Source organism: Stigmatopora argus, chromosome 4 (assembly GCF_051989625.1).
Source record: "Stigmatopora argus isolate UIUO_Sarg chromosome 4, RoL_Sarg_1.0, whole genome shotgun sequence".
Lineage (NCBI taxonomy): Eukaryota > Metazoa > Chordata > Actinopteri > Syngnathiformes > Syngnathidae > Stigmatopora > Stigmatopora argus.
Window position 1 is genome coordinate 10,059,521 of NC_135390.1, and position 254,682 is coordinate 10,314,202.

The 254,682-nt window shown below is 40.1% G+C and overlaps 16 protein-coding genes and 4 long non-coding RNA genes across 46 annotated transcripts in view; 9 read left to right on the plus strand and 11 right to left on the minus strand.

Moving 5' to 3' along the window:
* Positions 1-460: 460 nt before the first annotated feature.
* On the plus strand, positions 461-25,377 carry nr4a3 (nuclear receptor subfamily 4, group A, member 3). Of its 2 annotated transcripts, XM_077599126.1 has the most exons (9): positions 461-800; positions 2,405-2,533; positions 3,067-3,148; positions 5,905-6,746; positions 13,451-13,580; positions 15,028-15,191; positions 15,708-15,907; positions 20,282-20,460; positions 23,860-25,377. In XM_077599126.1, exons 3-9 carry the CDS (start codon positions 3,085-3,087, stop codon positions 24,120-24,122), a joined length of 1,842 nt encoding a protein of 613 aa, XP_077455252.1. In that variant the 5' UTR covers positions 461-800; positions 2,405-2,533; positions 3,067-3,084; the 3' UTR covers positions 24,123-25,377. The 2 variants fall into 2 exon arrangements, with proteins under 2 accessions (XP_077455252.1, XP_077455254.1); XM_077599128.1 differs by lacking the exon at positions 3,067-3,148.
* A 4,750-nt stretch (positions 25,378-30,127) lies between these two features.
* On the plus strand, positions 30,128-40,795 carry stx17 (syntaxin 17). Of its 3 annotated transcripts, XM_077598601.1 has the most exons (8): positions 30,136-30,249; positions 31,095-31,174; positions 31,822-31,990; positions 32,065-32,130; positions 34,460-34,792; positions 34,908-34,958; positions 36,427-36,513; positions 40,273-40,795. In XM_077598601.1, exons 3-8 carry the CDS (start codon positions 31,868-31,870, stop codon positions 40,510-40,512), a joined length of 900 nt encoding a protein of 299 aa, XP_077454727.1. In that variant the 5' UTR covers positions 30,136-30,249; positions 31,095-31,174; positions 31,822-31,867; the 3' UTR covers positions 40,513-40,795. The 3 variants fall into 3 exon arrangements, with proteins under 3 accessions (XP_077454725.1, XP_077454727.1, XP_077454726.1); XM_077598599.1 differs by lacking the exon at positions 31,095-31,174 and having other exon boundaries at positions 30,128-30,249; XM_077598600.1 differs by lacking the exon at positions 30,136-30,249 and having other exon boundaries at positions 31,065-31,174.
* A 2,313-nt stretch (positions 40,796-43,108) lies between these two features.
* erp44 (endoplasmic reticulum protein 44) lies at positions 43,109-52,262 on the minus strand. Its single transcript, XM_077598598.1, has 11 exons — positions 52,079-52,262; positions 50,479-50,551; positions 50,372-50,411; positions 49,748-49,863; positions 48,003-48,187; positions 46,954-47,069; positions 46,707-46,881; positions 46,524-46,635; positions 45,619-45,760; positions 44,131-44,233; positions 43,109-43,593 (listed from the first exon to the last, which is right to left on the minus strand). The coding sequence occupies exons 1-11, from the start codon at positions 52,136-52,138 to the stop codon at positions 43,489-43,491; spliced, it is 1,227 nt and encodes a 408-aa protein (XP_077454724.1). The 5' UTR covers positions 52,139-52,262; the 3' UTR covers positions 43,109-43,488.
* A 99-nt stretch (positions 52,263-52,361) lies between these two features.
* On the plus strand, positions 52,362-82,047 carry invs (inversin). Of its 2 annotated transcripts, XM_077599555.1 has the most exons (19): positions 52,362-52,455; positions 54,217-54,319; positions 63,411-63,510; positions 63,935-64,101; positions 67,427-67,600; positions 68,875-69,042; positions 69,807-69,987; positions 71,166-71,275; positions 71,364-71,535; positions 73,292-73,447; positions 73,571-73,692; positions 74,575-74,682; positions 74,998-75,104; positions 75,195-75,404; positions 76,837-77,045; positions 77,796-78,210; positions 78,374-78,522; positions 80,169-80,252; positions 81,522-82,047. In XM_077599555.1, the coding sequence occupies exons 2-19, from the start codon at positions 54,317-54,319 to the stop codon at positions 81,635-81,637; spliced, it is 2,751 nt and encodes a 916-aa protein (XP_077455681.1). In that variant the 5' UTR covers positions 52,362-52,455; positions 54,217-54,316; the 3' UTR covers positions 81,638-82,047. The 2 variants fall into 2 exon arrangements, with proteins under 2 accessions (XP_077455681.1, XP_077455682.1); XM_077599556.1 differs by lacking the exons at positions 80,169-80,252; positions 81,522-82,047 and adding an exon at positions 79,582-80,153.
* Positions 82,048-82,733: 686 nt separating this feature from the next.
* tex10 (testis expressed 10) lies at positions 82,734-97,362 on the minus strand. The gene is made up of 16 exons (XM_077598246.1): positions 96,901-97,362; positions 96,361-96,565; positions 95,437-95,624; positions 95,047-95,367; positions 94,109-94,321; positions 93,768-94,020; positions 93,003-93,115; positions 92,600-92,847; positions 91,516-91,651; positions 91,239-91,408; positions 89,182-89,359; positions 87,426-87,648; positions 85,033-85,113; positions 84,068-84,255; positions 83,782-83,989; positions 82,734-83,040 (listed from the first exon to the last, which is right to left on the minus strand). The coding sequence occupies exons 2-16, from the start codon at positions 96,541-96,543 to the stop codon at positions 82,924-82,926; spliced, it is 2,820 nt and encodes a 939-aa protein (XP_077454372.1). The 5' UTR covers positions 96,544-96,565; positions 96,901-97,362; the 3' UTR covers positions 82,734-82,923.
* Positions 97,122-106,598, plus strand: LOC144072880 (uncharacterized). 3 transcript variants are annotated; one of them, XM_077598248.1, is made up of 12 exons: positions 97,122-97,557; positions 97,759-97,860; positions 101,320-101,353; positions 103,725-103,802; positions 103,876-104,015; positions 104,415-104,540; positions 104,624-104,669; positions 104,764-104,829; positions 104,903-105,357; positions 105,427-105,534; positions 105,869-105,947; positions 106,213-106,598. In XM_077598248.1, the coding sequence occupies exons 2-12, from the start codon at positions 97,774-97,776 to the stop codon at positions 106,248-106,250; spliced, it is 1,257 nt and encodes a 418-aa protein (XP_077454374.1). In that variant the 5' UTR covers positions 97,122-97,557; positions 97,759-97,773; the 3' UTR covers positions 106,251-106,598. The 3 variants fall into 3 exon arrangements, with proteins under 3 accessions (XP_077454374.1, XP_077454373.1, XP_077454375.1); XM_077598247.1 differs by having other exon boundaries at positions 97,124-97,557; positions 105,866-105,947; XM_077598249.1 differs by lacking the exon at positions 101,320-101,353 and having other exon boundaries at positions 97,125-97,557; positions 105,866-105,947.
* A 2,685-nt stretch (positions 106,599-109,283) lies between these two features.
* LOC144073241 (meckelin-like) lies at positions 109,284-113,412 on the plus strand. Of its 4 annotated transcripts, none has more exons than XM_077598926.1 (13): positions 109,284-109,574; positions 109,651-109,749; positions 110,239-110,316; positions 110,435-110,534; positions 110,613-110,752; positions 110,829-110,969; positions 111,755-111,832; positions 111,904-112,020; positions 112,105-112,221; positions 112,654-112,761; positions 112,845-112,947; positions 113,025-113,167; positions 113,235-113,412. In XM_077598926.1, the coding sequence occupies exons 2-13, from the start codon at positions 109,657-109,659 to the stop codon at positions 113,313-113,315; spliced, it is 1,299 nt and encodes a 432-aa protein (XP_077455052.1). In that variant the 5' UTR covers positions 109,284-109,574; positions 109,651-109,656; the 3' UTR covers positions 113,316-113,412. The 4 variants fall into 4 exon arrangements, with proteins under 4 accessions (XP_077455052.1, XP_077455054.1, XP_077455053.1 ...); XM_077598927.1 differs by lacking the exon at positions 109,284-109,574 and adding an exon at positions 110,045-110,131; XM_077598929.1 differs by lacking the exon at positions 109,284-109,574 and adding an exon at positions 110,045-110,131 and having other exon boundaries at positions 110,435-110,529.
* Positions 113,413-113,772: 360 nt separating this feature from the next.
* LOC144073044 (meckelin-like) lies at positions 113,773-123,048 on the plus strand. Its single transcript, XM_077598557.1, has 28 exons — positions 113,773-114,019; positions 114,510-114,598; positions 114,692-114,782; positions 114,857-114,956; positions 116,195-116,258; positions 116,424-116,495; positions 116,595-116,657; positions 116,731-116,885; positions 116,948-117,056; positions 117,118-117,204; positions 117,532-117,597; positions 117,679-117,832; positions 117,892-118,012; positions 118,083-118,188; positions 118,953-119,009; positions 119,094-119,192; positions 119,314-119,412; positions 119,487-119,573; positions 119,821-119,920; positions 120,009-120,148; positions 120,222-120,362; positions 120,443-120,523; positions 121,854-121,970; positions 122,053-122,169; positions 122,240-122,347; positions 122,409-122,511; positions 122,594-122,736; positions 122,829-123,048. Exons 1-28 carry the CDS (start codon positions 113,791-113,793, stop codon positions 122,907-122,909), a joined length of 2,979 nt encoding a protein of 992 aa, XP_077454683.1. The 5' UTR covers positions 113,773-113,790; the 3' UTR covers positions 122,910-123,048.
* A 522-nt stretch (positions 123,049-123,570) lies between these two features.
* pdp1 (pyruvate dehydrogenase phosphatase catalytic subunit 1) lies at positions 123,571-134,338 on the plus strand. 3 transcript variants are annotated; one of them, XM_077597712.1, is made up of 10 exons: positions 123,571-123,702; positions 125,597-125,855; positions 125,921-126,088; positions 127,272-127,483; positions 127,613-127,694; positions 127,786-127,880; positions 129,083-129,251; positions 129,317-129,535; positions 130,663-131,041; positions 131,212-134,338. In XM_077597712.1, exons 2-9 carry the CDS (start codon positions 125,610-125,612, stop codon positions 131,035-131,037), a joined length of 1,566 nt encoding a protein of 521 aa, XP_077453838.1. In that variant the 5' UTR covers positions 123,571-123,702; positions 125,597-125,609; the 3' UTR covers positions 131,038-131,041; positions 131,212-134,338. The 3 variants fall into 3 exon arrangements, with proteins under 3 accessions (XP_077453838.1, XP_077453836.1, XP_077453837.1); XM_077597710.1 differs by having other exon boundaries at positions 130,663-134,338; XM_077597711.1 differs by lacking the exon at positions 123,571-123,702 and adding an exon at positions 123,851-124,252 and having other exon boundaries at positions 130,663-134,338.
* Positions 133,253-147,731, minus strand: cdh17 (cadherin 17, LI cadherin (liver-intestine)). Of its 2 annotated transcripts, XM_077597709.1 has the most exons (19): positions 147,661-147,731; positions 146,600-146,656; positions 143,121-143,216; positions 142,695-142,832; positions 142,471-142,606; positions 142,235-142,393; positions 141,037-141,189; positions 140,615-140,820; positions 140,414-140,545; positions 139,205-139,355; positions 138,933-139,139; positions 138,796-138,872; positions 137,768-137,956; positions 136,096-136,340; positions 135,376-135,506; positions 135,083-135,307; positions 134,901-135,011; positions 133,740-133,856; positions 133,253-133,661 (listed from the first exon to the last, which is right to left on the minus strand). In XM_077597709.1, exons 2-19 carry the CDS (start codon positions 146,648-146,650, stop codon positions 133,579-133,581), a joined length of 2,607 nt encoding a protein of 868 aa, XP_077453835.1. In that variant the 5' UTR covers positions 146,651-146,656; positions 147,661-147,731; the 3' UTR covers positions 133,253-133,578. The 2 variants fall into 2 exon arrangements, with proteins under 2 accessions (XP_077453835.1, XP_077453834.1); XM_077597708.1 differs by having other exon boundaries at positions 138,796-139,139.
* On the plus strand, positions 136,841-169,845 carry LOC144072593 (uncharacterized). 8 transcript variants are annotated; one of them, XR_013299843.1, is made up of 14 exons: positions 136,841-137,105; positions 147,673-147,834; positions 156,636-156,696; positions 160,582-160,679; positions 163,493-163,571; positions 164,613-164,713; positions 165,403-165,456; positions 165,536-165,642; positions 165,965-166,039; positions 167,901-168,060; positions 168,255-168,340; positions 169,393-169,493; positions 169,571-169,637; positions 169,701-169,845. It is a non-coding gene; the product is annotated as an uncharacterized LOC144072593 (long non-coding RNA). The 8 variants fall into 8 exon arrangements; XR_013299842.1 differs by lacking the exons at positions 156,636-156,696; positions 163,493-163,571 and adding an exon at positions 143,109-143,221 and having other exon boundaries at positions 136,842-137,105; XR_013299841.1 differs by lacking the exon at positions 156,636-156,696 and having other exon boundaries at positions 136,842-137,105.
* Positions 149,871-157,847, minus strand: gem (GTP binding protein overexpressed in skeletal muscle). The gene is made up of 4 exons (XM_077597713.1): positions 157,303-157,847; positions 152,050-152,126; positions 151,730-151,934; positions 149,871-151,652 (listed from the first exon to the last, which is right to left on the minus strand). The coding sequence occupies exons 1-4, from the start codon at positions 157,643-157,645 to the stop codon at positions 151,372-151,374; spliced, it is 906 nt and encodes a 301-aa protein (XP_077453839.1). The 5' UTR covers positions 157,646-157,847; the 3' UTR covers positions 149,871-151,371.
* A 37-nt stretch (positions 169,846-169,882) lies between the features above and the next one.
* On the minus strand, positions 169,883-172,367 carry LOC144072594 (uncharacterized). The gene is made up of 4 exons (XR_013299847.1): positions 172,209-172,367; positions 170,741-170,828; positions 170,515-170,643; positions 169,883-169,990 (listed from the first exon to the last, which is right to left on the minus strand). It is a non-coding gene; the product is annotated as an uncharacterized LOC144072594 (long non-coding RNA).
* A 1,217-nt stretch (positions 172,368-173,584) lies between these two features.
* Positions 173,585-185,121, minus strand: rad54b (RAD54 homolog B). Of its 2 annotated transcripts, XM_077597705.1 has the most exons (16): positions 185,000-185,121; positions 184,344-184,505; positions 183,922-184,108; positions 178,765-178,956; positions 178,289-178,576; positions 177,590-177,752; positions 177,278-177,503; positions 177,063-177,149; positions 176,864-176,984; positions 176,655-176,794; positions 175,591-175,881; positions 175,334-175,497; positions 175,009-175,270; positions 174,870-174,936; positions 174,061-174,258; positions 173,585-173,989 (listed from the first exon to the last, which is right to left on the minus strand). In XM_077597705.1, the coding sequence occupies exons 2-16, from the start codon at positions 184,488-184,490 to the stop codon at positions 173,772-173,774; spliced, it is 2,751 nt and encodes a 916-aa protein (XP_077453831.1). In that variant the 5' UTR covers positions 184,491-184,505; positions 185,000-185,121; the 3' UTR covers positions 173,585-173,771. The 2 variants fall into 2 exon arrangements, with proteins under 2 accessions (XP_077453831.1, XP_077453832.1); XM_077597706.1 differs by lacking the exons at positions 183,922-184,108; positions 184,344-184,505; positions 185,000-185,121 and adding an exon at positions 181,927-182,048.
* A 1,735-nt stretch (positions 185,122-186,856) lies between these two features.
* virma (vir like m6A methyltransferase associated) lies at positions 186,857-205,214 on the minus strand. Its single transcript, XM_077597992.1, has 27 exons — positions 205,084-205,214; positions 204,609-204,721; positions 203,327-203,413; positions 202,256-202,304; positions 201,819-201,981; positions 201,606-201,734; positions 200,352-200,555; positions 199,262-199,986; positions 198,952-199,089; positions 198,595-198,821; positions 197,351-197,878; positions 197,127-197,281; positions 196,980-197,062; positions 196,163-196,256; positions 194,621-195,009; positions 194,316-194,471; positions 193,541-193,776; positions 192,499-192,748; positions 191,826-192,043; positions 191,600-191,732; positions 190,586-190,729; positions 190,354-190,508; positions 190,134-190,230; positions 189,349-189,515; positions 188,926-189,275; positions 187,551-187,697; positions 186,857-187,468 (listed from the first exon to the last, which is right to left on the minus strand). Exons 1-27 carry the CDS (start codon positions 205,144-205,146, stop codon positions 187,254-187,256), a joined length of 5,415 nt encoding a protein of 1,804 aa, XP_077454118.1. The 5' UTR covers positions 205,147-205,214; the 3' UTR covers positions 186,857-187,253.
* Positions 205,215-205,903: 689 nt separating this feature from the next.
* esrp1 (epithelial splicing regulatory protein 1) lies at positions 205,904-221,198 on the plus strand. 3 transcript variants are annotated; one of them, XM_077597994.1, is made up of 15 exons: positions 205,907-206,286; positions 207,689-207,856; positions 207,950-208,066; positions 208,854-208,962; positions 209,270-209,413; positions 210,190-210,244; positions 210,327-210,437; positions 210,521-210,653; positions 210,757-210,799; positions 211,880-212,199; positions 213,623-213,847; positions 215,017-215,257; positions 216,686-216,866; positions 218,306-218,438; positions 219,583-221,198. In XM_077597994.1, the coding sequence occupies exons 1-15, from the start codon at positions 206,155-206,157 to the stop codon at positions 219,715-219,717; spliced, it is 2,247 nt and encodes a 748-aa protein (XP_077454120.1). In that variant the 5' UTR covers positions 205,907-206,154; the 3' UTR covers positions 219,718-221,198. The 3 variants fall into 3 exon arrangements, 2 of the variants coding, with proteins under 2 accessions (XP_077454120.1, XP_077454119.1); XM_077597993.1 differs by having other exon boundaries at positions 205,908-206,286; positions 215,017-215,269; XR_013299915.1 differs by lacking the exons at positions 218,306-218,438; positions 219,583-221,198 and having other exon boundaries at positions 205,904-206,286; positions 215,017-215,590; positions 216,686-216,830.
* Positions 206,923-213,879, minus strand: LOC144072736 (uncharacterized). 3 transcript variants are annotated; one of them, XR_013299918.1, is made up of 5 exons: positions 213,784-213,879; positions 210,496-210,605; positions 209,282-209,430; positions 207,897-208,219; positions 206,923-207,835 (listed from the first exon to the last, which is right to left on the minus strand). It is a non-coding gene; the product is annotated as an uncharacterized LOC144072736 (long non-coding RNA). The 3 variants fall into 3 exon arrangements; XR_013299917.1 differs by having other exon boundaries at positions 207,897-208,277; XR_013299916.1 differs by lacking the exons at positions 206,923-207,835; positions 207,897-208,219 and having other exon boundaries at positions 209,013-209,430.
* On the minus strand, positions 219,118-223,509 carry LOC144072738 (uncharacterized). Its single transcript, XR_013299919.1, has 3 exons — positions 223,294-223,509; positions 221,774-221,829; positions 219,118-221,017 (listed from the first exon to the last, which is right to left on the minus strand). It is a non-coding gene; the product is annotated as an uncharacterized LOC144072738 (long non-coding RNA).
* Positions 223,510-224,188: 679 nt separating this feature from the next.
* Positions 224,189-247,942, minus strand: epb41l4b (erythrocyte membrane protein band 4.1 like 4B). Of its 2 annotated transcripts, XM_077598917.1 has the most exons (23): positions 247,191-247,942; positions 242,136-242,240; positions 242,023-242,065; positions 240,324-240,402; positions 239,728-239,772; positions 238,356-238,408; positions 236,438-236,558; positions 236,045-236,132; positions 235,873-235,961; positions 235,390-235,459; positions 235,111-235,280; positions 233,293-233,402; positions 232,554-232,590; positions 231,526-231,547; positions 231,299-231,405; positions 230,007-230,146; positions 228,852-228,973; positions 228,617-228,736; positions 228,478-228,533; positions 227,744-227,896; positions 226,869-226,989; positions 226,652-226,785; positions 224,189-225,234 (listed from the first exon to the last, which is right to left on the minus strand). In XM_077598917.1, exons 1-23 carry the CDS (start codon positions 247,443-247,445, stop codon positions 225,171-225,173), a joined length of 2,304 nt encoding a protein of 767 aa, XP_077455043.1. In that variant the 5' UTR covers positions 247,446-247,942; the 3' UTR covers positions 224,189-225,170. The 2 variants fall into 2 exon arrangements, with proteins under 2 accessions (XP_077455043.1, XP_077455044.1); XM_077598918.1 differs by lacking the exon at positions 226,652-226,785.
* Positions 247,943-250,994: 3,052 nt separating this feature from the next.
* ptpn3 (protein tyrosine phosphatase non-receptor type 3) overlaps positions 250,995-254,682 on the minus strand; it is a 19,896-nt gene continuing 16,208 nt past the window's right edge. For both annotated transcript variants that reach the window (XM_077598528.1, XM_077598527.1), the window contains exons 24-26: positions 253,718-253,863; positions 253,501-253,636; positions 250,995-251,524 (exon numbers count right to left, since the gene is read on the minus strand). In XM_077598528.1, the coding sequence (XP_077454654.1) occupies positions 251,450-251,524; positions 253,501-253,636; positions 253,718-253,863 (357 nt within the window). In that variant the 3' untranslated portion in view covers positions 250,995-251,449. The remainder of the gene's footprint in view (positions 251,525-253,500; positions 253,637-253,717; positions 253,864-254,682) is intronic.

Genomic DNA, 254,682 nt, shown 5'->3' on the forward strand with positions numbered 1-254,682 from the left:
ATTATTAGTATTATTATTACTATTATTATTATATTTTTTTATTATCATTATTATTATTATCATTATTGTTGCTATTACTATTTTTGTTATTATGATGATGATGACGACGACGATGATGCTTAATATTATTATTATTATTATTAATATAATTATTATTATTATTAATAATAATAATATTATTATTTAATTTTCTCGAATTTACATGAGTGTACCATATAGGACTAATGGTGGACAGTGGGCACGTCTGTCCAAGCTCGCCCTACCGCCCACTAACAAGGGAGTCCCTAGTATGCAACCAACAAACCAACCTAGCTTGTGTGAGTAGAGAGAGAGAGAGCGAGGGGGAGTGAGTGAGAGAGTGAGAGAGGGGGGGAGAGAGTGGTCCGTGGAGTGACGTCACCTATCCCATGGCGTCACATTGACGTAGCACATACCAAGCGCTCTAGTGGAGGCTGAGCCCACATAAATGCACTATTAGACTTTCTTCCCTCAGACGGCGCGCATAAACAAAGTGCACACTTTGAAAGTGGCGCTCACAAGCGAACGGACGCAGAAACTCTTTCTTCTACTCGGGTTTTTTGTTTTTTATTTTTATTTTCCTCCCTCCAAAACACATAGACTACTTTTGGCACAACGATTTAAAAAAAGGAAACGATCAACTTTTAGACGCGTTTTTAACTCACGCTGTCCATCATTTTTGTTAATATTTTCGACTTTTTGCTGATTGTTTTTGGATGGGGAAAGGATATTTGATCCGACCTTGTCATCACAAGTAAAGACGGAACCGCCACAGCAAAGCAGTAAGTAAATGATGAGAGAAGAGATTGTTAGAAATGATGTCACACAATCACCAGCGTTTAAGCGTTGAGTGTGAGGAAAAATTAAAATATAGGATATATTTTCTCATGTAGATATGATAAATCAAGATCGCTTATGTGACAAGCTCCATTCTGGGCTTTTTTCACTGCAGATCCTCTTTGGTTGTCATGGGAATGAGATGCCTCACAGTGGAAGACTTTGAGAAAAATACTTTACAATACTAAAAGAAATCATGCTGAATTTGCTTTTTAAATTTTTTGGCGTTTTAAAAAAAGGCTTTTGTAATCCGCTTTTTAAGTCTACATACACGTCGCAACAGACCTGGAAACAAATAGAAACTATAATGAATTGTTTTGATTTTAAATTCTTAATTTGAAAAGTTCACTCAAAGTATTGTATAAAAACCTGGCAATACCTACTTATAATGTATATATGTGTTTTCTCGGGATACTTTAATGGCGTTCCAGGGGTACACCGATGCTCCCAGTGCGTGTTTTGCGGCTTTTGAGCGACTCTCTTGGTTACCGGTGCGAGTCCAAGAACCTTAATACCTCTTCACACATCGCGTCAAACTCAAGTGACTCTTTATCTTTGATCTAATCCCACAGAAATTATATAATCTTTTCGCATTATAGTGGAAAAATGCATGACTCTAACTGTAAAGTCGTTTATTTTCACCCACAACTTTCGAGCGTGTTTTTATTCAGGGTAAGAACATTGCTTTTATTACTTCTGGATGTCAATGTTCCTAAGATGAACCACGTGTCTAATAAAAGTTGAATAGATCATTTTATGGTGCTTGGTAAATCCTATAAATACGATATTTGAGTGAAATCAACCTTTAAGAGATGTATTAATTTAAAAAAAAAGTTATTTAGATTCAAGGGCTGCCAAGTGAAAGTTCCACAAAAAAGATTATTACATCTCTTTCATTATGTCTAAAAATTCAAAATACCAAAATCGGGGTTTTAATTGTATCATGGGCATAACTAGTACAATATTTATTGGTGATATAGTTCAAATATGAGGACATCAAGGCTAAATTTGAACGATCCGGAGACCTGGAGAGGGGCGTGTGTGACTGAAGGGGGGCGCTCTAAACCTTGGTAATCTCCCGGTGGCAGTGGCAGAAAGGCGGCCAGAGGCGCACGGTGCACCCGGGTTTCTTTTCTGGTCCTTCTCGGTCTTCTTCCACTTCTTCTGCATGCATCCGTGGGTGGGTGGTTTCGTCTGGTCATGCAGCTTAGAAGACCCCTCAGCCGACCAAGTCGGGGGTGATCAGAAAGAAGCTGCTTCATAAACAAAGTGCTCCTGTCTTGGTTGGTGAAGGTCTCTCTCCGTGGTCACCTTTAGACGTTAGAATTGAAGTTTGCGCGCATTGTAGTAAATTAGTAGTCTTAATTTGGGTGTCATGCATAAGTGGCATGATTAGTGTTTTCTTAATGCATGGAAGTAGAATTGTAAATATGTGGGTTTTTATTAATAAGATTTTTTTTTAAGTTCCATTGTCTTTTTTCATAAGAAGAATAAAAATAAAGTTTCACTGTGGTTGTGCTTTAAGATATTTTCTTCATCTATCCTCCAGACACAGGTTCGGAAAAGGGCCCCCAGACGAGCGCTCAGTCCCGGCTTCGGGAGCAGATACCCGGCCGGAGCCAAGCCACTTCACACGCCCGGATACCCAGCAACATTCAGCGCGAAGCTCTCACACCAGGTATACCCCCTCAAAAATCCTCCTTTCTGTATCTCTTACTTTCCCTCTATCTCTCCTTCCTCTTTCGTGCTTTTTTTCTTTTGTTTATTTCGCCCAAAAATAACAAGATGGCTGGGGTGACAATATATACGCATATTTACTACATTTGATATGTTTCTTGTCTTTTTGGCAGGCTTGTATAAATGTAAGCTGTGTGTGTGTGTGTGTGTGTTTGCGGAAAGTGCAGTGATCTGACATTTGAATTATTTGGCAAATATATATGCCGTACATACCATCATTCACGTGAAAGCAAATTATATACAGTAAGTGTGTTATATAATTTATGACCATAGCTTTTTCTTCACCCATTTTCTTTGCTTCATAATTCCATTTGGAACAATGAACTCTCAGTTATCTTCCTGACGATCACTGACAGCGTGTCTGCTTTTGTGTTTGGTGCAATTCAACTGCAAACAACACCCATCAAAAATATCACATGTTTTTTTTTGTAAAAATGTGTTGATGTGTACATCCTCCATGTTTTCATTTATTAGATCTATGGCATTCTGACAATGAGCAGGCGCACTCAGTTATTGGAACAGCTGCAGTTTGTCCAGTTGAAATGCGCACCTCGAGGTTAGAGACTGTCGCCCTTCACCTCGCTACTGCGCAACTTATGTATGTTTGTTTCTGCTTGGGTTGTCTGTCCTCTTGCTTGCACACACACACTTTTCTAAGGTGTGCTTTTGCGCTACAAAACCTATCCTTACAGTGAGGCTCCGTATTGAAGGCCAAACCAGACTGAAGTCGTTTTACTGGTTCACTCCTCGTGAGATGCTGGTGAATGTTTTTGGCAGGACTTAGTGTACACAGCTTTATGTTGACATTTTTAACATCACGCACAGCAGCAGGAATGCGTTAGCTGTCTTTGCATACACACTGACAGGCGCACACGCGTGTAGTTAAGTCACAACTGAGTGATTGGCGCTCCTTGCCCGAGGCTATCGATGCAGTTTAAATTCAGAGAGCATGCTTTTGTTTGTTGATACCGCCTTAATTCTTTCATCTCATCTTGAGCTCATAAAGCGATGTGACACAACAGGTGCGACACAGACACACACCCTCTCACACAATCCACCCGAGGCTCGACCTGCTGATGCGAAAGCCACAGTTCACCACCATTGGACTCCTTCTATTTTGTCTCTTGTATTATGAACAAAAAAAACTTGCATAGTAGTCTACCTGAATGGTGTTTGTGAATTTTCAGGTATAAAGGTACGGCCATAAAAGTTGAACACATGCCAGGGAGGAAGCTAAAGTGATAAAAATACAATGTTGCCATCATTTAACATTCAGTCACTGTATAGGCATGTTTTATGTAAATAGTTCTTCACCTAAAACTGTTGATTGTAGTCTGCTTTAATTTAGTTTTGTCTTTTCAGTATTGTTGAATTGGCTGTATTATATTTAGCAACTAGAAAGAGAATTGAATACAGTTTGCTAATTTAATGTTCAGTTCCATAACTCCGAAATTTTATGCCACTCCCATGACAGGTGATTCTTGAAAATGTTTGCAGAATTTGAAAAATGTACGGCCCGGGAAGATCTGAAGGTTATTGTGTGTCTATATTGGCTAGACCTGATGTAACATCGGGAGTATTATTTAATGCAAAAAAAAAATGACTTCACCTATCTGCTAAAATTAACAAACGTTCTAAAGGAGGGGTGTGTGAGTGTGTGCGGTTCATATTTGTGTTTTCCAAGACTTGGCAGGAAGGCTGCCCTTGAGAAATAATGTCATTGTTTTAAAAAAAGACTCCAAGTGTTGTTGTTCATTGGGCGTATACACTTTTCATATTCAAACTTAATACATTTTGTGCCTTTTAATATACCCATGACCTTTAAATGGCCTTTAAAAACCCCTGATCCAAATATCTGGAAGTGCTTGGAAGTATCTGTGAGTGCTGTACCCACACGCGGGCTGATATGTCCCGTATTTGACTGGACAAACATGACATGGGCTATTACAGCTCACAGTGCGCATGAGGGTGTCGGTGGTAGAGTGGTTGTGTTGACAGTTTCACGCTTGTATACACACACAGCGACACACGCACGCACACACGTGGAGGGCTATGACGTGAAGGGTTTTGATAGGGATATACACCAAACACACAAAACATCTGTGGCCGTCTCCAGATCAAATTAGAAGGAAGTCATAGCGACTGGCATCTGCTGCATTTAGGTGTGCGTGCATGTCTGTGTCTCTGCAAGCATTTAGCATCACTATGGGGTTCAATCATTATTTCCCTTTTTTTCTCCTTTGGCATCTGACTGACCTTCAGTATGTACTGACGTCACCAGAATTACTGAGCCTTTTGCAGAGGTTTCTCTAAACTGATTAACTTTTGACAAGGAACTCATATCTATCCTATGGAGATGTGATCACATTTCTTATGTGTGGTGCAGTTATTTGGTCACCCATCAGTCTAAAAAAGAAGGTTTTTTAGCACTCAAATTCATTTATTAAGTTTCAACACCACTTATCCTGGTCAGGGTCGCAGGGTGCCGGAGCCTATCCTATCTGACTTTGGCCAAAAGGCGGGCCATGACCTTAACTGGTCGCCAATCAGTTGTAGGATACACACAGAGACAGACAACTGTTTACACTCACAACCACACCGATCCTACGCTGCCGGATTCCAAGTCAGGTGAATGAACCAATGAACCATAATTTGGCAACACAATTTGAAACACATATTAGTCATACTTTTTAGATTATTCTCTCCCTTTCTCTTTCTTATGTTATTTGACTCTTTCTTTGGTGTGCGGTAAATCCATGCAGCCTGCCCTCGAATTCATTCTCACACAGTTATAAATTAAAAGCAAAACTTACTCTCTCCAGCCTTTTTATTTATATTACTCCACGTTCAAATTTACCATAGAACTCACACATTTGATCAAGAGAATTACACATTGCATATTCAGACATCAAATACCCACGATGTCATGCACTTTAAAGGGCTCCAACTTGAAATTCCAACTTGCCTTTCTACTGTACTCGAAAAGCAATTCAAAACAATTAGAAGCATAACTTTCAAATCCAAACTGTGAATCATTTCCGACAACTCTGCGTTCTAAATGAGCTGTGGCTTTTATTTTATTAATCCCATTGTATGCATGTACGTCTCACGCCTCTTGGCGCCACTTTGCTGTGCTGCGTCAATTCTTGTTTAAGTGGTCATCTTCACTTCAAACAAGTAATTAGCTAGCGTGTCATCACATCTTCCTCCCAGACTAATACCAAGCCCAATTTTTTTACGACTGCCTTGTTCTTATAGCGTGGTTCAGGTTATAAGTGATGTCTTTCAACTTTTCTTTAATGTCCTCATCAGACATGCCCTGCGTCCAGGCTCAGTACGGGCCCACCCCCCCAGGCTCGGCCTACTCCGGTCAGTCCTTCGGCTACCAGGGCGACAGCTACGGGTCTGATCTCATGACCTCCGATTACACCAAGCTAGACCTGGGCGGAGGCGAGATCTCGGCCGCGGCCGCCACCACCTCGCTGCCCAGCTTCAACGTGTTCGTAGAGGGGGGCTACGAGCCCAAGTCGTCTTGCCTCTACCAGATGCCCTCGCACAGGCCGGCCATTAAGAAAGAGGAGGACAGCTACCCGACTGCTCCTCAACTGGAGGCCTTGTCTTCTTCTGTCATGTACTTTAAACAGTCTCCCCCCTCCACCCCGACCACGCCGTCCTTGCCCCCACAGCCCGGCACCTCTTTCCTCTGGGAGGACCACTCCCTGGTCCCTCCGTCGCACTGCCACTCCATGGGTTCCAACCTGGATGCAGGTTCCCTCAAATCGCCCCGCTTTCCGCACTTCTACCAGCACTCGCCACCCCACAGCGGCGGCAGCGTGGGGGGCTACGAGAGTCTAGGAGGAGGCCTGGTCCGCACGTCATCCTCCTCTTCCTCATCGTCCTCCTCGGTCTCTCACGCTCACGGTCCGCCACTGGAGCAGCAACCTATGTACCAGCTGCACCGCGGGGCCGGCGGCACCAGCCTGGCGTTCCGCTCCCTGGCTCTCGGCCCTTGCGGTCCCTTGCTCGGGGAGAGCTTGCCCTCGCCCCCACCGCGTGGCCCCCAAGGAGAGGGTAGCTGCGCCGTATGTGGGGACAACGCAGCCTGCCAGCACTACGGGGTTCGGACGTGCGAGGGCTGTAAAGGCTTCTTCAAGGTAAGAAAAAAAAGTACACAAAATTAGCACAGACTTCAGAAGCAATGGCGTGAACTCCAAAGATGCTTTGAGATATGAGTTCAGGTCAAAACTAGATATCTAATAATGATTTGGATTGGATTGGATTGGATAACTTTATTCTTCCCGTATTCGGGAAATTTCATTGTCACAGTAGCAAGACGGTGCGAATGCAGATACAGGGATGGCATTTTAGACATAAATAGATAAGTAATAAGCAAGTTAATAAATAAATACATACATAAATAAATATATAAGTAAATATATAAATAAATAAGCGTGTTGCTGATATATATATATATATATATATATATATATATATATATATATATATATATACATACATACATATGTACATAATATCCACGACCCGTGTGAGGATAAGTGGTTTGGAAACTGAATGAATGAATGATATTACATAATATATAATATATAACATACATAATATTGCATTAAAAAACATTGATGGCCACTAAATTGAAATTAATCCTGATAGAATTTGTAATATACAAATACCATATCAATGTCCAAAGGTGCAACATCGTATTGTAGCATCCATTTAAATACATGGAAATGTAATTCATTCATTCAACCCACCAAAAAAGCTCTCTTTAATGGGGTTAAGAGGTAATGCCACCATGGAGCATATGTTTTGAATTTTTTGCTCCCAAATCAAAAGCAAAAAAAAACGGCCAAGGATTGGCTCATATCTAAAAAAAATCCCAGATTTGGTCACTCATATCTCAAAGCACCATTGTCATTGGGCCTCGACCTCAAAGGTCAGAGCACACACTCATTAGTTTACTCCTGTTTTAAATAACAATACTAAATCAATGCTTGTTATCTTGTCAAAGTGTAATGCAAGCGTGACCAAACCGGTCCTCAGGGGCCTCAGAAGGTCCTGGTTTTTGTTTCAACCAATCCAGGACTGTTAACCGATCAGGTTTCTGCTAAAAACCAGCTGCACCTGACTGCAATCACCTGATTTGTTAGGTGCCAGACTGGTGAAAAGGTGCACCATTTGCGCCCCAATGTGGAATGCTTTGGGGACCCCTGGTATAAATGTTTTCATCGTGTCCAAATTCAATACATTGTAAATGTAAGTTAGCCTACAAGCACGATGAAGTTAATACATTTGAAAGGCTGCTAAATCTTCTTGAAGGTAAAAATGTGTGTCAAGGTGAACATTCCACGTGAAAATATGATGATATCCGGACAAACAAACTACAACCTGTAGTTCATTGAAAGCGATTTTCTTGCTTTTGATTTGAGTCGCTCCAGCCTTGAGCCCAACTCTAAATTGTCGAAGGAATCATTATGAAAGCACAGAACACCCACAGGGGTCGTAACTCCCGGCAACCAAGTGGCCAAAGAGTGTGCTTGGCTTGTGTCAGTACAAGGTTTTGTGTGTGTCTGTGTGTGTGTTTTGTGTGTGTGTGTGTGTGTGTGTGTGTGTGTGTGTGTGTGTGTGTGTGTGAAAGATTAATGTGAGAACGCACGCTCTCTCTAAGACAACCAAGAAAAAAATCCCCCCCTTCCTCTGCCTTGATCTACAGGCACTCTAAGTAGAATACACTCTTGTCTTTCTTTGCACTAAAAAGCACATTTAAAATCCTTTATTTTTTTCCCCCAAAATTGACAGTACGCCTTTAAATACGGGCTCCCTTATGTATGAATTCTTGTTGTGCTTAATGACCTCGAATATTAAACTGATCCAGTCAAGTGATCAAGACATATATTTATCATTCATCAAACCCAAAAATAAAAGAATAAACAAAAAGTTCCAAGAAAGAACTATCGCGCCATATAATCAGGTGTGCTTTTGGTATGAAAATAAACCCGTTCATTATTGGTGCACCATCCAGTTTGATATATAGTCTGAAAAACACAGTAAGTGTATTTTAGAAAGACCCTCTCCTTTATTCAATAACATTCCCATCTTTGTTTATTTTGAATCAGCGAGCGCAAATTAGATGCAGTGCTTCTGATGTGAGTCACTTTGTAGATAGAGTATAACACATAACCCACAGACCATATGACCACAAACACATGCGCATATACTGACAGATACTTTCAATGCGCTAGTTGTACACCATGAAAAGGCAGTTTTTAGTCACACTTATTTTTAACTCCTCTAGGGCAATTAACTTTGTACTTACCTACTAATTATATTTCATTATTTTGCTATATCATTCTAAAATATGCTTTAATGAAAAAAATAACAGAATGTTATACACCTAATTTAAAAATTAAAATTCATTTCCGACTATTTGAGCCATTGACAACAACAGCTGTCCATTTTATTGAGAATGGGAGGACTGGCTGTAAATTCTCATTTTTCAATACCGTAAATGGCTTTAGATGTCCAATCCATTTTGACTGGGATAATATGCCTTGCCTCAAATTCTTAGTGTTTTTACACCTGCAAACTACCGGCACAATAATTAACATATAAACACTACAATATTGTAATTAATAAGTTAATAAAAAGAGGTGAACTCTCTTAATTCTGTACACTCTGAAAGCATACCTAGTGAATATACTGTTATTTGGCTATTGTACTTGGGATAAAAAAAAAATAGAAGGTTGAACAGCTCTATGTGCAAATGAATTGCGATTTATTCAAAATACATGTAATCTAATACACACACATAACATAATGATTATTTTCTATTGCTATTTTTCACATGTTGTTTGTTGACAGCATGAGGAAAATGGCAAGAAAGAGGGTGCCAACGCATGTCTAATTGAATTATGCCCCTGGTTGGTGTAAATGATTATCATTCTTTTCAATTAATTTCAGCATTTTTATTTTATTTACTAATTAATGAAGGCAGTGTCTGGTTGTGGCAGGGCCAGGGGCTGTCTGTCTGTAGCCGTATTGCCTATCAAGCCTCATTTCCTCCCATGCACACTTATTGCAGAAGCCACCCAACACGTTTGTGCATTTCTGCACTTGTTTTTGCACGCGTACTCTATTAGAGTAATGGTTTTATTGTCCCCTAAAAATAGATTACCATTCCATTATAGCAGAAGCATTATTAGCATGTTAAATTTCTCGTGGTTCATTAGCACGATTGAAAACACATTTTTACTGGGAATTAATTTGAACTCACATACCAATTAGTTTTTTTTTGTTTTTTTTACTATATCTGAATAATGTGGTCAACCTGTTGCTTATCTCGACTTTTGAAACAAACCTGATTTTTAAAATGTGTAGATTAGATTAGATTAAATAACTTTATTCATCCCGTATTTGGGAAATTTCATTGTGACAGTAGCAAGAGGGTGAGAATACAGACACAGGAAAAGACATTTTAGACATAAATAAATAGGTAATAAATAAGTTAATAAATAATTAAATCCATACATATATAAGTAAATAAATAAATAAATAAATAAGCGTGTTGCTGGAAAAAAAGAATATATATATATATATATATATATATATATATATATATATATATATATGTGTGTATATATATATATATATATATATATATATGTGTGTATATATATATATATATATATATATACATATATATACATACATATACATACATATATATATATATATATACATATACATACATATATATATACATACATATACATACATATATATATATATATAAATATACATATATACACATAGATGTACATGTATGCATACGGTTGGTCTTAACATTCAGCCATTTCTTTTGTTAAAAGGAAGCAAAGTCCCTTTTTTCAACCGCACACAGTTTTATCGACTAAAATCAAGTCAACATCAGTGCTGCCAAGAAGAAATCCCCCCTCACTTATGTGCTTTCCATACTGGAAACAATCAGATCAGTTCATAAAAGCATACACATTTAATGCTGTGAATCTATCGTGCAGCAACTTGCACTTGACGTACACAAAGTATGGAGAACAGAGCTCTGATTGCCCCTGATTAAGAAGCGGGATGGCAGGCGGGGAGGAAAGTCCCTGAAGGCTTTTAATTTAAACCACAGTTATTAGCACATGTTACATGTCAAGAATCTGCCTCTGTGTGCATCCGTGCTACTCCTAAAGCACCCACAGCATGTGTACTCCTCATTCATTAATATAGTCCTTTTAACTCATCCAGTTCATCATTTACATGCCTTTTATCTCATTTTTTTCTGTCGTTGGTTCAGGAAAAATACTCTCGACATGGATGAGGCCCAACAATGTCAAGTGATTTTCATGTAGACTAGTGTCGTTCGTGGCCTTGACATCTTTAATAGAGTGTCGTACAAGAAAAACGTAGACACGATACACCCTTATGATGTAATAACATTCATACAGCACTCATCGAACTCTTTAAGTGCCATTGAGGGGGTTTGAAATCCAATCTATGCTGGCTGGGATAGTTGGCAGCAATTGTGCATTTTGGGTCATATAGGCAACACATGTAAATCATATTTTAATATTGTAGCCTACATGACCCAAAATATCTGTCAAACACACACACAACAATCACACATGTATATACACACTAACGCATGGGTGTCAAAGTGGCGGCCCGGGGGCCAAATCTGGCCCGCAGCATCATTTTGTGCGGCCCGAGAAAGTAAATCATGAGTGCTGACTTTCTGTTTTAGGATCAAATTCAAATGAAGATAATAGATATGTATTATATTTGGTGATTTTCCCCTTTTTACATCAATAATTGCAATTTTTTTAATCATTTTTTTCTTTTGGTGTTTTTAGTTCACAAAGCATTTTGTAAAGTCTAAAAATAAATATATAAAAATATTTTTGTTTTCCACTTAAATATTGAACATAATAAAAAATAGATTTTCAAATGGAAAACAAATGATTAAAAGACATTTTCCCTTACTAAGAAAAAAGCTCGAATAAACAATGTTTTACATCTATTAAAAAAACGGAATATTTAGGGCTTTTGATCCATTTCTTTTAATCCGATTTTCTTTTTTTAAATCATTCATATAGGGAATAGGCGACTCGAACTAGAGGTCATTGGCACTCCCACTTGGATTACATTAACAACATGTATCACCATGTGTTATCCGGACGGATGCAATGCAAAAAAAGACAAAGACACACTTAGGTGGTCATTGTAAACGCATCCGAGCGTTACAGAGCAGTGGGTAGGATATGAGACATTGGCATGGCGATGATGGGGCACCATGGAAACAACTCCCATATGACATTAACACCCCATTACACGTTAGTCCGCCAGTTGCGCCGCTGCATATGGAATAATTAGAGCACTCCAACTCAGCCTGTGGGTACGGACATAGTTGACTCAAGGGGGGTTTCTAATTGGAATATTTGTGTTAATATGCTAAAGAAAAGTAACTCTGCTCCACTGTTGGTTTTACAGTTGGATTCTTTTAAAATTGGGAAAGGCAAAGCCAGATTTTTAGTCCTCAGTGTTCAAATGTCCATAACAAAACACTCTTTGATTAACGCGAACATAGATGTACAGTATATCCCTTTATAATCACTCATTAAATTCATTTTGACCAGGAGAGCCTGGCAGTGATCATTCGCATTTTTCAGTCAAACTGGATTGGATGTCTCGCACCATTTGAAACCAATCCTCCCAGTTTAGATAATCTGGACATCTATCTTTGTCAACGGCAGGCAATAACATAATCAGATGAATTTTAAAAAGCTGGAAAAAGAACTTTAAAAGGGTTATTGGGGGACATATTAGTATTATTGATGTATTCAATTTATTTTTTATGCGCATTTTTATTTCTAATTTGATTTATTTTATTTAAAAAAATGTCTCAAAATCATGATAAATAATAAATAAGTAAACGCGAATAGAAAAAAATAATATTGATTTCCATGGAAAGGGGCGTATGTTCAAATCTTTCATTTGAGCTGTTGTTGCTTTTATCTGGTATTTAAAAAAAACTATTTGTTTCAATTCTCCGAATTCTGTGCCTTGTTTTCTGTTCACTTGGCCTGTGATGGATGGTTAGGTGGACAGAATGATTGACGGGCAGATGGATGCAAAGAATGTGTTATTATTTAAAAAATACATATATACATATATATAATTTCTACATTTATCTCATTTAACTAGTTTAAATTTTCATTGGCGCACTTACATAGGAATTCTTGCGTACATACACCTGTAAAAAGCATCATTTTTGTAGTACAAAAGACATTGACTATCATTTTGTTGTCCATGCGAGGAGCGCGTACCTTCGCCACATGTCCCGTTTCTGATTTGATTTTAATAAGGTCAGTAATAATCGCACGAAGCAGCCGAGGAGAAAAGGGCTCCCTCGGGGCCCATTGAGAGAGGCGTGACCCCGCGAGGTCCCCGGGGTGCCACAAGCTGACCCGCGAGCTTCACAAACAATCTGATCATACAGCTTTCTCCTTTCCCGCCCATTTGTCTCGCGGGAGACTCCTCAGCATGCCACGTGCACGGCGACCATTGTCAAGCCTCGCGCTAATAAAATTGTCCCCCCCCACCGGCGACGCTTGTTGGGAAATTAATTTTATCTAATTATACTGATGTCAGCGTCGCCTTTCAGCGCGTAATTAAAAACTGACCTGCGAGCTTCCGTTTTCATTCTCTGCCGGGGAAGGAGGAGGGAGTTGGAATTGAATTTAACATATCAAATATTTGGTGCTTGATTGTGTTTGGAGGCTGATTATCAGAATGTCCGTCTGGTCTTTTTTTTCTTCTCTAGCGCACCGTGCAGAAGAACGCCAAGTATGTGTGCCTGGCCAGTAAAAACTGTCCTGTGGACAAGAGGAGACGTAACCGTTGCCAGTACTGCCGCTTCCAGAAATGTCTGAGTGTGGGCATGGTCAAGGAAGGTAGGAAGACTCTTAACAAAGCATTTTTAACTCATTGGCAGGCACTGATGACGATAAGCAAAAGCAGATCTGCTGTAAAAATAAACAGATTTTTTTACTCAGCACATACTTGTAATAATTTACTATAGTTTGAGAGTAGAAAAAGTTACTTTTTCTACTCATAAAAGTATAATAATATCCTGAGAAAGTTTACTCTCGAAGGCAGATTGGTGCTGAAGTGCTTCCAGTTAAATTAAACAAAAAACATAAAAAGAAGCTGAGGGAAGTGTTGAGTTCATCCATCATTTTTATTGAAGTATCTGACTCCTGAGATATGTTAGACTGTACAAAAACCAAATATATAACCAGTGTGTTCTGTATTTGTCTCCCGCGGCAGCGCAAATTTACGGCGGCTTCATTATTGACTATCAATCCTTTGTAGCCATGTTGACCACACACACGTAATGACGCATATAAGAGACACGCTAAAACTAAAATTAGTACTTTGGAGCAATCTTGTAGAGACAGCAATGACTTGTGAAGAAAAAAAATGAGCAAATCTGATATTTTTAAAAGAATAATACTATTATAACTGCAGTTTTTCCTCAGTTGAAACTTGGGCCAATTCATTTTTAGAGTTCAGCTTAATAGAAAAAAGTAAACAAATAAGAGGTTCTTAAAATTTTGTTCCCTGGTTCCCAATAGTTTAAATTTGATTGGTCATAATAGAGTAATACAATTTAAAATAATGTATAATTCTCTTTTTTTATATTCATGACACAAAAACTTGACATTTGCCCAGGGGACTGTAGACTTTTTAAATCCCCTACAGGATAATGAAGTGCTTTTAACAACACTGAGCGAGCAAAATTAAAGACACATACTGACCAACTTCTTTGTGGCAGCCAATTAGCTAGGCAAGAAATTACCGTAATCACCTCGGTGCCAAAAGGAGAAATATAATTGAGTGTTGAATATTTACATAGCAATGGGAGCCGACCACTCACTTTAATTTCCCTTCAGAATGTTATTAGCCTTAACCACTGTCACTCAAATAGCATTTTCCAATTTATATTTTGAATAAAATGATCAATAAAACATGCCTAATTTTCAACCTGATGTAAACAACTTTCCACATATACATCGATATCATTTGACTGTTCGCCACAGTGTCTCTTTGATCCCATTTGACCCTTTAACCACTTTTATAAACCGCTACCAACTCCTCAAATGAGTCGCTCCATCTTTATCACACATCAAACGGGCACCTGTCACTCCAGTCTCAAGTCACACTGCCACCTACTGGATGGTCACCTCCTATGTGGAACAAGCACCCCCCTTTGCACCCGCCGGAAAATGGCGATAACACACTCATCAGCTCGAGGACAGACTTTCTTTATGCATGTTGTATAAACAGGGAGCAGTCGCATGGTTTCTCACCCTGACGTTGACCCTTTCTGCTCCACAGTGGTGCGCACCGACAGCTTGAAGGGGCGCCGTGGCCGTTTACCCTCCAAACCAAAGAGCCCCTTGCAGACAGAGGCGGCCCCACCCTCACCACCTCTCAGCCTGATCTGTGCTCTGCTCAGGGCTTATTCCCACTGCACCCCCCATGACCTTGACTACAGCCAGGTAGGCCTATACCACATGTGTTAAAGTGGCGGCCCGGGGGCCAAATCTGGCCCACCGCATCATTTTGTGTGGCCCGGGAAAGTAAATCATGAGTGCTGACTTTCTGTTTTAGGATCAAATTCAAATGAAGATAATAGATATGTATTATATTTGGTGATTTTCCCCCTTTTAAATCAATAATTGTAATTTTTTAATCCATTTTTTCTGTGTTTTTAATTCAAAAATCATTTTGTAAAATCTAAAAATATATTTAAAAAAAGCTAAAATAAATATTGTTTTGGATCTATAAAAAACTGAATACTCAGGGCTTTTAATCCAGTTCTTTTAATCCATTTATTTAAAAAAAATCTAAATATTATATCTAAAATGGTCCGGCCCACATGAAATCGAGTTGACGTTAACGCGGCCCACGAACCAACCCGAGTCTGATACCCCTGGCCTATAGAGATGCAAACATTTGTCCAGGGAAAGACACATTTCCAAATCTTCTCTTTTCTTTCTTCTACCGTCCCGCAGTTCAGTACTGCCGATCCTCCCTCCTCCTCCTCGGACGTAGAGCACATCCACCTCTTCTACAGGCTTCTCACCATTTCCATGGAGACCACGCGGCGCTGGGCCGACCGGCTTCCGGGTTTCTCTGAGCTCCAGCGGGACGATCAGAACCTGCTCGTAGATTCTGCATTCCTGGAGCTGTTTGTCTTGCGATTGGCCCACAGGTGAGGAACGGATAACCAGAACAGGGGCGGATCTTTGGGTGGTTTCCCGGGTTGCAAATGTAAAGGCGACTTTATTACTTTCACATGGAAGTTTATACATGCATACATGCATTGTGTGTACCTTTAAATTACAGTAAAGTTTAGCCCATGCCTAAAGGGTAATAGCTTGAACTCCTACCTGCTTGGCTATGTATTATAAAGTAGGCAAGTATAATTACTCAATCAGAAAAATATGCAGTTAGTTCCCGTGTGAAAAAAATATATTTTACAGCATATTAATATTTCACATTGAGGAGTTTTTTTTTCAATTTCTCAATCAAGACAAAAATGATCGATGGTGCAAAATTGTGAAAATCAGTAGTTATAATATTTCATATAGAATCTTTCTTAAGCACACCTCTGAAAATTTGAGTATAAAAATATACATATCTGCTAAAATCCTAATAGTGACTTGACTATACAGTATACTATGACTGGGTCATCATTACTTTTTCTACCCCATTGAGCAAGAACGGTAACCATCTAAAAACCTTTCTCCACATTATTGTAATATCTTAGTTATCCACAGTTTCCCTGATTCCCAATGCCAAGAAAAAGCATGATCTTTTACTATTATTGCTCAGTACAGTACAGCTTCTATCTATGTTTGCTACTGTGCAGAGCGGTCAGCCATATGAAGAGAATTATGAATAGAATTGGTGTCTACGACAGCAGTTACGCCCACAGAGTTCCGCTCATCTGATGTGTGACGCACAAGTTGTGTTTTTGTGTGTGCATGGACGTGTGTGCGTTTCTTGAATTGACAGGCTCTGAAAATCCTCTGAAATGTGGAACTATTTCAAATGTGGGTTGGATGAGGAAATATTTGAGGGAGGAAATTCATGCTCAATTCAGCGGACTCTCATTAAAACGCGCCCTTAAATTTATGTACGACTGCTCGGTGCTGTTAGGACACTCCCGGGGTCTTCTTGAGTCTCAGCATCGCCCGGGGTTACCGCTCTGATCTGGCAAGGCATGCGGCTGGTTAAATTTATCGCAGGGAGGGGGCTCGGCCTACAAGCTCATCCTTTTGTTCGGCTGTCGTCTAGGGCCAAAAAACCAACACAGTCAGACACACTTACTCACCCGTGAACACGCACACATTGATGATGTACAGCGTTGTTCTCTTGCACCCTGCGAGGTCCAGGTGCAGGGTGGGTAGAAGATGGGTGGTGGCATCACAGTTCCAGCAGGGAAGGCTCAGGCTGGGACCGTGAATCACCGCAAACTCGGGAATCATGGCGGCCTCATTCACACACCTACTACAAGGGCTCTGAATGCGCAACGCACGTCACTGTGAGAGCGCCTAGCCACCGTTGATGCCACGTTGACCCCGTATTGAACTCGTATGTCTTCGTGTTCGCCAGAGTGCGTGTCGGTGTGTGCGCAGAGTGTGTATATTCAATGAAATTTACCCCGCGGTCGCCCTGTAAGCACCCCTGTCACCAAACTGTTTCTGGGGTTATGGGTGGGTTGCCGTGGCGATGCCGTCGTCAGGGGTGAGCCAAATCCGTGGCAGAAATCCAGTCGTATATTACGCGGATGTGGACTTTGGGTACTTTAGCACACGAGCGTCCTTGGATACTGTACATGCGTCACTTCACAGCGTTGGAGTAATCTGATTTAATATGCTACAAATTGGTGATTTTACAGCTTTCTTTTTTTTAAATAGTGTAATCTTTCATCCAACTTAGCCAATGTTTGACAGAACACATTCCAGATTTTTTCTTCAGAATGTTTTATTTCAACCAAGCCAGTTGGAGCTGTAATTTGATCGTTGGGGTTACAGTTAGTGTTTACATTATGGGGATTATTGGTTTACAAAAGTAGTAGACAATACCTAATGTGAACTTCAGATCCTAAATTAACTGCCTAGGTAAATATCTAAATGTATTTATAATTGTTTCTGTAATTTTTAAACCAACGTATAATTTTTTTAACCTTTTATTTCACAGAATTAAAAGGAAAAATGTCCGATTTCTCCACTCAAAATGATAAGTAATGTTGCCAAAGTAACAGTAAGTAGAAATCTGGCATCATACAAAAAAGTCTGCAAATAATGAAGGTTAATTTGAATATACATTTTGTTTTTAGATGCCTTACTAAAGTATAGATTAGTATTCATCACAAACCGCTATAACTGATTAGGAGGGGGTCTTTCCTATTAGTTTGCATATCGTCGACATAGCATACCTAACAAATTGACATACCAATGTCTCTCTACAATTGTCTTCCCCATTTTGACTCTTCCTAGTCGTTCAGTCTATATTCCACATCAATTAATTTTATAGTATTTCAATTCGGCAGCATCTTTTCAGGATTCACATGCAATTTCTACAGAAATTATATGATGCAGTCCCTTTTTAAATACATACCATTATAATCAGAGGAGTTGGCCACTTCTTTAGTTGACATTTTTCTGCAGCAAAGTATGAGTTATATAGTATGTGATGTTCTGTAAATCAGAACACTAATACTTATTAATAGTAATTTTGATGAGGGTATTAATTTTGTTGTGGTGTAACTGAAGGGGTGACTAACAAACTTGATAAAAATTGAATAACTATGTACTGTGCACAACGGTATGAATGTAAATGGATGTGCAGGGCATGATGGGAAACCCCCTGATAGTTGATGCCCAAAGCGTATGACAAATGCGTAATAAAAAGTTTTAAGTCTTAAGATGTCATCGGATTGGTAATGGACACAAAACAAACATTTTCTTTCAAGGGTAAATTCAATTTGCGCTCACACTGTGTGCAAAAATAATTTAGGTACAGCTGCCTTTTAAAAATATACTGTATATAAAATATATGTATATTCATTCCTATTATTTTGCAATGTTCTAGTTTAGTGCTGAGTGTCTTTTGACACATTTTACCTGTGTCTTTGATGTTTTTCCCTTTGTTTGGGGATCTAAAAAATATTTATGAAAGCTCTTAATAAGAAGGAAGCATGCTGTTTAGTCAAGCTCTCATAAAGAGCCCATTATTGCTCTCACATGCTCCGTTGTGTGTCGTGAGTAACTGAAGGAAGCCTTTTCATTTCCTCATTAAGACATATTTCCATTGCACATAGTGGTCAAACAATGCGCTTTAAAGTCATCCGATTAGAACTCCTTATCCCAACTATTCTTTTCCACATTTTCAAGACAGTCTCAATCAGGAGCTTTTTGATGTTTGTCCAAATTATGTGTGAGAGTATCTTGTGCCAACTTTTGCCATTGTTCCTTTCTCTAGTGGTCCAATTTAAGTTAATTTAAAGGGGCATCAGGGGAGACGTTAATGGAAAGAACATGTTGAACAGTTGGTAGCAGGAGAAGGAATCTGCACCAAAATTGGATTTTGCTTTCTTTCACAAACATAGAATAGTTAGGTATTTGCTCAAGACAGTTTTTTTATGAAAACCCCAATGTGGGGGACAGGTGACACTAAAAACCTATCGATGGATAAGTAAGCCTTTAAATGGAGCAACTTACTTTTGGGGTAATTTTATAAAGAAAATGACAATTGACTTCCACATACATCACATTTTGAGTCATTTAGGTCAAATATGTTGCCATGAAAGTGTGGACTACATGACCCTTCGCATACTGTATGTGAATGCCAGGTCTCCATTATATACATATTTTTTAAATTAATCATTTTTTCTATATTTTTATGAATAAACAGAACAATAAATTAAGAGAATGTTAGTAAAACGAGAACAAATACAATTAAAATGACTCTGGTTATGGCCTCCAATAACATTTTAGTATTTTTTTAACTCATTGCCTGCCATCGACAACATTGACTGGCTGTTAATCCTTTTGATTCAATCCAATCCATTTTGATATCTTGACACAATCAAAATGACATTTTGACGAAATCCAAATGACATTTTGACAACACCGGTATGGATTGGGCATCTAGCGTTGACAATGGCACAGAAAGATTTAAATTCATATTTTCTAATGTTATTTCTTGAGAGCCATTCTCAGAATTGAAAAGTAAAAATACATGAAAGTGATTTTTTTGGGTCATTTCACCACTTTTAAAGTACAAAAAGTCTGAATTCTTTTGACAACATTGTCATGCTGTTGCTAATAAATCAGTATCAATGATATCAGGCTTGCAGAAGAGTAATAAAAAACTAAATTATGATTAAAGTGGTGGTAGAGGTAGCGTCAACGCCACAGTGACGCTCCTATTAGTGCGTTCGGGACTCAGTGATTTCTATATTTGACCTTTCCATATGCACTCATGGAAAGAGCCACATGTGGCTCCCGAGCCGTAGGTTCCCTACTCCTGCTATCTAAGGCTGAACCATACTTTGTTTTCTTCTCTCATTTTCCAGGTCAATGCTGTCAGAGGACAAACTTGTGTTCTGTAACGGTTTGGTGCTGCACAGGTTCCAGTGCCTTCGTGGCTTTGGAGAATGGCTGGACTCCATTCGGGACTTCTCTAGCCACCTGCAGACTTTAAACCTGGATGCCTCTGCCTTTGCATGCCTGGCTGCACTTGTGCTGCTCACAGGTAAATAAAAAAAGACACAAAATGCCTTGAATGACCATGCCAAACATTCAAAAATAAATTCATAAAGCAAAACATATAGCCGGATTGTTAACTCTCGGGCATCATTTTCGACTCGCACTTCTCTTTGTAGCTTACGTGTCGGGCTGATTGTATGTGACAGCGATCAGGTGGACACATCCTCAGAAAGACACACAAAAAACACCAACACGGTGTGACACATTTCCACCGTTAACAAGAACCCGATACCCCTGAGCACCTGCCGCACCTGCCTGACACCTGCCGCTCTAATCAATGTGCATGTGTCAAACATGGAGCAGACAGATTGCACGTGCAAAGACAGACTAAAGACAAGTGGGAAATGTGTTGTCTAAAGGCTTAAATATTTTTGACCCACGAAAATCAATGATTACCCACAATTACCGAAAAAGTCCTTTTCCCCACTGAATAGGTCCTAAAATAATTAGAAAATATCATATTTCCATTTTACACTGTATCGGAAGATGTTCAATCAGATTTTTTTTTTACAGCAATTTTGACGAACAGTAAATAGTAGCGCACATAGTCATTATAAACCTTTGAAAATTGATAAATTAATGAATTAACAACCAATGTTTTAATTGGCCATGCCTGTTGAAATTCAAATGTAAATGTAAAATATTTAATATCATTTATATACATATTCATAGATAATATGCCAGTAATCATATCTAGTTCTCAATTAAATGAAAAGGGACATCAATGTTAAATTATTCATTTTTATGTATTCATATCCTGTTTACTAGTGGTGAAAATCTCTGATTTCATGACCATATGATGTCAATACTTTTGGATTCAATTTGATTCAACAGATTTTGACCAATTTAATACAATGTTATGTACATATTTAACACAATCAGTTCCATTTTCCATAGAGCAAAAAAAAACAAAGCAGTTAAGATTTTTTATTTTTTATTTTATTACTGAAACATTTCAGACATTTCAATGACATCTTTTTTTTAACAAACGGACCACCAAAATACTACTACCTCCTGCCACTCCCTCTTTTTGTTAGCAGCTATTGGCTGAGGTCTAATTCCATACTTATTAAATCATAGCTAAAACAACCAATCTAATTGTGGCCTATTACTTTGCATCAGTAATGGAGGTCAACTCTAATGAGCTTTAAAAGTCAGTTCAGCTCATCATAAAGGCTTAATCCAGAATTAAATACCCACAAACCTTTGCTTTTCACCCATTTGTAACCTTTAATCCCCGATGAAAGTACAATTCTGAAGCCAATTTACCCCTACGAACTTCAACTGATTTGATGACCAATACTTATTATGTATTACAGTCAAAATGTCCGATTTTTTCCAGACAATCGGCGAAAAAAAACAAGTTTCAAACAAACTTAACGTACCCCTTTCCCTTACTACAGTCCACACTCGTCACCAGTCAATCCCACTGCAAATATACTGTGCATAATATGGGCCCCCACCAACGTACTCGACGCTGACTTTATTTACGTCCCACCCCCTCGGCACTCAGCCATCACCTTTACTTCCTCTGTCTAAAGCCCCCAAGTAACACAAGCGCCTCTCTCCGGGGGAGCACTTAACTCTGCGCCTCATCGACCAGCCCACCACGGCGCGCCGCTCCACGCCGGTGTCTCAGCGCTACCTCGCCAAAGCACACCGCCAGAGCAACCGGGCCATCGACCAATTCAGAGTGGCCTGTGCAGAAAGGCTGCTATTGATTAACCCCCAACCCCCAAAGAAACCCACACACACTTCCGCCACGGGAGCCGGCGCAAAAGTGTGTGTGTGTGTAGGTCTAAAAACGACACGATGAAAGGGGTGCTGGAGTGACCGGACAAACAAAAGAGCCACATAAACAAACAAGAAATACGCTTCACATAATGGATATCTCAAAGTGGTCTGAGGCACGGCCCCCCGCAGCGCATGTGTTTGTGTGCCCGTGTGCGTGCGTGGACACTCTGTGCTCGGCAGAATGAGTTAGTGTCACATTAAGCTCGGTTTGGGTGCCACTGCAGTTGCTATGGGCGCAAGTTTGCGTATGCGCGTGTTTCTAATCTAATTTGCCTGCTCACAGGGCCGAATAATCAGCTAATTGTTGAACACTTTTGTCTTTGTCAATGTCTTGAATTGCGGGGAGCATTTGTGTGCCAGCAAGTGTTTATGTATATCTATCCTTTTGGTATGTGTGTGTGCTCAGTGTGTGTGTATGTGTTTGTGTGGTGGGGGGCTTATTAGGTTAGGCTATGTATTGATCTGTAGTGAGTGAGACAGGTTAAAGCCAGTTAAGAACTTGAGCCATCCAGGCTAATGAGGTGCAATTCAATATAAAAGAAGATGTACGAATTGCGCTTTCAGCGGAATGAGCTGATTGGCCTAGCAAGGGGATGGAACATGGCCAGTACATTTACAGAATCCTTTGCTTTAGGGACTATTTTGAATGAAGAAATTTCGGATATGTTAGTTGGTAGCTTCTATTGCAATTAAGGATTGACTTGAAATGTGGGTCGTTTTTTTACAGATGCATCAGATACATTTGTAATCATGGACATTTTCTGTTGCTGTGGGAAGGGAAAGTGCAAATACATCCCGAATCTTTTGATTGGAAGTTGTTTGCATTCAAGTCAGAGGGTTGGACAGTTCCCACGTGTTTCCCCCACTGTTGTTGCACGTGAATTTGGGACGGAAATCAATATTCTCACGAAGATATTATACGATGTGGATTCGAAACGATACTATATTTCTCAACAGAACAAAGTCAGCCACAATCCGATTCAAATTCATCCATTGATGGTGCTGGCCGTCCAGTCCATTTTGCCTGGAAAAACCTTGAAAAACCATTCAAGCTATCATTTTAAAGGATAAAGAGTCAAATATTATATTTAAAAAATATGTCTTGAGAATTTTCTTGTAAAATGACAGTAATACACTGTTCTATTTTATTTTGAGGGCCATAACCAGAGTCTAATTTAATGACTCAATATATCAATGGTGGAGCGAGTGGTTAGCACGTCGGCCTCACAGCTCTGGGGTCCTGGGTTCAAATCCAGGTTTGCATGTTTTCCCGAGGCCTGCGTGGCTTTCCTACGGGTACTCCGGTTTCCTCCCACATTCCAAAGACATGCATGGTAGGCTGATTGGACACTCTAAATTGCCTCTAGGTATGGATGTGAGCGTGCATGGTTGTCCATCTCCTTGTGCCCTGTGATTGGCTGGCCACCGATTCAGGGTGTCCCCCGCCTCTGGACCGATGAAGATAAAGTGGTTCAGAAAATGAGATGAGATGAAATGAATATATCAATCTAAATCGGTTCAATCTTACACCCCTAGCGCATGCTAACTCAATTCTACTTGTTCATATTTTCTTCTAATGTCTCCTTTACAGAGCAAGTTCCAGGCCTAAAAGACTCCAAGCGAGTGGAGGAGTTGCAGAACAAAGTCGTTTGTTGCCTCAGAGACCACCTAGGCTGCGGACCCTCTTCGTCAGCTATCAAGGCAGCGCCCGCCCTGAGTTGTATTCTGGGTTTAAGGGCAGAGCTGCGCTCCCAGAGGACTCAGGGTCTTCAGCGGATCTTCTACCTGAAGTTGGAGGACCTGGTACCTCCCCCGCCTTTGATTGACAGGTTCCTGGACACTTTGCCTTACTGACGGCAACGGGTGGAAACGAAAGCTAAACAAAACGTGTCCGGTTCGAGGACAATGACGAACTTACTTTGTGGTGACGCCAACGGGACAACCAGACGAGGAGTCCCCTCCGATGGACCGTCCACTTAAAAGACACTTTTTACCTGTGTAAAAACAAAGAAAGAAGACGAATAATGACCTTTGCCACTTCTGATTTTCACATGGAAGCTGAACGAAAAAGACTTTTCTCTCTCAAAAGAAAGGAAAACAGAAAGAAAGTTTGTATTTGTACAACGCAAGTGCAGGTGACGTACTCTGTCCCAACGAAGCTAGCCAGAGCTCAGTGACACAATGACACGACACGATATTTCAGTAACAGTTAGTGAGTTCTTGATCGATTCCAAGTGCAATTTTTTGGGGGGGATTCTCTCTCGTGGCGTGAAGAAGTATCGCTTAAGGAACAGTTTAATTCCAAACTCTAAATTATTCGAATGCAAAAGATGTGTTTAATGTTGTCAATAGAGCGAAGAAAGTAGGCAAGAAATCCGGCTTTAGAGGAGAAACTGTGCACTAATGATTGATGACTGCTCATTCAGACTTGAATTGCTCATTTTTTGGTTTATTTTACTACGCTTGGATGGAAATTATATTGAGCAGCAATGGACTTCTAAAGCACTTGCGGCCCGCAGAGGGCAAGAAGCATCGACACACACCCGGCCTGTTCTCCCACTCGGAGGAGAGAAGGGTGCTCGACAAATAGTTCCACGGGAGAAACATTCCGCAGTCCTTTTCTATTTCTCTCGTGGCGGTGTGAGCGCGTGCAAGACAATGGTTGGATAGCGTCTTAATGTGTGTGCGTATGTGTGTGTGTCAGAGAAGCCAGCATCTTATGCATGGAGTGTTTTTAAGATGTTAAAAACCAGCTGGCCTCGTGTGTGTTTGTGGGTGTGTGTGTTATTGTGTGTGTTTGTGTGTCTCGCCCCACACCCTCACACTCACGGACGGCAGCAGTGATATTACAAGGAAAAAGTGCAAATTCTATAGATATATAAATATATAAATATACAAAAACTAATATTTTGAAGTGTTTTTAGCTTTTTTCAAATATTGTGGTACGACTTGTGCATTGTTTTCAAAGAAGAGAAACGAAAAAGAGAAAAAAGTTCCTTTTTTCCCGATGTCCTTTGCTTTGATTTTTTCCTGTTCATTTTTTTTTCTTTCTCCTTGGTTCACTGGATTTTCTGTTCAGCACTTTGAAATCATAAACTAATTCTGATTATTCTGCGTCCTGTCTTTATTATTATTTTTTTTTCCATCCGTTCCATCTTTATAACCCAGTGACCTTCATTCCCAATCACATTGCACATTGCAGAAAATTACAATTGGTAGACACATTCAAAAGAGACAAAAAGGGCTAGAATAAAGAAGGTTTTTATGTTTAATGATTGAGCACATAATTCATGATTTGCACAACTGCATTTTTATGACAGTCAGGTTTTGCTAACTAGCCACACGTACACTCTAAATCAGGGGTGTCAGACTCGGGTTGGTTCGCCGGCTGCGTTAATGTCAACTTGATTTCATGTGGGCCGGATCATTTTAAATATAATATTTAGATTTTTTTTTATAAATAGATTACAAGAACTGGATTAAAAGACCTGAATATTCAGTTTTTATAGATCTAAAACAATGTTTATTTTAGCTTTTTTTAAATATATTTTTAGATTTTACAAAATGATTTTTGAACTAAAAACACAGAAAAAATGGATTAAAAAATTACAATTATTGAGTTAAAAGGGGGGAAATCAGGAAATTTAATATACATCTATACTCTTCATTGTAATTTGATCCTAAAACAGAAAGTCGGAACTCATGATTTACTTTCCCGGGCCACAAGAAATGATGTGGTGGGCCAGATTTGGCCCCTGGGCCGCCACTTTGACACATGTGCTCTAAATGGAGTTCATTACTTTTTCCAAACACAATATAAATATAATGTGAAGAGAAGAGGGGTTGGCGACGTATTTGGTACCTATGTTTAATAATAGAATGTTCTAATACTTACTTATATCTATATTCTTCACACTATATGTTGCAAATAAAAATAAGTCACACTCAAAGAATGCAAAATAAAAGGGAAAAAAACATGTATACATTACAGTCGCCAAAGAATCCACAATAAAAGTGAAAAAAAATATGTGTCCGTCACACTGGAGTTTAAGTTGCAAACCAAGAACAAACATTATACGTTAAAATAATAGTTTTTTAAAAACATTTTTATAAAATAGGCATCTGTTAATATAACATAATAAAGGTATTTATTTTTATGTAACTACTCTAAAAAAACAACAACATAACAAGCTCCTAGCAGTCAGAGTAAAAAAATAAAAGCCATATACAAGTTGCAGGCCCAGCCAAACTTATGGTCCGGAAAATACGATGAATACCCAAATAAAATCCACATTATCTTGGGGCGAACATGGTAAACTCAACCATTCAACATCAGATCCTCAAACTCTAACAACAACAACTCTAAGCATCCTTTTGCTCGTTTATGTTCTTCTCACTAAAACCATTCCAAGGCCAAGCCTCTCCACAGTTTAAAGGGGTTGCCTTCCGCCCGTGGGGGGCTCTCAGTAGAAGAGATTGGAAGAGGATTAAGGTGAGTGAAAGAAGGAAGGAAAGGCAGGAGAAGGAGAGACGGAGGCGTTAGCATGAGGTCCGGATCAGCCTCCGGCCTCGTTAAGCAGCATTGATCGCCACGGTGACATTTCCCAGTACATGTCGTCCATACTGTCGCTGCCGTCACTCTGCGCAACAGTGTAACACAGCTCGCTGATTGATGGCAACTGTGATTGGGAAATTGCGAAAAATCTGCACGTGCGTGATGGACAAAGGTATCATGGGTAATCCCCATTTAGTTGCATGCGTGACCAAGTGGAACTGTGCAGTTCTGGCATGCGCCTCAGTGTTGTGATGTTCTTTGTTGCATACCAAATTTGGCCCTTTTGTGTTGATTTTGTGTGTTAAAAGCACTTCAGAAGATGAATGAACGGAAGCTAACATTCACCAAATTTGAAGTCAAAGTCCAAAGTCGTTCCGGAACATTTCCTTGAGGCGTACACAGACACCGATGCTCACACTGACCATTATTGCCAGCTAGTGTGTATAATAAAAATAATAAAAAGAATGTGGATGCAACACACTAATAGTAACAATAGACCAATACCAAATCTAGGTACCCGGACATTTCGTCGACAGACAGTTTGTCGCCGGACACTTCGCCGCCAGACATTTCGTCGACAGACAATTTTCGTTTTATTTATTGCCTTTTATTTTAATGTCAAAGTTCCTTTAAAAAATCTGAAGTAAAAACTCTCTCTCTCATGATTATAATTTTGAGAGAGAGACATTAATTGGTTGATAATAATTATTTAGCAACAAAACAATCGTTCGCGAGGTTGAGGTTAGGTTAACCCTTAACCACTAACCTTAACCATTATCCCCTAACCCTAATCCTAATCACTAAACTTAACCACTATCCCCTAACCCTAATTCTAACCACTAACCTTACGACGAAACGCCGGCGACGAAATGTCCGGTCGACGAACTGTCCGGCGACGAAGTGTCCGGCGACGAAGTGTCCGTCGACGAAACGTCCGGTCACGCAAATCTACCATTGTTGGGAAAAATTATTGACATTAAGAACGGCAAGGCGTTGAAAGATGGATTCAAACACATCAATACTCACCTTGACATAACGTCACATACAGCAGAAAATCAACCTTGAAATATTGGTGCAATTTTTGACTTTAAGTTTGACAACCATATGACAGACCTTAAAAAACAGCTTTTTTTTAAATTGGTGCCCTGTGTAACTGAACCAAAAAGTCTTTTTGTGAAATCTCATGTGTTAACATGTTGTATTTGAGGTAGCTAGAGTTAATTGCAAGTTGATGAAGACTTAATGAAAACGCCTTTATTTGTCAAAACCCAGATTAAAAGATCAATTTGAATGTCACTGATGCTGAATCATGGAACACAAACGTAGAGATCACTGCGCAAGTATTCTTTGGTCCCTGAAAAACAAGAGAAATAAATAGCTGGTAGCTAAGCATACTCACAATCACACACGTACAGAGTGATGTGTCAGTCTCCAGGTTAATCGATTACAGCTGACAGATAGCAAATACCCCCAGAGTCTTAATTAGGGCCCCCTTTGTGTGTGTGTATGTGCACACACATTCTAATTTCCAGCTGCGTCTTCATAATTTATCCTTTTCTAATCAGAATTGGAACCTGGCCAAGTAGGGAATCAATAGAATCAAGAAATGAATACCAGAAAGGTCTTGAATTCAAATCTGGAATTTCTTTAGGACCCCAAGGGTGAAGGATTTGATAACATCTGACATTACATCGAATATAAACCTGAACTGATAAAATTTCACTCAGATTAAAGCGTTAAATTGAAATATTCCATGGTGAATTGAATTGGTTGCCAAATAAATCACATTGTATCTTGAACCAAGAAATTCAATCAAACATTCCATATACTGTCTTTGAGTGAGAATTAATTCTCATCTCATTTTCTGAACCGCTTTATCCTCACTAGGGTCGCCGGGGATGCTGGAGCCTATCCCGACTGACTTCGGGCCAGAGGCGGGGGAAACCCTGAATTAGCCAATCGCAGGGCACAAGGGGACAAACAACCTTACACGCCCACACTCATATCTAGGGGCAATTTAAAGTAGTTCAGAAAATGAGATGAGATGAGTTGAGATGCTGTTTTTTCAACAATAAATAATGACTGTATGTACCCTTAAGACACCTGCTTTAGGAAGCGGAAGATAACAAGTGATCAGAGCCACCTGCTGACTTCCTTTCCCGCTGACTAACTTCCTGGATTAGACCGAAATGGATAACACCTGAGTCCCTGTGTCTGACGCACACACACACACAATGAAGCACACACACTCTCTCTGTCGAAAAACGGGAGGTGGGATAAAGATTTGTAATTCGACCGTCAGCATTTTGTTCCCCTTCGATCTACATCTCTGGGAGTCCCCTGGAAGTGGCTAAAGTGTTACACAAGACCCCCAATGCGCAAAAACGAACTAAGTTGGCTTTTTTTTGGGATCCTTCTCTTTTTTTTTAAATCTGAAAACAGGGGAATTCCCCGTGCATCAAAGTAGCCCTTCACCGGATAAGTTAAGAACAAATGTGGGTTGGTCTGAGGGTCAAATTTAAAAGGTGCTAAAGGAAGGGAAGTGGGAACCCATGGTAAACCCACTCACAGCGTTTCATCTCTGAGAAGGGGAAATCCCAACCCCACTCATCTCGCGTCATACTGTAATGTTTTGGTTGTCAAAGTGAGCAAGTTATGATAATGTTATTGCGTGGAAATAAACAAGAGCACATTATTATTATTGATTTTTTGGGTATATTTAATTGTGCCAAAATATTTCTCACTAGCAAGAGATATTGTCACAATATGAAATGTGACAATTCAACACATATGCAATGTAAATATATATGTTAAAAGCCTTTGGGTGATCAATATTATTAGAAACAATGTTTTTCCCCATTAAGCATAGAAGCAGACTTTTTTAAAATTAAAATATGAAAAAAGTTGTCTTGCAAAAGTTGTTTTTCAGCATAGTAGTTGCATCAAATTAGTTCAGGTGTTGCACAGAAACAATTTCAATTTCACATGATTATGGGCTATAAAAACTACGGTACACTACTTTTGGTTTACTTTTCTTCTTCACTGTTCAATTTTGTTAAGAAAGATTTTCTTAACAAGGTTGTATACATTAAATAGTTGTTTCATTTAGTCTTAAGAGCATTTGTTGGGGGTGCCCGGAGCTATTTGTTATTTTTAAATTCTTTTAAATGATCAAATATTACAGTTTGGAAAGTGTGTATAGATCGTTTGTAAGCAAATGTCCTAAAAATATATATAATTTAAAATAATAATAATAAAACACCCGGAATTATTTCTATCGCTCGCTGCTGTTTGAGATCGGACCCAATTTTTCGATGCACTCGTGGGGACTTGTTTACATCGAAAACGGCTCAAATGACTCCCATAGCTGCTATTGCATGATTTTCCATTTATCATAACTACTGCGTTTTAGACGTTTTATCCTGGGTAAGTGTTGTGCTACGATGGTTATGTGTGACCGTTTTTTATTTTTATGCGACTTCTTAGTGTCAAAGCTAGCATCACAATCAAAGGAGGAATAAAAACATCAGAATCGGATCACTCCATATTGATTTTGGAATAGTTTGTCAATAATTGTATATATGTCTTCTTATTTCTCAATTGATGTGTTTAACAAGCCTTTTACGATTGCTGAAATGTTCAAATAGTTATTACTATAAATTTAAGACTACTTGTACTGTTGAATTATTGGTAAACATTTCTTTATAAATGTATTTTCCCCCTGTGTTCCTTATGATTCTTATAAAATTAAAATGACCTTTTGCATATGGGAACTACATAATCATAATTAATTTTTTTACGATTAGTTCCCTTGAATCGTAAACTATTATGAATTAAAGGATTGTCTTTAGATACTCGTGCTATGTACGGTTGACAACCTAAACCGGATCAAATTTCACAGAAGACTTCAAACATATCGAATTAATTACTTCGTATGAATTTGCTTGTGTTGACACGATCTTCTCCCTGTTTGGTAACCTAATCCAGCCAAACTGCCTTTCATACATCATATTATTAGGTGCATAAGTCAAAAATGTTATTTTAATATAATATATTACCACTATATGTTTCTCATTTACTGCTTACGTTACTTTGTGTACTAGTCTAAAACTATGTTTATCAGATCGGCATCCAATGGAATTGACTGCCGACTAGTCTAGGGTGAAGTTCACCTTTCGCCCGAAACAAATGAATTATTTTCACAGCAGATTCCTGAAATGTCTTATCTTGTGTGTCTCTATATTGTTTGTGGCTCTTAATTTGCCAAGAAGGCTACCGCACAGAAATCGGAAAACTCCCATCAGCTGTCAGGCTCTTTAACAAAACAAATGGCTGAGTGTTAAGACCTACCGTATGTATGCATGCATGTACATCTATGTGTATGTATGTATATATGTGCTTATATATATATATGTGTGTATGTATGTATATGCATATATGTACATGTGTATGTATATATATATATATATATATATATATATATATATATATATATATATATATATATATATATATATATATATATATATATGTATATGTATGTGTGTGTGTGTGTATGTTTATGTGTGTGTATGTGTGTGTGTGTATGTGTGTGTATTGTATGTGTGTGTATGTGTATGTATGTGTGTGTATGTGTGTGTGTGTGTATGTGTGTGTATGTGTGTGTATGTGTGTGTATGTGTGTGTATGTGTGTGTATGTGTGTGTATGTGTGTGTGTGTGTGTATGTGTGTGTATGTGTGTATATATGTATGTATATGTATGTATATATATGTATATATATATATATATATATTTCAGCAACATGCTTATTTATTTATTCATATTTATTCATGTATTTATTTATTAACTTACTTATTACCTATCTATTTATGTCTAAAATGCCCTTCCTTTTTCTGCATCCTTACCCTCTTGCTACTGTGACAATGAAATTTCCCGAATACGGGATGAATAAAGTTATCCAATCCAATCCAATGTTTGAGATGTATTGTATGTCTAGAGCCCAAATCCTGCACGTGTGGACTGGAATCACATCGTCCAGTCCAATGGCGGAGGGGGGTGCTAAGTTGACGTTGCGACGGCTGGAGGCTCCAGTTCACAAGTTCATTAAAGTGGCTCTCCCCACTGACTTGGAGCGGCTGCAGAAACACCACAACAACATACTTAAGGTGACGCCTCTCACACCGCGGCTTTGTATCCACTTCAAGATGGATGACAACGTTGTTTTTTTATCTTTATGTAGTACCAGCAAAGCAAACAATGGGACCCCCTTCATCAGGAGCACATAAATGCCAGCCGGACAGTCCAGGTACATACTGACATAGTTTTAATTTAAAAAGATCTCAAGGAATTAAAACATGCACTTTTTTTCATTTAAGCTTGGCCAAAAAATGTTTTTATTGTTTTTTTTTTAATAGTCATTTTTTAAAAAAATGCCGGACCTATCCTGACAATTATTGTACGACCCGATGTCCATTTCAACCCTTCAAATGGCCAGTTCATCAGTCAGCAAATTTTAAAGGGCTGGAATAGTTGATAGTAAATTTTGAAATGTAAAAAAAGACAACAAAAACAAAAAAAAACATTAAGGTAACCCGTACTGTACCCCACCTTAATGAAACCACACATTTTATATCAGACTAGAAGTCAAACTGGAGATAAATTACACCAGTTAATAAATGCATTTTAAAAAAGCATTGCAAAATAAGTCAAACTTTTGGGACCATAAATGTGATAACAAAAGAATAGAGACCAACAGGTTAAATAGGTTAACGGTACATAATGGTTTTTCAGCTACACAAAACAAAAACAACAAGCTTAATAGGAGGCTAATCGGTCAACCTGATTAGCTCTCAGAACATTTTTTAATAACCTTACTATGTGTGTGTATGTATGTGTGCGTATAAAACGATAGTAAATGATATATCATCATAAATTCTGATCAAAAGTGAGACTCTAGCACAGCTGATAGAAGTCTGAAGTTAAATTCAGGCAAATTCCACACATTATGTTAAATTACCAACTTGTACAGCCTTTAGGGGATACAATTGCACTCTGTGACCAAGGAAACTGCAAAAATGTCCAATGTTCCAACCTTGAATTAATGTTTTTGTGAGTGTGTGTCGGCTCATGATGGGTATGAAATTCCCACTAGGATGCTGTTGCCTGGAAGCCACTAGGCACCCACCAATCTTCTCAAAGCTATTTCTGAGCCCCCAGGGAGGTACACAGAGTGCTTTTTTGTGTCTTCATGGTGTTAAACTTGACTCGTGTTACTGCACTCTGAGTTATGTGTACTAGACTGAAGAACAGGAAAGTATATTTACTGAAACCTCCAAAATCTTGCAGCCCCTAAAAATTGCACCAAAGTCAGGCGAGTGAACCTCTTCACCATCAGGCGGCTCAGGATTTTTCCCTGAAGCACCCTAGAGGCTCAAGGACTGAGGTGTAATCCTTCTATCACCCTTGGAGCGTAAAGGGGCTTCTGGTTGCCCCACCGCCAAACTCTATCCCTCTCAACATTTCCATCATTGTAGCAAATCATTGTCTTTGTCAACGCAGTTAACTTTAGGCCCATTGCCAAAGTGCATCACTACAAGGACTGAACAAAATTGACTGACATTGTTAACTTTTTGGGGGTTTGCTATATATTGCTATATTAAATTTTTTGCTTTTTCTACCAAATGCCGTTAATAGTTCTGTTTGGGAAAACAGGTTGACTCACAATAACCACATTGTCTTTACATAATAGCATTTAATCCAGGCTAATGCGGTTCGTCTGTGAATGATGACGTGATTGTATATAAATGGGATCCAGAAGGCTTTTATGAAGCAAAACAAAGGTTTGCGGGTTCAAAAAAAAGAAACAAATGCACACGCAATATTGCGATGGCGATGTTCAAACAATATATTGTGCAGGCCTCGTCACTGAGTGCCAACTGTGTGTTTTATTTCAGGAATACAAATCTTTGAATTCAGTTTACACAGGTAAAATCGACATATGCTTTAATTTTTGTGGACTGCGCTGCCCAGACAGAACCCACATAAAAAGCAGGGGGAATATGTACTGTATTTTCCAGACTACAAATTGCATTTTTTTTTTTCATAGTTTGGCTCGGCCTACGACTTATGAACTGTGATCTTTCTTTATTTCGCGGCTTCACTACATGGCAATTTTTTTTCTAAAAAAATACAATTAAAAAAAAAATCCTGGATAATGTAGACATGACATGGCCACAAGAACACAAAATATACTTAATACAACTAAGAACAAAGCCTTGCTGCCTGTATACTGGATGAGCAGCCAGAAAGCCTACTTTGCGGTTTTTCGTTTATCGGAGCCATGTCTGGTCAACAATAACCACGATATTCAAGGCCCAACTGTATGTTTTTTTTCTCTGACTACGACAGCCTGGTTTGTTCTTATTTCAAGTGATAGTTATCTGAAAAATTGTCAACCTATCAGAAGCTTATTTAGTCTTTTTTCTCCATTGTAGTTGTTGGTTTTTGGTTTCTAATGAAATAAAAATCTCTCCTGAAAGTGCGATATATATATATATTTTTTTCCTCTTTATTGTGCGACTTATAGTCAGAAAAATATTGTAACCTCAAAGTCAACCATATTGTCTTTGCTGCAGCAACTACGAGCCAACGTCAGAGAGATGGAGAAACTGTGCAGCCGCGTGCGGGCGGAAGACGCCGAAGCTCTGGAGAAGCTGGTCGAACCGGTCAAGGACAGGGCGTCCGTCGCCGTGCGAGATTTCCTGCAGTTGCACTCCAACCCGACCACTCAGCCCACACCATTCCCGCCTTCGCCTGACTCAGATCGGCCGTCCGGTTGTGAGCCTGGCACTCACCACGGTGGTGATGTTGTGGACGAGGACTCCAATTGTGGGTGGCAAATTCAGTCCCAGCTGCCAGAGATCCCTGCAGAAGAAAGCGCTGCAGAATCCTGGGACGACCTTGAAGAGGTAATGCCACCTAGGCATGCATACGTTTATTGCAACATTTAAATTCAATGGAGATGAATGGAAATGGGAAGTTTTATCAAATAAATGTAACGTAACACCTGCACTTACTTTTCAGGATCTGCAAGAACTAAGCGGTTTGGTGACAAGCTTCTCTGTGCTCGTCCACGTAAGTCTGAACAACAATTGGCTTTCACTCCTGTTGGTGTGCAACACCCCCCGGGCCCCCATCCCAATGTGTTTATGTTGCTGATGGGACTCCTTTGAGAGAGCAGATCAGTTTAAGGACGACCGTGGAGTACCCCAGGGGGGCTCTCGGCAGAGGCGCGGGGGAAAACTTGAGCAGCAGACAAGAAGCAATGGAGGACTCTGTTGGGGGAATAGATGTCCATGGGAGGGGAGGTGGGCATCATGGGGATCCATTGGAGCAGGTGGAGAACAGACGGTTCAGATTATCACCTCATCCTATGGGATGGGGCCACGAGGGATTAACAGTGGCAGAGAGAGAGAGAGAGAGTGAAGATGTAGTGATGGTTCAAATAAGCGAGAGGAAAGAGCATAGACATGTTGTTCCGGCATCTCGAGGGGGGGACGATGCCGCCAGGGGAGTCCTATTCTAGTATAGAGCCACAATGGAAATACTGTGCATGTGGTCTTTTTGCCATTTTCTAGTCTTTTTTTTTTTAAAATTCTGTTCTAAATCACACAACGGGGTGTTGCTTTATCACAGTTCCTGGTTTATAATTCAGTTTCATCAAAGACTACATCTTTTAACTATCTGTACATGAAAATAGGAACACCTCACCCTTGCCCCCAAACTCCTAAAAACTATTTATATGATGATGGACATGGCAGCAAACTCAAACTGGTTCTAAATTATTTTATCATCCGATTGCTTTTTCCCCACTGTTCATTATTGTCTAAGTCTTCATGAGTCTCATGAACTGCATTGCAAATAATTGAGTTCAAACTCAAGTTCACCTCACCTTATAATTGTTTTTTTTTCTTTTTTGCCTCACCTGAGCTGACACTCCAGAAGCATTTCATGCTAACAACTCCTTATTCCGACTATTCATATTGTATTTTCATTATTATCATCAGTATTATCATAATAGTGTACTGTCAAGTCAATGATGATGACAAAGCCTATGTCCGATTATTATTATTATCATTATTATATATTTGTCCAATAATTTATGGAGGAAAATGTCAAAGAAAACGGAACAGGCAAGCAATTTACGGGCTCGATTGAAATATTTGAACGGGATGGTGACTGCGTTTACCAATATAAAAGAAAGCTTTTGTGTGTTATTGTGAATGTGAAGTGTTATGAATGGAAAGTGACGGTGAGGTGGAGGCGATGGAAAGTGCCCCCCCCTCCCTTGTTATTTGGTCACTGTGTCCATGTGGCCCTCATAGGGAGAGAGACAGCTGCCACTCTGAATATTTCATGAGCTACACAGCACACACAACCCGACAAGCGTAATCTTCTTAAAATGCACCCAACCTACACGCACTCACCCTTACGTATGTATCATAATACGTAGTTAAAAGCAATAGTGGACAGCTAGATGTGTGTGCAAATGTGTTTGCGACAGAATAAGCGTGAGTAAGTGATTGTAACCCCTGTGTTGTAGTCCCAGCAGGAGATGATTGACAGCATTGAGGGCAACGTCAACACCGCCGCTGCCAATGTGGAGGAGGGGTCCAGAAGCCTGGGGAAGGTGTGTATGCTCTGTTTTAACGTGTCAACGCGCGCGCCGGGTTCGGGAGGCCAGCAGATCGATGGCACTTTGCCTCGCAGCCATTCCGACAGCGTTTGTCCCTATTGATCCGCTCGAATGCGGAGGAAAGCCACAATTAAGGAAATTGAGAGAGGAGACGAATGAAAGAGGTGGTCTGTGCGTGGACAACAAGCACTCGGTGTTTTGGTCGCCATTTCAGCATGCGCACACTCGGAGCGCTGAGTGTACCTCGGTGGCCTTCGCACGTATGACACACTCGAAATGTCGAGCGTTTGGCCCGACAGCATCGGCGTGAATCACGTGTTGGAGCCACTTAACACTCAACGACGCACACCCACACAGTCACAGTTGACACAATTGACAAACTTCATTGGGGTGTTTTTTCGATATCAGGGTCGCATTGAACGCTGAGGCTAATTTTGCCCACCACAACCTGAAAATACATAGTAAAATGTGCCCTTAACTCATGTGCGGCCATTGATGGCACCAGATATCCAATATATCGTTCATTCCCTGCCAGAAATCAAAATCAAATCAACCGGAATGCACCACTAGTAGTGATAAACTCGTTTAAATTCACAGAAGGATTCAAAGCACCAAATGACTGGATGTTATCAGCCAATAAGTTAGAAGTTGAGTTTTTAAAAGGCAAAAAAAAATCTCAAACTTCAGGTTCAAAAGTTATCACCAGGGTTTGTTTTGTTTGCAAAAACAGAAAATTCCACCAAAAAATTGACAAAAAACTCCATACACATTTTAGATGTCCCCATTTTTCCCAACGCACATCTAACACCCACAAATACATTTGCAATCACTCCAATTTATTTCCAAGCAAATCTCCATTTGTGTTTATTATATTAAAAAAAATACCCCAACATCAAAAGAAAGTGACCAGGAATTGACCCCAAATCAACTGAAAGTATCCATAAATGAGCCCAAACCAAATCCTATTATTACAGAATTGCCCTAAAATCAACAGGAAGACAAAATAACTGACCAGGAAATAGCTCAAACTCATCAGAAAGCTTTAAAATTAATAGGAAGTGAACCAAAGTATATCTAGAAAAATGCCCCTCTGTCATTAAAAAGTACAGAAACATCGCTTTCAACCTTGCAACTCAATGTGATTTCAGTGTATTAGGTAAACTCTAAAAATTTACTTTAAAAGTCCAATTTACACTTTTAAAACTTATGTATGTTTGTGAGTCTTTAAAATGGATTCAAAACAATATTGAATCATTTACCATATTTTCTGGACTTTGAGTCACACTTGGTTTCACTGACTGATATATAAATGTTTTTTTTTTCACTCTGACCACTGTAAGCCTAGTTTTCTGAAGTTATCAAAAAAATTGTTAACCAATGCTTATTTAGTCTATTGTTCTCCATGGAACTATTTTTATTTTAAAGTATGTTTTATCTTGGTTTCCGATTTAAATAAAAAAAATGTCTCTCCCTTAAACTTATATTAAGGTGCAAATTATAGTCTATAAAGTTCAGGGCTTGCATTTTTTTTTTTTTACAATTTCACTGCAAATGGCTTCAAATATCAGTCATTGGCCTCCCATAACTACTAAGAATTGGTATCAGTCCTAGAAAACCCAAATTGCTCCATCACTAGAATAAATGGTGACAATAGGACTTTAAAGTTGCTATAAAATACTACCGCAAGTGACTTTAAAATCATGCACAACCATATTTTAGATGCAAATCTATCCAAAAAACAGAACAGAAACGGCTTAATAATAGAATTAGATCATAATTAGTCTCCCTTTTCTCAGCTACCTTGGCCCCGCCTACTAAAAATCACACCCAGAATGAGCTACTCTTTTGTTTATGTGTGACCCTTCTGTCATTCTGTCAACATCTCCTACCTAGCACAGCACTATCATCAATTCTGGTTATGATGTCACAACCAGAATCGCAGAAAAAAAAAAACTACACAATGCTTCCGGTCCCTAACGCATTGTTTTAAGTGGAATACATTTGAAATGGTAAAGGACAACCTGATATAAATTCCAATTATTATAATTTTTATGTTAAATGACATCCGTGTAGTCATTTCTTTTGCTTTTTGACACGGTCACTATTCATCGTACCTAATATTATTTGCGACACCCAACTGTAAGGGTAACGAGTCCTATTTGAACCACACAAGGTGGAGTTTGCACATTAGGCGAAAAGGGTGACGATAACTCAGATGAGAGCCACGTCAGATGTTTTTACATGTTGAAAGTGAAATGCCTCGCTATCTGTCATCAGGTCAGACGACACTGCACGCACATTATGTATTCATATATACATATCCTCGACAACCGCAATCTTTTTAACTCAACTCAGGAAGTAAAAAAAACAAATTGAATTGCTTGCCACAGGGGTGAAATTGAGGGAGGTTAGCGTTTGAACTAGATGGATTTAATACTGAGGTGTTAATCAAGAGAGCTTGTGTGCGCGTGTGCTCATTAATTGCCATCAGCACCTTCCACTCTGAAGATAGCAGCTGCAAAACCAGCCAAAGAAGATAATGAAACCGGTTTGAAGGAACACTTCCAATGTAACTTTCACATTCAGACACGCACACAAACTCGTCTGCATGGATTGACAATCCCTCAGCAGGCTCACTGATACCCAATTATATGATATAGGGGTCATTCCAGAATTGAAGGACATTTTGGCTTCAAAATTCTTTAGAAATAAGCTTTGTGTTTTTTGATTTTGTGATATATATTTATTAATAGTAGGTCATCACTATCAGGGGCTTGATTAGTTTGGTACAGTGTTACAACGTGATTTATTTGTTATTAACAATATTTGGTATCATCGTAGTTAAGGGGTCGCAGATAACGGTGGCAAGTTAGCTTTTTCTGAGGTGTACAGGCTAATTTCGGGTGGCCCAGTGGAGCGAGTGGTTACGGCCTTACAGCTCTGGGGTCCTGGGTTCGAATCCAGGTCACTTCCACCTGTGTGGAGTTTGCATGTTCTCCTCGGGCTTGTATGGGTTTCTTCCGGGTACTCCGGTTTCCTCCCACATTCCAAAAACATGCATGATAGGCTGATTGGACACTCTAAATTGCCCCTAGGTATAAGTGTGAGCGTGAATGGTTGCCCGTCTCCTTGTGCCCTGCGATTGGCTGGCCACCGATTCAGGCCCGGAGACAGCTGGAATTGGCTCCAGCACCCCCCGCGAGCCTAATGGTGATAAAGCGGTTCAGAAAAAGAGATGAGACAAGCTATTTTCAGATAAGCAGTTTAGCTCAGTTGTCTACGCTGTCAATGAGATAACTCATTTGTTTACCACTTGGATTAATTGATCTTCTTTGTGTACAGTAATTCCTCGAATATCGCAGATAATGTAGACCTGACTTGGCCGCAATAATCCAAAAACTGCAAAGTCGGATCATCCCCATTATTACTACTTGTTTTTGCACCAATACACAAACACAAGTACAATTATCAAGTCTGTTTATTAAATATTACAGTTATAGGCATATGAAAAGAGTAATGTATTAATATAATACTTAAATTCGGTTGACTTCAAACTGTTCATTTAACATAAATCCAGTTTACCTGGAATTTAGAATTGTTGGCGTCAGCTTGACTTGGTAAGTTTTCCATCAAAACTTTGGAATTAAAGGGATAAATTGACCTGCGCTAGGGTACGAATGTATATGTAAATATGAATGAATGGTATTACAATTCAACCATTTTTTTAAAATCTTGATGTGGCTGTGCACGCAGGCGGCGGGCTACAAGTGGACATTGTTGCCTTTGGCCGGCGCGCTCCTGGGCGGCGCCATAGCGGGTCCACTGGGCCTTATCATCGGACTCAAAACCGCGGGCGCGGCGGCCCTGGGCGGTAGCGCTTTGGGATTCGCGGGAGGCAAGTTGGCGAAAAAACACAACAAACGCCTGCTGGGGCTGCAGATGAAGCAGCTGACTGCGCCGCCGAGTAAGGACCTGGCAGACAAGGACAAGTGAGCGAGCGGTAGAGTTTGCGGCCCACCACCGCACCCGTGGAGTTACGACTGTTAGCTACTTAACTATGACCGATCTGGGTCCCTTAAGACGTATTTTAACATTTTTTTCCGTGGATCTGCATCACATTGAACGTTGTGTGCTGAGCCTCGTGCTAAATATGAGAGTCACCGCAGTCGCTTTTATAGACTGAAGTGTTCTCCCCTGCCAAGTTTTGTCGTCACAAAAGAGCTTGTACAAGTTGTATCAAAGAAATGCCTTTACAAATAAAATTAACTCAAACTTAGCAGAACTTGTGATATTACACTATAAAATTATATAACTCATTTTTTTTCAAGCGGGCCATTAGTTTCAGTGACTGGTGATTTAAAAAAAATCAAAGCTGATATGGACATCATATTTTGAGTCATGTAGACTCAAATGTGTTTTTTTTATATTTGTTTTATTTTCATCAAACTTGCAGGATATGTTGCAAGAGGTGATTAGTAAGTGTTGGGGTAATGAGGTCAAAGGTCACAGTTAAATAAAATACATTTTGCCATAACATGGATGAACTTTTTTGACAGAAATTTTGAGAGAAGTATAGATATGAGAGAAAGTGGGGTGATATTTTGCAGCATGATAGAGGTCATAAATGTATCTGGCAGTTGGAAGGCATATTTGGGTTGAATATTGATGCTTAGACGGAGATCTGCCACTCACGTATTGTCCATTTTTATCCAGAAAATGTATATATTATGAATAAATAAAATTAAAATATAAAATAATATAACAAAAATACATCACCCTTAATTTAACAGCATTCTAAAGTGACTGCCGGTAACGTCCAATTCATTTTAAATGCGATGACTGGCTGCTCATCATTCCCTGCCAGCCCCTCCCAATCAAAATGGATTAGACATCTAGTGACGTCAACGGCAACAAATAAAATGCTGCTCTGTCAGATCAAATTAGTTCCAAAATGTACTATTGTCACGGTTGCCGTTGCATTCTGCGAAATTGCTTTTAAAGTTATATAAGCGATTACTTCTTAACACAATCACACACAAATGCAGGTCATTTGAGGACGAATGAACTCCATCCTTTGCATTTTACAATTTCTGGGCAGCCAAATTAAATGTTAATCTCAATTTAGCGAGCAGACTAAAAACAGCAAAGACACAAGATATTGTAAAAGGACTTTTAATCGTCATCCCTTTCCCAAATTGTTCCCCTATCGAGATGACTTGTTAGGAAATGGCATCCATTTTTTTTCCATATGGGCAGATATGTCACAATGTCTCTTGGCCTCCATTGGACAGTACAAATTTGTGAAACCAGTCCACTCTAGGATCTATTCAAGGGATCAACAATTTGTACAGAAAACTAAGAACTACGAGCGGGCTCCTCTTCCCCCCCCCACACACAAAACAGTCATGAGCATGTGGAAATGCGTGTACACATAATTCGGTCGAAAATAATTCTGCGAACCACAGAAGGCGCAACTTTTCATGATGCGTTACAATGGAGGTATTTTTTTTGCTTCCGTGGCAAAGCACAAAACAGTAGTTATAATTTGAGTCCTATCTTTGGCAAATTTGCAATATTTTGTTCAGTGATTTTGTGCCCCGTTTAGTTCTGATGAAAATGTAATGATCAGGTTCATTAGGAGTATTTTTGAGTTTCTGTTCATGACGCATCTAGTTTTTGAAGGATTTATTGTATATTTAGAAGAGTAGTCCTTAGTATTTGTGTGATTCTGGGGGCCGTGTGCAAAATCTCGGAATGGGATCTCTAACAATCGTAGTTAAAAAAAAATCTCTCGCAGGCGTCTTTATGAATTTGAATGTTTTAGCCAAATACACATATCAGGAGTAGTTTCTTTTTGGGAAATATTTCCTTATCCAGAGCAGTTTTGTCTGTATTAACAAATAAAATGTTAGGTTGAATATCAGGATGATGCCAACATGGAATTTAACCTATTCAGATAAACTTTTGACTTTTCAATGTCCTAAACACGCATTTCTAAGTGACTCCGGTTTGGCTTTACGGACATTTTCGGTTCCTGTTTAAAGCACTGTTGATCAATTCTTGGTCTTATGATGGAAAAATGTGAAATGCATGAAGACAAGTGTTTCCATTCCAATTCTAATCAAGCAAGGATATACATTGGTCCAATTGAGGAGCAAATGCCTGCTGTGTAAAATAGCTCTTCCTTTTTATAGAAATGCAACTGGGGCAAAAAGTCCTTAAACATTGCATGATAACAGCTTTTGAGATCGTCAAGTTTATGTGTAGAGGTTTTGCACCTTTTAGATTCATCCTGAAATCCCACCTAAAAGCCCAACATTCATTTTATCAGTATTTATCGGTGCAACAATTTTGGTCTCTGCAACAGTTCTTCTGACACGGGCTGGATCAAACAATCCGACCTTGGACAAAACAAGTAGTAATCCCCAAGAAATGTTGCAGGAAGAGAGAAAGAAGAAGGCGGGGGCTACTTCATTGTAGTGTGGTCTTTTTGTTTGTTTGTTTTTTTAACACGAGGAGAATTTCGGAGCAGTCGCTGTGGAAATGAGCCACAGAAAAGTCCGTGGAGTGACAGATGAATGGAATAAACTAACGAAAATAACGGTGAATTTAATTTAGATCAACAATGCCATGGAACACAAATATATGTACAAGCGGCAAAAAAAAAGTAAAAACATCGACCGATGCTTCGACCCCAGCGCCCACGCACTTCTTGATTCTTTACCCGTCCCAAAATCCGAAATAAAACATAACAAATCAGGAAAATATAGATTATTCCAACGCGCTTGTGTCATGGGCTTTGCGCTCTCGCTCTTTTCGCTCCAGTTCTTCTTCATCTCTCCTTCGGTAAGGATGATCGGTGTTGCCGTTTTTGTCCCGCTGGCCTGTATCCTGACCCAAAGCCCCCCTCCCCCCGAGGTGTGGCGTCGAGTCAAAAAGGATGACTTCTGCAAGGAAAGGCGGCTGAGGTCACAGCTCGTCACGGCGGAGGATGGTGTAGCGGGTCTCGCTGGGCGCCAGCTTCTGGAAGGAGCTCTCTGGGGGGCGGCTGGCAACGTCGTCCCCTACGTCCTCCTAAAAACAAAAAACAGTTAAATAGAGAGCAAATGGCTAGATTTGGTCAGAAATAAGCACTGGATACCGAACCAAGTGTTGTTTTTTCATAGTATTTAAGTCATTGGATGACATTGATGGTGATAGATGTCCAAAATAAAACAAATGAATTATATTTTTTAGGCAAACCAACCCATTAAAAATGCTTGATGGCATTTTATCAGCATGTATGAAAAAAAATGGGGTCAGAATTTGTGCCACAAATGATCATTTTCAGCAGGAACCAATAACAAATCAACTCATTTATAATTCTACCTAATGTCTATTTTAAATATTCACATTTATTGCAATGCTTTTGCTGTGACAAGCTCTTCCAGTAGCTTGACAAACAAGGACAATAAAAAAATGCAGATTCTATCAATGCAAACGATCACATTTAGGACGACAGCTATCAATACTTTTCAACTACTTTTACTATAACACAATTATCCGTTCGATTAAATGGATAAAAGATAGTCTGGGCTTAAAGGCGTCATGCTAGTGTGCGTTTGCAAAGACCTGTCCAGGTGTGCTGTCTGTGGGATCCGGACCGTGGTGGAACTCTCTGTGTAGTTTTCCGGAGTGAAGGTCCAACACAAACTGCTTCAGCTTCCCGGGAATACTAGAAAAATGGTGGACACAGAGCACGGCTTTGAACCCAAGCGACATTCCGCCACGCAAGATTACACGGATCTGGCCCGACCGGTAGCAAAGAGACAATAAGGAGCCACGTGAATGACATGAGTTCGCATTAATCCGTGAACGGCCTTATTAATGACAGGTCATGAGCGACTGCTTCAATGCACGGGTGGCGCCTGGTACCCGGACCCCCCTCCCCCTACTCCGGTGGCATTTGTGTGTGTCTAGCATTAGCGCATACATACAACATACGCTGCGCTAATGCAATTTCAAGCTGTGTGCCGCACGCGGCGCTGATGTGATGCAATTAAGCCGAGCGAGACCGGCCGGTCCTCGGGGCTCGTGTCAATGTGATCGGTCTCTGATTGGGGAAGGGTGGGGGCAGAATTATAAATAAGAGCACATTTGATTAGAATGGATTAGTTTAGCACTTATTGCCCGCGCCAAATCATGTCACATTAGCTCCGGTGCCCGAGCCCATTCGGAGGAGACGGACTTTCTGACATCTTTTGGCCGGTGCGCAATGGCAGATTACACTCCATGTGTGTAATAAAAGCTGCTTCATTTAGGGCAAATGAGAACAATGGTGGCCCCTGACATCATTAAGCATGGAGAGGAAACACTAGTCAAATTTGAGGTCAGCTTTCATTCGATTTGCTTCATCAGTTTGATGAGACATGATGTAATTATTGCAATCATGCTGGTGCCACACATTCAAGTGGATGCCAATTAGAAAATACTAAGCATTTTTCTTTCAACAATGTTTTTTGTTGGAAATACACACAAAACAAAAAGATTCTGGACAGTGGCACAATCTAGAAGAAGAGTTAAATGTTAAAAATGTGGACCGTTTTTATGTTCAAGCATTATCTGAAATTAATGTTTTCTGTCACATATAGTGCAGCCAATGTAATTGGGGTTGTCTAGTCAAAGTATTGCTAATTTAGTTGCAGACGCTATGCTAATCGCTAATGCTACTTTAATTACTCGCATATAAGCCGCACCCTTTAAATTGCCTTAAAATTCTTGAATTTTACAATTTCTTGCGTATAAGCCGCCCCCTGATTCACAATTCACACCTCCATAATCATGGTTTTAATAGGGATTATAAATGTGTTACTTTGAGGGGAAAATCAGAAACATCATCGCACGTGGTATTTCTGAGATATTGTATGAATCAAAAGCCCATTATTAGGGTCAATATCATTCAGGAAGTAAATATGCATGTCTCTGTAAATGCAAAATATCAAATTATTCAATTTGAAAAAAGAAAAAAATTATATCTCGATGAGAACCTGATGCTTTTTAATAACAAAAATGACAACTTCACAATGATATAAATTTGAAAGCAAAGAGGGCGGTACTTACTCGAGATCTTTATAATCCGGGTACACATACATGTGCCTAAACGAGTCTATGGCGATCACGGGACAGTCGGCAGGAGTTTTCTGGATATGCAGGAGAGGATGGCGGAACTTGTCGCAGTCCGCGTGCAGGAAGTTGATAGAACCTGTGCAATACAGAACACTGTTTCAAACTATTGTTTGATTCTTTACACAGCTTTGTTACAAACATTTGCTTTAAAAGAAGATGAATAAGAAATTAACACCATCTAGGGAAAACGATTACTGGGAGGGACTGACAATGTGGTACTGTGTAATATAATACTTCAAACTTCAGCACTATGGTCCATCAGCAGTACTTTGCAGGAAAGAGCAAAGTATGCTTAACAAAGTGGGAAAAAGGAGAATCATAGTATTTAGAGTGAGCAACATTGCAAAAAGTTCATAGCACGATTTTAAAAAAAATATATAAATTCGTATTCTCTATTTTATTACAAGTTTTTAAAACTAATTTACCAAATATTGGCAATTTTCCTCATATCAACCTCTCAAATTTAAGTAAAACTTGAATAAGATTGCTGAACAAGTCTGAATTTAGTAGTGCCATTTTTTTTAATCAAAATGTGCAATGCATGTAAACATAAAAAGACAATGAACTTGGACATGTATTTAACATAAAAACCGACCCCATCAAATAGGTTGTTTTCAAATTGGTGCAATCAAATTTGTTAAAATGCTTTGGACGCCGTGTGCCATAATTGGTAGCCAGCAAGTTAACATATTTGACCTAAAATTAACTAGTCCAGCACACGAGATCAAATTGCTATGAATGTGGCCTACAACCCTAACTGCAGAAAATTGGACATTGTGGTGCACAATTGAGGCATCAAAATGACATCACAAATACCCTCAAATCTAACATAAACCCACCTTTCTCACTAATGAGCTGACGAGCCACTTCTTGCTGGAACTTCTCTAAGCTCTCATTGTCTTCTTTAAGATGAAACAGGATGAGGAAAGGGATGCCCTCTTCAGTGAGCTCCTAGAAAACACACGCATTGTGTTAAAAGTGACGCCGTCCATCAAATGGTCTGGCTGAAGACGATGACAAACCTCTCCGTTTTCAAAGGTGATCTCCCTGACCAGAGGCACACACTTGTCCTGAGCCCAAGCGTAGGTCAGGTCAAAGTTGGTGAGGGAGCCGAGGTAGACCATGTCGGGGACGCTCTCCCCCACCGGCTTGAAGAGGACATTGTCGCCAAGGAAGCGCTCGGACTCGGAGACCTGACTGTAAGGTGGGAACATCTGAGGGACGTGCACATGTTGCGGGCCTCGTTCAAGACACGGTGGGGGGACTCACCCGAAAACAGCCAAGAAGACACAGTCATCTCGGAGGATGTTGGAGACTTTTTCAAAAGTGTGATAGTTGTCAGAGTCTTTCTTCTCAAAATAACCAATAATCGTCCTCTTGCTCCTCTGTGGAAACAGAAAAAATAATATTCCAATGACCTTTTTTAACCTAAGGCATTGCATTTATCCACTAATTTTAGTTAGTAATTTGCAGAAGGCACACATTTATAGTTTTAAAAACTGTTCCTTTTCAAATATATAGGAAGAACTTCGACGTGTAGTAATACCATTTTACACAATCTTTGGATACATTACTATATTCCCCAAAAATCTCAAGACAGTTATAATGCTTGAACCTTGGCTTTAAAAAAAATAATAAACCTCTGCCATTTTTCTGGACTTTTTGGCCTTACTACACTACTCTGCACGAACATATTGTAACTGCCTCTCACTTATATTACGATTCACCGGTGCAAAAAGTCTCCCTCGCCCCCCTCTATGTCCCTCTCTCTCTCTACCCTCCGTCTAATTTTAGTAATATCAAACCACTAGTTGTGTTACTTTGTTAATAGATGGCGATTAGAAGAAATAAAACATTTTTTTCCTATCCAATATCCTGTTTTTGGTGTTTTTTCAGAGGGTTGGAACGAATTAATTTGTTTTTAGTTCATTTCAATGGGAAACGTTCGTTCGAGTTACGAGAATATCGACATACGAGCTTAGTCCCGGAACGAATTAAGCTCGTATCTCGAGGTACCACTGTATATATATACCTAAACTATATATATATATATATATATATATATATATATATATATATATATATATATATATATATATATATATATATATATATATATATATATATATATATATATATATATAAAATATTTATATAGACTATATACTTTAACTGTAAGCTTAGTTTGATTAAAATATAGTTTTAGCAGATAACTTATTCATTTGGAGTTTTCTATCAAAACGTGAAAATAGACACAAAGTTCCTATACTTGAATTGTGGTACAATCCAAGCCAAGTATACTGTGAGCCCGTACTCACATCCACAGCCTTTATCTCCTCCGCAGACTGAATCTCTTTCACAGGGTCGACCTGCTGCTGCCGGATGAATTCGGCGATGGCCGCCACAGACCTCTGACCCCTGTACTCCCGCTTCATCATCATGCCATTGCGAAAAAGCTTTAGCGTGGGGTACTTGCTGATGCGGTAGCGCTGGGCTATGTCGGCTACACGGGGGGCAGAAAGCAAAGTTAAAGAGAAGAAATTGATTGATGAAGAGGGCTAAAGCGTGCGCACGGCAAGCGGACGCCAAAGAGCGTTGGCATTGAAAAGGCTCAAAACACAACCTTCAGACAACCCTGCTCTCTGATCTGCCACATGAAAGCCGCCCCCCACCAAGGGTAAATATTCACTCTGCAGACCCCCCCCGCCCCGCCTGTGCGTATGCGTGTATGGCAGGTGTCAATCTCTCTGCGGGGCATCTTTAAGCCTCCGAGCTTCACAGGAAGAAGCAGTTTTGTCATTAGTCTTCAAACAGTTTGCAGGTTATCAATAATTCTCTATAATTTGCTTTATCTCAAAAGGCTGTGGCAGTTTGTATCCACACTGCGCTTTGGTGTACGGGCCATTTTTGTGTATGTAGTACCCATCAAATATGGTGTGTGTCTGTGTGTGTGTGTGTGTGTGTGAGCCCTTTCCATTTTGGACACCTAACATGAAAAGTGCAGATCTGCTTAAAGCGTTTAATCAACAACTTGCACACAGCTGAAAAATATGATTGGAGGATATCACTGACTAATAGTGTTATTGTTTTTTTTACCTATTGGCGTCATTAGAATACAAGAATTTCAATGTAAAAAAAAATCTGCCAACAGAAAGTGATCAGTTTGCTGAAGTCTAAGTGAGTCAAAGGCTAATAGATCATTTGTATAGGATTTTAAGGAAGATGTCATTTTAATACAGACACGTACTTGCAAATATACAGTATAATTCAGACTATATATAAGATTCGCCTACCAAATTTGACACGGAAATGATATTTTTCTAGAAACAAACTGCATTAGACAATGAGCCGTCTTTATAGTGGGCCAAAAAAGTAGCGGCTTAACGTAAAAAAACTACAGTATTAAATAAAGCGGCAGGAAACATGGGGGGAAAAAAACTTGTGCGGACAAAGATCATAATCTTTTTGTGAAATAACTAGACACATGATGGAATAGACAGCTGTTTTTCCTCAAGTTTCCAATGACCCAGAATTTTGTATGTTATAATCCAAACAGTTGGGTTGATCTTTTTGCCACAGATTTCAGCCAAGTGGAGGAACCAGACAATCAAAAATGTTTTCACATTGATGTGATTTCAGCTGCTGAGCCAGAACCCTCAACAAAAGGCCAAAAAAATAGAAATACACAAATAGTCATATCGCGAGATTAACGTTTTTACATTGTTTAATTTGAAGTAAGTGAAGCAGAAGTTTTGGTAACATGAGGTCTATTCCAACACAAAACTGCAATTGGATAAATCTGAGGAGATGGAAACTATAATATGTGGGACTGGGGGGGTTAAATTACGAGATTTAAGTCATACTTTCAAGAAGAAAAAAGCCACAATATTAAGAAATTAAAGCTGTTGTATTTATTATTTATACATTACGTGAACCAGAGTTTTTTTTGTTTCACGGGCTTTGGTTTTTGGCAGCCGTTGTGGGGCGAGCGCCCTACAGTTTTACTTTGTAATGTGAACACAGCTTGACAAGGAGCAAGGGAAGAGGAGCTTTATATACTCACAGTGCTGGTCGCAGTCGACCCGTGCAAACACAACTTGCTTGAGATCAGGGAACTCCTCCCGCGCAATGTTAGAAGCCTCCTCAAAGATGGGATGGAGCATCTGACTAAATCGGCACCTGAACAATAAAGCAAATGGACGAAAAAAAGAACACTTGCATTGAATAATTCACCGTACATCTAAAATGAATATGCTGAAGAAAAAAAGTAACTGTTTTTTTAGGTAACTACTCTTGTGAATCCATTAAAATGACTGACAGTTAGCAACACTTCTGCTGAAAAACCACTTTATCTAATATTTGTATAAGTAGAACTATTTAATTACACAATGATAATTTAACCAAAAATGAATAAAAAGCAAAAGAATGTTTGTGTCCGTTTTGGAATTAAGACTTCACTCTAGGTGTTGGTAGTGAATGCATCAAAGTATTTTATTGAGGGACAACATGCGGTTATAAAGGCAAGAGCTTCAGTTATGCTCCTAATGTGACGATCTTACAAATCTTTTGTAAAAGAGCCTTGTGTGCAATTAGAGAGTTGCAATTGAACATGCAGTCAAACAACAAATGGAATGCAAAAAATGTTGTCTTCACAGAGACATAGCGAGTAAACAAATATATTACTTACCAGTCGGCATAAAAGTTTACTAACGACACGCCAGCATTATCTGAAAACAAATACATCATGAATTATTGCTGTTATTTCGTTTTGTATTCTACAGAATGATGTCTTACTCAGGATGTCGTCGATGTTGGCTGAGTCCAGACTGGTGATTTCTGTTTGTCCCGGAGTAGAAAGGCCCATGACCTATAGGGGAGGAAAAAAAATCACTTATTGAAAGAACAAAAGGCAACAATGACGACAGCAATTTAAGAGTCAAAATGTTTCCGATCAGAGCAGTCGCCCGCAAGTTTATTCAAGAGGAAGTGTATTTGTTTAACTTTAACTTGAGCCCGCCCCAAAACAAATAACTGCGAACAAACCATCCTTTAAGTATATTCATCTGCATGTCAATTTGGGCTACCATTATCTCCTACTGTAAAAACATTCAAGTGTTCAATGTGTAATGTCTACTTGTGGATCAGCAAGAAAAGTTTGGTGCTAAAGAAGACACCGGAATTGTCATATAAGTGTAGTGGGACAATGGAGAACTGGCAAATGAGTTCCCCAGCACAAACAACATTTTCAAAGAAGTAAGAGTCTGGTTTACAAGCGCTTATCAATTCGTGGACAATCTTTGCATATCTGCAGGAGATTATTTGTGCTTTTTGGATGGTGCTGCAAATGCATGGCAGTGGACTGAACAGGTGTCCCCATACTTTTGTGATGAAGGCAGTCACTGGGAAGAATAAAAGAACGACAACACCACCGGACAATTTGAAAATGATGCTGGCGATGGGAAAATGAATGTGAATGACAATGTTTCAGGTTTAGACATTACATGACTAAACAAGTGTTGATGTGTTTGTTTCCTGTGTTGTCACCAAATGAGTTCAATAGTTGTCTTCGTAAGTAAAAAAAAATCTAAATATGTGACATCTATATATAATTTCCCATACTGATCTCTTGGTGACACACTATATCGTGGCACACTGCTTTGGGAAATTAATATTGATATAATGGGAAGATATATAAATAGTAGTATAATGCTATGTCTCAATGACATTAGACATTCCCCCTGGGATGACGATTATGTAATTTTCAGTGTTACCAAAATAAAACAAATATGTTTGTTTTATTCGCACACCACATTTGATAGTAAACGTACACAACATTGTGCTTTTCTAACCGTACTAACTTGACTTCTGGGGTCAGTGAGGTAGCATTGGTACTCACTTCCGGGTTGTAAACCAATCAGATTGAGCCACAACAGAGGAACTCACCAACCGGCGAGCATCACCCAAAGACATGAAGAAATTGCCCGAGAACTTCACAACGTTAAAACATCCCGATCGTCAAAAAAAACAAACAAACAAAAGTTAACGAGTCAAACATTAGCAAATACACGTTGTGAAACATAATACTGCGACAAATGTAAATACAATTTGGGTCATCAATAGAAATAAGGTGTTCTAACCATTTGATCGTCCAACGGCAGCATTAAAGTTACTTCCCGCAGGTTTTACTTAAATGTTTAGTAATAATGTACGCTATAAAGATGAGATCAGAAGTGTTTATGCTCCAAAGAGAAAGCCGCAACTAATGACAGGGGAGCCCGGTTGGTTAGCTTGCAGCTGGACTGACTGGCTCTCAGCCCAGCCTAGGTTAGCATGCATGTTAGCGCTCATCAGCCGAGTGTCGCTTGCAGGAGTATAAGAAATAAAAACTGTTTACCAGCAGTGTGACGCAGATGATGCGCTCACGGAGAATGGGTAATATTGCAGATAGTTTCATCGTAAATGAGAACGTTTAAATGTGGAGGCGATGGTGTTCAATCGTCCTCTTCTGCCTCGACGCCGCTCTACTTGCTGCAGCAGGAAAACAGCGGCGAGCAGATCCCGTAGTGACCACGGAAACGATGACGACACTTCCGGTTAGGTGGTATGCACTTATGGGAAATGAAGTTTAAACATCCAGCCAAACCGGGGTGTATGCCATTAAAAAAAACTACAAACATGGCAATAATTGCAACGTAACGGGAATTGTAGTGTTTTTGTAATCACGACATCCAAAGGGACGACTTAGAAGAAAACTTCACAGAGTTGGGCAAGGTAAACAACAACATTAAACTTCAATAGCAGTAAAAAACTGTAATTATTTAAATGTTATCCTGTTACCGTGAAGCACATCTGTCCGTGTTAGTCATTTGTTTCATCCTTGAGACAGTCGGGATAACTTTCATTGAAGGAGGGCGAGTTGCATCATTTTTGGTCAATTTTGCGAAATTGTTTTGTATATTACTCGCCTAGAGGCAAGCAATGTTGTTTTGTGATGTTCAACATTTACAACTTGCCGTTTGCTTCCAAGTCGTCGCCTGCTGCTGTTCAAAGTTAGCATTTCAATAAACTTGCTATATTGTGATCTAATTTGATTATCGGTTTATGCAATCAGTCAGTACTTAAAACACAAATAATAAATACAGTGGCAGGTATATTAAGTGTCCCATGAATAATTGACAAATCCATCAACAAATGAATTACCATCATTTTTTATGGTCATTAAATCTTTCAGAGATGTTGTTGACCTCTAAATGATCTAAATCCTCTGTTTTGCCTAATATTCTTTCAACCCTTAAAAAAGGTAAACAGTAAATATTGTTTATTATTTTTAATTCAATTTATATATATATATATATATATATATATATATAGTATATCCCTATACATATTCATTGCATTTATTCATTTTCATCTTTCAATAATTTACAATTTTGATGAATGAAAAAGATACAAAAACCACCTAACATTCTCTTGTTTTGTTCCTATTCATTCATTTTCCATACTGCTTATTCTGAGTATTTGATTGAATAAAAAACATTTTTATTTTTTATATGTATTTTAAATTATTTTAAGTGAAAAGGAAAAACTGCATATATCTCTAAAAAAATGAAATATGAATATTATTATGGCTGAAAAAAAATACATGCACTCGATTTATTTTCACGGTCAACACACAACGATAAGATGGGCCAGATCTGGCCCCCAGGTCACCAGTTTAACACCACTGCTGTAGACAGCAATTTTTAGTACATACACTAATTTAACTAATGAATGCTGCCTTTGAACTCTGCTATTTCTGCTTTTTGTAAGGTATTGCACAATCTGTGGTGAGGCTGAATGCTCTGTTGTACATCCCATCTCTCAAAACAAAATTACAATTTTTCAAACCTCACAGCCCAATGTTTAATCTTTGCCTCACATACATTTTTTTCTTCTTCAATTTTCTATCACCTTCAGAGGACTTAAAACCTACACTTTAAAATTGTTTAAATGATTTCCTGTTCAAAATCATGGTAGCGCTATCCCCGAAGACAGTTTCAAGTTGTCTCATCTCATTTTCTGAACCGCTTTATCCTCACTAGGATCGTGGGGGGTGCTGGAGCCTATCCCAGCTTCGGACCAGAGGCAGGGGACACCCTGAATCGGTGGCCAGCCAATCGCAGGGCATAAGGAGACAGATAACCATTCACGCTCACACTCCTACCTCAGGCAATTTAGAGTGTCCAATCAGCATACCATGCATGTCTTTGGAATGTGGGAGGAAACTGAAGTGCCCGGAGAAAACCCACGCAGGCCTTAGGAGAACATGCAAACACCACACAGGTGAACCGACCTGATTTGAACCCAGATCCCCCACTGTGAGGCCAATGCACTAACCACTCATCCACCGGGCCGCCAGTTTCAAGTTACTATATAATTTATATTCTGCATTATAAGAGTCATACACAGTGAACACGGTTATCCTGGCAGTTTATTGTATGAGCAGGTGCGCTTGTCCCAGTAGGTGATTTATCCTCTTTCTCCATCTCCCAGCAGGAAGAAGGATCAGGACATGTAGGGGATATGGACTACTACCCAACTAGGATAAACTGAAGTGGAGAACATCTGTTGAAGAACTCCTTTTAATGCAACAATGGTAAGATTATGGCTCAAAAAGCGAAACGGTGTACTCGCCTTTGGGCCTTCAAAAATCAGCTGTTACTTTTAGGATTTCACCCTTTGCTTCCAGATTGCGTTCCCCTCCCAAGAGTCTTGGTCATGTGAGACGATAACAAACCCTAATTATGTGACCCGTTACATTGTAATTGTTAAGGAGATTAATGAGAATGTTGAATTAAATCCCTGCATTAATATTTGATGGGCTCAAGCTGTCCATAGGGGGTTCACAGTGTGTGAGATACTCACAGATGGAAAAATTGGAAGACTTATCGCACCCTCTCTGACGTTTACTTAAATAAAAGGGCAAAGAGGGACATTTTAATTTCAATTGTCTCCTTTCAACTGTTTAAGTGGCATGACATTTTTAACATTTCTTTTAGAAAAAAATATATAGGATGGCTCAAACTCCACATTTTATTGTTTCGGCAAGATGAAGCCATTTCAAAAGTGGTATTAAAATGCATTCAAAGAATTGATCATTATTACAGCGATAAAGCTAATTTGACTACAATCCACAGGGCTAAATGTATTGTCAGATATTTGAATCTGGGGTACTACTTTATTCCTTTATAATCATTTGAGTGTTCTTTTAATCTTTTAGTAACTTCTATGCCGCCATTCTCATATTCAAGGGTAATAATAGTTAAAATATCATTGGTAATACTGAGAGTCAAATACATGTACTCAATATGCTGAACATGTTTTAACACTTTGTAGGACAAGTGACTATTTTTGGCCATTCAAAAAATTCGAAATAATTATATTTAAAAAAATAATAATTAAGCCAATAAAGAGACACTATGCCAACATAACATTTTGGATCATGTAGGCCACAACATTAACTTTTAATATACAATTGTGACCTACATGGCTCTAAATTTAATGTGACATTCAATGTATATGACAGCTTTCAATTATTATTGTAGCAATATTATGCATATATTCTTGTTTTACAGTCATTACAAAAAAGTGGTGCTTTTTAATGCTGTTTATTTATATTTTCAAATAATAGATGATGTCATAAATGAATAAAAACAGAGATACACTGATTCTAGACCCCAATACCACTATGAAATCAAAACAAAAATCATAGTATTAATTCTTAGCCAACCATTGATAATGAAAGACGTCCAGTCCATTTAAACAGTGAGGACTGGCTGTGAATGCTCATCTTTCCGCGCCCAATCAGAGGTTAAAGCACCCTCCTAATTCTTCACTGCGCTCTTTTCCCATTTCACATTGATTTTTTTGTTTGTTTTTCCAGCTGATTATGTCCCTCTTCTGTGATTCGCCGGTGGGCACGTTGCTCTCTGCACTTTAATTGGACATTTAATTAGATCACAGTTTTAGTCCAATTAGACTCCGAGGTGTGGGGGAGAGGGAATGGAAGGGCGAAGAGGAAAAAGTCCCCTAGCTGATCCCGGGCTCCCGTCCTCTTTCTCATTCTTCATCTGTCTTTTTCTGTCTGCTACGCCGTGCCTCTCCCGTCCCTCCTGAGGGCTGCTCATTAGTGTTTTAATGGGAGGACACAAAACACACAGCTCCCCCTACTCTGCCAGTGACTCAAACAGCATCTGAGGCGCACAGAAGAGGCCACGGGGACCTTTGTGGCGCACTTTTGTACACATGGTGTGCTTTTCTTTTGGTTGAATAATGTTTGCTGGGAAGCTCAAACCACCATGTTCTAAGCAAAGTAGTTCATAGTCCGAGGCTCTGATTAACCCTGCTTAACAGGCTGCCACTCACAGCAATATTGACCAGCAAACGCAACACAAACATCAACAACATGCCGGGCAGAACTCTTATTGACTCGGTGGAAAGCTGCGGTATGATATCACTCCGCCTCATGAGGCCCGAGATCAACTTGATTACCGATACCACTAATGCGTGTGTCACTCAAATGCAAGGATAGTTTACATTAGTCTTGGATGCTGCTACTGTTATCACGTCCTCTCCTGACCAAAGATTTAAAGTCAGTTAGTTGACTAGTAAGAAGTTTGTTAGTTACTGTGCTCATAACTAAAAAAAAACAATCCAAATTCAAATGTATCACAATGGCAATAACCTCTTCTTGCAATCCCCAAATGTCATCTCATCTCATTTTCTGAACCGCTTTATCCTCACTAGTGTCACGCGGGGTGCTGGAGCCTATCCCAGCTGACTTCGGGCCAGAGGCGGGGGACACCCTGAATCGGTGGCCAGCCAATCGCAGGGCACAAGGTGATGGACAACCATTCACGCTCACTCTCATACCTGAGTTAGATTAGACGAGATTAGATTAGGTAACTTTATTCATCCCGTATTCGGGAAATTTCACTGTCACAGTAGCAAGAGCGTGAGAATACAGACAGGAAAAGACATAAATAAATAGGTAATAAATAAGTTAATAAATAAATAAGCGTATTGTTGAAATATATACTATATATATGTATGTGTATATATGTGTGTATGTATATATTATATATATGTGTATATTATATATATATATATATATATATATATATATATATATATATATATATATATATATATATATATATATATATATATATATATATATATACATACATACATACACATAAATATACATATACATATAGAGTTAGAGTGTACAACCAGACTACCTTGCATGTTTTTGGGATGTGGGAGGAAATCGGAGTACCCGGACAACATGCAAACTCCACTCAGTGAGGACCAACCTGGGCTCGAACCCTTGACCCCAGAACTGTGAGGCAGATGCGCTAACCACTCGTCCGCTGTGTTACGCACAATCAAATTGAAATCAATCAAGGAGTTGAAACATATCAAATGAAGTTTTTTTTAACTAGTGGTTCTCTTAATTATCACATTGAACTCTCGCAGATAAGTCAGTCTTTACATCCTTGAGTCTGGCCAACTTTGATCTTGAGGGTTACATTGTTAAACCTAAAATGACTCCACTCATCAGTTGCTAACATCTTGCATCATGCTGACACGGGAAGTCATCTGCAAGCTCACAATCAGATGTCCCACAGAGATACTATACAAGTGTTCCCCTTTCTTTAACAGTTCTGACTTGGTGCTAGGCTATGTTTTACAGTGCTTCAGCCTAGTAAGTTTTTTTTCTTTGCTCGTTACAGTGATCAAAAACAAACAAAAAAAAAACAAGAGCATCCCTCAGCGGGCAAAAACACATGTAAACACACACACAAATGTATGCGGATAAACTCTGAGGACACAAGCCATTCTATGTGTGTACCTTGAAGCGTCTCTTGAGGTCTTCTACTTCCCTAGTGTGCCTTCACACTCACGCACACCCACACTAAAACACCCCTTAGTCCCACTCCTCATTTCTGCGCCACCTTTTCAATGATTCCCACTCTCGATCTGCATGTATTTGAACGACAACGAATCGGTAGGGGTGCTATGGCCAAAAGCAACGATACCTGACCCCCCGCCTATGGCTGTTTGACTGACAGCCCTGGTCCCGCCTAATTGCATTACCCTCCCAGGTGATTGGCTCCCACCCTGGGGGCTCATTTGTCAGGATGCATGGTGGTAATGATGTAAATTAGCCGACATATACAGTATGTCACTCAGCCTCTTACCACCCTGCTGATTGGCCCCGCTGTGCTCGCGGGCCCGGCTCCCGGCCGAGCCAGCCTGCTCATTGGTCCGTGGGGATCGATGATGTCCCCCAGAAATAGGGCTTTGCGGATAAGGCGTCCCAGTGGGCTTATATTATCCCTCCACCCACTTCTTTACCTGTCAGTCAAAACGCTGGGACCGATCCCTGCCGTTTATATCTGCTAACAGTCACGCGAACACATTTACACACCCGGCCCTAGAGAGACATGTAGGTGGTATAGGCACATTTACAAGCCTCACGTTGACGCAGACCCTAAGCTGTCAGAAAATAGGCTTCTATAAAAGTCTGTCTGCGTGTGTTGTCTATTATAGAGAGAAAGGCCACAGGCTTCGTTTTCCCACTGATTACCCAGCATGCTCTAGTTGGTCCTCTATCAAAACCAGACTCCTTTACACAACATTGAGAAAAAGATGTATACTGAAACAAAAACAAAATAAAAAACCCCCACACACACTCCATTTGAGTCTCCGTTGTTTACGGCACTCCTGTCGAGTTTTTAAAAGGCTCGAACAAAGTGTAAATTCTTTGCTAAACTTGCCGAATTTATACAAGAGAGACTATGAATAAAGAATAAATAATGTCAGCATCAGCATGAATCGATGCTTATACAGATAAACAATCCCCGGGCCCGACCCTCGGCCTGTGATCAATGCTTTACTCTGAGTTATTGTCTTCATATTAATAAGCAAAGTGCTCCCCGAGGAAGGCGTGTGAATGGTCAAATGAGAGGGCTGCAAACCTCTCAACGGGACCCGGCCGTTGTTTTTACCAGCTTCTTTGTTCTATTCCAGACGCGCTACCTCAAAAGCCTTTTTAGACAAATTTGGATTCACTGTAGGTGTTTCCAAAACACCCGGGTCCTCATGAAACTCTAATTGCCTCCTCTCACTGACCTGAATGTCCCTCACATCAATTCACTCTATCGACGCGCATGTCCCCCACGTCCGCGGCGGCTAAAATTCAGGGTTTTTTTTGTATTCCCTTCTTGCATTTAAGATTATTCATAAATCAATTCATGTGTTTATAGTAACAGCAAGGGATGTTCGTATTGACTCGGAGAGAAGGAAAGGATGAAAATAAGTCAAAAATGTCAAAGGAAAGTTTTAATAAGCTCTTCTCATAGAGTGAAATAATTACTTTGTGAAGACAAGTTTGAGAATAATTCTTATTTCAAGTGTGGTTTTTTTTCCAATTCTAGACCTACTAACAAATCTCTATGAAAAATGGGGATTCAGCATTAAATTTTGCTATACTTTTTATACTACTCTTGGTTTTAGTAAGTTAAATACAATATAACTTTTGGCGTTGTCCAGATGGCACAATAAATGCCCGATAGGACATAAAAAAGGGAGTCTGGAATTTTTATCTGTTCATCAGTTGAGGCCATTTTCTTTATCTATTCTTGGATTTTTTTAATGTTTCACCCTGGATTATGGCATTGATGCTTCCTTCTTTCCGTTTATTGTTCAATTTCTATGGAACTCTCCATGTATTACGACCAGGTTTCTGTCATAATACAGTGGTGATTGTGCGAGTTACATATTTGATGTTGACTCTAAGAATTGGATTTGAATAGCTTTCTAGAGTTGTCATACACATTCCCTTTGTGTTTTGGATTAAGATCCTTTGGGTTCTGTTCATCTTCTTCTGTTCCAAACATTACAGTATCCATTGCGTGAGGTATAAAGTTGTAAACTTTCTCATAGTCAATCCTGGAGGACAACTACTTTATATGTTCTGGTATTGCTACCAATTCCCTCTCTCACTCGCGTACTGAGCCAGAGAATGCATCCTTTTTTGGGGTCCTTCAGGATTAAGACTGTCCTACCCTGGGTTCCCCATCCCTCCCCTACTAGTTATTCTGTGTAGCTAAGCATTCATAGAGTGCAATTAGCTTCTTCATCCAGTCTGGACCATATCGGGGCCAAGTGTCAGGATGTCTGCATCGATAACCAAATGATCCCTTTTACAAGCTGCTGACAATTTATTCCATGCAAATCATGCTCTAGTAAAGGCTTAAAGGTGTTTGTTCATGCTTCTTCAGACTGGCAGTCTGATGCTGGACTTTGATGTACTGCAGAACAAGGAGAGAATACATTTTTGCTGGTCAACGTTTTAGAACGGGGGCGGCAGTAGTCCTTTGCATGGCTACATTACCACAGTTAATATTATCCCTGGTCACAAACATTTCACAAATCCCAAAATGGGAAGATAATAAACCAGTTTTGATTGCTTCTACTGTACACGGGAAACATCCTGAAGATACATAGGGACTGCAACGGCACCGTGGGTGGTGTTGACCCACTATTTTTTTTCACAACTGGAGAGTGTGGAGGTGAAGAGGAGTAGACAAAAGTGGATTTCAACCATGTCATGATAGTGACACTGCGTTAGGGAGTGTTCAAAAAGTAAAATATGACATTTTCATTTGCTCGAGATGAAAAACTGCTTGTATATTCGACAATTTACCATCGGTCTTTAGCCCTGACACAGCAATTAATGCATTTTTCTTCCATTTCATTCACTTTCAGCACCGCTTTTTCTTGTCAGAGTTGCTTGGGGTGTTGGAGCCTTTTCCAACTGACTACCGGCAAAAGGTGGACTACATCCTAGATTGGTCGCCAGTCATTCAGGGCACACATAGAGACAGACAACCATTCTCACTCAAAATCACACCACCACTGAGTGGGAATAGTTCCCACGTTGTTAGCATTGTGCGGCCTAATGCTATTTTAACTGTTAATTTTATAAAATTTAATATATTATAATATATACAGTTTAAAAAAAATATGATCTTTAAAACCTCCAGACTACTGAGGGACTGTGCGGTAACCTCAGTCTCAGTCTGCAGAAGGTCCCCACCTTGTGGACTTCCTGTGTGTGGCTCCAGTTTTTTACCTAGGTCTACAATGTCTTGTGTGTCTTGTGTCTGTCTTGCTACTGCAACCAAGAAATTTCCCGAATACGGGATAAAATAAAGTTCTAATCTAATCTAATTAAAATTCCCCAGACCTTAATTTTTTGAAGACACACTGTTTCAGATGGGTTTTTAGGTATTTGCGCACGTTAGACATTAGAATTTGCATCGCTGACGAATCGCTGTCAATTAGTGATGGGTTTCGGTGTTTGTGCTGGATTTCAGTCAAACACTCCTAAATAAAATCTCAGGGCAAATAACTCCCCGGGGCACTGTAACACGTGCCAAACACACAAGATGATTTACTTCACATTGAAGGTAGGAAGTTTCTAATGGGCTGCTCGGCCCAAGCGTGAGAAACCAAAAGGAATGACTCGTAATTGCCGGGCCGCACGCACCGTCTACAGGAGCTCTCTTTTCAAGATGACAATATGGATTGAGCGTCAGATAAGAAAAAGAAAATACAGATCACTATCTAAATGAAATAATCAAATCTAGTTGACTACATAAAGAGTTGTTCGAAACTTGAATTCTGCAAATTTTATTTCGTCAAAACATGTTTTATTTCAGAGCAAAACTCATGAAAGAACTTTGATGATGAAAATGTCTCAAACAAACCTGTGGCCTGACTTGAATTAGTGCCGCTGGCTTCTACGTATGTGTTTAGGGCAATGATTGATTTCTGTGTTGTAGCCCTGAGGGCTTTGTCCCACATCTCCCAACACACACACACACATACACACAGAGCAGAGCATGTTGCAGTATTAATGAGTCATTAATAAGACATGAGGAGAGACCCCCCTCCTACACGCTCACACAGGGATGACTCTCCCCACCCATACAACACGCACAGCCCTTACTCCCCAGCTGCTTCCTGTCTTCAGATTATCCTGCTTTCACTGGGCTCTTGTTAAGTGGGGCCAGGAAGAGATTTAACCCCCTCAGCGGGGAAACACACACACACACACACACACATTTGCACATTCATTCTGTCACAATACATCAGATTGCCAAGACGTTATCACAATGTCTTCATTTTAGGCAGCCAATGGACTTTCAGGTGTTCATCCTGAATAAAAGATCTTTTTTTACTACCCATTTTTTTGTGAAAGAGTAAAGTTAACATTCATTCGCTGAGATCTCATCCTCGTAAGGGTTGCGGGGATGCCGGAGCGTATCCCAGCTGACTTTGCGTGCACTCTCTTCACATTTCTGAAGTGTTTTAAGGAAGTTTTGATATGTACTGAGATTTTAGAGTAAAAGTATGATAAGAACATGATTCTGGTATATTGTCTGAATATTAGTTCCTAGACCATAGGGCAAAATGTGGCTGTTTTTGTTTTGTGTTCACACATTGGTGGTATGTTTAAAATGAGAAAGAGAAAAATATTTCTGCCTTTATTCAAGCAAAATGATATACCAATAGTAGAATCCATCTTGACCCTGTAAGATCTTACATGAGTGCACTTAATGATAAAGGTTGTTGAGGGACGTAGAAAACTCTCAAAATTGAAAGATGGACAAGTAAAGATCATAGAATGACCTCATGTAATAATTAAACGTAAATATTTCAGTTGTGGTCCTGTTTTTCCCCCCAACCGATCCCACAAAGACAGTTTCGAGAGCCCCTATCCAGTCTGTTTTCCATGTCTCCCTCCACCAACTCACCTGAATCAAATAATCGGGATTGCTATGAAGCTTCTGGACGGCTTGCTGATGAGTTGATCATTTGATTCAGGTGTGGTAGAGGAGGGAGATATGGAAAACAGACTGGATAGGGACCGGACTTGGCCACCCCTGGTTTAACTAATGAGGTTTCTGCTAAAAAAAAAACAGAATCCAAGTCGGAAGAAGTGATGTGACAACCAATTGCAATCAGCAAAAGAACAAGTGAGCGTGTCAATCAAAGAGTCCGCCTACAGTTTAGCCACCCAAGCCTGTATGGAGACAGAAATCGTAATTATCGTAATAATGGAATGTGATAACTTAAGGAATATGTTTTTTTTCAATTTGAGAATAATCTATAACCTGTAATAATATTTCAACATTTTGAAAGGAAAATGTGCCCAAGAAGCACCTGGTAAGAGAAGACATCAGTGAACGGAGAACAGGCTGGTTTAATTTTAGTCAAATTTTAGTTCTTGCAGTGGAATGAGTGCCCAGGAACAATTATGGAAAACAGTTAAGAGTATTTTAGTGCTGCTAATTTGTGAACTGGCTGGTTGGCAATCAAGATTGTTAAAGAGTACTTTAGGTTGTTGTTTTTCTAAACAACTGTTATAGATTGCTTATTTAGGGCTGTGGTTGTGGTAGCCCTTTGTCTGGGAGATGATGCAAAAATGTCAAATAATAAAACCTGTCGCAAGTTAGAAGAACAATCTTCGAACTTTCTCATGCGACAGCTCAAATATAGCGTGCTGAGGGAATTTTACTACATTTTGTTTAGCTGATAAGCAACATATTGTACATGTTCAGGAAATAAACGCAGGCCAAGTCGTGACCTTATATGTGTTTGTGTTGCAGGCCTCAGCGCCGTCTGGCCCGGGCGTTGCCTCTCTGGGCTCGCAGGTTCACGCTGCTGCCGTCAATGGCGACAGGAACGCCCTGCTCAAACTCATCACAGGTAAACGCCCAAACAACTCGAGGTGCATAAAATAACTGCAAGGGAAAATAATGGTCCAGCGCTCCAACTTTTAGTGTGATCGGGAAAAACATTTTTCTCAAACAGAGAAGTTGTTTGCTACAAATTAAGTGCTTTTTACATTAGTATGTACAACTGAAATGCTTCATTGATTTCTGCAAAGAAATTATGTGCAGAAAGTTCAAAGGGCAGGTAAACCCAAGCAGGAAACCGGTACATAATAAAACTGGACAAAAGAGTAGAGGCTGACTCACATAAAGTGCTCAGTGATGCTTTACTGTTTTAAAATGTGAAAATGTAAATTTATACTAAAGTGAGTCATGGTTAACTAAGTAACATTTTAGATAATAGCCTTTCCAGGCTCTCAGGTAGCAACAATGATTCATTTGTGTATTTGTGCGTATAGCCGACCCAGTCCTACGGGACCGCGAAGACCAGTTTGGCCGCACCCCTCTGATGTACTGCGTGCTGGCAGATCGACTGGATTGCGCTGAGATTCTGCTGAAGGCCGGAGCCTCGGTCAACAAGACGGACCACAGCCAGCGCACGGCTCTACACCTCGCCGCACAGAAGGTGTGTAAACACACCACATTCACCGACACACACATCGTTGTCAAAGTCAACAGGTGAAGAAAATTTCACTTATTTGCCAAGGGGAACGAGGTTAGTCAAAGGCTGCTTGTGTTTGCTCGTGAGGCAAATTGGCATGTTATACTGAAATTGTTTATCCCAAGTGAGCATCTAAAATGAGCAAACTCAGATTTGGCCGAAAAAGGGAGGCTTCTGCCCCCTAGTGACTGTATATGTAGCCTCAGGGCCACCGGGAGGCATGTGAATAATAACCTTAAGAACATTTCATTTCGAACATGTACTGTAATTGTTTTTAACAGGGGCGAGGAACTACTTTAGGTAAATTAAGGCCAGATGGACGCGAAAAGCTTCACTAAAAGGCAGTAGAGGACTTTCAGTGAATAAATTGATGATGAAACATGAAAGAATAGCTTCCAATTCAATTCAGTAAGAAAAAATGGGAGATAATTATTAGTAACATATTCTAAATAATTGAAAAAACGCGGGTGACCGACGGATTGAGTGGTTAGCACATTGGCCTCGCAGCTCTGGGGTCCTGGGTTCAAATCCAGGTTGGTCCACCTGTGTGGAGTTTGCATATTCTCCGAGGGCCTGCGTGGGTTTCCTCCGGGTACTCCGGTTTCCTACCACATTCCACAAACATGAATGGTGGGCTGATTGGACACTCTAAATTGCCCCTCGGTATGGGTGTGAGTGTGTATGGTTGTCCGTCTCCTTGTGCCATGCAATTCAGGGTGTCCCCCGCCTCTGGCCCTGAGTCAGCTGGGATTGACTACAGCACCCCCCGTGGCCCTAATGAGGATAAAGCGGTGCAGAAAATGAGATAAGAAGATGTGTGTGTGTGTATGTATGTATGCGTGTGTGTGTGTGTATATGCATATGCATGTACTATATATGTATTTGTGTGTATGTGTGTGTGTGTGTGTATGTATGTGTGTGTATGTATGTATGTGTATATGTATGTAAATGTATGCATGTATGTATATATATTATATATGTATTAATGTATAAGAATCTTAAAAAGTAGTTCAAGAAAATGAAACTCAATATTAATTCAAACTTGTGAAATGTGTAAATTTGATAATTAAAAATACATAGTCGCTATTTTATATAATACTTGCAAAGTTGTATTCAGAATGATTCAAACACTGCAGTATAGTGTTGTAGTATGACACTAATTTATCAATCTCCATAATCAAATTATATAAGACCTGTAAAATCAACAATTGCATTTCTTTATAAAAGGTTGAAGTCCTTATTTGAACTGATTGTTAATAAGATAATTAAATAATGCCAGACTTTATACAACACTGTATAAATCAATTTGACTGCAGTATAGTGTTGTAGTATGACACTAATTTATCAATCTCATAATCAAATTATATTAAGACCTGTAAAATCAACAATTGCATTTCTTTATAATAGGTTGCAGTCCTTATTTGAACTGATTGTTAATAAGATAATTAAATAATGCCAGACTTTATACACCACGGTTGAATCAATTTGAAGACCACTGTATATAACCTCAAATAAATCTTGGATTATTACTTTTCTATCATGTGCTCAGTGTCAGAATATTTCCTGAAGTGGTCCCACAAAAGAAAATTTTAGACCTCTTGATATTCACATGATTAACCAATATTTCTACAAGGTTCTAAAAGGCTAATCGTCTAATCAACATTTAATCGATTATCAAATGAACAGCTAATTTGATTGTGGATTAAGTCATTTTAGAGGCAGTCCTGACCCTAAATGATTAGTCCAGATCTGTTTGTGAGACATTTGGCAGCGATAGATCTCCAATTCGGTCAAATTGGATTGGACGTCTATCACTGTCAATGTCCATCACAGTTCAAATAGATGAGTTTATACCAATATTCCATTATTTTTCATTTTCATGATGTTTTTATTTAATTTTTTAGTCACATTTTTCATAAAGACAAAAAGAGAAAACCCTAAAGAAAACAGTTTTAGTTTAAGGTTGAAGTATTATATCATTTGGGACACCAGTCAAAACCTTTAACGCACCTCACCTTTCAACGCAATTTTATCCAAAGGTTTGCATGAAATGAAGTTGTCCAATATTTCAACAATTGAGGCTGGTGGTGCCAAAGTCCATTCCATACAGTAATATCTTTACCTTGTAACATTTTCCATGATTTGTCATTAGGATATTGTTGAAGGATGAGAGAGTAGCGGTGGTAGTAGACTATTGGTATGTGCGTGCGCGTGTGGGGCGGATGATAGTGACGGGGAGCCCTGTCTCTTTGACACGGGATCAATAATTGGCCGAGACAGGCAGAGAGGCCAGGGATTACGGATCTAATTGGACTGAGAATAGGGAAGACAGGAGCGCATACACACGCGCTCGGTCGAGATGCATGCTCACACTCGAGATAGATCCGTCAGGCCGTGGCTTTCAGATGGCACCATGGTAAATATACAAAACACACTCATGCATTCATACAGTCGGGGCTATGTGGACACACAAACCAGAGTCCTACGAGAGATGTTGGACTGTACGTCGCAAATGTGGCCTTGGCCATGTCCCGCCCAGACTGAGAATGATGATGATGGGGGTTGGGCACAGAACAGGTGTTAAATTTCTAACAGCTCATCACACACACCAAAATGAGAAAGAACGAAGATGGATGACCCTTGGATTGAATGAGACAACAGTAGAAGCTTACAAGCTTATGTATTTCCCTGCGTGAGTGCGGTTTTGTGTGTGTGTGTGTGTGTCTGTGTATGTGTTGTTGGTTCAACACTTGTTTCAATGACAGCACATTTAATTTCATATTGAGAAGATGGTTTAACTTTATATAGGGCAAGTGACTATTTTTGGTCATTTAAAAAATAGCTAACGCCATAAAAACCCGGCGTCCACACACTAGTGTGTATATGTATGTATATATATATATATATATATATATATATATATATATAAATGTGTGTATATATATATGTATATATATAAATATATACATATATACAAATATATAAATATATATATATATATATATATATATATATATATATATATATATATATATATACAGGGTGTCCCCAAAAAATGTATGCACATTAAAAATTATTGTAAATGTGGTGTTGAATTAGAATTTTATTATTTCAAAAGTGTGAGAATATTTACAAGTATCATTTTTTGTCTTTTCGTGCATTTTGACTACTTTATTTTAAATAAAATTCTAATTAAACACCACGTTTACAATTATTTTTAGTGTGCATACATTTCTTTGGTGTATATAATGTTTATTTTCTTTCTTTATTTTATTTTTTTACCTTACAGGGAAATGTTCGATTTCTTAAGCTGCTGTTGTCACGACACGCCAACTGGCTGCAGAAAGATTTGGAAGAGATGACTCCACTACATCTTGCCACACGACATCCTTCTTCCAAAGCCCTCGCATTACTGCTCAAACACATTGGACCTGGAGAGGTTGACACCCAAGACAAGAACAAGGTACATTGGACCCTACAAGGTCAAACATTGTCCGTTCCAGGATCTTGGTCAACTTCCAATATATTAATAGTTTATTCTTATTGATTTTATTTAAATAAACAGTGAGAACAGGTGTCAAATTTAATTCCCTGGAGCCAAATTCTGATACCACTTCTTTTTGTGTGGCCCAGTAAGTAAAATCATGTGGATCGATTTCATGTTTTTTTTATGCACCAAAATTAAATTTAGATAAAAAATTTATTTGCATAACATAAGTAATACAGATAACAATAACTACGTATAGGGTCGTTATACCAGGTTAAGAAAATGTAAGGTGTTAAGTTAGAAATTAGGTATGTAATGTAACGAATGTAAAGGCATTAATTGATCCTATCCCAGCTACCTATGGTCACCAAGCGGGGGACACCCTGAATTGGTGGCCTGCCAATCGCAGGGCAGTTGTTAAAATTAATCAATAAATAACAATTACATCAAAAGAGTGCCTGAGACTAAGTTTTTTTTTAAACCTGGTTTGTTAAGATTGGGTATTTAAGAACTGCGGCTGTCAGCCTGTAAGCATCAAACATAAATGTTGAGAATCTATTTTTCTCATATAGTTGTTTGGTTGACATTGTTGTAGCCATGTTGCAAAAATATTTTTTTGTATACACTGATCATATTTTTCATCTTTGCCCTTTTAAGGTGTCAAAAATGGCCAAAAAAGCACTCAGAATCTCATGGTTATAAACCTTGTAATCTCGATCTTACATGCAACAATGTGGTTTAACCTTTTACGACTCAAATGACATTTTGTTTAATTTTTGTACTTAAAACACCCAAGGAGAGATTTTTTTTTACAGTTTGATCTCAAGGAAAACTGTCTGCCACTTAGCAAATGGAATTGTTTCGGGAATGTGCGGTCATACGCAGTCATGTCACAGTTTTAAGTCCAAATATCTGCGGCCACAAGAACAGAGTCTCCTTGTGTGTGAATGGTGAGGTGTGACATCAGTATAGTGTGTTTTGTAACGATCCAACACGCATCACTACGTCAGATGACAGCCACTACTTTTCAGGGAGGCTTTTTCTGCGTTGTTGTCGCAGATACGCCGTCAATGTGAGCTTTGTGCTGACACTTGCCCTCAGATTTCCTGTTTGGAGTACTTTGTGTATTTTTCATATGCATAATGGAAAAGATCAACTCCGCAAGACCACAACGGGTCTCACTGTTCTAGATCAAAGTCATCGTTGCTATCTCTTCCTTTTTATCTCTCCTTACTCGTCTCCCTTCACAGCAAACCTCCTTGCACTGGTCAGCGTTCTATAACAGACCGGAGCACGTTCGCCTCCTCATCAAGCACGACTCAAATATCGGCATCCCTGACAGCGAGGGCAAGATCCCCCTGCACTGGGCCGCGCATAGCCAAGAGGCCAGCGCCACGCAGACTGTCCGCTGCATACTGGTACACGTCTCAAAGAAATACTGTTATATTTGTCACAAGAAATGGGAATGGTTATATGTCACGATTCTTTGTTTCCCAAGAGGCTGTCAATATGTTTTTGCCAAGAATCGTTGTTTTAAAAAGGTATCAGTGTTTAAAAGAAAAGGAATGACTGCCTTGTAAGGGTTAAAAAACTGCATGAAAGGGTCAAATATGACATATATACATAATACAATGACAGTAATAGAATGGTTATTTTAAAAAATGACAATAATGTAAATGTGTCTGTATTTTATTGAAGAAAAGGTGAAGGCTACACATTTACAAACACAATTCACTGTAGGCCAAATGTGTTTAGTCCATTATCACATCTATGAATGAATAAGTCCGTATTATGAAGCTCTTTGAGCAACATTAGAGGTGTGAGAAAGCAATATATATTGTCGGAACAGCTGCTTTTTCTTTCATTTTACGCAGTTGCTTTGAGTGGGAATAAAAAAAAAAAAGATTTATTGGCCCCCCAATCGAACACACAGCAAACATTTGCCTTGCTAAATCATCCCAAAACTGACAGAGTTATCAAAGTACGTGAAAAACATGATGGTTTCTTGCAACACCCTCCCATGATCAACGCAATATGAACAATGACGTCATAAAAAATCCCTTCTAGCTTCAATAGCAATAAAGATGTCATTTGTACTGTGGAAAGTGATTGTTTTGAAATGATCTTTTCACATTGTTTATTCAGAAAAATTCCCAGTCAAATCCACTTGTCTTTTGCGCAGGAAGCCGCTCCCACCGAGTCCCTGCTAAACTGGCAGGACTACGAAGGACGAACGCCATTGCACTTCGCCGTTGCCGATGGTAACGAGGCAGTGGTGGAGGTGCTGACATCCTACAAGGGCTGCCACGTGACCGCCTACGACAACCTCTTCAGAACACCGTTGCACTGGGCCGCCTTGCTGGGTAAAGTACCGTGTTCGTCTGCTGCCTCTACTTACCTGTTTTTAATATTGTGGCTTTCCAGTTTAACATGCACATTATACAGATTAATCAGTGAAATTGGATTGGATAACTTTATTCATCCCGTATTCGAGAAATTTCATTGTGACGGTAGCAAGAAAAGGCATAGTTATAAGTTAGACAGTACAGCCTTTGACTGTACTGTCTAACTTATAACTATGCCTTTTCTTGCCACACACGTCATCACTTATGAACTACACTATTAGCTTTTTAGCTTTGTAGGTCATGCGAGCTCACGGCATTCTCAGTGGTAAAAGTGTGAAATACAAAATTAAAGCAGTGGCTTCCACATAAAACAGACCACCGTATACAAGGGATACCGTAAACACTAGATAAAAGCTTTTTGTAATGTTTAATAGTTATTATACATTCCTTGCTTTTAGTTATTTTCCAAACTGCTCATCATCATTATGGTGGTTGGAAGCTTCGTTTATTCCAGCTCATCTGGAAAAACTCAGACTTCAAAGGTTACGTAAACAACAATTCTGGGTTAATTAAATAACTGAATGACTTTTGGCTTATCTCTTCAGGGTCGCCATACTTTTTGGTTATTTTTTACGCATTTTTCCAATTACATCTTAATTACTCTGCAAAAACCGCAGATATATCATGCAAAACAATCAATAATCTTCTGAACCGCTTATTCTCACAAGGGTTGCGAGGGGTGCTGGAGCCTATCTCAGTTGACTTTGGGCATCAGGTGGGGGACACCCTGAATTGGTAGACAGCCAATCACAGAGCACAAGGAGACAGACAACCATTCATGCTCACACTCATACCTAGTGGCAATTTAGAGTGTTCAACCAACCTGCCCTGCATGTTTTTGGGATGTGGGAGGAAACTGGAGTACCCGGGAAAAACCCACATAAGCCCAGGGAAAACACGCAAACGCCACACTGAGGACCGACCTGGGATCAAACCTCGACCCAAGAACTGTGAGGACGATGCGCTAACGGCTAACCCCTCGACCGCCGGGGCGCCTCATGCTAAAGAGTATTTGATTCATTTTATGAGCAATTATGCACTTTGAAGTTGTTTGCTTTTGGAATTAAACTTTTGTAAAGGAGATGGGAAATCTGCCTCAGTTGACATTCACTTGATATGATTTTTTTTATTCTCAGGCCACGCTAGTATCGTCCACCTGCTGCTGGAGAGGAATACATCAGGCAGCATTCCGTCAGACAGCCAGGGAGCGACACCGCTTCATTACGGAGCTCAGAGCAACAATGCTGTGAGTCGTAGAATTTGATTTTCCACATGTACAAATAGTTGCAAATTCCATCAGTCTGAATTGTTTTTACTTACATGTCTGTGAATAGGAGACAGTGGGCGTGTTTCTTTCCCACCCATCGGTAAAGGATGAACCCGACCTGGAGGGCAGGACAGCATTCATGTGGGCAGCCGGGAAGGGCGGCGATGATGTCATCCGCACCATGTTGGCCCTCACGCCGCATATCGACATCAACATGGCCGACAAGTACGGCGGCACTGGTGAGCACCACAGAAATGAAATGGGCCTACCTGGAGGCTACGTGCGTGGGGGGGCTTAAATGAGTTGTAAAATACTTTACGCGGCTCTTATCGTCTCGGCGATACTTGAGCCTACGGCTCCTCAGAAGCGAGGCACGGCGATGTCAAAGGGGATTTCCCTTAGGGAAATAGATAGCGTCAGGAAAATTAGCGCGCGCTCGCCAAATGGGCTCGCTCCCGCCACTGCCCGCTGCACATTCACACATGAACACACACGTCACTGCAACGGGGATGGCAATAATAGCACGTATGTTTAATCACCATGTCAAGCTTGGTTGTTGTTGTTTATGTAACCATTTGCAAGTGAGATGGCATGAAGAACAGCATGATTGACTGGTAACCACATAACTCCTTGTCAGCTTTTGATTTTGCAATCGCCACATCAATTCTACTTCGTTTTATCTTTGTAAAGACAGAATATTTTCGACAATAACTCTAATTACCATTATATTGTGCAATTGGTCATTATGTTGTGACTGGTAGGTGTGATGGTGTTGGATTTGACATTCTTTTCATTTTCAGCTTTCTTTCTAAACAAGAATTTATTATCAATGGAAGATATTCTAATTCTTCCTGGCAACAAAAGAATGAATGAAAACATTCTTTTAATTAATTCTGATATCTAACAAATAAGGAACACTGATATGAATACATTATGACGTTACTGTCGAACTCATTGCTCTCAAGAATTTATTTGGCGGTATTCAACATGAAATTAAATTGAGTCCAGAACTGAGCATCAGCATCTTGTATGATATCTCATCACTGTCTGAAATATAGTGATGAGAGACAGAGAGTCTGCACTCTCTAATTTTGCAGAGGTGGTTTGTACCCCGAGCCCCCACCCCCTGCCAGCACACTACACTGGACACTATTGTCTTGTACAGCCTTAAATGATTTTTTAAAGAGTTGTTTTACTCTGTTTTTTAGCAATGTCCAAACTTTTTTCCTAGAAATAGCTCAATTTATGACATTGGATTATTTTTATATAGGTTTTTATGATTAATATAAAAAAACGAAATTCTTCCGTTTCCTACATTGATGTCAACATGTCACCTTTTAAATCCCTGAGCTAATGAAGATGCTCTGTTTAAGTGACTATCTCCCTCTAGTGTTAAAGCTGTGAAGTTTAACATAATGTAAGTTGACTTTAAGATTCTTATGTGAGTGTTGTGTGGATGACATTTTCATTATTTGCAGCAGGTATAAAAAAAAAACCCTCTAAAAATAATAATAAAAATCACCTGAAACCTTTATACTGTGGTGCCCACTCAAACTGAGATAACCAATCACAACGCGTGTTTTTGGCTGAAAGTAAACCTAACAGGCTAGCGAGCAACTGGCGAATATGAATGAAAACTGTGGCTTTTTCTCATACTTTTTTTCAGGTGAGACTTTAATACCTAGTAACCTATTGGGTGAAAATCTACTCACCAAAAATAGTTAAGAGCTCCAAAAATTGAAATTAACCTTACAAAAAGTTATTATTGCCTTTTACCTCCAAGTGATGTGACACAGCAAAGATTTTTTTAATGGCACAATCTGATTCTTTCGATACCTATCTTTCTCACAGCTGCATTCTGGTAGTCTAATTATAGCCAATGTGACAACAAACCCCATCCTCCTCTACTGTACTTGAGTAGTTCTCATGTATTATAGCGAGGTGTGTGTGGCGCCCAATTAGCAAGACATCCTAAAGTTGTCATTGACCCAACAGCTCTGCATGCAGCCGCCCTGTCGGGCCACGTAAACACCGTCCAGTTGCTATTAGAGAGAGGAGCCATGGTGGACTCCCTGGATGTGATGAAACACACGCCGCTCTTTCGTGCCTGTGAGATGGGACACAGAGATGTCATTCTCACGCTCATCAAAGGTAGGTGTCCAAAGTAGCACGTCTTTTCATTTTTACGTAATCCAAGGCTATTTATTGCCATGTTCCCCGCAGTGGAATGTTGTATACATGGCGGTTTACGGCTTAATATTGTGTTGACCAAAGGCTCCGCACGTGTGGACCTGGTGGATGTGGACGGTCACACGGCTCTGCATTGGGCAGCTCTGGGAGGGAATGCTGAGGTCTGCCAGATCTTAATGGACAATGGGATCAGCCCCAATGTAAAGGTGAGCTCTGACTACATATGGTATTGTTGGAGTTGTCAAACTATGTGGCTTACTGTGGCCTTTGTTTACTGAGCTGAATCATACTGAGGGCTGTGTCCACTTATATTGGTCTCTTGTCAGATAATTGCAAAATATGACAACCAAAATATAGTATTCAGAATTTTAGTTTCACTTAGTGCAGGGGTGGCAAACACGTGGCTCTCGAGCCGCATGCGGCTCCCACCAAAATAAATAGCTTCTTATCATATTTTGCATATACTGTGGCTCTTTGCCTCGTTTAATGTTTGTCTTATTTTTATTCTCTCTTAAAACACACTCATTCACCAGGGCCCATTAAAAACAAAGAATAAATTATATTTAAAATATAATTTGACAGATTGCATTTTTTTATGCTGGTGTGGCTCTATGACTCTCACTGTCTAAAATTTTTGGTCTTTGTGTCTAACTTGTTTGCCACCCCTGATATAGTGTCTCTGGTAAATCCAACATGACAAAAAAAGTTTTTAAGCAACATTTTAAACTTCTACGCACATAAAAAAAGTACTTTTACTTGTTTTTTTTCCAAACAAACTCGCAGAGAAGTCTTAATATTGGACATTGTGGTTGACTCGCGTTTACCATATGGCTTTCTCAAATTCATCAGGGCCTATTAAAAACAAATAAATTATATTTTTCAAATAATTTGGCAGATAGGATTTTTTTTATGCTGCTTCTGACGTAAAGTGTGGCTCTTTGAATTTCACAGTTTAAAAATCGTGGCTCTTTGTGTCTAACTTGTTCCCCACCAATGATTTAGTGAATTTTATAATGGCATAATCTGATAAATAAGAATGACTCCGTTACATCTTCTAAAGAGTTTTGTAATCTGTATGTGTCAAACAGGACCATGCAGGGCGGACTCCACTGCAGTGTGCTGCTTATGGTGGCTACATCACCTGCATGGCAGTACTCATGGAGAAACACGCTGATCCAAACATCCAGGACAAGGAGGTAGGAATCTCCAATACTGCATGCTTTCTTCAATCCTGTGTCTAAACTGATTCGCTAGCCTTCACTACCAGGCCTCCTTCTTCAAATGGAGCAGACGTCAATCATAAGACTAACGTGCTAACCACTCCTACACCGTGTCACATTGTTTTTCCATAATTATGAATATTTTTGTTTGGGAGTATGAGAAACAGCAACAAGTTCCTTGTATCAGAACTACGTGTTTTCCTGGTATACAATCTGCCTGCAGTAAGTAGTTGTCACCCCTCCATTTTTTTTCCATTTCAATTCACCTCCATTATAACTTTGTTCACGCAGGGGCGGACCGCTCTCCACTGGTCTTGCAACAATGGCTATCTGGACGCCGTGAAGTTGCTGCTGGGCTACAGCGCCTTTCCTAACCACATGGAGCACACAGAAGAGAGGCGAGGCTTTGATGATGATAATGACGATGAGACAAAGCGGTCACAAAGATAAGAAGACCATCAAAGTGACAACAGCGTTTTCACACGCAGGTACACCCCACTGGACTACGCGCTGCTGGGAGGCCACAGCGAAGTGACCCAGTTTATGCTGGAGCACGGCGCTCTGTCCATCGCCGCCATCCAGGACATCGCCGCCGCCTCCATCCAGGCCATCTACAAGGGCTACACAGTCCGCAAGGCCTTCAGGGAGAGGAAGCAGCTCCTCATGAGGCACGAGCAGCTACGCAAGGACGCCGCCAAGTGAGAGACAAACAAACGACACTCCGTTACACATCAGTCTTTGTCTTTTCTTGTGATTGTTAGGTCATCACAAGGACGCGTTTGACGATGCGTTCTGTGATGTCTCCCTTTCTTTGTATCTGTCTTTTCTGTTTTCCATGTACACGCATACGTCTTCCGTCAGACGTGCCCCTTTTGCTCCTTGGCATTTACTAACTGTCACATTTGTTCTCCACAACAGTGTTTTCCCAATCTTTGTCGAGTTGAGGCACACCTTTTCTTTTGGCGAAAAGTGTTTTCAGTGTTATTTTAAACGTTTATAAGCTTCTCATTGACAGCTTTAGACATCCAATCCATTTTGACAGAGAGGGTGGCAGTGCCACCATCCTGCCCAGTCAAAATGGATTGGACATCTAGCTCCATCACTGTCATATACATATATATGATAATAGTTTAATATTTAAATAAAATTCTGATAGCTATAATTGAGACAGGCGTCCACATACATATGTGAACATCACATTTTCTGGAAAACCATAGAGGCAATATCAAATGTAATATTGTGTTTGTATGTATGTGGACATCCCTAAACATCTCATCAGACATTATAAGCATACTTGAAGAGCTTGCATGCCCTCTATGGGCTAACTCGGAATCTACAGGCAACAATAAGTTCACAATTAATTAATTAATCAGTCCTTAGAAGAAGAAAAAATAAGAATTGAGGCTCTGATGTGCATACATACATAGAGAATACATACACTTGGCAAATTTCATCTGGAGCACCAGCCACGTGGCTGGTCTCAAAAGCCGCTTCCCTTACAAAGAGTTAATAAATAGTATTACTATTATGATTATGTGATAGTTAAAACTGTGAAAATCATGTTAGAATTTGGTGAGATGTTAGAGTTGCAGCCATGACGCACAAAAATAATGATTGATATTAATGAAAAATATTCAACTTTGTGTTTTTTCGAATTTTACAATTTTAGAAAAACTCATTATTTGCCAGAACTGAACAAAAATTTATGAACAAATAAATTGTGAACGTTCAGTTTCGGTATGACCCAATGATTAGATTAGATTAACCTTTATTCATCCCGTATTCGGGAAATTCAGTTTGTAGCAGTAGCAAGCACAGACACAGCAAGAGACAATGTAGACGTAGTTAAAACTGGAACTACACACAGGAAGCCCACACAAGGTTGGGACCTTCTGCAGACTGAAAAATCAACATTGATGACCACACAACAAGTCCTTCCAAATTAAGAGCCATTATGTAGAAGATCTGGAGGTTTATGTTTCCTAGACGTTTGACGTGTTTTTTTAATGACAGGTTGTTTAACAGACTGTTTAAGCACAGATAAGTTACCAACGCAATTTCAAAAGTTTACCGCAAATGCACATCATTTGGTCCAACTTGAATCCCAAACCTTTTCTCGGTTGTGTTCAGGAAACGAGAGGAAGAACTGCGGCGTCGAGAAGCAGTGCAACAAATATCTACTGCCAAGGTGGAGGAACAAAAATCGTCTTTGAAGACAGCTGAACATGAGAAGCTCTGCTTGGTAAACTTGGTGGCAGATTTGTCCGTGAAGGATTCTGTGGTTGCGGCAAAGAAAACCTCTAAACACGAACGGCGAAACAAAGAAGAGACTCATAAAGGTAGGAGAAAAAAATGTCGCCAACCTTATTGAAATTTAAAGCCAAGTGCTACCAATTTGATGCAATTTTTCAAAATAACACATTTGAAGGAATTTTGTCCCTGGTAGACGTCCAATTTATTTGATAATGCACACTCCACATCATTAGCACTGCTTGCACACTCACCCTATCATGTCCTAATCTTTCCTATCCTCCCTCTTTCTGCCTTTTGGACTATAGCTGCATCACCTTCACACCATGTCCCCTCAATAAGACAATCCGTGATTATCTTGTAACGTTACTTATAGCTTGGTAGCCTATAGTGCATGTATTTAATCGTGTTCCCCTATTTCCTACAATCATTCTTTTTGTCTGTCCCATTAAACTCTCTTCTTAATAATTGGTTCCTCACTGCACATGATTAGCACTGCTTGGACATCTTACTTATAGATAAATAGTGTACTCATTTAATCATGTTCCTGCAATACTATTCCCTATGAATGTTGTCAATGGATGTCTGTCTGTCTGTCAGTTGGTCTGTCTCTGTTCCCTTTGCAGACCAATTTTAAGGCTTAAATGCTCTTTTATCCAGTTGCATTTTTATTAATAAAGAGCACAATATGAAGAAACCCAATGTAAGCAGGAGCTAACTGCCCTTTGGCAGATTAAACCTGTTCCAGCCTTAAATTGCTTTCAGATCTTACATATTGTGTCTCTCGCTGTAGTAAATGACCAGTAAATGACAAAAATAATAAGAATGATTTCTCAAAGGCCATAGGAGTAGGTCCACGCGAAGCAAAGCTGCTGAGCCGGCTCATTCTCCGAACCCCAACGGCCACGCGTCACGTGACACGACAACCGACAGACCGAAGGAGCCGCCATCTCCCGGCGTTTGCGCATCACCCAGACCTTCCTCCACACGCAAAATCAGGGAGCAAAGACCTCCCCCGTGCCCAAGCGCCCCTTCCACGGACGTCTCTGCCAACAGCCCACTGACAAAGAGCCATTCCCCAAAGCGAGGACACCACAGGGTCAAAGATCACGCTCGAGTTGGAGGCTCGTCCTTGAATGCAAAAAGCCCCTCGAGAAAACTTCACGCTGCCGGTGACGCATCGCGGGCGCACGGCGGAGAGCAGCAAAGGAGGCGGCACGAGGCTGCGGGGGTCATCCAGCGGGCGTGGCGGAGGTGAGTGCCACGTTTGAAGTCTTCGCAGCCAGAGGACATTGCTGTCACATATTTACGGTTCTTTTTTTGGTCCTACGTTGCCTGTTTCTATTTAGTTTAGACCGTGAATGTGGCGCCCATTCAAAAGGCTTTGTTGTTTAAACTTGCGCACATGTGTCTACAGGCGTCTCGCACGCAAGCAAATTGAAGGCAAGGCCGTAGTGGAGTTAAGGGATTTCAACCACAGGCACAGCAGGAAGAAGCGGACAGAGGTGCGAGCTCCTCCTACAAAACCTGCGGCCAGTAAGATGTCGGTGCTACAAAACATTTACGGTAAGTGCTGGCTGCATTAAAATGTTTTGGCTTTATTTACTTAAATCACAATGCCCATTGATGTGGTTGCGCATTGCAGTGGTGTGTACAAGTGAACATTTTCAAAGCAGCCTCCCCATATTGGCAGCCATTTTACAGCATTTTTAAGACGATTACTTACTCCTATATCAAGTAAAATACTAACCACATATTGTCTGAATACTGATATACTGAAAATGACCTAAGTACTGTAAAATCTTGTGAAGGTATATAAATACTCTCCAAAACATCCTGCAAACTCCTTTTCATAATTTTGTATTTCAATTTGTATTCATTTTAAACTTACGTAGTTCTATTTGATTGATTTAAAAATATATATATATATATATAAATATACATTCATAAAACCATTTATTTAAAAACACAATAATCATTAATGGGGCAGAGTATAGTTAGCATGTTCGCCTTACAGTTTTGACATCTAGAGTTCAATCTCCAGTGCGTTCCGGCCTTCATGGGTGGAATTTGCATGTCCTCCCCAGGCTTGCGTGGGTTTTCTCCGGGTAGTCCAGTTTCATTGTGCATGCTAGGCTGGTTTAACACTCTAAATTGTCCCCAAGTGTGGACGGGAATTATTTGTCCATCTCCTCCTGCCCTACGATTGGCTGGTCACCAATTCAGGGTGTCCCCTGCCCAATGGCAGCTGGGATAAATGACCAAAACTATACCCTTGCCTTATAAAGGTTAAAGGTTTATAGCGTAAAAATAAATAAAATAACCAAATTTTAAATACCTGTTCACTCTATTGACCCCTGCCCCTGAGAGGGTTATTTAATAATAATAATATACCAAATATGCGAATACTATCCTCCACTATAATTCATAGAAATTGTTCCTCAACAGACGTCTTTATCTCTGTTAATGAAGTAGAATCAAGAAGCAGCCTAGTCGTCACATGACCGTAGAACACGACAATGACCCGCGTTAACGTCTCGGGTAGTGTTTGTGTTCACACACGGAGCCTTAACGTGGGCTTCGTCCCGCCTTCAGACAGCCTTGACCTTCATCACGCATCAGCAGGTGATGATTGGAGAGCAAGCAGGAACCTCACCGCTCTAGTAGCACGCTGGCGGACGACGAGACGGAAAGACGGACAGATCCCGAACCCGTTACGTGGCTTCTCGCATCCTCCCCCCATCCACCGGCGCTCTGACAGTCGTGGCATCGTGAAAAGTTCACAGCTGTCAGGAGGAATGTCAACAGCGTAGAGCGATCCGCTGAACACACACACACACACACACACACACACACGTACGTACACATCCGCGTAGAATCAGACAGACATTTGACATACAAGTCTAGACTGGTTGGTACTGGCTATCATAATCGTGGTACACCTTCATCTAATTGCCCCCCAAAATGGGTTCTTCAATTGTCATTTATTCAATTTAAAATTATTTTTACATGACAGTTAGATGTCATATTGGGGCTGCCAAATATTTTCGAAATATAATCGGCCCCTTTTGAGTTTGAGACACCTGTCCTGCATGAATGTGATCAAAACATAAATAATAATTTGTACATGAAAGAGTTAAGCACAAAAGTATTGTTTTATTGCTTGTGGTATAGTAAATTGAATTATGATTTTTTTTTTGTTTCCTTTGCAGGGAACTCGGTGGCTGTCCGCGGACATTCTTCTTTTCGAGGGTCTCAACTACTCTTGAACATCCCTTTACGCACCCAAAGCCAACGTAAGTCCATTTGCAAACAGTTTTCGATGTACAATAGTAAACCTGCATGACGAACTGGGAGTCACGCATTGTGAACCAAAAAAAAAAGCGCAAAAAACCCTCTTAATCCCATTTCACTGTTGGCCAGAAAGCATGAGTTGCTACTAACGAATGTTAATTTGCCCCTCCTACGGTGTATTTGTCGTGTAACTGAAGAAAAAAAATCATCAAAAATAGTCACTAAAATACAGGATTGAAGGTCTTAAATGGCAACTTTTGAATAGCTGTTGACTGTAGTGACCACTCGCTGAAAGGGTTAAAAACTGTATTTTTTTTTTCTCCTTTATTTATTTTCTTGCAAATTTAGTTCACACCTTTAAAGCATAAATGTTCTGCATTGTGGTTCTCCTCTTTGCAAAAGGGATCCTTTGACAAACTGAACAAATTATTCTCAGCATACAAATTCAAATTACATTATAGCATGAAATAATCATCTTGTAATAAATCAGATTTACTGTATTATTGGATTAATCGTGTAGAACAAGGGTGTCAGACTCGGGTTGGTTCGCGGGCCGCATTAACGTCAACTCGATTTTATGTGGGCCGGACCATATTAGATATAATATTTAGATTTTTTTAATAAATGGATTAAAAGAACTGGAAAAAAACAGAAACAAATGATTAAAAAATTACAATTATTGATTTAAAAGGGGGAAAATCAGGAAATCTAATATAAATCTATACTCTTCATTTTAATTTGATCCTAAAACAGAAAGTCGGCACTTATGATTTACTTTCTCGGGCCGCACAAAATGATGCGGCGGGCCAGATTTGGCCCCCGGGCCGCCACTTTGACACCTGTGGTGTAGAATAATGGTACTTTTGTGAGTGTTGTACACAATTGGTAATTTTTCCCTCATTAAATTCCCTATACTGTCCTCCTTTTTTGTTTTTGGGGGGGGAAATGTCCCCTCAAGCTCAGTGTGCAGTACCTGATTTTTTTCTTCACAAGACTAATGTCAATTTTCATATTTTTGATTGAACTCACTTTTTCCATAGTTTGGCTGAGCCTGCTACTAACAGCATGTTTTTTCCCCTTATGTATTTTTTTAAGGCTTAACTTAACTACTCACAAACTTAACGTATGCTTGTTCTTGGTTTCCAATCTAATAAAACGCTACTCATACTCCAGCGTGACATATTTCCTTCTTCATTGTGCATTCTTTCGACTCATACTCGGGTGCGACTTATAGTCGGAAAAATCCGGTATTTTTTTTGTGATTTATCCAGTGAGCGGTTTGGACTGCGTGCACCTGACCGATGCCGTGAATCAAGCCAGGCAGTTCTCGTACCACCTGAGGCCGCAGAGCGCCGAGCAGGGCCGGGCCCGCCGGGGAAAACGTTGACGCGCGCCCGACTATATTTTGTTTTCTCAGCTGGCCGTGCTCGCCTTAACTTTGCGGAATTATTGCGCACGTTCATTGTTCGCTTCTAAAATGAAACCATGTGACATCAGAGCCATGACCTCACAGGGCGGGTTAAGTCTATCGAAGGGGCGCGTGTAAAAGATAACCTTTCTTCCATTGTGAGACAAACTCGCGCACACAAACCGCCTCCTTCTTTCTTGGCTCTCGCTCACACGCTAACCTTTCCTGGTGTGGTGGGGAATGAGACCATCTATCAACAGCCGCTCATGAACTCAATCCACCTGCAGACGTGCGTATGTCAAAATATGTCCATGCCAGTACTAATGTAATTTAAAAAAAATGTCTGTTTACTTGTACTGGTAAAAATGTCTATTTGCACCGACACATGCTGCATTAACGCATTCCAGTCCATGTTGTGGCAGTTGGGTAGAAAAATATAATGGAATGTCTATTTCTGTCAATGGCAGCCAAAGTTAAATTGAGGAACATTGTTAGACCCGAGTGCTGTGGTTTCAAACTATATATTCATTGGGGATCTGCTGGAAAATGAGTGTTGCTAATTTTTTCTTAAATCCTCTTCAGACGCTAAATTAACAAAATAAAATAGGTCACCTATAATGTAGTATTTATACGTTTTGTTATGTAGAACTACTACTTTTTTTCAATGACTTTTGAAACTTTTTTTACTTTCCCATAGCAAAGTCAACACGGATACTACACAAGTTCTGGGGTCCTGGGTTCAAATCCAGGTCACTCCAACTCTGTGGAGTTTGCTCGTTCTCCCTGGGCCTGTGTGGGTTTTCTCTGGGTACTCCGGTTTCCTCCCACATTCCAAAAACATGCATGGTAGGCTGGTTGAACACTCTAAATTGCCCCTAGGTATGAGAGCGAGCATGAATGGTTGCCCCTCGTCAGCTGGGATAGGCTCCAGCACCCCCCGCAAACCTTGAGGATAAAGCAGTTCAGAAAATAAATGAATGAGCACAACTATTATTGGACACAAAATTCTGTGAAAACGATTTATTTTTCAATCTTGTTTTTTTTATTTTCTTGAAAAAAAAAGTTACCTGGCAGTAAACAGCAAAAATGTGTTCCAGACAGAAAGCAGGTTAAAGCACAATTAGGATTTTGTCACCACATCTGCTTTACACAAACAAGAACCCACTGTTTATTAACCGTTTTGAGGACAATTTTAAGGTTGATTGTTTTTTTTGGGGGGTGGGGGGGCGTCCTAATTGACACATGATGGTTACACGCGTATGCAATCAGTACACGTCTCGGAGATTTCCTCGTTGAGACGACGAACCGTGTGCCACGGTGACGCCGTAACAGTAGAGCAGGTCGATCAGCCACTGCTGCCTGGTCGGGCCACGGGAGTTCCTCTGCAAATATATACAGAAAAGTTGCACCGTTGTGTGTCGAGGCAATACCGTAGTTTGTTTCGTATTCTAAGTTTGAACTATTAATGAAGGCTTATTTTAAGGGTGTCAATTACTAAATTTGGGGAGTGACCTCACTTTATAGTTCTGGAGGATTTGGATTGGTCATTTCTGACATTTGATTGTGGCCATGTATGATGTTTTACCGCATAAGTGTCAAACTCAAGGCTCAGGGGCCAAATCGGGGCCGCCACTTTATTTTGTGTGCTCCATAGACCTTAATTAAAGCTTAAGGACTACAGAGATTGTTCTGTCTTTTTTTACTTTGATTGAAAATGAAAATCCAATGAAAAACAGACAATGTATTTGTTTTGTTACTTTTCAATCACTATAAATTAATACAATAATTTAAAAAGAAAACAAATTATACGTTATGGTATTCATTACAAGCCATTGCCAATTTAAACTAATGCTTATCTTTCAGTGCCATTGACGGTGATAGATGTCCAATCCATTTTGACCGAATGAAAGAACCCAAATGTAACGGATTGGACTTCTATTGTCGTCAACAGTAGCCAGTGAATTAAAATGAGTACCCTGTCAGGGTACAAAATAATAAGAGAGCGGTCAATTAATTTGATCATCGCTATGTGTTTGATTCGCTATTATTAACTGGAGCAGAGAAGGAAACCATTACTCTGATTTACCCCTCCACAAAGATGGATGTGACACCCTCAGTTTTACCGTGAGATGTTGGATGAGCTCCTGCAGCAGACTGGCGTTGGCCACGAGCTGGTGTTGCAATGGCGTGTGTTGCATCAGCATGGACAAAATCTGTCCCAGTTGGGGCAGCTCCTCCTGGCTCAAATCGCTCACGCGCAGCTGCAGGACCATCCTCAGCAGGCGAGGCACGGTGCTCAGCGAGACCACGCACGCGCCCCAAATGGCCTCTCTGCGAGCGGGGCGGATGACGACAATGTGTTAAGAGCGGCGCCGCTTTGACGAGCGAGGCGTCGGCGGGACGCGGGACCTTTTGTGCTGTTCTTGCGCCATCGCCGATTCCTGACGCTGAGTGACGAGCAGGGTCAGGAGGCTGAGGCAGCAGCGCGACAGCAAGCGGAAGACGGCCTCCACGGGCAGGATCGACATGTCTATTAGCCTGGGAAAGGCAACGAGGAGGGCCGTTGCCAGGCTGTCGGGCACCACTCGCAGCTTGGTCTGAAACGCAATTGGACAGTGAGTTTCCAGCAAGTTCCAAATGAGGAATAATTTAACGTTTCCCGGAATGTGTATCTAAAGCACGTGTCAAAGTGGCGGCCCGGGGGCCAAATCTGGCCCGCCGGATCATTTTGTGTGGCCCGGGAAAGTAAATCATGAGTGCCGATTTTCTGTTTTAGGATCAAATTAAAATGAAGACTATAGATGTATATTACATTTCCTGATTTTCCCCCTTTTAAATCAATAATTGTAATTTTTTTAATCATTTTTTTCTGTTATTAGTTAAAAAGCCATTTTGTAAAATCTAAAAATATATGAAAAAAGCTAAAATAAACATTGTTTTAGATCTATAAAAAACTGAATATTCAGAGCTTTAAATCCAGTTCTTTTAATCCATTTATTTAAAAAAATCTAAATATTATATCTAAAATGGTCCAAGTGAAATCAAGTTGACGTTAAAGCGGCCCGCGAACCAACCCGAGTCTGACACCCCTGATCTAAAGGAATGGTGAATTCTTGGTAGCCCACGTGGATTAAAGTGAAAACTAAAACTGTTTTGTAGAACAAAAATATTGCTAAATGGACATATAAAATGACCTTTTCGTTTCAACTTAAATAAATTTAAAAAAAACGATGCAATACAACATTGCACCAATAAACACAAAAAGACTGGTGTGAATCAATTCCCACCAGTAAATGAAAAATCATATTAAATTCTTTAAGTTGCAGATCATTTTAGAGGCTGAAAAAAACAATCAATAGAAACTTATTCCTCACCATGTATTCCAAGATGCCATTTTGCAAGATGTCAAAGCACTGAGTATTTGAACCCAGGGTTTCCAGACGCTGGCACACTTCCTGAAAAATGGAGAACATCAATATTGACATAAAGGCGTCCAGTGTCCAGAGTAAAAATAAAAACATGTTTGGTAACGCTGTAATTATACCCATTTACCAAGGATATGGTACCGATACTGCACCAGTGCGACCTTTGCTTAGGCCCCACATCAGCCATGCTAAAAATCGACATAAAGGCAAACCTAAACAAAGCTGACTGTAAATTATGATGGAATCCAATCACTGCTTTTTTATAGTGTTTTCCTTTCAATTAAATGAAATATTAAAGAAACAAAATCCAAACTGCGTTTTTTAACAGACTTGCTATTTTTAAGTCACCCAGTACATAAAGTTACATGGCGGTGTGTTTTTTTTTTAGAAAGCATTAAATGTGTGTGAATGTGTCTATTTTAAAATGGTTTAGATTAAGTTCATAAAATGCATCTGTAATCATACCGTAATTATGCATCTCATTAGCCTGTGGAAAATAATTAAATAATTAAAAACATAATAATAATAATAATCAACCAATAGGCCACAGTCTCCCAACCTAGTGCGATGTATTGAGGAAACCGCCAACCCTAAATTCATTGGAACTTTGTGTGAAACTTGTCCTGTACACATGTAACATGCTCTCTACGGACTTAATCCTCATTTCTTTCAAAACCTAATAATCAAATTTCTCATATAAAAATCACACGCAAGTGTGAATGCCAGCATTTGTCAGGGTGGCGCACCTGTTGACATTCTCCACGTCATTAGAAACAATCCTGTCTCATTAGTCGCAGCACGGCTGACATGGTCTCTGCCTTAATGCCTCGCACCGACCGCACCCCACCGCCATCCCCCCCTTTCCCATCCTTTCCCTCCTCTTGGCTGTGATTGACTCGGACAGGCAAATGAGAGAGCCGGGATCTGAAGCCTTAATTGAGGTGCTGAATTAGTGATTAGAAGGCACCCCCCCACCCAAACCCCCGGCCCCCCACCCATATGCAGACTTGCCCCGGGGCACGGCTACGTTAACTGTAATTTCACTGCGGAAATGTCACATTCCCATCACGCCACCGGCTCTCATTAGACCTCGTCCATGTCCAAAATGGCCAATAACTACGCGTCTCCAAGCTGCGCGCTACGATAAAACTTCCCCGTTTCAGAAGGCTCACAGCTTCTTGTGTGAGATGCAGAAAAGTCTTGGGGGTCAGACTACCTCTGTCTAGAATATCAACAGTTTCTTTAATTTATAAATTGAAATATTCCATACCTGTCAACCTCTGCCGATAACTGCCCTTATAAATGATTATGATTCCCCTTACAAACCCCCCAAAAACCTTACAAACACCATACGACTCGTACGGTGTTTGTAAGGTTTTTGGGGGGTTTGTAAGGGGAATCATAATCATTTATAAGGGCAGTTATCGGCAGAGATTGACAGGTATGATATTTTTCACTTCATTTTTTTAATTTAATGTTCAGAATTATAGAAGAATATGAAAGACATACACTTCCACTTAGTGCTGGGCAATTTTAGGATATGAACAATAAAAGGGGCAATAATGTAGAGTCCTAAATTGCCTCATATCATAATCACAATTCACAGCTAACGATTCGATCCCGATGAATCCCGATACTACCTTTTGCAATTTTGCGATTTTTGGATGTCTCTTTGGAAAAAAAAACAATCTAAATGCACATAACAGTACATTTATATGAATTTATTTCTGAAACCTCATTCAGCACCAAGGTAAAAAATAGTAGTGGTGGACCTTCCAGTTACGACAGTAATCCGTTCCGGAGTTGAGATTGTAAGGGAAAATCGTCGTGAGGTGGGCAAAACAAGTTATTGTTATATTTATTGAATTAAAGTTTGAAATGAGCACTTGTAGTGACGCCGACCAATAACATGAGACACTTCGACCGCCATGTTTGAATTTTGGAACTTTTTGGCCATGCGAAAAAAATTCTAGATGCCTTAAGGCGGGAAAAATGCCACAAAAAGGGACAAAAAAACTTCATATTACACTTCGTAACGTGAAAAATTGTATTGTCATGTTTAATCCTGTATTATAAAAATATACTGCACTCGACTCTACATTGCTGATTAATCTTAGAGGTACTAAAATTGTAAGTATTGTATTTTGAACGTAAAGTCGACCCATATGCTGGGTCAATATATGAGATTTTTTCAAGATCAGCCATCGGATAACTTATTTTCAGTGTTTTGGTGATTATCCTTTCTAGAAAGGTCGCCCGATATAATCTATCGATCGGTTCAATACATGGACTTGCATCAAGATGGACCGAGTTTTAGCAAATGATTATGGTGATATAAATACCTCCACTAGGTCCCAGTGGTGCGTGAACTGATCTAGAGGGGTGCAGTGAAGCTTCAGGGGTGACAGGGGAGAGGGGGCCGTCACTCTGGTGTCGGCAGCCTGCTGCAGAGAGGCCAGCTGGTCGCACGAGAATCCGGTAAGGGTGGAGAACAAGAAGCTGATGTAGTCCACGTCCTGGAAGGCTGCTTCCTTGCTTCCCACTGACCAGCCACCCAGGGAAGACCTGGTAGAGTAGAGTCGTAGAACTGACTGAATAATTATTTAAGATTAATTTTTTTGGGATTTATCAGCATCGTCATGGGGACCAATTTCTCCAATTACAATGTACCGCCGAACAATGGATAACGCAATTTCTGTTTCATTAATTTCTTGACAGCTTTCTTTAAAAAAATGACACTTTAGCTTTAAAAAAAACATTTTCCTGTATTGCCATACAATGAAATATAAAAGAAACAAGTATGAATGCAATAATTATTCAAGTCTATTTGTTTTTTACTATACATATTTGTGTAGTAAAAACAAGATTGGGATGATATGATGCCAATTCGATATGCTCAGTCACAACTCTAAGTAACAACATAGAAAGGTTAACTGTAGAAGAAATAAAACTGAGATGAGTTTTGGATTCTGCACCCAAAAATGGTTCAAAACAGCTGTCAGACCCAACTTTAAATACCGTATTGTCCGCACTATAAAGCGCAACTAAAGGACAATTTTTTTTCTCAAAAGTCAGCAGCTTGCCTCATAATCTGATGCGCCTTATATATGTGAATCAGTATGGCTTAATCATTGGATGAAATTGACTTTAGCAGATCTCCATCTAGCTAAGGGGTGACCAACTCCGGTCCTCGAGAGCCCCTATCCGGTTTGTTTTCCATATTGAAAATGTTGACGTGATAAAGAAGATATTAGAATGACTAATGGATTCCTCACCCAAGAATTGTTGTTTTTAAAAAATTGCTAAAACAGCAGTCAAACCCAAAAGCACCTTTATTTTTTAATTGCTTCTCCTACTAGCAACTTGCAACATACAGAGAAGTAAGTGGCGTACTCCTTTCTACTTCAAAATTGTGACCCTATTGAGGACAAGATTCCTTAAGAGCGTTTAGAATTTAGATTTAGCGCTTTTTAAACCGTTCTGCTTCATTTTGCAATTGAAGTGACAAAATGAGATCAAACACTTATGAAATCATCCCCAATTCCCCACACTCACGCAAAAATGAAGCGATCGGGAGCAAGACATCACATCACGCACAACATTGTGTTGTTGGAAGGCCAAAATGAGAATGCAGAAAGTGGCGGTCATTGCATTCCACTCCACTTCCAAAAAGAGCTTTTTGTGTCTCTTCTTGCAAATTCTGTCTGGACTGAGGCTACCTCTTCCCTGGAGAATGTGTTAATGTTGACCTACTGACACCAGAAACGAATCAAATGGTCAAAGGCGAGCAGATTGTGGAAGCCTGACAGTGCACTACTGCCATCTAACGGGAGAAAAGAACCACTTCAGGTGCCAGATGATGCTCTGGAAACCAGTTATGTATGAATCGAAATGGCCAGTTGTGTAAATTCAAACTGACTTTGCGCAAGTCATCGAGGTACTTGCTGAACTGGACATTTGGCGTTAACTAGTAAAAAGGCCTGCTCATGTTCTTGTCTTGTGTTCCATAAAATAGTGTGTTTAAGATGGGACATTCTAGCCGAGCTCCAAAACAATGAAGCAAGCGTTTGTCTGTTTCTGTGTAAATTACAAGCTCACCTCAGGTGTATGATACGAATGAGAGTGGCGGCAAGGCCAGCAGAAATTCGTCCGTTGCTGCAACAGAAGCTCAGATTGGCCAAGAGAGCGCGGGGCATCTTGGGTAGGAAGTAAAGCAGCTGCACCATTTTTTGCTGGCACTCAGTCGGCAGAAGAACCACAGCACCTTCCTGTGGGTCTGTAGGAGAAAACCAAAGACGGCCAACGTCATGCCGACAGTTAATAAACGGCGTCACGCGCAGCCACTGTAGGAAAAATCTCTACAATACCAAGAAAACCCAAACTAGTTCGTGCCAGTGACAGCTTTAAACGCCCTCATAATGCGCCTGTGCGTATACGAGTGGGGTCTGTCTTTCACTGACGCACATGCTGATGTCAGAAGCCGACAGACAAAAGAACTCTTGTGTTGGGGAATTGCCAACAGTTACTATCAGAACCCTTGAGCACCACCCCTTTGCTTCTCTTCCTCCTCCTTGTCCCAGAATCACTCACTAATCATTGTACAATAAAAAAAAGGATTGCATTACGAGGCGTTTTATCTAATGTCTTGTATAACCATGAAATATTGTATAACCTATATATATATATATATATATATATATATTTCAGCCACACGCTTATTTGTTTATATATTTATATGTATTTATTTATATATTTATGTATCTATTTATTAGCTTATTTATTTATATTTTTTATGTATATATTTGTTTATTTATTCTCTCATTTATTTAAATATATTTATTTATTTATGTATATATATATTTATTCTCTTATTTATTTATATATTGATGTATATATTTATTAGCTTATTTATTTATGTATGTATATATTTATTTATTCGCTCATTTATTTATTAACTTATTTATTACCTATTTATCTATGTTTAAAATGTATTTTGCTGTATCTGCATTCTCTCCCTCTTGCTACTGTGACAATGAAATTTCCCAAATACAGAATGAATAAAGTTATCCAATTCGATCCAACCAGTCAGTCATGACAAGTTTCCTTACACAACCCTGAGTATTATTAAAATGGTTTTATTGTGGAGGAACAATTAAGAGGAATGCCCTTCTCTAAACCGATTGCGCAAAGGAAGTGCCATTATCTATTGGTGTCTTCTAGGACACAGTAAGCATATGTTGGTGCAGACTGGTCTGCCAAATTTTAAAAGATGCGCAGGGTGGACAGTCCTGGACCAAAAACATGTGGGTGCGAAGATAAAACAGTAATCATAAAAATAAATTGGAGTAAAAATTATATCGGACAGTCTAGAATTTTCCAACAGTTAAATTTTATGTGTGTATCGCACTGCTGTTATTGGAGTCATTTCATGTTTAGTAGTAGTTTGTTAATGTCAACCCAAATTTTGGTACAAATTTTGTGTCAGTCGGTTTTTGCACTAAAAAACATAACTTTTATGATTTCTTTTTTTTTTCTAATCATGAAGGGTTCAATCATGTGCATATGAAAATTTCAGGGTTTGGTACTTTTAGCAAGATTGAGAACCAGTTCTGTTGCCCGGATACGTTTGCACAAAATATGTATGATGGAAAGGAAACAAGGTGTTTGTTAGTGAAAACTTTGTGTAATATTAAAACCCCAAAGAGGGTTTGTAATTAACTGTAGATGCCACAAAATGGCAAAAAAAATAAGTACTTTTGTCAAAAATTAACTTTTCAACTCAAAGAAACTGTAATTTGACATTGATTCAAAGAACAAAATTTTCATGGAATAAAAGAAAAAAATCCTAGTCGTGTTGAATTTGTAAACCCCCAAGTCGCAAATATGAAAGCTTTACCATCATATTTAACTAATTCAGAGTTCAGAATGTGTAAAAGGTACTGTATATATTCAGACTTCCAATCAGCACATATGCCTCCCTTAGTGTGACTTGACTGAAGGCCTGAAGGCACTTGCAAGTTGCAAGTGAACATAAATGTTTGTCCAAATCTGTTTAAAGTTAGCTGGACTAGGCCACACAGATTAATTGCCCCTTTCTAGAAATTACAAGAAATGGATGCATGTATTTTTTTTGTTTTTTTTTTCTTATGAAGTACCGTAAAGATTGCAGGCCTGCGCTTGTAGACTGCTGAGCAGTTCTTTGTGGCCTCGAGAAGCAGCAGCCTGGATGGACTGGATGAGCAACGCGGACAGAGCGGGGTTCCGGTGGCCCAGCTGCGACAACTGCACGGGGAGATACGCCAGCCAGCGACAGAGCACTTTGCTCCTTCGGGGTGAACAAAAGCCAGAGATATGATTAATTAGCCTAGCATAGCATTTGAAGAACGATGTCATTCTGCAAATGTCTATATGATGTGTAGTATTCGTACTTACCTGGTGATGTGTGAATGTGCCTGCTCCTGCAGGTAAATTTTGCTGTAGAAAGACAGCAAGAGAGATCTGGCCTGCAGTGTCAGGTGTCTCTGCTGATAATACGAGTACACTGCTGCCAACAGGTCCTCTGTCAATGCTGCAACACAACACAGGTAGGATAGCTACATGAATCATTTGCTATTGGATTCTAGAAGTGTCATTTATGCTTCCAAAAAAAATGTATTTCACTTATAATATACAAAGTGTCTATTTCCTTCTTTTGCGTTATGTTGTGGATACCATTTCCCATTCAAACATAGCAATATTAGCAGTCTGAGAGAATTCATATGCTTAATATTTTTCTTTCATTTTGCTGTGCATCGTATATTCAGCCTTGCATGTAGGTTTAAAAGCTGAAAAAGACCAGTATAATGTTTTTTGGAGGGTGATTATTTCCTCAAGCTGGTGAGAGATGGCAGCACCTAACAGACTCTAACATTATTTGTTGTTTCTACAGGGTGTAGGGCAGGGGTGCCTATTATGTAGATCACGCCCTACCAGTAGATCGCCAAGAAATTATTGGTAGATCGCCAAGGAACTATTGGTAGGTCGCCAAGGTACTATTGGTAGATCGTGATCTACCAGTAGATTGCCAAGGAACTATTGGTAGATGACCAAGGTACTATTGGTAGATCGCACGACAATAACATATTGATCTGTCCCCTCAGTCGATTTCCTTAGCTAGGCTCTTATGAATTTGGCATGTCCGCAGTAAGCTTTAGCGTGAATCCAGAGTGGATTTTCACCCCCGTTCCCTGCTGCTCCCGTATATGTTGATATAGTTTAATGCGAGGTATATCATGACATAATTGCTGAGCTTTGTCAGCGGCCTGTAAAAAAAGATAGACCGTGGAAGGTTAACTCCTTGACAAGTTGATCTTGGAGCAAAAAAGTTTGAACACCACTGCAGTAAGTCATGTGTGATACCTTTCCACAAATGCAAAACCAATTGCAGTCAGTTGCTTCCCTTTGCAGCACAACAACAATGCGCATTTGGCAGTCTAAGGGTTAAATCAACAAGTAAATTAACGCAGTCAAGACTCACTTTTGCTTTTTTGTGTAAGCATCATTTTCCACACAGTGCCGAGTAGCATGTGCAGCTGCCTGTAGCTGAGCTTGACTTCGCCACTGAGCGTATCTCGCACAAACATCCTCAGGGGCGTCAGCCAGTCTCCGTCCGCCTCTCGGCCGATTCCCTGCCTCTGACTCAGAGACACCATCACCTGGCAAAGTGTGATATTTAAAGCCAGGGGATCCACGGTCAAGTCGGAGAAAGCTGCAGTCTGCTTGGCCCTGTGGACAAGAGAGTCTCAGTCCTCAATCTTAAATGATCATGCGTCTTATGTTACATTTGAATGAGTTTTAATCCAACTATTTCCATTGTTTGTTAATCATCATGTAAGACAATAGTAACGGTGATTTAAAGAGGAAGAGGAAAAGTCATTTACCTCTTGGTGTTAACTTTCTTTTTGGTTTTGGGTATATCATGAAGACTGTAAGGAAAGTTTTTCACAAAATGCTGCTTAAAATCTTCCAAGTATTCTTTGCGGAACCAGGCATCCTAGAAAGAAAGATAAAGAAATCCTCAGTTCAGAGTTTGTGAACTTTTTTCAAGGCCAAATTCAAGTACCTTAAAACCCAATTTTCCAGTTTTTTCAGTACCTTTTAAACATTAACCCAATGGTTTTTTGTTTGCTTGTTTTTATACGATTTAGAAGGAAGGAAACACAAGTACATACGTATATGTCTTGCAAAGTGTTAAATGATGGTTTGAGAAATTTAGTTTGAAAAGTGCCAATGCTGAAACCCATTGATTTGAAGGGTTGTGTTTTGTCAAAAGTTAGCATTTTGTGGCAAAAAGGTGCTGGAGTAGTGATGATATGCTGTTCGGTGGACGGAGACACACAGATCACGGACAAAAATACCATGATTAATGCGCTTTGTAAAAAGTTTGGGACGGTCAAAATTGTTCTCTCACACCACCTAATTCTAAGCTAAATGATATTTCAATGTATGTTTATGTGGAACTGTAGTTCACGACAACAATAAAAAAATTAAAAAACTATTCTGTCCTGACCAAAACCCGTAAAGCGCTTTACAGGGCTGTTCCGATCTCTCTGAAAATTCAAGCATTTTCAAGGATTCAAGGACCCCTACGAACCCTGTATTTTACTTTTCATCATTCTGCAGAAATTGTGCTTTGCTTCTCTCACCAGTGCATCTTGATGCTCCGGCCGTGGCGCCAGTTTTCGGAGCAGTTGAAAAATGGACAACACCTGGAACATTACGGACAAGGCGTCCGGGGTCACCAGATGACCGGCGTCAGAGTTGTTCCAAGAAGAATCGCTGGTGCTGGCCTCCACCCACACCTCCAGCAAAAGTGGAACCAGCATGGACGCAAAATTTTGCACAGCCTCTGCCGAGTCTAAACCTTCAAAGGCCTCACCTGAGTGATCTGAATCTGGTCTGTAGAAAGGACAACGCACAAAGAATTTATTGTCGATCATTGCACACAGTCAGCTGAAAGGTTTTCGAGACATGCCATCCATCATACCTGAATTTAAATGTCGAGTGAGGACTTGGTTTGCTCCCAGAGTGCTCAAACACTTTAACTCCAGTTTTACTGTTTATGAGCTCGTCCCAGATTACGTTCAAAGGAGTAATCCGAATTGTGCCACTGGAACCAAACACTCCATGGGAAGGGACTGACACGTCGCCTTCTTCCACTGGTCTTTCCTCAACTACTGCTTGAAGAAAGCGTCCAAGTCTAAAACACAAGTTTGCAAAGTCAAGAGTCAAGAAAAATGGTGTAAAAGCTCCAAACCTGAAACATCCGTGTGTGGTCTTTTGGTCGCCGGTCTTTTGGTCGCCCGGACCGCGACAACGGGCGACCACGCAAGTTAAAACAACATGGTCTACGCATCAATAAAAGCCAACAATGGCCATGAGCAGTTTCACTGAGCCGACGTGTGAGTGTATAAGAGTTTGTATGTACATGAGTTGTCCCCTTAGGAAGGGACGTCAGTCAGGGTCTTAACAAGTTCTCCAACAAAAAACAATAAAAGTCCGGGAAATTTGGAGCTTTTCTTTAGCCTAATAATTAATAGGGCATTAAGTATGACTAAATAGTCATTCGCAGTTTGTATTTAGGGAATTTGAGCAATGATTTAAAATGGTAATTATCAATAACCTTCCGGGCGACCAAAAGACTGGCGACCAAATGATCGGCGACCAAAAGACCGGCGACCAAAAGACCGGCGGCCAAAAGACCGGCGACCAATCGACCGTGTACCGAAACATCCAACAATGCCATTGGAATTTAGCAAATTGACAATAAGGGTTTGACAGGTGTAAAAAATATATATACCTAGCATTTAATGACTGAAGGGAAAGACAACACCTCTCCACTATGACGCATCAACAAAATGAATTTATGAGATAAGATTCTTTCCGGTGGGATGGGAAGGTGTTATCTGTCCATTTAAGGCTTACCTGAGCAGCACAGAGAAGCGCCAGTGTTGGCTATTCGCGGTCCTCCTAGGGTTGACGGAAAGTGCCCATTTCTGTCCCTTGCCCTCCAGCTCTTTTTTACCTCCGTTCTGTCTGTGGGAGATTAATTCCATGAAGTTTGTGAGGAGCACAGCGGGCCGTGCGGCAAGCAGCTCGGGGTAGTGCTCCAGCATCACATCCAGGACCTTCATGGCATCTTCTTGAATGCTAAACTCAATGTGGGTCATGGCACAACATAGGTGGGCACTGAGGAGGGGGAAAAATGGAGCCACTCGTTCCGCAGGTACCGACTGGGCGATATATCTGTAATCAGTACAAGTCGCTGTTAGTTGAGCAGATGACAACTGGCGCAATCAGATTTTTTTTCCCAACCTGAGCACTCGAGTGGCTGTCAAACGAACATTGGCATCCTTGTCTGTGAACACAGCAGCCACCTCAGACAACAATCGTGACAAATGCTGTTCTAGCAGAAAAGGGTTTGTTGACAGTAGCTCCTTTAAACCTAACAAGGCACTGTGCTTCACATTGGCATTGTAATGATGAAGCTGAGACAACAAGTCCTGGAAAAGAGGGAATAAAAGGCACAAACATATTGTCAAAACATGGCCCACTACTGGACAGGTATTAAAATATAATAAACTCATCTCTCATCTCATTTTCTGAACCACTTTATCCTCATTAGGTCGTGGGGGTGCTGGAGCCTATCCCAGATGACTCCGGGCTAGAGGCGGGGGACACCCTGAATCGGTGGACAGCCGATCGCAGGGCACAAGGAGACGGAATAATAATAAACTTTTTTTTTAATTTTGTTTAAGTTTATAGTAATAAACTTTTTTTTTGAGTTCAGTGAAACAATTATTAATAGGAAAAATGCAGGGCGGCCTGGTGGATCGAGTGGTTAGCGCGTCGGCCTCACAGCTCTGGGCTCCTGGGTTCAAGTCCAGGTCGGTCCACCTTTGTGGGGTTTGTATGTTCTCCCCGAGCCTGAGTGGGTTTCCTCTGGGTACTCCGATTTCCTCCCACATTCCAAAAACATGCATTTTAGGCTGATTGGACACTCTAAATTGCCACCTATGGGTGTGAGTCTGCATGGTTGTCCGTCTCCCTGTGCCCTGCGATTGGCCAGCCACCGATTCAGGGTGTCCCCCGCCTCTGGGATAGGCTCCAGCACCCCCGTGACCCGAATGAGGATAAAGCGGTTCAGAAAATGAGATGAGGAAAAAATGCACTGATTTGTTTTATTCCTGGGAAACCTGGGGAAAAAAGTTTGCAAAGAGACAATTGTAAAGCACTTACATTGATGCCAAGTTGCCGATTTGTGGTGGGACCACTGGTATCTCTCTTTAATTGTTCACTGAGATATATCCCTTTGGTGCGAAAGTTGGTATTGGTGGCGTTATCTGCTCTCGGCTTCTTCTTTCCCACCTTTAACTTCACCTTCTGGAAATCATCTTGTCTCTTCTTCTTCTTGGATTTCATTTTAGCAAATGTTGCACAGGATCTAAAAATTAATGTAGAAAATATGATATGATGTGAAATAGTTCTTGTCTAAGAACATTGTTATTATGTTCACTATATGATCATATCAATTGATCATCCCAATCAGATCATTTTAAGGATCTAAATATTAATGTAGAAAATATGATATGATGTGAAATAGTACTTCTCGAAGAACATTGTTATTATGTTCACTATATGATCATGTCAATTGATCATCCCAATCAGATCATTTTATGTCTATCAAACATGCAACGCTCACTCTGAAGTACAACAATGATTAGCATTTGCAAGCTAACATGAGCGTCATTCCAGCACGGGGTGTACTGAGCAACTTACCTAAGATAAAGGTGTGTCTGCTAAAATGTTGAATTATCTCGTCAGAATCGACGATGTCTAAATGCAGTTAAAATTCTGCGATTTCTCTATAAATTGATATTTTGGCTTTGTCTCGTGCTCATCGCTGTTGGACCGAAGGTACGCTTCTTTTCAAAATAGCCGCCGCCCGGCGGCGGAGCTTAGGAACTGAACGGTTGATGAGCGACATTCCTCTTTGGTCCCTGTTACAAAATACGAAAAGAAATGTTCAAATACTCAAATTGGGATATTTGTAGGGCCGATCTGTGGCTATATTCACCAAAATATTTGGCGCGCAAAGTTATTTTACAACACTTTAGTAAACGTATAGTCTTCCTCATAAGTGCCTGTCAGAAATGAATGAGTTTCCCTTAATTCAATTTAGCTTGACTTTTGGACTGATAAATGAGCATGTATATTTATTACATCATTTCTTTGCGTAATGGTTTGGTAATTGGTGTTTAGTTAATTGAATTTTAGTCGCCAATACAATTTAAACAGGCACTAAACCAGCCCCATCCTGGTCCTATCCAAGAAACCCCAGTTTGTGTGTTTTGGGCTGCTCATTTTCCACCAGACCCTCAAGACTGCGAAAACGCTAATTATAATTGCCCACTAGCATCGCCTTTGTCACGTAAGGTTGGTGTTGTATTGCACTAATGTTTTATTACTATTTTGTGAGCTGTAGTTGTTTTATATAATCACTCATGCGGCCTTCCAAAATGGCTCGTCTAGGCCCAAAACGAAGTTAAATTGCTAAAGAACACAATGACTATATAACTGTATAACTTTATCTTTTTGTGCCAACTCTTATCATGTCTTGGGCTCCGTGTTTCTCAGTGAAAAAACGAAGAAATGGCTTTCAACTCATCAGTCAACCGGTTTATGGACAACAATCCTAACCAAGGGCCGCTATGGAAAGCGAGCTTAAAGTACGGCAAGGTAGGTATTCAGTGGTGATGTATGCCGAAACTACGAAAAGGGAATGCGATTTTCCCGAGCATCTAGTTGTTGAGAAACATGTTTCACAAGACGAGGAGTCAACGTTCCTTAAACTTTACGATTAAGTGTAGCACCCCAATTGTTAATTGTACGTTTTGCAAAGTGATCGGTGTTTTGCCGTAGTGTAGGATTAAAAATATGTTGTGGTTTTGCATGTCATCTTTTTTGTAATGCCCATTTGGCCTTAAAGAAGTCACATGTAACTTTGGTGGCCAACACTGGTACTGTAACCGGAATCAAAATACCGAAGACCTCAACCAAGGGTTTGGTTGTCAGATAAACACATGGCGATGGAGAATCAAGATGCGTCATCATACCCATACCTGTCATCCTCGGCCAATTGCTCCCCTTATTAATGATTGCAATTCCCCTTATTAAGCGATTAAAAATATTGTACAATTGTACAACGCATTTAAAAGTCTAAAAAAAAAAATCCAAAGTGGACGGGGTATCTGATCACCATGCATTAAATTCAAGATTCTGTAGATGACGCTGACAGCTTGACTGTCTGGGTACATTGGTTGCTGACACGCTATATTTCTATAGTGAAAAGGGCAGAAGTGTGAAAGCATGACAATATTAGCATTCGACAATGTTTTCGCCTGCTAGCAGTGACCGAGACGAGCCGGATTGAAGCCGAAATGGGTAAAATGAGATCGGTTTTACAAAAAAACTTACTTAAAACGTGACCATCACGTATAAAAGCTGTTATACTGCGTACACAATTTGAAATGATCAGAAAATGTATTAAATACGTATGAATTGACAGGTATACATACTGTTTCTGCATTACATTCAGAAAGTCAAAAGCTACCAAACTACACACTAAAGTTCGCAATGTTTACGTGAACATGCAACATGTGTAGTCTTCAACCTACATATGTTAGTTAATAAAATTAAATGGGTACACGCTGTGTTTTCAAATTGCACCCCGGTTAAGTAGGTGTACATGTATTCTTTTGACAAGAGGGGAACTACTGTACTTTTCCTAACATGTACACAAATTTTCATCTTATAATGTATTGACAGCATTCACATACCATTTTACATCGCCATTCAGTTAATTTCAATAACATAACGGACATATTACAGGCTTAAAGATGCATCAGTCAGTTGACTCCCATGCAATGCATGTATTTTGAACATGCCAACTTTGTTCATTTTCCAAATGTCAGTTTAATATACTTTAAAGTAATATTGACAAATTCAAAAGTATATCTATCACCCGTTGTGGAAAAATTGTGCCATCGTGTAACTTTGGCGCCTGTTATTGTTTTCCCCAAGACCATTTCACAATGGACACTATTTCGTGATGTTAGGCACGTCATAAGTGTTCCTTTATTTAATAAAGTCAGGATTGTTTTAATATAATACTGCAGTTCTGTTGGTCAATGAGGCAAAAATAACCTGCATGGGTAGAGCTCGGTGAGGTAATGGAAAACATCTTCCAGACAGCCTCAAAGAATTCTGATCCATCATCTGGTGTCGCAGAATGGGAAAGCAGTGCACCAGCAACACTCTGTATAGAGGAGATGGCGCACTGCTGACCTCGAATTGGGATGCATTGAATTGATGGGCTGGATACTTTGATGACCTCAACTCCACTGACACACCATACAACATGAGGATGCAGAACCTGCAGGCTCTCATATCTAGGACATTGAAGTCCGCGAGGTGGTTAAAAAGCTCCTCATGCCAGGATTTTAGTAGTGGATTAGATCAATCGACGTTTTTAAATGCTCTGGACACTGTCTTGTATGACAATATCATGGGCATCTCAGTGTCTCTGGATTGCAAGACCGGAGTGGTGGTTCCATTGTTTTAAGTTGGGGAACCAAATGGTGTGGTCCAACAGCAGAGGGGTCATTCTTAAAGGTTCCCCTGGTAAGGTCTACTAGTCAGGGTGATTTGCTGGGAATTTAAATCTCGGATTCAGGAGGAGCAGTGTGGTTTTCGTCCCAGCAACAAAACAGTGGAGCTAGTTATAAACTCAGCAGTGTACTCAACGGGGCATGGGGGTTGCCCAACCCCCTACGTGTGTTTTGTGGACTTTTACCTTGTCCCCTCTGTGAATCCTGATTGTGTGTGTGTTTGCTTGACCAGTATGGGGTACCTAAAGTGTGTACTGTATGGCCAGTGTTAAATCTGTTTCCCATTGTGGGTGTATGTCGGATTCCCCCCCAAAAGTGAAGGCTGGACCTCACCAAGGTTGCCATTGGTGATTCTGTTCAAAACCTTGGACAGACTCACTGGAGCAGTTCACAGATGAATGTGAAGCAATCTCGAAATATGAGACTGGTCTTCAGCTGGAAAAAGATGGAATGGGGCAGGGCTGGCGCCCTTCTCCAAGTGGAGGGGTTTAAGTACCTTGGTATCTTGTTCACAAAGTGGAGGTCGACAGGAAGGATTGATGCAGCGTTTGCAGTGATATGCAATCTCTCGGTCGTGCGTGGTAAAGTAAAAGCTGAGCCAAAAGGCAAAGCTCTATATTTACCAGTCGATCTACCTTCCTGCCATCACATATGGTCACAAGCTGTTGATCATCACCAAAAGAGCAAGATGCCAAGCGAAATGAATTTTCATCCATAGGGTGTCCAAGCTCTCACCCAGAGAGAGGGTTTGACAACTGGTCGTTCAGGAGGGGCTTGGAATAGAGCTGCTGCTCCTCCACATTGAGTGGAACCCAGTGATGTGGCTCAGGCATCTGATTAGGATGCTTCCTACTCGCCTCTCTGGTGCTGTATTCCACTGCGATGAGGCACTGGAATCAACCCAGGTCACAATACTTAACGGCTGACCTGGGAAAGCCTAAGATCTCCCTGGAGTAGCTAGATGGCACTCCTGGGGAGAGTTAAGGTCTGGCCTTCCCTGAAGATGCTGCTGCCCCTACAACATGGATACCGATCAAGCGGTTGGAATTCCACCTTTAGACATAGACATCCCGATCAAGGCAGAACATTTGCCTGATGGTTAAAACATTTTGCTAAAGTTTTCGTCTCTTCGTGTTATTTTTGCTTTTCTCCTGTTAGATCTTGTTTAATGTACCCAGTTATTGACTACTGACCAGTACAGGGTGGGATAGGCATGCCAAAAGAGGACAAATGCCATAGGATTAATGTATGCAGTAAAGCTGAATTAAGTGAACGTCAGATTTTTTTTGTAGCCACTGACCAGGTTCCTCATATTTGTTTACCTTACCCCCAATGGCATTCTTACTGAGAACTCGCTTTGACGTGTGGCTATTAGTACATCTGTCGCCCTGACAGTACTCGTGTAGGGGCATATTGAGACGAGGCATACTTAGGTGTAGCAAGGAGTTCAGCCCACAGCTACGCCTCACAATGTCACTAACTCCTCTGTATCTCTCTCCTTCATGTGGACTTATTCCCTCCTTGACAGGGCAAGTACCGCCCGCTGTACCCCGCTGACATCGGTAAGTCTTCTATACATGGTACATTGCCTATGCTGAGAATAATAACCCTTGAGACCATGTTGTCTCTACTTTATGTTAATGAGTGGTTGTTTGTCCACCACACTGTGAAACGCTCAGCTGTCAGGCCTTTTGTGTACCAGAGCTCAATAGAGACCAATATACTGATGAAAAGAGCTGTCAACAACGTAGTGCATATAACGCAACGGTCCCCAACCGGCGGCCTGCAATCCAATTCCTACCCACTAATTATTTCCATTTTAAACACCTCATTTAAGAGGTGCCATCGATAAACAAATGTGGAGATCAGGAGCCAAGGGTGCACTGCACCTCACAGTTGCCAGATCAGATGGACAGTTTCCAGCCCAGTCATGCCGTAAATGTAACCCACTCAGTTTGGCGGTAATCCACCCACTCTGTCAACACTGCTGCAACTATGCACTCACTGTGAATGTGCTCTTCCTGCAAAAATATGGCAGTTGACTGAGTACGTTTCAGAAACGTTTTTTTATTAGCTGTGCCCACGGGCCTTGGTGTGCGATTGACCCCAATCGTCTCACATGAGCCATCAGCACGGAAATCACAACGCCGCTGGTGCCTCGTGTGCATTGTGCATAAAGCATTGTGACAGGCAATAGCAGTGCACAGTTTGCAGCACTGAACCCTATACACTCATTGTGTATGTCGAACAGGCCATCCCATAGATGCACTTAGGTTGTGGCGACTTCTGTCCTTGGCCGTCATTAATCCCCAAAAGCCCTTCAACCCCCCCCCTTTTCACAAAACATGAAATATCTTTACTGGTCAGTCCTGACAAATCGTGTGGGGACCACTGGTATAATGTATTCCAGCTTTCACTTTGCAAAATAATGTTCACTTTTGGTTGCCTTCAGAGTAGCGCTTGCCTGTGGGTTAGCAGCCCAGTCTTTTAGCCCACTGGTTAGCGCACTTAACTTTGCTCCTAGCAATGGCAGTGAAGTGTGGAGCCACCTGGTATGGCACTGCCACCTCAGATGGCAATTAATTATGCCATCACACTAATTATGCCTACTGGGAGCAGGCAATCATAGATTGTTTCAGTGCCGTTTGCGACAATGGTCAATGGCAGCCACTTAATTTTATTATTTGATTTATTTGTGGGTTTTGTTTTTTGTCTTTTGGCACATTCACTGCTAAAGTTATATCACAAAGGCGTAAAGACTAAAGTATGGATATAAATTGATTACTTCAGGTGTGAATACAAATTTTATGCATACACAGGTTTTGTATGACATAAAGCATAATAAAACAAATCCCCCTGTGTGCAAGCTAGATGTCAATGAAATGCATAAATTATTATTATTTTTTAAATGTTAAACACCTACAGTCGATATAATGGACGACAAAAGCTTTCTCTAAATGAGTTGTGGAGATTTTTTTTCATCAAAATATATTTCTCGGGAGCCGGCAGAGGCTGACGTCTTAATTTTTTTACGGCAAGATTACTCCTAAGCCAATTAAATGGTCTGTGACATATTAATATTTGACTGTTTTAATTTTTTTGTCATTTTCTAATGCAGGTTGGTAATTGAATGTTGCTACAATTGTATTGGAATTATGTATGACTGAAATAGACACTGCAATCAAATTTAGAATATCGTCATTCTCCAGAAATTGTGCGATTGGACCTTCAGTGCATACCAGGAAGTGTTTTACATAGGTCATAAAAAGATTTTGAAATGAACCGTTGAAGACCTTTTGAAATGAGGGTGGGTAACAGCTTTTTGCTGAAGTCATCAGTTGCCTTTTCATTATTCTGTGACCGTTGTTTTTGCCCGTTTTTTTTTTTAGGAAAGGGTTACTTATAAAAAAATAAATTAAAAAAACGGCAACCTGAATTTTACAGATGCATCTACCAGAAGACAATATATTCATGCCTCATGAATCTGAGGAAAAGAAATCCTCATTGCACTGTGCTCCATTGACACCAGGGGATATTGGATCACGCCGTAGTGTGGTTACCAGGATACTGGTGTCCTCTCCAGGGTTTCAACAGTTTGGATTTGTAATCATCATTCAGTCAATTCATCTTGATAGTACCAGGAAACGGACATCTCCTGAAACTACAAAATATATATTTTATCGTGTGGTTCAGAGTTAACAGGTTACTGTTTTTATTTAATACTGATTAAAAGAACAGTGTATTATTCTAATTTGTCAACAAGTCTTTTATGAAAGATGATGATGGAAGTTCCTCGCATCCATAAAGTGTCTGCCCTTAAGCCAATATGAAACCCAATGTAATTTTTATTTTACTAAATGGTTTTGCTTTTATTGATCCAGTATTCATTCGGTCGTTTAGTTCTTGCATCAACCACTTTGGCTTTTTTTCTAGTATATTTTAAAGCTGACACGTTGGTGACTGTGCCATCATTGATGAAAGTGTTGGAAATGCATCCAAATACTGCTCTGGGTAAGCAAATCATATACCATATACCTGGACTGTAGGACTCTAAACTCAAATTGTGATCAACAAATGTTTTCAGGTCTTCAATATGTGCACGAGTACCGCAGCCCCACTAAGAGTGTCCCACCACATTACGAGTGCAAACTTTGCTCTGTGTTCCGGCTTCAGCACGATATGATCGCTCATGTGAGAAGCTGGAAACATAATCTCACATACTTGGTGAGTCCTTTGGCTTTTTAATTTGTCATTTTCACAGTGAATACCAGCAAACATTTACTATAATGGGTAACTGCTTGCTTTTCTTGCTGTGTGGGTTCACCATTCAACCAAAGTTGTCCAAGCCTGAAACATGGCTGGGGCCAGTGAAATTTGGCTTATTGCTCTATTAGAATTTCGCCTCCATCCTGAATCCTGATTGGCTGAAAATAGTCGCAGACTTGTAACATGAAATGAACATCACGAATGTACATTTTGGACATACAGTAATGCCTTGAGATACGAGCTTAATGCGTTCCGGGACTGAGCTCGTATGTCAATTTACTCGTATCTCAGATCAATTTTTCCCATAGAAATGAATGAAATACAAATTAACATAATGACATTTGTTGCCTTTCGCAGAAAGCATTTCATGCTGAAAAAGTCCCTTGTGAGAATGAAGATGCTCCTGGAGACATTTGTGTGAGAAAGTTGATTAAAGATATTACAATTGAAGTGGCGCAATTGGAAGGGATGGGACAAGTCAAGGTAAGTTTTAACTTATAACTGTTTAAAATCTGAAAAATGTAAATAAACTAGCATTTTTATGATGCACTTCTGAATTCTTTTAGGTAATCATGAAAGAGCCATGTAAAGTACCGGCTTTCAAAGGAGCCCGTAAGTTATTTTTCTATTAACCTTTCTTAGTAAATCATATTTCTTATTGGCATCCCCGATATCACTTGAGGAACTTTTTTTTGTCTGATTCCAGGGACTGCCCAACCTAAGCCCTTACCCTTGCTAGGAAACAGTATGAGGCTAAGAGGACCGATGCCCGGTGAGATATTTACTGAACACCTAAGTATTTCCCATAATATCTTGTTTGACTAAACATTACATTGGTTTCTTAGCGCCATTGTTCAAGGGCCAGTCTTTTCGTGAAGAAATGCCTCCTAATGAAGACTCTTACGATGATTACACAAATGATTATGATGAACCCAACTCGGAACGCTTCCCACCCGAGCGACGTTTCCAAGACTCCGATCTGCGTACCTTTCAAGATGACTTTAAGCCATCCAATTTTAAGCGATATGACTTTGACCGTTTTTCTCCCGAGCGACAATTTCGAGATAGGAGCCCTGGACCATTTTCACGTGGGTCGAGAGATGATTTTAGGGAAAATGATGAGCGTGATCACTTTGACTCTGGAAGGTTTCCTAAACAATACAAGGAGACACAGATGGGAGGAAGCTTAATGGACAGGCCCATGAAGAGACTATTTGACAGGTCAAGCCCCATCAAAACGCTACCAGACAGTGACTTTGATTCCAATGATTCAAATCCAAATGCAGTGCTTAATTACCTGGTAGGTGCTTTAGGTCATGCAGACATATTTCTGATCAACAGTTTAAACCAATGAAAACTTTGTTTTCAGGAAAACTTTCAGATTGAAAATGAGAGCGATGCACAGATGGTACTGAAGGTGACACAGAAATTAACCGAGCTTCTGATGGAGTACAGACTCAAGACTATAGCACCAGATGTAAGGAAGCTATTTTCATCACAATCCAAAGATGTTGAAAAGAGGCAACTGGATTTATTGGTTATGGGATGGCAGAGACACTGCTTTGAAGACAATTGATGGCCAATTTGAGTTGTTACCAACATGACTCTGTCCGATTGCACTTGGACCCACCGCAGTTGACCTCAATCGGAACGCTGCACCAAAAATGTAGAACCAGTAAAGCTTTTCGGATTATCGGCCAATTAGTAACAACCTAGATGTCCAGTTACCTCTCGTCCATTTTGGAAATTAACCCAAAACTTGTCTATTGATTATCATGTTTATTTTTTAATCTTCACAACCTTCTCAGCAGGGACCCAGTCAGACCATATTGCGACCCTCTTCCAATTTGCCAAGAAACATGAACAGATTCTCTCGCCCGTTATCGAAAGGTACACTACCAGTTAGAGTTTATCTTTCCACTATACATAAGACACCATTGAAATTTTACTTAAAAATGTTCTCCAGACATGATGACTTGTGCATATGTACATTTTTTTTTTATTTAAATCCGATTTTCTTGATTTTTGCAGCAGGTCATCCTAGCCTAAATATCAAAGAGAAAATAAAAATGCATGCCTTGCAAGAGTCTGGGTCTTAGGAGGTTAACCATATTCTTTTTTTTTTTTTTTTTTTTTTTTTTCTTTTTCTCCATAGGTCAATTTCAGTTTATGGATGATCCGCGCCGATTCTAGAGACGACGAAAAACAGACATTTCACACTGACCATGTACCTAACCTACACTTTTTAGTAAACTTTGACTCTTTAGTTTGTACAAAGCCTACTTTGAAAAGTTTGTTTTTTGATGCATAATAAATACAATAGACTTTCAGTTTTTGGGTTTTATATTGTAAATTGGTGTTGTGACACAAGAATATGTTGCTTGACGATATTTGTAATTGAAAAAATCTCTTGGCACACCTAATCAAAAATGCCTTTATTTTGTTGCCTCCCTCGTGACATTAATTTCTTATGTTTGAAAACAAAAAAACCTTTAACAAAATAAATAAATGGCATTGACCATGTTCTTCTCCAATCCACTAGATGCTGCTCTTAACCATTTCTCAGTATAAAACAGTTTGACATCCGCTCATCATTATGGCTCAGACTTCCCTTCTTTGCAGAGAATAACCAATTTAGTATAATGTGCGTGTTGCTTTGTTTTGGTTCAGGTAGCTGTTGCTGGAACAGTGCCACTGGTCTTTACCATTGTATCTAATGTGGAAAATGGTTAGCCAAATTGTCAATGACAAATCAAAACAAAACCTATTTTTGCATCGTTAAATGAACTCTTGAGGCACTGTGGCAAAACCATCTGAGTAAAGATTATAACAAAGAACAAAGTCTCCGATAAATTCTGACGCAAAGAACGTTAGTCTGTGACGACTCATGACTTGAATATCTTATAAACTTGGTCACTTATATTGCAAGGCACACAAGTGTGAAAATGTCTGAAACTTGACAAGAAACAAATGGAATTCCTCCTGTTGTTGCTAAACTGCTCGTGTCCAGAGTCTAGAACTCTCCTTTTGTAGAATGGAATGATGCTCCTCTGGAAAAGCAACTTGACAGGATACCTTGAAAAAGTGTATCATTACTCCACCGGTTTTCCTTAGCTAAGATTTTCATTTGATGATCAGTAAGAAGTTTTATAATCGCGTATTCTCTGAGCAAGTCTTTGCTGAGTTTGAATGCCTTGCTGATAAGCTTCATGGATCGAAACTGCACCATAACTGTGCAACAAGCCTTGCCATCATCATATAAAGTTACACAATGTGACATTAAAAAGTGGAGAGCTTCAGTATCAGGTGTTCCCTCATATGACTAGGTATGTTTTGAACTTAAGCATGTTTTTTTCTCTGTATCCAGGTGTTTTCCTCTTACGATATCCATCATTTCATAACTGCTTATTGCTGAGTTTAAGTTGGCCTGCGTCAGGTATAAGAAATGAGTACAATAAACTCTATTTATTTTTTTAAGTAAGAAAGTCACTCATATTCACTTTCGTGTCAAATTAAATTGAGTGCTTGTGTGGCACTTGTCTCGTGGATTTACCCGCTGCACCTAACTGTTACAGATTACACTAACCCCGCCCAGCAGCTGTTGGGTCTGTTCTGACTTCAGGAGCAGGTACAGAAAGAGTGAGACCAGAGTTGGAGCTAAGTTTATTACCAGACAGCAGAATGGGGAGAGCTGGAACAGTGTGGACGCACAGTCTTCCTTGCAACTCTCAGAGAACGAACAGAATGTGAGTCGGTATTTTTTGTGAAAAACAGGATGTTGTGCAAAACAGGATGTGAGCTGACACGTATTTTTATAACTCACACAAACTGGTGCAATACGAACAAGCAATTGCAAAGCGAGTTTGTCAGCTTATTTTACAGCAGCCATGCTGTCTGCCTCTTGATTGGACAAGCAAGTTTCGCTGTTTACGAGCTCAACCAATCCCAATGCTTTAGATTAGAACTTAATTTCATCCCGTATTCGGGAAATTCCCTTGTTTGCAGTAGCAAGCACATACACAGAAGACATTGTAGACCTAGGTAAAAAACTGGAGCCACACAGGAAGTCCACCTGCAGACTGAGACTGAGGTTAAATATGCAGAATCACTCGTGATTTAGTGCCAATCAATCAATAGTGGGAAGAGAAACAAAAAATACATCTGCGTAATGTGTAGCAACCAGGAAAATGTGGATTTTGTCATGGGAGAATCATGCCTTAATCGGTGGAGGGCCGCTTGCCATAACAATTAGGGAGTTTAGAGACAGTAGACATGGACACCAAAGGCATTTCAACACTCCTCTTAATGCCATAGTAGTGCTTCATTGACAATCTTGAAAAACCGAGTGATTTATTGCTAATATCGAACAATACGGCAAGTTTTATGTTAAATCCTCACAATAGCATGGACCATGTTCCTGAAGTATAAATCGGTTTGCCCTGCCAGCAACAGGTCATTACTAGCAAATCTTGTGACATCATTACTTTTAAATTTTTAAAGCTTTGTGACAAAATGGGTCACATGGTGCAAAAATAAAGCCTTGTGACAACATTTATTGGTAACAAACAATTTGTAACACATGACCTACACAAAGCATCTTCATTTGGAGTATCTTGGGAAATCCAAACTAAGCAGCTTTTTCCCTATTTTCCTTAGAATAAAGTGCTACTTACCTCTATTGACAATTATTAAAAGTCCAAAGTATGAAACTGCATGAATTTGCTATAAGTGGTTATCCTCATTACAAATGTAACCCAATGGCTCTATTCAATGTTTATTTGATATCTGTAAAGCATTCTTGTGCCATGTTGATTTGATACGATGTAGTGTGGCTTTGATATGCAAGAACACCCATGATACATTTCATTTTAATATAGACACATGTAATACTTGCTGGTCTTCATGTTTGTTAGTCCATATGTAATACTTGCTTTTTTAGTTCTTAATGTGGAGATGTTTACTGACACAATGGATGTATCTTCCAGCAAAAATGTCAACACTTCCTTTGTTTCTGTAAGTTAGTGAATTCTAAGGTCAAAAATGTGTGTTTTCCAAACCAAAACCACTGACCTTTATTGCTTTTCCTCTTCCAGAACCTCCCAGTGGACCATGCGCAGATGTACAAACCCCACGTGATCAATGTGAGTAGAAGCACTGGCCTCACACCAAACGGCACTGTCAGATTAGGAATTGTCATTTCTAATCTGACAGTGCCTCAGAAATCTTAAACATTGGCACATAGTCATTATTTATTGTTGACCTTTTTCATTGGGATTTTTAATGCAAAAATTGGATTTTTAAAGGGAAAATACATTGAGGCATTGACATGTTCACTGTCAGCATTCTCAGTTCAAGGCTGCTTTTACAATCTGGCATTTAGGAGCCATAGTCCCTAGTTCATTTGAGTGTATGTGACAGACTGCAGTGGCTGTGTTGGCTGCTCTGGTCGTGTTTTTGTCCTTGCTGAAGACGGTTAGCTGGAAGAGGAGGGTCGCCTTAGCAGCCATCGATTTGAAAGTAAAGCTTGGACTTTTCTCTTGTTAATATGAACCTTGCTGGTAATGACTTTTTCTTTGTTGTTGACTTTTTTTAGATTGTGATGATGTTTCTGTTATTCTACGCTGGAGATCTGGCTAATGTTTTTGTCCTTGTCACTGTGGCAACTGGAGTCTACTGGGTCTTGCTTTCAAAGGTCGGCTTCATTTTTGATTGTCTTTATTGGAAATACAAACATTTGTTCATTCAAAATGGCAGCCAATCAGACCTCAAAATGCCTCAAAATCAACAGTCATCCTGAAAGGCCTAAAAACGAACAAGTATCTTGGAAAGTCCCTCAAAATCAGTAGGAAATGATCCCAAATTATTCAGAAGCGACCTTTGTGTAGCGTAAAATGGAAGTGGAAAAAAAGGGACACAAAATTAACTCTGCTATTGACCACGATATGAGTCCAATTCACTTAAACTAGCTGTGGATGCTCATCTTTCAGTGCCATCAAGTTAACTTTTAAGGGTAAAAATAAACGGATCCGGCCTACATAACATCTAGTTGGCATGAATGCGGCCCGCGAACCAAAGTGAGTTCGGCACCCCTGGTCTATGTAGAAAATGGAAGTATCCATGTTAAAGCATTATTTTGGGGGGGAAAGATTTGCTATCAATTTTGTTTTTCTTGGCTCAACAGCATCTATCTGTAACACTGCCACTACCCCATCAGGAAAATCATTTTGTGACATACATCATTTGTGCCTTTGCACTCAAGGTGAGTCTTAGAACAATCTAAGGAGTGGCAAAGTCGTTGATGCAGTTGTCGTATCAGATCCAAAATTCTGTGGGTGTACCTGATTTTGAGACTTGACTAATGAACATTTGTCTTCCAGGCCGTGCAATTTCTCCACAAGCTGACAGTGCAGTTGTCAATGGACATTTTCTTCATTGACTGGGAGCGGCCTCGAAACACCCCACGCCGGCCCATGTCTCGTATAAAATTTGTCTAACAATTGGCAGTATTTCATTTTCCATGGACAGTTTGCTTGATGTATACATTACTATTTTTAGCTGCTGGTCAGCAGAAACGGAATCGTTTGCCTGTCAGCATTTGGAGGACCTACTTTGTAGCCAATGCATGGATTGAAATTCAGACTGTCCGCAAGATCAAACCAACTTTTCAGATCATGGCTGTGCTCTTTTTCCTTGAGGTATTTTATAACCAACACACACACACCTTTATGTTTATACATGCCTTTTGTACATGCCTTTCATAACACCATTCAGGGGTTTGGTTTCTCCAAATACACACTCAGAGAGCCATGGCCGTCTTCCACGTCCTCCAACGAAGAGGCCACGCCTTCATACAGCTTGGTTTTGCGCTATGGTCTGGCATCATCACTTTGGCTTGGCATTGGACTTCTGCAGGTTTCCACTTTATTGTAATTTAAAGTGTAAAGAGAAAGCAAGCAGAATGTTAGTGGGTTACAGTTCATCACAGAACTATAAATTTTATTAGGTCCTCTTTTAATTTTTCCCTGTCGTGATATTCTGCGGTCTTTTGTATGTATACTCTCTGGAAAGGTTGCTATAGTAGCACCTCCCCAGATTTTTCTTGAGTGACCAGATGAGGACATTAAAATCTTGGCACACCGGAACTTAAAGCTGGGTAAACTTTGTGCCTGACTGTATAAATTGCAAGGCGGTGCAGTGAGAAGTGGTTAGGACACGTGTCAAAGTGGCGGCCCGGGGGGGCAAATTTGGCCCACTGCATCATTTTGTGTGGCCCGGGAAAGTAAATCATGAGTGCCGACTTTCTGTTTTAGGATCAAATTAAAATGAAGTGTATAGATGTATATTAAATTTCCTGATTTTCCCCCTTTTAAATCAATAATTGTAATTTTTTAATCCATTTTTCTATGTTTTTAGTTTCAAAAATCATTTTGTAAAATCAAAAAATATATTAAAAAGCTAGAAGATTTTCCCCTGGTACTCCGCATTCAAAAAAAATAAGTGGTAGACTTGTGTACCCCGCTGGGATAGGCTCCAGCACCCCTCTGACCCATCTAAGAAGAAGCAGTATGGAAAATTAATGAATATATATTTTTAAAAACTTAATAATGCAACATCATGAATCTCTAAATTGTGTCAGTTAGGTAATTTGAATTGCTAAAATGAACCATTGATGAAATGCACCTGTTTTGTCCACTCAGGCCATTTTCACGAGCTTTTACGAGATATGCGTGTACGACAAATTCCTGCAGTTTGTGGATCACTGCTCAGTCAGTAATGTGAGTTACGTCAAATGTTTTAAAAATTCATTAACTATTTTCTGAGACGTAACTGTGTTATGCCTTTGCAGATTTCCGTCCTACTCCTACCTCAAAAATGTTTTGGCTACTACATCCATGGACGCTCCGTGCATGGCCATGCGGACACAAACATGGAGGAAATGAACATCAATCTAAGGAGAGAGGCGGTATGTCCGATTACAGACCGGTTTAAGCAGTCAATGAGTAAATCTGATACTGTAACTCATTTGAATAAATTTTCTTGTGTAAAGGAGTCACTTTGTGGCCAAAGAGGTCTTCTTCCCAGCACGGACATGCAGACTTTCCAGGTGGCCTTAAACACACGACTACGTTCACAATATGACAGGATACGCGAGTCCTTCACTGGGGTTTGTATCCCTCACCACCAATGTTCCCTCTAAACTGCGCAATTGCGCACTACTCTTGTCTTCTCTGCGCACAGCAAATCATATGGAGCGCACAAAATAAAATCCCAAATTATTATTATTATTATTTTTTTAACTGTGAGGCCGACGCGCGAACCACTCATCCGCCGGGCCGCCCATTCATAGATATTAATCATTACATTTTATTATTACTGAATCATTTATTTGTAGTAGACATACACCTGCTTATGGCAGGTGTGATACTGGTGTGTGCCCATAGCGAGCAATGAAGATGTTGCTCACACTGGTACTCGATGTGCTCAGGGAGGTTGTCTTTCTGCCCAGACAAACAAAAAATTAGAGGGAACATTGCTCACCACCATGAATAATGTTAAGACAATTGTGTAATAATTTTCCCCCATCATTCATGTCCAGAGACAAAGGCCGACCCGGCTCAGTGACCCGGGTGCAGCTAACCATTGGGAGCAAAGCATCCGAGCCTATAATACCATGAACCACTTCCTGGGATCAATCATAGATCATGTTTGTCCCGCTTTTAAACAGATTGTCGAGATCTGATGGTTTTCTTTTTGTTCCTCTCATTGTTTTTTTTTTTGTCATCTCAGGCCCACACTGACATGGATTACTATGTGAAGGACAAACTTGGATTGGAGATTGTTATGGACTTGGAGCTTCTTGAGCCATTTGAAAAGAGCATCTTTTATAATGGTATACCTTTATTGTATAAAGGTCATGTTGCATGCGTGGATTTGTGTCTAACTGAGGATGTCTCTTTGCGAATGCAGATAGAGCCCCCAGTTTCAGTGATGTGCTTTTCTATGGACATGAGACCATCCTGCTGGTATTTGACACGCTGTTCTTCTGCGTTGTTGATTTAGCATATCAGAATTTTGTACTGGCGGGGATTCTGACATTCATTGAGCAAATGGTGGGTATTGAATGCATGTAATGCATAATGATAAAAACTGCTGTTTGAATCTATTATTATTTCACAGATATTCCAAATGATTTGTGTTTATTTTGGAAAGAAGAACCTGGTCTACAAGACTCAGGTGGATGGAAGGTTTCTGATTTAATTTTCTTGTTTGATGCTGAAAATCTCACTGGTGTTTGTTTATTATATTTTATGCATCAATAAATATATATTTTTTCTTTAAAAATATTTTCAACGTATGCCTATTTTATTGGGGAATGTATTTAAAGGTTGTACATGACTGGCTTTATCCAAATGTATTCCTTTTAAAATTGTCTAAAAAACATTTTTGGGGCCTTGTCCTGAACAATACAAAAAAAGATTTTTTTAAAATCCTGTTCTTAGTCTTAAAAACCTTTTAAAGGTTTATTTCTTAAAGAAATCTTGTTTATTTCTCGAAAGCCCTGAAACTTATGAAAAACATCTGAAAATCCCATTTTAATTTTCTATTGACTGTCAAAGCTATATTTTAGTGCATATGTAGTTTTTATAATTGGGAAAACTTTCGAAAACTCATATTTCAGACCCAAAACGCGTCTTTACGACCGCAAGATGGCGGTAGTGGTTCATGAACGCAGATGCTAGGTGAAGAAGAAGCCGACCACACCATGGCGACAGAGACGCTACCGCTTATTATTACGAGATACAGATTTGTTGTAATTATACTGGTTGTATTTTTTCATCCAGCTACTTCCCAGCAGTATTTAATTCCTTTCAAAGATCCTTCAGACTGCAATGTGGACGAATTTTTTGACATATCCACGTTGTCGTGTGTTAGCTGTGGTGAAAATCAACGTAGCGTAACAGGTTAGTCTCGCGAATACTCCTTTAGAAGTATATTTGATTAAGAAAATGCTATCTTGCAGCATGTTAACTTACACGTTGAAAATGGCTTTTTAACTCATATAAAATTTAAAAATATACACTTAGCATGAGTGAGGTATTTATGTTCCATAAAACAACGAATACAGGGTAAGATAAAACCTGAAAATGCATGAAACATTTTTTCCAAACAGGCATTCTCATATAGTAAAATCTGACAGATGATTAATGTTTGAATTTAATGATTGGCAATTAATACATTTTGTTTTTTATTGTGAAGAAAAGCTGTACCAAGGATGTGATTTTTTTCATCTGTCTATGTATTCCTATGGTCATTTCTATGTTATCAATTTGACATTACTTAACCCTTGATTAAACGAAATATCTGAGGTCTTGCTCTCCAATCATCAGGCAAGTAGAATCTTAAAAAAACATAATCACATCGTAATTATTAAATATAATATTTATTTTTCAGGGCTGAGCTGCATTTGTCTAAGCGGATTCCGCACAGTTACAACTGACCTGACGTCAATTGCTTGTGAAGCCTGTCCGGGAGACAAGCCTGTAAGTCCCATTCATTGTCGTATTTTGGTGTTTGTCTCACACAAATCTTTGTCACAAGTCTCTAAATGCATGAGATTTCTGGTTCCATTGTAGGCTATAACTCAAGATGGTTTTGGCTGCATTCGCTGCCCAGGCAGTATTAGTGATGACGGCTACTGCCAGTGCCCTGCAGGGCATATTCTTGGTGAGGGAGATACCTTTTCAAATGGAAATGAATACAACTTTATTGATTTGCCTGCTTGTACCTGTTATTTTTAGTGGAAAGGGATGTCAGCGGAAACCTTTTGGATGAGGCCAAATGTGAGATATGTAATGCAAATGGATCCGCTTTGTCGGTGCCAAACAGCAGCGGGGAGAGGTATTTTCGACACCGTGAACGCTCACATCTGGACACTGATCCTAATATTTATCATGCAGTGATGTGCGATGACATTCTCAATTGGTGAGGCACTGACATTAAAGGCCCTGTTAAATGGAGGTCAATATAAATGACTTGGTAACAACCTTGACAAATTTAACTTTTTCTGAACAAATATCAACTATACGTATGTAATAAGGCTTCAAGAAAAATAGGCTGGCATGTCACCGAAGCTGTAGGCATGTTTGTTGACTACTCAAACAGCCAGTCAACTACTTGTGAAAAATGGATGTTATACTTTATCAAGCTTATTTTGTATGCCTACACAATTCATCTTCCTTACCAACAAGGATTGCCTGTCGGTTTCTCTCAAACACATTTTTGGCATGCCTCACTACTATCTCCTTGCCAGCTCTGTCTGTGGACAATTCAGCAGGCCTTTAGCGGACATGTAACCAATCTTAATGCACAGTGTACGCTTCTTTTGTGCAATGTTTGCCTCTGGGGGGCATCAAGACACCTGTTTTGGCATGTGTTACAAAAAGTCCAGATAAAATAAAAAGGCTAATTATAACACACAAACACCGAGTCGTGCCGTAATGGCCAGGTAATGAATGAGGAAGTTGCAATTGTAATGAATAGCCACTGGCAGTACTTCTTTTTTTTTACAGTAAAGAGATGGTTAGTGCCAGAAACCCAGATTTTACTGGCATCAGTAGATCCCCATTTTAGGCCTTTTAATGACTGAATGTTTTTGGCTTTCATGCAAAGCTGAAGTCAAAAATGTTTTAATTAGGGCAACAAGTTTGTGTATTCCTGACACTACTCTGCTTCACTATTACACACTCGGAGGAAGAAGCTCCATTGCACTTTTAGCACACTTATCTCTTTGCCTCTGCCTTTCCTTGTGTCTTATCTGCATTGTTATGCGATCAGAAAACTAAATATGTAAACTCAAGCCTGTTCGTTAAGTGTCGGACAACCTAAAGCATGCGGGAAACAGGTGCTTGCCGATGTCATGCCTCTTAAATCCTACTTGACAATTCAACATGTACAGCACTCAACTGGAAATAACCAAAATGAAGCAATTCTGACTATGAAATTATGATAGGAGTCATCAAAAAAAAATCATGACGATCACATACTCTGCCTCTCCTGCTCCCATGAGTGCAATTCCTTATCAAAGTTGTAATGTCTTATGATGAGTCACACCCATTTTGTTGTTTGTTGTCATTCAGGTGCGAAAGATGTCATGCTTCCTTCATTAAAAGCTCCTGTGTGTGTAACCCTCCCTCCATACTGGTGAGTGAAATTAAATGCCTGTCCTTATCATTAGACAACATATAGTTATGGTCAATTTAGAGACTTAACTACACAGAATGCAAGCACATCTGGACAAATGTTCAGTGTATTTACGTCATATATATTTTGTCTTCAATTTATCATTTATTCACCATTGTTTTCCAGGCAGGAGGTTTGTGTATTCCAGCAGGCAGCCTTTCCACAAATGTAAATCCGAGTGTCAACTTTGCTCAATTGGTAAGCATCCTCATTCCCATCATTATCTTACCTTAGCCATTATGGATTGACGGTAGAAAGAAAAATGTGTCTTTGTTGTTGTTTCTGTCCCACCTGCAGAAGTTGAGCATCATTTCCGCTTGGTTCCTCAAGAATCTCTACTCATCTGCAGCAGCTTGTCTAGTAAATCCACCCATTTTCTAATTCCAGTTTTGTTGGCTGTTATGGTACATGTTAAGAAATGGTCTGCCTGCAGAGTTTCTCCAACCTGACGGCGTGCCAGGCCCTCGGTAACATGTGTGTGATGAACATGCACTCCTTCAGCGGCTCGAGTGTTGACGCCTGCGGCCTCTTTAACGCTGTTTTCAGAACGCAGGCTGCGTTTAGCTCCACTCAAGATATTTCCTATTGGTAATCACCAGCCTATGCATTGAGAAGATGCAACATTCATCTACAATTACATCTGGTTCTAGGAGAAATAATCTACCTTGGCTTTATTATGGTGATGAACCAGGATTGGCAAGTCGAGTCCTTCGGTCGGATCCTGTTCCAGTTAGCTTTGTTTTCAGAGGGCCAAAAAAAGTAGGTTGTAATTTAATCCAAAATATAGATTTTTTTTTCACTTATTCTGTTTATTTGGCAGAACACGGAGATTAAGTTGCTTGCTGCTGTTTATAATGTTAGAGGCGAGTTCCTTCGATGGGAAAACATAGGAGGATCAAATCTTCAGGTAAAAATGATGGAAAAGATAGAACAGGTAGAACTTAATTTTGCCACTTTTTTGGATAACGTTGTTTTGTCATAAAGGTCCTTCTATTTAATACCTTTTTAGATTTGAACCCAGAACCACAAAACTGTAACCCCAAGTCATCCTGTTACCCTACGAATTTATATTTATGATTTTAACCTAAACAAGGCACTGATTTAACTCATTGGCTCCGATTTTGAGTGGGAGGAGCGAACAAACAACATTTTGGGTTCAAAATATTTGGCCTCCTTGCGACTGTAATTTTGTGTTGGGGTGAAACATTGCTTTATAGATTCTCCTTTGGTTTAGATTTGTCCAGAAACACCAATGAAACGATCATCAGCATTCAGTTTTGGCACCGCTTACCAAGAAAGTGTAAGTCTGACGCTTCCTACTTCATAGTCCAGTTGTTTTATGTCCACTCCTGATCACCCTCATTGGCAATATATACTGTAGTGTGATCTTTTAGTAGCAGACCTGCTGCGTACACATCCCCAACCGCTGTTTTATGATGTCTTTCTGGACCTGGGTGGAGAAGAGAGTAGAAAACTTATGCCTTTGCCTTTGCTGGTCTTAAATCAACAATTCAATGGAAAATTAATCAACCGAGGTGAGCTTGGCGTTTGGTTATTTGTCTTATGTCATTCTGATATGTTGTGCTCTTCACAGAGAGCATGATAAACTGGTACCTGTCGCGACGTATGTTTCTTGTCGATGTGCTGAGCGGCAGAGAGAAAAGCGGGAGCGTCCTTCCTAAAGTTATTCGTGTTGCCAGCTCTGTTAAAATAAGGTGCAGATTCAGTCACTCCAAGATGGAAAAAGTGCATGGTGTGGATGTTTGCTTGCTCTGATGTTTGCAGGTTCCAGTTAGTTCCACACACAGAGCAAGGTCGGGTGTTCCCCCCACTGATGACTGTGGAGTACAAAGATGTCCTGATCACTGACATCAACACGCAAACTGTTTCTGTGAGTCGATGGTTGGGCTTCTTATTCAGTTTGAACAGAAACATTGGTAGATTATTCTTTCCAGCCCGGTGATTGGTTGACCACGACACAATTTTCGTGTAAACCGTCTATTTGCATTGATCTCGCATATCACGCAATGCACGCTTCACGCAAATATTTATCATGTGAAGACTGAGGCGATTTAAAGTCTAGGTCGCACTAGCTTGCACACCCTCAGAATAAACAGATAACATTAAAACTCAAATTAAAGGAAAGGAAACGTGCCCACACCTACCAATATTTAAATGACATTGATATAAAATCAAATACATGCATTCTAGTAGGCTTGCTTTAACTTTTCAGATGAAGCCAGATTTTTTTTTTGTATTTACAAGATGAATAAATGGTTATCTTGGTCTTGTTTTTTATATACCACAAAAATCTGTTTTTTTTATGAGGCTTGTGTAAATTTCATAATTATTAAATCATTCATTGAACCCAGTCAAATTGATTAGTAGCATATTTTGCTCAATCCTCATAAAAGCGTGACAGTCTTTATAAATCTACTCAGTAATTGATTTCAAAGTTACTGATTGGTCATGCTAGTTGACCTTTAGATTTGTCATTCAACGCAGTAGCAATGATTGGTTTAATCCTTTACTCAATTAACTATGAATAAATAAATCAGAGTATTATCTGATTGGGTTAATTGCAACCACTGATGCTGACAAACAGTTGCCTTCTATGAAACGTTTTCCGTGTATTTCTTCTCCGTTCTCTTACAGATGAGTTTTGCTGTGGAATATGAAATGGATCAGAATGAAGCTCGTCTCAAGACCGATGTGAGTGCGACACAAAAAGGCATTTTCAAACCGTGGCTCACACGGACCTGACACGTTTTGTGTATGTGGGGGTGTGTTGCACAGACTGCTCTTGGGGTGTTGGGTGGTTTGGCCGTCCTTCTCTCTGTCCTCAAAACTGTCAGCTGGAAGAGGAGAATCGCCTCACCTGTCGTTGACTTGAGGGTAAGTCAACTAATGCATTAAATGAACTACCATTGACCGCGATAGATGTCCAATCCATTTTAAACTGTTGAACTTTCCAATGTGAGTGTTCATCTTAGCATCCTTTTGCTCCTGATTTCAGACCTTGGTTATGTTTTGCATATTTTACGCTGGGGATCTGGCCAACGTTTTCCTTGCCGTCACCGTGGGAACTGGGCTCTATTGGCTCATTCTTTACAAGGTGTGGTTCATTGCATTGGACCAAAAAATTCAGGAATGCCATTGTTTTTTTAAAGTTGTTTTTTCTTTTTTTAGGCCCAACAGCAAGCCTCAGTTTTATTGCCGCTCTCTCATCAAGAGGAGCGCTTTGTGACTTACATCTGTTGTGCATTTGCTCTCAAGGTTAGTCAGTTGCATGTGGCAGACTTGGGGCCACACAAAGCCCACCACAACATTTTGTCCTGTAAAATTAATTTCAGTGCATGATTCTGAGTTTTCAAAATTCGAAATTTACATTAATTGTTCTTTAAAGACATTTTAAAAAAGGAAACAGGATATTTAGTTTATTTTTTTTATTTTTTTAAGAGTCAATTTTGCTTGTGTGTGTGTGTTCTTAATATTTATTTTTTTAAAATTGTGCTACATCCAGGCAGTGCAATTCCTCCACAAACTACTCGTGCAATTATCTGTGGATGTCTTCTTCATTGACTGGGAAAGGCCACGTAGTAAAGTAACCAAGACTGCGGCAGGTATTGGAATAGTAGTGAGTAATCCGTTATATTACGCCACTGGTGTTGCCTATCTGTTTATAAGCTTTCTATATGCCACCGTTTTCAGCTAATGGTCAGCAGAAACGTGATCTCTCTCCTATTAGCATCTGGAGGACCTACTTTGTAGCTAATGAGTGGAATGAGATCCAGACCCTCCGCAAAATCAAGCCAACATTTCAAATCATGGCAGTCCTCTTCTTCCTTGAGGTATTTATCACTCATTTTATTTTATTTTTTTAACATAGAAATTCCGGAGTCAAAGTAACTATTGTTTGTGTAGGTTTTGGGTTTCTCAAACCTGGCCCTGAGAGACCCTTGGTCAACTCTACAGCGTACCCCACAGGTGTACACACCTTCGTACAGCCTGACCATGCGATACGGTCTATCGGCAACGCTGTGGCTTTGCATTGGACTTCTGCAGGTGACTCCTTATTTTTATTTCTCCCATCTTAAGCAATATAAATGTGGTGATGATCTCTCACTAATAATTTATCCATACAGGTGATTTTCTTCACTGTGTTCTATGAGCATTTCATGGAGGACAAAATTCGTCAGTTTGTGGATCTCTGCTCCATCAGTAATGTGAGTTAAAAAGTGTTCTTTGTAATTTTACTGGCCTTCCAACGTTCACACTTTGTCTACATGGAACTTCTTATATTTAAGTTAGTAAAGTGAAAAAATGAATATTATTTTATCGTTTAATAAAATAGGCTATTTGACTTATGTGTAGCAATTAATGGATGTGAAATGATATGTTAATTGGAGAAGAAGAATTTAATCACAATCCATCCGAATATAAAACATCAGTTAATATTATGATTTGGTTAATAAGAATGTCAAATATTTGATTTAGGTTAAAAAGAGAAAGCATTTTTTCATTGCTCTAGGTAAAATATAACATTGTTAAATGTGATGAATCCGTCAGAATACAAAACATCAGTTAATATTATGATTTGGTTAATAAGAATGTCAAATATTTGATTTAGGTTAAAAAGAGAAAGCATTTTTTTCATTGCTTTAGGCAAAATATAACAAATTGTTAAATGTGTACACATACGCCTTTAAATAAAATATAAGCATTGGCAGACTGTCTAATACTGACAAGCATCGTATTGTTATCAAAAGATTCAGTTATAGAAAATATAGAACAACTACTGAATGGGTCTGACCTACTTTTGAAATGTATAGTCCGTTAGGTGTGTGCAGCGCTTTATCAACCAGCTCTTGTGCAACTTTCAAAGCGATTCATAAGGTCTGTATTCAAAAATGTGCTATTCTTGTGATTAGGAATTTCCCAATCTGATACCGGGATCAGAAACTATGCCTAATTATATCATTGTAGGAAATTTGTGTGTGTTTTTTTTAAACCCTGCTGAACTAATAACCCTTATGTGATTATACTGCTGTGAAAGTTTTGTTCAATTTGGAAAACAGATACATTTGGACGTGCTTTTCACCCTTCCTTTTAATACATTTCCAAGGTATTGAATCAAGCTTCAAAATCAGGTGACTTGGTCACATTTCCAAAAGTATATGATCAGGATATCCCTACTTATTATGTTTCCTGTAAACTGACCACTGGATGATTCACAAAGTCATGCGGCATCAAAGCAAAGCACCTGACAATAACCACTTAATCACACTTAAAGCCAGTGGCACTTGAGACTTATCTAACCAGAGTGACTAAATTGCAAAATGAGTAGATAGAAAGTTGTTAAAGCAGAAAGAAATACATTGTTTGGGTGTCACAAATAACTAACACTGTTGTCATGTGTAGCTGAAAAGTCACCACTAATGCTCAGTGGAAAATAGAACTCTTAACTTCTGCTTTCTGCTGTTTTGTGTGGGTCAAACTCAATGTCAAGTTTTTATCTGTGTACTCTGATATATTTTGTGTGTTTTGTCATTTCAGATTTCTGTGTTGCTTCTACCCCAGCGTTGTTTTGGTTACTACATCCACGGTCGCTCCGTGCATGGCCACGCTGATACAAACATGGAGGAAATGAACAACAATCTGAAAAGAGAAGCTGTACGGCCATTTAAATCCTGTATAATCTTTTCTCTTCCCCTCTAATTTGCATCAATTTAATGTGTCACCTCCTTATCTGAAGGAGTCAAGGTGTGGCCAAAGAGGTCTTCTGCCCAACACGGACACGCAGACTTTTCAGGTGGCCCTTTCCTGTCAACTGCGCTCCCATTACGACAGGATACGGGACTCTTTCACAAGAGTGCGTGCCTCTTTATACTCAATATTATCATGAAATGTTCAATATTTTCACTTTTTTTCTTCATTTATAGCGACGCGGACCCCCGAGGCTTGTGGACCCAGCTTCGTTCAACGCGTCAGACCAAAACATCCGGGCCTATCACACCATGAACCATTTCTTGGGATCAGTCATAGATCATGTTAGTCATCCAAATAAATGTTACTGTTTTCCATATAGTGAGATTGTTTTCTTACTCTCAGGCCCACCCCGACATGGACTACATTGTGAGGGACAAACTGGCATTGGAGAGGATCATGGGGATGGAGTTCTTGGAACCGAATGACAAAAGCATCTTTTATAATGGTATCGTCCTGTGGGTTGAACATTGTCTTTTTGTGCTTGGTGATGCCTAGATATGATAGATAATAGTTGTTTGTCACTGCAGATGAAGGTCACACTTTCAGCGATGTCCTCTTTTATGGAAATGAGAGCACGCTGCTGATTTTTGATACTTTGTTCTTCTGCGTCGTCGACCTTGCTTCTCAGAACTTTGTACTGGCTGCCGTGCTCACATACTTACAGCAAGTGGTGAGTATTTTGTGCATTCAAAGTACTGTGTCTTTTGTGTCTGTTTATGCCATTCCGTAATAGTTGTAGACATTTTCTTTTTTTCCCCCCAGATCTTTAAAAGGATTCGTAATTCTATCGGAAGGAGAAACCTTGTCAACAAAACTCTGGTGGATGACAGATTTCTCATATGATTAGTCTCCATTTGTGGTAGATATTTGTTTTGTAAAGCTTCTTTTTTTAAAAGAGATTTTTACGTATGTGTTAGCTGATGTATATCATTTTCTTGTAAATAAATGTATTTTTTTATGGAGTAAAACATTTTTAATAACACTGTTTTCTCGTCATTTTCTGCAGAATCTCAATCACACGCACAAAAAGTACATTTTATACTAATATCCGCTACTCTAAACTATTTTGTGTTATTACTAGTAGACCAATTTGTTTTAAATGGGAAGATGGCAGTGAATAAACAAGCCTTCATTTGCTGCCAACCTTCCCACCAAAAAACGATTGGACATTCAGTGTCGTTAATGCCAGACAATGGGTTAAGCAGTGATAAATAAGTATTAAAAGATTTTTTTCCAAAAATGTAACAATACCAGCAGCTGATTCAATACAAAAAATGCTGTCGGCGCAACATTAATTTTGTGTATGGCCAAGATTAGCATACGTCGTTTCTCTGACGTTACTACAAAAAACGAAATTAAATCTGTGTTTCTTCAATTTCTGCAGACACAGTTTCTCGGTGGAATAAAATCAGGTGGCATTTTTGTACAAATGAAAATCTTTTATTTTGACGCGTCTTATTTTGAAATTTTCTGTTATTTTTTTCCATTGACGTCACGGGCCTGTTGTCATCGCCCAGCCAATCAGCTTTCACTTTGTGTTGCGGCGCTCTTCCGACAGACGAAGGCGGCGTCCGGCTGCCAGTGACTTTGGCTCGAGTCATGATCTTTAATAACGTCTTTACTTTCAAAAGAATAGGTGAGTTTTATCTTTGGTTTGACATTATGTAGCAAAGAATAGCCTCGTACAAGCTTAGTCGCGACATTTTGTTGGCGTTGACTCACTTAGTAGAGGTGGGTGTATCCCTCACGCCATTGGTTAGCATTTGGCAGCGCTGCAGTCTTAGCTGACGCATTTCCAGGAAATTCACTACTTAACCTCGCTTTATTTGGTCGTGTTGGACCTTTAAATCGGCTTGCGCTTCTCGTTCTTGCGTTGGAAACCTAACCCCGTCTTTTCTACACTCGTCTGGCGGCTTTCCGAGGCTTGTGATGTCAACAAATATGACAAGTTCGCCAAGGCTGCTGCCTCTGGCTGGTTAACCCGACTCCTTCGCGATGCATAGCAGTTGATGTTTTTAATTATGTAACGTATAATTTCACTCCCAGACACCATGCACACCAGGTTATGAACTCATGAGACACTTCTCACCATCCCAATGTCAAACTGTAGTTATTTTGAGCAAGTCTGCTGACCTATACAAGCTTACAATTCATGACACAAAGCATTAAGTTACTCAGAGTGACTGGTAAGTCAAATAAATGTCACGCTTTTCTGTAACCCTAAATATTCTGGACTTTTATAGCCTATCCCAAGGCACTCGTTTAACTTACTGGCTGCCACTGATGTTAACTTTTTGACTTTAAAGAGCGTGCATGCCTTCTCCTTAAACTATAGGCTGTAATCAATTAATTCGCCCTAATATAAAAAAAAACATTGGAAGGATCAATGCATAATATACATTAATATTATGCATATACATCTCAAGAACATACCAATGAAATTGTATTGTGAACAGTCCTTGAATAACAGAGAAATCGATATAAATAATAGTGTACACACCCCCAACAATACTTGGTGCCTGTAAAAATCACCTTGGAGTTATCCTTAACATGCATATTTATTATTTTATACATTTGAATAAATGTTCATTATGATTGAATCAAAAACAAATTTGTTGCTGTTTTGGAGAAAAATGCTATCGCTTGAAATTTCCTAGAATATACCATTTTACACACTGGCCTGCAAGAGGTAAAATAGTCTACATAATGTGGAATACCTATGTTTATTGTAGGAAATGATAATTTCCAGATCCAAGGGGTAAAGGTTCAGTAACTTTTTAACTTTCTTGGAGGTCATAAAACCGTAAAAATAAGTTAACCTACATTATGGGATCAGTACTAGAAAACACTCTAACGTTGAGATGATTTGTCTTGTAGCTAAGTGTAATTTTAAAAAAATATTCTTATTTTGGGTTAACTCCATTTTGTCTGTTTTTTCAGTCAACAATAGAATGTGGTGTATATAGAATATTGTGGATATACTCTATATCTTGCTGATTTATATGGGAATGGCATTCTGTCCAGTTAATTTGGAGAAATACTGGTGTTCCTCAGATTTTGGTATTTTCAAAAGGAACACTTAATACCTGAGGAATTGTCAACATTTTAGTTGGGTAGGTTGTATCCTGGTCAGTGTTGACTTGGTGCCCTGAAATAACAGAAACAAACTGGCTTAGATCAAGTTCATTTTTACAGCCCCAAATAACAAAGCAATATTTTAGAGCTGTGTTAAAGTTCATTTTCTGTATTTACCTTATTTCTCAACATATCTTAGAAAAAAAGCAGAGGCTGTCTATTTTAGTTTCAAGCATCCCAATTGTAAAGTCGTTAACCATAAAAAATGGAGTATCTTTCCTTCTTACAACTTTGTTGTGGTTGGTCCAATGCAGGTTGCATTGTAGCCATCTGCACTGTGAAGCCTTATCATGATTCAATTTTTTTTCTTTGTTTTTCAGAAAAGGCTTCATTGTTTCTTAGAATGTAAACAGACAATACCTTGAACTACATGTACTGTATGTTTGTGTATGCAGTGTGCCATCTGCCATGCCCGTGATGTCACAGCTCTTCAGGAGCTTTCCTCGGTCGAAGGTCTTGTCGTCCAGTCTGTTACCATGCCGACACCGCCGACCCCATTCAGCGTCCTCCCCTCGGCAACCCACCTCAAAACATCCGTCCCACATCTGTCACGCCCCCTCAAGATTTTACCAAACCACCTCGGCACTCCACAGCTACATCCTCACTCCGCCACAAGTCAACTCCATCCTCAAAGCTAACGAGTACAGCTTCAAGGTTGGCTAGAAAACATCTCCCTGTTTAACAGTTTGAATACTAACGTTGTACGTGGGGGATTCCAGGTTCCTGAGTTTGATGGCAAGAACCTGTCACCTGTGATGGGCTTTGACAGCAATCAGCTGCCAGCAAACGCTCCTATTGAAGACCGTCGTAGTGCCGCAACATGCCTGCAGACAAGAGGAATGCTGCTGGGCGTGTTCGATGGCCATGCCGGATGCGCTTGCGCACAGGTATCTCATTGAAACATTCCAAAGATTTCCATAAAGTTGATCTGTAAAACATTCACAGCACTGAGGAAAAATTTAAGTACTGTTAATACCACAGCCCTCTGACATATTTAATTGTCAGACCAGGTTTAAGTCCCACTATCGTGAGTTTTTGCACACTTCATTAAATGATACTCTTGGCAAAGATTATTTAAAAATAAAATAGCAAGACTCACACTGATCTGTAGCTATTGAAATTGTAGGATAAAATTGAATTTTAATTTCAAAAATAATTTTATTACGGTTTGCCTCTGTATTCTTGAAACTGACGGCGTAGTCAGAGGTAACGTTTGCAGCAGAGGGCGTATGACTCAATCGAAAACAGTAATCGAGACTCGTTGTCTTTATCGTGCGACGAGTCGGAATACGAAATTGAAAGTGGGTTAGAGGAGAAAGTACGTCCCTCAGATCATGTTTCTGGGGAGTTTTTACAATAAAAGCCATAACACGGCCCAATGCGTGCGAGAAAAAAAGAAAAGCTCGACATGGGCGTATCTTCGAGTAGATTAACATCCCATCTACTGATTGGTAAATATCTTACATTTACGCTTCTCGACTCTACAAGCAATATTGAATGACTACTAGTCTATCTTAAAATATAAACAAAAAAAAACATCTTTTTTTACTGGTGCTCTTTTGGCGAAAGCCTTGCTGTTTCAGTTCCCACGTCCTTGTTAACAACTATTCATTGGCAACACATTATTTACCAGGCTTCTTACCGGAGGGTCGACTTCCTTCTAGGTGTCCAACTTAACTCACTACTCAGGTGGACGGGAAAAAATAGAGGCTTATAGTAGCAAAGATTTTGTTAGAGCAGTTTCCTACACAACAATTTTTCCCAGAAAATGATAGATTTTTGGTTGGGAGAAAAAGAACAAAAATGCAGATTGACGCAGCCATGAACCTTAACAGTGTATGAAAAAGCCTGCCTTCACATCCGGTATCTGAAGCTGGTTTGAAATGGGATTAAAACTGTCTTTTGTGATTATTTTTGTTTATTTTACAAAGAAAAGGACCAAGTGTTGTGGCTCAGTGCAGTCCAATATATATAATTCAGTAATGTAACCCCTGAGTTGATAGTGGAAGTTTAATGGGTAGTTAGTATATGTATCTTAAGATTGCAATGTGACATGTCTGTCTTAACCAGGCGCTCAGCGAGAGGCTCTTTTACTACATCGCGGTGTCGCTGCTACCGCACAACACACTGTGCGAGTTGGAGGAGGCGGTGGAGGCAGGCCGGCCACTCAGTCCCATCCTGCAGTGGCAGAAGCATCCCAATGACTACTTCAGCAGGGAGGCTCAGACGCTCTACTTCAACAGCCTCCGCACATACTGGCAGGAGCTCATCGATCTCACCAAGTAAGTCTTGAAATAAAAATAAATCTAAATCACCTCTCAGCAACACACATCCTGTGGTTATATCAGTGATAACAGAAAAATGCTTCATCCGTCGAATTTATTGAGTGCTAGTGTTGTTTCCGCTCCCAGCCCGGGTGACGTCCCCGACACCAGGGAGGCTCTGATGAACGCCTTCAAGCGGCTGGACAATGACATTTCTCTGGAGGCTCAGGTACCACGATACCCGTGATAGTTGATTTATGTGAATTTTATTCCTAACTTTTATTGTAAATCCTTATATTCTGGCCTCTTTCATCTACCAGGTCGGAGACCCAAATGCTTTCCTGCACTACTGGGTTCTGAGAGTGGCCTTCTCTGGAGCAACGGCGTGCGTGGCTCACATCGATGGAGCAGACTTGTACGAATAACAAAAAAAATATCTCCACTTTCAACATTTTTTTAGGTCTTCTTACTTTTGCTAACATGTGGGAGAGACTCGCTGGTTCTGCTGCTTAGTAGTATCGCACTGATACTAGTGATCAATATCCATACAGCACTAAATTGACCATTTATGAGGTGCAATAGGGTACCCGGACATTTCGTCGACGGACACTTGGTCGCCGGACGCTTCGTCCCCGGACGCTTCGTCGCCGGACAGTTTGTCGGCCGGACACTTTGTCGCCAGACAGTTCGCTTAACCTTAACCACTATTAAAGAAGACAAAGGAAATTCACATATTCTTTATTAAAGAAAATAAAACAGCAAAAACTCGCTCGACAACACAAACACATTAACATTTGGGCGTGTGCAAGTAAAGTGTAGTGTGTAGTGTTTTTAGAGACGAGCACATTTACTTGCACACACCCAAATGTTAATGTGTTTGTGTTGTCGAGCAAGTTTTTGCTGTTTTATTTTCTTTAATAAAGAATATGTGAATTTCCTTTGTCTTCTTTTTTTTTTTTAAATAAAATAATTTTATTTATTGCCTTTTATTTTAAAAACAATCGTCTGTCAACTGTCCGGCGACGATCCGTCAGTTCGACAAACCGTCCGGGGACGAAGTGTCCGGCGACGAAGTGTCCGTCGACGAAATGTCCGGTCACGGTGCAATAGACATCTGAACGTTGACCTAATTCATTTCCAAAGGTGTTCTTCCCAAAAACAAAATATTTAAAGTCAGAAAAGTATCTAAGATGTTGCCACTCCAAATGATATGAATGAATCATAAATGTAGTGTGGCGAGACCAAACGTTTTACTTACGTTCAACGTTTTACCATGAAAATGATCCAAAACAATGCTAACTTACTGAAAAAAGAAGCCCAAGAAACCTTGAAGATTCGTCAGTAAGTAAAGTGAAAAGATAACCTTATTTGCTTTGGCTAGTATAGAATACAACAAGATCAAGAATACAACTGTACTTCGGGTACTGCTGATGTTTTGTTGGCCAGTGTCATGAAAAATGTTTCCATGGTAATTGCTCATGGCAGAACTTAGAAGACATTATACTTCATTTTTTGGGGCCATAATGTGAAAAAAACGGTGCATTTTGTTTTTAACTGGTTCTGGCTCTTTCAGTTAGACTTGCAAGTACGTCTACTAATGCTATCTTGTCCTTAAAGGTATATAGCCAACTCAGGAGACGCTCGGGCAGTGCTAGGGGTTCAGGAAGAGGACGGTTCCTTTACCGCTCACACTCTTTCTAATGACCATTGTGCCCAGAACGAGGATGAGGTGGCCCGGATCCGGGGAGAACACCCACCCTCGGAGAGGAAGACCGTTATACGGCAGGTATGACAGCCGGCGCCGATCGTGTTAATGCCCTCTGGGGGTCACGGTGGTCTCCTCGTACTCAGGACCGTCTCCTGGGCCTGCTCATGCCTTTCCGCGCGTTCGGCGACGTGAAATTCAAATGGAGCATCGAGCTGCAGAAGCGAGTGCTGGAATCGGGACCCGATCAGCTCCATGAAAACGAGCACACCAAGTTTATACCGCCCAACTACCACACACCTCCTTACCTAACGGCCGAACCGGAGATCACCTACCACCGGCTCAGACCGCAGGATCGCTTCTTGGTGAGATTTTTTAAATTACATTTCTTACTTGGTCAAGAATTTGGAAAATGGAAGACCAACACTTCCTCCTCCTGAAATATGGTTTCAGTCCTCTAGATGGTAGTATTACACTTTACAAAGAAGCTACCTGCTTTGCTAGCTAACCTGAAAGCCCAACATGTACTCAGTAAAAGTAGATTAGCAGTTATTTTTATTTGAGTTCCACAGGTTGTAGGTCACAGCCATCTTGGAAAGCATTTAAATTTTATTTATTTATTTATTTGAACTAGAGGGAATAGAATATTTTATTTTGCCAAATACTATGTTCGAACTGTCAGCATACCCTGAGTGTAGAATGTTACCAAACCTTTTTCAAGGCCCATTTTCGGTGTGTAATTTTATTTTAAATTATTAATTGTAGAGACAGAATGCCTTTTTCCCTCTCCATTTAGAAAATAGTCTTTTTTTTAATCTTTCAATTCTTTTAACAACACTATTTTCTTTGACCTCCACAATTAATTTATTAATGTGGCCTTCCACTGGAGTGTCCCTTGAACACTTTATAGGTAACTCATTTTAATACTATGAAATGTATTTTTAAAAATAATAATAATTGGGAGTCCTTCACACTGATTTTATTGAAATTTTATAAGTTTAGTTTGTATTAACTATTTATTTATTCATTTCAAAAATAAATAATGATAAATAATTGAAAATAATGATTTCAATATAATTGAGGACGGCCCTGGAGACAATTTTGCTTAATAAATTGTAAAAAACAGTTAAATTTTTATTGTTGTATTATTGTTTGTTATAGTGGAAAAACACCGTATTTTCTTGCATATGAGGCGCAGCCTTAAAATTGCCTTAAAATCATAGAATTTTTTACAATTTCTTACATATAAGCCGCCCCTGATCCACAATTTTCACCTCCATATTAATGGTTTTAATAGGGATTACAAATGTGTTACTTTAAAGGGAAAATCTTAAGATAAATCAATGCACATCGTATTTCTGAGATACCGTATGATTTGACATTTGTATTTTCTCCGTCATCTAAGAAATTCAACATACTACTTCACTCGAGTGTACTGTTTTATCTTGTGGGTTCATCAAATATTTGAAGCAAATTCACCGTCCGCCTGCAGGTGATCGGTTCCGACGGCCTGTGGGAGACGCTGCACAGACAGGAAGTGGTCCGCATCGTCGGCGAGTACTTGACCGGCGTGCACCAGCATCAGCCATTGACGGTGGGGGGCTTCCGAGTCACCCTGGGACAGATGCAGGGGCTGCTGGAGGAGCGCAAGGCCCGCGTGTCGTCGTCCTTCGAGGACCAGAATGCCGCCACTCACCTGATGCGCCACGCTGTGGGGAACAATGAGTTCGGTACTGTGGATCACGAGAGGCTCTCCAAGATGCTGTCGCTGCCCGAGGAGCTGGCCCGAATGTACCGTGATGACATTACCATCATCGTCTCTCAGTTTAACCCTCATGTAATCGGCGCGCGGCAGCAGGAGGCGTAAACGAGTACGTATCTTTTTTTTTTAATTTGCAGAATTGAAATTATTTATGGTTAAAAACAAAAACACGTTTTTACACAGGAAAGATCCACTTTCTTACGTAGTTGCAGATGGTATGTTTTTGGATCGTTCCGTGATACTTATTTTGTGGCTGACATGACACTGTTACAAACCTAGGTGGCAAAAGATCCCAAGCCGAGGGTAAGAAATTCCACAGAACAAATGGAGAAAGGAAAAAATGAACCAGAGAGAGAAAATACAAGAGGTAATGGTGCACAAAAATATTATTCGAAGGGAGTGTTTTGTCATTATTCTCATGGGAAATCCCACACCCTTTATATGAATGCTCCAGGCCATTTTCTTTAGCCCTTTAATGTTATTTTAAAGTAAAAACTACATGGCTTGCAGGAGTTATTGTTAAAAATGTTCCCAAAGCATTAAGCGTCAGAGCATTAGCACCGTGGCAATTTGCTGTACAATGTCTTAACACTTTTGCAAAGCAACCAAAGTAATATCAACAGCCATGTTTTACTCCTTCTTTCGACTCGAGTCAAATAGCATATTCAAATAAAAAAAATGCATCAACTCTCGGCATATTTATTGCACATTGTTACTACCATTTGTCTCACCTGTGGTCTGTAATGTAAAAATGTTTTTTTAAATGTTTCATGACTAAAGTAGTAACCGGGACAAGCAAAAACCTACACACATTGTAGACCCAATTCACAAAATTTATCTAAATCAGTTCTAATAGGTCTCAATTCTATCTCCCATTTAGCTTTTGACATAATTCGTCTTATACAAAGCCATACGTAATGCAGTGTGACAGGCTTAATGACAGAAAAGTATTAAAATTCTCTTCCAAACTGCTTATTGCAATCTGCCTGTTAGCCTTATATTAGAAGCACACTTCATTGTGAAGGAAAAAGACTATGTGACCTCATTTCATTTTGATGAGTTTTCATTTTATTGTTTTGTCTGTCTGCATAAAACGTTTTTTTTGGGTCATTAAAATGAAGACAGTCATACTTCAGGTATACCATGTATTGTAAAAATACCATCTAAATTAAGGGTTTTATTCCTCGTAAAAACAGAATATGTAAAGTAAGGATTTTTTTCTTTAAAAATGACGATGTATAGTACCGTATCTTCTCGCATATATTTGTAACTAAAAAAAGTTTTTTTAAACCATTTATATTAAGGTTGATTTTATTTGTTTAAAAATATAGGAAGGCTTTTGTTAGGTAAAACAATGATTATGGTAAGGTTTTTATTTGTTTTTTGTTTTTTTAAAAGGGACAGAGTTTGAGAAAAATTTTAATCCTTCATATAGAGAAAGGTAATATTTCGAGGAATTTTCTTTTTGGGCACTTAAAGCCTTTAACCCTTCATAGGTAATTGGACTATTTTTATCACCATAAATGGGAATAAAACATGGTCACTCAGTGCAATCGTTCCTTGGAAGAAAAATTGCAAAATACTGACATTTTTTTGGCATGCTGGAGAAAACCGGAATACCCGGAGAAAACCCATGCAAGCCTGAGGAGAAAATGCAAACTCCACACACTGGGATCAAACCCTCGACCGCAGAACTGTGAGGCCGACGCCTTAATCACTCCCACTCTGCCATAAACGACATATTAATGGCATATTTGTAGAAAGCAGTCTCCTTCCCCCTTATAAAGTAAGCGACATCCAATGTTTGAGTGCAGGTTTTGGAAAAGGTTGCTGGGATACATGTGATGAGAAATTGCAGGCATGGGCCACTCTAAACACACTCTTCAGCACTCAAATGAGTCAAGCAGCAGCACGTGGCCCCAAAACACATGCGGCTCGCGAGCCCTCTCCCATGTGACATTGTTTTCATCGGCCGCTTGGTAAAACGTCGCCTTTGCCTCGTGAGGCTGACAATCCCCCAACTCTGCCTTCAAACGTGAGTCAGAAACGCACCATTCTGTCTGGCCTCGTCTGCTCAACCAGTGACAGACGCTTAATTAAGAAGAAGAGGAGGGAGGACCAAATCAAAATGACTGACTGGAGTGTGCGAACTGGAAATGTCAAATGTGAACAAAGGCAAAAGTGTGTGGATATCCATGTATTGTGTCCTTTCAAGGCCCACGCGACTTTCTGTATACGCACGAGGACATTGAAATACCATTATTTCACCGCCGTACGTAGGATTAGTCACTTATACGCACACATGGATCCATAATAGGTATAGTGGCTCCCTATTGTTTTTCTTTATTGAACAAAAATAGCAGTGCTTGCCCATAGAGAGTACAAAACAATATATAGTACAACATTTGGATGTTAAACAGCGATGGGGCCACAGGTCAATAAATTAGGGTAGGACCACAGGACATGATTATTCTTACTTTTTAACCACCAATCACTTAGTATATTTTATTTATTGGGTCTTGTGTATAAAGTAAATACGATGTGTTAGAGAGAAAAATGAGTTGGTGGTGAGGTGGCTTCTAGGGGGAGAAACTTTTAAATGTACAGTAAATGTCCGCACATGATGTGAAAATGGTATCGCCGTGTCTACATTAAAGCGTCCGTCTCCACTTCTTCGTCGTTCTTCTTATCTTTGGTCGACCGTTTGGCCGCACAAACCAAGATCAAACCTGCAAAACGGCAAAAGTCATTCATGACTTCAGAAACATGACCGTGAGGAGCAACAGAGCAGATTGAGTGAAACTTACCACAGAAGACCAGAACTCCCGCAATGAGACCGATTGTGGCTCCCATTCCGAATTTGTAGCCGTGCTCGGCCGGCGCCACGTAGCAGTAGCCCAACTCTGTGCACGTGCACACTTGTACTGGTGGGCGGAGAAAATACTTTAGCATATGAACATCTTTTATTTGTGAGAATCTTTTGATTTAACCATTACCATGTGTTATTCCTCGTTTTATGTCAACAAAACTTTGGCACCTATCACCCCGCCCAAATTTACAAATGACCCGAAATCGCATGGAAAATGACCCAGATTTTGTCACGTTTTGTTGGGGCTGGTGGATGGGTGTGTTTTCCTCGTGTGTCCTGTCCGCGTGCATTGTTTGTCCCTTTTGGCTCTCTTTCCATTGTGTGACCCAGGTGTTTGTGATTGTCATCAGTTCCTGTCTGTGTATTTAAACCCCGTGTTTTTGTACCTCACTGTGGGAGTATTGTTTCTTGTTTCCTGATTAATGATGTCTGCCTGTTCATCGGCGTGCGTCTACCCTGTTAAGTTTGTAATTTTGGCCCAGTTTTTATTAGTTGAATGGTTGCTTTTTCATTAAAATCCTAAATTGTGCACCAGCACTTCCCTCGTGTTTGCCTACTTCCTGTTCCTAGGTTCCTCTCCTCTCCACAGCCGAGAGTAAATCATGACAGATTTTCCCCCATATCAACAAAAAATCAAAAGGAAGTGACCAGGAAATGCCTAATATCAACAGGAAGTGACCCGGAATCCAGTTTATCGACAGCCATTTCTCCAGGTAGGCCTTTTTTCTAGTTCTGTACATGGCTTTAAACAGTTAAGAACTGTTATATATATTGTATAAACTTACAATTTTGTGGCCCATTTGGCTTCCCGCACACATTGATCAAAGTTGTTCTTAGCAGGGAACCAGTATCATAAAACCTCTTGACCCCAAGTGAGGGGGGATGGTCTTATTACCCAGACAAGCTAGCCAGAGGAGAGAACATAGTTTGGAAAGTTTATTCTAAACTGAAACACCCCCACTGATGTTCTGATCGGAAAGGATTTAGAAAGCCACGTGGGTGTGAGAACCGACCCGGAGTCTTAGTTTTTCATGTATGTGTCTGTCTGTCTTCCTAAAATCCCCCAGGAGGGAAAAAGAACTAAGCATAGCACACTGACCCTCAACGCTCTGTGTGACCCCCATCCCTGCGTTGTCTTTAATGTTGATGGGCAGCGAGAAAGTTCTTTCTTCAGTCGGCGTCTTCTTCAGAATCAACTTTGCCGTGGTGCCTGTAAACAACACAACTACGGCTATAACACAGAGTCTAAAAAGTGGTGAGATTGCTGGATCATTTCAGTACCGTCAATGGTCTTAAGTTCCCAGTTGTGGGATTTCTTCCCGTAGGCTAACGTGAAGGTGAAAGGTTGCGAGAATGGGGGACTGTCGGCGTCTTGCGCCCGGATGATCACCGGCTCCACTTTCTTAAGACACATGAAGGCGTACGTCTCCTTCAGTTTCGGGATGTTGTCGTTCACGTCCAGCAGCCTCACCGACACCACGCGCTCGGCAAACTTCTCAGGGTTGTCTGCGATGCCAAGTGGCACAAGTACAGTTTTCTTCCTGCCCTCCCACCAATTTAAAAATGACTCTGACCTTTTTCATAGGCAGTGACAGTCAGTTCCAAGGTCTCCAGAGTCTCCCTGTCCAATTTTTCTTTGGTGGTGATTTGCCCCGTGGCGGCGTCCAACTGCAGCCAGCCTTTGGCGTCGCCCTCCATCGTGAATCTGCTCGACAACAAATCAATAGTCGACTGTCGCGCGTGAGCGTGATGGAGTCAAAGCCCAAAACAAGCGAGTGGAATTATTGATAATACTCAATCACATTGTGCAACTATTATTGCCTCTGGTTCCAATGAGCTCGCTAGTGTTGACGACAATAGACCTCCGATATATTTCAAAACCAAAATGGATTGAGCATCCATTACCGTCAATGCCTGAAAATTACTTTACCACCCCAAAGTCTTAATATATATTTACATGGACGCCTTTATTCCGAAATTTCTGGAAAAAAAACGTCTTTACCGTTACCACGCAAGTCTGCGATGTCACTATATAAATTGCTTTTATGACTATTAAGACTAAGCTAGTCTGGATTTGAGATAAACAGGGGTTAAAATGCAAAAAAAAAAAAACGTATAAACGGACTGATGTATTTTTGACACTAAAAATGCTTCTTCTACTACTAAAAGAATTTGTTGTGATCCCTGAGTGTCCATGAAAACAGAACATCCTAATTTTAATCTCCACATTGATCGGAAAATAGAAGTTTTGTCCATGTAAACGTAGCCACTCACTGACTGCGGCGCACTCATACCGTATTTCTTTGCCCTCGGGGTCCTTGGCCTGCACGTGGACCAGCACGGATCCCTTTGTGATGTTTTCAGGCACAGCCACGTCAAGGACGTCCATGCTGAATTCCGGCACCTCGTCGACGTCCGTTACGGTCACGGAGGCGAAGGCGGTGGATTCGGCACCGTAATTTAAGCCGGTCATTAAAGGCTCAGGGTTTCGGGCGTCGATCTTCAATTTATACGAGGTTGAGGTCTCAAAGTCCAGAGGCTGTTTGCAAATAAGATGTTCACAATTACTGCATATTCATTCATTCATTTTCAACGCCTCTTATTTTTGTCAGGCTGGTGGTATGATGCTCCCAACTGACTATATATATATATATGTATATATGTATATATATATATATATATATATATATATATATATATATATGTATATATATATACATATATATACATATATATAAATGTATATATACATATATATGTATATATATTTATATATATGTGTGTGTGTATAGATAGATAGCTTCTAATGTCAAAATATCTTGATTTTTTATGGTTGATATTACTGAAATAGTTACTTTCGAACAAGAAATAAAAAAGAAAAAAAATTAAAGCGGAATTTTGTTCTATATCATTTTTTTCTGTATCATTTCATGGTGTAATTCATTGAGGGGTAGGTGTCCAGCCAATCATTGGATGCGATGCAACCACGCTGCGCAGCCAATCACGGCATTGACCGCACTTCCGCATGAGGCTAAAGCTAACTGAGCTAATGTGAATGTGATATGTCGCTCCCCAAACCACCGTTAAAAACAACAGTGCATCTTTTAAGTTGAAATGGCTGTATGTGTGTGCAAATAGAAGAACAAGTATTGTAACTGGTTGACATCCTTTGTTTTTCGAGTGTAAAAGGTCTGTTCTACAAAACATACAGACAAGATAAAGTTGTGAGCAAGTTTTCCGATGGAAAAATATTAATATTTAATGAAACTAGACTACTAGCTCAAGCCCAGATGTGAAAAATAAGGTAAGTCAGATTTGTGCAAATTCTAGTGTCATTTATTAAGATGCTTTATGTATGGATTTTAATAATTAAATGTTATGACTAGAATCTAGATCATTAATGGGTAGTAAAAATGCACCTGTTGATGGCGGGTGTCATAATGGTGTGTGGCCATAGCGACCACTTCTGATGTAGGTTGTATGTATGCCCAGATATATGAAAAATTTCAGGGAAGATTGGTCGCCAGTCATTTGTAGCTCACAGAGACAGACAACTATGCCCACTCATAATTACACTGCCACTGAGTGGGAATCGATTGCTGCCCACACTGAAGTCAGGCCAAAGAACCATTCCACCATCAGGAGGCATTTGCAGTAGCTGACAACTAAATCATTTGTGCCATTTTATGAAGATGTCTTCATACGCGTAATTCGAATACATTTAAAAAAAATATTCATGTACAACCTAATTATACATATGAAAAAAAGAACTCTCGCTTCCTGTTACATAAGTATAAGTGTGAACTGCTTGCATTTCAATCAAAAGATCACTCCATATCACCTTGAACGATAACAGATTCACACTACATTTGGGTTACCATGACAACAGTAGCTCTTAGCGGGCCAGTAAATGACATTTTCCAGATTGTATTTGAAGTTACCACATGGAAAGTCACAAATTTGTACCTTAGCGATGACCACGTGGCCGACGCCACTGCCATCCGTTTCCACGTTAAAGACGCCATCGTCGTTGCCGGCGGAGATGTGGAACTCGATAAAGGAGCTGCCACTATCGGGGTCGTCGTCGTCCGACGCGCTGATGCTCAGCACGGTTTGGCCCACGTCGGCATCTTCGGGCAGGGTGTAGCTGCCGTACTGTGTGACAAGACAATTTTTGGCTATTTTACTTTTTAGATGACTTTTCACTTTAACTCGCTATAGGAGTACTTGCTACTCTTCAGTAGAAGCTGTGTTCATCAACGCTACAAAGTAATTTATACCACAATACTTTTTGCAAAAACCACTTCATATTTTGGTTTGTCTTCTCGTACATAGATATGTTTCAAGGTTTTAGAGTGACCATTGAACAAAGTTGTGGCAATGAATTATAGATGTTGTCGTTTGTATAGTTTAGTGGTTTGAGGTACGCTGGCACATTATAAATTAAAGAACAATACTTGGAGTGGAATTGAATGTGGCATAAGTTAATAAGCGGCATAACAAATACTAAAGTCATTCTTTTTTATGAGTACGAATAACTTTTGTGATGCATCTTTTGTATGCATCTTAGCAAACATGCATAGCACCATGGGCATATCAATTAAAGCATATCCAAGCAATTTAATGCAATTTCATCCAATCGCGTGGCGTCCAGTCATCCTTCTGCTGTGAATTTAAATGAGTTTATCACGAGTAGACGTCCATTTCAATGGGATTGAACGTCTAGCCCTGTCAATGGCAACCAATCAGTTAAGACGTGCCTGACCAAGTCATGGTAGAATAACTTTACATTCAAGTGAGTTTGCAAAAATGTAGTATTGGGAAAAAAAATTGTAACATGGTATCGGTACTTTACCAGCTGATACCAGACAGGAATTAGTATCAGAACCCATATAATGGTATGGGTGCAACACTACTAATTAGCCCTACCTTCTCTACTTAAAAAAATAGCCTGTTCCATCCATCTCAAGACGATGCAGTGATTGAATGCTTACATCATTCTTCTCAAAAACAGGCAGCTCATTGTTTACGTCGATGATCTTGACCACGACCTTGCACACTACACTGTAAACTGAAGGGAAAAAAGCAATTAGCAAGTTCACCGGCGCCCATCTGTCTGCGCACTTGTTACCTGGATCGTTGACTCTGACGTCCAGCGTGTACACCTGGTGGTCTCGGCGCCGCAACGAGCGCAGCGCCTGGATCCGACCGGCGGAGTCGACGGTGAAGGCGTCGGGCGAAGTGGACGGCTGCTGGGACATGATGGTGTAGCTCAACAGCGAGTTCAGTGTCCCCTCTTCGTCAGAGTCGTGGGCTGACAGTTGTCCAACCAGACTGCCTAAAATCACAACGGAAAGAAGGTTGCGCATACAAGACCCGAGCATGCCAGTCTGGTGGTCTCACTTGCTGGTTCGTCCTCCTGCAGCTCAAAAACGCTCTCCTCGTTCTCGCAGACAGGCGCGTTGTCGTTCACATCCTCCACCACGATCTGGATCTCCATGGGGGCATCCACCTGGTTCTCATAGGCGTCCTCGGCCATCACCACCAGGATGTACTGAAACATCACCAAGAGCTCAAAGATAATGTTTCATAGCTTATCCAGTATACCTTATTATACTATACTAAATATTATACCAATTCATTCATTCATTTTCTGAACCGCTTTATCCTCAAAAAGGTCGCGTGGGGTGCTAGCTGACTTTCGGGCACAGGTCAGGGGAACCACTGAATCGGCGGCCAGCCGTTCGCAGGGCACGAGGAGACAAACAACCATTCACGCTCACCTTCATACCTAGGACCGACCTGGATTTGAACCTAGGACCCCAGAACTGTGAGGCTGACACACTAACCACTGACCCACCGGGTCACATTGTTACTCGTGTATTGTAATTTACATCAATTCTTTTTTAAATATGGTCCAAGTAATATACAGAAGTTAATTTAAGAAAATGGAGATGAGGGCAGGTTTAAAAAGGCCTATGTTTCATCCTACGCCATTTTGGGCATACTGAGTAAATTCTGTTAATAGTAATATTATTGTTTTGACTGTTGTCATTGTTATCCTAAATGTCTCATTGGTTTGGTCTGATTTTTAAAAGGCATTTTCTGTTTCTTTGTTTTCTTTTCCTTTTTCCAAAATGTCTAAAATAAAGCATCAGATCGAATCAATGGCTTCGCACGTCTGCCCCACAGTTCTGAGATCAAGGGCTCAATCCCTGCTGTGGAGTTTGCATGTTCTCCTCGTGCATGCATGGGTTTTTTTCCGGGTGCTCTGTTTTACTCCTATATCTCCAAAACATCCATGCTAGACTGTCAGGAGGTATAACCATGTGAGTGAATGGTTTGTTGTTTCATTGTGCTCTGCGATTGGCTGGCAACCAATTCATTGCTGGCTCCAGTACCCTTTTGAGGATTTGCAGACTGGAAAATGAACGAATGAAATCAAATCAGGTCAGTGGTACCTTAACTCCCAACTTTCCTTTCATTTGTTCAATGACCATGTTCATAACCTAAATGTTTATTGTTTTTATTCTTCTTGAATACTAATGGATAAAGTCCCAAGTTAGGGTGCTCATACGCCAATGTTCTACTGTATGCGTGTATAGTATTCACCATGTCTTTCTCCTCCCTGTCCAACTCCTCGGTAAGCAAGATTTGTCCGTCCGCGTTGATCTGGAAGGGGAACCTTAGCTCTCTTTCTTTCTGTACAAGCCTGTAGATGGCGCTAGGCTCATTGGACTGGACCTAAAACCAGAAAGAGCAATGGATAGTTGTGTTATTCAGCATCAAAACTGGAGAAGGGTGTTTTCTTACCTCGGCAATGACTTGTGGGTAGGAGCCTTCCAGGTGCTCTTGAATGGTGATTGGGCCCGGGTTGACCCACAGGTTGGGTTGCACGGCTATGTGCACCCTGGTGTTGCCACTCAGCGCCGTGTCGGACTCTCCGCCCATGTCGTAGACCTTCACAATTAAGGTGTAGTCTGGATCCTCCAAGGGGTCCAGGTTTGTGCGTCTCATCTCTGATACCACAGAAGAAGATGACTGAGTTTTACAGGCTCAATTGTATTGTTGGAAATTCAGATTAAAACCATATTTTCTAAATGTAGTTTGGTAAATTAAGGCAACAACAGATCTCCTCCACAACTCCATTCTTGTGGTCCACTAAAGTCAGGCAAGTGAACCACTGACACATTAATAAGTGACTAACTTGACTTCACTGAAAGTTGGGTACGCACCTGCTTTTTCCACACAGGTGAAGAAGGGATTTTGTTCATACGGGATGTTGGGTGAGGGACAGTAGTGATTAAATTTCTCCTTGAGAGCATCGACACTTCGATCTTCTCCTCTGGCAAACAGGATCTTCTGTCTGGCATCGAGCAACTGCTCCCCTGTGGCATATCATGACGAGACAAAAAAGTGTACTTTTTGGAATTACAGCGACATACTCAGTGACTCTACTAACTTGAACTACTGTCATACAAGCTATTATATGTCTTGAGATGGTTAAGTTTTGACTTTTGTTTTGTGTGAACAACCTGCCAATGTAAGATACTGTCAGTTCTTCTGTGGGTGGGTACATCATTGTAGTTAAAGTCGAATAGAATTTTTTATTTTTTTAACATTGTAGGAGTTTTAACTTAATAATTAATTTCTGCTACACTTGCATGAAATTAATAAACTACTAAGAGTGGGTGATACATTGAGCAAATGAATCTCCCAAGATTGTGGTAGTAGGTTTTAGAATAGAATTGATTGAAAAACTGTGTTTGGTTTCAGTGTTATATACCTATGTATACTACACAGTTACGGGCCTGAAGGTTGTGGGTATTTGTTACTGGTCAGAATTCCAACTAATTTATTTGAATGTGATTTCCAACATTTTGTGATGCAAAAACTTCACATTTCTGTCAACTTATGGCATAGGCATTGAGTCTTACATATATGATTTCATTCATGTAGTTTCTTATTTAGCAGAGAAGAAAGAAATCAAGACAAGGCAATTAGCACGGCTTTCTTTTTAAGTCTTACAGCTGTGATTGTAGTATTAATGCTCAAATTATGCTAAATGTTTCTGACTTACTAATGCATCAGTGACATTTGGAATGTTTGTCACGATGGCAGTACTTAAAGACGAAGTCGTGTTTTTTTAGTGTCAAAAGTTCAGGAATATTAGATATTTAATGAACTGTCTCCATACAGCATGATTTGTTTTCATTCACGTGCTGCCAGTAATCAGTGCAGAATCTCACGCGACATATTTAGGCAGTCTGCCTCCAATCAGTGTTAATCTTGCTCTCACAAGATGATCTGTTTAATCTGGTTTCACACTGACACAGTGGTGGCAGATTACGGGCAGAGATAGACAGATTACTGATATCTCGCCCTCTGCACGTGCGGCAGAGAAAACCCAGGCGGGCATGGGCGTGGGCGCACCTTGCTCCGTTGTGGAGATCTCCCCGGTGTTGGGATCCACCTGGAAAAGCAGAGTGTTCTGTTTGTTGGGGATCTGGCTGACCAGGCTGTACATCAGTTGAGCATTGGGAGTAGCTGGGTTGTCTTGATCCGACGCAAACACTCTTGTAAACGGGACACCTGCAATCAGGAAAGGATTGCCCAATTGGCTTAGTTTGATTGTTCACCATTGGCCTTCTAGAAGTAGAAGAACCCACCTGCTGGTGCATTCTCTCGAACCAAGACGGTGTAGTAACTCTGATTGAAGTAGGGCGCATGGTTGTTGACATCCAACACATTGATGGTCACGAAAATCGGCCCTTCCGCAACCTCGTCGTCCACTAATGCTTCCACCTTGAAGAGGAACGCACACATTAAGAATGTCAATATCTACTGAAGTGCATCTAGATTTTTTTGCCTCCATATGTACTATATAGTTTACCGCTATAATGTAGTTGTCATTGATGGACCAGTCCAGAGTTTTGTCCAAGTAGAGCCAACCGTCAGCTGAGATTTTGACCACATCGCTGCCTTCTCCGTTCAGCCTGAATGCGTTCACACCTGGTTGGTTCACCTGGAACTGTGCCAAAAAGATGAACAATCATTAAAGAGGCACGAAAGTCATTTTCCAATATTCTAAATTGTTTCATGCATAAGACGAATGTGGCCTGGTTCGGTATGTGTCTGGCTTTTTATTGGATGTCAATTGCGTTTGCATGTTATATGGTTGGTTTTGAAATTGGTCACAGTGAGAAGTGACACTATGCCCTATGGGTCTAATTTTATTTGAAATAAAACTCAATGTTGTTGTTTATCCTTGTGAGGATAAGCAGTTAAGAAAATGTGTGTATTTCAGTGTGAGATGTACCTGACAGAGGACATGTGGCACAGGTGTACCCTCTTGCACATCCAGCTGCAGATTTTCAAAAGGGACCTTCTTACCATCCAGACCTGACCCAGCAGCCTATAGTGAGTTTCCAAAGTAAATAGTACACAGTTACAAGAATGTAGTTGGCGAATCTATTGAATTTAATAACATCCTAACACTATTGTTGTTAGGGATTGGTCTTGTCATGTTTTTTTCCCCCTGTGACCTGTCCATGGATTGCCCATTGTCGTCCCCCACCCCTAGTATACCCAGCTCTTTCTGATTGTCTCGTCAACCCATGTCTGTCTGTTTAAACCCTGTGTGTTTGTCAGTACTTGTCAGTTGTTATATCCATGTCTAACTGATCCTCGTTTACCCACGTCTTCCCCATCAGGTTTGATTTTCTTCTTTGATTCCAAAGTCTAAATCATTAACACGGTACAACACAGTGATCCCTTGCTATAATCTGGTTTACTTTTCACAGTTTCGCTACTTCACGGATTTGCATCGTGCATTGGACCTGCGGCAGGGCCCAAAAGGTAGCGGAAGATGCTATCGTTCGTAGATAAATTTAAACTACTGGACATCCTAAGGCAAGGGTGTCAGACTCGAGTTGGTTCGCGGGCCGCATTGACGTCAACTCGGTTTCATGTGGGCCGGACCATTTTAGATATAATATTTAGATATTTTTCTTATACCGTAATTACTCGAATATAACACGCAGGTTTTTGCAAAATAATTAATTCCAATAGTTGGGGGTGCGTGTTATAATCAAAAACTAATTTTTTTTTTTTTTTTTTTTTTTTTTTTTTTTTTTTGTGTCTTGTTACATGGCCCTTAGCCTGGTGCTTTTTCTTGCCAAATAAATTGAATTGAAATTGAATTGAATAAAATAAATTACAAATTTTCGATCGAAAAAAGCATTGTCAAACTCACTTTGACGCACGGATTTTACGTCATCTCGTAGAGCCGACGCACGGATTTTACGTCATCTCGTGAAGCCGAGACCACCACTGCCCCCCTCTAGCCTCGTACCCGTCTCAGTTCACCCTCTCTCAGTTCAGTGTTATAATCAATAACTAAAATAAATTACAAATTTTCGATCGAAAAAAGCATTGTCAAACTCACTTTGACGCACGGATTTTACGTCATCTCGTAAAGCCAATCGGATGATGTGTTGTGGGAGGAAGAGGAAGTGGATGAAGGAAGCGTGGACGTTGATAGGATTCTCAATGAAGAGATGTATGAGAGGACAGACAAAGAGAGAGAGGAACTTTTCATTTGAAGGATTCTAATGAATAAATTTGTTTGAACAAAACAATCGTGAAACGAAGAAAAAAAGGTAAGATTTCTGATTTTCGTCAGTGGGAAATTTTAGGTGCGCACTATATTCGAGTACTGCGTTTTTCCAGATTTTTTTGGCCCAAAGTTATACCTGCGTGTTATTTTCGAGTGCGCGTTATATTCGAGTAATTACGGTAAATGGATTGAAAGAACTGGATTAAAAGCCCGAATATTCAGTTTTTTTATAGATCTAAAAAAAAGTGTTTATTTGAGCTTTTTTTCTTAGTAAGGGAAAATCTCTTTTAATCATTATGTTCCATATTAAAGTGGAAAACAGAAAATATTTTTATATATTTTTAGATTTTACAAAATGATTTTTGAACTAAAAACACAAAGAAAAAAATGGATTGAACATTTTCAATTGTTGATTTAAAAGGGGGTAAATCAGGAAATTTAATATACATCTATAATCTTCATTTTAATTTGATCCTAAAACAGAAAGTCGGCACTCATGATTTACTTTCCCGGGCCACACAAAATGATGCGGCGGGCCAGATTTGGTCCCCGGGCCGCCACTTTGACACCTGTGTCCTAAGGGAAGGTAAACGCTATGTGTCTGTAGGTCAGCATTGCGGAATTAATGAATCTTCCTTCAGCCTTCTATTCACATTGATGATGGTTTCTACTTTACAGATTTTGCCTATCACGGGTTCTTTTTGGAACGTAACCCCTGCGAAAAACAAGGGTATACTGTATTACAGTTATTGATGGCAGTGATGGCGTTTTCTCTCGTTTACTGTCATCTTGGCCGTCGAGCGTCCTGACTACTGAGTTATTGAAAATTGATTGGAGGATTAAACCTTACTCTCTGAGAACTTAAATGTGCGTGCTAACTGGGCTACTCAGCAATCAGCAGGCTTGACTGCTACACTTACAGGCATGGCTTGGAAACCTCGTTGCAAAGAGGGGAAAAAGTGAAAGCGAATACAGTGATGCTTTGACATTCCAGTGCCCCGACCTACGAGGAATTTGAGATACTGGTAAAATTCCGGAACAAATATTTACCTTGAGATACGAGACACATTTTGAGATACAAGCATACGAGACAGCCAGGTGGCTGAGATGCGAGAGGCTGCTTATGATTAAAGCGCGTCTTTCTCGCCACATCTCCCTTGTGCAACGATCCCTACGAGCACTGGGCGGAGCGTTGCATTTTTTCCGTGTTTTTTGCGTTAGTCAGTGCAGAATTAAGGGAAACACAATGGGTCCAAAGCAAGCCAGTGCAATGAAGGTTAGTGCAGAGAAAAGGCAATCAATATTAAGCACGAAATAATCGGAAAACCTGAGTGGTGTACGCGCGACGGAGCTGGCTCGCCAATACGTTAGATCAAAACTTTTTTAAAAGTGTGTGTATAGGAATTTAAGTTCATTTTCTCTCTCTCTCCCATCCGCAAACTCCGCATTATATTGAATACTAATGTCTTATTTTCTTATAAACCATCATGACCACTAGTTAGTACTTGTTACTCTGTTAGTAGATGGTGAATTACAACCAATAAAAATGTTTTTCCATTGTAATATCCTTTTTTTTTTTTTTTTTTTCAGAGGGTGGGAACGAATTAATTTGTATTTAATTCATTTCCATGGGAAACCTTGATTTGAGATACGGGTAAATCGACATACGAGCTCAGTCCCGGAACGCATTAAGCTCGTATCTCAAGGTATAACTGTACAGTGACGTCAGCCTTGCCATCATGCTGCTTACACGTGCTTTTACACACATTTACTGCATCGCAGCCGCTAAAATGTTTTCTTTCTCTGTTCGTTTGGTGTGTATTTGACAATTCTAAAAACTGCCGATATTTGATGGTAGATGTATTTTTTTATTGTTTGACAGATGTTTTTACAGTATACTGTTCTATCATTAAGCGAAGGAAGAGGTCAAAGGGCAACAAACAATCTTTTCACCTTCAGTCAAGCAAGCAAGTTGAGTTATTGATTGAACAGGTACTATATGGAAAAAATCTGGCCTTTCTTGTACAGGACGGGACAAAGGACACCTTCCGCTTCAGTGAATCAGCCGTGACTCACTTTAATAATCGCTTACGCCTTTTCTGGAAATGTCTCGTGTCTTTCCGATAGGTTGTGTGTGCCTTTTGACATTTTACTATGAATATGCAATGCCGCGTACTCACAGAGTGGAGCAGCAGTGCCAGAAAACACAGATGCACCTTGGGAGTCATCATCACAGTCTACAGAAAAACAAGGAGGGGCGTTATTTGGCAAAAATATGATCTCTTCAGAACATTTGAGGGCCTTAGTTCCGATAGATATCTCATTGACGGCCACAGACGTGCAATCCATTTTGAGTTAGAAGTTTGACATGTAATTTAACGTGTTTGTTTGTAAACCTTAACTCTGGAAATCGATAAATAATTTGAAAGACATGTTTTTTTAAAGAATGGTTCAAAGTCAGTTGGTTTCACTCGCACTATATTGTGCTCGTATGTCAAATTTTTGCTCTCATGTTAAAGCCAAAGTGGAAAAAAGTATCTTAGGTCATATCTCAAGTCACCTCAAAGTAAACTGTACGTTTTCTACATTCTTTAAATATCAAACTTTCCCCATGATAATAATTTTCTGCTGTTTGAAATCACATTTTTAATCTCATTTTTAAATGACCAAAAATGGTCCCTCGTCTTATTAACTCATTCACATCCATTGTCAGCAATAGACATCCAATAATTTTTTAATTAGGATTGAATAATCATCTTTCAATGCCATTGAGGGGGCTCGATGTCCGACGCATTTTGACGCTACAGAGTTCATTAGTTTTTTTTTGCTCATCTGCATAAATTCAACACTTTAATTTAACAAAAAAAATCATATATCGCACCACAACAATTCAGTTATCATACTACGGACACATAAACATGACTCAAGGAGGAAGTGCCCTAGATAGACAAGAGTGAAGGTGACATTGAGTGTCAACTAATGACCTTTATGTTTGAAAGTCACCGACTTAAAACACTCAACAATAAAGGCATCATTTTCCTCTTTTGGCACAATGCAATTGATTTCGCTGGCATTTCTTATGTGTAACTTGAGCAAACAGGCAAGGTCATTCTAAAGAAACAAGCGACAACGCATGCCGAAAAAGACCCGCGTGAAGAAAATCGGCACTTTTAAAAACGAGCAATATAATTAAATACATTCAAATGAAAGTTCCTGTAGAAGAGAGTCTAATGTGACTTACCTTTCTCTGCAGAAATCCAGCCAGTCACTCCGAGAGCGACTGATGTGAGTTGTCATCCGGCCTGGTCAAACGTTAACCACACGTTAACCAGCTTGCTTTTATGGGATCTAATCATTGTCTAATCAGTCATGACACCGGCAACGGCAACCAGGAAGGAAAAAAGGAAGAAACACTGTAAGTACTCCTATATTACATCACTGTGCCGCTTTATAAAGAATTGTTAAGTCTGTTTTATGAGGGTTAGTGTGGTAGAAAAATAAGAATTGGATATCCAATATAAAGGTTCTAGTTCACGTATTGGCTAGGAATAAAGGCTCAGTTGTTGCAAGACAATGCACTTGTAATGATTTATTTTTATTTTTACCCCTATAAGGGACACTTAGTATTTAAGTGTTTGGCTGCCAAAGGGTTGAAAAAAGCATACATATACTAAAATTATTATTATTTTTTATCTCAAAAATATTTTTTTTTGTGACAGGAACATTATATACCTTCAATTATTCATTATCCTCCTCCTATGACCTGGCGTCCACATGTGTGGACATCACATTTTTGGGTTGTCAAAGACTACAATGTTACATTTTGGACTACAAGGGCCTGGCGTCCACTTATGATGTGGACATCATTTTTTTCTAAGAAACTACATCATGTAAAAAGATAATTCTTTGTTTTTACAGGCATCAGGTGCCAATTACCCTAAATATCAAAATAAAAATGCATGCCTTGCAAGAGTGTGGGTCTTAGGAGGTTAAATGACCCTCTGTAGGCTACATAAATTCAGGTTGCTACCATTTTCATAGTCAGCATTAACAATGTTGTGTACCAATAGGGTAAAAAAAAATCTTTCTCCGGATGTCAAATGAGTCACAACAAATGACAACAGGGTTTTTTAAAAAAAAATTCAAAACCTGTTACTTTCCTATTGTCACGTTATTGGGGTTGGTGGATGGGTGTGTTTTCCATGTGTCCCTCTCGGCTACCTTTCCCTTGTGTGACCCAGATGTTTGTGATTTGTCATCAACCCCTGTCTGTGTATATAAACCCCGTGTTCTGGCATGTCAGGTTGTTGGAGTATTGTTTCGTGTTTACTGTACGGTAAGTCATGTTTTGCCTATTCGTCATTGTGTGTCTACCCCAGTTAGTTTTTATTTTGTTAACCTTGTCCCAGTTTTGTATTGCTTTCCTGCAAGGTAAATTGACAAGAGGAAAATGAACACATTTGTACACATTTCTTTTGTACACATTGTTCGCCACCACAGCTTTAATCAATTACAAATGTATTCATACTGTGAAATATTTTTTTTCTTTTATGGGTGAAGTACCTTTTTGTGATTCATGCAGTGTTCATTTTGGCTAAAGTTTCACATCGCCAATGTAATTTCAGGGTAACATTTTACACAGTAGCTCACAGCAGACTCCTAAAATGCTTTTTTGTAAACATTTGGGGCTTAAAAATAGAGCTCACCCTTATTCTCAATTGTATCCCAAAAGGCAAAAATGTTAAGAATTGTTCCCACTCGACGGCTTTTTTCTCGTCAGACATTGACCGCCACTAGTGGGCCGCTTCCACTCAGATTTTCCATTAGCACCAATGGATGATAAAGCCGCACGCCATCAATGGCGGTGATGGATCAATCACAGTGATCGCCCATGAACAATTGACCTGGACTGCCCCCACTCATCATTTTTACACCTCGAAACACCAGCATGGTTATCTAGCAAAAATCCTGCAGAGGCGGATGGACAAGGCGACGACTGTGAATCCTTAACGTCGAGTGAATGAGTCACCGTTTTGATAGCAGCAGGGCTGCTTTAACACAAGCCACGGCTGTCGATGCCTCGCGTTAAAGTGGCCAATTGCGTGCGGCAACACCTTCTGCTCGACAAGTTGAGGAGGAAGCCTCCATTTCTTACTACATACTTCTGCCATTGTCAGGTTGTTCAGTTACATAGATGTCCGACAAGCAATGTTACCTCGGCAACATGTTCATTCCCCCCCGAAATCCCCCCCGCATTTTTCCAACAATGGTGGCAATCATCGTGTCAGAACGCAAAACCAATACACCCTCACCACCTAATCGCAAACTAATTGGGTGTTTGGAATATTCACTGTGACATTATTATCACCCGTGAGTCATGTGTCACAGTTTTTTATAGCGTTTCCCATGTAACTACATTATGTCAAAAGTGAGTCACACGGGAGAACAAAGAAGACTTTGTCTGATAATGAGGTCCCTTTATTTAAAGAAGTAACATGGTAAGCCACATACAAGTGGTAACATGACACAATTATGTCAATATGATACGCCCAAAAAAAAAATATATACATATATACATACAAAAGCAAATGACACAAAAACCCAAACACCTATAAACCTCTCAAACATACCCCTCTATCACGCCCAATAAGAAACACTCATTCTCACAAAAACCTCACATTAAACCCACCTACAAACACTCTGATATAATTAAATAGACTTCCACACATGCCAAAACTTTCTTATGACAAGAAAAATATTGTTTCCCCCCCAAAAAAACTCACACTCAAAGTCTCACACATACAACAAAACACATTGCACCAGAAAAACCCACCTAAAAACCTCTCACAAGAAGCCACCTAAAACCTCTTATATAATTAGAAAGACTTTCACGCAAGCTTTCTTATGACAAAAAAAAACATTGTTTTCCTTAAAAAAACAGTCTCCTACGTAAAACTAAACAAATTGCATCAAAATACCTAAAACACTAAACTTATACTTTGGAAAAACTCGCCCGCACATGAAAAAATTGTTTCATCTAAACCCCCAAAAAAGAATTTTTCTTTTGACAAGAAAAATATCGTCGCCCCTCCAAAAACCTAAAAAAAATTCTCTCCCAAAACGACAATACAAATTGGACAAAAACACCTCTCTCACACCACTCGTCACCAAATACACTTTCTTATAAAACCTCTCACACAGAAAAATATCCTCTACCCAACTTTATCATTCCCACGCAAGACATAAATCCACACATGAAAAAAAAACACTCGCTTTCACACACACCAAAATCTCTATTATTCACATAACAAGTTGAACCATTTTAGTGTGTAATGGCTAAACGTTAGTGTTGACCAATACCGCACTTCTAACAGAATTTTTATGTCTCATCTCATTTTCTCAACCGCCTTATCCTCACTAAGGTCGTGGGGGTGCTGGAGCCTATCCCAGCTGACTTCGGGCCAGAGACGGGGGACACCCTGTATTAGTGGCCAGCCAATCGCATGGCACAAGGAGACAGACAACCCATTCACGCTCACACTCATACCTAGGGGCAATTTAGAGTGTCCAATCAGCCTACCATGCATGTTTTTGGAATGTGGGAGGAAACCGGAGTACCTGGAGAAAACCCACGCAGGCCCGGGGAGGACATGCAAATTCCACACAGGTGGACCGGCCTGGATTTGAACCCAGTTCCTCCAATGTGAGGCCGCTGGGCCGCCCGGAATTTTGTGACCATAAAAAAAACTTGTTTTTTTAAACACAATTAAAGCGTCAATAGACAGGCAGGGTTGAACACAAATATTATGAGAAGTATATTAAACCTCGTTTGTTCATAGGCTGACTGTAAACAGAATATGTTGGCTTCTCGTCCATCCAAGTGTTCTTGAACGCCCCTCATCATAGCGTTTGTTTGTTCCACCAGTCCTTTAGCTGAGTGTCAATCATTGTCCTACAGAACAGACAAGTCGTGGCAGGATTTGGACTTGAGCCAAAACGCGACACTGGGATTGTTCCTGGCCACCATTTTGTCAAGGAAACGCTTGGCCTTGGTAGGGAGGCTCTCCCGGCGGGGACCCCCGACACCCCGCCGGGCACGTTTGCCATCCTTGGAGTCCTTGCGCAGACGCAGCTGGCGCACGATGCCGCAAAAGGCCGCCCACACGTTGTGCTGCATGGCGGCGGAGGTCTCGATGAACTTGCAGTCGAAGACTGCGGCGCAGGCGCGGCCCTCTGGGGACACCACACCACCGTACCTTTAGCTCTCAATTCATGCATTTTGGAAAGATCTAGAAGCCAAGCGCTCTCACCATTGGTGGACACCTCCCTGCGTCGTACCAGATCACACTTGTTGCCCACCAGGATGATGGGCGTGTGTTGGGCGGGGCGGAGGCGGCGGAGGGTGATGCGCAACTCCGACGCCCGTAGGAAGGACGCCCGGTCGGTGATGGAGTAGAGCAGCAGGAAGGCGTCGCCCGACTGCATGTGATGCTCCTGAGCCAATTCGGTGCCACACTGTAGAACACGCACGGGATGATTGGTGTGTTGAGAGGTCGGGGCCCGGGTGCGCTTAAACCCCTAGCAGCCCCCCTTAATTTACACCCCTGACTCTGGCCTTGGTTTTACTCACCTCTGCATCCCACGTGTCCAACAAAACGATTGTTGCAGCCTCTCCGTCAACGTCAAACTCCCTTTCGCGGACCTCGTCTGATGGAAAACGAAAACAAAGCATTCAGGGATTTTAATGAATGAATTCACAGCAAAATTGTCCTCTTTGTTGTAGTTTAATCTTTGCATTCACAGTGTCTGCGGAAATGAGTTGAAAATATTGTAAGGAAGCAAAATACAGGTAATAAATAAGGTTCAGTGGATCGCCATTGCCACCAGATGGTGTATCACATTTTTTTGTATTCTTAGGCACAACTAAAACCATTTAACGACCTTGGCCCTCTTTTGTTCGAGCCTGTTCTGGGAAAGTGCTTAAGACGCGTTCAACAAAAACGTACAAACGAATAATTAATAAGGCAATGATTACAATGTTAAAAGATAAAGTTGCTTTTTCTTGCAAGTGTGTGGTGGTTTTGAGTCTTGGAGTGTGATAGGTTTTGCGTGAGTGAGTTTTTGGTTCATGTAAACGTTTTTGGGTGAGTGATACTTTCTGGCTTTTAAGTGATTTTTGTCTGTATATGCGTTTTATTGATGGGTTATTGAGTTTTTTTAGTGCGTGTTGGAGAATCTTTAGTGAGTTGAGGTTTTTGTGTTGCTTGTGTGTGTGTGTTTTATGTGACCAAGCAATATAAAGCATACATTCATGAGAATATGAAGTATTTATGATGCAGGATGCACTTTCCTTCTCTTGGCGCAGGGTTATTTAGTTTATGGCAGAGGCGTTAGCAGAGAATTAGCTATTTTAGCCAGATTCCCACAAATGATGAGCAGTCCTACAATTACAACCTCCATTATCTCATTGGCTACCATGGAAAGCAAGAAGGGATGTCCCAGTGCTCATTTTTAAAAATGTGCTCTAACCCGATTTATTTTCAGTCTGTAATTTGCCGATATTGATTCAATAGTTTTGCTTAAAAAAAAACTTGACATGACTTTAGAGCAGGGGTCTCAAACTTGCGGCCCGCGGGCCAACTGCGGCCCTCGGGACGATAATTTGCGGCCCCCGTCTTAATATGAAAGATCGATTTTTTTTTTTTTGTAATTTTTTTTTTTTTTTTTTTTTTTTTAATTTTTTTTTTTTTTTACCCCTTTCCCCATGATGGCGCCGTTTAAGTGGCAGCCAGTGGCAGTAGCTCTGTCCACTCATGTTTTTCTTGTTTTACAGCATGTTTTACATGAAAAATTAGAGGGAACATTGACATGCACCTGCTTGTGGCAGGTGTGATACTGGTGTGCCGATAGCGAGCAATGATGATGTCGTGACCGGATGATTCGCCTAAAGACGTTTCGCCGACGGACGTTTGACAGACGGACAGGTCGTACTAGTATTTGTTAGTTTAATGATTAAATACAAATACTAGTATTTGTATTTAATCATTAAACGCTGTTTTCAGCTGGATTTGACCGAATTTGAGAGCATTTTGAGCCGTTTGGCGAATGGACGTCTATAGACGTTTTTTTGCCTCCATCGCGATATCATCCAGTATTTGTATTTAATCATTAAATGCTGTTTTAGGATGGATTTGACCCGATTGCTGTCATTTTACGGCTCGGTTCTGCTACATCTGCCTGCCCAAGAGTGCTTATTCCCGGACTGCCATTGATGGTAGACGAACATTGATTTTTACTATAATTTGGACAACACCGGCGGCGGGCCGGATTAAAAATCCTAACGGGCCGTATATGGCCCGCGGGCCGAGGTTGAAAAACTTGTACACACACGATCCGGCGGGGCGAGCGTTCGAATCCCGTTTCGGCGAAACCTCCGTTCGGCCGAATGAACGTTCGGTGGAACGTCCATTCGGCGACCTGCCCGTCTGTCAAACGTCTGTCGGCGAAACGTCTTTAGGCGAATCATCCGAGTACCGATGATGTCGCTCACACTGGTACTCAGTGCGCTCAGGGAGGTTGTCTTTCTGCTCAGACCAACAAAAAATTAGAGGGAACTTTGGTTCGGAGCTGAATGAACCAATCACGGTGAGGTATACGGCTCTGGAGGGCGGGACATCGGCCGGGCTGTCCAGTGCCTCGCTCACTCACTCATTCATTCCTCCAATCAGCTGGGCGGAGGAGAAGCCGTGAGGCCGATCACTCCGCTCGGCGCGCACACTCCTCCGCTGCTCTCAGCATAGAACTGAATGAGGCGCTATGATCCGTGATCCAGCCTGTGTCAGTGTCTGTAGCCATCTCCGCGATTGAAACGGAGAGCGAAAGTGCACATGCGCCACAAACCCGCGCAACTGAATGTGAAAGATCAACCCGAGACTCATTCCAAGTGGAAAAACATATTACAGAGCCCCAGAGATGTCTCTTTCAAAGCCTGCCGTGAAGAGAAACGTCGGTGATGAGCACAGACAGTTTCAAGAAAAGTGGGGAGTGCAATATTTCTTTGTTGAACACAGGGGCACCCCGACGTGTCTCATTTACACTGAAAAAGTTGCGGTGCACAAGGAATACAATTTGAAACGTAATTGTACTACGAGACATGCTGAGGAGTACGAAAAATACCAGGGAGATGAGAGAGCCAACCAGGTTGCCAGTCTTAAAACACGTCTTCTGAGGCAACAGGATCTCTTCAAGAAGGCTACCAAAGACAGTAATGCAGCAGTCAAAGCTAGCTACGCCGTTTGTGAGTTGATTGATCCTGTGCTAAGTGATCCCAAATGGCTCATGGACTTGGCTTTTCTTGTTGATATCACACATGAGCTTAATGTACTGAACAAGAAGCTACAAGGCCAGGGGCAACTTGTCAGTGCTGCCTATGACAACGTGAGAGCATTCTGCACTAAACTTGTGTTATGGAAAGCCCAGCTCTCTCAGACAAACCTTTGCCATTTCCCAGCATGCAAGGCTCTCGTGGATGCAGGCACACCATTCAGTGGTGAGAAGTATGTTGAGGCCATTTCGAAGTTACAGGAGGAATTTGATCACAGATTTGCAGACTTCAAGACACACAAAGCCACATTTCAAATTTTTGCGGACCCTTCTCCTTTGATGTGCAAGATGCCCCTCCTGAGCTTCAAATGGAGCTCATTGACCTGCAGTGCAACTCTGCACTCAAAGCCAAGTTCAGGGAGGTGAGTGGAGAAGCAGACAAGCTTGGGCAATTTTTGAGAGAGTTGACCCCCAGCTTCCCTGAACTTTCCCGAAGGTTCAAGCGGACCATGTGCCTTTTTGGGAGCACATACTTGTGTGAGAAGCTCTTCTCCACCTTGAACTTCAATAAGTCCAAGTACAGGTCCAGACTTACTGATGAGCATCTTCAAGCTCTACTGAGGGTCTCCACTGCTTCCTCCCTCAAGCCAAATGTGACTATGTGAGAAGAAGCGCTGCCAGGTCTCTAGCAGCAAGGAGTAGGCAAGAGAAGCCGTGTTCAGAATATTTCATGTTCAATGTTCCATTCAAGTTCAGAAAGTTAAAGGTTAAAGAGCTGTTAATACAGACATTTGAAACGGAATAAAAATAATTAATTTTCTCTACTTAGCCAGCCAGTGTATATCTACTGTATGCTCATTAGTATTATTTGGTTTTGTATTACTGATTGATTTATTTTTTATTCATCTCTAAGTTAATTTATTTAATTCATTATTTTTTGTTAAAAAATAAAGATATTTGATAACGTTGGAATGTTTTATCAGTGCTTTTCTTGTGGAAATCCTGATGCGGCCCAGTCTCACCCAGACTCGGCCTCTAGCGGCCCCCAGGTAAATTGAGTTCGAGACCCCTGCTTTAGAGCATGTGGAGACAGACAAAAGGTGGACGAATTGGGAGTGGAACCCAGGACCCTAGATCTCGAAGGCCAATGCTCTAACCCACAGGTGTCAAAGTGACGGCCCGGGGGCCAAATCTGGCCCGCCGCATCATTTTGTGTGTCCTGGTAAAGTAAATCATGAGTGCCAACTTTCTTTTTTAGGATCAAATTAAGATGAAGATTATAGATGTATATTATATACCCTGTTTTCCCCCTTTTTAAATCAATAATTTTTTAATCAGTTTTTTCTGTTTTTAGTCCACAAATCATTTTATAAAATCTAAAAATCTATAAAAATATTTTCTGTTTTCCACTTTAATATGGAAAATAATTAAAGAAAATGTTGGTTTCCTTTTGCAATGAAAAACAACTGATTAAATAAAGGATTTTCCCTTACTAAGAATAAAAAGCTCAAATAAACATTGTTTGGAATATTTAGGGCTTTTAGATTTAGATTTACATTTGAACCCTAACCCAATCCCAGAGTGCATGCGACGTAAGCCTTGGCAACACTCCAGTCCCAGTTAGAATTAAAAATCTTTGGTGAAAACATATATTTGCATGATGACTGCAGATTTCCTAATAAGTCAGGCTGATAGACTCTATCTATCTAAACCAACACCTCCCTGAAAGAATGAGTGTGACTTCCAAAATCAAAAGGCAAAAATGTCAAAATTGTTAGGGACATCTTTGAAATATGTATTAGAATTAGATTCAGTAGATGAGCTAGATCTATGATGGTCAAAGTGTTTCTAATAGAATGATGCATGTCAATTACCCACCATTGTATTTGACAGGATGAACTTTCAGCTGGTGATGATTCACTGAAGCTGTGGGTGGATGCAACTGATTTCAAAGGTACTGTCACTGTGTGTGTGTGTGTTCGTGTATCTCCTGCGTGTGTGTGTGTGTGTGTGTGTGTGTGTGTGTGTGTGTGTGTGTATGTGTGTGTGTGTGTGTGTCCGTGTATCTCCTGCCTGTGTGCGTGTTGTGGATTTTGACAAGTGGCAGTTTTTATGGAATGTGTAGTTTTTGTACAATGTTCTTCCGCATCGGTGAACTTTGGGATTAATGTATGTGTTGTATCTTATTTTGTGAGCGTGAGCTACTTTTTGGGTTATGTTATCCAAGTTTTGCTGTTTGGGATTCGGGAGGTTTGGGGTCAAATGAGGATGTTTCAGGGCCATTGACAGGGAAAGACGTTCTGTCCATGGACGGGGAGGAACAATTGTTAATGGATTGGATGTCTATCGCTGTCAATGGCAACCAAGGATAAACTATGGCATCGTATTAAAGCGGTTACGACAGAATTCCCCAGGGTTAAAAGTGTAAATATACCAAGGGATGATTTTTAAAGCACCCCCATTTGCAGCCAGGAAATTGTAAACAGAAAATATGGAATTAGTTTAGCAGTTGAAGGATTCCCCAAAAGTACATTGAAATGAAATCAAGATGTGTTTTCACCTCCGCACAACTCGCAGTCTTCGCTGTCCATGCTGTCCGCGGCGCCGGAGAAAATGCAGGCGAAGGCGCTCTTGCCGACCCCGCTGCCTCCGAGCAGGACCACCCGGTAAGCAGCGGGCGAGTCGGCCGAGATGACCGAGTCGGACGAGGAGGACCAGCTGGAGCGACAGCTGCCTCCGCCGTCCGACTCCCCGGCGGAGCTGGCCGACTTGGAGCGGGAGATGCAGGCGGGGGCGCGGGTGAGGACCCCGGTGGGGAGCAAGTGGCTTCCCGGGTCGCAGATGCTCCAGCGATGGAGCTCGCTCTGGAGGCGGAGGCTGTGCCGGCGCATGCTGGACATCATCCTCCCAAACAAGGCAACCTCCAAAGTCCCAAATCAAAACGTGGGGAAACTAGCCAAAGTAACCTCACTACTACAAATTAGTCTTTAAATCACTACACTTTCGAATAAGATGGGTTGAAAAAGATGTCGCCAGTGCGCCTGCTGTCCTCTCAGTCAATCCTGAAATGCAGCCGGGATTTCCCTGCATGTTTATAGGAGGGGGTCCTCCTCTCTCACTCGGTCACTGGAGGGGGGAGGAAGGGAGGGATTTGCAGTGAGGCGTTGCTAAGGGCTTGCTGGCAGAAATTGCAACCGTGCACATTAAAAAACGCACCTAGATGCACAAGAAATGAGTAATAAAAGTAAATGTCAAAGAATAAATGAAGCTGACAGATAAAAGACGTGCTTATACCTTGAGATCGAAAAACATTGAACGTCTAATAATGGGGTGTGAGTGGTTAGCACGTTGGCCTCGCAGCTCTGGAGACGGGGGTTCAATCCCTGGTCGGTCCCGGGCTTGGGTGGGTTTTCTCCAGGTACTCCGATTTCCTCCCACATCCCAAAAATATGCTTGGTAGGCTGGTTGAAGACTAAATTGCACCGAGGTATGATAGTGAGTGAGTGTGAATGGTTGTCCGTCTCCTAGTGCCCTGTGATTGGCTCATGACCGGACGTTTCGTCGAAAGACGTTTGGTCCCCGGGCGTTTGGTCCCCGGACGTTTGGTCGACCGGACATTTGGTCGAACAGATGTTTGGTAGAATGGATGTTTGGTCGCCGGGTTCGCTCGCTGTCAAATTATGACAGTTTACTGTTGATATTTTGATATTAGATATTTAGATATTAAACTCACTCTCTCTCTCTCATGATTATAATTTTGAGAGCTGGTTTCAACAGTAACAACCCAGCGACCAGATTGGTGAAAAGGTGTCCTCTTTATGGGTTGGAATGAAAACCCGCACCCACGGCGGCCCTTTATGCAATAGTTGGCCCACCCCTGGTCTAGAAGGATTCGTACGCTAATGTACACACACTAATGGCTCACAGATCACATGGAAATGGATACTTACTCTTTATGATTACACAACGTATGCATGAATAGATGAAAAGGTGTCATGGATTTGCTTTTATCCACACATAACACTTGGAAATCTGCCTTGCAATCATTCACGCTGCATGTTCTTTTCACATCAGGGATGTCAGCAGAATGGATTTCCATACTAATTGGTGTTGCCACGGTAAAAGAAAAAAAAAAAAGAAGACCTCTGACGATCATCAATTTCTATTCTTTCTTTCATGACTTTTCATGTGTAACTCTCTAGAAAGCAGAAGTTTTGTGTCCTATCCGAGGTGCAAAAATCAATCCATATGGAATTTGGTGCAGTCACACAGCCTTAAACATACTAAAGTATCTTCATAAACATATTAGCAAGTTTATGAGTTATGTGGGGGGAAATAATGACGCAAATCTAATATGTATTGTGAATTGGCAGTCTTGTATGTATATGTATTATGTAAGCATAAAAACTTAGGGTAAAGTTCAATCAAAAGTGGAGAATATTAGAATGTAACCCAGTGCAATTCATTCATGTTATCAGCTTCTTATTTATTTACTTTTGTAAATTTCTGAACGAGATTAGATTTAGCAGAGCGAGAGCTATCAGCAGCACGTCGTTAATGGCTTGGAAAAGTACCCAGTGCAAGTTTATGAATGACCCAGCATTCAGCCACTTCATTGGTCGCTCTCGCGAAGGTCAATGACGCATCAATAGTGGCAATGACTTGACTTATCTGTTCCTTGTCGTGGGCAGATTGCCGACAAATCACGACGACCCGAACATCATACTACATTTTAAATTCAAATCAGTGTGTATTAAGTTCCCAAAAATAACCACGGTCATGGACGACCTGAGCGTAGAGACCAAATCCAGTAATAATCTTTCAAATCAAAAGTTTCTTTCCCCCGTTCACGTGGCAAAAATCAGCTTTTACCTCAGCGCGGTCTTAAAGAGCCATTACACTAATTGTGAGATTACTCGGCAGTTGTTTGTGTTGTGCAGCTCTAGCGTATCCGGCACCGTGGACTCATCCACGACACCCTCCTGCTCCGGTTTCATCTCGTTGACAGACGACGGGGTCGACTTTAAATCCTAGTTAAGTGCTGGAGCACGAGCGGGGTCGAAAGGCTTTCAGTACGGCACGTTGGCGGCGTCACACGGTGGATAGTTTAGATGAACAGCCACATAAAAATAACTGCAGTGTTCTGTCCCACATGCTGGGAAAGTCAACATGGGGACAGAACATCTCCTGGCGAGCACACCATGTTCTGGGATGCCCATTTTCTCTTAAAAAACAAACTGTAACATAAACAGTCTGTCCCAGGGTCAAACTGTTACTGTAATTGTGTAAATGCACCAGAAATTGTTGAGGGGGAAAAAATGACATGAAATGTGGTTGTTATTCTTAGGCTGACTTCTGCCTTTATTTATAACTATACCAATCATGGTTGCCACATCCAGCTCACAGTTCTGTGGTCGAGGGTTGGATCCCAGGTCAGTCCTCACTGTGTGGGGTTTGCATGTTGTCCCCGGGCTTGCGTGGGTTTTCTCTGGGTACTCTGGTTTGCTCCCACATCCCAAAAACATGCAGGTTGCACACTAAATTGGCCTTGAGTTTGAGTGTGAATGGTTGTTTATCTTGTTGTGCCCTGTGATTGGCTGGCTACCCATTCAGGGTGTCTCCCCCTGGTGCCCAAAGATAGCTGGGATAGGCTCCAGCACCCCCCACGACTCTAGTGAGGATAAGCGGTTCAGAAAAGCTACAAACTGTGAGGCTGACGCGCCAAACACTCATATTTACTAAGAGGAAAATTAAAAGGGCAGCCAAAAGCAACGCTGCATTCAAGTGATTATGTCGTCATTTAGTGTTAAAGGACTAACTTTATGTTTTATCCCCACAGGAGTGGTCACAGAAAACCAGTCGATCCGCATGATGGACACAAGTCTTAGGCCAGATGCCCTTCCTGACAAGACACACACTGGCAGGATTTGAAACCAGGTATTAAGTGGGAAAAAAATGAGATCTGGACAGTATCGGCATTAGACGACATTACTAAGCCAGGTATCAGGAGGCAAAAAGTGTATTGTTGCAACACAAAAAAAATCATTTTGTTCAATAGCAAGTACAATAATCCCTAGATTGTTGGGGTTAATATAGACCAGTCATGGACGTGATAAACGAAAAACCGCGAAGTAGGGTCAAGCCCTATTTAAAAAAATATATATGTATATATATATTTTATTTTTACTTCAGTGCTGAGTCCTAGTCGCAAGCGGAGAACAGGGGAGTGGCTTCCGCTTGCGAGTTTCAGCGTGGGTTTTCACATTTTTATGAACTCCCCCCCCAAAAAAAATAATTTAAAAAAAAAAACCAGAAAAACTATCAGCGATGCCGTGAACCCACCATATTCGAGGGATTACTGTATTTCACATAATGTGCCGCCCCTTCTAGAATATAGACACATGGTTGTCAGTGGGTGAAGGGCAAAGTCCGGCGTGGACAGGAGCGTGTATGAATATGAGACAGGACGTTACAGCCACGAAGGCCACTGCCCTCCGAAGGACATTTGCCCTTTTTGTCCCTCAATGAGATGACGACCGTCAATCTTCGCCATTGAAGCGGCAGACGCTAAATCAGGGGTGTCAGACTCGGGTTGGTCCACGGGCCGCTTTAACCTCAACTTGATTTCGCGTGGACTGGACCATTTTATAGATAATATTTAGGTTTTTTTTTTCATAAATGGATTAAAAGAACTGGATTAAAAGCCCTGAATAGTCCGTTTTTATAGATCTAAAACAATGTTTATTTTACCTTTTTTTATATATTTTTAGATTTTACAAAATAACTAAAAACACTGAAAAAATGGATTAAAAAATGACAATTATTGATTTAAAAGGTGGAAAATCAGGAAATTTAATATACATCTATACTCTTCATTTTAATTTGATCCAAAAACAGAAAGTCGGCACTCATGATTTACTTTCCCGGGCCACACAAAATGATGCTGCGGGCCAGATTTGGCCCCCGGGCCGCCACTTTGACACATGTGCGCTAAATCATTTGAAAATATGCGAGTGGTATGCGCGGCCCGATGCACGTGTCTCTAAGCTCCAGCAGCTTAAATGTCAATGATTCTCCATGTGATCATGAATGGCGAGGGTTATGATCAGAAGCTTGGCCCGACCGCCTCGTTCATTCAGAGATCCAGGGATGAAGGGGAATAAATATTCAATTTGTGATTTGGTCTTTCATCAAAACAACTGGACCTCCCCCCGCTAGCAGTGGAGGTATTCATTCCAACACACAGGGGAGGTCCTTGCACCGGCAGGCTTAAAAAGAGGGGATTGACAGAAGAACTTTACAACAGAATCCATCTCATCGAGTCATCGCTGCCCGACACATTATTTGGATCAATCGGACGGGCGGGTGTTTGTCTGACACGTGTTCGGTAGTAACACCGAAGCACTGGGACAAAAAAAATGAGCACAGAAACACGCTGGTCTGCATCACGATGGCTTGAAACTTTTCTGCCCCACTTTCCGAGAGAGGCGGACACACCCAAACAAACATACAAATTCATACCTAAGAAAGCTAGTATGATTGTAATTTCAAAGCATATGCGGTAATACATCAATGTCTACCCTTAGGCCATAAATAATAGTGCAGAGTTTTTTAAAAGTCCAAATAATATTAAACTAAAACCATAAAAACACTGTCCCTACATCATGGTTGTCCACCTATTGCGGCAGGTCTTGAAACGTCTTAACCGCAATAAATGAGATATTACTGTATTCCATTGATATTAATTATAATTACTTATAAGCCAGCGGCCCGGCGCCTGAGTGGTTAGCGCATTGCCCTCACAGTGAGGGTCCTGGGTTCAAATTCAGGTCAGTCCACCTGTGTGGAGTTAGCATGTTCTGTGCGTGGGTTTTCTCCGGGTACTCCAGTTTCCTCCCACATTCCAAAGACATGTATGGTAGGCTGATGGGACACTCTAAAATTGCCCGTAGGTATGAGTATGAGCGTGAATGGTTGTTTGTCTCCTTGTGCCCTGCGATTGGCTGGCCACCAATTCAGGCCCTGAAGTCAGCTGGGATAGGCTCCAGCACCCCCCGCGACCCTAGTGAGAATAAAGCGGTTCAGAAAAAAAAAAAAAAAAAACTTATTATCCCAAATGTGCACAATGAAGATGGGAAAACAAATATATACACGCAAACATTATATATATTATATGTTGATCTTGCTTTGTTGCTATGATACGTATAACAATCATGTATTTTCACAGAAAAGTAACGTGGACAAAAAAAATGCAAGCTATCAGGTAAATGAATCTCTTGCTTCCAACTAACAAAATGGGAGCTTACCAAAACACAAAACAGGCTCGTCTATTGGAACATGACACTTTGACGACTTCCACAAAGAGTAAAATAATATTTTGTACTGAGTGGGTGTCATTTAAAACATTTAGTAACTTATCCCACTAACAGTAAAATCATCTGAGACACTGTTTACATGCTTCTGTGTTGCTATTTTGATAGCAACAGATATAAATGTCCTCAGCAGTTCACTTTTGCAACTGTACGAGAATCTTTCAAAATAATTTTCTTCACTACTGTGTTTTGAAGGGTGCAGCATTGTTTGCCAATATTTCCAAGCTTTTAAAACACTGTGTAGAGATGACAGTTTGTGAGGTATTCATGGTTAAAACAAAAATGATAATTAATAGCAATAATTTTCATTTAAAAATGCTGTCCTTATTCAAATACGTCAATTGACAATGGATCATTCACGCTCACTGTCATACCTAGGGACAATTTGGAGTCTTCAGCCAGCCTACCAAGAATCTATTAGAGACGAGGAGTACCCGGAGAAAACCCACGCAGGAAGGTCAGAACCCACTTGGATTTAACAATGTTTCACAACTCGACTACATTCGGACGTGCTAACAACATCAATTCCTTAGTGATGATTAGTAGTCAGCTCTTAAATATCCCAAAAGTATCACCACTAGGGAATTATGGGTAATAATTCAGTGTGTTAATGGAGCCACTATAATGAGAAAAGTCAAAGATCCCAGAAACCTAGTTATTACACAAGAAAATTACCTAATAGAGCGGCCTGGTTGTGGTCAAATACATAATAATGAGCTCTTTTATGTAACAACACCATTGAATTCAAACTATACGCATAACACGCGCCAAAGCGCACGCAACTCCCACGCATCTGCGTATTGGTGAACGGCGCTAGCAAACAAGGTCGACGAGTGTCCCACAACACTGAATTGTTGTGACTCATTTAACTGCCATGCAGGGTCACAGCATGAGAACGTTTCGCCACGGGAAAACTGTCATCTCACCGCTGAACACTTCAAAAGTAGGAGACATTAAACTGCATTACTCCAAATTGATGCTTTGTATAAATTCTGCACACTCATCTGTTAAACATGCCTCATCTCCGAAGATAAACTGCTGTCAGTGTTACCATAGATGGTCACAAAATGACCTCTGCATGAGCAGTACGTGAGTCCTGCAATAATAGAGGTTGAATAATTCATGTTTGATAATCCTTTCGATTACAACCAACTTTTTAGATATAATAACTCTTATAGGGCAGATTTTACTAAATGCTGTTTGAACTAAAAACCAAAAGAAAAAAATGGATAAAAAATTGCAATTATTGATTTAAAAAGGAGAAAATCAGGAAATATAATATACAACTATAATCTTCATTTGAATTCGATCCTAAAACAGAAAGACGGCACTTATGATTTATTTTCTCGGGCCGCACAAAATGATGCGACGGGCCAGATTTGGCCCCCTGTAGCCCCACGTGGATGGAGACGGAAAAATGTTTGCAGACAAATTGGCTACATTGCGTTACCTCTAGCTCTTTATGTTTAACAAGAAATCATTCCATTGTGGGTTTCAGTTCATCAACAAGCACGGATTGCTGGGAAACATCAAGAATGTGTCCAGAACGGCCAAAAATGAGCAGCTTGTCGACGCCATTACGAGCTGTTTGTCAGTAAAGTGAGTCATTTAAAAAAAATACTAGTTTCTATTTCCTCTGTCCGTTTAATCATTAAATATCAGCGTTCGGTATTCAAGGCTTTGCTCGGTTAGCTTTTTTTAGTATGATACATTTAAATTTGGAATGAAAACACTAACTGGTTTGGTGTTGATTTTTAATAGCAAGGCACTTGTGTGGTTAACTCGCATACACAAGTGCCATCAGTGGAGGTGTAAGGAATAAACGGTACACTTGTCAAATGAATATAACTTTACCCTCAGTTTGAACCTTTTTATTTTTAGTTTTAAACGTGGATTTGACAAAGCCTAAGTGAGACATTCATTCAACAATAGCCCAGGGGTCGTTTTTGACTCGAGTTTAATTAAACATATGGTAGAATAACCATTTTTCCTCAGTGTAAGAGAAAAATGAAAGCAATGATGACTTTTGGTGATATATATACATATATATATATATATATATATATATATATATATATATATATATATATATATATATATATATATATATATATATATATATATATATATATATATATATATATATATTTTTTTTTTAATTAATGGATTTGAAATGATTGACTGAAAAACATCCAGGATGAAATAACATGGGAAATGAATGTGGGTCATTTGTGAATCAAAATGGTTAAATAAGCAATTACATAATCACGCTGTGGTGTTTTGTTAAGCTTTAAAGCCAAAAAGACAAAATCGACGAAAAGACCAAAGACGTCAAGGCAGAGGTAGAACCCAAGTGTTTCAGGTTATTTATTATTTTCATGTGTACTACACCTACTCATTTTGTATCTTGTTTCTCTTCAGGGTCCATCCAAGTTTAGCAAATCAACGCTAAAGAAAGGTGACGCGGCGAGCTGCTGGTATATGGGGACATCGAAGGACGGCAGTCTTTGACACCAACATCCCCTCAGGTACTTGTTGTTTTACAGCAGGGGTCTCCAACTCTGGTCCTCGAGGGCCTATGTCCAGTAATGTTTTCCATATCTCCTACCACATCTGAATCAAATGATCAAGATCCTGATTATTTGATTTGTGTGTTGGTGGAGTAAATTGAAAATAGACTGGATAGGGGCCCTTGAAGACTGCAGTTGGAGATCACAGCTATAAAGACTCATTTGTGTCTCTCTACCTCTGAAGCAGAAAAAGAACCCCAGTCCATGGAGCTTTAATGTCTAATATTTCCACTTTTTGTTCCCCTCATGTGGCTTTAATGTTGCTTGCCTTCTTTTGCAGTGGGATGAAGGCCTGCTGACTGAGCAAAAGAGAGATGGCACTTGAGTGGCTGTTATGGGAAGAAGGGCCTCCCTGGTAAGTATCCTTTTGATGTTGATAGAAAATACATAACTTAGTTTTTTGGGTCAAATTTTGACTTAACTAGTTTCCAGTCTGTTTTCTTTTTTTTAATGTTGGTCAATGGAACCCTTGAAACTTAGAATCATTTCAAAAGTAGATTTTCACTACTTTGGAAATGATTCTAAGTGTTTTTATGTAATATTTTTTGGCAGGAGCTAAATGTTAGGCTTAAGTTTCCAATATCCTTATATTAAAGATCTGGTGCCTCACTGAGCCAGGGAGCTATGGATTTTACCTATATAAGGGGGGGAAGGGGGGGGGGGAGCAACAACACATGGCAACTTATGTTCGGTGAATACTCATCATCGTGATATGATTCATCAAATAGATCAGATATAACATTGAGTTGCACAAGATAAGAATTTATTTCATTGGGATGAATACTTGGATATTCTGCATTAACCTCCCAGAAGCTTGCCAGCATTCTCCAAAGTGCAGAATTTAGAGACATCACATCTTCAAGCAGGCAACCTGTGAGGAAGATCACTTGGAGATGCTCCAGGCTTGATGAGTGCAAAAAGCAAAAGTTTTCATATATCGAGACTGGAGATATGATTAGGTGTTTTTTTTTTTAAACTCGTTTTACCTTGATCTCCTCTCCTGTAAGGAGGCTGCATGTTGACGCTAAACAGGGAAAACTTGCAAAAAATGCAAAAGTTGTATATAGAGACTGGAGATTCAATAGATAGGCTAAGGTGTTTTTTTTTGGAAATCGTATTACCTTGATCTGCTTTGGTACTTTGGTCTGCTTTCCTGTAACTTCAAGGGTGCGGGTAAGTGGTCTGGTCATGCAGGAAAAGCTGCATGATGATCTTAAAGAGAGAAAACTTGATTGAACCAAGCTATTTGGGAGTTGCCAAACAATTATTACAGGAAAGAGAAATCTTACAAGAAATTTAATAAATGATCAAGATAAAGAATGAAAATAAGTTTGAGTCTTCCCAACTCAATGTCCATGTTTTGAAGATGACATAGATAGTCGTGATTTTGTGGTCTTGATGCTATAAAACAGCATGTCAGCAGTGGTGGTCCGTGCATTTTCTCGTAGCGCCTTCAACGTATCAATCCAACCCTCAAAAACTAGTTTATGGCTATAAAACCTCTACTGCAGCTAAAGCTGCGACACATAAAAAAATAATCAATAAATCAATGCACAAAAATGGGGTAAAATCCACTTCCTAGCAGCATTTCATGATTAAATACAAATACTGGAGCTTTTCAGACATTACAAACGGGCCGGGGGGTGATTTTCCCGGGAAAAGACAGCAATGAACGGCAATGGCGTACGGGCAAACATTGCCCGAAAACAGCATTTATTGATTAAATACAAAAACTGGAGCTTTTTAGACATCAGAACCGGGCCCGGAGTATCATTTCCCCGGTAAAAAGACAGCGATGAACGTCGATACGTCCATACGTGAAACGGCAAAAAAAATGCACTGCCACTGTTTAAATGTCGAATTAAAAAAACAAACACTAAAGTGCATGTCATCACAATGTTCATAATGTGCAATACTGTATTATAAAGGATTAAAGCCCAACCAAAAAATATTTACAGCCCCCCACTAACTAATGCACGTTATGATGAAAACAATGTGTTTTTTTTAAGTATGAATGCCCAATCAACACGTATTTACAGCCCCGCCTCCGCCCCACCCACTGACTAATGCATGTTATTATGAAAACAATGTATTTTTTTGGTAAGTATTAAAGTCCAACCAAAAAGCATTTACAGCACCCCCACTCCCCCCACACACTGACTAATGCACGTTATTATGAAAACCAGTTATATTTTTTGTGTGTCTATTTTTAATAGGCGTGGCCGAGGTCACAGTTCAAATTGCCGACGTCAAACCCCAAAATGGCTGATGAGCCAGGAGGCAACGCGGGCGGGCGTGCGCTGCAGAGCAGCTCAAAAGTGACGATTTGCCGAAGAAAGCCTGACAAACTTCTCACAGGACGATGCAGCACATTCGGTACGTTGTCATTTGGGGATTTCGAAGCCCCAGTTCTCGTCTTAAGAGTGATAAGAGCATGATTCGTTGACGTGATGTAGCCCCATGTGTGTGCAGACAGCAAAATGTTTGCAAACAAATTGGCTACATTGCGTTACCGATCGCTCTTTAATCGCTCTTTGTTTAAAAAGAAATCATTCCATTGTGTGTTTCAGTCCCTCAACGAGCACAGACTGCTGTGAAACATCAAGAATGTGGCCAAAACGACCAGAAAGGGGCATCTTGTCGACGCCATAACAAAGTGAGTCATTTTTAAATAGTTCCGATTTTCTCTATCCGTGTAATATTTAAACGTCAGCGTTCAGTATTCAAGCCTTTGCGCAATTGGCTCGTTTTTCATCATGATACATTCAACTTTTGAAAACACGAACTAGCTCGGTGTTTTTTTAATAGCAAAAACCTGTGGATAAGTCACCCACACAAATGCCATTAGTGGACGTTTAAGGAATAAACAGTAATCCCTCGATTATCGCGGCTAATGTAGACCAGACATGGCTGTGATAAATAAACTGTAAAGTAGGGTCATCCCTATTGAATTTAATTTAAAAATATATATATATTATAGTGGCAAGTGTAGAAGTAGCTTCCGCTTGTGAGTTTCACATCTCTCTGAATTTACAAATAATAATCGAACATAGGCTTTGTCATCATCATTGACTCGACAAAAGCCTAATTGTCATCATACCCAGATAACTGCGTATTTTGAAATTGGTAATTGGTACAAAAAATTCTGCCATGTAGTGGAACTGTGCACTCAAATAGATTATATACTTTTACCCCGTTAACTTTCTTAAAAACCTCAGGGCTTGGACTGTTTCATTTTTAGTTTTAAATGTGGTTTTGACAAAACCTAAGAACATTTAAACACTTTTTTCCTCGGCATAAGAGAAAAACAGAATCTTTTTGGATATTTATTTTTTTTAAAGAAAAAATTGATTTGAAATAATTGACTGAAACTCAAGGCAGAAGTATGATTTTTATTTATTATTTTCATGCAATTTGTACCTTGTGGGCCCCTGTGTTTTCTATATTTCCCACCACATCAAGATTTTGATTATTTGTTTGTGGAGGAAAACATGAAAAATAGATCTCATTTTTTAGTCTCTGCAGCAGACAAAAAGAAAACCAGACCATCAGGAGTATGTCTAATATTGCGTACCATTTTGATGTTTTATAGAAAAAAAAAAGCTAAATGTAGGAGTTTTTTTCGTTAAATTTAACTTAATTAGGCCCTAGTCTGTATTTCTTTATGTAACTTAATCTATTGTGCCTTGATCCCTTTTTGTTTTCCAGAGTTCCACCCAAGGGGGACATGGTTACCTGCCTATGTTGAGATAGGCTGACGCACACCCTCATTTCTCGGTATTACGCCAGAACCTATCTCTAAACAAAATGTAAGATCTCGTGAATGGTTTTTTACTTAACTTTGTGTATTGACCCTTTTTTTTTTCCTTCCGGAATTCCACCCAAGGGGGGCAAGGTTTCCTGCCTATGTACAGATAAGCTGACGCACCCCCATCATTTCTTCAAAATAAAAGGTAAGACCTCGTGAATGGTGTTTTACTTAACTTTTCATATTGAACCCCATTTTTGTTTTCCAGAATTCCACCTGGTGCCAAGGGGAGTTTCTTCGTCCATTTGAAAATGGATGAAGGCAAAACCTGATTTTTAAAAATGCTGGAGGGCCTGCGCGAACCTATCTCGAGAGCCTGTTTTTCTATGTCAAAATAAAGGTTTTTAAATGTATACATATTTGTCTTTATCTAACAAAAAATGCAAGTAATTGAGTTCATTTTTTTTTATTTACAGGTAAACATTTCAACTTTAGCATACTTAGTTGGCATTACATTGAAGTGTTGATTGGTGTAGCCAGTCTCTCTGGTTTGTCCACCTGTAGTCATAAGACAAGACATTTTAGTTAAAGGTTCACAAAACAATTTTACACTTAAAGAAAATTAGAAGACAAAGCTGGGGGAATATACACTGAGAAAAATTAATAATTGAAAAAAAAAACTGGGGGACTAAACACTTAGAAAATAAAATTAGAAAAAAAAGCTGGGTGAATAAAAAATGGGGATTAAACACTTAGAAAATAAAATTAGGAAAAAAGCTGGGGGACTAAACACTTAGAAAATATTTTTTGTAAAAATGGGGATTAAACACTTAGAAAATAAAATTAGAAAAAAAAGCTGGGTGAATAAATAATTTAAAAAATGGGGATTAAACACTTAGAAAATAAAATTAGGAAAAAAGCTGGGGGACTAAACACTTAGAAAATATTTTTTGTAAAAATGGGGATTAAACACTTGGAGAATAAAAAGCTGGGGGAATAAACTTAGAAAATAAAATTAGGAAAAAAAATGGGAAATAAACACTTAGAATTCCTGCTCTAACATTAACTGAGATCCTTCTTACCTTAGAGATTTAGTCAAAGAGCTGTGGAAATGAATGGCCATGATGATTTAGGCTTTTAATTTGGATTTTCAGAAGTACAGAGACACCATATGATTCAAGTGGGCAACTTGCGAGGAAGATCTCTCAGGCCTGTTGCATGCAAAAAAAATAGCAAAAGTTAGAATATATAGAATGGAGATTCAACTTTTTTTTTTTGGGGGGGGGGGGGGGGGGGGGGTAGTTTTACCTTGATCTGGCCCAGGCTCCTTTTCTATAACCTCAAGAGTGCTCTAGGCATGCAAGAAGAGCTGCATCTTGGTGCTAAACAGGGAAAACTTGCACACAAAAAAGCATAAGTTAGCATATATAGAGCCTGGAGATTCAACAGATAGGCTTAGTTGTTTTTGGGGGGGAAGTAGTTTTATCTTGATGCTAAACAGGGAAAACTTGATTTAACCAAGGTATTTGGGGGTTGCCAAACAATTATGGGATAGAGAAATCTTACAAGAAATTTAATAAACGATCAAGATAAAGAATGAAAATTAGTTAGCGAGTGCCAAGTGCTATTTTTCCTTTTCCAGACAAGGCGATTAAATATACAGACTGACGTTAACAGCTAGGACAAGTGTGTCAAACTCGGGTTCGTTTGCCGGTCGCAATAACGTCAACTCGATTTCACGTGGGCCTAACCATTTTTGAAATAATATTTAGATATATATATTTTTAAATTGGATTAAAAAACTATCAAAAGCCCTAAATATTCAGTTTTTATAGATCTAAAAAAAATTGTTTGAGCTTTTTTTTCTTCATGAGGGAAAATATCTTATAATAATTTGTTTTTCATTTCAAAAGGAAACAAAATATTTTTGGGAATATGTTCAATATTAGAGTGGAAAACAGATTTTTTTAAAATATATTTATTTTTATATTTTATTAAATGCTTTTTGAACAAAAAACACAAAGGAAAAAAATGGATTAAAAAAAACTACAATTATTGATTTAAAAAGGGGAAAATGAGGAAATATAATATACATGTATAATCTTCATTTGAATTTGATCCTAACAGAAAGTCGGCACTCATGATTTACTTTCTCGGGCCGCACAAAATGACGCGGCGGGCCAGATCTGGCCCCCGGGCCGCCGCTTTGACACCAGTGAGCTAGGAGAAAGTTGGCTTAATAGTTTTGTATACGGCGATTAAATATACAGACTGACGTTAACAGCTAGGAGAAAGTTGGCTTAACAGTTTTGTATAAGTTATTTTTTTGTAAAAACAGAACAATTACAAATCGGCAAGGGGTGTTTAGCACTCGCAATGAAAACTATCATTACAGACATACGTGCCTCTGGATGTCATTCTAGAGTGAGCATTTACCCAGCAAACTGTCGGTTGATGACTCGGCGTTGTTTGATTACATTTAAAGTCTTGCCACACGACTCAATAATGGAGAAAACGGACAACATACTTTTTAAGTCAAATCGTGACGCTAACGCTAATGCTAACTATCACAATTTGAAGATGGAAGATTAGAACTAGTAACATACGGCACACAGCCGGTGGGGAAAAGAAGCCCACATTTAAATTGTCGACGGTATGTTAAACCTGGCATTAAACTAAGAGATTTGTTAGCGTTTTGGGCTCAATTGATTGCTGAAAAATCTCCCGATAGCGTGATAAAAACGCATTTAAGCCAGTGAATTGCTCCATTTCTTACCTCGTCTGCATGCTCGTCGACGGTCAGCGTGAGAAAGGTTTTGCAAAAGGAACGGTTACTGCGCATGCGCTTAATTAACTCGACTGCGTCTACAATAGGCGTAACCACGCCCATATTGCCCCGTCACATTGAAAGTGGAAAAGATGGTGACTTGATTACCGCGCTCCAAGAGGTGCTTTGTCCTCCCAACTCATTTTTGAAGATGACGTAGAATAGTCGTGAGTTTTGTGGTCTTGATGCTATAAAACAGTACGTATTAGTAAACCAATTTCACCAAATATTGAGTAACATTTGACTTAGTATTTTACATCAACTCTCCATTATTCCAAGCCATCTGACTCCATTAAAAGTTTAAAATTTGACACGGAAAGAATGCTTCATTGTATTGTATACAATAACTCAGTGGAGGACCATCAGGGCCTGCAAGGCCTTCTCTGTTGGTCTAAAATAGTATCTGAAACACAGACTGATGTTTATTATATTTTGTCCATGAATATTTATGATGACCATGTATAGTGAGGTTTTTTTCTTGCAAAAATAACCATGTGGAGCAGGGGTAAGGAACATATGGCTCGGGAGCCATATGTGGCTCTTCTGATGGGTGCATGTGGCTCTTCGCTAACCTGTGAGGTAAACTATGTATTTAAACTGCTGGTGACAGAGCCGAGTCCTGAATGCACCAATAGGAGCGTCACGTTGGCACTATGGCGCTCACACTTCCTCTAACATCAATCATCTTTTTTTTCATTAGACTTTTCTGCATGCATATTTTCATTGATTAGCAACTGGGTAACAGTGTTGTCAAAAGAATTAATTTATAGCACTTTAAAAGTGGTAAAATTACCCCCCAAAAAATCACATCTCATTTTCACATTTTTACTCTTAAATTTTGAGTATGGCTTGTTTATGGCTCTCTGTGTCAAAAAGGTTCCCGACCCCTGATGTAGAGTAAGGCTTTTTTATTGCAAAAATGACCATGTATAGTAAGGCTTTTTTCTTGCAAAAATGACCATGTATAGTAAGGCTTTTTTTTTTGGAAAAAATGACCATGTATAGAAAGGCTTTTTTTCTTTCAAAAATGACCATGTATAGTAAAGCTTTTTTCTTTCAAAAATGACCATGCATAGTAAGGCTTTTTTTTTGGAAAAAATGACCATGTATAAAAGGCTTTTTTCTTGCAAAAATGACCATGTATAGTAAGGCTTTTTTCTTGCAAAAATGACCATGTATAGTAAGGCTTTTTTCTTGCAAAAATGACCATGTATAGTAAGGCTTTTTTCTTGCAAAAATGACCAATAAACAATATCCATCCTCCTTTCTTTCCTCCTTCTTTTCTATCACCATCAAAGGTAATGCTGAAAGTCGAGCCTATCATGTCGCATTTCTGGCAAACGTTTTTATTCGATTTAGTGCTGAAAATGTTCGCAGCAAAGATAGACATTTATTCTATATAAACTTGGAAAAATGGAATGAGAATGCCCTTTTCCGTCAATGATGAGTGAAATATATGCGTTTAGCAGGACTACAACGCATTTAATTACTACATTAAACACATTTAGCATCTTACTGATCCAGCTGAGAAATGGCGGTCTGAAAGGCAAAAGTGATGTGTTCTCGGGCGTGATCCAGATACGGATCCGAGAAGGTGTGGGCGTCACCAGAGAAATGTCTCCACTGCATCAGCTCGGACATGCTGAGGTGCTTCTGGGTGGACGTTCCGAGGTCCCGACCGAGCTGGCACGGCCGATTTTCACGTGCCTGCTCCACTTCCTCTTTCATGGCTGAGCACAGTGTTTAAAAGGTTTGAGCAGCACGCGAATATGAATTGATTGATGATTGAAATTAGACCTACCGTTCACTGAGCCGTCCGCATCACAATTGCAGTTCAACAGGTCGTGAGTGAGCGAGGGAGTGTCCGCCAAGCTGAAAAGATCCCGGAGCTCGTTGGCGGAGAAGCTGGCGTGCTCGGACCCTTTGCCGAGGTCCACCACCGTCCCGGAGAGACCCTGTTTGGACACCTGCCGCTGGAATATCCGCTCCTCGATGGTGCCTAAGCGGGTCACATTTGCTTTCATATGAATACAAACGCTTATCATAAAAAGCAAGGTGGAGTGCCAATAGAAAACCCATGCAAGCAGATGTGAACTCCACGCGAGACAAAATTGAGCGCAGATGCGTTAACAACTTGGCCAGGACACTTCAATTAGACTTCATAACTCCAAAAGTGTTCTTTGGACACTTTGTGGCAGGACAATTCAATAACGTTCCACTAGATGGCAGCGAGCACACTCATTTTGTGATGTCCATGGCCCTGGTCATACACATCAGACTTTAGCATAGGGGCATGTGAGAATGGGAATTAAGATGTCACAGGAAAGAGTGAATAAACAGAGATTCTCGCATTTGATTGGCTAAAATATTAATAGCATAGATAAAATGTCTTCCCCATGTCGGGCTGCCACTTCCTGAAAATACTACTGTTTATTTATCTTTTGTTCTCCACTATTACACGCCAGGAAAAATGGAAGTCTGTGGAAATTAAACAAGATTCTTTCTGCTCGGCTGTACACGATAAAGGTCTTGAACCAAAATAGTATTTAGTAGAAGAAGAAAAAAAACGTAGGGTGCACAAAATGATTACAACAGCATGACAATTCTTACCAGCAGTAAGGAGACGGTAGGTGTGCACCGTTTTCTTTTGTCCATCCCGCCACACTCGAGCCATAGCCTGCAAAAAGCAAGAAAGACAAACGTCCCAAAGTAGCGATATAACCCGTGTGTGTTGTTATTGTCGATATACCTGGATATCGGTGGCAGGGTTCCAATCGAGGTCATAAAGCACCAGATGGGAACCCCCCACTAGATTTAACCCTACACCTCCAGCTTTGGAGCTGAGCAGAAAGAGGAAATGAGGAGAATACGGGCTGTTGAAGCTGTCGACCAGTCGCTGCCTCTGGTTGGTGGGCGTTTGTCCGTCGAGCCGACAGAACGTGTAGCTCATTTGCGCGCAAAGCTTCTGGAGCATGTCCAGCGTCTTCGTGTAGTTGGAGACGATGACCACCCTGGAGGAGAATGGCACACTCACACAAATGCGATAAAAAGTACAAAACGTATTAAGAACGGACCTGTCAGATGGGCTGAGCTGTCTGATGGTTTTCAGTAGGTCCAACAGAACTAAAAGTTTGCCCGAGTCAGCAGGGTTAAAGTCACCTGGAGTGTGGCTTTCTGAGAAAAACTGTGCCAGTCCTTCATATAATGAGCTCTCGTCTGATTCACCCTTCATTTTGTCCTAAGAGAACATTGCCAAGCAGACATTATTACCTTTCATAGCGCATGACTCATTCAATGAGTCAAATTCTAAAGCCAAGTCAAACAGTCTCACCATGACGGTGGCGTGAAGTAGAGCAGGGTGATTACAGAGCTTTTTCAGGGCAGTGATACAGACCAAGTGTGTGTGTGTTTGCATGGAGCCCTGGATGCAGGCTCGGAAGATTCTGTGACTGAGAAGAAGCTTGTAAATCTCCTGCTGCAAGGGGGACGGCCTGCAGAACAGGGTCCAGTCTAAGCGTGGTGGCAGGTAGTGGTTAATGATCTCCTGGGTCCTCCTTAAGATGAACATGCCGGTAAGTCGGGAGAGCTCAGCTGCTCGTTCCTCTCCCAAAGCGCTCTCTTCCTATTGGTAGAAATACAGGTGGGAGAAAGGTTTTCTTTCGTATGATGACTTACAGCCATGATTGCGTTACGGAGGTAAAATAAAATGAATATCGTTGGAAATTTACGAGTAATCTATTCCCATATTTAAATTGAAAGAGTGAAACTTATTTAGATTTACTACTCTGTGTATTAAAAAAAACCTCCAACTCATCATCTATAAAATCGTTATTTTTTTAATTGAATGACTGAAATAAGCATATATGGCATTTCTAACATACTGTATGCTTTTCTACCTACATTAATTTATTTAGTGGACTTATTTAACTACAGACTCACAGATTCTTGTTTCCCTTTCTTTAAGTTTAATTTGTAATCATACATAATTATTCAAATTATTATTATTATTTTTTTCAGTTGTGTTATTCCGTAAAAATATATAAACAATGACATTTGGGAGACCAATGCGGTACCTCTACCTTTAGAGACATATTTTATCGACATTGTAAAATGTTTATGAATTAAACAAAGATAATCATTTAAAAAATGAAATATTTAACATAGTAACATTGAAAAATAACACTCTGCTTCTCTTACAAGCTCGATGTACTGCTTAATGTAGTGTTTGTTGAAATAAAAAAAAAAACGGAGAACAAGTTCCCATAAAAATTCAGAATGGGCAGAAAAAGTCAGATAACTTGCGAAACAGCGGCCTCCATCACTTCAAAATGTGCAAGAGTACTAAGAGAAATGTCCAGAGATTAGATCCTTAAAAATGAGTTGAATGAAAGTTACCTGTGAACAGGAAGGCTGTCTGGAACGAAGAATGGGCTCTTCAAACACCTTCCTATAAGCAATGGTGGAGCCAAGTATGCCTGGATTAACAAATTCTATGATGGCGTAGAACTCTTGTAGATCATTCTGCACTGAAGTGCCTTAAAAAAACAGTACACGTCAAAGGAAATCCTCAGCGGTCAAGAAAAGTACATCTCAATCATTCATACCTGTTAGAATAACCCTGCGAGTACAGCTCAGGCTGTTGAGAGCCGAGGACGTTTTGATGCTACTGTTTTTTAACCTGTGACCCTCGTCGCAGATGATGAGACCAAAGTCCACTTTCTGCACCTGAGAAGACAAGATGGCATTCGGATGTCATTCTTTGCGATTCCACATGAACAGGTGTAGACAAAAAGCCAGGAAAACCTGCTCGATGGAGCGCAGCAGCATCTCGTAGCTGATCACAAGAACATTGTGGAGAGGGGACAACACAAACTTCTCCACCCTGTGATCCTTTAAATGAGAAAAATTCAAAACACAAGCTAAGACTCCGCAACAAGGCGTACGTCTTACACATATATAGTAACAAGAATGACAGTAACCGACTATGTTAGTTGGCGGTCCGATTGCTTTTTCCTCACCTGATCCACTGTGAAAACACTGATTCGTTCACGTCCAAGCCACTTGTTGAACTCTGCGCCCCAGTTCTGCACCAGGCTGCCGGGAGTGACGACAAGCACACGCTTGGTGACTGCTTTTCCTCCATACGGTCCCTGCTTGAGCAGCGTCCAGCAGAGCGCCACACTCTGGAGGGTTTTCCCCAGACCCATCTCATCGGCCAGGATGGCCCCGTAGCGTCCCGCGGCTCTGATATTACAAATAAATTACTTTATTGGACGGTGTATAAAACAGAAAATCTCACTAAAGTAGTAGAATTGAAACAAGGTTCGAACCTCATGCCCATAACACATTCATAGAGAAAAAGCAGGCCGTCTCTCTGATGGGGGCGCAAGTGACTAGTCAGATGTGGGTCAACCACAACATCAACTACAGGTAGCCCGGATTTGTTATAAGACCATTTGTGGTTGGAAGAGGGCCGAGGCATTACTAGGGCACCTGAGAATAATACAAAGGAATGTTTTTGTTTAAATTAAAAGCACCGTATTTTCTCGCATATAAGCCGCGCCCTTAAAATAGCATTAAAATCCTTAAATTTTAGAATTTCTCGTGTATAAGCCGCCTCCCTTATTCACAATTTTCACCTCCATATTCATGGTTTTAATAGGGAGTCCAAATGTATTACTTTGACGGGAAAATCTTAAGAAAAATCATCGCCTGTGGTATTTCTGGGATATTGTATGACTCAAAAGCAGATTAATAGGGTCAATATCATAAGGAAGTTAGTAATTCATCCAGTAATGGATGTTTTCTTACTGCAAAACAGAAAATAACCAACAAATAGTGAATGTTAATTTGCTGACATCTACCGGTGAAAAATAGTATAGCAACGCTCTAAATCTCGTGCGCATATAAGCCAGACCCTTGATTCAGTCATCATTTTTTTAGTTACAAATACGGCTTATATGCGAGAAAATACGGCAATCATAACAATGGTTGAAGACGAAGAGGGAGAACTGATTCCTTTTACAAACCAGCAGCTTGTGGATCGTGGCGAGGTCTGCAGATCTTCCCTTCCTTCGGTTGTGATTCAAGATTCTGGGCTCTCTGCGACAGTGTAGGGGAGCAGAAAGGTTTGGATACCAGGCGGGGAACCGTTTTAGGGACTGGCTCGTCTCCTTCTAACCGAGCATCTTGGAAGCAACGTCCTGTGGCGAAGGCTTCGGCAGATATGATTCCCATCACCTCCACCTCTTTCGCTCCAATCATTAGTGTCTCTCCCTCAGCGAGAGAGGCCAGCACAGACATCTTGTAGCCGCTACCTACATGGATGGGCAGTACAACAATGATAGACCTCCAATAAAGATACTCAACAGCAGATCCATTTTGACAGGGATTATTCAGTCATTGTCAGCAAATGAGTTCAATGAAAGCTCCCTTAAAAGTTATGTAGGCTTCTATTACCATCTATCTGTGAAGCCTTACCGGATATACATTTAAAACATCTCACCATGTCCAATGTTTTTGCCTTCCATATCTTTCAAGGTGGCTGAGCGACCCTTTAACACCAGGACGGCGTCACCCTCCCAGCGCTTATGTTTCTTCTTGCTGGCCTTACACCACATCACACTGAAGTACCGCACTGCATCTTCTCCGCTGTCTGTATTTGAGACTGAATTGAACACGCAGGTCTGAGGGAAGCCTATGGAAACGGATTAAAAACAAGGCACAGTAATGAAGAGTACACTGAGACCATCGGCACACACATCTAAACAGTTCAAATAGGGGTAAAATATTGGGGTGGGGGGCAGAACTAAGGTTAGTAACCTGTTTAACAAAAAGACAGAAAATTGATTAGAAAATACCCAACAGTTATTTACCAAAACTGCAATAAAGATTCACTTGTGTTAAACAACAATTAAAGTCAAAGTCACATGCGCTCCCCCAATTGGCCATCACATTTCAAAGTCAAGGACAATATACGGTAATCCCTCGAATATCACAGATAATGTAGACTACACAAGGCCGTGATAATTAAAAAAAAAAAAACGCAAAGTAGGATCACCTGTATTATTACTACCATACCATTGCAAAAATAGCAGAGCATCCTAAATTGAACATTGGACATTCTTGTGTTTGAATTAGCAGGATGTGTGCCTTACACAAATTTAGTTTGTTTTTTACAAGTTACAAGAGTTGATCTAACAAAATGTAACTTGACATGCTGCTTGCACAAAAATGTGGACTGACCTTCTTTGAAGAAGAAAAATCAAATAAAAAGTGGAACGCTGACTGATTGAAAATCTTCAAATTATCAGAATATTCCCAATAGCAGTTCAGGGTAGATTGAGGCCAAAATGACACCAAATAGCACATTTTTTGCTTTATTTTATGATAACCAGTATAGTCTCTTCTCTTGAGAAATACCTTTATATGTACATATTCTGGGCAATCGCAGTGTTTAAGAACAATAGACAACATGGAGGCTGGTGATGGTTGGAGAAAGTGTTAAACTCTGACTGTTGGAGGCACATTCATCAAAATTCTAATGTCAGATTTTCAACAAATTCTCCTCCAGCAAATTATAAAGTTGAGTTACCACCTGGTTCAATATGACATATGCCACGTTTGTGGGTACTGATATGGCATAGCATCATAAGAGGGTAACCACAGTGTAACTGGTCAATTATACAGTGGTGTTCAAAATAGAGCAGTCCATTATAACTGAGGAGAATAATTCATGTTTTCAGTATAATACATATTACTATTTCTGAGAATGCGTGTGTGTGTGGAAGTTAACATCAATTGAAAATGTTGCAAATCCCAGCGTCGGTTCTTGTAATTTATCCTTGGACTGTAGATTTTCTATCTCAACACTTGAGGTACTGTACCATTGCGATTAAGGGAGAACAATTGGTATTTGACAAAGGCAATACGAAAAGTGAAGTAGTGGAACTGGGTCTTTTATCTCATTTTCCAAGCAGTGTGTTCCTCATTGCTAGGGAAGGACTGGCAGTCCATGTCGGAGTCGGGCCATTTTCAGTTTTTCCACTTTGATTTTAGCCCTCAAAAGTTCCTCTTCTAGTTGCTGCTTCCTTTTGAGCCCCTGTCTCTTTTCCTCAAGGTACATGGCCATTTTTCTGTGATTGGCGTGCAACAACTCATGCTCCTCTTTCACCAGCTGCAGAGGGCGCAAACGCTCGGCCTCGTGGTGAGAGTAGATGTGATTTGAGTAAATGTTGTTGGAGTAGAAGTCATGGCGTAAAGACAGCGGCGAGGTGGAGAGGGGGCTGTTGACAGACGAAGGGGCCAGAGATGAGGATGCGTCATAATTGTGGATTCTGTTGGCATTCTGCTCCCCCGTCAGATCCGAGCCCGCCTCCAGCATTGGCTCTGCGAGCGTGGAGGGGATTGGGAGATCTGGGGGCGGTTTTATATCATCGTCGGTGTCCAGATGGAGCACCTCGTGGGAAACAGTTGGGATGGCTGCTGAGAACTCTTGAGGACCGGCCAGAGAGGAACTACAACCAGGAGGCTCGGTTGGAGTGGATGTGAGCTTACTGTACATTATTCTGAAGAATGGATGAAAACAAAGATCAAGGGAAATATTATAAAATGCATCACCAAACAAGTGTTGATAACCACTATCCCACCAAACGTTATTGGGATGAAGATGTAAAAGTGCAACTACAGTACAGTTCCTCTAATCTAGTCCATCGCTTAATCCATTATGTGCTGAAAAACTATTATAGTATTTGTTTTTTTTGTCTTTCTTTACATCGGAATTTAAGATGCGACAAGATGGTGCAAATGCTGCTCTTACTGGTTGCTCCGGGCGCATACAAAATTATAGGTGGGAAACTGCCTGGGTTTCTACTATGATCAAAATAAATAATTATGGCAATGTGATTTCGCATGTTTTTGTAAAACATTAAATTGACGACCAATATTTCCATAAATGTATCATAACTGGTTTGATCCACAAAGTCCAGAATCACCAAGAGCTGTTGGAAAATCTCTTATTTTGGTTAAACAAAACGATATATACTTTTTGTAATGAAGGGCTAAAGAAATTACAAAATTTAAAAAAATATAATTGATAAGACTGGGTTTTTTTTGCAACCTCAAAATAACTTATCAAACAGTAGTGCATATTAATTATTCTTTTATGGGGCACAGCATAGCCAGTGGGCAAGGAATTGTAATGCGAGTGTCCCGTAATATTTGCTTCCTTAAGATGAAAAATAATTATTTATTTGACCATATCTTTAGAAAATCCATTCACTGGTTTATTTTAAACAATTCTTTTGATGTACTTTTTCAAAATGTTTAACATTACATGAAATATGTTAACATAATAAATAATTCATATTTAAAGGAGTATGTCTGATCTGGCCCATCCATCCATTTTATCACAATGCGGTCCGTATGCGGAACAATTTTACTACTTTTGCTCTATTTTCATCAAATAACAAAACAAATTCAATCTCAATCATGTATTATACAGCCCCACAAACAGTAATAGCAAAACAAACTTGCAGACCCCCCCAAAACCATTCAATTTATCCTGTGAATTATTACTTCAGTTCTTCATTCTAAGCTAGAACAACTACCAAAATGTGTGTGTGTGTTTGCCGTAATCTACAGCTGGTTGTGGTACATCACGGCATACCTGCGCAGAGTCAGATCCTTTTCATCGACGGGCACATGTTGCAAGAGGTGAGGGATCATCTCCATGATTCTCCTGGTTGGCTCAGAAACGTTTGACCTGTACTCCGGCTGGGCGTGCCGTCGTTGCATCACTTCCTGTTTGGCCGACTCCTTCAACCTCTTGTAAAGAGTTCTGAGTCCTTGCGCTGTGCGGTGCGGCCTATCACCCCCCAGAGCGTTGTACTGCTCCGCCACGGTGTCCCAGCATTTGTTCTTGTCCATGATGACCGCATGTTTGTTAGTGTGCTCCTCCAGGATACGGATGTGAGGCCGGACGAGTTTCAACAGGTCCAGCTTCTCGGAGAGAGTAAAGTTGGAAGAGCGAGCCTTCCCAACCATGCTGGCGAGAAACACTGAACCGGATGCCATCTTAAAAGCCCAGTCGGGCCTTCGCCGCTCAGCGCCCCCAAATGTCTTTGTCTTTGCTTGCCTAGCAGCAGAATTGTCTTAGTCCACCGAGATATGAAGTGAACGCTGACTTAACCGCTAAATTTACCCTTTTTTTCCTTCTCTTCCCATTCCAAATCACACCCGGACTTTGGTCTGTCATGAGCATGGAATCCCACCACGCCTCGGTTTCCCCCTCTGCTTCCTTGCACAACAAAATCAGGCTACTGCCGTGCACAATAAGGATCAGGCTTAACTAGGCCAGCCTCGCTTAGGCCCCCGCCTACCTCGGAGGGTTTTGGATGAATTCCTCCCAGCTTAGACTGACGTAGTTAAGCCGCTTAAACCCAGGCCGACCTACTTACAGTTGGGCCTCTCTTAAATTCAAACCGAGCACAGAAAGGCCAGGTGGACTCAAAACACAGCATAAAAGGGTGACACAAAGACGAATTCGGTAGAAATCAGTTTATTTGGGGTCGTTCCAGAGGCCGCTTTACATTAGTGTGAGGCGCGGGTTTAACTGACTACACGCACACTGGGAGGAGTTTAAGGTATGCGCATTGCGCATGCGCGAAAATTGCTTCGTGATGATGCTACATTGCTAACAAAATCACCGTCGCTATGGATTTTTTTTTTTTAAGTCAAACTTGCAAATAAACCCCCGCTTGCTCTCGTATGTATTTTCTGATCCAGAGGTGAACACGGGACTAAATCCGCTTAAAAAACGGACGGCTTTAAAGCCATCGTGGTATTATTTACAGCTTGAAATACGAGTGATTTGTGTCGACTATTAACCAGAGAGTGGTTGAAATGTGCGGTAATTGCATTTATACTTGTCTTCTTTTAAAACAAACCCATTAGCTTTGCAGTTTATATTACTAGCGCTGTTCTAAAATGAATCGTTAAGGAGCGCGCTTGCACAATTCTGAGTAGCCACCAGAGGGCGACTCCATGCCTGAAAACAATCCTCTGCAGTTTGCCATTATTGCGGTTACAATTCTTTGCATACGGATTTTTCCAAAAACGAACGGTACCACCAAAATCTGACAGAAGCATGCCTCTTAATTTATATTGGTATCAACAGGAATTAACCAGAAAAAGCTCCCAAATCTAGAATTTCTCCAGAATTTGCATCTTCTAGTTTCCAATATAGTAATTAGTCATTCATTCCTTCATTTTCTGAACTGCCTATCCCCACAAGTCACGGGGGTGCTGAAGCCCACCCCAGCTGACCTCGGGCCAGAGGCAGGGGACACCCTGAATTGGTGATGGACAACCATTCACGCACACATTCATACCTAGTGGCCATTTAAAGTGTCCAACCAGCCTACCATGCATGTTTTTGAAATGCGTGAGGAAACCGGAGAAAACCCAGGGAGAACATGCAAACTCCACACAAGTGAACCCGGGAGCCCAGAGCTGCGAGGGAGACGCACTAACCACTCATCCGCTGGGCCACCCCCGAGTAATTATTTGAAATATATTGTTTATTTGACCAAAATGCCCACTTTTTACCTAAAAATATATGTTTAACATCTCAAGAAATTAATAAAGTGTATGCGCTCCTTACCTGTTCCTCCGCTGTCTTGCTGTGGTGCGAGTTCCTCCGAGGTAGCACTTGAATGTTCCGACACATCAACATTCTCTTTAATTTCTGTTGCACTGAGGACTCGAGCCAGAGCATTAGACAAGGCCGGTGCTGTTTGCACATCATGTCCGCTTTTGTCAAGAAGTGAAGCTGGTACACTTTTTTGGACCTGGCAACCAACCAAGAAAATATGAGCAACTTCGAGATTGTAGGTAACATTTTGAGTCCAAGGGGAAACTGCAAGATGTGTTTATTTTTTTAAAGGTTCGCCACAAAGAGTTTAAATCACAGTGGTTTTTGCAAAATCACTATTTTCAAGTATATTTAAAAAAATGGACAACATCAGACTTGGTTTTACATCCTTACGATGATAAATTTCACATTCACTGCAATAGATCATTTACCTTATTTAAGGCATTTCCCAGGCTAGAATTTGGGAAATCAGAGTTGAATTTCGTGCCAATAGATGACTGAGTAGATCCGGGAGGAGTGAAACGAGGCTTTTTAGCAGCATTGCCCCGAAGTTGACTAGGGGCTGCTGAGCGCCTCATTATTTCATCTGCTAACTGTAAAAAAACAATAAAAACAAAACACATGACCTCATTTCCAGTTCCACGCAATTGGTCAGAAAATTACTATTGCTTTATAACGGATGATGACTAAAAACAATGATTTACGTTAAAACAATAGAGTTAAGGGCAAATAACACCACACAATACAATACAATGATTACTTTCAATTAAACTATGCAGGCCCAGACGTCACACAGTTGAGTAAATTTCCTAATACATTTCAAAGCCATCAAAACTTTTAATATTAACATTTTTTTATGTTTGGAGGTGCGCAGAAACATTTTTGGTAGTGTCAATTATGCCTTTAGCTCACTAATTTTTTAGGAAAACAAAGCTGCATAATAGATTATGTTTTTTGTTGCAGGCATTAAAGCTGATTCAACAATTCAGAATAAAAACTCAAAAGGGTCAGTTGCTAACACCCAAATAAGCAACTAACAGGTTATCTTGAACACAATATATACATAAAAAATGACGGCAAAACCTACTTGCTACAAATTCAGAGAGGCCATTAGTATTTGTAAATCGCTTGACTGACGATTTCCAAATTCGCAGCGTTTTCATTTCCGTGTTTTCTTCCCGCTGAACGAGTTCTGAAATGTGATTGGTTATAATCCAGGAAGTTGTTCACGTCGTGAAGCATGGTGCGTTTATTTTGGTTATGTTGTCGTGCTCGTACGTAAGTGGTCTCAGTATCACTGAAGAGTTACATACCGAAAGCCAGTAGTAATGTAAAAATGTATTCATTCATATTTTAAATATGACAACCGGACACTTCTTGTGTGTCACGTGTGGTGCCACAAAGCCATTCAGAACTATAATCTTTAAAACTCTGCCACTACCCCATCCATAGACGTCACCCGAATTCAGGGAGGCGTCGGTCTTTAAAAAAAATAAGGCAGCTCTCTACTGCTACCATGTGGTCATTTTAAGTCACACAAGGACCGCAGTATAAATGTTCAAATAAAATGCGCTCTTATAGGCAAGGGGCGGGGTTCAAAAGAGGGGAAAGGCGTGGCTTGACAGCGACGCACAAATACGGTTAAAGCAATTTTTGCAGATAAAATCTGCATATGTCGAGGTGTGTTGCAGCGACCCCTCCACGCCCCCTGCGAGCACGTCTTCTGCAATGGAGTAGGTGTCCAAGTCATTTGAACAGGGTGGTTTGCAGTAGTACATGAAAATGTACGTCTAGCACTGCGAATGGCAGCCAATGAGTTAACAAGGAAAATGCAGTGCTCTATAGTCAAAACATTCCGGTAGGTTAAACTTATTTTTCTTTAGCTTTTAACTTCCCACCTAGAAGTATTGTAACTTGTAATATGAGTATAATTTAAAAAGTATGTTAGAGTAGAGTATATTAAAACAGCTCCTTTCCAAAATATAGATTGTCATGAAAACTATTTTATTTCCACAAACTTCTATACCGCCTCGTGGTGTAGAGGTTCACTCACCTGACTTTGGCGCGGGCTCAATTCCCGCTGGTGGTGCGAATGGTCGCTTGTCTCTGTGTGCCCCACGGCTGACTGGCGACCAGTCTAGGGTGTCCGCCTTTCGCCAGAAGACAGCTGGGTTAGGCTCCAGCAACCCTTTTGAGGATAGGCGGTATGGAAGATGAATGAATGAATTTATATAAAATAATAATCAGTATATATGCACATCCATTAATTTTGTGTTTTATTGATGGTGCCATGTTACTTAGGAGATAATCCCACTTTTCCTTTTTTTGTAATGCTTTTTCCCCTATCTTGCCTAAAGTCTGGCTCTAAAGGTCATGTAAGGTCAAATAAAAAATGAATACATTTTGGATTGGGTGGAGGTAAAGACACTTGTTCACAACCCTGACAAACTTGAATCAATAACAAATAATAAGGCAACATTTTTCTGAATGCGGAGCAGCGTGGTCCCCGCTTTAAACTGACACTATCTTTGGTGTAATATAGAAAATGTTGAATGACAATCAACACATAACAATGAGTCAATGTACCTACGTATATATATATTTTTAAATATAAGAGTAAATGTCAACTTACACCCATTGCAGTCAAGCTGTCATGGCTGATGACAGGTGGCGTAAAATAACAGGCCTGTTGCTTCTTGAAGTTTACCATAATTCTCTTTATTAAAATGTTTACTTGCAGCAGATATGGCTCTAGTGGGCATGTGTGTCATCTGTAGACTGGCGTAAGGACAAAAGATTTTCTTTAAAACAGTCCAAGAGAATTTAAGGAGCAATACTGGGAATGGGACATGTTTTAAATGTGACATCTCTCTTTAAGACTTAAGTTTAACTGTGAATAAACCTATAAAATTAACCTAATTAGTGTCATCAATTGGCTCGTTGCTTGCATTTTTATACATCAAGCTTTATTTAGCCTTATAGGAAGGAAGCATACTTGGAAACTTCTTCGAAAAAGACGTCATATTTTACTCAAAATAAAACCAAAAGTTACTTCTTCCAAGTATGTACTGGTAATAATAAAATAAGTACATTATACAGATACTATATATTTTAAATTTCTCAAGTTCATGGTGTCCCTCAAGTGCTTTGGTATAGTAGTGCTCGACAAGTATAAATGAATGAATAGAAACACAAAGCCACTTACTTACAAAGACCTTTATCCTCTAGTTTAGAGTCCGTAATAATAAAACAACACAAAAGCAACAACATCACCACAGACATATTTCCATGGAGATCAAACAACTTGGTCCATTTGGCTTTCAGTCCACACCCTGGCGGGTTTACCTGGTGAAGGAGCGGACGTGTCGTCCCCTGCCGCCTCCGCTCCCTCCCCCACCGCTAAATTTGCCCACCTGGGAGCCTCTCCCTCCACCGCCTCCTCCGCCGCCTCCCCCTCCGCCTCCCACGTTTCCGCCTCCTCCCCCGCTGAGCCACGACAGCCCGGTGCCACCTCGACCACGTGGCACACGATCACGTGGAGCAAGTCGATACGGATCTGGAAGTTAGGAAGAGGGTAAACGTTTAGAAACTCACCTCGCACGTACAATATCCAGCTGCCTATGCGTGTCATTCCTTACTGGCAGGAAGTTGCCGAGAGGGCAGTGGTCCTCGCGTGAAGTTGCTTTGACCTCCGCGAGGCTCGCTGTAGGTTCCTCTGTGAGTGACGGCGGGGACTTGCGCACTCCACGATGAACCTCGGCCCCCTTCCCTGCGAGGGTAGTTACCTGTGGAAAATGACGCTTTTATTGCCTCGGTTGGACAACGCGGGATACTGAAAAGTAATGATGACATTGAGAAATGTCTCGTCTGCTGTCCTGCACAGTCTCGAGCAGGACATTTATTTATCCCCGCTTTCGGAGGTGCACCTGAAAGCAACACGCTTTGGTGTGTTCGCAAGTGCTTGCTGCGTTCAATGCGGATACAAGGAGGCAATGTTACTGTATTTTTCGGATTTTAAGTCAGTTTTTTTTTTTCATAGTTTGGTGCGACTTATGCGTGAAATTATTAACACATTTTTTAGTATTAACGCATCGTCTACCTCCCCAGTTGGGGGAGTTGTTTAAAAGTGATACCGAGGATGAAGATTTCATTAGATTTTGTGATTTGGAGTGAAACTGATAGTTCGCTAAACTTGTTAGCATGGTCTTTATGCTAGAGTTATCTGAATAACTCTTAATATGTTACATCATTACTGACATTACCAGGCACGTCAGTCATGTAACGTTAATATACAGTACACTTATTCAGCCTATTTTATTTTGATTTTAAATTGCCTTTTAATATGACATGTTTTTGGTGTTCGTTTTCATCAAATTAATATCCCCCAAAGGTGCGACTTATACTCCAGTGCGACTTGTGTTTCTTCCCTTCTTAATTAGGCATTTTTTTGGCTGGTGTGACTTATATACTTGTAGACTGTTACAGATTTGTCATTTTACATTGTCAAAAGTTTGTGAAAATAGAGAATTAATTGGTTTGTTGTTTGTGTTTGCTAGCAGTTCGTTCGTTCCTTACCACACTAGACTGGGCAGTAATTGTTCATGTTGGACTCTTTAGCGATTAAAAAATATACTTTCAAAGTATTGTGCGATTTTGGAAAATGACCCTTTACATATGCACCTGCTGCATAGTATTTTTTCACAACATTCCAGATCCAAGCTCACTCATAAGCATAAATGCCTGTTGTCCTTCATAAACATTTATATTATTTCTTTTTTAACTAATCGTTTCTTTTTATTATCAATCCATTATTTTTTATGACATGTTTTAATCAATAATAAAGCTGTTGGAAGGTTGTTCATCTATCTCCTTAGTTACAATGTTGTCAAGAGTCATATGCGAAACTTGTTGTGATCAATGTGAAAACAGTTCATTTTCAGAGCAACAATAGATAAACATCTGTCACCTACAAAGGCAGCTAATGGAGTGAAATGAAAAAGAAAATTGACTTACCAGATAGTAATACACTTTTAGGCTGCGGTGGAGTGAAAAAGCGTGTCTGATTGTGAAAGGTGGCTCTTCCCCTGTTGCCAGTGAAAAGTCCTCTTGTTGGAAGTTTGGGGGAACTTTTCAGAGGTCGTTTAGGTGGCAAAAGTCCGATGGGTGTGGTAATGTCTTTGAACTCAGCTGCGACAAAGTCATCCACGTGCATGCTGGGGGGACGGGAAGTGTTCTGCTTGCGCTGACGGAAGATGTCATGAGGTCTGCAGAAATTCTGTCCTAAGCCTCCTCGACCCCCTCGACCGCGTGGAGCCGCCATAATGTGCGCTCTCTTGGCGGGTTCCACGTAGTCAGATTTACCACTGCCAAAAAATATGGTCGTCAATGTTAGGTCTGTCAAAAGTGTTCCAACACAGCTGAGAAAATGTGTGCTACCTGGATGTAATGAAGGTCTCGTGCTTGTGTCTCCCCAGTCGGAAGCCTTTTTGGGCCTTGGCGTGACCGGGCGAGGTGGGCTCAGACAGGAACGAGCGCTCCAGCTCTGACTTCAGGTCTAGTTCGGGACAACATTCCTGAGCCAAACCCACCAGATCTACCTTCACCTTTAACAAGGACACACATTTTTTTTTGGTTAATGAACAGCTCCATCCTGTGAAATTATGTTTAATATTTCGGCCTGTGGGGCGGCCAGGCGGAAGAGTGGTTAGCGTGTCAGCCTCACAGTGGGAGACCTGGGTTCAAATCCAGGTCGGTCCACCTGTGTGGAGTTTGCCTGTTCTCCCCGGGCTTGCGTGGGTTTTCTCCGGGTACTCCGGTTTCCTCCCACATTCCCCAAAACATGCATGGTAGGCTGATTGGACACTCTAAATTGCCCCTAGGCAGGAGTGTGAGTGTGAATGTTTGTTTGTCTCCTTGTGTGATTGGCTGGCCACTAATTCAGGGTGTCCCCCGCCTCTGGCTCGAAATCAGCTGGGATAGGCTCCAGCACCCCCCGCGACCCTAGTGAGGATAAAGCGGTTCAGAAAAGGAGATGAGATGAGATTTCGGCCTGTCGGTAAAGGTTCTAGGCATAGAAGATAAACGAAAAGAATGTTTTGCAATAACAAACTTCATTTTCAATGGGGAAAATGTTAAATTTCATCATTTCCTGACGAGCACCTGATAATCTTTCATGGAGAGTGAATTGGGAATGAATGTGGGAGAGAAAGTGAAGAACTCACCATGTCAAGTTCTGTCTCGATATCATCTGTTTGGAACGGAGAAAACCAAAGAGCCTTGATTTGCTCATCAAGTGCTTCGGAAAGCATAAAAACGGTCCTGTGAATTATAAAAACAAAATGATTAATTTGTTAGGTCAGGTTTAATTTGAATAAAAGTTGACCATAGGAGATTCAAGCATTTGTGCATTGTACTATTTTTATGTATTTTCAGCTGCTATACCTGTGGTTAAACTGAATTGCAAGAGTCTCAGGTGGTGGAAGAGTGGGTTCGACTTCAACCGCGGAAGGCTCATCTGAAGCAGCCTCCACTGTTTGTTGCAAGACAGTTACGCTCTCTAACAAGGTCTCCAGTGAATCATCCTCCTTACAGAGTTTCTAAAAGGAAAACAAATAGGTTTTGATATGAATCAACATAAACAGATGTTCTTTAAGAATGCCATTAGGACAGCTACCTTGATTTGTGTCTCAAATGTTGATAGAGGATGAGAGTCCGACTTATCCCACTGCAATAGAACCTTCATCTCAGATCCACTGAGCAACCGTTGAGGAGAAACAAAGGACGACTCCACGACAGGAACTTGACCTTCTTCATGACCCTGGAATAAGACACAAAAGTAAAAAATACATAAGAAACTGTCAAAGGGTCAGAAATAATCAGGAAAGTCAGAGTGGTTGAATCGTTACAGGTAGGACAATAAAATGGCTTCTGGTCTCCCTAACTGTTTGTGGGCCAAAAACAAAACAATAATATGAGTTAAGTAGGCAGATTCTGGGCATGTGAACTTAAAATCAATGAAAACAAATGAGCTGTCTTATTTTCTACTACATATCAATCAACGATAGGTAATGATCTATTTCTTTGTTAGCTCAATTTATAGTTCAATCACAAAATTTTGTATCGTAAATACGTTCTTGGCATTTTCTCAAAAGTAGAATTTACCTAGCAAATAAAGAAGGGTAAAGTAATAGGTGATGTGTTTAGCAATGGTTAGCTTAGTTCAGAGAGGGTTGAGTGCTTCCTGTGCATTCCCAATAATAATTCATATTTGATATATTCAAATGTCATTTAAATTGTTTTATTTGAGATTCAATTTGGTCCCTGGTGGGGTGACAGAAGAGAAAAAGGACTGGGCTCTCAGACTTATTCAGTAACAAATATTTTCAAGTCTTTTCCCTTTGTCCTTTTTTAAAAAAATCTGAGCAGTAGAAAATTATGTAAATTTTCTTAAAAATTCCATGTAATAGTATTTTGTATGTTGTTTGATTAAAATCTGAAGGGTTTTGTTGCAATGCAAGAATAAACCATAAAAACTAATTGTATTAACCTTAATCATCATATTTTGGGCTACTGCACAATCTGATTTTTCTTTATGGTGGCATTCTTGTGTTTGAGAAACACTAAAATAGTGCATTTGAGGTTTATTTTAAAGTTGAGCCCAAAAGTCAAATATCCCAGCAATACTTACTGCTGGTTCTGTGTTCATAATCTGTCGAAGAAAGTCCAACAAAGGGGAGAGCAGGTCTGCAGAATCCTTGTTGAAGGGAATTGATAATCTCTTCAGGAGCGAGAATAAACTTGCATTGTTTTTCTTCAGAGCTCTGAAACATGGAGACCACATTTAAATGTTAAAACAGTGGAAAATAAATTCAAATTGGGCGACTTTGGGGGAAAAAAATGAGATTTCTATTTACACTTTGAGGTGGTAAACTCCATAGTCATGCTCCGTAAGGAAAGTGAGGGTCCTAATACAGGTGAGAAGAAGAGGGGCGCTGCTGTCTTGATGTCCCAAAACCTCCATCAAGGAGTTGCAAATAGAAAACATCATTTCTCGGCCTGGAAGCGCATTTGCCAGCTGTTCCACCTCCGACACGCAGCTTTCAGCCCCTTGAGATAATACCAGCGAAATGTCCTGAAAAAGAAAATTCGCCCCTTAAAGCCTGAATGTACAATTATTAACTCTTTCAGTACCAATAAAAATGTCCAATAATGTGGCATCCATTCATCCCTTTGCTGTGAATTGACATGATTTTGTCACTAGTAAAATTCCAATCCATTTTAAGCAGGAGGTTCGCAGCGAATGAACATTCATTCGCTGCGAACCCTCCCACTTCAAATGGATTGTTTGTACATGAAGAAATTATTAGATTAAATCCAAATACATAATAGCAAAGAGGCATCCACTTTTATTGAAAATCAGACACTGTAAATTTCATGGGTAACGTTCAGATCAAAGGATTTGTTCAATTCGTATTTTGATTTCATATGTAGTTCATTTTGAAGCTTTGAACTTATTTCCCGATACTTATTCACATTAAGGCAACCTTTAAGGGGGATCTTATGACATGCTTTATTGAAACAACTTACCTGATCACACAGCGACTGTATTATTGTTCCCATGAGTTCGCTGCATTGTTGTTGCTGTAACAAGGGGTTGGCGGGGGGTACCAGAAGTGGCAAAAGCATGGGGAAGAGTTCTGCCAACTGCTCTTCTCCAGACACTGACCCAGAGAGCAGGTGGAGCATGGCACATTTACAAGCCCTCTGTGACGCAAGCGCATCGGTCAAAGAAAGCAGACGCAAGACTTGGGCCCAGCATGGCACTTTGCCTTCCACCCTGCAAGAGGAACATTTGTCTTATTTGTTGGTGTCAATTTATGTAATCTATATCTATACTATTATATAAATGCATCTTTGCCTGTATGCGTGTGCGTATCTGTCTGTGGGTGTGTCTGTTCGTTTTCTATGCACTCCAAAACGGCTAAGCCAATTTTCTGTTCGATCCTTATGGACTCTGAAATGGCTGAACAGTTATACTTTAGGCGCTTGGGAGTGTCATAGGCTACGTTTTGTGTCAAAGCACCGCCAAAAAGTATTGAAAATCGAATGTTCCCAAAAAATTGTCCGATTCACACCAAATTCGACACGTTTATAAACTCCCGTCATAAGTGTTAACCCAGAGTTTCAAGAACTTGGGTCTCTCAACAGCAAATATAACCCCCCCCCAAAAAAAAAAAAACAAACCCATTATTTATTGCCGCCTGTCGCTATAAGAAGTTCTAACATCCCCCAAGACCTCCTCGTGCCAAACTTTTACCCATCTTTGACAGTTCTCCATTCCAACCCTACATGAAAACAATACAAACCCATTATTCGTAAATCGTCTTTACATTAGAACCGTTGAAAGGATAAGCATAAGGGAGATATAAATATGGCTCTTAATATCACGTGCACGTCCTAAATCAAACCCCAAGCACTCGAACCAACTGTTGCCCATTGTCTGATGGATGCATTCTAACACCACCCGCGTACCAACAACCTCGCCCAAGTACAGCGCACAGCAACGCCGGCCTCTTCTGGATGTGATTACTAAATATGACACCAATAGACGTCAGTGTGCATCACTTACGGTTGAAGTTCCTCCATAAGCAGCTCTAGCAAGGTCTTCATGATCAGTGTTGCGGTGGGTGAAGACAGGTCAGCCAGTTGAAGACAGACTCTCCTGAGAATGGCCAAGACCGGAGGGCAGCTAGTGGCGCAAACACACCGCAAAGCCTCAGAAAACACTTTCCACTGGGCTCGTATGTGCATGCTCCACAACTTCCTTGTGTTTAAGGCCACCGCGACGTCTTGCACTGACAACACCTGCCGAACCAACCACATGTACATGTAAAGGGGTTCCTCCAACTCAGGCCGTATTAAATTCAAGATTTTTTTCATTTTGATTGAAATTTAAGACAGACTCCACAACAAAACCAACATGAAAATAAAAGGAAAAACCAAAGGACGCAACTAGTAAGGTTATTGCTAAGTGACGTTAACGAAATGCAATGAATTAGGTAGTGATATCACGTAATTTTATGTTTTATTCTTACCACATTAAAAAAACATTGCAAAAGATCCACAAAATCATGAATTGAGTTATGAGTTAAATCTCGCAAACTGGTGCGCCTAGAAATCATGAAAGGGACAAATGATAAAAATCATCATAGTCATAATGATAAAAAAAGAAATAGTTTAACTAATCATTCTTAGGTGTTAATTGGAAATGGGATTTAGGACATTGAATCCCTATTAAGACCTGATTTTTAAAATAAGCAATTCAATGCTTTCAGGAATTTTCAAGGAGACGCTGTAAAAAAAAAAGGTCAAATCAAAGAGATTATTATGGCGAGTTGAAATACCTGAGTGCTTTGCATTGGAAGGGGCAGCGGCAGGAGCTCGGACAATAGTGTAAGACCAGAAAAGAGTCCTTCAGGAGCCTTGAGTAATGACACTAAAACCTCTTTTAGCATCAATGACCACGTGTTACTGGCCAGAGACTCCTCTGTATGCGTCACCTGTAAGAGACGCAGCGCTTACTTGCATATTCCATATTAACCCAAGTTAACAATTTTCACATTTGCATAAAATGGGAAAACTCCTTCATATCTAGTAAGAAAAAAAGAGCATGTCCTCAATTGACAGCGGGCTCCCTGTCAAATCTCACCTCTTCACTGACACCGTGCGTAAAAGTCAGCAACACATCCACAATAAGAGCCTGAACCCTGCATTCTTCCCCATCTAGTCGTCCCGAAGCAGGAATGGAGCAAACTATCATGTGGAGCATGACCAAAACGTTGGCCACGCGAGTGTCCTTGAACTGGAAAGCGCCTCCGCGGAGCAGCTCCGTCAGCATCGTGCGTAACAACCGCAGCGTGCTAATGCTAACGTGGAAGATCATGCAGCGCTGAGGCATCGGACCCATGTTTCCGTGTAAGCGCCACGGCTGCAGAAGAACACTGCACAGCTTCTGCAGGACGCGTACGCATGTATCCAGGCCCTCGCCCGAGAACAGCTGAACACAGGCGAGACTCCACTTCAGGTCCCTTTGCTGACCTAGTGAAACAGTGGTGAGTTAGAACATATACAGTAATACCTCGACATTCGAGAGTCCCGACATACAAGCAATTTGAGATACGAGTACATTTTTGAGCGAATATTTATCTTGAGATACGAGACAAATTTTGATATATGAGCAGACAGCGGACGCGAGAGGCTGCTCATAAGAACATCATGGGCACTGTCTCTTGCCCCGCAACTCTTTCGTGTATGTCTCTACGAGCACTGGGCGGAGCGTTGCATTTTTTTCAGTGTTTTTTTTCTCCGTAAGTCAGTGCAAATGGCGGAGCGTGTTCGCTAATACGAGAGGAGTATATACTACTTCTCGTTGGCAAGTGGTCGTGCGTTATCCTATTGTGAGGACATTTGTGTGCATTATTTTGGGAATATTTTGAAGGGAAGACAAAAGCAAACAACCCTCGATAGGTTGCATCTGAAAGTCAGGGTGGAGGCGGGGTAAATAGAGCCAACCTGGGAGAAGAAAGGTATCAACATTTAAAACAAAATTAGAATTAAGTTTAGTGTAAGGTTAGATTAAATTTAGTTTTGAGTGTGTCTGCATCTTAATCCATGTTCATTTAAATTTGTTTATGTTATGTTACGAGCGTGTTGCCGTGCAAAAAAGTTTCAGGGGAATCAACTTTTGGTGACGTAAAGTCTCTGTGAGCATATTACTTCTTGCGGAATATTGAGAGAAAAAGTCAAAAACTAAAATAAGGTTAAAAAAACGTTGGATTAATTACTACAACATCAGTCAAACTGTAAGATGTTCAGGGTCATCAACTTTGATGACGTAAGATTGGTGTGAGAGATATATTTTGGAATAATTTTTTCGTTTTTTGGTGGTGTGGGGGTATTTAATTCCTGTCAATAAAACTTTGATCAGAACGACTTTATAATGTTAATATAGGCAACATAGTTTTCAATTAGAAGATTTTCAGCTAGTGGTGTGCCTTGAGATTTTTTCAATGCAAAAAGTGTGGCGCAGCTCCAAAAAGGTTGGGAAACATTGGATTAGACGTATAGCGCAGTCAATGAGTTAAAATACGACACGAGCTGCTGAATCAATCAGAGCCAAGCCTAACATTTGAACGGTACGGTACACAGGAGATGAGAAGCTAGTATTAGACATTCCCTTAAGTATATGTACCTCCAACAAGAGGCAGTGCGCAGGCGATGTGGCAGACCACTCTGAGAGCAGTCACCAATCCAGATCCCTCAGGAGTCAGCACATTTTCTACATTCTGAAGACACGAGATAGAAAACGGTAAATTGAAATAAAACATGACTTTAAAGCAGGCTCAATTTGAATGTGTGTTTATTATTCTCGACGGGAATAATACTTTGTCGCATGGTTACGCAGTTTTTATGGAATGGGAGAGCATTCCTATTTCATAACTTATAACCCTATTTCCAAGCCTGTCTCCTTGGTTGACAAACATTTGCAGACTGTTTTAAAGAAAGGTGATGGGATGCATCACACTGGTAAAATGTCATTATACTTATATAATGACAATAAAGGCATTCAATTCAATTCAAAAATGTCTTTGTCCATAAATTTGTTGCGACCAAAATCAACATAATTTTCCCTTCAAATAAAATATCTTCACACTAACCTTTCTGTTATCCAATCTATTCGGAACAAAATGTAATTTGACACTTTCAAATCCTTGCATTCAATTTGTACTGACAATCTGCATCGCGTTCCCACTTTTGGAATTCGGTTTGTAATAAATAATACGTGGCTATCAGACATAAAATGAGTATTAGCAATAAAAATAAAATACACCTCCAATAGAAAGGATAGCTCAAATGTGGCCCATGACAAAGAAGACTTTGACTCCCCTTGTCTAAGTTAGAAACGTAGGTTTTACACAAAGAAGAATTTGACGCCCCTTGTCTAAGTTAGAAACGTAGGTTTTACAGTGTATTCGCTTTGACTTGAGATCTAAAGAGGATTTTTTTACCTGTTTGACATAGTCTAGAAGTGGCGAGATGCTGATGATTTCAAAGCGCAGTTTTTCCAAAGGCTCCAACCATTTGCTGAGCTCTGAAGAAATACCATCAATGTCCAAAAACACCACAGCACAAATTCCCAAACGTGTCATTTTTACCTTGTAACTTGGCATTGGAGTCGTCAGCTTTGGCAATAGAGAGCAGTGGAGCAGCATGCTGTTCCATCATCCGAAGTTCATTTGAGCTTTGGACCACCAGTAAGACCAACATACAAGCGTAGTTATACGTCACTGCTTTACGAGTCTTGGCTTCACTAAAGGAAAATGTCACAGAAAGAATTAGAAATGGGAGATATGAAACAAGGGGAAGAAGAGGCTCTCACCTTTGTCCTTCTTTGCTGTAGTGCTGCAGCAGCGTGACCAGACAGGAGAAGTTGTTGTCCAAACTTAAAACGTGGGCCACGGCACTGCGCCCTGTTGCGGTGAAGGTCATCAGATAAAGTGAATGGAGCATAGCCAGGACCTCCGGGTTGTCCCCTTCATCCAAGCCCACTCCTCCTTCTCCCCCTATAGTCACATGGCTCAAGAGTTCTGAAACCCCCTGAAGAGCATGCAGGGCTTGCATGATCCACACGCCAAAGCCCTCTTCTCCAAAGCCGGGGCCATTGAGTACTCCCTCTCCTCCCGCGTAAGCTGTCTCTTCGCCATCGTTTTCAGCCACGGACGCGAGAAGGCGCAACAGTAAGTTGGTGGGAGTGGGTTGAGCGAGAAGGAAGAGGAGACCCGACTGAGTGAGCGACAGGAAGCGAAGGAGCTCTCTCACGGCTTGGGTGACGCCCAAGTGTCCGCCCGCCGCTGCGGCCGAAAGGATCACCGATGTGCTCTCCAGGAAATGACATGCGTGCAAGTACCTGAATATGAAGGATAAAATTAGCCCCGCAATTCTATTTTAAAACATGTGGGTCATTCCATAATTGGAGAACATTTTATATCTCACCACTGAAATTTTCAATAATTCCCATACAAAATAGAAAAATGTCAATTCTGAGTAAGAGTACTCCTGATAAATATTTGAAATAAAGAGAAAGGAATCCATTAAATAACTTTTTTTAAATATTCAATGTGTGGAGTAGCCATTCTCTTGTCCCATTCTCCAATAGAAAACTAAAAAAGAATCTCAAAACAATTAATTTTTTAATTATTTTTATGTTGTCGCCTCTTGTGAACATGTTTAAAAAAAGATTACAAGCTATAAATACCATCACCATTCTAATTAGTATTATTCGTAAAATGTGTGACCTTTTTAGCAGTTACACGATTCATCACATAATACGCCAGACTTGATATCAAAATTTTAATGTGGTCTACTTATTCATATTTTTAGCATTGATCGAATGTTTCCATCCACCTCATCTAAAATATTATGCATGTAAAATATGTAATAAAACAATTACTATTGAGGTAGGTGTAAACCAAATGAGTCAAACCTTTGATGGTTAAATTACATATTATTGATGACTATGTAGCAGAAAATAAAAAAGTTTATTCCTCAAGGATTTGTAAGCCCACATGTCCACCAATTTTGGATTGGCCTATATTTTTCAACCAGGTGATTAAGAATGTGTACCTATAGAGTGTTGGATACGGATCATCTCTTTCCTGAGGTCCTGTTATTCTCACGGAAGTTGGAAAAGCTTTCCCTGGGGGCTGCACCATGCAGTTAGGGGCGGTCTCCAACAGCTGATACAACTCCTCCAAAGAACCCACCAAGCGATCAAGCTCTGCTTCGCTCACAGCGGAGGAGCTCAAGGCTGGTTCCTCCTCCATGGGGGTTTCGGCATCCTCGATCTCATCCTGAAAAAGATTGCAGAAACAGTTTGTCCAAGTATTGTCCTGAAGTTTAAGTCATGATCTTCTCGTGAGACTATTAGTTTGCGTATTAATTGAAGATGAAAAAAAAGGCTTGCTTGCTGCATGTGAGTACCTGCTGTGGTTCACTCCACGCTGCTGCTGTACGCCGTAGATCGAGCAGGACCTCAAACATGTGGCTTTTCTGGAGAATGGCGTTACCAGCAGTAATGACTCTCACAGTTTCATCTCGCAAGAACAGTTGCACGAAACGCTGTGAAGGATAGGAATTTAAAAATAAAAGGAAAATATAAGTTATTTTCCAAAAATTGCATTCATTATTTAATTAATCATAGGATTTTTATGAAATAAAAATAGATTTGAGAAACAAAAAAAAAGCTCTATCATCTAGCCACAGTCTGATTTCGAACAAAGTTGCTGCTAACCTGATAGCCAGTAATCTCTGAATCTGCAGCGTTGAGGAAAGCCTCTACGCCAACAGGAGAGCTAATCAAAGCATCAAGTGCCCTGAGAAGACTAAGTTTCAAAGTAGAGGAGACATGGTCCCTATGGAGAAGTTCCAACAGGACGTTCAGGGCCCCGTCGTGCAGCAGCGTCTTCAGGCCCTGAGGGCACTCTGCTAGATGTGAGGCTAATTTGGCGCCTGCTTTTAATTGTCTGAGATTCACAGCAATTGGTTGCGTAAGGGCAATGTCCATACTTAATGCTTGGAGAGTCCACTGGGCTAAAACAGTGACGTGCTCTTCCACTTGGCCCCGTTTACTGATGCGTGTCAAGGCCTTGGCGAGAAGTCCTGATGCTTCTTCCAGAGCGGTGACCCAGCGGACATCTCTTTCTTCCCCGATACTTTCGAGCAGCTCTTTCAACTGTGTAACCGCATCGGTATCCTCGCCACTTCCCGCTTCCTCCGGGTTACTGGCGTCCTTGGGCTCCTCTTTAACGGGCTTCTCAATCTGGGTATCAAAGAGCGTTTTGTACGGGGGAGTAAAGTAGACCAGCGGTCGGAGTTCTCGTTCATAGGGGTCAAACTGGACCGGCGGAACAGATGCGAGGTCCTCTGGTGTATAGTCCATGTCAAAGGAAGGTAGTTTAAAGTTGCCATTATCCAGATCGTCCTCGTCACTAGAAATCTGCTCATAGCCATCATCCCCTAGACAAAAATAATTGACACAGTATAGGCAGGTGGTTGTTTTGCATGTAAAAAGATGGTACTTGATCTATGTTAAGATATCCACTTATGTATTCTCGCTTTCTCATTTGAGAATACATAGCCTGTATTCTGTTTACTCATTCCTATTCCCTATTCACTACTTGGTTAGCTGAGGACATCAAACAAGGTGGCATGCCAAAGCGAATCTGTCCATTTTTTTAAAACTTAATCCCATATGGACTCAGTTGTGAACAATTGATGGTGTATCTCAAATGGGTTTCACATTCTGTGTACACTTGAGATTGGAGACTGTACTTCTCCCATCAAACAACTCCCTTACATTCCCCCCATCTACTCATCCTCACCCTCATCGTCCTCCTCTTCCTCATCTTCAGGCGCGCTCCCCTCCGTCCGCGCGTCGTCTTCCTCCTCTTGCTCCTCCTCTTCGTCCTCGGCCTCCTCTTGGTCGGCGTCGGAATACGGTTCGTCGGCAACCAGTGATCTTTCGGGAGACACGGCCTCCAGGTAGTCCTCACGGCCTTCGCGTGGTTCGTCTTTAACTGCGCTCACTGCGGATGTAATGGTCAAGACATTTAGCAAAACCATGTAACATCTCATTTCTCATACCATGGTTGCTAAACGCAATGCACATCCACAAAAAAACCTGTGATTATTAAGTGAAGTAAAGGATTCAAAGTACATGAGTTGGAAGTAAATGAGCAATTGTCATCAACTGCTTGAGTCGAAAGAGGAAAATTTGATTGACATGGCATAGGATTTACATGATAATGACTATAAGAAAAGCGCATTGGCAATTATGGTTCTCCTTTCCATAATTGTACCAAGCCATGAAAAACAAGCACCTAAATTCTAACAAAAATATGAAGTACAGTGGTACCTCGACATACGAGCAATTTGAGATACGAGTAAAATTTTGAGCCAATATTTATCTTGAGATACGAGATAGATTTTGATATACAAACAGCGGACGGGAAAGGCTGCTCATAAGAACATCATGGGCACTGTCTCTGTCCCCGCAACTTTTTTTTCCCCGTTAGTCAGTGCGAATGGTGCATATACTAGTTCTCGTTGGCAAGTGGTCATGCGCTATCCTATTGTGAGGACATTTGTGTGCATCATTTTGGGAAGACAAAAGCAAATAACCCTTGATAGGTTGCATCTTAAAGTCAGGGTGGAGGCAGTTAGATTAAATTTATTTTTGAGTGTGTCTGCATCGTAATCCAAGTTCATTTAAATTTGTTTATGTGATGTTACGAGCGCGTTGCCGTGCAAAAAGTCCCCCCCCCCCTCGCCTCCCCCCCCTCTCTCCCCTCCACGAAATCTGTCTAATTTTAATAATATTAAACACACTTTAGTGCTATTAAACCACTAGTTATTTGTTACTTTGTTAATCCAATATCCTTGTTTTGGTGTTTTTTTCAGAGGGTTGGAACTAATTAATTTGTTGTTAGTTCATTTCTATGGGAAATGTTCGTGAGTTACGAGAAAATCGACATGTGGGCTCAGTCCCAGAACGCATTAAGCGCGTATCTCGAGGTACTTCTGTATATAGAAAGATTATTATTATTTTTTTAATGGACTCCAATTATGTTTCCTACAGCTCGCTCCCGGCACTTGGACTTGCTCTTCATCGTCATCGTCAGGGGGCGGGGGCCCAGGTGGAGTGCGAGGTCCTCGCGGTGCTGGTCTAGGTGGGCTCCCATTGTATTGGTCATCTTTTTCCCACTCTACCAAGAAAAACATTGATCATTGTAAGGGATAATCTGCTCAAACTCATGATGATCACTGTATGTCTTTTGAAAGATGATCACCTTGTTTAGCAAGTCTTTTCGGCCCACACAGTTGTTGAGCTGGTGGGGGAGGTGGCGGCGGAGGTGACTTTTGTTCGTGTCCGTGTGAACGCTCTGCTGTCCCGTAAACAGCCAAGGTCAGAGTGGTGTACCAGCCACGCAGCACCAGCCCATCTGTGTTCACCTTAACAGAAATACAACAAGTTTAATAGCTATTCTTTGACATTTTCAAAGGAACAATTACCTCAGACTGTAATAGTTTTTCCATCAAAGTCGACAGAGTTTAAACATGCTAAAAAAATATTAAATTATATTCCAAAACCTTCCCATAATTTTTTTCCCACCTATACAACATTCTAAGCACGGTTAATTAAAAGGTTGCGGTAACACATGAAATAGAATTTGTTACATCCCAAAAAACTATTAAATGAGGTGTGTTCACATTCTATTCAACTCACCTTTCCACTGGGTCTGAAGACAATTGACTTGTTCTCATCATATTCCAGACTAAAGGGAAGAATCAAGAGAGAATATTCAATAATCATTCTATACCATAAACTAGAATGTGGTGCTACACAGTATCTGCCTGCAACGAGCCACTAAGCTCGCTGAGACGTTAAGTTACATATTCATACAAATGCTACTATATTCAGTATACCGTAGAAGCGCCACATACTAGTGCAAATTTGTTTAATCAACTGAAAATGTGTCGCTCGTTCTACATTTAGTAAGAAAGATTTATATAGGAGTGTCCGATTACCTGATTGTTATTGTTCTCTAAATCTATTTGAACAGAGGCAAAGCTTAGTGGGGACTGGGGGCCCTGGGGGGGTGGCCCCCAGCTTCGAGGGGAGTAATGAGGGCATGGTTGGGTGATTTTTAAACAAAATGTTATTTATTATTATCAAAATCAGCGGGGTATTTTGGGGGAATTATGTGAACTGACACCCAGTGACCAAATATCAAATGTTGAAGCGCACCTTAGTTTATCTCAGCGCTTTTTAAAAAAAAAATTATTTATACAGTCAAAAATAGTCACTTGTCATATAAAGGGTGAAGAACCTGTATACAAAACAAGGCGTGAGAATTACTTCTACATTTTACAACAACTCTAAGTGATATTCATTTAAAGTCTGGTGCACCGGTATTTTCAGTCCTGTTCTAGTTTAGTGGATAAAAATAGAACTTGTTCAGTTCTCATCTCGAGACCACTGGTGAGTGCTGCGTCATCCTCATCTGCAACAAGGGCGAGGTTGAGTTTCAGGTGTGACCAGTTAGCCAAAATAAGAACAAAGAAACCTGAATATGGGTGGGTGTTCAGCTACGCACACCACACACACACCCCACTGGCCTCTGAAAATTAGGTTTGGATGCTATGGTGACTGGTTCAACAGGTCAGACAGACACGTGCATCTTAAAGCACTTTGGAGATCTACCGAGGAAATACAGACGTGAAAAGAGGAGAGGCTCATAAGGATAGGGAAACAAAAGACGGTGAGGGAGGAGGAGAAAAAGAATGTAGTCCTCACCTGCCAAGTCTGTTGAAGCTGGAGTTGCTCTGTTTGGGGACATTATTGATGAACATTTCCAGTTGGAAAGCATGCGGGGATGTCTCTCTAGAAACCCAAACATACTTTTGATGAAACTGGTGAATAACTTTTGTGTTCCCAGCCTTTTTTGAGCTGTGGCACAATTTTTGCATTGAAAAAATATCTCAAGGGACAACGCCATCTTAAAATCTTTTAATTTAAAACTATGTCGTCTATATTAACAGGAGTCATTCTCATCAAAGTTTTATCAGCAGGAATCACATAAACCTCCAAAATTATTCCAAAATCAAATTTTTCACACTGACCTACTACTGTCACCAAAAGTTGATGTCTGCGAACCCTGAACAACTTCCGGTTGGAGTGATGCAAAAAGAAGTAACGTAATGTTTTCAATCACAGAATTTCATGACTTTTCTCCAAATATTCCTTAAATCTCCTAATATTACGCCAAAAAAAATGTTGTGCTCACACAGACTCTACGTCGCCAAAAGTTGATGCCTTAGAAAGCAAACAACTTCCGGTTCATGTTAGAGGAAAAATAAGCAACAAAATGACTCTTTCACAATTTGAATCTTGTAATAGTTTAAATCTATAATTTAACATTCATCATATTTTGATTTTAACCTTGTAATAGTTCAATTTTAATCTCATTATATTTATATATTTTTTTCTCTCTGAATATTACATTGCATGACTTCTTGCAATTTCCCACGGCACACCTGACCATTGCTCATGGCGCACCGTGGTTGGGAAACACTGCTCTCGACATACCGGAATAGATGTGAGGTGGATCAAACAACAACCACATTAACTTAATAATCACATATACAAAGGTGAGAAACTTGAAAGTATACAGCTGAGTGTATAAATGTCTACACTCACTTCTTTGGTCATACAGAAAATAATGAGAGCAAGTTAAGAGATTTCAAAACGTCATCCATTGATTCGCTGGCTGTCATTGACAGTGATGGACGTCCAATCCAATTTGACTGAGAGGAATGAAAGGGATTATTCACTGCCATCTCTTCCCTGTCGAGATGGATTGGATGACTATCACTGCAAATCAATAAAATCATTATATGTATCCTTTTTTTACTATCTACTACATCATATAATCTGTGAATAGGGTAACATTTGTTTAAATGATTTTTTGGGGGGTGGGGCGTTTCAACGAGCGATAGAAAACAATAATAGACGGAGTTTTAATTGTAAAACACGTCAATGAGGTTGAAAATTAGTAAAATAAATGTATCGGTCTTACCCGCATGCCCTGCTATCCGACAAATTGCTATGTGCTTTGATTCCAGGAGGAATGACACGGACTTCTGTGATAATCACACCGCAGGGGAAGCGCACCACATCCACGTTGGTAAACTGTGCGTGAACGGACACAAGAAACTAACAGTCAATGTTTACAAAGGTACATTCAATCAACAACACAGGAAAGCGTGATCGGAAGTAAACAAAGACAAAAAAAGTTCTACAGGGAGCATTCTTGCACTATTTAGAATACAAACGGAAGAGAAATTACATATCATATGTAATAAACAAAACTGCTGGCGAGAATGGTTTTGATCATCGATAATTAATGTTCATAGTCTCCGTGCAAAAAATGCTAACTTTAGCCTGCTAGCCGTAATCTTGCACCTGCCGATTTAAGAACACAGGCATAGATACGACGAGCGTATTAAATGCAAACGGCTGTAGAGCTTTAATACAATAAATTGCACGGTTACCTCTGCGCTTTGGTGTTTGAAAGTGTCCAAAAAGAGAAGCTCAGTGGTGGAATCCCCCGCCATTGCTTTCAGCTACCAGTTGTTGCGGGGTCAACATCCGCCTTAGGTTACTACTTCCGGGACACGAGCGTCTTCCGCGTAACAGCAAAGGGTGTGAAATTTGTATCAAAATAGTTTTATGTATATTATATGAAATCCAGGAATAGAACACAAACAGAAACACAAAACACATGTAGTTTTTTAACTACATTATATGCTAATTCATTATAATGAAATGTATCATAGACAAAAGTCAAAAAATAATTGTAAAAAAAGGCCAATTTAATAGCAGAGGTGTATATCATCTTTGAAAAAGGTAAAAATAATATTCATATTAATCCACTTTAAAGCATTAGAAGGTCCATGATCATTGTATTCCTGTTTTTTACTCATTTTATAGTATATTTTTCATTCATGAAAAAATAATAATACAATTATAATTTGCACATCAATACGGGCGTCACATTTTAGGTAATGTAGGCCATATTTGTGTAGCATTTTTACTATTATAATTATTATTTAAATTGCCCGTAGGTATCAGTGCGTCAGTTGTTAGTCTCCATGTGCCCTGGAATTGGCTGGCCACCAATTTAGGGTGCCCCCTGCCTGGTGCCCGAGGTCAGCTGGGATAGGCTCCAGCACCCCCGCGACCCTTGCGTAGGGTAAACGTAAAAAGAAAATGAACAAGTGAAAGAGCCTCAAATGAGTCACTGCCCTATGAAGGGTTAACACATGTTTTGCCACGTCCTATACCTGTACACTGGAGGAGGGAAGGAGGCGGCAGGTAGGTTGGTCACGTGACCCGTCCCAGGTAGCAGCTCCTGTACAAAAACGACGTTCGGCCATTGCTCCGCGATGGTGGCTTCGGGAGGCTTCACGTAAAGAAAAAAAACTCTCCACGAACCGCGCCGGAAAAGTCCCGAGGACCCACGGAGCTCACCTTTTGAGCCGCGGCGTCGAAGGTGCTCGTTCCCTCTTTGGCTTGGATTTGAGTTGTTTTGAGTACGTATTTGGAGTTTGGACGGTCCCCGAATGACGGCGCAGGTAGATTACCTGGTGGTGCTGTGCGCCGCCACATCTGGCGCCGGCGGCGAGCTGCTGGGCTCCGACGAGGAGCAACTAACGAGGCTCCTTTGGCAACAGGTGGATGTCAACAACAAAAAGGTAAACAACACCCATTATAAGTTCAGGGAATGGAAACGATCCAACTTTTTTTCCTCATTTGCATTTTCCCCCCCAGATAAAATAAATAAATAAATAAATGTGGACTGTCAGTGCGAACAAGAGATACCACTGTGCTTTATTTTACATTAAAATGGGTTAGGTGGAGGCCTGGTGGCTCACAGTTGTGGGGTCGAGGGTTTGATCCCAAGTGGGTTTTCACTGTGTGGAGTCTAGTCTGCATGTTCTTGCTTGTGTGGGTTTTCTCCGGGTAGTCCGGTTTCCTCCCAGATCCCCCAAAAATGCTTGATAGGCTGGTTAAACACTCTAAATTGCTCCTGGGTGTGTATGTTTGTGTGTGAGCATGAAAACTTGTCCGATTAAATTTTGCCCTGCGATTGGCAGGCCATCGATTCGTGGTGTCCCCCGCTTGATGCCTGTAGTTTTCTGGGATAGGCTTCATCCCCCCGTGAACCATGTGAGAATAAGATGTTCAGAAAATGAATGAATGGATTACGGGAGAATAGAAGTTAAGGTGTCCTTAATAGGGAATAAAAAGTGATTATCATATTAGGATAAGCATTCTTTTTACAGACATTTTTTGTCTATTTTACATCAATGTGACATGTTTTTCTACAAGTCATTACACCACGGTTTTAAAAATTATGAGGATGGTAGTATGTATATCAATAACATACTACATATTTATCAGTGTTCTTATACATTGGAATCTGTTCAAACAATTGTTTCATTTTTAACTGCGATGTACAATAAAGCATGAAATGACATTTAATTTAGTTCAATTTCATGTATATTCATTCTATATTACTTCATAACTACTAAACCTGCTAAAGTTTGATTGATGCAACTGGATTTGTCTTGTTGGTTGAGAGAGAACAAGCAAGAAAAGTCTCATATATACTTTTACGCTTAACAATGACCCACATAACAGAAAATCTCCATGGCTATCACTAATCAACAATTGTTGATTTTTCATCTTGATAAAGTATTCTCAGGTTGAGAACATTTGCTTGGTTAAAACTTTATAGAGAAAGTGACTATTTTTGGTAATTGAAAAAAAATAAAAACTGAAGACCATCAACATATAGACATCATATTTTGGGTCATATGTAAGTCATAATGTTAACATTTGTAGGTTTGGCCTAAATTATTATTTTTTAGGACTCCTAAAAATACAGTTATGAATTAAACAATATTATTAAAAATGAATAATACAAGAAAAAAAGCCTGGTTGTGGCCCTCAACATTGCGCTTAAGTTTTTATTCTGATGTTAATTTGTTGTCTGCCATTAATAACAATAGACCTCCAATTCATTTGAACTGGAAAGACTGGCTGTGAATGCCATCTTTCAATCCCATTGACGTCCAATCCATTTCATTGAAGTTGGGCAAGATAAACGAGCTTGTGATCGAGTCCGAAGACTCCGACCCGGCGGATGACGTAAAGGACAACGACGAAGACGACGTGGTGGATGAGCTCGCGGCAGATGAAAATGCGTCCGGAGCAGATTGTGTCTTTACAGCGAAGAGCCTGGAGGATGCATTAAATACGGTAACGCTTAGGACTGTGACATTTCATGGGGCAACATCACCTGGACTTGTTTTACACGTCACACTTCTTCTGTTTTCCAAAAATGCTTCGCAGTTCCATCTTCAGATGACGAATGAAGTGAACAGCGCAGGTGCGGGCACGTCAGTGTGTTTATGTACCGACGGGCAGCTCCCCATCCGTCAAGTGATTCACCCCGAGGCTGCCAGCAAGGTGAGCGGGCTGGGTTGGTGAACGCCCAAGAGCCAGGGCGCGGATGATCACTCTTTTTGCGGGGCACCCACGCCGCCGCAAAGCATTGTTATGTCAGCGCTGCCTTGCTGGTTAAAATTGCTCGGTGGAGATGTCCTTAAGCGGAATTGATGACTGTAACACACCCATGCGCATACCACATTTGAGTGTCACTGCCAACATTTTCCCACATCTAAAAAGACCAGAGGCCCAAAAAAATGGGTTTGTCATCTCACTTAGTTTGCTTGCTCTACATAAATGATAGTGTTTGCGAATACAGTAATCCCTCGATTATCGCGGTTAATGTAGAGCAGATATGGCCGCGATATTTGAAAAATAGAGCAGTAGGGTCACCCCTTTTATAACTATTTTTATTTATTTATTTATTTTCCTTCAGTGCTGAATCCTAGTAATTAAAAATGGCTTTCGCTTGTGTTTCAGCGTGGATTTTCACACATTTTTACGAACTTAAAACATTTTTTTAAAGTTTTTTTCTTCAGTGCTGAGTCTTAGCAGCAAAAGTGGCTTCCGATTATGAGTTTCAGCGTGGATTTTCACATTTTTATGGAATTAAAAAAAATAATAATAGCGGGAAAAAAATCACGAAAAAGTGGATTCGCAATAAGTGAAGACGCGATAATCGAGGGATTACTGTAGGTTCCTTTGCTGCTGTAAAATATTCCTTGCTCTCATTGCACTAAGAGAGCATATTATCCTGGTTTTAGAACAAAAGGCATATATACGCTTATATCATGTCCTCTCTCCCCAGAACATCCTGGTCCCTGACTGTTTCTACTCCTTCTTTGACCTGCGTAAAGAGTTCAGAATCCATTTCGCCTCTGACCTCAACACTTTGGATGTGGAAACCATGTTGGAGTGTATCCTTTCTGTGTGACACACAGAAAACGCTTGAGATTTTGGACTCTGTCGATTTTTTTTCTTGGAAGATTGCAAATGAGCCACAGAGTGTTGGCATCATAAATTGACGTTCTGAAATGTAAATGACCAGCACACTGCTGAGAGCGCCCAGTTAAGGTGTGTGTTTAACTAACAGGGCAAGCCTAAAACACACCTACTGGAAGAGGAAACAATTACCTACCTGTCTCTCCTTTTAACCCTTTCTTTACTTTTTTCCTTTGTCACAACGTTCTTATTATTGAACTCCTTGACTAACATCCTGTTTAGCTTTAGGCATACCCGCAGAAGTGCCTGCAATGTGCGACTCCATGCGTTTACTGGATCCATCCGCCACGCCGCCTCCAGAAGTAGCAGTGCAGCAGGTCCAGATGATGGCCAAAATTGTACTTCATCTGCTTTCTGAGCCATTGTGTGAGTACTGCAAACCACTGTATTCAGTTGGACAAAGGCAAAGCAAGATTTAGGGGCAAGAAAATTCACCGTTATAATCTTTATAGACACTGTCGGAGAGATAGCAAATAAAGAATAACTATTAAAGAGCTTGTAGTTTTCAAGTGTTGCATCAATACATATATGAATATCAGTACTAATTTGGCACAAAATGGCGTGATCGTTATCAGCGAGTATTAAGGCGCCACATGGCGATGCTCTGCGATATGCACTTTTCCACATTTATTTTTGAACCAGTGATTCCTATAGCTAAGATGACCACCAACTCTGCATGTTGCCATAAAAAAAAAGATGAAAAAAGTGTATTTCATTTTTTTCTCTCTCCCCATTTGATAAACCATAGCATGTGACGTACAGTCACATGATGACACAACCATTCACAACAGGTTTTGGGCATCCATCTTCCTTAAGAATAGGATGAAACTTATACTTGAACATTATAGTTTTTCAAAAAACAGCATTCAATGGAACACACTTTGGCAAAATGTCTGAAATATTGCTGTTATTTCAAGAGAAACTAGTGGAAACTCAACTTTTTATAGAGCCCTTTCTAATAAAAACCAAAATACTTGACTATTTTCAGGATCAGCATCTGAAAAGTAGTCACCATTTTAAATGTTGTTGAATCTCTACCTCTCAGACATTGTCATTATTTTTTGTAAAGGTAGATTTTTTTTTACCCCTTGCTCACATGCTGTTAGTCACTATGATTTAATGAAGTAATTTCTGCACTGCAGGCCACACATTTTCAAACCCGGAAAGAGTTAATGAAAAATTTGAGTCTGGTACTTGGTAAGTAATGTTTACTGCGAATTAAAAATTCACCCCCCGCTCCACTACAGTACAATTCTTTCACCTTGAACATTTTTTGCAGTAGTAAAATGGAGAAAGTGTGTGATAGCACAGTGATCAGAGCCAGAGGGTTGCCATGGCAGTCTTCAGATCAAGACATTGCCAGGTTCTTCAGTGGACTAAACATTGCCAAGTAAGTGAGTATGCTTGAATATGAGAAAACCCTAAAGTACGAGTAAAAATGTGTCTACCTGTATATTTTATTGTCTCGCACAGAGGAGGGGCTGCCTTGTGCCTTAATGCTCAGGGGAGGAGGAATGGCGAGGCCCTTGTTCGTTTTGTCAGCGAAGAGCATCGAGACCTAGCGCTGCAAAGACACAAACATCATATGGGCAACAGATACATCGAGGTAACCCGTCGGAAGCCCCTCGCCCGAAATACCTGAAGAAAAACCAACTTCTCGACTTCCTAGTCGTGCTATCATTCTGTAATGGACTGGCTTCTCATTTCAGGTTTACAAGGCAACAGGGGAAGACTTCCTGAAGATAGCAGGGGGTGAGCAATATGGACTCTTGTGCAAAATGATAGAAGTCAATCCAGAACACTTTTTTTCTGTTGACACAATTTGAAATTCTAATGGGATTTTTTTTCTTTTTTAGATGTGAATGCTTTTTTAATGTACGACCAATTGTTGTTTATATAGTGATGGTTATTCAAAAGGAAGCCAGAAAAATGGTTTTAGGATACAGAAGCATGGGGAATAGGAATAGAAATACATAGAAATACATCACAAATTAGATGTCCCGATGTCCTGATTTTTTTTAAATATACTTTTAATCCGATATATTTTTTTGTGATAACAATCCAAAGTCAAGCAGATCCCCATATTTTTAGACCAGTGAAAATAATATAACTAATAAATTACAAACCGTATTAAAACGCACCCTACTGGGTACCTCATCATGAAATGCATTGTTTACGTTATTAAATAATGCCCTGTGACTGTCATTAATTTCAGCAATAATATTGTTTTGCAGATAAAAATTTAAAAAATAGGTGAATGTGGGTTGAAGTAAAAGCTAATATATACAAACTTAATAAGAAAATACACAAAAACTGCTAAAGTCTATTGAGATGAAAGTCAGTAGAGCACATTTTTACAACACCATGGTTTGGTCAGCTTTAGTTCTTCTACCTTCAGCTATTTCTCAACACATTTTCACGAGTTTTAATTAAATGACACAAATCAGTGTTTTGCACAATTGAGAATATCATACTAAAGTTTCATCCAGATGTGAACATTGTTTTCGAAAATATTGCACCTCGATACTGTTTTGTTACTAATATTAATGTTCTCTAGTAGCTTTCAATTTAAATTAGAAACCAGATTTTGTTGGTTAATAATAACAACAGGCCTATTATTATATCAATTAAATCAAATGCAAGATGACATGTCTTCCTTTTTATCAATCATTTTCTTGAGTGCTACACCAGTTAAATGGGTCAAAACTGCGTGGGTAGTAAATAGGGACTTTGTTTATAACCGCAATCAAACACAATAAGTCTCATTATTACAATTCTATCTGTTAATTTTTCTTTCTTTTTTTAAAGCCTGCTACTGTGTTTTTGCCGCAGGTACATCTAACGAAGTAGCCTCATTCCTATCCCGTGAGGACCAGATCATAGTTAGAATGCGAGGTCTTCCCTTCACGGCCACACACGAGCAGGTCCTCGCTTTCTTCTCGCCGGAGGACGGACTCAAAGATACGTGTCCAGTCAGCGGGGGAAGGGACGGCATCTTGTTCGTGCGCTACCCCGACGGTCGACCCACTGGTGACGCCTTTGTTTTATTTGCCTGCGATGACCATGCCCAGTGTGCACTCAGGAAACACAAGGAGATACTCGGAAGGAGATATATCGAGTTGTTCAAGAGCACGGCAGCCGAAGTCCAGCAGGTACTTGAAATGCTACTAAATTGTCTTTTAGTTTTCCTCAAAGGGCAGATTGACCTGTTTGTGTGGGGGTGTGACTTTTTACCCCCTATCTGACTACAAAAAGTAGGATTTAAGGGTGGGACCTGCACAGCAAGGACTGGCATGTTTACCTAGATAAACTGACTGTAGTACCTCTGTTTATTTTTATTTTTTTCCCAATTTGACATACTTGATGCAGTAGATCTACCCAAATCTACACACCAGCTTTTCCCACAGGATGACACCTTTATTGGTCCCCTTTGGAAAATGCAAACAAACTAAGGTCCTGTTGGCAATGAGCCATCTCCTCAACTCATCCCATTCTGGTTAAAACTGTCTATGTTGTACGCTAAAGCAGGGGTGTCAGACTCGGGTTGGTTCGCGGGCCGCTTTAATTTCAACTTGATTTCACGTGACCATTTTAGATATAATATTTAGATTTTTTTAAATAAATGGATTAAAATCCCTGAATATTCATTTTTTATAGATCTAAAACTTTTAGATTTTACAAAATGATTTTTGAACTAAAAACACAGAAAAAATGGATTAAAAAATTACAATTATTGATTTAAAAGGGAAAATCAGGAAATTTAATATACATCTATACTCTTCATTTTAATTTGATCCTAAAACTGAAAGTCGGCACTCATGATTTACTTTCCCGGGCCACACAAAATGATACGGCGGGCCAGATTTGGCCCCCGAGCCGCCAGTTTGACACATATGCGCAAAAGGTATTCTGTGGATTATTTTTTTGTTAGTATTCCTGAAAAAACGGCTGAGGCATTTCGAACAAAACCAGCAGGGGCACATGTCATGATAAAAGTCATCATATTTAGATGCAAAAGTGGTTAAAATATATCATAAAATATCGATTTTTTTAAAATCTTTTTGTATCATGTAGAACACTGGACCTAGACAAGTCTTTTTTAAGTTGTCCCAGGCAGATTTTTTTTTTAAATCAGTGATTCCCGAAGAAAATGATTAATTAACTTGTGTATTGTTAATTTTTTTCCCCAGCCACAGTAGTGTGAAAAGATAAACAATGTTTACAGCTCAAATGGCTGTAAATTAGAAAAGATAATTGCTGCAGGCTTCTAAAAAGCCCACGCACAATTTGCACCGTGAGCGTCGTTTATCACCTGCGAAATGTAATTGGCGTAATTGCTGCAGATTTTTTTTCAGACATCATGATATTTTTACTGAATTTGTTTAGACCATTTATTTATGTACCGATCGTGTATTCAAAACATTTAGTCACATTTTTATTCAAAGGGGACCAGTTGGTTTCCATGGTGAGACCAAATCAAGTGTCTCATGACTCATTTCTAACATATTTTGAGGCAATTTGTTGACCAGGGCCACTAAGGAATCGTCAGTCAACTGTTGTTCTTTTGTGTTTTAGGTGTTAAATCGCTACTCGTCTACCCCCCTGATCTCAGTGGCGCCCGCCCCCTTGCTGTCAGTTTTGCCCACGGTGTCTCTCCTTCCCTCTCCCGTCATCGTGAGAGACTGCCTAAGACTGCGAGGCTTGCCCTACTCGGCGACCATCGAGGACATCCTTACCTTCCTGGGCGACTTCACCCACGATGTCCGACCGCATGGCGTGCATATGGTCCTCAATCAGCAGGTACGTCACCCCGTCTCTTAAAAGTGGCAAACTTTAGGAGCTAATCCTGTTTAATTGAAAAAAATAATAATTGTCAGTGTAAGAGTGGTGAAAAACGTAAATAAAGGGAAATAGTTTCTCAAAATGACAGGTTGAAGCAGGGGCAGACATTTTATCATTTAAAAATTATTTTCTCGGTTGTTTCATGTTCAAGAAATTCAATGTTTGCAAAGAGCAAACGTTTTTCACCTAAAGGTCTTTTTTTAATACTAGATTTTCTCTGTTCCTGTAAAGATGGCGATACTGTCATAGCATATTTTCTAAACATTTTTTGGGTGTTGAAGTATGTTTCTGAAAAACCCAATATTTTGACTACGCATTCATCACAAGTTACACTTCACCAGCTTATATATCAAAAACATGTTTGTGGCAATTTTTGCTCAAGAAATTAATGTATTGATCCAAAAGTTAAAGCGAGGGATATAAATCACCAATTTCACGCCAGTATCATATCAATTTTCTGAAAGTTTTATGGGATATGCAGATATTGGCGAGTCTGTTTGGACCCAGATTGATGTGTACACCTAACATTTAATGCTTGCGGTGGGTTACAAAAATATACATTTTTTTTAAATGGTCTCTGCATTGCAATCTGAGACAACATGCGATAAAACTTAGTTTCACTGTCACTGCACCGTAACTAAAAGAATAATCACCTCACAAAAGCATCCTGGGTTCAAATCCAGGTCAGGTCCAACCTGTGTGGAGTTTGCATGTTCTCCCTGGGCCTGCGTGGGTTTCCTCCGGGTACTCCGGTTTCCTCCCACATTCCAAAAACATGCATGGTAGGCTGATTGGACACTCTAAATAGCCCCTAGGTATGGGTGTGAGTGTGCATGGTTGTCCGTCTCCTTGTGGTCTGTGATTGGCTGGCCACCAATTCAGGGTCTCCCCCCGATCTGAAGTCAACTGGGATAGGCTCCAGCACCCCCTACGACCCTAATGAAGATAAAGCGGTTCAGAAAATGAGATAAGATGAGAGACCTCACAAAAGCACAAATACCGCTTGAACTACATTATGTTGCCGGTTTTGGCATGATGGCTTTATATGCGCTTTGACGCACAAAGCTACATAACAATTTGAGAACTTGAATATGTGAACGTTCTTTTTGTTGCATTTTTTTTTTCAGGGTCGTCCATCAGGCGACTGCTTTATCCAAATGACATCAGCGGAGCGAGCAATTTCGGCCTCCCAGCAACTCCACAAGCACGTAATGTCCTGTCAGCACGGGCCCAACAGCCGCTACGTTGAGGTGTTCCCCTGCAGCGCCGAGGAGATGGGCCTAGTGCTGATGGGAGGCTCGCTCTCACACATGCACACACACACACACAGCCGCAACAGGAGTGGGACAGGGCTCAGCCCGCCGCCATGTAAGTCCAGACGTAAGTGCTGCTGGGAGCTGGGGGTGCTTCGGGCCTGCAGGGGTAGGTGGGCTCCTGCCGTGGGGGCAGGGTTGCTGGGTTTTTCTCCAATCTACTGTGAACTGGACGTACTCGTCTAACCAGGAGATTTGTAACTGTGCGTGTGTGTACGTACGTATATGTTCAAGATCGGAATGTCTGTGAGTGCGTGTGTTGGGGGGCGGGGGGCCCTCTTAATGAATGACTATGATTTTTTCACCAGTTTGCATGCATTGATGGTATTCTTTTAGTCTGGACGCGACACACTTCTAATCTGAGTTCACCTTGCGGTTCATACCAGAGGCATGTTTGTTCTTCTCACTTTCACATTTGACACTCATCAAAGGTGAATAATGGAACTATGAAAGTAGGAGGGGTTAAAATATGGCCAAGGGCTTGTGTCTAAAGTCTCCAGATTTACCAGTTAGTCTTGGTTGTGGAGTAAAGTGGCACACCTATTTTGCTCGTGTTTGGTAATTCAGGAAAGTTGGGTTGGGCTTGACTTCAGAAATGAACTTTTTGTCGCTCCCCCTTTTCCAAACACTGATTATTGATGTGTTAATGTTCACACCAGTGAACAGGACACAAGGCAAACTGAAAACAATATTAAGGTCATGTTAGGACAGGCCTTGAGTTTTATGACTGGCAATAAATGCCAAATTGTGAGTTCCTGTTCCAAATAACCAGATTCTCCAATACCAATTTGGGCAGGGAAATTACTTTAGATCAATATGAAACAAAATATACTCTACACACTATATAGTGACTATAGTGATTTTGCTTGTGTAGCTTCAAAGATTAAGGTTTTAGTGTGATTTGGGCAAGTAGAGACAAAGTTCATTCGAAGGATTTTAGTATTTGCACTTTGCGTGATTTGGGGAAGTAGAGACAAAGTTCAGTCCAAGGAGGCTGACAATTGCAAACCACGGCCACCTACTTCACCTTTACACCAATTAGGAATCCAATTATAGTAAAAAAAAATACAAATAAAACGCTTTGTGTACAGTCTTCCCTCGATTATCGCGAGTTATCGCAATTTCACTTATTCGCAATTGTTTTCTGCTATTAATTATTTAAAAAAAATATTAAGTTCATAAAAATGTGAAAATGCACGCTGAAAGTCACAAGCGGAAGGCACTCCCCTGTCTTCCGCTTGCTACTAGGAAAAAAAAAAACTACTTTGCAATTTTTCAATAATTGCGGCCATGTCTAAACTACATTAACTGCGATATTCGAGGGATTACTGTATACGCAAAACATTCTAAGTGAACGTGGTCATTGTTTGCAAGCGTGCATGAGCGCCTCTCTTTGACACTGAACACACAGAACAATCGTTATAAAGTGTTGGCACGTGTGAAGTCGGTTGATTTCCTTTTGTTTGCTTTGTCTTTGCTACAGGTTTATCTCCACCGTCCTACGCCTTCACGCCCACCCCACCCATTCTGCCCGCCGAGGCTGCCGCCGCACTCTACCCTCCGCTCGGTCAGGTTTTGCTAGCTCCCCGCCCTTTGCACCCCGGGCATGCCTATTATCCGTCCACAGCACAGCTCTATATGAACTACACTGCTTACTATCCAAGGTAATGCCGCCACCATGATGGTCATGATAGCCGATTTAGGGAACTTGTGAAAGTGTTGAATAGAAAATTGCTTTCTTTGAGTATGCATCTTGATTAACTGGAAAACAAAGGGTGTTAAAATATTTTGTTTGGGTGCTGGAGCCTATCCCAGCCAACCCCGGGCCGCAGGCAGAAGTATTTAAAAATACATTTTAAATTTGCAAAATTAACTTCAACTGACTAGTGAAAATTTCCTTCATTTTAGTCTTTGCCGACAAGGATTTATCTTTTTGAGAAGGCAATGTTTTGGCAGCTATTTCAGCGGTCCTATATGTCTCATGATCTTTGATTGTAAATTTTGACAAACTTTGGTGATGTCACCTGAAGCATTTGCGCCCAAATTTATACTGTTCAGGGTGCTGCCATGACAACCACCAAGTTTTGCTCAGATAAGGGATTTGGGGCGAGTTCATTAAGGTTGCATTCGTCACTGCCACACCACTACATCATGTTCCACAGATTTTAATAAGTAAATTGCAATGGCTTCTTTGCTACTTCCGATTGGCTCATAGAAATTTTGAACAATGTTTGAAAAAAAATCATGAGTAGACAGCAGGACTTTCCTGGTGATTGGCCCATAAAGTTTTACATTTTGACTTTTTTTCTCATTTTTTTGGGGAGATTAAAATTTAAATCATGAGTAGACAGCAGGACTTTCCTGGTGGTTGGCCCCTAAAGTTGTACATTTTGACTTTTTTTCCTCTTTTTTGGGGAGATTTAAAATTTAAAGCAGTGGTCAGTTGGAAAAAAAATGTAAATGGACTCTGGAGGAATAATGTACACTAACTATTTGGTGAATGAATATGGCGAAATGTTGTTACTGTCCTATTTTTTACATGATGAAAAGAACGAGAGCACATGTGTCAAAGTGGCGGCTCGGGGGCCAAATCTGGCCCGCCGCATCATTTTGTGTGGCCCGGGAGAGTAAATCATGAGTGCCGACTTTCTGTTTTAGGATCAAATTAAAATGACGAGTATAGATGTATATGACATTTCCTGATTTTCCCCCCTTTTAAATCAATAATTATCATTTTTTAATCATTTTGTTCTGTTTTTAGTTCAAAAATCATTTTGTAAAATCTAAAAATATATATTAAAAAAAGCTAAAATAAACAGTTTTAGATCTATAAAAAACTGAATATTCAGGGCTTTTAATCCATTTATTAAAAAAATCTAAATCTATCTAAAATAGTCCGGCCCATGTGAAATCAAGTTGACATTAAAGTGGCCCGCAAACCAACCCGAGTCTGACACCCCTGCTTTAGAGGGACATATTTAGGAAGGCCAAAATAGTGCTTATTCTTTTTTTTTTTTTTTGCTGGTCATCGAGACGGTGTGTTGAGACTTTCTTCTTCAGGTTATTAATAAAGGCACACGTTTACCTGTTTTTCCCCCCACAGCCCACCTGGCTCTCCCACAACTGTGGGTTACTTCCCCTCCCCCTCTACTCACTCCTCCCCTGGCGGTTTGATGCGCATGCCTGGTCTGACCTACAACAGCAAAGACATCATTAACGCGATGCAGGGCTATCAGGTAAATCAAGCATTTTGCTTCCCGAGAATCCAAACGCTGGAATACAATTATGCTCATGCCGAGGGTGTGTGTTGTCAGACACGCCGCGTTTGTCCGGAGGCTCTCAAACAAGTTTATCCTGTCTACTCTCCCTTGCGCCCTGACTCTCACTCTCCGATGCTTGCTTCGACTTGTAGTACCTAGTCACGGAGCCCAGACGCTTAGAAAGGTGCTTAAGAGCTTAAAAAGACAGTTTATGTATTCAGGGGTCTGTGTGGCCTTTTTTTGTAAGTTCTCTTATCCTGACCCCCAGCCCCATGTCTATCATTCCTCCCCTAGTCTAGCACGAAGTGCGCCTCAGGTGATGCTTTTGCTCGCTCATGACCCCATCCTAGACGTTGTAGCCTAAAGAATAGGCGTGCTGTTGGGATAAGTTGTAGGCTCGTGTCAAGGGGAATTCATAGTTTAGCGTCAAGGAGGCATTAAGAAAAATAAAGCCAAATGTAGAAGTACAAACTGAATAAGTATGCATTGTAGAAATAAAGCAGGTAATGTAAAAAGGCATGAATTAAGAAGTTAACATGCATGTCGTAAGCCTATTGGCTTAATTGCCTTGATATTTTTTAAGGTTTTCAGAAAACACAAAAAAGTGTCGCAAGCCTAATGACATACGTACTTAAATTGACATTAAAAAAAAGGTTTTCAGAAAACCCCAAAGGAGAAATTCAACCAACGTGCGGTTGCATCTGTTCATTCAATAATGGTTCCATTTGTAAAAACATGGAGGACTGGCAGGTGAGTATGCAAGTAATAGTTGTATGTTTTTAATGACTCAATGAAAGAGTTAACTATTACATTTGAGTTTCGCTTTTTAACCTCAACTTCAGAATGTAGTAGTTGGTTGTTTTGGTTTCAATTTCTAGAATTGTGTACTGTGCTTCCAGTTGTAGAAAAAACATTAAAATCCCTAACTCTCCATCAAAATCACCAACAATAACGGTAAATACAACAACCTAAAGTTAACCTTTTTTTTAGTATTGAGGTTTAGGTATTTGCCGTTTCGATGTTTCAGGTTACGTCGCCAGTGTAGTAACGGAACTCTGGTCGTAAGTCGAGGATTCCCTGTGGTATATTGTACATTCAGGAGATCATTTTTTGTGTCCAGACTGCAATGGAGCCGGTCTCCGTCCTGGGCAGCAGCCTAATCGGCCAAGCGGCCGCAGGCGAGCCCCCCTTGGTGTCCCTCCCTGGTCTGATGGCTAAGCCTTCCGGACACTACCTGGACCTGAGCCTCCTCTAAGCGGCCGGGGCACACGTATTGTTAGCTTTTTCAAAGTAGTTTTATTTATATCTTCAAAAACAGCCACTATTATATTTTATACCATGTATGGCCTTAGCCAAAAAAAGCAGATTGTCTTTTGTCATTGCACAGTGTATCTTAAAAAGCTTTGTAGAGATTTTTGACGTGTTACATTATTTGAATAATCACTGTTTTATACATGTCTATATAAATGTATATGTATGCATATACGTATATGTATGTTATATTTGATAGCCAAGTAGGAAGAATTTATACCGAGAGCTCAATGATTTGAGTTTTGCCTTCAAGAGTGTGTGTTGGTGTGTGTATGTGAGAGTCTATTGTATGAGCGGAGTGCATATGTTGTTTTAACAAAGCAGCGTTAAGGCCATGCTGAAAAACTCATTTTAAAAGAAGGGAAATTTATGCAGAATAAATTAGAGAGAACAGCTACGTATAGTTAAGACAAATCTTTTGGAAAAATACTATTTTTGGGAGGTGAAAATAATATTACAATGAATATTGCATCGAAAAGCGATGCTGGTGACCATAAGTTGAGCACAATGTCCAATTTCCGTCTCAAATCAAAATGTGACCTCTGATACAAACATACATTCAAGTCGTGAAACATGACAAATTTCCCAAAATCCGATTACTTCATTTGATTAGATTTGTTTAGCATCATATTTTTTTCCCTTTTCAGTCTGGCTCTTAAACTCTTTGTTGTTCATGTTTTCATAGCTAATGTGTTTGTGTAATATAAATGTGTTTTGTTTCCATGACCAGTATACACTGATTGTACTGGAAGCTTTAGTGCATGAAGAAGTTAGCAGTGAAAACCTCCAATGTTTACAAAAGAGCCAACTCCGATGCACTGCTAACCACCAACCGCATATACTTTATGTAGCAGCATGTTTTAATCCTGACTTGTGTGACATACACACATTTAAAATGCTGAGAAAGACAATACAACAACTACAATAACTTGTTTTCAAAGTATAATGCAGTACTGGTCTAAGTCTAAAAAAATCTGTTAAATAGATCAATATTCTTGTCAAAGCTGATAAAGAAACCAAATCTTGCTCTTTGCTCCAATCATACCTACACTTACCCAAAAAAATGACGCAAATGGAGTTAGCTCACCCAAATTTTCAGTGGCTCTTAGTTTTATGAGTACCCAACGTGGTTTGTCGCCAATGTTGTTGTACCTTGTCTTGGGGTTAAAGCAGAGCTTTAGTTGTGTGTAACCTTAGCACACAGTTACATTCTCCAAGAGGATCTCGGTTTACGAAGCGAAGCTCTAACAAAAGAGAAGAAAACAAAAGACTTCATTTTTATATTCTTCAGCAAAGTCCACTAAATACGCATAATGCAAAGATGCAGATTGAAATTCATATACATTGTGAAATCGTGTTCTTCGTGTATGTGTTTGGGACTAAAAAGTCCTACTGAACAATAAACGTATTATGACATTTGCATTACTCCAGCTAGCATTATTCATGTTGTGTAGAAGTGGGGTGTGGGGGCAACACAGCAGCCCCAAGGCGAGAGTGGGAACTCCCTGACGTGGGCCACTGTGACTATACACACATATTCTAATGACGAAAAGAATGGTGAGAAGAGGAAAAAGGGGACGAAAGCAGACAAAAACATGCCCCAGACCCCCAGGGAAGATTTGCCATTGTTGTAATTTAATATTGCCACTCACTCCACCCCGTTCGGCTTGAGCCTTTTAAACGCTCATACTGCCTGACAACACTAATGATATGCTTAAGTGTCCATACCCAACTTGTGTGTTGAAATTTTATGTTGTTTTCTTTACTTCCCAAATTCAACGTTAAATGAATTGGTGTTTACTTGTATTGAGAGCGCCATTTGTCTGCTATGTTGAATGGCCAAAAAGTATCAGTACTTTCCCCATCTCTTAAACCCAAAAAAGAATGAAGACACTTTTGTTTTATCATTCTGAAAATGCTTTGGAAAAGCAAAGATCCCGTCCAAAATGCTCCCAAAACAACAGTAAATACATATTAAAACAATGCAATAGACTACTTACCAGGTGGTCATCTTCCTTGTATGTGTCCAGTTCACTAAATTCATCCTTCCTTTGGACTGAAGAAAAAAAAAATATATATATATATATATATATATATATATATATATATATATATATATATATATGTATATGCAGTGTTCATGTTGTTCCAATTTCCTACACAATACGTACAATCATTTTCTGATAAAATGATAAGAATTTCTTGTAAAAAACAAACGTACGCGGGCCACTGTAATGAAACTAAACAGAAGAGGACGTGTACATGAAAAGCCCGTTCGTTTGGTACGTCAGTACTTGGTAGTACTCTTTTAGTATTCTTGCCAACAGCAAAATGTGATTAAAATGTTTTATGTTGTGGCTCAGCAAAGTCCAATCTATCAAATTGAGTAATGTTCATTTATTCATTTCATTCGCACCAATAATTTTCTATAAGGAATTCTGTGACAACAAACGGTGGTCAAAAGAGTTGTTGTTATTGTGGGAGGCTTCAAGTGGAAGTAAAGCAGGCCGCAATGTTAACTGGACAAATCAAAACAAAATAGATACAGTAAATGTAGTATTTACGTTTTGTGACGACAAACAGTGGTCAAAAGAGAATCATTGTTGTTGTGAGAGGCTCCAAGTGGAAGTAAAGCAGGCCGCAATGTTAACGGGACAATTTCAAAACAAAATAACAGACACAGGAAATGTAATATTTACGTTTTGGGGGATTTTGTAATATGAATCCTATGTATATGGTGGGATGGTCATTTGCATAGCAAAGGCTTTTTTGTAACCTGCAATTTTCATACCTAGAGGAATTCGTAAGTAGAGGCACGACTATATTTTCATTATCTATCCTGGGATTTCAACACACTACGACTGTAAACGAACCCAGCATAAAATTCATAATTAATTACTTTAAACGGGTGCTTTGGTGAGACTAATGAACGTAAGGGAAGTAAGTAAAGTAAGGAACTTCCTGCTTGAACCTCATACAAAGCAGCCTTGCTTTTTTTTTTATTCATGCATGAACTTTCTAACGCTCGCAGCACATCAATTACAGAGTGACTCACTACTCGCTCCGCAGGTGTTGGGGGCAGCTGAATAAATTATATTCTTCATTTTAACGACGACATTCTCTCACAGGGAGGGTTAGTGACACGTTCACGGAGTCGTAGAGCAAAAGCACGCAGGGCGAGGCTGATCAACATTCCCGTGTCAGTGCACAAACACAAAAAGTGTTGATAATATGGCCTCAGTTGAGTTCACATTGGTGGGCTGGCGTAAAGTGAGGGGGGTAAAGGTTAAAAAGCAGCCTAGAGGAAGCAAATTGCACGTTCATTTGATTTGTTTAAAATTGCGACGGCACACAATGGCGGCGTAGAGTGTAATTGGGTGGTAAAAGTAGAAGGCAACTTAATGACTTTAACCGCATAATTACACGTTTGGAATGTTTTTAAGAGCAACACAAACAAGATTTTAACGTGGAAAAACATTAAAGGTCGTGCCAAAATGACCGTGCCATGATACAGACGTACATTTAGGAGCTCGACATGTGGTAATAGATTTCGAGTTTTCCTCTGGAGTTCGCATGGTGACCCATCATCCTCCGACATTATAAAACAAGCATGTTAGTTCAATAAAGAAAGTTACTGAATTGTACCAAACTAAAACGAGTGATAAACAATTGTCAAAAAAGATACAGACGAATAAAAGGATATGTCGTAGACGTAGACTGAAGAAGAGTGCGCTCATCGATGAGTAGAGCAAATGTGTCGCCTACTAGTGGACGATTTAGGGACAACAGCAACTTTTTTCTATGGACGTAATCAAAAAGGAGAAATGTATTAATATTACCTTATAAGTCGCAAAGCACTCATTTTTCGAACCTGGGGTTAATAGTTATTTTCCGTTTTATTCATATTCAATTTTATACTTTAGGGTTGCTGATTCTAAAGCTGCCATTAATTTTCTTCCAAGTATGCTTTAGTTTTCATTCATTCAGCATTTAAAAAAATCAGATTCTTCATATATTTGCTCCTCTTACCGGTTACCATTTTCAGTCTTTTGCATATTTATAGACATATTTCTGAATCAGCATTTGCCTCTATTGTTGGTCTCATGTCTGTCTAACGTTATTTTGCTAAATTGTATTACTACTATTTGGGCTACTTTTTGTACAAACTTTATACCGACTTAAACAATATCACTTTAAAATAATTTTGCATTGCAGAAAAAATATCTTCACTTAAATAAAACTAGTCTACATAAAAATAAGTCAATGTCAGATTTGGATTGATCACACCAAATTACATGAGAAAATGTTTGCATCAGTGCAAAAAAAAAGGTAATCAGTGTAATCACATTCCAACAGTAAGAAAATTCAGCCATCTACACTAATGAAAACAAAATTCATAATGATATATCCGCACTTTTATTATTCACTAGAGTAAGATCTCTTTGGGATTGTTTCTCAAGGAAATGAATTAAAATTTTCTGGATTGCAAAATTTTTATATACTTGCTTTTTCTTTACAGGAATAATACATTTTATAAATACAACATACATTTGAAACTGAAGAAATGATTTTAGTACATTGCAAGATAATAATATACTTAAGAGTAGACGTCCCTCCCTTCTCAATAAACCAAGCAACCCATACTTATATGGGTATTATATAATTTCCCAATAAAAGACGAAGGAAAACATGGAAGGAGACGTGAACTTTAAAAGATGATGTTGACACTTATTAAAAAGCGCATGCAACATAAGTTAGACAAAATGGTTTGGATTTGAGCAGTTTCTCATTTCAATCCGATCAAGCGATTATACAATTCGTCAAAATTCCATCCCACTATATTGGATGATTGAAACTGGAAAGCAGTTTGGTAAAGTCAATAAAGAAGGTTCCATAAGAAAAAGGCATGCCTGGTTGAATTTGCTGCAAAAGAGAATCTCATTTAACACCTTTGGGATCCATTAAGAACAAATATGAAGGTGTCCCAAAACTTTTGTCCCTAGAGAGTACAGTATAAAGTTGATAAAACTAGACTTACTAGATATATCCGTTTAGTTCAAGAATAAAAACATTCTTCTGTTGACTGTAGACTATAAAGTCTACACAACCCAGTTTTTTTGTGATAAAGTATTTAAAAAAAAGACCAAGATGAATATTTTTCCACTCTTATTGTAACGTGTACAAAAAAAATGGAGGATCAATTCAAATGAAAAGCTTTCGACTGATTTGCCATTTTTATATCGCAAAAACGTAAGATTGAAAGTGCAAACTTTTCATATTCACTCTCGATATTTCAATTTTTGCATCAAGGCTGAAAAGTGGAAAATAAACAAACCAAAAAAGCAACCAAGGTGGATTGCAGTCTTTTTTTGTGTCCACATCACGATGTCAAAGTACTCAAAGCTCGGTCATCAAGAGAGCTCGAAGGATCTTCTCTCTGTCCAGCCTCACTTCTTCTCCACTACAAACACGCACATACACACACAAAAAAATGAACATATTCTCATATAATCATGTGTAATTATACGTATTCATCCATTGCTTTTCTACTACTGTCTTCAGGTATGTTCGCAAAATCCATGTCCACCTCTCTGGATACATTTGAACCTTCCACCTCAAAGATAAGAGGGACATGAGTATTTATTGTTTACACTTTAATTATGACAAGAAGTCTTTTTTTTGTAATATTCCACCTCTGATGGGTGGGTTACAAGGTTTACAATTGGACTTTCTAAAATGATTCTATCTTCTCTTGTCATTTAGTTTGTGACCACCCTGCAAGGATTAATTTGATTGGTTAGGGGTAAATTTGCTGCGCGCGTCGGATTTGGAGGTCAGACAGACCATCGCCTCCTACTACTAATACATTGTTTTATGAAGTGTACCGCACACACAGCAATGGCAGCTAATGATGTCTCACTGTGATCATGAACTTGATACTAACCAGGCATACATTGGCAAAATATGTTGCGAACGTAGGCGGTGCAATTCCCTAACTGCGCTGACTGTTCAAATACTCAACATGACTTTTGCTTTTCATCGATTTATTTGCCTTTGTATTCCTCTTACCGTATTCTCTCGCATAAAAGCCATATTTGTAACAAAAAAAATGATGAGTGAATCTAGGGTACAGCTTAAATGTGCACGAGACTTACGTAGCTGTATTATTTTTCACCAGTATATAACAGCAAATTAACATTTACTATTTGTTGGTTATTTTCTGTTTTGCAGTCAGAAAACAACCATTACTGGATGAATTAATTCCTTATGATATTGACACTAATAATGTGCTTTTGATACATACAGTATCTCAGAAATACTATGTGCGACGACTTTTCTTAAGATTTTCCGTTTCAAAGTAACACATTTGTACTCCCTATTAAAAAGATGAATATGGAGGGGAAAATTATGAATCAGGGGAGCGGCTTATATGCAAAAAGTTGTAAAATTAAACTATTTTAAGGCGATTTTAACGGTGCAGCTTAAATGCGAGAAAATACAGTAATTGTTTTTTTTTCAGTGTCTTGCTACAGTCACATTAAAGTCTGATTAAGAACTTCAAATTATATTTTAAATATGATTTATTATTAGTTTTTAATGGGCTCTGATGAATTTGAGTCTGTTTTAAGAGACAATACAAATAAGAGAAACATGAAACGAGGTAAAGAGCCACAGTATATACAAAATATGATAAGAAGCAAAGAGCCGCAATCCTTTTGGCCAGGAGCCGCATAGGGCTCGAGAGCCGCGTGTCCGCCACCCCTGGTTTGGAGGAACATTTTGAGTTTACATAAACTTCTTGAGGACAATGTTGCCAATGAAAGTGCTCAAACAGACAATGTGCTCCAAAAAGAAATGACAGGGTGAAGGTCTTTTACCTGTCATGGTGGGCTGCAAGGTAAGGGACCAAGTGAGGGAGGGGACTACAGTAGCGCGAAGGAGAGAGGTGGGGTGAAGGCAAGGGGGAGACACAGCATTGACTAGCCACTTCCAGTGTTGGCACATTATCCACCTGAAATGTACATGGCCGCATACAATACAAAGGCAATTCTACCGCATTCTCTCCTCTGAACTGCTCGTGTGTTAAGAAGTCACCTGTGGGTAAATGGATGGCTGAATCTGCTGGTCCAGTGAACTACTGGAGCCACATTTGGACACACTCTCACAGGTGATGGCTGCAAGAGCTTCGGGAAGATTGTCTTCATCTTCATGGTTACTTATAAAAGGAGCAAAAAGAGGGAGAAATTGAAATTGGGAATATTTTGAAGGCAAGACAAAAGCAAACTACCCGCGATTGGTTGCATCTGAAAGTCAGCGTGGAGGCGGGGCAAATACAGCCAACCCGGGAGAAGAAAGGTATCAAAATTTAAAACTAAATTAGAATTAAGATTAGATTAAACTTATTTTTGAGTGTGTCTGCATCGTAATCCAAGTTTATTTAAATTTGTTTATGTTATGTTACGAGCGCGTTGCCGTGCAAAAAGTCTCCCACCCTCTCTCTCCCCTCCGCAAAATCCGTCTAATTTTAGTAGTATTAAACACATTTTACGACTAATAAACCACTAGTTATTTGTTACTTTGTTAATAGATGGCGAATTAGAACAAATAAAATGATTTTCCAATCCAATATCCTGTTTTTTTTTGTGTTTTTTCAGAGGGTTGGAACGAATTAATTTGTTTTTAGTTCATTTCTATGGGAAACGTTCGTTTGAGTTACGAGAAAATCGACATACGAGCTCTGTCCCGGAGCGCATTAAGCTCGTATCTCGAGGTACCACTTTGCTACTATAGCCTATCCATTTCAATTGTTTGAAGAAAAAAATCTTATCATTGTCAGTGAAGATTTGGATTCTATTACAAGAATTCAGGCCTCAGTGGCAATGACAGAGTCCAAACATTTACCGGTAATTTTTATTAAATAATCAATTTTTGTAAAGAAATGTACTTGAGTGACGTGTGTGTAAACTTACAAGCTGAATTGTCTGACGAGACGTTTTCTGCGGTTGGTGCACGAATTGGAGTTAGGCTGAAGCCTCTCGGATACAAAACGGCCGTCTGGTCTCGGGGACATTTTGTCTGCAGAATAACTGGATGCAGATGAGTCTTGAGAAGAGTTCTGATACCTGAAGACAGTAATTTGAGATGTACTGAAATGATGACATGATCGCTTGAATAAAATTCCTCACGTTTTTAATATATTTTCATGACTATGTCGCACTTTTATTTTTCCACTATTACTAAAACCTACATCAACTGTCATATGTTTTGAGACTTTTTACCATTTGATTGAATGAGAAGGGGTCTCAAAACATTTGAACCAGTGAGTATAATATTTATTATTGGTTTGTGATCAAATAAAATTCTCCCCCAAATTGCAACTATTAATCCAGTGCAACATCTAGATGCATATTAATTCCTTTACAATTATTTGGCTGGTGCAAATTATAGTTCGTAAAATCCGATGCATTTATGGGTTGAAAAATAATTAGATGCACTCTCAAAAATGGAGTTGTCTTCTTTAGAAAGCAAACTAATTGTGGGAGTGAATCATAACCCTCTCTGCTGGTAGTGCGTCTCAAAAATCAATTCCACATGATTCTTTCCACTCATCTAATTGGTTGTTATGCCCTCATCATGAACAAAAAATGTGAATGTGAATGGAGAAAGGAAAAAAGTGAGAGCAGAAAGGATGAATAGAACTCGCCTGTCCTTGAACGGCATATTAGCGTTCTTCCCTCTTGGACTCAATGCACTGTCCTTCTATTTGTTGGATGAAAAAAGACATGGGGGGGGGGGCGTACATTAGCAACAGAAAATCAGTTGGAGATCATGCATGTCCCAACCCTGAAAGCTGCCTCCATCTGGGCCTTAAGAATGTTGCACTTGAGGTGGTCTGGAAGCAGGCCCGGGGAAGAGGCGGCGGAGGGATGCAGAGACTTTTCCGAGAGCTGTTTCTCTTCTCCCTGAGGACGTGGGACAATGATGACGAATGGGAGAGAGAGAGAGAGGCTCTCCCGCCCGGAAATGTCTCATCTTGTCAGCGGAGGGGGAAAGTCAATGAGTGGAACTGTGTCTGACCTTGTTGTCTATGTTGATGCAGAGCGACGGCCACGCCGGACACTCGCTGTCCGACTCCACGGCCTTGCGGAAAGACGGAGACATATCCAACTCTTCTCCGTGACACGGTGAAGCACGGCACTCTGACAGAAATAAAATGTCTTTAAGCCGAAACAGGCTCAATTTGGATTGATACGAATACATTGGGGATGACACACAGATATTTTTGTTTACATGAATATACGTATCTTTATTTTAATTCAAAATTAATTCCCCCCTCCCAGTTAAAAAAAGTATGGACTTCTAGCACCGTTAATGCATTGAAAAATAAACCGATATCCACAATGTAGAAATTTATAATCATAGCGTGATTTATGGGTGTGTGAGTGTGTGTGTGTATGTTAAGATTCTCTCGCTACGTTTGTCCAAACCATGCAACGTAAAGAGTTGAATTTTTTTATGATGACCAGAAATGGCTGACGGACCCTAATAGACGAGTGATTGAATTTCTTCACCTTCTCTAAATGTTTAAACTCAATCTTTTATTTGTTTCAAAAGAGATTTTTTTTAATAATGCAACAATTGTCTTTAGGTTCTAAAAACAATAAAACAAAAAATACAGTAATGGTTAAAAAAATAATATAATAATTGCTGGTATTTAAATTTTTTAATGATGAAAAATAGTTTCTTGCTCAATTAAGGTTAAATTTAAACAGAGTTGTTTGGCATGTCATCTTATCGGTTGACAAAACGCACTTGGAAATTGTTTTTGTTGTTGTTGTTTTTTGTTTAATGAAAACCTTTGTCTAATAGTGACCTTCCCTGTAAAGGGGTTACATTTCTCAAGTCTCAACATTTAAATAGCTGTCCACTGTAATGACCCTGAAAGGGTTACAAGGCAAAGAGGAAATTACATTAGGAACTCCTCTTGTACCTTGTCATGCATGGATTCTGTTACAGTACCAAGCCTGATCCCCAGTGCATACAACTGTAAATTGAAAGTCAAATATCCACTGAAGGAGAAGCTAGTATATCGAATCCAATAAAAACACATACATGGAGAATATCATACGTGTAAAGGAAAAGCCGCAAACCGATAGGCCATGAATAGTGCATACGGAAGCGCTTTGGCATTTCCCAGAGGGACCACAGTAAATGCGGCCTTGCGGTACTCACTGATTTTGTTGTGTGCGTGGCAAAGCGTGTCCTGGCTGTGCGTGTGGCGGCGGTGGCGGCGATGCACCTTGCCGGAATAGGACATTTCATTCTCTTCCACGCTGAGCTGATGGTCAGAGGCCGGACCGCTCAGAGGAAAGCTGAGGAAGCATAAAAGCGATCAATCCTGCCTAAATAATGGGAAATCATGACAATGTCTATTATTTTTCTTGAGCAAATATAACATTAAAAAATCTGTTACCTTTTCACAAAGCGTAGAAAATTCTTAACAAACTAACCTATGTAAACCATAATAGTGTCTGCATTAAATGTTCAGTTTAATACTCAAACCCTAACAATGTATTCAATAAATATACATAGCACTGAGCATGACAATTTATTAAAATGTCTTTATTTTTTAAGCATGAGGCAAAACCCATTTGTTAATCCCTCAAGGCACAATGTGATTAGAGAATAGAGCTCCACCTGCTTTAAAAGCAAAATCCCATTGCCCTACGCATTATGTAAACAACTGGTAGATAATTATTAATATCATATCATTCATGATGTCAATGCGAACTACTATATTAGCATAAAACCACAGAAAACATGTCACAACCCTAAAGCAGCAAATATCACATGCATGTTTGGACCCTTATAACCTTTGGAAAATGACAATTTAGGCACTTTGGTGATTTGACTGTGTCCACGAATTTCAACAAGTAAAAATGTAAAACTGGGGCCAAAAAACAGAAACTGTTTTAGTCCTTTGAAGGCAATAACTGCACGTGCGTTGCAAAAAAAGAACAAATATTTGATGAGATACAATTGCAGCTTTGAAAAGCAAACCAAACTACTATTCTAACTTATGTTTCATTGTAGAACGGATTCATGGACGCACAATGTGGACATGCAAATGAATGATGGAGACAGTCTGTCTAAGTCCAAGGTGAATGATGTCAAAGTGTAGTCATGACCTTATCCTTGTGAATGACACTGATGATGGGTGCTTGGAGCAAGCTGGTGGTTCGCACTGGGATGGCGGGGTGAGTGGACGCAGGACTGGTAGAGGGGGGGAAGGATGGGCCCCCGACAGGAGGCCTGAATACACATCCATGCACAAACACACACAAAGCAAGTACACACGTACACGAGTCAAGACTTGATGAGATGATAAAAATACAGACTCTATGACATCTATTACAATGACTTTTGAAGCCGCTATATCCAACTGCTTGGATAAACAACCTCACTTTTAAATGCGCTGTAGTCAGTAGTTGGGTGTTGGTACTTCTTGGTACCACTTAACCTACCTGTGCGGCGCCGTGTGAGCGTTGGGCTGCAAGTAAACGGAGGGCGTGTAGGCGGAGTGGGATGGGCGCCACGCCTCGTGACCCACCACCGGGATGTTGTGCTGGTACTGAAAAGGATTGAAGAGAGGGCGAAAATGAAATGACCGTGACCAGGCCAGAACTGCGTGTGCTATGAATGCGTGTGTACTATTTGTATGGGTCTAAGTAGGTCATTTGAGGTCACTCACTGCATGTAGGCTGGGATCAGGGCTGGGATGAAAGGCAGAGAAAGGATGACAATCAGCGATCGGAGATTAACTTGAATTTCATGTACAATTCATACCAGTGGACTTCAATGTTACAGTCATGCAACTTCTCCCGCAAGGTCGTCAGTCAGTCAAATATCTATTAAGTCGCTAATATCTATTCATTTCTTTTCTATTTTTTTTGGACCAAACTTCCATAATTTGCTATTGCAATATTCAATGGAAAAAAAAAACATTCAACTGAATGACCAACCGTATGTGTAAATGTACATCTATGTGTATGTATGTATATGTACATATTTATATATATGTATATATATATATATATATATATATATATTTCAGCAACATGCTTATTAATTTATTTATAGATTTATTAATTTATTTATTTATTAACTTATTTATTACCTATCTAGTTATGTCTAAAATGTCTTTTCCTGTATCTGCATTCTCACCCAATTGCTACTGTGATAATGAAATTTCCCGAATATGGGATAAATAAAGTTAACCAATCCAATCCAACAAATGGAAAAAAAATAATGCTTCCAAAGCAAACAAACAAAAAACGATAAAGCCGATGTTACTTCCTTAAATCCAACTGTACGTGTTAATGACTAAACTTGAAAAGTATTTGGTAACATTTTCCAATGGAAACGAAACAGCTCAACGACTGGACAACAACAACAAAACTATCAGGATTGTAAGATAATCCTTTAATATTAGTCACTTCTAAAAAGAAAAAAACTTTATTAAAAAAAATGTACTTGACTATAACTATCTAAGAGAGGCAAATACATTTTCCCGAATAAATACCACTCTGAAAACAGTTTCCATTCACACCCACAAGGACATCACATTCCTTTCCTGGAATAAAAACTCTGTATGAAATATAATCACATATTGCATGGCCATGAGTCAATGACTCTGTTCCAATGCCCCTAATGCAGTTACCATTTACATTGAGTACATGTCCAGATAATAGCATGTGTGGGGTGTTTCCGTGTGAATACCTGATGCGTGGGGGCTTGGCCGGGGAAATGGCGGAAACTGGAATCGTGACAAAAAAAGACAGGTGCACAATTTTAGTCAAAAATAATGAGGACGTTACCGTGTTCACGAGTTTTCTCATGGGCAACAATGTTTTTCATGGACAGAGGGGAGGACATAAAGGACACAAAGGACAGGAATTAAAGAAAGATGCCATAAAGTAGCACGGTCAAATGGGATACTTACTGAGTGGGAAGTGACTTCGTATAGAAATAATTGCTTGCTTGTTTAATTGTTTATTACTTATTAGTAATGTCTATCTAGAGACAAACAAAAGTCGCAAGCCCCTGATTCCCTATCGTCGTCAGGGTCATTTCAGGGCATCTGCGACAGATTCATAGCATAATAACTCCTTCTAAAAAGGGAAATAAATGACATATCTGACTAAATAAAGTTATAGACCTTAGCCACATAATAAATTCAACTCATAAATTCAGGTATGCTTTGAAGAAACCACAAATAAAGATATATGTGTAATGCAGAGTAGTTGTGCACTAAGGCTAATTACAACCATAATAATGTGAGTGTCAATCAAAACCCAGCATTATTAAAATGTGTTGCTGTGTTTTGGAAAGCATACATATTTTGGTTAATGACTGTATAAGAGGCAAATGTTAACGATGACTTCTGTGAGCCGGAACAGGTTCTTGTAGATTACACCACGTTGTAGTAAACATACGACGGCATGCAGATAAGACTCACCTTTGCCCAGTGACTGCGTACGGGAGGGGTATCGTTTGCTCGGCCGTCTCTCAAATGTGCTCGCTCTCCTCAACCGGCTTCCGTGGGTGGCCTGATACTCCGTCTTACCACTAAGATTGACAGGGAAACCAGGAATAATTTTATTTCTTGTAATTGCCGCCACTGCAGCTCAAGTATTAGACACAGGAAAGTTAACTAACACGTGTATGTAAGTATGTATAAGCCATAAACAATGTATGTCATTATGGAGTATGAGATATCTTCATAAAAATATTCCTATTTAACATATTGGCTGCCGTTCACACCAATAGACATTCAATACTTTTGAACCAAGGACGTAGTCTTCCCAGTGCAAATGGATTGGATGCCTACTCGTGACAAAGTCATTTAAATTCAAATCAGAAGTATGTAAACAGACACACACGATTGGACGTCTTTCATCATTAATGGTACTGAAAGAGTAGAAAGACAATTATGTTAAAAAGCTCTTTATCACTAACAAAATCCTTCTGCCTTGTTAGAAAATATATTTCCACAAAACTGGACCTGTTGCTTTTTTTCCCACAAAGTAACCATCAAGTGTAAGTATTTGCTCTGAGGAAAACAATATGAAGGGCATATCTCGGTCGTCATAGGAACACCTCCTGGTAACCATAGATACAAAGTAACCATAGATACACAAAGCAGGCATCAGTTGGGTTTTTGTTGGTGTCAGGTTCAAATACTTTCAATGTGTTTTATTCAAAATATTTTGAATTTGTCTTTTTATTCTAATCATTCACTTTTTGGCTTGTATTGAGGATAAGATTTCTCTAACATCTAATTGTGATATTTAAGAACTTTTTCTGAAGCAGTACTTCAACTACAAAGTCCCTATGGAACAAGTACAACAGCACCAAGAGTTTAAAATGTATTAATTATTTTAATTTAATTTAAAATAAAAACATATATAATCATTTTAATTAAAATTAATTAAAAATGAATTAAAATTCATCCAAATTAATTCATAGATGCAAAAAGCCACACTCATAAACTACTTTAGATCCCCATTTATGATGTCTAATCCATTTTACCTGGAACGGCTTGCAGGGACCATTCGCAAATTTGTCTTAATAGTATCTAGAGTGGGATAACTTAATTTTAGATTGGGTGACCCCAGCTTGGTGTTGGCTCCGTTAGCTTCCAGCACCCCCCGTGAGCCTTGTGAGGATGAGCGGTACGGAAAACGAATGAATGAATGTCTTCCATTGATGGCAATAAACATCTAATCCAGTTTGATTGGAAGAACTGACCATTCAGAGATTTGATCTACTAATATCAAGAGATTTTAATTCTGTTGTTAACTGGCTGGCTGCCATGGACAGCATCAGGCGTCCAATTTATTTCGACTGGGAAGGCTGTGTTGACCATTCCCGAATTTGAGCTACAAATATATAGAGTGGTATAAAGGCCCCTCTTTCCATTTTTACTTCATTTTTCTGCAAATGGAGTACAACTACCACAAGCAAAGCATGTTACTAAATTAAAATGTATTCAATGATGGAACATTTCAATCTCATTAGAAAAAATAGATGGCGACAGACATCCAGCCCATGTTTGACTGGGAGTGACTAGTCATTAATTAGAGATACCGAAAGCAAGAGTAAGCTAAATATATATATTTTTTAAATTTAAACCCATTGTTTGGCATAGTAGCAGCAGGTCGTCTGTAGCAGCCAATGATTTCATGTGGTAAATGGATGTTAAACTGTAAATGTTATAATCTTATGGGCAAAGGTTTGCAGTTTGTTTTGTTACTACGCGAATGAAAATGGCTACCTGAATCTGAAACGGGAGCCAAGTCGCGTGAAGTCACTGCGCCCTGGCTTGCCCGTGGTTGGCTGGCGTAGCCGAAAAAAGGCGTGGCTCTCCACGGCGCACTTCCACACATGCTTGCAGATCTTGGCGCTGGCTAGCTGGAACACAAACGTGTGTTCTTGCTCACGGCCCTATAAGGTAGAAAAAAAACCATATTTGTGGCCCAGCCAGAAGTGACCTCATTGTGTCACGTGACGTTCCTCCGTGAGTCTGTGTGCGTATTTACTTATAGACACAAACCTGATCGTCATCCTCCACCACCACCAGGGTGAGGCGACTCTTTTTAAAGTCCAGACGAGTGATTTTGGGCCTACACAGAACATCAATCAGACAAATGTCACACATAGGTTAAGCCAGCGTTACACTATTAGACAAAGAAATGTAGAACTGTGTTAATACCTATAATTAAAAATTCGGAATCTATGTAAAATCATTCATAAAATCAAAGCTATTTGTAAGTAATGAAGACTGACCGTATAATGAAAAAAATGGCCTCAACAGTACTACTAAAAAAGTTTTCCTTCTCCAAAGTTAAAGTACAAAGCTAAACACCTTAGTATAATATCACACTTAACTATGCTAAAACACAACTCTACAGTATTAATGACTTCGTCAAAGGTCTTAGTATTCAAATTGTTGTAAAAAAACAGCAGGGGACTCCCTACAAAATTGTTAGACAATTTTTCCATGAATCAAAACCACTGTTCCTGCTAGATTGCTTACCAAAAGAAGAGGCCAATTTTGTTGGAACCCTCAAACACCAGGATGCCAGTAGGAGTCAGGCCCAGTGCGTAGTCATCACCATCTCTTCCCTGGAAAAACCACATGCACGTTCACTCACACACTCCACAATACACATTCTGATGAAATAAATGAATACATAACCAAAGCACACCTTAACAAAATGCATATCGACGCCATAAAGCTCCAACCACTTGCATTTGTTGAGAAAGGATATCTCGGCTTGAGACGGACTCTTCCCTCTGAAAATGAGAGATCGTCATAACAAAAAAAATAATAAGAACAAGCTGATAATCGGTGTCCTCCACTTGGTTTGTCCTTGTCTGGCCCGGCGGGTTGAGAGAAAGCACAGCATATGTAATCTAATCCGAGATGGGAACGATCTGACCGCCGCTGGTTTAAATACTGCCCGGAATCAATCAAGACCCTCCTAGGATTAAGCCCCTTAATCCTTCACACAGACCAGCGAGAGGCTGGCTGAGGAAGAGGAGGAGGAGACAGTGACAAGTCGACGCCACCGCTGACACTAAAACGGCTTACGTCTCACCTGAGGTCCAACCACCTGCCGAAGATGTCCGCCTCCATGGCCTCGCTCTGTTTGGGAGTGAAGCGGAATTCCGACACCAGCTCGGGAGAGTGTTCCAAAGGATCGCAGTCTCCCAACTCGCCTGGACGTACAAAGACAACAAATGAAAATTTAGAGGCACATGAAACTATTGCCCATAGTTGACCGGGTTAGGCTATAGAAAATAAGCACTATTATACGGCATTAAAACTTTTTAATCATTAAGTACACTTGCACAGTCAAAGGAAAGCGGATGCATGAGCAGTAAAAAGTGGTACTCGGACGTTTGGTCGCCGGACGTTTGGTCGCCGGACGTTTAGTTGCCCGGACGTTTGGTCGCCCGGACGTTTGGTCGCCCGGACGTTTGGTCGCCCGGACGTTTGGTCGCCGGAGGTTTGACAACATGACAGAGAGTTTACTGTTGAAACCAGCTCTCAAAATTATATTCATGAGAGAGAGTTTAATATCTAAATATCTACTGTTAAACCAACTCTCAAAATTATATTCACCGGGCGACCAAACGTCCGGCGACCAAACGTCCGGCGACCAAGCGGCCGGCGACCAAGCGTCCAGCGACCAAGCGTCCGGCGACGAAACGTCCGGTCACGGTAAAAAGTATTCTGTCTTTGCTACAAACTAATCAAATCAACCGATAGATCATTTTCCTCCCATTGTTTTTTTTCAACATTTATTAGATTAGATTAGATAACGTTATTCATCCCGTATTCGGGAAATTTCACATTTATTCATATTTCATTTATTCACATTTATGATAATATTATTGCTACATAGTAAAAGTTGAACTAGTAAGAAGAGCATGAGTGCCCTAACTCCAACTTTTGGTAGTATTAACGTTTTGTTTTTTTAATTTTATTATTTCTGACTCACTGGCTACCATGAATGAGGGGCAGATGCTCAATTAATTTTGACTAGAAGGGCTGGCAATAATAAGTCATAAATGTAAAATACTCAAAGCAAGAGTAGGGTAACAAAAATGTTGCCTTTTTGTAAAAGTGTTAGCAAAATGTCTAGCTTTGCTGCAAACAAAATCTGACGAATTTAAAATGTTTTCTCCATTTATGGGGATTGCTGTTTTTTTCCTTCCATAATTAGGATAATATTATGAAAAATAATATACTAGTGTCAGGCTGAGACTTCATGTTGCCTTAATTTCTTTTCAACATGATTGTTCAACAATCAATTCTTTAGTAAGAATGCCACAAATATTTAACTTATCTATTCTCAAATTAATCACCCAATAGTTTGGTGAATTGATTTATATTTTACATCGCTTTCTTATAAGTTTCCAAATCTATATTTTGAGCCACTCAACAGGAAATATAGTCGCATTTCTGTAGTCCTCAATGGAAGCTGGTTGATTATCTTTCAATCAAAATAATGTTTAAAAATATCTACTTTTTGCTAATATTCCAAGTATTCTTAGGACATTGTTTTTTGTTCCAGTGCACATTAAAAGTTAAAATGTTAAGCTCAAAGAAATATAACAGTGAACAACGTGATTTATACAGTACACAGTCAATTTTGTCAAAAAATAATATTGGTTGATACCCATAATAAAACTGAGTTGTTTATATTGGGGGAAAATAATAAAGATTGCAACTGACCAATTTTTGCAATTGTAAGAAAGTGTTCAAATGTATCCAATCTTGTGACCAACTGGATAATTGTATGTATTTATAGTATTTAATGCTAAACTTGACATGGGGATCTCCCATGAAAAAATAATCATTTCAGAATGATGTGTATTGTAAAACACTACTAACACTGTTAATCTTATTCCTTCATATTTTTTTACTTGTTATCAAATACGTGGAATCCCACCCCTTTCCAAACACTGGTTAAATGAAATAAACTCATCCTGGAGATAAAGTCTACTCACTTTGCAAACAGTAGGCAGCCAGCTCTACTGAGACATCATATGGACATTTCAATCTGAAGAGAGATTAAAAAAAAAAATGGGGTAAGACCGGTGTGATGAGCTGATACCACCAAGACTGCGCCGCACACGCTCGACAAGTCAAATACGATCTTCGGGAGTGCACGCGCCTGTGTGTGCGTGCGTGTTTGTGTAAAGAGGAGCAACCCTTTTCCCAAAATAATCACCTCTCTTCAGATCCTGATCTTGAGTGTTATAATAGAGCTGCACTCGGGGGATCTGTGGCCTAGATTGAGTTGGAACATCGAGATGGGCAAGACACTTTGTCTGTGGGTGTGTGTATGTATGTTTTCATAAAGGCAATGACTGACCACAGGTCCCACAGCCATTCTGTCTAGATTGAATACCACAGGCTCCGAAGCCTTATAAATTAGTGCTACTAAATTAGAAATAATTAACAAACTGTCACTGCTCAAGGCGGTGCACTGCAAAATAAGCACTAAGGGACAACACCAGAGGAAGAACATTTGAATGTTCTTATGTTCAATAATCTAGCCTGTAGCCACTACTATTACTAAACCAAAATCGGTTGCTTTAGGTTTGAAAGCTGTTTTTAGAGTTGTGCGAGTGGTTCCCGGGTCCTGGGTTCGAATCCAGGTCACGCCCACTTGTGTGGACATGACATTTCAAAAACATGCATGGTAGGGTGATTGGAGACTCTAAATTGCTCCTTGGTATGAGTGTGAGTGTGCATGATTGTCCTTTGTCTCCTTGTGCCCTGCGATCGGCTGACCACCAATTCAGGGTGTCCCCCGTCTCCGGCCCGGAGACAGCTGGGATTGGCTCCAGCACCCCCCGCGACCCTAGTGAGGATAAAGCGGTTCAGAAAATGAGATGAACTGTTTTTAGCTAATTCTTGGCTGCGGAATACAAGGCTGATTTAAAATTTTCTCTAAAATATCATGTTATTTATATACAGCTTCCCTACTTACTAAATTGTTAATGTATTTCTTTTGTAGAAACAAAACATTGCATTCTTTCAAAGATCAACGTGACAAAGCAATGATTTTGCGTTTCATCTATAAGAAATTGTGACTTGAAGTTGGGTTGTCTTGGTTATGGTTTCCAAAATTAGGAGAAAACGGACTCGTAATCCTGATGAATTAGATTAATATGATATGATAGAGTTATTGTGAAATTAGGAGCATGTGATTTTCCATGACACCAAAACATGTAAATGTATTATCCTATCCTCAATGAGCTGCCTTTTGTGTTTACCGCAGCACATCTAGTATAGTTTCAAATATAAAGTATTGTGCAACAAGTTTACCTTTAAATATAACATTCAAATAATATTCACAACTGAACAACTTACTTTCCAGACAAAATGTCCTGTCGAAGCTGCAGGACAAACAGATACCTACGGCAAGAGACGTACAAAAATCTAGTGTAAATTCAAGTGTGCAACTGTATTAGTAGTATTCCCTTACCTATTAAACTACACACATTGTTCTAGAACAGTGTTTCCCAACTGTTTTTGAGCTGCAGCACACATTTCGATCTCCTAATATTACACAAAAATTTATTTTGTGGTCATACAGAGTTTACGCTGCCAAATTTTGATCCTTCTGAAACCAAATAACTTCCGGTTCACGTTACATTAAAAATAAGCAGCAAAATGACTTCAATCTGGTAATGTTACGATTTTAATCTTGTAATATTATGTTTTGAATATTGTAATATTACAATATGGAATCATTGTCATATTTCAATTCTAATGTTGTCATGATATAAAAATTTCCCCCGGCACACCAGATCGTTGGTTAGGAAACACTGCTCTAGAAAGTCGGCTTGATTTTTATTTTTTTCCTCAATCTACCCATAGCAACAAAGTAATTAGCCCTGCGTCCCCTCTGGACCACCTCATCATCATCATCATCAGGCTCAGGCCAAAAGTGATTTTCTTCATACCTTGTGAATTCTTCGTGCAGGTTATTTGGCTCTGAGGAGTAAAATTTTACTCGGAAGAACAGTCGGAATGGCGGACCATCTAAAAGGAGGGAGTACAAATTAATCAGTCGGACAATTCAAACTGAGAATGTTAGCCCTTTGAAAATCAACAACAAAAGAAAAAAACAGGCGAAAAATTCAGCCGATTTTGTGCTGAAAGCAATATAACTAGACATTAGTACTTTAAAACCAATAAAATTAACATGCTTGTTTAAATAGCAAAACTCTTTAAACAACTGAGAAGTGAAGAGAACAATCTTTCTAACCATGCAAAATTTGTTGTGCACTTTGTGTGTCGTGATGCTGCTGTTACTGAGTGAATATGATATTTTTGTTGTTGTCCAATGCACATGGGCAAAGCAAGACTTAGAATAAATAACCATATCATGAAAAACGGTTGGTGTATTTACTCCTTTCTTGCAAGAATTATGTTTTTTAATCCTAATTTAACTCAATGGCACTGAAATGGGACTATTCACAGCCAGACCTCCCAGTTTAAATAAATTGGACATCTATCACAGGCAATGACATGCATTGAGTTAAACCCAATTAAATAAAATGGTAGAGTGTTACTTGGGGCTATAATCAGAGAATATTTCTGTTTTTATTGACTTTAATTGAAATTAATTTTGCTTTTAGTCACATTTCATTAGAGGTGAATTACTATATTTGTTTACCTCTTTGGTCCAATTGTTTCATTTTTCCTGCTAGTTATAATACAGTTTCTTTTATTGCTTGTGTTTGTTGAAAAATTGATTATCGGGTCACGATTACTTTGCTCTTTAAAAATCATTCAGCACTCTATAGGAAGTGGATGTTGTCATGATATACAGTAAACGAGCGGCACCTTACTCCCACCCTGCTCATTTTGTCGTTGGCTGAATGCCTGCACACCCGAGCCGAATGCAAATGTATTACACTTTGCATCGGCTGCCAACCTCAGAAACATTGAGGAATAAATGTCTCCAATTTATTTGGGGAGAATTTCCTAAGCATTTCAGAACCTGAATTTTGCTCTGCATGGTACCTCTTGTAAAGGGGGAAAATTATGTATGAAGGCTGTGAAAATAGCCAATGCTTGAAAAGCTTTATTATATGACAATTTAATAAGAAATGAAGCCTGTTTCTCAAGCAGGAATTTTTTGACTACCTAGAAAAGCATATTTTATATATTTATAACACATATATATTATATATATATACATATATACACTATATATACACTATATATATATATATATATATATATATATATATATATATATATATATATATGTGTGTGTGTGTGTGTGTGTACATACACACACATTATGTATACTTACACACACATTATATATACATACACACACAAACTGGGGATCTTTAATTTACTTCCTTCCTCTCAATGCCATCTGCATTCGAGTAAATAAGCACTCCTACCCACTCTATGTGTCTATTACACTCGCTCTTTTATAGAATGTACATGCCGCAACCAGGTTGTGAACAACCACATTAGCCGGCAAATGTATCCCCTCATCTACTCTGCGTCCTCACAAGAGAGCAAACAAAGGTTCGGCTACTCATGCTAATCACCCTGTCAACATACGATAACGCGGCACCTGCTCCCTCCAAGTGCACGTGCACTTCAGGATGCTTCAACACAAATTAGACATGAACTCACCTCGGATTTGTTTCTTGATTTGTTTGGACATGTCCAACCAGTGCTGAAAGAGCACAACGTGAGAATGAGCGGAATGGAAAAGCAGCTTGTTGATGTGCGTGTCAAGCACTCACCGAGACCTGGTCTGGGTCCATGTACTGCAGCCCAAAGTAATCCGCCTCCACCAGATCTATGTGATACATGATTTGGTCAAAAAGGTCCTGGCCTTTGCCTTTGCTCTATAACAGAAGAACAAAAAAGTCAATTGTCTCCTGAGAGAAGCCTCGTGATTGGTTGAGTAACCTGATTTCTGCTAGGAAAACGACCTCTTGCATGTTTCGTGTGGGAAATGTGACCCAGCTTCCAACGTTTCAATAGCAAAATGGCATGTAAACAGTAAGTTTTGGCTTTTATGCACCATTTACATTTATAGGGATTGCAGGGGAGCTGGAATTTATCTCAGAATACTTTAGGGACATGCCCCTGGAATGGTTATCAAACAATTGTAGAGTTACAAACAAGCATTCACATTCACATGCGCACCAATGTAGGGCTGAAAAATTTGTATTTATTAAACTACCCAACCTCATCTGTAAAATAGCTTGAACATTTTTCAAAATGACAGAAGCCCACCTCAATTTCTTGTAGGCTAAAGAAAGCACTTCTGCTTTTTTCAATTGCTCATGCCGCTTATAATTTAGTCACATCAATTATATAAAGTATCTATTTCATGGGTTTTGTGTTTTAGCTGCATAATAATGTTGTTGTTCTGATTGGCACGTTGACTTTTCTCCCACTGAATAAGCTAAATTCACATGTCATTTTAAAACACTGGAAATTCCATACACAAAGTACTGTGCATCACACTGATTGTTTTTTTTAATATAATATTTTAGGTTTGCAAGAAATCATTACATTTTGATCAATTACTTAGTCCTATTGTACTTCTGACTGTAAATAACAGCTGCTTTAGGTGAACAAGCAGGAATCCTTTATACTAGAAAAAAAACAAACCACATATACACACTCCCAATCTGCACATGGACCTCACCACTAAGTAGTGAACAGTGGGTAATAACCTCCCCCACTTCAACAGAGAAGGTGTTTATAATGAAAAAAAGAAGATGAGAGCCTTGTACTTTGGATCCTGATAAGCAATTCAAACTTCCTGGAGAGAGTGTGAGGAAAGCAGCGGCATTAAAACCATTGGGGTCAGGAGGTAATAAATTACAATAATAAAATAAAATTAAAAAAAACAGACTGACTATAGTAATAACCTAGATCCTACTTGTGTGAACAAAGCAGCAAATGTGGTAGAAAATGTGTCTGGTGTATACATAATACTCCCACGAGGTGAATGTCTAATAGGCTTTTCGGGCCTGGGTTCACCTGTGTCGCAGCCTCGAGGGGAATGACAAAGACATGAGCAAACTTGTTGAACACATCTGTGACTAGGCCACCATTCTGATGAGCCATGTGCCATTTTGGACTATTTGTTTGTACATGCGAATCCCAGCTGGAGAGATGCAGGCGGGCAGGCAGGCAGGCACGCAAACAGCCCAAGCGGCGTGAGGTGACGCAGACGCAACCTTCAAAATGAAAACATCTTACCAAAAGGCACTTACGCACGCATACCCACACACTTGCTCATCCCCAACTCACGCACTTGTGTGCGTTTGACACCAAATCAGATCAGGGAGTCTGGGAATAGAGGAAGGATGGAGAAGGTTGGCCGGAGGAAGAGAGAGAGAGAGTAGCGGAGAACAAGAGTGCGGGTAGAAAAAGATTATGATGGCACAAAAAGGGAAAATAGGGGAATTCTGAAGTGAGGTGGAGATAAACACGAGAGTAAGGAAGTTGGTTACAGTCTGCTTATTTGGGAGAATTTCCCTCTAGTCAAAATAGGGAGGATGGCAAGGCCACACGGTCAGTCAACACTACTACGAACTCAGAGCTGCCAAACTTTGTCGACCCCATTTCAGGAGTACTCTTGTCCCATTTCCGGAATTTATCCGGGGTGAATGCGATTCACGCAAAATCGATATGCGCTGAAGTCGCACAAGACGAATCATTCCACAGAACTTGTAACTTGGATGATTCACAATGCACTCATGTTACAGTGCAGTTGAATCGAGATGGCGGAGGGTGTGAATTTTGAGGCATTTCAATTGGAAATTTGGTACTTTTCCAAAATGGTTGCTTAAAAAAAATTGAAGTGACAATTTTTTGCATTTCCGGAGTTTAGGGAGGTTGTCCGGAGTTTGCCTTGCATTTCCGGGTAAACTCCTGAAATTCCGGAGTAGTTGGCAGCTCTGCGAACTACAGTTCTGCTGTTGTTGTGTTCATTATACACCAGCACAGTGATAGGTTGCACAAGTATTTGGTTACAATCTGGCACAACCTTGTTAAGAAATCCAACATATGGCGATTTCTGTGCCAGCAAAACTAGTACCAAAATCCAACCAATTCAGCAAGTTTAGCCTTCCCTACCTCCTATGATACTATTTTTCTGTTTGCTGAATTGCTGAATGAAGTCTTTGGAGAAGTAGTAAAACCTCCTGCTCCCAATTCCACGAGGTACAGTTACACGGTCAATCCACTCTCCCTGCAATCTACCACCTGGCCAGTGGACTTTGCTCGCTTCCTGTCATAAGCAGCCTCCAACTACTATTCCCATTGCGTCTTTATCTCGATGAGCAGAGAGGTTTTTCTAACCGGGGAACACAACACACTGTCTAGTCCCATCTATGAGTGCTATTTTCCTATATGCACCCATTTTGCAGGTCACCATTTCAGTACAAGATTCCTGAGGATCTTGTCACGTCGCCCTGTAAACCAGGGATGTCCAATAACATTTTGGAAACACTCAGTTCCAGGGGATTTTTCAGAAAAAAGATACAGACCTCAAAATGTGCTACAGGTGGGGTAAAACCTGAAGGGGATGCAGGGCAGAGGGACAAACAAGCAGTCAAACTCGCATCTACATTCAACACCAAAGAACAGTTTGTGTTTTCAATGTGTTAGGAAAGCAGAGAAGTTGGAGAAAATCTAGGCGGTCACATTTGATCTTTGTTCTTTGGCTTGGCTGAATTTTATCTGGGCTTTAAAGGGCCTAATTCAAGAGGCCCTGTTTTCCACTGGCATTTGTCACCAGTTTCTGGATGTACGGATGAATTGAAAAGTAACTCCCTATTTTAAAATAAGTAACATTCTTTATGTTGATGTTTTATTAGTTTGCTCATTTTCTGGGGGTCACTGGGAAAATCTCCTGCTGCATTTGTCTTAGAACATGTCCATAAGCAGGTCCGACTTGTTTTCTACTTGCCAATGCGGGGCACTTTGAGGCGGACCACCTATGCTGATTCATCCTGCCCCATCCTGGTCGATGTTGGCCTTTAGCCACTCGATTCCCTTCTTTCGACCTGAACTTGTGAGTCTCCAGGAACTTTGCCGCCCCTATATGTATTCGTGTATATGTATGTATATATGTACATATATCTATATATATGTATGTATATATGTACGTATATATATATATATATATACACATACATATATACATATACATATACATATATGCATGTACATATATATACATGTACATATATTGGATTGGATTGGATTGGATAACTTTATTCATCCCGTATTCGGGAAATTTCGTTGTTCCAGTGGCAAGAGGGTGAGGATGCAGGAATAGGAATATATACATATATACACATATACATACATATACATATATAATCCCCAACATAGCGTTCCAAAGAAGCCACACCAATGGACTACTGAACCATAGACGTTGTAGGCACATTTTGCTAATTTCAGGTAACATGTTTTTTTAGACGAGCACAATATGCATGAGTGGGTCAACAATGACGCAAGTGTTTGTTTTTGTCCGTCGAAACGTGTTTGGCGACTGCCTGTCAGTGATTTATCTGTTAACACAACAGTGGCAACAAAAAGACATTTTACCTTACTTTCGTTTTTGCCAGCTGTCATGCAGTTCAAGTCAGATTTTTAGAAATTTGACATTAATGGTCAAAAATTCAGTCAACCATTATTAAAGTGATTCTGAGTATTCTAAGTTGTAAGCCAGAGTGAAGGAACATTTTTGACGAAAATCTAAAATAATGACAGTGTACCAATTGAAGAGCAATGAAAAAGAAAGCTTCTGTTTTCATTCCAGTTCTGATTTTACTTTTTGACCAGTTGACAATATGGGAATTGTGATTGGGATTTTTTGGGGGGAATTCTGGGTAGTCCCACAGGGTTCACGACCAGTACGTACATTCATCCATTTTCTCCTCTTTAGGTTGGTGAGAGATGGGTTTTACCTTGAATTCGTTCCCAGCCAATTGCACGGCACCTGAACACAAACAGCCATCCCCTCCCACATTACGCGAAAAAAAACAAAAACTAGACATAAATTATTTGCAACATTATTGAGTGCGGCACATCTGATTTGCAAAAAATGAGGTGATGTTGTTGTTGAAACCACTGCTGTGTTAAGAACCCTTTTCTGTAGCAACAAGGTTGTGATAGCTTTGTTCCAAAATAGGGGAATAAATACTTTTGGAAGCGCTTTTTCTCCCTACCTAAGACATTTTCAAAGTATGGCATTGGGACTTGATATTGGCAGACTTGGATGCCCATGCAACAATACAGGGGTGGCACACACGCGGCTCTCGAGCCGCATGCGGCTCCCGGCCAAAATTGCTTCTGATCATATTTTGTATATACTGTGGCTCGTTTCATGTTTCTGTTATTTTTATTCCCTCTTTAATCACACTGAAATGAACACTAACACTAAATTATATTTAAAATATACTTTGGCAGATTGGATTTTTGTATGCTGCTTCTGTCGTAGGTATGTCTCAGACTCTCACAGTTTCAAATGTCTGCTCTTTGTGACCAACTTGTTCGCCACTCCTCCAATAAAATGTGAAAGGGCATCCCTAATCTTAATATTTGAAGTAAAAAAATAAGTATAATGATGATTTTGGGGAGCAGAAAAGTGACACAGGACCACTTCAGATATCAATCCGCTTCTAAATCAAAGGATGAGTAAAGATAGATGATAAAGTGGTTTTAAAGTTAACACCAAGAGCAGAAATGCAAGGTAAAACAAAACAAAAAAATACAAATGAAAAAATCTTATGAGTGGAGCCCCAGAGTCCACCGGAGCCACTCACCGATAAATCCACGGTGACATCCGAGCCGTCCAGCAGCAGCACTCGGCAGGTGATGGCGGTCCTCGCGTTCCCAGCAGCCGGAATGTGGACGGCCGCTCCCCCGGTGACCACCGCAGGCGTGTGGACGACCTGCTGCTGGTGGGCCATGAGCAAGGGGTTCCCTCCGCCGGCCGTACCGTCCCGCTCGTCCCTCTCTCTCGCCTGGAAGCGGCTTCGCGAGCGGCGGCTGAAAGTCCGGCGCAAAAAGCCCATCATTCTTCCCTCGAGCGAAGGGGGGAACCCCGCCACTGTGGTGCAGCGAACGTCCCGCCGACTCCGCGTCCTCTACCCGGACCGAGTAGTCCCTCGGTCGGTCGGCGACGGAGAAGACTCGCCGCCTCAGAAAGGACGCCGGGACTCGACACGCATGCTAATAGGAGAAGCCAACCAGTTGATTTCTCCTCCGCGGGGGCCGCCCTGCTCCTCCTCCTCCTTCCTGCCGCCTTAGTCCGTCCTCTCCCGGGTGCCAGTGCACCTGCCGCCTGGCTTCCTTGATTTCTCCCCACCGTCCGACAAGCGAGGAAGGGAGATTCCGCCGTGACTCTCTCTGCCGTGGGGAAGCTTAGTGAAACGCTTCGAGGAGGCGGGGGGAAGTCTCGCGCATGTGGACCGGTATTGGAGCACCGCCCGCGGGTTGACGTGCCTCCAATGCTCCTTACGGGAAACCCAAACTCGGGTCGGAGAGCTCGCTGGCAAAAGTCAAACCAGCCCAACTGGACAAACAGCCTCTGGTGCGCATGCGTAGAAACTTCAAACTTCGTGCACTCGTGTACCGATTGGCGCTACCTAGTGGACACCTGCCCACCTTTGCCCCCAAAGGAAATTGTAAATGACGTACATATTATTTAACACTTTGATGCGCTAATTTTTGCATGTCAATGGCATTCGTATGGGACAGGGGTCTCAAACTTGCATTCCAATTGGAGTATCAGTGCTGCCCATATATAATATATATCAGTGGCGGTCAGTGCATTTTCTCGTAGCACCTTCAACAAATCAATCCAACCCTCAAAAACTATTTTATGGCTATAAAACCTCTACTGCAGCTACAGCTGCGACACATAAAAAATAATCAATAAATCAATGCACAAAAATGGGGTAAAATCCACTTCCTAGCAGCATTTCATGATTAAATACAAATGCTGGAGCTTTTCAAACATTAAAACCAGGTCAGGGGGTGATTTTCCCGGGAAAAGACAGCGATGAACGTCAATGGCATACGGGCATTGCCCGAAAATGGGGTAAAATCCAGCCAAAAACAGCATTTATTGATTAAATACAAATACTGGAGCTTTTGAGACATTACAACCAGGCCAGGGGGTGATTTCCCCCAGAAAAGACAGCAATGGACGTCAATGGCGAAATGGCAAAAATTGCACTAAAATGGGGTAAAATCCACTTCCTAGCAGCATTTAGTGATTAAATACAAACACTGGAGCTTTTCAGATATCAGAACCGGGCCCACAATTGAAATATTATTTAGGAATATAGCCATATTTTACTCACCAAAAATCCTTTTTAACTGTACACAATATCCATCCTCCTTCCTTTCTTCCTTCTTTTCTATCGCCATCGAAGCTAATGATGAAAGTCAAGCCTGTCCTGTCATATTTCTGGCATAGTCCGTCTTGAAAATGGCTTTAAATAAACACAACAATATATTTGCTTGTGCAGCTCGCTCCAAATACTGTTTGGTAGTTCTCTCATAGTTAGCGCACTGAAAGTGGCGCACACACCCTTTTCCAGGCTGTAACAGGCTTGCTAGCTTCGGAGTTGACCGCCCTTTCTTAATGACGTCCATTTTTTCTGGAAAAGTCCGTCTGGAAAATAGCTTTGTGAGCAAATCTGCAACCAAATCCATTTGTTTTCCTCCGTCCGCCATTGTGGGTGGAGTTTGCGATCTCTGGCTGGCTCACTTTGGCTTTGGTCCGCCTACTAGCCAATCAGTTGGTGAAAGCGATGACGTATCACCCTGCCTGCGAAATGGCCTTGGTGTTACTAAATCGAATTCTGATTGGTTAAAGCAACAGTCTTATCGACGCTTGTTTAATGCAGCAGAGCCTGCAGAACTGATTGTGAAGGCGTTGAGGATAATTTCTGACCCTGGCAACAAATAATGGCTGAAATATGATTGGTTAAATGCTTCAATATGAAAACACATCTGGAAGCAGTGTAACCAGGGGGGAAAAGCAATGAAAGGAAGCTGACAGACAATTTGGAATTATTTAAGAAGTATTGATGGACAAAATATAATATATGATTCAGATATTTCTTAGGCCAGCAGAGAAGGCCTTGAAGGCCCCGACGGCGCACCACTGATATATATGGGAATGTGTGTGTCTGTGTATGTGTGTATGTATGCCTATATGTGTATATGTGTGTATATGTATACGTATATATATATACACACATACATACACACACACACACTATGTGAATATAACAGTATTTGTCCATTGAGCTATTGCATATTGATAGAAATACACACTCATTAAGCAATCAAATGTATTGCTTTAAAAACTGTTCTTGTATCCCATCTTAAAATATTTTGCATAACATTGCACTGATGTACTACCAAACATGAATCTCATCTAAAACTAATTGTCTTCCACAATAATCTTATTTTGTGACGCACTTGTTTTTATCCCAAAACACCAAATTCATCAGTGTGAAAGGTCTGTGTTTCATTTTGTCATAATGTCTCTTTTAAACGAGATTACTGTGTGAATATCTCAAGCTTTGTTTTATGTACACACACACAAATGTTTGTGTACGACTCACTAATATCAGGTACAGTGCATCTGTCGTGTCGTTCAGAATATGAATTTTGCAATTACCCATGGTGAAGTGTGCCACATGAAAACAACAGAGTAAATATTATGGTTTCTTCTTGGATGGCAAAATGTTATCATACCAGTCTGTTGCCGCTTGTTCTGGGATGCCGATAGTTGCTCTGATTAGATGCCAACTTCCGAGTCAGTCGTTTGAAGGACAATTTAAGATTCGGGGTTCGATAAATGACGTCTCCATAGGCGTTGTTGTTGTTTTCTCTTTTTTAAATGATTTATACAGCAGGGGACAACCAGATTGTAAGATGTGGCACATTTAAGTAGTAGTAGGGCAAGGGCACATTCAACTGTAATATGCATTCAGCTCTCTGCCAATTTGGCACACGAGAAAAACAAAAAAATAAGTTATACTATTGATTCTTAAAGTATCGTGGGACTTATACCGCTTGAACTTAGTTTTCTTGAGTATATACTATGCATTTAATCAGCTTTAAACCTGAAAATCATTTTTTTTTTAATATAGTACAGTGGATCCTCATAATACGAGCAGAATCCATGCTCATATCATAACTGAATTATACTTAAGGCATCTGAGCCTTTCCATGTTAAATAATTCAACACATCATTTTTAAGGCGAAATAATCTGTAAAAGAAATGAAAAGAATAAAAACAATGTTATTTAAATACAAACATTTGCTACTCTGCTACTGTGAGTTGTCATGGCAGTGATGGCTTTTCTTATTCACATGCAGGTCCATCTCAGTATATTATCATTGATATAATTAAACACAAGTTCAACCATTTTAAATTACATTCATTATGATTACTTTCTTTCTATCATGTTCACAGCTCTTGAAATTATTATATTTGATGGAAATGTATATTAAAAAATCTAATACTGTGTTGTAAATATGTATTAAAACTTGAAAATTAGCCACATAGCCCACCTTAGGTACCCTAATAAAAGCGACAAAAGTCATACAAATCAGTGTTTATTCCATTGCGAATAATTTAAGTGAAAAGTGGCAGGAACACCACAGTACCCCACACAGAATATTCCGACTCCTGCTCACCTACTAAAAAACGTGCAGAAAATCCAGATTACAATCACGTCGCCTCCTTCCGTCGGTTGTCTCGCAAACAAGGCTAACTTATTCCTGAGTTTAGCAGCTTTTGCGTACCTCATTCAAGCTGGGCAGAACGTAAGGCAGATGAGTGTAAGGTTCAAGGTGTCCTTTTTGATCTCGGCTACAGAGCTCTCCATCCAGCTGTGCTTGGATGCGACGTACAGCAATTTTCATCCAGACCGTGTAGCGACCCCACGGGCACAACAGAGGTTAATCTCTTGCGGTGCTCGTCGGCCCCTCGGTGGGAGTCGCTCGAGTGGAAGTTATGAGGCTCAATTTCCTCTGGTGCTGTTTCTGATTTAGGCTACGGGGCCGTAGATCCCCCGTGCTTCTCCTTGTAGACTCGCAGAATGGCCTCGCACACAAACTGGTACTGACACTGGAACAGATCAATTACAAAGTTAGAGAAAGGGAAAATATTACTGTACGAATACTACTGTTATTATCCTCTAACTTAAGTCCTGTAAAGCTCTATTATATATGTGTATATAAAAAAGTATTTTTTTACAGGCACTTGTTATTGAGTCTCCCGCCTACATTTTTTGGAGGGAAAAAATATTCCATTATAGAACAAAGCTGTCAAAATGTGAAAAAGTGAAGCACAGTGAACACTTTCTGGATACAATTCCTCAATTCACGTCAATGTGCCAAGGATTCTGGAGACACTTTTGTGCACATTTTGCTTTCGAGCAGTAAATAGAGAATACAATTTCCGTGCCAATTCAATTCTGAAAAGCTGAAGCTGGACTGAAATTATGTGGAATTATTGCAATACTCTGTGTGTGCTGAATGGCGGATGTGTAAGTGCAGTATAAAACACCTTGGATATATTGAAGGGGAAAGCAAAAAGTTTTGCCATTTCAAATGAAATTGCTGCACTGTACCTATTAATTAATGTTGCCTGCAGGCAATGTTCCCTCTAATTTTTCGTTGGTCTGAGCAGAAAGTCAACCTCCCTGAGCGCACCGAGTACCAGTGTGAGCGACATCATCGGTACTCGGATGATTCGCCTAAAGACGTTTCGCCGACGGACGTTTGACAGACGGGCAGGTCGCCGAATGGACGTTCCGCCGAACGTTCATTCGACTTTAGGCGAATCATCCGGTCACGACATCATCATTGCTCGCTATGGGCACACCAGTATCACACCTGCCACAAGCAGGTGCATGTCAATGTTCCCTCTAATTTTTCATGTCAAACATGCTGTAAAACACGAAAAACATAAGTGGACAGAGCTACTGCCACTGGCTGCCGCTTAAACGGCGCCATCATGGGGAAAGGGGTAAAAAAAAAAAAAAAAAAAAAAAATTTTTTTTTTTTTTACTGCGCGCCATATGATTGCTGCTGCGCAGAGAAGACGAGAGTAGTGCGCAATTGCGCACGCGCGCAGCTTAGAGGGAACACTGCCTGCAGGTATATTGTGATGGGCAATTAAAAAATAAATCTAAATAAATGTTATGCATTTCTTAATTAAAAGGTTGGGGGAATAGTAATATATATACATACATATATACATATATATATATATATATATATATATATATATATATATATATATATACACATACATACACACATACATATATATAGATATATACATATATACAGACATATATACATACATATACATATATAATATATACATATATATATATATAAGGCATGATTGATAAAAAAAATATCCTAGAAAGAACAAAATTCATTCTAAACGAGTAAAAACTTAAGGCAAAAAAATAAAAATTGAATTCAAGTGAAAACTAATTAGAATAGTGACAAATTTAAATGAGTGTGGCCTGTGTATATTTTGCTCTGGGAATTTTATTTTATTCTTTTTATTTGTGACCTCATATATCTTAACTCTGCTAATCTGACCTCACTTGCCTCCAGGTAAGCTTGAAGTATTCATTTATTACTATTCCAGTTTGGAAAGCCCCTCACAACACCATTTAATTGACAAACCATTTTGAAAAAGCAAGAGCAAAAGGTAATTGCAAAAGAGACAATGAATAGCTCAATAGAAACGTCAAAGGAAAAGAAAAACATTTTTTTGGTGCTCTTTTTCCCCCCATTTGTGTTTTTCAATGACAAAAAGTAAGAGACAAAAATTGTCATCCCCTTTTTGGTTTGTTTTCCAATTACAAAAAGCAAAAATATACCATATTACTGTCATCTATTTCTTTGTTCATTGGTTTCTTTTTAGTTTTTCTTTTTCAGTAGTGCTCCTGTGATTCCCTAGTAAAGACAAATAAAAATTGCAGATGGCATCGGATTTGACCCTGAAAAAGATTATCCATGATTTCCTTCGGGACATTAGAACAAATGTTCCTGGCATGAACCGTGTTTGCTCCACTGTACCGTCGTCTGGATCATCATGGCTCGCTGGTCTCTCAGTGTTTTGACAATGTCCAGCGGGAACACGGGCAGCCCCCGATCCAGCAGCGTCAAACCGGTTTCCATGGTGATCAGAACACCTGTGCGGCCAATCCCGGCACTGGAAGAGAAGCATTTGACCCGTGTGAACGGCGTCGGGAGCTCAGCGGTGGGGCTCCAGTCTAATGAGAGGCCACGTTACCTGCAGTGAACTATGAGAGGCTCTTCGGCTCGCCTCCTCTCCCTGGCCGAAGTGACGAACAGCAGGAAGTCGGAAGGGTCGTCGGGTACGCCGTGGTCGGGCCACGCCACGTACTGGAGGTGTGTGACTGCACGCTCTTCACCCAGCTGAGTAGGCACACAAAAAGTACAATAACTCATATAGACAGGTCCAAGAACGGTAATTACTGTCATACGGTAACAGTTTTCCCCCAAAAATAGATGTTTCAATTGATTCATTTATTTTATTTGAAATGATTTATATCCTACGATTGGCTATCCCGCAATTTCGGGTGTTTTTTCTTTAATTGCATTCATATAGGAATGTGCAATAAAAAAACTGAAAGATAAAATCATGATTTGTAGATGAATGAATTTACTACAAATTTCAAAGGCAATTTAAGAATACGAGTAAGCACAACTCAAATTTTCATCTGTTACTTATTCATAGCATGAGTAACTAGAGTTCATACCGTTAACTTCCCGTAATATCTCTTAACTTCTGCACATTTCAATATTTAAGTTCTGCTTAATTAAAATTTTCAGTTTTCGGCAAATTCAGCAAATTGTAGATGAAAAGCTTTTTTGAAGGGTTTTTTTTTTTTAAAAAAGGGTTCCCTATTTCAAGTTTTGATGCAAAACTTGAAAATCCATATTTTGCTAATAATTTTTAAGCAAGATGAACTTTTTGAAGCAAGCAGAACTCAACATTTTAAGTAAGCAGACCTTATGGCAAGTAAGACAAACGTATTATAAAATGGTGTTACCTTATTAAGATGAGTAGAATACTCAAAATAGGTTACAGATGGAAACTTAAAACTTTGAGTTGAGCTTATTTAAAAAAAAGTGAGCACAACTTTTATTTTCTACAGTGTGGTATACATGGGGTCTCATTATATATGGAGGAATGTGGCTTTTAACAACAATATGCAATTTTTCATGTATACT

Coding starts and splice junctions, on each gene's coding strand:
- LOC144072880 (XM_077598247.1), top strand. CDS start 97,774: ATGGCTTTCAACTCATCAGTCAACCGGTTTATGGACAACAATCCTAAC. Junction 101,354..103,724: donor GCTGTACCCCGCTGACATCG/GTAAGTCTTCTA, acceptor CTTTTTTTCTAG/TATATTTTAAAGCTGACACG. Junction 104,830..104,902: donor GCTAAGAGGACCGATGCCCG/GTGAGATATTTA, acceptor TTGGTTTCTTAG/CGCCATTGTTCAAGGGCCAG.
- esrp1 (XM_077597993.1), top strand. CDS start 206,155: ATGACGGCGCAGGTAGATTACCTGGTGGTGCTGTGCGCCGCCACATCT. Junction 206,287..207,688: donor TGGATGTCAACAACAAAAAG/GTAAACAACACC, acceptor ATTTCATTGAAG/TTGGGCAAGATAAACGAGCT. Junction 213,848..215,016: donor ATATGGTCCTCAATCAGCAG/GTACGTCACCCC, acceptor TTTTTTTTTCAG/GGTCGTCCATCAGGCGACTG.
- cdh17 (XM_077597708.1), bottom strand. CDS start 146,650: ATGATGACTCCCAAGGTGCATCTGTGTTTTCTGGCACTGCTGCTCCAC. Junction 141,190..142,234: donor GATCTCCACAACGGAGCAAG/GTGCGCCCACGC, acceptor GATATGCCACAG/GGGAGCAGTTGCTCGATGCC. Junction 133,662..133,739: donor GGGAGTTCTGGTCTTCTGTG/GTAAGTTTCACT, acceptor GCCGTTTTGCAG/GTTTGATCTTGGTTTGTGCG.
- epb41l4b (XM_077598917.1), bottom strand. CDS start 247,445: ATGATGGGCTTTTTGCGCCGGACTTTCAGCCGCCGCTCGCGAAGCCGC. Junction 239,773..240,323: donor CTGCACGAAGAATTCACAAG/GTATGAAGAAAA, acceptor CTCTTGCCGTAG/GTATCTGTTTGTCCTGCAGC. Junction 236,559..238,355: donor GGCTGCCTACTGTTTGCAAA/GTGAGTAGACTT, acceptor TTGTACGTCCAG/GCGAGTTGGGAGACTGCGAT.
- rad54b (XM_077597705.1), bottom strand. CDS start 184,490: ATGAGGCGCTCAGCAGCCCCTAGTCAACTTCGGGGCAATGCTGCTAAA. Junction 178,957..183,921: donor GCAAGACAGCGGAGGAACAG/GTAAGGAGCGCA, acceptor CCGTTTCCATAG/GCTTCCCTCAGACCTGCGTG. Junction 175,271..175,333: donor CAGCTCAGCCCATCTGACAG/GTCCGTTCTTAA, acceptor ATTCTCCTCCAG/GGTGGTCATCGTCTCCAACT.
- nr4a3 (XM_077599126.1), top strand. CDS start 3,085: ATGAGCAGGCGCACTCAGTTATTGGAACAGCTGCAGTTTGTCCAGTTG. Junction 3,149..5,904: donor GTTGAAATGCGCACCTCGAG/GTTAGAGACTGT, acceptor TGTCCTCATCAG/ACATGCCCTGCGTCCAGGCT. Junction 15,908..20,281: donor GTCTTGCGATTGGCCCACAG/GTGAGGAACGGA, acceptor CTCATTTTCCAG/GTCAATGCTGTCAGAGGACA.
- tex10 (XM_077598246.1), bottom strand. CDS start 96,543: ATGAAATCCAAGAAGAAGAAGAGACAAGATGATTTCCAGAAGGTGAAG. Junction 93,116..93,767: donor CGGAGCATCAAGATGCACTG/GTGAGAGAAGCA, acceptor CTTTCTTTCTAG/GATGCCTGGTTCCGCAAAGA. Junction 85,114..87,425: donor ACCACTGGGACCTAGTGGAG/GTATTTATATCA, acceptor TCCATTTTTCAG/GAAGTGTGCCAGCGTCTGGA.
- virma (XM_077597992.1), bottom strand. CDS start 205,146: ATGGCGGGGGATTCCACCACTGAGCTTCTCTTTTTGGACACTTTCAAA. Junction 190,231..190,353: donor GCAATTCAGTTTAACCACAG/GTATAGCAGCTG, acceptor TATAATTCACAG/GACCGTTTTTATGCTTTCCG. Junction 187,469..187,550: donor CTCTCGGCAACTTCCTGCCA/GTAAGGAATGAC, acceptor CCTAACTTCCAG/ATCCGTATCGACTTGCTCCA.
- LOC144073241 (XM_077598926.1), top strand. CDS start 109,657: ATGATGTTTCTGTTATTCTACGCTGGAGATCTGGCTAATGTTTTTGTC. Junction 110,753..110,828: donor CTGTGCTCTTTTTCCTTGAG/GTATTTTATAAC, acceptor AACACCATTCAG/GGGTTTGGTTTCTCCAAATA. Junction 112,948..113,024: donor AAAGAGCATCTTTTATAATG/GTATACCTTTAT, acceptor TTGCGAATGCAG/ATAGAGCCCCCAGTTTCAGT.
- invs (XM_077599555.1), top strand. Junction 73,693..74,574: donor GGATCAGCCCCAATGTAAAG/GTGAGCTCTGAC, acceptor TGTGTCAAACAG/GACCATGCAGGGCGGACTCC. Junction 75,405..76,836: donor CTACGCAAGGACGCCGCCAA/GTGAGAGACAAA, acceptor GGTTGTGTTCAG/GAAACGAGAGGAAGAACTGC.
- erp44 (XM_077598598.1), bottom strand. CDS start 52,138: ATGAAACTATCTGCAATATTACCCATTCTCCGTGAGCGCATCATCTGC. Junction 48,188..49,747: donor GGTCGACTGCGACCAGCACT/GTGAGTATATAA, acceptor CCCCCCGTGTAG/CCGACATAGCCCAGCGCTAC. Junction 46,882..46,953: donor GTCTTCTTGGCTGTTTTCGG/GTGAGTCCCCCC, acceptor CCCACCTTACAG/TCAGGTCTCCGAGTCCGAGC.
- gem (XM_077597713.1), bottom strand. CDS start 157,645: ATGATGTCCAGCATGCGCCGGCACAGCCTCCGCCTCCAGAGCGAGCTC. Junction 151,935..152,049: donor TGGACACGTGGGATGCAGAG/GTGAGTAAAACC, acceptor CGTGTTCTACAG/TGTGGCACCGAATTGGCTCA. Junction 151,653..151,729: donor CAGGGAGGTGTCCACCAATG/GTGAGAGCGCTT, acceptor TGGTGTCCCCAG/AGGGCCGCGCCTGCGCCGCA.
- pdp1 (XM_077597710.1), top strand. CDS start 125,610: ATGCCCGTGATGTCACAGCTCTTCAGGAGCTTTCCTCGGTCGAAGGTC. Junction 126,089..127,271: donor CCGGATGCGCTTGCGCACAG/GTATCTCATTGA, acceptor TGTCTTAACCAG/GCGCTCAGCGAGAGGCTCTT. Junction 129,252..129,316: donor GGAAGACCGTTATACGGCAG/GTATGACAGCCG, acceptor CCTCGTACTCAG/GACCGTCTCCTGGGCCTGCT.
- stx17 (XM_077598599.1), top strand. CDS start 31,868: ATGGCGGAGGGGGGTGCTAAGTTGACGTTGCGACGGCTGGAGGCTCCA. Junction 31,991..32,064: donor ACCACAACAACATACTTAAG/GTGACGCCTCTC, acceptor ATCTTTATGTAG/TACCAGCAAAGCAAACAATG. Junction 34,959..36,426: donor GCTTCTCTGTGCTCGTCCAC/GTAAGTCTGAAC, acceptor CCTGTGTTGTAG/TCCCAGCAGGAGATGATTGA.
- LOC144073044 (XM_077598557.1), top strand. CDS start 113,791: ATGCTAGGTGAAGAAGAAGCCGACCACACCATGGCGACAGAGACGCTA. Junction 114,599..114,691: donor CCTGTCCGGGAGACAAGCCT/GTAAGTCCCATT, acceptor GTTCCATTGTAG/GCTATAACTCAAGATGGTTT. Junction 119,413..119,486: donor ATTGGCTCATTCTTTACAAG/GTGTGGTTCATT, acceptor TTCTTTTTTTAG/GCCCAACAGCAAGCCTCAGT.